General features: G+C 40.8%; 15 protein-coding genes and 1 non-coding gene across 29 annotated transcripts; 12 read left to right on the top strand and 4 right to left on the bottom strand.

Moving 5' to 3' along the window:
- Positions 1-18389: 18389 nt before the first annotated feature.
- Positions 18390-20962, top strand: LOC113165423 (pollen-specific leucine-rich repeat extensin-like protein 1). Its single transcript, XM_026364864.1, has 4 exons — positions 18390-18601; positions 18733-18785; positions 19135-20802; positions 20896-20962. Exons 1-3 carry the CDS (start codon positions 18576-18578, stop codon positions 20382-20384), a joined length of 1329 nt encoding a protein of 442 aa, XP_026220649.1. The 5' UTR covers positions 18390-18575; the 3' UTR covers positions 20385-20802; positions 20896-20962.
- A 4397-nt stretch (positions 20963-25359) lies between these two features.
- On the top strand, positions 25360-36616 carry slc12a3 (solute carrier family 12 member 3). Its single transcript, XM_026366268.2, has 26 exons — positions 25360-25778; positions 25973-26107; positions 27181-27256; positions 27352-27447; positions 27558-27697; positions 27820-27930; positions 29034-29145; positions 29269-29399; positions 29513-29597; positions 29893-30053; positions 30464-30571; positions 30676-30799; positions 31373-31474; positions 31578-31733; positions 31823-31922; positions 32146-32257; positions 32473-32610; positions 32886-32992; positions 33148-33230; positions 33372-33446; positions 33566-33664; positions 33763-33874; positions 34446-34532; positions 34642-34780; positions 34938-35005; positions 35513-36616. Exons 1-26 carry the CDS (start codon positions 25497-25499, stop codon positions 35652-35654), a joined length of 3081 nt encoding a protein of 1026 aa, XP_026222053.1. The 5' UTR covers positions 25360-25496; the 3' UTR covers positions 35655-36616.
- Positions 36617-37377: 761 nt separating this feature from the next.
- On the top strand, positions 37378-42938 carry herpud1 (homocysteine-inducible, endoplasmic reticulum stress-inducible, ubiquitin-like domain member 1). The gene is made up of 8 exons (XM_026366392.1): positions 37378-37745; positions 39218-39295; positions 39676-39762; positions 40387-40568; positions 40877-40987; positions 41104-41475; positions 42482-42602; positions 42749-42938. Exons 1-8 carry the CDS (start codon positions 37593-37595, stop codon positions 42932-42934), a joined length of 1290 nt encoding a protein of 429 aa, XP_026222177.1. The 5' UTR covers positions 37378-37592; the 3' UTR covers positions 42935-42938.
- A 2300-nt stretch (positions 42939-45238) lies between these two features.
- On the top strand, positions 45239-52456 carry cetp (cholesteryl ester transfer protein, plasma). Its single transcript, XM_026364643.1, has 18 exons — positions 45239-45282; positions 46045-46289; positions 46729-46843; positions 46941-47072; positions 47173-47243; positions 47783-47870; positions 47955-48024; positions 48112-48172; positions 48279-48370; positions 48490-48589; positions 49167-49246; positions 49442-49492; positions 49599-49745; positions 50460-50527; positions 50700-50742; positions 51111-51180; positions 52028-52113; positions 52204-52456. Exons 2-18 carry the CDS (start codon positions 46133-46135, stop codon positions 52279-52281), a joined length of 1509 nt encoding a protein of 502 aa, XP_026220428.1. The 5' UTR covers positions 45239-45282; positions 46045-46132; the 3' UTR covers positions 52282-52456.
- Positions 52457-58530: 6074 nt separating this feature from the next.
- chka (choline kinase alpha) lies at positions 58531-75842 on the bottom strand. The gene is made up of 12 exons (XM_026364654.1): positions 75399-75842; positions 74938-75046; positions 73040-73093; positions 67588-67701; positions 67196-67329; positions 65126-65230; positions 64919-64977; positions 64748-64835; positions 62963-63071; positions 62764-62870; positions 62569-62650; positions 58531-62210 (listed from the first exon to the last, which is right to left on the bottom strand). The coding sequence occupies exons 1-12, from the start codon at positions 75632-75634 to the stop codon at positions 62151-62153; spliced, it is 1257 nt and encodes a 418-aa protein (XP_026220439.1). The 5' UTR covers positions 75635-75842; the 3' UTR covers positions 58531-62150.
- A 2153-nt stretch (positions 75843-77995) lies between these two features.
- Positions 77996-81532, top strand: si:dkey-12e7.1 (F-box protein). Of its 4 annotated transcripts, XM_026366536.1 has the most exons (4): positions 77996-78051; positions 78205-78260; positions 79146-79768; positions 79939-81532. In XM_026366536.1, the coding sequence occupies exons 3-4, from the start codon at positions 79238-79240 to the stop codon at positions 80524-80526; spliced, it is 1119 nt and encodes a 372-aa protein (XP_026222321.1). In that variant the 5' UTR covers positions 77996-78051; positions 78205-78260; positions 79146-79237; the 3' UTR covers positions 80527-81532. The 4 variants fall into 4 exon arrangements, with proteins under 4 accessions (XP_026222321.1, XP_026222319.1, XP_026222320.1 ...); XM_026366534.1 differs by having other exon boundaries at positions 78005-78260; XM_026366535.1 differs by having other exon boundaries at positions 78005-79063.
- Positions 81533-83364: 1832 nt separating this feature from the next.
- On the top strand, positions 83365-97955 carry anpepa (alanyl (membrane) aminopeptidase a). The gene is made up of 20 exons (XM_026366382.1): positions 83365-84743; positions 85442-85584; positions 85731-85873; positions 86039-86165; positions 86292-86446; positions 86621-86734; positions 86955-87098; positions 87242-87307; positions 88725-88790; positions 88875-89017; positions 91456-91532; positions 91804-91937; positions 93164-93219; positions 93632-93779; positions 93883-93971; positions 94078-94182; positions 94981-95148; positions 95283-95423; positions 96304-96367; positions 97161-97955. Exons 1-20 carry the CDS (start codon positions 84136-84138, stop codon positions 97299-97301), a joined length of 2832 nt encoding a protein of 943 aa, XP_026222167.1. The 5' UTR covers positions 83365-84135; the 3' UTR covers positions 97302-97955.
- On the bottom strand, positions 97943-103446 carry arpin (actin related protein 2/3 complex inhibitor). Its single transcript, XM_026366387.1, has 6 exons — positions 103267-103446; positions 102695-102770; positions 101892-102024; positions 101276-101482; positions 99401-99564; positions 97943-99288 (listed from the first exon to the last, which is right to left on the bottom strand). Exons 1-6 carry the CDS (start codon positions 103356-103358, stop codon positions 99280-99282), a joined length of 681 nt encoding a protein of 226 aa, XP_026222172.1. The 5' UTR covers positions 103359-103446; the 3' UTR covers positions 97943-99279.
- Positions 103447-103556: 110 nt separating this feature from the next.
- Positions 103557-113607, bottom strand: fam169b (family with sequence similarity 169 member B). Of its 3 annotated transcripts, none has more exons than XM_026366385.1 (8): positions 111964-113607; positions 110303-110467; positions 109620-109722; positions 109459-109544; positions 109065-109227; positions 108383-108565; positions 107721-107847; positions 103557-104316 (listed from the first exon to the last, which is right to left on the bottom strand). In XM_026366385.1, exons 2-8 carry the CDS (start codon positions 110426-110428, stop codon positions 104028-104030), a joined length of 1077 nt encoding a protein of 358 aa, XP_026222170.1. In that variant the 5' UTR covers positions 110429-110467; positions 111964-113607; the 3' UTR covers positions 103557-104027. The 3 variants fall into 3 exon arrangements, with proteins under 3 accessions (XP_026222170.1, XP_026222169.1, XP_026222171.1); XM_026366384.1 differs by lacking the exon at positions 111964-113607 and adding an exon at positions 110907-111081; XM_026366386.1 differs by lacking the exon at positions 111964-113607 and having other exon boundaries at positions 104228-106309; positions 107722-107847; positions 110303-110980.
- On the top strand, positions 111548-123917 carry ldhd (lactate dehydrogenase D). The gene is made up of 11 exons (XM_026366383.1): positions 111548-111758; positions 114141-114253; positions 114379-114520; positions 114827-114968; positions 115341-115500; positions 115608-115807; positions 119317-119445; positions 120105-120232; positions 120804-120894; positions 121614-121725; positions 123459-123917. Exons 1-11 carry the CDS (start codon positions 111624-111626, stop codon positions 123637-123639), a joined length of 1533 nt encoding a protein of 510 aa, XP_026222168.1. The 5' UTR covers positions 111548-111623; the 3' UTR covers positions 123640-123917.
- trnas-cga lies at positions 113224-113305 on the top strand. Its single transcript has one exon. It is a non-coding gene; the product is annotated as a tRNA-Ser (tRNA).
- Positions 123918-128713: 4796 nt separating the features above from the next.
- Positions 128714-169443, top strand: znrf1 (zinc and ring finger 1). Of its 2 annotated transcripts, none has more exons than XM_026366388.1 (5): positions 128714-129386; positions 157243-157338; positions 166437-166542; positions 168144-168235; positions 168626-169443. In XM_026366388.1, exons 1-4 carry the CDS (start codon positions 128993-128995, stop codon positions 168199-168201), a joined length of 654 nt encoding a protein of 217 aa, XP_026222173.1. In that variant the 5' UTR covers positions 128714-128992; the 3' UTR covers positions 168202-168235; positions 168626-169443. The 2 variants fall into 2 exon arrangements, with proteins under 2 accessions (XP_026222173.1, XP_026222175.1); XM_026366390.1 differs by having other exon boundaries at positions 168144-168245.
- Positions 169444-172788: 3345 nt separating this feature from the next.
- Positions 172789-176546, top strand: gins3 (GINS complex subunit 3). Its single transcript, XM_026364775.1, has 3 exons — positions 172789-173061; positions 173262-173495; positions 175203-176546. The coding sequence occupies exons 1-3, from the start codon at positions 172891-172893 to the stop codon at positions 175431-175433; spliced, it is 636 nt and encodes a 211-aa protein (XP_026220560.1). The 5' UTR covers positions 172789-172890; the 3' UTR covers positions 175434-176546.
- A 13640-nt stretch (positions 176547-190186) lies between these two features.
- On the top strand, positions 190187-239770 carry ndrg4 (NDRG family member 4). 8 transcript variants are annotated; one of them, XM_026365959.1, is made up of 19 exons: positions 190193-190309; positions 192851-192924; positions 214901-214991; positions 218411-218569; positions 222033-222071; positions 226822-226927; positions 229559-229679; positions 229968-230030; positions 230541-230601; positions 230719-230805; positions 230905-230961; positions 231082-231185; positions 231339-231395; positions 232053-232104; positions 233436-233483; positions 234043-234078; positions 234223-234274; positions 234439-234477; positions 235697-239770. In XM_026365959.1, exons 2-19 carry the CDS (start codon positions 192851-192853, stop codon positions 235849-235851), a joined length of 1401 nt encoding a protein of 466 aa, XP_026221744.1. In that variant the 5' UTR covers positions 190193-190309; the 3' UTR covers positions 235852-239770. The 8 variants fall into 8 exon arrangements, with proteins under 8 accessions (XP_026221747.1, XP_026221750.1, XP_026221744.1 ...); XM_026365962.1 differs by lacking the exon at positions 192851-192924 and having other exon boundaries at positions 190187-190309; XM_026365964.1 differs by lacking the exon at positions 218411-218569.
- Positions 239771-239957: 187 nt separating this feature from the next.
- On the top strand, positions 239958-243208 carry LOC113165607 (zinc finger protein 572-like). Its single transcript, XM_026365260.1, has 2 exons — positions 239958-240891; positions 241352-243208. Exons 1-2 carry the CDS (start codon positions 240720-240722, stop codon positions 242227-242229), a joined length of 1050 nt encoding a protein of 349 aa, XP_026221045.1. The 5' UTR covers positions 239958-240719; the 3' UTR covers positions 242230-243208.
- Positions 243209-248407: 5199 nt separating this feature from the next.
- Positions 248408-251481, bottom strand: LOC113165606 (zinc finger and BTB domain-containing protein 14-like). Its single transcript, XM_026365259.1, has 3 exons — positions 250919-251481; positions 250454-250684; positions 248408-249905 (listed from the first exon to the last, which is right to left on the bottom strand). The coding sequence occupies exons 1-3, from the start codon at positions 251109-251111 to the stop codon at positions 249016-249018; spliced, it is 1314 nt and encodes a 437-aa protein (XP_026221044.1). The 5' UTR covers positions 251112-251481; the 3' UTR covers positions 248408-249015.
- Positions 251482-263767: the final 12286 nt, after the last annotated feature.

Here is a 263767-nt window from a genome sequence, read left to right as displayed (position 1 = left end):
ATCACCAAAGTCAGCAGGATTCATTCACTGTGACACTGTCTGTATTAAATTCCATAGCAATCCATCCAGTTGTAACATCAGCATCTCTAATATAGACAACAAGAAAAGCTTCAAGCGCAATCACTGTGGGCAGGATTTTACCACGGGAAAGAATGGAAGCTTGTCCAGAGTGTGGGCTGCACTCCTACACTCCCAACTGTGCAGCTGTCAGAGCTGATTATTTGCCCCAGTGGATCTTGAGTTCCTATTCCAGGCTGCCTTTTAATTAATATACGACCTCTTAGTGACACACGCATTGAACAGGATATTCTTTGCTTCCGAGACTACTGCAGGACAGATGCTCCACTCCACTGTGGCAGAGACTCCATCAGGAGTAAGGAAAGAAAAGCTGAATTCAAGTGGGGAAAAAAAAAAAAAATTCTTCCAGAAAGTTTGACAGCTTTTCTTTCTCATGTCATCCGTCAGTAGCTGCTGAACCACACAGGATGTCAGGAGTTTTGAGAGGGACAAAAGTTTTTTATTGACAGATGGGTCAGTGGGGGTGAGCTGTCTTCTTCAACTTTCCTTCAACAGAGAAACAGCTCCAAATAAAGGCGCTGTGCTGTTTGATGATCTGGAGAAGGTCATCTGAATCGTTCTATTTCTGCCTGAGTCCAAAGTGCTTCAAACGCCTCCAGCATTTTCTAAATGCGGCAGCTAATGTGGGATTTTAAGTGATGCTAAAAAGCCCAGAGCACATCATCACATTTTAGTATCTCCCCCCTCATGAACTCGTATGTGTAGAATTCACTTTTGCATTGTATTGATCATTTTCAAAGCTTTGCTGTTTCTGGCTCCAGTAATGATGCTGCTGAATGTCCTGCGTTATCTGCATTCTTGTCTGTTTACAACGTTGGTTCTTCTACTTTCTCACTACATGAAGGTAGTTGATCATTTTAGTCAGGTTGAGTTATTGAAGGGCCATCGAGGGCCATATAAAAGCAAGTTGAAACTTTTCTATCATGTCATACGCAAAGAGACTAGAGAGAGACTTTTGACTTTCCCACTAAATCACAGCAGCCAAACACACCCTGCAGAGAGTTCAATGCAGTCAGTTATAGTCAGGGTAGATAATGATTACACGGTACATGTAGATTGATTGCGTTATAGGCCTGAAAGGTTGCTCTAAAATGATAAGGTATGGCAGAGTTCTCATTTAACACTGTCTGGATGCACGTCCTCTGAGAGGGACAGAGCGAGACAAAGAGACACATAAAGAGTACACATAAAGATGTACAACAGGCAAACACATGTGGACAGAATGTTTAGGTGGGATGTGCATCAGTAGATCCACATATATACCTGTCTCCTGCATAAAATCTCTGGGTCATCACTGTCTTGCATTTTCACGTATGATGAGAAGTATAATACCCTGGTTATGAGTCCTGCGATGTCTCACCCTCTCGTGGTTGCTGTTATGTTTGACTTCAGTGCAGTTGCCTGAGTAGTCTTGTCATTATATTACAGTATTATCTGTGATATAACTGTGATATACAATGATACAATTGATCCTAGTGCCCAAACTGAGAAGGAACCACAATTCTGACTGATACCAGCATCTCTGCAAGAAAAGTTTAACTCCACATGCACTTTTTAGAACAAACTCTGTCCACTTATAGTGTACCAAAAGGTGGACCAAGAGATAAGGAACTTAGTTCTTCCTGAGTTCACAGCTCTGATAAAGCTTCAGTTTCTGTCTACTCTAGTTTATAGTGCTGTATAGGGGCTAAGGCCGCACCTCTAGTGTGACGGTAAGAAAACTGATGAAGCCTATTGCTTTTTCAGTAATTTCTGATAAAGAATAATGTATTTTTTATAAATATCGAGTTATTTTATATGCTGTATTATCAGCTGTGGTTCAGATATGAACAATTTCTTAAATCTGAAGCATAAACATGCTACATGATTCCATGTAATTGGAAAGTAGTTATCTGTTTTGGTATCCTGCTATCCTGTCTGCGTTTGTTTGTTTTTGATGTTGAAATAGAAACACTAGGTCTGTGTATGTGCTGAATGTCAAGATGCGTTTTAAAGACACACATGTTGAAAATAGTTCACAAAGTTAATACTGTGGATCACTAAAAATGTATCTATTAATATTACGTTTCTCAACTATTCGTTCATTTCAGTTCACCCCAGTGTGACATTAATGATAGTTAATGATAGTGTGTCTCAAAAGTCATGGTCAAACACGGTCCTCCTCCTAATTTAATGTTGTACTAGTTATAAAGAAATGTAGTACTATTTCTGTGCTAAGCTAAAACCTACTGATTTTAGTAATTCCTTATGTTCTTCAAGTGCCATCACAAAGCTGCTGTTTGTGGTTTTGAGTGAGAAATGTCAACGACTTATCCCCTATGTCAAATTTTTGATACATGGTAATATTTGGAGGAAAAAAATTTAAACTAAATCATTTTGAGGTGACAAATGTTGATTAAAAAGTGAAGCCCTAGACAGCCGATCTGGTTCCGGTGAGCAAGCTCCTGCGTATAATGTGTCCAATCATCACACTGGTGGTTTTTACACTCATCATTATCAGAATTCAGTTAACACTGACAGTTTTGCTGTCACTTTCCACGTTGCCTCATTAATGGACTGACAAAATGTCACTGGCTGTGCCAAGACTGGAAGCAAGCGTCACCATCCCTAATATAATAACGAAAACCGGAGCTGAAATGCAAAATAATAAGTGATGGTTCTGTCGCTTGTCACCTTTATATTAAAATCACTGGTGAGAATCCATCTTGCCCTGTTGACTGATTCTATCAAGCTATCGTTATCACCAGTCAATCACTCCATCAGTCATCCTTAAAATCATACCAACGGCAGTCATGGCTCAGTGCTTTTTTGGGTATTAATAATACAGCGGTTTCTAACGTGCTGACCCAGTCCTGTCTGAATTTTCTATTGAACATAAAATGAGCAATTTCCTTGTAATTCATGAAATTCATGAAACCTAAAAGCCAAACGAGCTACGGTTGATTAGAGTTGATTTCCTATTTAGTTATTGTTGATACTTCTTAATGTGTTAACTCTGCTATAATATCAGTTTTCAGACTTTAGATTCTCTGTTGTTATCGACTCTAATAATTAATTATCAGAGGAGCAGCCATGTGCTCTCTGACTAGAGGAAAATCTCTTTAAATTCTGTGAACAGAGAAGCTTGATGTATTGATTTACAGTATGACTGTGGGCAGATGAATGAAGTATATGCTAAAAAGAATAGTCTACAGCGAACCATGGTGGTGGCTTGGTGACGCAATGGACCAAGGCTTGGTTGGATTTAATAAGAATTAGGGTGGTGCTAGTAAGGTTGTTCTACTAAGTACTGACGATGCTTGTTATATTTCAGAAACTTCAATATCAGAACAACTAATGTTACAACAACTTATAACATTAGTTGTTACACTGTTCTTGTTTGACTTGTTCATTGCACAGAGCTGAAAGTTTGTACATTTCATGCAACAGGGATTGAAAAGTTTTGAATGCAATGGTATCTAATAAATTCAGGGGATGTTCAGTTCACCATGTTTCCTACTGTTGCTGTGACATTTCCTGTGAGCAAAGACTTGAGTAGTTCTGGGATTTGAACCTGGAGGAGTGATAAAAATATGATAATAGAACAGGCAAGATTTTCATTCCACCAAGTTTTCTCTCTGGACTTATCGCTGGTGGAGAGCTTAGGCAAAGCCCTGGGCCATACAACAGTGGAGAGATTAACAGAGATGGTCGACAGATTTCTCTGAAGCACACAGAGGATTACCTTGGTATAGGGCAACAGGGTGTAAGATGTCATCTTTAACACGGCCTGGAAAAGCAGAATTCTATAATGAGCTTTTGAATTCTGTGACTCTACCAAATACACATTTTGAACACTTAATGTACTCCTTACTCACCTTTTCCAAGTTTTTGAAACTTGAGAAAAGAGGTTTATAAGCACATTTTTTGTATGAACAACCGTATAACATTGCCATATAGTCAAAAATCAGCAGATAAGCACAGTTTGTTGTGCACCCAAGGATGTAAAGAATGCTGAATTATATAAATACTGACAAAAACTTATACATCTAATAATGGTCAGGTAAGTGTTACTGAGAGTTACAGAGAGCTGCACATTTTTATTAATTCAAGTGGATTTATGGACATTTACACATAATGGAAATGATGGAAATTATATACCTGGGAAGTGTAAGCCACTCTGAAACTAACCATGTGTGTATCACTTCAGTGTGCTCAGATTTGAGTTTTACTCAGGAAAGTATTACTAATTTTTTAGTGGGGGGTTATAGTACTCTGGATTGCCTGCATTTTCAAGTACATTGGGCCTTCGATAAATGTTTTCACCTCACACAGTGTCACTGCGCCACTCCTTGTTACATTTGATTGCGTGACAGGTTAAGACCCTTGACATATGGGTCAGTTACCCTGTACTTTTAGAACATTTATTGTAATACATAGTGTTAAAAGTGCCAATCAGTTATCAGTTTGCATCACTGTCAGTGAGCCCCAGGGTCAGTGGTTTTGCTCCTGGTTCCTCCATGGCTATTTGGTGTCATTGGACAAGATGCTGAAACAAAGATGTCCCCTTAGTGGTATTAAAATGTCAGATATTTTTGTTAAACAAAAATAAAATTCCCTACTTGCCAACTGTGGTCAGTCTTTGTCCTTCAACTACGAGTCCTCTACCAGAGGCCTGGGAGCTCAAGGGTCCTGTGGAATATCTTAGCTGGTCCTAGGACTTCCACTCTTTTGGACATAGATCTCAGATGTTGTTCTTGGAATCTGGTACTGTTACTGCCCATTATCAGGTATTGATTATTGAGTTGTTGATAGTTAAGGTAAGTATGAAAAGATAGACATGAAAAACACTTAAAAGATAAAGACTTCAGATTTGTATGTAAGTGCAATACTGGAGTGTAGTTACATCCCGCTACTCACGTCACACACAGCAACACATTTCCTGAAATGCCAAAGCTTTTCTTTAAGCCCAAAGACAAAAAACAAAGTCACAATAATTATTGGTTTATACACATGTTCCATGTTTGCAGAAGTTATAGTGATATTACCCAAATGTATCAAAAATCATTTGTATGTTGGAGGAACCTTCTCCAACAAAGCAAACACTTTAGATAGTCAGCTGTACTGTTGTTTGATTTAGAATTCAAATATGTAGTAATTTGCCCATCTAATTTGTTGCATGATGAAACCTTTCATTTAATAAAGAAATCCAAACACAGCAATATATTGCAAAGAGTGTCAAAAATGAATAAGAGCGCAGCACTGAAAGCACTATTGCAATGAAAATATTCCTAATTGTTTCCCTGAGGCGTTTCTCTGCAAAACTTATTTTCTGAACCTTTTGAAAGTTACAATAACACCATCCTGTGTCTAGAAATACCTGCCTGATCTCTGTGTTACATGTCTGAGATGGAAAACTGGGTCACACAGTATTTTCTATAGAACAGAAGCGCTCGCTGAGCTCGGAGTCTGCCCCAATCACCAAACAATTTGTCCTGATGCACACCGGCCCCTCCTGCGATTAACCACATCCATTTGTACGGATGTTTTCCCTCTCTCCCAGTCTTAACAGCACAATTACATCCAAGCAACTATATATTCCTTCTACTTAACTGCTTTGTGTAAATTCAACCTGGCAGGTCATTACAGGCAAATGTAACCATGGTAACAAAGATGGTAAAGGCAAAATATTTTCCCAGGCCTGAGGTAGAAACACAATTTATTTTTATGGTTGACAGAGGTGGATGTAGATGAGTTTCTATAAAGTGCTCCAGTTTTTCATATAGTAGATCACATTTGATTTGGATCATGGAAAGTTTGGTGCCAAAGTTCTCTCCAAAGTGCAAAAGTGTCAATCGTGATCACTCCCAATGTGCATTTGTTTCATTCTTCGCATTCTGCGAATGTGGCAGCGCATGGATTTACATATTCATGATGTTTGAATCTTTGGATGTTGGTTTATACTTTTAGAGAGATGAATTGTTTAGTCAGCTAGAAAGTCAAATCTTCCAGGCAGATTCTAACCTTATAATTCAACCTCAGGTTTTTCAGTTCTATTCTTTTTTTAAGTCTGCATCAGCTTTAAATAAATGGAGAGTTCATTCAGCGAGAATTAATTCGAGTTTGGGTGCGTTTCCTCCCCCCTTCTGTTCATGATGCACAGCTTGAATCTGCTTCATGTGTGGAAAAGACTTTTTTCTTTACCAAAGTACTGGCTCTGTAACAGTATTCTTTATAATAATTAGAGATAATGAAGGTTGTGTTGGGGCATGAGTTCATGGATTGCAGAAGATGATACAGCAAACTCCAACCCGCTGGTTTCTTTAAAGGTCTCAGAATGATTTCTAGGAAATGTGCTACAAGATGGTAAAATGTCCTGGTTAAGAGTCTATGTAAAAGACTTGGGACATACAATGCAGAGAAGAAATACACATTCAGAAAAACCCTTTCTGAATGTGTGGGTGATGTTTGACCACCAAAATCGAATCAATTCATCCTTGAAACAATAAATTCTCTCAGTGTTCCTGAGACATTACATTCACAACAAGGACAGGATAAACATGAGGTGACCGTGACCTTGACCTCTGGCCACCAAAGTCTAAACAGCTCATCTTTGAGTCCAATTGAAAAGTTGGACAGAAGACATTCCCTTCAAGCATTCTTTACATATTACATTCACAAGTATGGGCAAGTATTGGACGAATGCAAAGTCAGTACGACCTATACAAATATTATGATGTATTTGTGGGATGAAGGGTAATGAAGGCAGAGTCAAATGAGTGGACTGGACTATAGTGGCTGGACAGTACAAGGACAATATCCAGAGAGACAATGGTGAGATAATCCATCTGAACTCTGCCTCCTATCACTCTGCATCTATGCACTGTACTTTTAAATATACCCACCTATTAAAACTGTGTTTATTACTGTGTGTTACCTAATACAGCAGCATCTGCACTACTGCTGATATTTTTCTGGGGGGAAAGAAACCTGTAAAGATAAACGTCTAAATCCTCTAAATGCTGATTTCCAAGCTGTTCTAAGCTCATTTGATATGTAAATGTTCAAGTTAATTATCAAATCACAGGTTTAGATGCAGGGAATTTTGAATAATGTCCAGGTTTTTCTGAAAATTGGGTTTGTAAACGGTGTGATAACATCTGCAGTAGGTTGGTTTTTCTTATTGTTTACCTTTTTCTTTTCTTTCTCTTCTTTTAGAAATACTAACTGTATAAAAACTGAATAAACCCCACACAAGAAGAAAAAATCTAAAGATTCAAAATCCACTGTAATTCTGACTTGATTTTTAAAAGCACAAACAACTGTGAGATCCTAGTTGTGTTTGACTGAGAGATGGAAAGTTGCTTAAATTCATGTGCACGACTGGTTTATAAAGGAAAAAAAAAAAAACGTGACAGATTGTACAAATGTTTCCTTTTCTACGCCGAAACTGAAGGATGAGTTAAGAGAAGACGAGCGTTAACCGTGGGAGGAAAAGGTGAAGAACGTGAGAAATGAGACAAAAGCAGGAAAGAATCAAAAGACTGTGACCTTGCAAAATTTTTAAGAAACTAAATGAAGAGAAAGCCTAAAATAGACTCTTAATGATGGAGAAATCTTTTTCATTTTAGTTTCCAAGGAGACTTGTGTTCGCCAAACTCCACCTGATTTTCACACAGCTCTAGGAACTGTTAAAACGTAAGGTGATTATACTTACTTTGTGTAGATGACAACATCATGAGGAGTAATATGTGTTATTTGGGTAGCTTGTAACACGTCTTGGCTCAAGTGCTCATGAGTAGTCACATCGGCTGTAGCTCCATTCATACAGAGTGAAACCATCAGCAGATGTTTGCTCTCTGTGAGTGTGAGGTGTGAGGTGAAAAACAGCAGAGAGAGAGAGAGAGTAAAACATTATGACTTTTTAGATATGATCCTCCATGACACCAGCATCACCTGATTCACCATCTGCCTTTTCTTTCATGTAAATAGTTCAGTTTCTAAGTGGAGTCTGACCTCTCTCACATTCTTCATCACCTCGGCCTCATCTGCCCTGAATGCGTGCCGCACTTAGCGCCGCCGTTCTTGCTTCTCTGTCGCTCAGCTTCAAATCCCTTAAACCCCACTTGGAGGTTGTAATTTATTACAGAGGCATTTGCTTCTGATTAAATAAAGAAATCTCTTCTTCAGCAAGGGAAAGTGGTGCTTCTGAGTCGTGACATCTTGGTCGAATGTGACTGACGCTGGGCGGCAGGGATCTTTTAGGATTTAATTCTGACTCACAGTCACCTGAGTACCCACGCAGCGTGGTCAGCGAGGACAACAATGGTGTTCATTTTAGAAAAAAAAACACATGTCCAGGGTTAACATAATTCTTTAGAGATCATTTAACACTTATGGTGTCCATAAAGTTCTTCATTTCTATTTTTTTTCATTTACATTTAGTCATTCAACAGACACTTTTATCCAAAGCGACTTACAAGTGAGGAACAAGGCAAGCAAACAAAATCTAAGTCAAGGAGAAAAAACATCAAAGCAAAGTGCTATAAAAAGAAAAAGGGGATTTTGCATAATGTGGGTTCTTTGGGGCAACCATCCCTGCTCTGATTGGGCAGCTTGTGAAGGACTTCCTATGGGCCAAACTATGTCCAGCTGGAACAGCACTGTGCCTAAAATCCTGATGCATTCTGGGGCAGTTTGTGGATTGAATGGCCAAAAATGTATTTTTACACAGTTTGAGCAGTTTCAACCAATGCAGCCTTTCGAAAACGTGCTGGAAAAAAGTCACTCTTAGGTCATTAATTCTCTCTAAGTTTTCAAATTCTGCCCCTGTGCACCTAGCTGCTGTTCACAAATAATTATTTAATCAACAGTAAAAACAACAATGAAAAAAGAGACACTGATTAACTCTCTGATGCTGTTTACTCTTAAGATAAAATGCGCAACAGGACAGTGCAACATTCGTTTTGTATTAGTCACAGGATTCAAAATCCATTTGAATAATCTACAAAATCCAGATCAGTTACAAAAACATCTAATGTGGCTATTCCATAAACTGATGATAATGATCTTTAATGGGATTGAAGGATCACGGAGTCATGCTGTTCAAGGTGCTGATTGTGGACCGGCTGCTGAGATTTGTGCTGTTAGGCTGGAATCCTGCATATGGGGGCCCGTGTTCATTTTATGCCTCGCAAGATAACCTCACCATAAAAGACCAGTTGGAGCCTGTCTGGCCTCAGGGTGCATTGAAAAAACATCAGGAGGTCATACTGTTACAGTCAGCACTCAGACAGACAAGTCAGACTCACAGAACAGCTTGGCAGAGATAATGAGATCTTCAAGTTTTAGAGCATTTTGCGCTTTAGACGGTTTTCTATTATGAAGCATTACAACAGTGTCAGCAGTCAGGTTCGTGTTTTTTGTGCTTGACTTGTGTTTCTTGCTTAATAACCCAAGTGTTTACCTCTATGCCATAATATATGGCTATTATTAATGAATTATATTATTAATTTACTGTGTCAGTGGTTGTATTCAGTCAAGATTAGACAAAGACTACAATCTGGGTTACATATTGAAAAAGTCAGGCATAAATTAAAGCACAAGACACACTGACCTTTTCCACAAACCCTAATCTTAAAGCTGAATTACTATTAGTAGTACAAGTAGTACAACAAACACTAACATGACTGTATACATTTGTTATGGTGTTTCAAGATTCAAAATAAAAAAAAACTTCTATCAATACCAGTGGGAAATTGTTTTGCCTCATTACAGTTGTTCTCAACACAGACAGAAAGAAAGGGAACCACAACCAGGAAAGATCCATTCTTTCTCTTCTCTTCTCTTTCTGTTGTTGTCTATTCTATTCACAAGCATGCACAAAATGCTGTGTTCATTTGTACCTGGCCTCCAGCAGCAGTCTCTCACTAGCCTGAGGCGAGTTCCACCCCGAGGTTAGAGGAGTGAATGGTGTAGGCGATCAGAAATAGGTTTATTTCCTTATAGTTTTTCACATACAAAAAATTTGTCTTGGTGGGTGGTTTACAAAAAATAGGATGATGAAGTAAATACACAGTTGTTTTCAATATAGATATTATATTCACAAAAAGAATCTAATGTGTCTTTTCCACCAAAGCCTTATGAGGGCTGGTTCAGAGCAGGTTCATAAATCTGAAGTTAGTAAAATAGTTTTGCTTAGTTAATAATATCAAAATTGTTTTTTTTATATAAATGTTTCTTATCAAATGTAAGTATCCAGCATAGTAATTGCTATAAGCAGCACAAATTTGGTGCTTAAGGTACATTTAGCAGATGCTTCTATCCAAAGCAACTTACAAGGGTAAGCCTGAGGAGGCCTTGCTAAGGACCACTACCGGAGGTAGGCCACAGCTGGGATTTGAACCCCAGTCTCCCACATGGTAGGCGGTGATGTTACTACTACACTAATCAGCCACCAATGTAGACTCACAAAACAGGAAGTGTGAATACGAAAACAGAAGACCTGCACAACATTCAGGAGGATTTTGATTTTTTGAAGTCATTCTGTTGTGGACTTGCTTTGGAGATTTGGTTTATTCTAACACAGATGTTAACCAGTTTCTTTGATGCCTTCAGATCTTTGGCTGTCACTCAGAGTTGTTTCTTTACTTCACTAGAGGTTTATCAGCAAATTCAAATGAATTTTTTGTCTTTCAGTCATAGAAATCCTTTCTCATGCGTCTCCATCCATCTATGTGAGCGCGTTCTCCTGTGGTCAAGACATCCTGTGTGAATTGTAGAACTTTGACAAATTTGATAAACAGCTTTCTTCATTGCTTTCACTTTCACTGGTTTTGGCAGTTTGTTGACAGTCCTCACGTTCTCAGGTTCAACTAGCTGCCCCCATGCTGTCAGCAGGTGTCCAACGTGGGGGTACTTCCTGCAAGCACAGTGTGAACACTGCCTCTTTCAGCTTGATGTACTTTCACAGCATGAGAGCAGGATGTGTTTCTAATCATCTCAGTTGGACTCCTTCATCTGGAATCAACACAGCACTGGCAATTACACGTGTGCATCAGGTAAGACCTCCAGCACTGGAGTCAACTCCTTTTGATAAATCTCAGGTGCAGAGCTGATTCTCAGAAGACGTCATAAACCACAATAATCTCCCAGCTGGCAAAGAGAAAGTGATTAGATGGTGGGATTTCTCTGGTAAGTTGACAGGGCAGAAACAATATTTGCCATCACAGACTGTGAACATGTGGCTTTTAACAGATCAGAGGATCTCATCATTAGTGTGGAGAGGACAGGTGAGCCCTCAGAACCACACCGGAAATCCTTGGTCTGTTTATTTTCTCTGAAGTTTCCAAACACAGCTTTGACTTTCTTGTCCTGCTAATTGGTATTAACAGTCTCTGCAGCCTATCTGGAGATTTGCCAGCTAAATGACAACAAAGTCTTTTTCATAATTCTGTGGGGGTCCACCCACGTCGCCACTCACGCAGGTTACACTATTGGTAAACACAGATACACTGTGAAGTTCTCAGAGGCGGAACCATAAGATGACTGGGCAGAAAGGTGAATCTTTATTAAAACTTGTTTGGGACAACAGCAGAATAGAGGATCTTCAATACAGACGCCAAGATACATCACACAGGTACAGTAGATAATCACAGGAACTCTTCAGGTGCTAGGTTTTTTACAGGCAGGACCAAAGGCTGAAAATGAAACTATGATTCAATTAGGGAGTGACCAAAGTTATCCAGAAAATAGTTGTGACACAAAGCAGTTTCATTTCAAGGCCATAAAACAGAAACAATGAGCTGAAAGACGCTAAAACACCCCACAGGTCCCTGGGGTTCCTGCAGCTTTGGAGATCGTTCCTTGTGGCTTTGATTGTTAGTAGAGATACAAAGAGTCATTTGATCTATTGGCAGTATATAATGTATATAAATGTATTATTAAAGCATAAAACTGTGTTGATTTGACAAATTCAGCTTGTTTGTTTTTTTCCTTTTCATCAAGAGCCACTTTAAGGACAAGAGCTCTTCCCCTTGTGTGGAAAAACATTAGCCCCAAACAACACTGCTCCAAACGCTGTGCTATTTCACAAGAGATTGATGACTTAATTACTGTTGCCTGCTGTTCAGTAATTCAAATTGTATATAGATTTCTATGCATATCTTCCTGCCATTAATATGCAGTTGTTTTTGTTGTTGTTGCCATGCTGTCGTTGGTAATGGCTCCAGAAGATGAGGAGTGTGGGGAGAGAGAACATTAGAGCTGTTGCCACTGATAGAAGCAGCGAATGTGAAGCATTTCTCCTTCTTTTATCACCATGTGATGGTTGATTAGTTGGATGAAAAGTGGAGTTGATATTAAGCCCTGGTTCTACTTCACTGAGTTAAAATAGGAAAAGAATTAGTCAGATTTAAAATGACTGTGATTTTTGATGGAGGGTCTGAGATTTTCTGTCTCTGCTGCTCGTTAGAGCATTTGTGACTGTCTAGAGTGATTTAGAAGTGTTAGTGTGTGTTGTGTGTGTGTGTGTGTGTGTGTGTGTGTGTGTGGACAAAGAAAATTGAGGGATTGTTTAGGGGTTACCTGTTACACTCATCAGTTACATCACATTAAAACTGCCTGCCTAATACTGTGATCCCACTGACACTTGGAATTCACAAGACCTCTGACTGTATCAGGCACCGAGATGTCAGCGGCCTGTTCTTTAAATCTTGCAGTGTGTGAGGTCTCACGTGACTCATCAGACAGACCTTCTTCTCACTTGGTTCTTCTTTGGACCCCTGTTGGTAGGTACCCTCTCCTCTCCACTCAGATCCTGACTCTTGCCGATTGTTTTGTGAATTCAACAGATCACATTGAGATCATCACTATTACTCTCTTCAGCTGTCAGTGCTTTTAATGTAGTAAATGATTTTATTTACACTACAGTCCTTGAAACTGAAACATTTCCTTTCACAGCACATTTCTTTCAGCGTTCTGTGCCTGCCTTTATTTTTTGCTCACTTTGTACCTTTGTAGTCTGTAGTCAAGTTTGCTTTTGATAAAAGCATCTGTCAAATGACTGAATGTAAATGACACTTTAATATACAGTGTGATTATTAATTTGTCCAAAGCTTTTTCAACTTGTAAACTGAGGTTTGTTGATTAACATTGATCGTAATTCCTACAGACATCATATCATAATTTTAACCAAACGTTCAGAGTAAAACTAACAATGTACAATTTTGATTGTTTCCACTGTGGTTGGAGTACAGAAGCAAAATAGTGAAAATCATGTGTGCAAATATACAGCACACGAGTCTGACTGTACAATACACACAATAAAAGACTGCTTCATATGTTCTGTAGTAGATATTAAAACACATATTATGTGTTCATACAGTATAATGAAACTGTCTGGGATCTTTGTCTAGTTCCTTCTTTGTGTTTCTCATAGGCAAACAAAGGTAAAGTGTTTTGATCTCAGTTAGGTACATATCCTCTGTCATTTCTGTCCCTCCAACTGTGTTGCTTTGTCACTAGCGTAGCCAAATGCACAGTGTCCTGTATTTACCTCTTGTGCCAGTAGAGGCTGCAGTTTTCACGGTTGCTTTAGAACGGGGGCCCTGGAGGGCCGGGATTTCCCAGCCCTGCCTCAACAAATCTCCTTGAAACATGCTCGTCGTGAATTTGATCCGGAATAAAACTAAACTTTAGTTACTAACTGTCAGTAACTTAAGTTTTCTGTTTATTTTCCAAAGTCCCTCTTGATGTTCTCCAGGGTTTCGCTCTCCAGTAGAGTTAAACGGACTCCCATGAAATTCTGAAATAAAAAGATAAATTAGATTTAAAGCCATATTGTAACTTTAATGTAAAGCACTATAAACTCTGGAATGTATTTTAGCATAGACCACAATTGACATCAAATATCACCGTATATTTTCAACCAGTACGCTGGAGCTAGTGAGTGAAGGCTGCAGGCTGCTGGCCCTCCTGCAGTCAGATGACAAACACTGTTCAGCTGTGTTGAGCCCCTGCCTCCTAGTGGCTACTGGGAGCAGGTCAGGCACCGGACACCAAGCAACCTAGAGCAAATAAAAGCAAACACCACAGAAACCTGTTACACAAATCTTTTCGCAATCTTTGAGTTTGGAACTACTGTCGTGAAGAGAATAGAAACAGGATGACAGAAGGTTTAAAACCTTAAAGGACAAACATGTCTTCAAACACTAGTAAATGTATTAGTTCTCTGAAGACAATATCAGGCTTCAACCTTCCAGTTTAGCCTCATCTTTCACAGCTGCAGCCTTTTGGAACAAAACTCCTCCTTTTATTACTTTCCTTCCATTGAAACTCAACAGGGAAACACAAAGAGAACATACTTGTACTGTTGAAGACTCAGCTTCAGATGTAGGCACACTTTTGACTGTGGATGCTGGACCCCATCATGTCCCTCTCTTTATGGCCAGTCTGGACTGAATTGTTGTATTTTGGTGTATTCAGAGTATACTGACACAAATTCGACATAAATATTACTTAAAAAGTGTGCTCTGAGTGCTTCAAATAAAGGTTGGAGTGGATTGTCACATGCTATAATTAAGTACACTGTCACCTCAGAGCAAGAAGGACCCAGGTTTGCATGGTCTCCCTACATCTGTTCTCCAACCTTTCAAAGACGTAGTTAGGTTGATTGGTGACTCTAAATGAATGGTTGTCTGTCTCTTAATATCAGCCCTGTGATAGACTGGACTTGATGGATGATCCCAGTCTTACAGTACATCATGCATTAGTGTTTCAGAGGAATATGTTTTTCCACTGTGACAGACACACCAGCTGTTTCCCACTGCTTCCTGTCGTACCTGTATTATCCAGTTATATTCAATTATTGTGAAATTGTGACTGGTGCATGTGACATTATTTTTCTCCCGCGTTTCCCTGTGGGGCAATTTGAGTTACAGGAGCACAGAAAATAAACAGCCTCATTGAACAGCATGATAGCACAGCAGGGATGTCCTCTTCTAAAAGCTCTTGCCCTTCCAGCCAATCAGAGAATTTCACCTATTGCTGTTTAATCAGGAGGTTTCAGAGCTTTTTCATTTAATTTAATTTATTCTAATGTTCAAAATTACTGAGCAAAGCTGTATGTATTTGGGCAAGATACGACCCGCAAAACATCATGTGAGGGGGGGCATGGAGCATCTTTTCATGGCTTGTAAAGCACAGACATTAGATTGATAACAGCTTTGAATGCACAAATGAAACTAAATATCACTTTCCACTCATCCCAGCTGCTTAGATGCCTTCGGCTCAGGACCAATCACATTAAATATGTTCTGTATCTGGTAACTGAACAGAGCTCTGCTCGTCCTCTTGTTTCCACCTTATCATTCCTACAATAAGGTGGAAACACACACCTCTTTGTGCTTCACTAAATCTCATAATTCGAAAGTCCCTCTTGGAGACACATGTCCCGTACCATATTATTTTCCCCATGTGAGTTTTTCTGCCTCTTCAAGAGGATACTTGACATTAAAAAGTTTGAGAAGCCTTTAATCCCGCAGCCTCCAATTCACACACCGCCGACGTGATTACCCATTCAGTGTGAAATGACATTCTGAAAGAGCCTGAGCTCTGACAGGTGGCTCTTTGTCATCATTATTCCAGCGCAACACCCACTCAGCTTCCTCACTGCGCTGTGCTGCTGCTGCTGATGGTGACAACTCTGCACATATATAAAGGTACCACTACTGGAGTGCATGGAAGTACATATAACCACACACAAACACACACACATACAGAGAGAGAGAGAGAGAGAGACACACACACACACATAGTGAGCAAACTTTTTAAATCAACACAGCAGGCATGAGGATGAGGTCCTAATCAGTGAAGCAATTAACTAGGGAGTCAGTGAGTGCTCTCTCAGAAAAAACACGTAAACAAGAATAAACAGAAACACACACAAAAGCACACAGTCGCACATGGCACGGGACACCTGAAAACGAAACAAAATGAGGTATTGACTGGTTGTCAGGGAGGCAAACAACATCATTCACCGAAGGATGACACAGAGCGCAGAGCAATCAATCAAGAGGAGAAGGAGAGGGGAATGCATATGGGGAGAGCAAAGGCCAAACAAATGACTGTCGAACATTGGAAAACCGAGGGATTACTGATGATGGGAGAAACAAAAAAGAGCTTTAGACTCGATGAGCTGCATCCTCTCCCACGCTGTGCTGCTTTAAGGTGTAAATTAGCTTTTCTATATCTTCACTTTGTTCCTGCAGCAATTTAAATCAAGATTTGCATGAAAACATACATGAAAATAGTAAGAAATATAACAAAATCAACAGAAAATAGAGTCACTGACAAAGAAATACTGATTTTTAATTGAAGAATAACTGTGTCAGATTTTGCTTTCATCAAACAATCCTCCATTTGCAGCAGTTACAGCCTTGAAGACATTTCATCCACTGTCTGTCAGTGATTATGCCCTAGTCCGCCCTCTTGTGGCTGACCATTCCCCATCTGAAAAGGAGATGTGTTAAACAACACGAATGGGGCTAAAGTTATCTGAAGTTATCTACGTACATATGCATGTGTAAACACTAAATATATATCCCTGATCTAATGTGCCCTGCGGTCAAGCAGCTCCCTGAACAGCTCAGTAGTGTTAAGATCGTGTGACTGTGCTGGCCCCTTTATTTCCATTCTAGACAGAATAGGGCTGACTGCCTCTTTGCTTTATAGTTCGGAGCTGTGCTTTAAATTACTGTCCCATTGTTGGATGAAATTGGCTCCAATCAAGTGCTGTCCACAGGGTTTGGCCTAGAAGTTGCGAAACGGAGTGATAGGCTTCATTGTTCAAGATCCTTTGTTACCGTATACCCACTTTGCTACCACTTAAGCAACCTGAGACCACCACACCGTGACTGATGCCTGAATCTGAGACTCCATCTCACAAACAGACTTTTTGTCCATCTTCCTCCATCTTCCTCCATCTGTGCTGTCTTGTTCATGTTAATCTTTTCTTTTTGTTGGCCAGTCTGAGATATGGCTTTTAATAGCAACTCATTCTAAAAGATCAGCATCCTGGCGAATGTACATTTATAGGAATGTGATTGTCAAAATTTCAGTATAGTAGTTCTTGATTATGACTCAAGTAGAAGTTTTATTTTCATGCATATCATTTAAAATTTAATTCATGTATTTTTTCTCTTCATGGCAGAAATGGGCCTCTCTATAAAGTACTTTTTGAGGACATGTGTAATGGTTAAGGCTTGATGGGTGTGTGGAATTGAAATGAGGCTCTGATGGGAGCAAAGTGTTGGTCAAAATGCGTTTCTACAGTGTCACTATTTGTCATTTCTAGTATCCAGAGGGGGCTGTACTTTAGGTTTCACCTGCAGGTAAAAACAAGACGCTGTGCTTAAAAGTTAAAATCAAAGTCATTAATCGAGCAAGAATCCACCACCTCACCTCAGCAGTAAGTAAATAGACAAATAAAAAAATAAGTTCAAATGAACAAGGACAGCTGCACATCCATCATTGTTTGGCATAGGAACCGGTAAGTGCTTGGCTCATCTTAGAAAGCATGACCAAGGCCCAGGTTCAATCTTTAATGCTCTGCTGAACTTCTCTTGTGACTGATGTGCCAAACACAAGCTGTTAGGCTAGTGTGCATGGTAACGTGGTTTTATAACATCTGACCGGTCGTTGTAGAGGTGCTGCACTGCTTATTTAATTCTGCCAGTGGAAAATAAAACCTGCATGAAAGGTTTGATTTTCTGATTTACTATCATATTTTTGCAGTTATCTGTAGTATTTTCTACAACACCTGTGAAGAAGACTGTGGATCTCTGGTCTCTGCCTGTCTACAGCATGACCAAAATACATAATGTTACTTAAAATAGATGAATGGTGAAAAAGTGTGGGGCAGAATTTGAAACATCATGCTGAAGCTACATGAGGTGTGATGTGTAGCAGTGCGGCACTGCAGTGTTTCTGTTTTCACTGGACTTCAAGTGGAAAACTTTGTCCCACCACAAATTCAACGACATCAAAGGAATCCTGGTTTGCAATGTGTCAGCTGACCAGAGAAACGCAGCACGTTAACAAGACAATAGATTCCTGGAAAGAGACTGACATTTACGAGCACCGATCATAACATCTCCAGGGAAAAGATAAGCAGTGTCAACCAGAGCAATCACATCAAGTGATCACACCTGTGTGTGTGTGTGTGTGTGTGTGTGTGTGTGTGTGTGTGTGTGTGTGTGTGTATGCTTTCCCCCCTCTTAGCTGTCTCAGCTTAACACCTGATTAAAAATGCACGATTGAGAACACCTGGGACCACTGAAACATTTTGAAGGTGTACCACAGCACACCCTGCACACTCCACTCTCTTTCTGCTTCTGAGCAAGATCTGCTTTCCCCCCCCCCTGGATCCAGACCTGACAGGGCAGCTCTGCATGCACAAGTCCAGCTCAGCCCAAGTAGCTCCAGTTCCAGCATAGACTGTGAGTGCAGCTGCAACAATTATGGTTGCTGGGTTTCAACTTGCAAGGTAACATATTCAAAATTTAAACTGACTCCCAAATTGCTCCTAGGAGGTGTCAGCAGTTTTTTCATGTAAATATTGATGTGGCCACGTCCAATTGTACAATGTTAAATGGCTTATATGTAATTGCTTCACAGTATATGGCTAGTGTGCTTGAGTGTGCTGGACCTCGCTACAACGTTTCCAAGAGGTGAGCATGAGCCTGTTATGTTTGAGTTGGCCTATGTCCAAATAGCCTTGAGTAATGCTCCATGTTAAATGGTTTTTATGCACCACAGTAAATGTCACTGATGTACTGCAAATGTTACTACCTTTTTATCTAGTTAAATCTAGCTTTTAAAAAACAGCAGTAGCATCGGCAGATTGACTGCTCAGAGTAAACTGTTCATATTTACATCTTAACAGCAACTGGCTTCTTATGCATTTATTAAACTTTTAAATATTTCTAAGGTGACATGGCAAATCGTAAATTTGTATGTTCAGTCTTAAACAACAAAACAACTTTGTTTAACTGCTGAAAGAACTGTCTTTTCTCCCAGCCAGAAGATCTGTGCGTACTGAAGCATGGCAGGATGTAGGAGAGAGCCAACACATGTATGGTCCTGGGAATCGCCGCCCGCTGCAGTACATTCGGAAACTGAGGCAGTCCCACGGAGAGCTGCAGTCTAAAGATCAGGATGATGCTGACAATTGGCAAAGCCCTCAGGGAAGTAGTAGCCATGAACAGCCACAATACCAACATAGTGTGTCTTATCAAGCTTGGCCACAGTCTGCTGGTGGCCCCCAATGGCCAGAGGAAATTAGCCCTCCCCAGCCGCAACCACCACCCAGGCCCAGGGGCTTTACCTTCGGATTGAATCTTCCTTTTGGCAACGCTCAGGGCCAGAGGGAAGAACATAGTTCAACCACTGAACACTCACACCCACACAGTGGTGGTAATGTTGAATTGGATTTCAGTTCAGAGGTACCTAAGCCAAGCAGCATCCAGATCCACGGTGGAAAACATCCCCATACAGATTCCAAGCCAGGCTTTCACTTAAGCTTAACTCTTCCTATTCCAACTCCAAAGCCGTCCAGCAGTGATGACTCTTCTGGACCAGAGGCGGATGATGAAAATGGACAGCAAGAGGCAGAAGAGCAGATTCCTGAGCCAGTTGACACCCAGCCTACTGACAGTGACGTGGTTTCATCTGAGCAACCTAACAAGCCTTCATTCCCCACTGAACATGACATATTGCCAGAGTCGGGTCTAACGCATCCAGCTCCACTCCTGCCAATGTCATACTATCAACAACCTGACACTGTTCTCAGTGGATACTACACTGCTCACATGCGTCCTACACTTTATGACTACTGGAGACCTCAAAGCGGACCAGATCATGTCCATGTTTCTTTGTTCCCATCAAAATATGAAAGTTACCCCGGTTTTGGACACATCCAACCGAGCAACTACTATGGTGAACCTCAAACCTGGCATCCACAGTTCAGACCAACGTATGGTGACTTGCGAATTGTAGATCCCGCACCCTTTCAGAGTCCAGTACACCCTCCACCTTCCACTGGTTTTCAGTCGCCATTTGAACGTCATGGCCATAATGTTTTCTCCACTGCTAATTATGCAATGGGCAATGTGGTGCAGATGCAGCAAAGGGATCCCCCTCCCTCTTATCCATTTCGGCACAGCATAGGTCGGAGTGGAAGCGTTGTCTTTCCCAGGCCTCCCTTTCACACTGAAAGACAACGAGTGGCTAGACCAGTCGTTTACTCAAAGCTTCTTATTGATGCATGAGACATAATGGCGAGGTCATGAACAGGAGACAACTATTTACTATTGGCTTCAACAGCTCACTGAATTGTCTAGGCAGAATTTCAAGCCAGATTCACTCTTGAAAGCAAGCTTGGCCAAAACCTGTCAAATGCATACACTTGTATCCTACTATAAGCTATAAAGACTGCTCTGCTAGCATGGGCCACTGCCATCTCTGTATCAAATGATTCAATTAGCTTATCAGACCATCACGCTACAAAGGGAAAAATGAGCAACCATTTCAGTATTTCTATTCTTACCAAGACTGCGTCCAAGTGGGAGTATTGATCTGTTCAATAGCCCTGGCAACTTACTTTCCTTTCTCTGGTCCCAGACAACCAATTTTCCTTTCAGAGTGCACAGGGTAAAGAAGACCACCCACAGGGAAAAGGGTGCACTGGTGAGTAACTGAATCCATCTTCACTGTTTTTAATGCTAGTTTGAGTTATTCTTATTGTGCCCAATTGAACTTTTTTCTTTTTTCCTTCAACAGGGTGTCTGATCTGTAGCAGTGAGTCAGATTCTGCAACTAACATGTCCATTAAAACTGTTCATGCTCCATCCATCTACTTTGACTGGTTTCAGTTGCTGCTCTAATCCTGTCAATATAATTGCTCTTTATTTTAAGAGTTGCATAACATTTGATGCTGCTCATGTCTATATACTAAATGTTAAGATGGGGGGACAATAGGCAGTGGGTGAGTGCAGCTAGCCTGACTTTGTTAAAAAGTTAAAAAGCCCACCTACCAACTCTCGTGCTGCTCACGTATTAACATATTATCTTAGTTTAATGTGTACAAAAGTTCTTGGTTGGATACGGACTTCCTGGTGTTGGAACATGTTGTCTGGGAACTGCAGTGATAAGACTCCTGGAAGTAATTGCACCTGCCTAAGAAATGGTCCAGTATGTGACCCCAGTAAAAACAACTTAAAGCTAAACAAAATGCCACATTGTGAGTTTTACATGTACAGCTAGATGTATTTTCTAACTCTGGACAGATCCCGCCAAAGCGCCACACGAATCAGAAACTTCAACTGTTCAGTACTGCTAGAGCTAAAAAGTAGATATTACAGGTAGAGGTAATCCAAAAATGATTATATTGTGTAGTTGCTAACAAAAATAATGGGTCTGGAAGTTGAGTCATGGCAACTGGACTTCCTTTTGAAGATTCTCAGTTGTCCTGCTCACATATTAACATTATATTTCAGTTTAATGTGTACAGAAGTTCTTGGTTGGACGCCGACTTCCTGCTGTCTGGCAACTGCAATGATAAGACTCCTGGAACTAATTGCACCTGACAGTCCAGTTGCAATGACTCAACTTCCAGGTAACTTCACCTGCACGACTGGGAATCTTCACTGAAAAAAATAATGGGTAAACAGGGTTGACATCGTCACCACCTGAAAATAACACACAATGTTAATGTGTGCGTGTGTAAGGTCAGTGATGTTGGACTCACTTTCTGGATTAGAGATCTGGATCTCCCAGTTTTCACATTGCTGTTCTAAATAAATGGCAGTGCAACTAGAGCTTCCCATCTGGTCAGACATTTTCTCAGCCAAGTGATATTTAACTGTAGCTGAGCCTACTGTAGTTTGATTTTCTTGTTGTGCTAAGAGGTAAACACCTTCCACTAGCTGGAAAAAAGTCGGCTTTTAAACAGCAGCAAATGATCAAATTCAGCTCCTAAAAGTGTATTTGAATGTGTCACAAACAAGTCGCACTGAGCATGGGGGGGCATGTTTTTTTCCACTCCACATCCAAAGGCCACAAGTCAGATATAAATCCATATTTGGGTGTGTTTGCACACTGGCTGACTTTGGAAACCTGACTCAAACTCTGAAGACTGAGTCTTAGGGCTAAATAACCCAAGAATGTAGTTTTAAAACAAAGTACTTGTGGTTTAAATGTCAACAACTTCTTTTCACAAACCTTTAGTTTAGTATACTTTTGTTCTTCAGGCCTCGCTCCCACAGACACACTACCTGTGTAGTGTCCAGGCTGCTTTAACACTTTTTTGCAAAGAATTTGCATGAAACCAAAGCACCAACAATAAATTTCAACCCAACTGAATGTCTCGGGGCAATTGTGGAGGGATTGTTGTGCTCTCCACCATCACCATCGTCAAAACAGTGACCTTTAGAGGAATGCTGCTCATTGCTCCAGTACAATTCCATACAGTCAGAGAATCTGTGCTGTTTACAGTAATAGACTTTATATTAGCTCCATGACTTTGTTTTATTACATATGCAAGAGCAACGTGATTATTTTCATCACGCAATAACTATACAGATCAATATTGACCTTGGCCTCGCCTTGTACACACGTGTTATGTAAATGCTTAGAAACTTGTACTGAGTGTCTGAGTATATGCTTGTATGTGTGTGTGGGGGGGTATGTGCTCACATTTACCTGGAAGGTGTGATTTTGTATCTGATTAAACACACTACGGTTTGCGTTTGTGTGTCTACGTGTTGGTTAAGCATTGTTGTAAATGACCATGTGAACCAAAGTCTTGGACAATTAAGCAGCTTGTATCGCTTCAAGCCAAGTGTGAGCCATCGTTACATTTCAGCTGAACATGAAAGGGTACAGCAGAAAAACTACATTTGCATAAAACATAACAGTAATCACAGGAGAAGGCTATGAGAAAACTAAACTTACTGAAGATGACAGTGTACATGAGCATGGATAGTGTACGTGGAGCATTGACAGTGTACGTGGACTGGACTTGCTTCTGGTCCAAGCATCAAGTTTAAATTCACTTGTTTAAATCTCAGCTCACATCGCTGTAGAGGTAACAGACCAGTTTAATCATTTAACAAGGTCTGAAAACTGAAGAAGCAGTTCAGAGTAATGAGCCTACACCTTTCTGTGAAAATCGTGTCTCTTCTCTGTAATGAAAGGACACGTGTAACTGTTCTGTTCGACTGCAGCCGGGACAGGGAGGTTGGTCAAAGTTTGTGAGCACCAAATAAACAGATTTTTAAAGGGGCACTCCTCAGACATTACAAGTAAAGGTCAGTTTGTTCTTCACAAAGAGAACTGTGAAAAACAGTCGTAAAATGTTTTCTGTGTCTCTATGGGAGCTTTGTAGAAACCTGATGACGTCATAGTCATGTCATCAAGGCTTGAGACTGTCCAAAATTTGGCAGATGAGTAAATCAATGAATAACTGACTATAGACTTTCAGGCAAAGTGTTAATGCACAAACCAGCAAAATAAGCCCTGTCGGCCAACACGGTGGAGGGGCATGAACACTACAGCAACCCCAGCAGCCATATTTCCTGTGGTTATGCTCCTATACACTGTTTTGACATTTGCCAATGCCTATCTTATATGTGCTGCTAAAATAAATAAGATACTTGGCCTACATCAGTCTGCAGAGTATAGTGGGCCCTGCTTTATTTGGATGTACTGTAAACTGCACTGTTCTGGGGTGTATTTCTGGTGTGTTTTCCAATTCTAGACCTATCAGGTCAAAAGGCAGCAACACAGTTCTGTTTAACTAACTGTGATTAAATAACTGAGATTAACATAAGATTATTTTGTTGTTTGTTATTAATAAATACATTAAAACAGTAAAATAAATGGTACTAAGTTGCACAATGGGACATGTAGGTATTTTTCTCTTAACGTTTTAAAGCTGCTTTGGATTCCAAGCAGTGTGTAAATACTTATCAGCTTGAACCAGCCTCTTATCTACAGTTGTCTTACAGGCTAAACTGCTGTGGCTGGGTCCACTCACTAGAACAGCTGTGAATTTTACTAAACCCTCAGTAGTCATCATTCCACTGTACCCCAGTCCTACTATTAGTTACTTGCTGTGTCAGAAACTTGTGCACCTCTTAAACTATCTTGACTCCTAATTAAGTGTATTCATTTGTACCATTAGTATATTTCTTTTGAAATAAAATATGTAAGTATACTTTCTGTTTCCCTTTATGTAGGGATATACCAGTACTTAAAATTATTATTATAAATATGCTCCTACAAGCTCCTTGAACACAGGTTTGTCGTTATCCAGCATCTGCTTTCTCTTCTTTACTGGAGTGACGGAGCCTCTCCAGCTGATAACAGGTTATGCGGTAAGCCAGCGAGCTGTACCCAGCATGCCTTTCAGTGGTGTAACTTTGTAAACAACATGTATCATAGTTACAACGAAGAACAAAGTAAGACCAAAATCTGATTTCCTGGTCCTGATGATGTGTAACCTGAACTTGGAGACTTGTTGATTCTTAGAGTTTGATCCGTGGTAAAACCTTAATATGCAGATCTCCAGGACATCTCAGTGTCTGTTACTTCAAATATCTTCTTTGCTTGTAAAAAGCATCTTGTTATAATAAAAGACTTGTCAAACATTTCTTTTGCATTATGGCAACACTACAGAACAACGGCAAAAAGAATAATCAAATCTTTGTTTAAAATACACTCTTATGTTGCCATGGTCAAGGTTATCTCATAGTGATGCTGTTTACTTATGACTTATCCCAACATTTATTATATTTGTGATTATATAACCAGAAACAAACTGCACTTTTATGCACATGGATCCAAACTCAACTCAAACTAAACTAAAAAACAAAAACAAAAAAAAAAAAACAAAAAAAAAAAACACAGACCTAACATGATACAGCATGTAACATATTATACCTCATTTCTGATAAATCTGCATTATTGGAGCTTTTCTTTATAAAGTTTAATCTTCAGAGGAGCATTTCATAATGAGTCGATGATGCTGTATTTCCTGGCTCACCATAGTCTAAAAAGTTTTTTTTTATGTTGACCCTGCAATGTGAAATTATTCATGTGAGCCTTAATAGTTCCTGTAATGAGTCTTGTTTGACTGTTCATTGAACGAGCCGTTTTACATGGCCTCAGGTTCTTCCTGCTTGGTTAAGGTCAAATATAAAACCAACCCTTGCAATAAAGCCTCGCTCATTCGCCCTATGGCTCCATCACCTTTACTCACTGACTGACTGAGCTGTGAAGGAAAAGAGTTGTTACTAAACTGTTCAGGTCACCTTACTTTACAGACTACCTTTGTTCCTACAGCCTTCTTAAAATACAGAAAAGGCTATTCTGCCTTTTAAATGGAGTTGCCAGTAGTCAACGATGGTGTTCACCTGGCTGCATATAGACCCAGGGTTCCTCTGTCAGTCAATGGGAAGGCAACACCTGGAGGGTTTGATGAGTCTCGTTACTATCAGTGTTATGGTGATGGGAACAGTGTAGCATCCCGTGGATCTGATGCTCTGACAGGCTACGAGACTCTGGACGCCCCTCCGAACTATGACTTCTACGCCAACACAGAGGTGTGGGGCAGACGGAGACGCTTCAGGCCATCTCTGTACCAGCTCCATGCTAACCCAGAGGTAAGGAGTCTGTGCTTTTTAGCACCATTTATGAGTGCATTAAAAACAAAAGTGTGAAACAAGCTTATGAATGAATGAATTAGAATTTTACACTGACCTAGTTTTGTGTTAAAACACTTGTGAATTACTCTTTATTGTTGTTACAAAGTTTGCTTTAGATAAATAAATTAAATTTTGTAACTTGACTTGACTAGGATGACTCCAAACCTCCCATGTATGAGGAGACAACAGCTGGACAAGTCGGAGGAGACAGCTCTGAGGAAGATGAAGATGAAGATAAGGAGCCGCCAACTGAGCCTACTCGCTTTGGTTGGGTGCAGGGAGTCATGGTACGTCGGGTTAAGCCACTGTGGGTGTCAGCATGTATAAAGCTTTAACAGCAGCAGCACTGATAGCCTATGAGAAAATGCAATTTAAAGATCCACAATAGAAAAATAGAATATGTTGTGATTTTTTTAAATAGAGATTGACATAAGACATTTAACATTATTGACTATTGACTATTGGTTGTATTTAGCCTTACTAAAGTACATTATGTTTTTTTTTTTTATTCATTTCATTATTAGGGGTTTCTAATGATTTTTAGTAAATACAATTTCATTTTAGTAAATAGAGTGTCCAAAACGTTAGAAGCACCTATTGATATAACATACGATATAACATTTAAGGATACAGAAGAAATTCCACATCTCCAACATCTTTGTTTTACTTTGCGATGTGAGGAAAAGGCTTTTTTGTAGACTACAAGTAGATCCCCTACTAACTGGTTATTGTACAAAAACATTATTTCAGGTTCATATCTTCAGGATTTACACGGCCATAAGTACATAGTATTTGTGGCACAAATTCCACAAGATACAGCACACTCTGCACTTTACAGCTCATGGAAACTTAAATCTGTGGGTGTTTCTTGCCCCCTTGCCCCCTTGCCCCCTTACCCTCGTTGTCTTTATTAACCAGTGGTTCGCTATGTGTAAAAACACTAAAGGATGTCAGGAAGGTAAAGAAACAGCAATAAAATGCATTCCATTGAGACCGTAATAGGATAACTACAGGTATATTTCTTAGTATTTGTTGCATCATTGCATTGGTTTATGGGAAAGCTGTCCGCCTGCAGAAACAATAGATACTTTATGGCAAGGCCATGTCAAATTATTGGTTAATTATGATTCCAATTCTAAGTACACTAGTTAAAGTGAAACTATTCTAGTGTGTCGCGGTAGCAGTTGCAAGTCTGTCTTAACCCTCTACGTGTTCAGAATATTAACTAATAACAATTCAGTATGATTGAAGTATGAGTTTGACATATATTTGACAGTAGTTAGAGAGTGATGATAAGATGATGTACTATACTTCAGGTGCTGACTGATGTAATGGCCAATCGTAACTATCTCCTTTGTAGATTCGTTGCATGTTGAATATCTGGGGGGTGATCTTGTACCTGAGGTTGCCTTGGATTACTGCTCAAGCTGGTATAGGTATGTCTAACAAAAAAAGATTAGGTAAGTTTATTCTGTAGTGTCCTGCATCTCATCACAGTCATATTTCATCTTTCTGTTTGTCTATATATCAGGTCTGACCTGGGTGATCATCCTGCTGTCCTCTTGTATAACTGGGATCACTGGTCTCTCTACTTCAGCCATTGCTACTAACGGCAAAGTCAAAGGAGGTCTGTGTCTATGTGCGATATTTGTACACAATCCAATAATTAATATTGTTATATCAAAGTTTTTTATACATGTGGTATACTACAGTGCTCACTGCGTGTTATGTTTTCAGGTGGGACCTACTTCCTGATCAGTCGTAGTTTGGGTCCAGAGCTGGGTGGATCCATCGGTCTGATATTTGCCTTTGCCAATGCTGTAGCTGTGGCCATGCACACTGTGGGCTTTGCTGAGACTGTTGTAGACCTCATGCGTGTGAGTAGAAGGATATGTGTTCATGAGTCTGAGCCACTGTATATAGTGATATCATAGATTGTTACCCCACATAGCTTTTATTGTCTTTAAACCCTCCTGACAATTCTCTGGACTCTCCTCAGGAAAATGAAGCTGTCATGGTGGATCGCACCAATGACATCCGCATCATTGGCGTCATCACCGTCACCTGCCTACTAGGTATCTCAATGGCTGGCATGGCATGGGAATCCAAGGTTAGCTCGACCAAATACATGGAGTCATGTTAAACTGTGACCTTTTTGTAATTTTAATTTTGATTAGCCCTAATAGGATTGGCTGTTGGTTAACCCCACCTCAGCACTCTGAGACAGATCTTTGCTCTCAATGCCCAGCCACAAGGTAGCATCCACACTACACAGTATGGAACAGGTGGGAGTTTGGACAGAAAGGTCAGGCCAATCCTAAGTGTAGCCAAACTTAGCCAGAACCTGACAAAAGTATGTCATGTCCTCACCTGAGTCAAGTGCTGTGTCTTTCTTGCAGAAGCAGCATAGCCACCTCATTATTTTTGCTTTAATTGTCCTATATGTGAATCTGAACATGTTTAAAATATTTTATCTGGACCAGACTTGAACTTTTTGGGTCTGATTCAGTAGGGGTACCTACCCTCTGAAGCACTATTGTGCCTTATGTTCATGTACTATTGCAGCTCAGTAACATTTAAACAGGGATCAGTTGCGCAGGCAGTTAGGTGAAGGTGTTATGGTGAGGTGGGCAGGCCACTGAGATCACCCCTAGGGGTCACTAAAGGCGAAGTAATGCTTATCAGTTGCTCTCTGACAGATCGAAAGGGGGTGGCTGTGGCTCAATAGGTAGAGTGTGTGCTTGTGTGTGTGAATGGGTGAATGGGTGAATGAGAAGCAGTGTAAAGCGCTTTGAGTACCAACTAGGTAGAAAAGTGCTATATAAGTGCGGACCATTTACCATATCAAGGATACCATTGTTGATACAGAAAATATAAACTGAGCTAATAAAGACACAATATGACCCAAACAGTCCCCCACAGATGCTGCTCGAAGCTTTGAGTGAGACACAAATTCAGATACAAAATCCCTAACGTGACTGCATGATGAAGGGTTTTTTATAATGGCGGACAGAGTGATACACACTCATATTGTGACAGACGCTGCCACATAGCCATTGAAATTACACTGCCAATACCATTAGTGAGGTGCTGAACTGAAAAAACACTCCCTAGACTTGCTGATTGGGAAACTACAGGGCACCTCTGTGTTTTGTTCCAGGAACTAATGTGGTCTTGCTCATTTGTACATACTGTATCTTCTGCTTTGCACAGGCACAGATTCTGTTCTTCCTGGTCATCATGGTGTCATTTGCCAGTTACATCGTTGGGACAATCATCCCTTCAACACCAGAGAAACAATCCAAGGGTTTTTTTAGCTACAAAGGTGACTCTTCAGTATCACACACTCATGAGATGTTAGACAACTCTGGTACATTTTCGGCAGCACATAAAAGCTTCTGTAAGATGAGCGAGCTCTGCAGTAAACTGACTCTTTCATGTTCAACAGCGTCTATCTTTGCCACTAACTTTGTGCCTGGCTGGCGAGGGAAAGAAGGCAGCTTCTTTGGCATGTTCTCCATTTTCTTCCCCTCGGCCACAGGTATCCTTGCAGGAGCTAACATCTCTGGAGATCTAAAGGTACTGTACTGTTGTACATTTTGCTTCTGTTGTACAGGGAAAATCTTTATTTAGAAAATACCATGTGTTATTTTGCCTGTTTCCCTCAAACATCTGCTTCCTCTCCTTCCCAGAATCCAACAGTGGCCATACCCCGAGGAACACTGATGGCTATATTCTGGACCACCATATCCTACCTTATCATCTCTGCTACCATTGGTACAGTATGCCCATGCCAAATCTATATTTAGACTGCCTTTTACCCAAAAAGTGAGTTGTCAAATCACCCTGTTGATAATAAACTGTATATGACTAGTTCAGTGTACAACATTATTCACAAAAGAAAAATTCTCACCCAACAAAACAGCAAATTGAATCAAAGGTCCCAGGGTAAGCAGAGAGGTGCAAAATAACAGCAGAGGTTTAGCCCTATGCCCGATGTTACAGGATAAGGCTGGTTCTTTATTCAGGTTGTTCATATAAAAAGTTTGTTTTTGGATTTGTTTCCTCCCAGGGTCCTGTGTGGTACGGGATGCATCTGGTAATATAAATGACACCCTGTCTTCTGCCTCATCCATGGAGAATTGTGTTGGTACAGCTTGTCAGTATGGATGGGACTTCAGCGAGTGTGTCAAGAATGGCACATGTCCCTACGGCATCATTAACTACTATCAGGTCAATACAAGCACATGTGCTCAAGAGTGAAAATGAGTGAAATGCGCCTTTATTCCACTGTCTGTTACTCAGTAGGAAGTTTCACCACACACTGTTTTTGTTTAATTGTTAAGAATCAGTCTAATTTTAAGTCCATGACTTCAAATGATTTGTGGGTAATGTAGTCTTTGAGCCTTTAAACCCCTCACAGTTTGCAACTGTTGCCACATGAGGGCACTAAAGTATGAGAGTGCTTCAGCCTGCTGTTACTTCACAAAGTGGTCATGGTTCTATTCATTGCCAGAAGCAATTTCCAACAAGAAATGATGTATAATATCATTTAGCATAAATGATCTAACTGTAGGTCACCTTGTTTCTCCTGTGCTGTAAGACATGAGCTCCATGAGTAAACCGCACATCTCTGTCTGTAGTCAATGAGCATGGTGTCTGCCTTTGCCCCTCTCATCACTGCTGGTATATTTGGAGCAACTCTGTCCTCTGCTTTGGCCTGCCTGGTGTCAGCCCCCAAAGTTTTCCAGGTACACACACACACACACCCACACACACACACTATTCTTATTTACTCTGTTAGTTCTCTACATGTATCACAGTCTCTTTCATGCCTTTTTTTCTTTCCTGATAGTGTCTGTGTAAGGACAAACTCTACCCTCTCATCGGCTTCTTTGGTAAAGGTTATGGCAAGAACGATGAACCACTCAGAGGCTATCTGCTGACATACATCATTGCTGCCTGCTTCATTCTCATTGGTGAGGCTTAGGACAGGATCACTGACCAATAGATGGCCAAGAGGAATTTCCCTTTGAAACTTTCAGTAGTACAAAGTGCAAAAGGGAATAAGAACCGTTCCGCTGGTAGATCTATTTACCATAAGGCCAAACAAAAATATTAAGAAAATAAATAACAGCAACCTCAATTTGACTTAATGCTGAACATGACTTCAGGGTCAGAGCGACGGGGGACACATTTTTTATGGACCATTACTTATTGCTAACCGTTGTGATAAATACACTTTTACTTTTATGTGACTGCATCACAATATTCTTATTTTTACAAAACATTGGTAGCACTACGTTATGTCTATGCTAAATCGCAGTGCAGGGTAATACACTGCTATAAACATTAACCCCTAACCCTAACCACATATTGTAATTCCATAGAGGTGGAATCACAACATATAAATATTTAATATTCTACTGCAAAAACACAATACCGCCTATTAATAGTGTTGAAAATCATTGTTTTCTGACTTCATAAAAATATTTTTTTGAAATTACAATTTCAAAAACAAATTTTCTGTCTTTTGTCTTGTTGTCCACCAGCGGAACTCAACACCATCGCTCCCATCATCTCCAACTTCTTCTTATGCTCCTACTCTCTCATCAACTTCAGCTGCTTCCACGCCTCCATCACCAACTCACCAGGTGGGAAGCTCAATGACGTATGCGTGGACGGATCAATGGACAAGGATGTGAATACATGGTGTGTGTGTTGTTTAGCAACATTTACATTATGTGTGTCTTACAGGTTGGCGTCCCTCCTTCAGGTTCTACAGTAAGTGGCTGTCATTGTTGGGTGCTGTGTGCTGTGTGGTGATCATGTTCCTGCTGACTTGGTGGGCAGCACTCATTGCCTTCGGAGTTGTCTTCTTCCTTTTGGGATACACGCTCTACAAGAGGCCTGGTAAACTCCACGCACACACCAAACTACCATAATCAGCCGTCCACCTCCCCTTCTAGCCCCGTAACTCTGCTGCTCTGCTCTGTGTGTAGCTGTGAACTGGGGCTCATCGGTGCAGGCCAGCTCCTATAACATGGCTCTGAACCAGTGTGTGGGCCTCAACACCGTGGAGGACCACGTGAAGAACTACAGGTCAGTGAGGCTGCTTGTGTTTGCAAGTTGGCTTTTCCAGTGATCATAAAGGAATATGATAAAATGTATGAAAATGATAAAGAGACAGATTCGAGCAGAAATCCAGGATGTTTTCTTCTCCTTATTTTTTGATACAGAGTGGGTCTTCTCCTGTGGAGGTTCAATATAGGTAGCTTATCATAAACAAAACTCAGCATTTCCCCTGACTGTGCTCTTCTATCAGGCCACAGTGTTTGGTGTTAACCGGTCCTCCCAGCAGTCGTCCAGCTCTAGTGGATCTCATCAACTGCTTCACCAAAGGTCTCAGTCTCATGTTGTGTGCCAATGTGGTCACTGTGAGTACAACTCAGCTTTATCACAGTTGTTATATAATGTTTTATTTGTACCATGTAGAATATTAAATATACATGCTGTCATTTGTTAGCAGAGCTATGCAGCTTAAACAAATTCCAAATTCAATCTCATGCTGACAAATTGAACGCAACATAATAATCTCAATTTCTTAGTGTAACAGTGAAGTCATTTCTTCTTTGACCCTCTATTCTTTTAGGATAGTCCCTCGCTGACAGCAGTGCAGAAGGCGACCAGTGACAGTCATGTTGCCTGGTTGAACAAGCGGAAGATCAAGTCATTTTATAGAGGAGTGGTGGCATCGGATGTACGATCAGGAGTTAACATGCTGCTACAGGTGAGACCTTTCTCAGTCAGCTGAAGGCTGAACCTCGGAAAGAACTGATAACTTTATCATCCTATCTGAAATACTCTCCTACTTGCCTGAAGTTCAGGCAACATTGGTTGAAAGGTCATAGTTGGGTTGTTAAAGCCAGAGATAACAACCAGCTCTGTGATTGCTACATTCAGTGCAGCATTGTGAAGTTTGGTACAGCCAGACACCACAAAGGGAGAGACGTGAAGCAGTTCTGACTTCTTTTATTTCTTCTCCTGTTGTTGTCTGTCCACCAGGGGGCGGGTTTGGGTCGAATCAAACCAAATGTTCTTATGATGGGTTTCAAGAAAGACTGGCGCAGTGACACCCCTCAGGCTGCACACAACTACATTGGAATGCTCCAGTGAGTACAGTGGGAATTAATACTTTCACCTTATACTATATTAACAAATACTTCAATAATGAATATTATTCAGTGCCTTTATACTTTTAAACTGTTAATACAGGCACTTACACTCACATTTTGGCAATAAAAGTACTAGTGTCTGTGTATTTCAGTGATGCCTTCGACCTGCAGTATGGCGTATGCGTGCTGAGAGTGAGGGAGGGACTGGATGTCACTCGTCCGTCTCAGTCACACGGTGAGTGGTTTAGTTTGAATCAGCAGAGCACACTGAGATAAAAAAAAGGCATGCTGGGAAATACAGTTTCAACTCCAACTCTAATTCACTCCACTCTGAGTAGATCACTGTAAACAGCTAAGTTTTCTGTTTCTGTTTCAGTCAATCCAGTCTTTGATGAAGGACCAGAGAATATAAACAACACTTCCTCTTCTTGCATTCAAACAAGCATTTCATGTACGTATAACATTTATTTTAAATATCATGGAATATGGACTAACCCTGCATTGCACCAATAATGTTAATTTGAACCTTCAAACTCAAGTCCAACAATTTGATGTGTTCTGTGTTTTCAGCTTCTGTCTCCATTGATCCAGAGCCTCAACCAAATACAGTGTTTCAGACCAAACAGGGAAAGAAGACCATCGATGTATACTGGCTGTCGGATGACGGAGGTCAGACTACATCCCCATCCATCTTTCACCTCCTTCTTTTCTTCTCTCAAGCATGTAACCAGACGTTTTCTCATCGCTCTGCTCCTGTGCTTCACCAGGTCTGACCCTGCTGCTGCCCTATCTCCTGACTCGCAGGAAGCGCTGGGGCAGGTGTAAGGTACGGGTGTTTGTGGGAGGAGAAGCAGACAAGAAGGAGCAGCAGAAAGAAGAGTAAGAGTGGATTTTTTTTCTACACTTTTGCCAAAAAGGCATTGAAATGGAAATTTGGAAACAAAATAGAAAAAACATATGAAAAGGAAATGCTTTTCTTTTCTGCCTTGCATTTCCGTACAAATAACAAATATTTGGTAATGCGAGTTCCAAAATAATTTAAACATGTAATTACAATCTCTCACCACTTGGGGGCAGCAGACACAATCTTTGAACACATTTGACTTTTTAACACCTTAAAGAATTAATAATTTATAGCTAACATCTTTTTGCTGGAAACAGCTGCTGTGTCTTGAAATAATTTTGGGAAAATCTGTGAGAGTGAACCAAACATTAAAATTGCAGACTTTGAAACCTCTGCAATAAAGATGAGGCCATAAAGCTTTACTGTAAACATAATATATAAAGCTGCTTTAAGTTTCCAAGGAAACCCTGTCAGTGAACCAGCATAAACAGCTGGGCCTAGTACTACCAAACTGAAGTTGTTAATTATTGTTGTATTTCATCTGATGACCAATCAAAGTGCTGTGAAAGACTATTTCTTACATTGGCCATATGCCTTTTTTTCCAGGGTACTGGCACTAATCAAGAAGTTTCGTCTGGGTTTCCATGACGTTGAAGTGCTTCCTGACATCTACCAGAATCCCCAGCCCATGAAGTAAGGCTTACAAAGCTTATATATGAGAATGAAGCAACCCCAAATTCCCTCACATGTATATTATGTTCTCTTAGCATTTTAAATCAAGCTTTCATGTCTTTCCCATCAGCGTTCATCAGTTTGACAGCATGGTTGGTCGGTTCAGACAAGACACAATCCCTAAGCAGGATGCTGATTCTGGGCCGTCAAGACAGCAGGAGGAGCCCTGGATGATCACTGAGCAGGACTTAGAGAAGAACAAGGCCAAGGTCTGACACAGTCACACACTCATGTGAAATTATTTGCACACAGCTAACTAGGGCTCATCTCACATGCCTTAATTGCACCAGCCAGGTAACTGGGATGCACTCGTATAGATCTTCTATTGTCCTCCATTAAAATTGTAAACTTCTCTTTGGAATTCAGTCTCTCCGCCAGATCCGTCTAAATGAAGTTCTGCAGGACTACTCCAGAGAAGCTGCTCTAATTGTTATGTGAGTACAGCAATTCTTCTTTTTAGGTCATAGGGGTGCTACTTTCCCAGAAGGCAGACAAAGCAATGTAAAAGGAGTAGTCTTGTAATTACACTGCATGCCAACCACACCGCACCACTCTGTGCAAACAGCTCTTGACTCTGGGCTTGGCTGTGACTTTTTTTTTCACAACCTTCCACCATCCTAAGAAGTCCTGTTTTTGCCATTTTCCAATTATGTTGGCATGAATCAAATTTTTAAATTGTAATCTTTATCATTCATGAATACATTCAAATACAACTAATGAGCTGCTACAACCGTTGCCTAAGGATTCTGTGTGGTTTTATGTAGAGGGTGGCCAGGGGGGCCAAGGCCACCCCTGACTAAAGTCTGGCCACCCTCTGCAATAACCCCTGCTTTACTGTCACTTCACCTCTAAAACTTTTTAACTCATTGTTTGTATTTGTATTCAAACAGTCACCTCATTAAATCTCCTTTGCTCTCACTCTGTAATGTGTCTGCTGACAGCACCATGCCTGTCGGGAGGAGAGGAGTATGTCCCAGTATGCTGTACCTGGCGTGGCTGGACTTCTTGTCACGTGATCTGAGACCTCCAGTCCTACTGGTCAGAGGAAACCAGGAAAACGTCCTCACCTTTTACTGCCAGTGACACGTCTCCATAACTCTATTGCAAATATAATGAAGCAAGCTATTATCTGGACATGCATATCTTGATTTACATAATACATAATGCACATAATAATGCCTCGATGACTGCAGACGATCGCCTTATCCTGTAACTAATGTGTGATTCCAGTTGTCCTCTAATTCAAAATCAGAAAAACAAAGTTAATCAGAAAATATATATATATTTAAAAATTTATATTTAAAAAATATATTCAGATACTTTTTTATATATATATTTCAAACTTAAGCCATTAAAGACAGTTAACAAAAAGATCATTCTGACATCATCCAATTATGTGACCATAAACACTGGTTGTTGTTTGTTTTTGTTTTTGTTTCTATTATTAATATATTTAAAATAATGTTTTATTAATAATGGTTTGTAGGAACACTAGAAAGATAGATGCAAAATAATGTGTGGCCATGTGTAACCGTGTGTGTGTGTGTGTGTGTGTGTGTGTGTGTGTGTGTGTGTGTGCTGCATATTTAACCATAAATAGCAGAGGCAGACCCACTTCAGCTGCCTCGGCTCTACCTTTAATCACTGAGCTGTATGATTTTAAGCATATTGAATTGTGAACATGGTAGACATTTGTTTTAAATATTTATATGTATTTAAGTGTTTGTAGAGTTGTTAACTGATGAGTTGATTCTGTTTGCTGCGTCTTTCTGTGCATGTCTGAGGACAGCAGCACCTGGCCTGCTAAAGCGTCCTTGAGACCAGGCTTATCAGCACCACATGTGTTTTTCTACACCACCTACCTTGACCTCTGACCTCTCTCTCTTGAAGGGACAATCAAGTTTGCCATACTAGTCAAATATTGTTGTGAATCAATCTCTACTTGAATCACCTTCATTTGTCGGCTGTGACATGCCACAGTGTATAATAATATTATAAAGTTTGCCTGTTTTTGACATGTACGCAGAAATAAAGTAGTACGGTTATTCTTGGTTTGGTGCTTTTTGTGTTCCTGAGAAATATCAGTATATTTATTTCCCTAAAATGCATTTTAGGAACATATAAAACACAAATATTTAACCAAAACATCCATGTTTACTCTGTAAGGAGGACTATGAAAAATGTGAGTGGGAGTTCATACTTTTTAAAAGATCATATTAAAAACCATAATAATCATGTTACTAAACTGCTCTTATTGTACAGTGTAATGGCTGATCCCTGTTAGTGTCCACCCTGTGAAGTTGCCCTAGCAGGGTGGACAATCTGACATAATAATAATCTGTTATAATTATAGATTAAAGTCAGTTTTAATTGTCAAATCTGCCAAACCACTGACATTCATCTGATGTAACAGCCCTGACGTCACCACAGTCTTCAACAAAGTTGTGCTTTTTCATTACTCCAGTAGTAATTAAGTGAAGAGGTCTCACTTTGCTTCTGTTTTCAGGAACGACTAACTGCAGACACTGAAGTTATAGAAACTACTGGTGATATTAATTGATATATTTATAGTTACTAATTTACTTCCATATCCACTGCGCTACTAGTGTCCCGGCTATAAAAACAGAAAACTGTCCCTTACTGTTTTTACTTACTAGACTGACTTTTAGAAATAAACGATCTTCTGAATCAACAATTAATAACTGCGCATGCTCACAGGGCGGCTCTGCCCTGAGCTTCCACGTCTGAGCACGGGGGGGGGACGCAGCCAATCAGGAGCGGCCACAGTGTGTTTGGACACAGCGCTGAAGTCCCGTATGACTGTGAGCTGGAGGAGACTCCGACACACGGCGGAGTCCTGCGACTTTCTCTTTACTCAAGGCTGCTTGCTTTCGCTTCTCGTAGACTGTCTGATGACAGACTGTTTCTCATCGACTTATATTTTGTTTTGACGAGTTCAGTGGTCGTGAGCGAGCAGCATCTGTCAGAGCGCGAGACTATTAAGAGCGAAAGAGAAGAAAAATGGATGTAGGAGAGCCCCAACAAAAGACCATTAGTCTTCTCATTAAAACGCCCAACCAGGCGCAGGAGGACCAAACTGTCGACGGTGTTCACCTGAGCTGGACCGTAAAGGACCTAAAAACGCGTTTGTCGGCTGTCTACCCCTCTAAACCGGTGAGTTGTTGTGTGGCGGATAAGTTAGCAGGCTAGCTCATGTTAGCGGAACTAGCTCCTGATGCGAGTGCAGCTCGAGACTGTGTTCTGGAATGTGACGACACGAGCCAGCTGCCAGTTAACAGCTGTCTGTCCTCTGTCAGTGTCTGTCAGTGTCTGTCCTCTGTCAGTGTCTGTCCTCTGTCAGTGTCTGTCCTCTGTCAGTGTCTGTCCTCTGTCAGTGTCTGTCAGTGTCTGTCCTCTGTCAGTGTCTGTCCTCTGTCAGTGTCTGTCCTCTGTCAGTGTCTGTCCTCTGTCAGTGTCTGTCCTCTGTCAGTGTCTGTCCTCTGTCAGTGTCTGTCCTCTGTCAGTGTCTGTCCTCTGTCAGTGTCTGTCCTCTGTCAGTGTCTGTCCTCTGTCAGTGTCTGTCCTCTGTCAGTGTCTGTCCTCTGTCAGTGTCTCCCTGTCCACTGTCCTCTGTTAGTTTCAGACTGTCTGTGTGCTGACACTAACACCTGCACATCAGATCTGTAGGGTTCCATCAGGCCCTATGAGGAGTTTTTAAGGAGTCTACATTTCTTTTAGGGACAATGCACAATGACCAGCATCACTGAAAATGCGCCGTTGTTACCTGGAAAACTTGTCTTGAATTGTCGGCCAGGTGTTAAATTACACATTAAAGCAATAGTAAAGCATGCAATGCATATTATGACATAAAATACTCTGGTAAAACTAGATGGGACACAATGACAAACAAACCTCGGGAAGGTTGATCACAGCATCAGTCACAGAGTCAAATCTACCACTGTAGTTGTAGTAGAGTTACACTGTATGTTTCAGTGGGATGAAGAGGATGCAGATGGACAGTGCAAAGATGAGCTGGGGCCATGGAGGAGAATGTCAGGTTTTACAGTAACAGAACAAGTGACTGTACGATCTTGGGGAAAATCAGTCATATGCTTTTGTGAAGACAAACCTTCATGTGTTATTAACTTGATTGTAGCTAATCTGCAGAGAAGGCATGTATCTAAAATGTAGCACATAGCAAGACATAATTATGCTGTAGGATTATATATAATAATTAGTAATAAACCAGAGATTAAGAAGGAAAAGCATCAGTCACATGAAAATATACACACAAGAAAAGAACAGAAATAACACATTAAACATACTAACCTGCACATACTGTAACATTTTAATTAAGATTTTTATTATTAATTTTAATTGATTTGTATTCTAAACAGCTCCAGTGTCATTTCCATATTAATATAGTTGTTTAGTTTTTCTTGTTTAGTTCTATCAATATAAAACAAATTTTCCACCACTCAGCAGCTGGAGCAGGACAACTATTCCTGTAACTGGAAAAAAAATCCTCAGTGTTATTTGTAATCATCCAAAGCAACCAGCTGTCCAGACTGAATATGTAAGCTGCTGACATAACCTGATCCCAAATGCTCGACTCAACAGAACCTACTTGTTTTCTTTTTCTTCAGGCTGTAAGCGAGCAGAGGCTGATCTATGGTGGCAAACTGCTGCCTGACCATCTGCACATTAGAGATATTTTCACACAGGTATGTGTCACAATAAATTTGTACACCTACACAAAGCTACTGTAGTCCATTGAATAAGGATATAGTAAATATTGGAAGTACCTCAGTATATTGCAGTGTACATTGTTAAGTTCCATTGCTGACAAGAAAAATGTTTGTTAGAAAGTTAGAAGATCAGATTTAGATGCTTATTCATGTGATCCTGTTCAAAGATCAGCGGTGGAATCTGTCATCTATGCATGTGTGAAATATGACACATTATCCCTCTTTTCCTTTTTTTCTCCATCCACCATTTTTGTCCACATCTGTCTCGGAACACCTCCACAAAGTTCTGTAGCTTTATCAGTGTGCAGATCAGTGCGTTTCACAATGTAGCTTTTCTAATCAGATATTTGTTTCAGCTCCCTCAGACCAACTCCATTCTCACGCTGCACCTGGTTTGCCCCTTTCGAAATCCACCTCGGGGATCACTCGGAGCTAGGCCTAAGGTGAGAAGTAATGATGTTTACTCACATGCAGATTTCCTGAGGACATATACAGTGTGTTCTCACCTCAAATGAAAGTCAATGGGTACATGAAGCCTGAGTTTCTGTAGGTTTTTATATTTCATTTGTTGGTTCCTGCTTGTAAAACAAGCACAAACGATCAAAAATGAGTTTGATTCACTTGTCACCTTCCTTATTGAGATTTATTAGTTTTATTTTTCATGGTTAATATTATTAAGTGCTACTTAAAGTATATTGAAGTTATAAGACCTTGTTTGTTCAAAGTGTAGTAGTAGTGTAGTAATCAGCTTTTTTCCATGGCTCCCAGGCTTTAGATTTAGGCTATTTTCAATCAGAAGTTAAACAGCTTTGTGTGTTTAAAGAGGCGACAGGTGCACAAATACCATCCCACCGTGGAGTAGAGCGGTTTTGCTTGAGTCACCATCGTTCCAACTCAGTCACAGTTTCAAGATCAAACGTACAGCTAAAGATAACCCACTACAGTTTCACAAGTGCCCTGCTCTGCTTGAATTAATGCTGCAAAACCTCCAGATGTTTAGACATCCTTGTGCATAAAACAGAAGCTGAAGCGATTTTTAACTAGATCAAACTGTTCTTCCTTTGCAGACCAAAGAACTAGAACAGCCTCGTCCTTCCAGTCCAAAAACCACAGCAGACTCAGTCCAGACTCCCCGCACACCAGAGCTGAGGCAGAGGAGGCAGACCTCTTCTTCATCTGCTGCTCCAGCTCACACACAGACCCCAGCATCTCCACCAGAGACTCCTGTGTGGCCTGCTGCTGCTACAATGTAAGCCACATGAAAAAGCTTGTGTTTTATTCTTACAAACTTTAGGAAACATGGAATCAACAAATATGATCTGACACAAATACTTTAAAACCAAGTATAATAACTTGTGGTAATGCAGGAGTCATTTAACAAAGTGCCAAGGGGAAGTGAAAGAGGACCTTTACTGAAACACACCCTTGATTTGCAACTACTAATACGTATTGACACAAAAAAACTGCAGCACATAGATGTTAATGATGAAAAGACATGAACGACATTAATAGTCTGTATGTATTTGTTTTTGTTGTTTTTTTTTTACCCTACTGCAGGCCTGGTGCACCGCAGATGACTCAGCCAACCTTTCCTACCTTCTCCCTGTACAGCCCTCAGCAGCTACTGTGGCTCCAGCATGTCTATGCCAGACAGTACTACATGCAGTAGTGAGTGTTTATTTATACTCTTTTACTTTCTGCGATTTTTCTTCGACCGTGTGTTCTGCTAAGGACGTTGATGACTTTGTCGGACTAGTTTTTAATCACTTCTCTGGCATTTTCAGCCATGCAGCTCTGGCAGCAGCAGGGACTGTTCCCTCTGCACCTGCTCCAACCACTGGCCAGTACCCTCCTGTTCCTGCTCACCAAGTACCTGTTCCAGCCCCATTAGCCAATCAGAACCCCATTGACAACCTGCCGGCCAATCAGAACCCGGCACAGGATGGCGCTTTCATCAACGCGGGGGACGCCAACCAGAACATGCGGATGAACGCGCAGGGAGGGCCTGTCGTGGAGGACGAGGAGGACGTGGATCGCGACTGGCTCGACTGGCTGTACTCTGCTGCTAGGTTCGGCGTTCTGCTCGTGATCGTGTACCATTACTCCAACCTGAGTCGCTTTCTGTTGGTGATGAGCACCCTCCTTCTCATGTACCTGTAAGTATACTGTTTGCTATCAGCTTACCAGCAATTCACCATATTAACCATTCAAAGCTACTCAAAATACTACTTTTTGGGGTAGTGTACTAGCATTCCTACTACAGTATGTGCTGTCACTGTGTTCTTTTGTATCATTTACACAATATGCAAAGTAGTTCACGACTGTGTACACAGCCTTCAGGATACACACCTGTGAAACCTGTAAAACCAGAAGAACAAGCAAGTGAAAGCAGCTGAGCTCAGAGTGTTTGTTTTGTCTTTGTCTTTGGCCACAGAACATTCAGTGTTTAAATAGCTTACTGCTAATGTTAGCTTGCTCTGTTCCTCAGCAGGACATTAGCTCAGTGTTTGTAAGGTGACAGCAAAATCACTCAACCATAACCCACCAATCTGACGCACGTCATAAAAAACTTTGCTAGTTATTCCTTTTGAAATTATACAGATGTTTGAGTAAATAAGGTGACTTTAGCTTTGCTTATTAATAATATAATTTAGAATCTTTATTAGTAGAGTTGCTGCTGATACAGGGAGAAGGGGAAAAGAGGCTGTGAAACTGCAGGGCAAAGATCACATGCCGGATAGTCACAATGTTCACATTCTAAAGACCAACGTTGTGTGTTTGGTTGTTGCTTGTGGTCTCCTTATGCAGATCCAGGATTTCCATAACAAGGAACTAAAGCACTTATGCAAATTTGGGCTTCAAACTTATGCAGTTTGCATGACTTAAACTGACCAAATGATGCCTCAGAATCACCTTACTCCTCCTCTCCAGGAGGGCTGTAATGTAGCTTGTTTAAAGTGAATGGGTTTTGGTTTAGAACTCCCCAAATCCAGCTAGTGACTGATCCAAGAAGCCTCAGAGCTGTTAGGGGTGCTTCTAAAAACAACTAAGGATGTGAATACTTTTGTAAATGACAGATTTAGAGTTTATAAAAGGCATTAGTGGAACTTGGTGTAATACACTTCATGAATTTACTTCCTCTCTTGATTTCCTCCTCTGCAGACACACTGCTGGTTGGTTTCCCTTCAGAAGGCGAGTCCAGGCTCAGGGACCCAACCAGTTGCAGCCCCCTGAGGTCCAGCACAACCAGCAGAATGAGAACAGGAACCAAAACCCAAATCCAGTAAGAAACTATGTCCTACATGATTATCTGATCTGATGCTATCTGTTCACTGTAATGTTGAATAACCTACATGTGGATCTTTTCTTGAAACACTGTCTCTACCATAAATCATGGTTTTATGTATCTATCGTGTTCTGTCTCTCCAGGCAGATGCTGACAGACAAATCGAGGAACCTGCCGCTGCTGCTGCAGATGGATCTGATGGACAGGGACCAATGACGGCAGTTTTAGTTCCTCCTCACAATGTATCCATCGTGTGGACGGCCTGGGTTTTCTTCAAAACCTTCTTCTCCTCCCTCATACCTGAGCTTCCTCAGGGTGTGGCCAACTGATCACGCAGAACACAGCATCGACAGAGACAGCAGAAACCTAAGGCATTGTTTTATGTGGGAAATGACACAATCTAAAAAAATATGAAGCACTGGAAAACACCAGCAAAAATAATGTTCCAGTAATGACTTCCGTCAAATACAGGATTTCCAGCTTTGATAGCCTGTTTACACATAGCATCATTCCATGGGCCAACAGTAGGTGTAGATGGGGGCAGGACGATCGATGTCCTGTCAGGTAACAACTTTGCAACTCCAGTGCTGGGTCACGGCCCAGGTTTGGGAATCATTACATTAAACAGCAGGTGGCAGCAGAGGGTTGAAAAAGAAAACTCATTGTGCCTATTTAATTCTTCTTGTGAGGAGATGTATTAACAGTCCATGGCCTCCTTTGATGTGAAATCAACTCATCTGAACTGGTTACATGAAGAATATAAACAACATATATGTGTAGAACGACTTTCCAGAACCAGATTAAAAGTTAAAGTGGGAACTAAACATAACTAAATATCCAACTCGATTAATCAAGCCTATCTAGGATAACCAGTCAAGTGGATCGGATCAGTTGCACTTGTGTCCAGACAGCGATGACTAGTTGAGATCAGCAACTCTAAACCTAACACATCTGAGTTGTCCATATAATTTAGCGAGGTAGAGAAAAAATTGGTAGAAATTGTAAAGTATAGAAAAAGGGAATTCTGGCTATGTAACAGATGACACATCGGTTTCAAATTCATTTGGCCTTTATTTAAACTTCTACTTTTGTAAATACAGATGTACACTGAGCACTTTATATGTTTCTTATGCAAACGTCTTCATACATAGAAGATCTGTGATTTCTTATTCTTCATGTGAAGATCTGTAATATAATGTAATACCTTCACAGCATAGAGTTGTGGCTTTTTTTGCACTATTTTTTTCCTGAGATGAGACGAAGTTAAAATTTCTCCAACTCCAAAACAAAACCGGTCAGATCAGTGTTTAGGTTACAGGAAATATTGCTTTGCTTTTACTGTATTGTTTTCATTATGTCATTGTGTTGATCGAGTGTTAAAATGCAGGTACAGGTCACACAGTTACGGTGTGTGACTGGAGTCTAGATCTCTTTCTGTGTTTTACATCTCAAATCAGGACATGTTTTACTGTGCAAGGACTAAATGCCTTTGTCTCATAACAAAGTCGTTGCCCTCGTCCTATGATCCACGTCTTAAAGAGTTTTTATGTTTGATTCCCTGTGTATATTACTTATCGATGGATGCTGTGCAGTGAATTGTGTGTGTGTGTGGAGGACAACGTACAATAATGGATGCAATAAATGTTCTTAGAGTTAATAATCCCTCTTTGCCTTTATTTGTTGCACGTTAGGACGATGTTTCTGCTGATTTCAGAACAGCCACGGTTTGCTGTCAACACGTATCAATACCTGAAGGTCAGGTTGTCTTTTTTTTATTTTTTTTTATTATTGTTTAAGTTAATATCATAATTCAGTCAGTAGTTCTACTAGTCCACTTCAGAGTTTGGTACTCAGGGTGTCAGTGCAGAATCTAAAAGAACAGTAAAATCGAAATTCATTTAGTGTTGCCAATAACACATCTATAGTATTCTGGGTCACAGTATTCAACTAAGGATACACAATACATTTTTGCATACATCTCTAGTAAACCATTACAAAATATAATCAAAAAATACACTGAGATGTTATTATTAAATAAAGTTTAATACACATAAATAAGCATACATAAGTTGTATAATATTGGCAAAGGGTTGAATTATACTCAGAACAGTGTATTTAAAATCCTGCTGCATACAGGGGCAGGCTGTGAAAACAGTGTGTGAGGTGCTGTGAAGAGATAAAAAAACACTCGATATCTGTTGCTGTCCAACAGCTTTGGATAAACCCTTAAGAACAAAGCCAAACTGAAACCAGTGGTTTCACTCCCAGCCAGCATGTAAATACACGTTCACCTCGAGCTTTTGGCCTCTGACTTTGTAACATAAGCCAAACTTTACAGAATCATATATGTACCATCAGAACCCTTTAAGATAGCACTGGCACAACACTTGGAATCCTTCCACTGTGCGCACCATCTCCCTGCTCTGCTGTGCTCTTCTACCCTCCACCACGCTCGTCACGCTCTGCACAGCCTTTGACATTTTATTCTGAATTAACTTAAGATAAGTGAGAAGCTAAATCAAGCAGAAATCATTGAATTTATCTGATTGGTTAGAACGGTGAGCCTCACCGCCTACTTCCAACACAGTTAAGGTGGAAGGTTCACATCATATAACCAGACGCCCAGAGGACAGAGCACTGTTCCCAGACTAGTGCACTGGTCTACTACATGCTGCATGTGAGTCTCTCTGTTAGCCTTTGTGTCCTACCGGACCTCCCCTATCCTCTCTCCTAAGGCTTTAAAACCACCTTCACTCAGCCGAGAGAACAAACACACTCCTTAGCAGCAGAGTGCTTCAGTCAGCTTCTGTATCTAGTTTCACTGTGAGAAGACTCTTTCTGAAAGAGTCTTTGTTCACGACACACACACGTTCTTCTCCTGCTGACAGGAGGCAAAGTGGAATCAGCTTAGACCTGATACAGATTTACCAGCTGGTATGCAGTGTTTCTATTTCGCTTCTGTTCAGTGCGATTGCTACTTTTATCACTAGTTTGCGTAGTGCGATCTATATATTGAAGAGGGTTCAGCCCCCTGTTTTAACACTGGATGTTTGAATACATGAGTGTGGGTTGCACTTTGACCAGTTGACTCAAAAGGGACAAATTCTGAGTCAGTGTTTGTCCGTTTATCAAGCAAGGATCAAACAATTTCTCCAACTCTGATTGGATGAAGGACAGGGGGTCCTTGCTAGATATTAGCAGTACAGAGTCCTTCATTGAAAGCAGACGACATAAGGTTAGTGGGCTGAAGTGTTGTCTCAGCAATGACCACAGATCTCCAAAAAGGCCGGCTCAAAGGTTGACAATCCTAGTCGGGATAGGTGAGAGCAGAGCAGCCACAGCTCTTGGAAATTTAAGGCCGGAGGGGACCGAAAAAGAAGGAGTCTGGAAGTGAAGAGACTGAGTGAACCGACTGAACTTGTCTCTCTCCACTGTGCAGTGAGTCAGTTACATCAGTGAACTGCAAACAGTCCAAAGGGTTCAAACCCTCCACCGGCTCTCAGAGAGTTGAACCATCCACTGGTACGATGCCTGGTGACATTTTCCCACCGCCACGGCTGCCCATGCTGCTGCTGCTGGTCCTATCTGTGCTCGGGGCATCCCATGGCTGTCTGCAGGACCCCGCTTCAGCCTACAGGTTTACCGGCATCGTGTGCCGCCTCACCTACCCTGCTGCTGTTGTGCGTGAGTTGGGATTTTGACCTGGTTTTGGTATTTGTCTCTTTGGTGTTTGCTTGATTTGTCTTAATGAAATGAATTTAACAACTTATCTTTTTGATAAGCCGAGAAAATTTTTTTTTTGCCTGTTAAAACCTTTTTGCTTTCGAGGAAATAACAGACAGACTAAAGGCAGAGACCCAATGAGAAGCAGCAAGTGCAGGGGTGGTCCTAGGGGTTGGCTGAGGGGGCCAGTGCACTGGCTGCAAAAAGGGCTGCACCTGCCATACAGTTGTTCTGTGTTTGTTAGTTTTAACACAAGTTCACATTGAGACAATGTGATGGGCTAGGAGAGACTGAAGAACAGAACATTATATATATTTATATTGTATATCTACAATAAAAATGATTTGATCTCTTTGTGTGTGTCAGTATCTAATGAGTTCTGTTTCTGTGTTTTTGAAAGTGAATGAGAAAACTACCAAAGTGATTGAAGCTGCATTCAAACACGCCAGGTATCCAAGCGTGAAGGGAGAGAAATCCATGCTCTTCATAGGCAGAGTCTTATACGGCCTGGACAAGTGAGTGGACACGTACGCGGTGCGCACATACAGAGACGGACGAGAGCACGTGAAATCACGCAGCATTCTTTTCTTTTATTTCCTTTGACTCTCCCAGTTTGGAGATTCACAATCTGTCGATTGGCCAGAGCGTGTTTGAGCTGCGTCCAGGTGAAGGCATCGCCATGGAAATCAGCAACGTGTCCGCTGTCTTCAAAGGGACCATCCAGTATGGATATGGCAGCTGGCTGTAAGTGTGTGTGTGTGTGTGTGTGTGTGTGTATGATATATAATGAACAACATGTATACTCAACATGTGAACGCATCATGAAACCCTTTTTTTCATGTAGTGTCAGCCTCTCACATTCAATTGACTTTGAGGTCGAGTCTCAGATTGATCTTGGAATCAACCCCAGACTTTGTAAGTATCTTATTTTGGATGTTTACATGAGAATTTAAGCTCTGGTTTAATGTGTTAGTAATTAAAAAAAAAAAAAACATACATTTAAAAGCGACCAAACAGGAATAAATATATTTGGAAAATGATTTAGTATTGTTTGTCTGAGCGGTCAAACCTGGTCACAGCTGTGACTCTATGCTTTTATTTTGAAAATTTCTGTGAAAATGTATTCAAGCTTAAATGTAAAAAATGTTGATTTATTTATTCTTATTTGGCAATTTTAAATTGAAGCTCTGCTGCTCTGGGTGCCCAGTACAGACTGAAGGTGACTGGTGTGGGCGTTTGAACATTTATTCTGGAGACATTAGAGAGCTTCTCAAATCTGCATTTCAGCAGCTCGGCTGTCAGAGAACAATGTTCAGAGAGGTTTTAGTCTGAAAATCCAGCTGAAACGATGAAAGTGATAGAAACATTCCCAACATACAGAGGTGCCAAGTGTATCTATTTCACCGTCTCTCCCAGTTTACAGTATGTTCTCTTTTGTCTGTCTCCTCTGTCAGACTGCGGTAACGATAAGGTGGCAGCAGACACATCAGACTGCTATCTGAACTTCCACAAGCTCCGTCTGCATCTGCAGGGAGACAGAGAGTAAGTTGTCAAACTCAAGAAACATGTGCGGTACATACGCACCGTGTCTGATCCCTTTTATGTGTGTTTGCTGTTGTTGCTCAGACCGAACTGGCTGAAGAAGCTCTTCACCGACTTCATCACCTTCACTGTCAAACTGGTCATCAAGGGACAGGTGAGAGGGGGGGAGAGAGGCGGAGCCTAATGTGAGCACAGTGTTAAACACCTGACGGCATGTTCACCAGTCTATTCTCACATGCAGATTTGTAAGGAGATCAACAAGGTGGCAAATATACTGGCTGACTTCATACAAGACACAGCAAGTGGGTGCATGTGTCCGTACCTTCAACCTTAGCGTGCTCTGATATGTACAACATGTTTTATCTGCAGTGTCTCTGAACAGAAGTGTGTGTGTGTGTGTGTTTCCAGAGGAATTCCTGAGAATTGGTGACATCGGTGTGGACATTGGTATAAACACTGTTCCTGTTATCACTGCTAACTACATAGAATCGTACCACAAGGTAAAAAGAGTTTCTCAACCACCAACAAATGAACCTACTCACTCGGCTGTGACTGACACACACACGCAGCGTCTCTGCTTATCCCTTGACTTTGAGTTTGTTTTTTCTGAATCTTCCAGGGTCTGACCATCTACAACAACGCCACCTCTGTCATCAGCGACTCTGTTTTCCACCCCGGTCTTCTGACTGAAAACAGGATGCTCTACTTTTGGGTGTCAGGTCAGCTGTGATGTGGCACGTCCCAGTAATCTTGTTGGTTTGAGTCACAAAAATCACTGAACACTGAAGAACTTGCAGAGATGGAAGCCGACTGTTGTGCCGTCATGTTGCCGTTGTTGTAGACAAAACCTTGCTACATGTCGGCCATTCTAAACCTCCACACTAGAATAATGTCTTTAATATTGTACCTCTGGAAGTCTGTTGTCCTAAATCCACAGCAGATGGTTCTGCACGTCAGGATTAATATTCAATGTGTGTGCAGACAGCAGTCTGTCACATCCTGTAACTAGATTTTTATGCCTCTGCGATGCATCATGTCTTCTGGTTGTCTGTCCATCCTTACAGCCACCCAATTCCTAGAGAGTTTGACTATAGCAACATTTTGGAATTTGAATACATTTTACTGCATTTTTAAACAGTGTAATATGGATGGAATTAACAAATTCTGTATCTGAATGTCTGCACCTTAAAACATAAAACATAGCGTCGATGACAGTGAAGTTTAGTGTTGTACAGTGTAATTGTATTCAGCATTGTAATCATGTCTGGTTTGACAGTACTTTGTGTTTAACTGCAGACCAGGTCTTTAATCCCATACTTACTGCTGCCCAACAAGACGGATATTTAAAACTCAACATCTCTGGACCAGAGCTCACTGTAAGTACATCACCTTCAGCACGACCTGTCAAATCCAGGCAGGGTGCCTTTAATATCACAGTAGATGTGTTAATGATCACACAGCGTTAGAACCAGATGGAGTTCAGCTTTTTCCCTGTACACTTACAGAGACAAGAGGCAGATAGGTTCAGATGTTTAACTGGGCTTTTCATAATGTGATCTGTGTGATTTCAGGAACTTTTCAAGACGAGTCTCTCCAGTGCCACCCCTGAGTTTATTAGAAAGGTAATAATGAAGACAAAGAAATAAAATAACCTTAACAGTAATCAAATTAGATTAGCATGGCCTACTCAACGTGTATGTGTGTGTGTGTGTGTGTGTGTTTGTTCAGTGTCTATTGGAGTCAGACTCTTCACAGCTGAGAGTGTGGAGTTCATCTGTCCCCTACCTAAACACCTCCAAGTTGGGTACAAGAGTGTGTGCGCAGGCCTCCGGGGAGCTCGACTGTGGAGGTCAGGGCGCGCTCTTCTTTAAAACGGTATGATGCCACTTCAGCATTTCCTTACACTGAATCTTTGCATGTGTGAACCAGCGGGAGTCACTGTTGTCCCTGTCGAGCAGCAGCAAATTATCAGTAAATATTTATTGGCTGCGCTTTAGCATGGCTACATGGACTCCTAATTACTGTACAGGGGCTTGTTAAGATTGAGAAGATAAGTTACTACAAATGAAAGACAAAGGAGTGATCTGCTGACAACTAAATACGTTGCCTTCTTGTTTCTGTTGGTTTGCACCTCGTCGTGAATCTTCTGGTGTCGTAGTCATAGAAACATTTGCATGCCTACATCCTGGATTCTTAACTTCCCTTTATTATCTTGATGATGCAAATGATTCATCAAGATAAGGCTCCTTCAGTCAAACAGGTCGTTCCTACTTTCTGCTTTCAGTCGTTTACATTCGACAGCTCTCATCTGCACAGTGCACATTACAAATGCAACACCTCTCTCAGATGAGTGTGCTGTTAGTTTGCTGGGACGCGAGACATGGGTGCTTCCTGCAATCGCACATCACACTTTATGAGTGCTCTGCTTCAGGCGTACCTCGTGATCCAGCTGGTGGAGACAGTGATTGATGTCTGAGACAGAGTTGTTGAAGAGAGCCAACCCAGCATATGTGGCTGCGTCGCCTGTGTCGTACTGTACAGTGCGGTCTTCAGTGTTTTTGACTGATGTTTGTGTTCTTGTGTGCTCAGGATGTGGCCGTGGATGTGACAGCTTCCTACGCTGACAAGAAACTGTTCCTGCAGGGTAAACGACCCCAGTAAGACTCCTCTTTACGCTTTTCACAAGCTGCCTGCAGAGCTCACGCTGCCTCACACCTCTTCATCACTCACACACTGTCATTGTGTATCACTGGGCCACGTTCTGTCAGGTGCATTATTTAGGCCACGCTGTGTGCTTGGTGTTCAATGATCATCCTTCTTCCTCTCTAGGATTGTCGTGTTGCAAGCTGAGCTGCCCTCACAGAATCAGCAGGTATGATTTGTTTCTCCACTCTCTCACAACTCAAGAACATGAACAGATGTTTGTGCAAAGGCCCAAAATGTCACTAAAAATACAGTCAATGCAGTTGAATTTCAGCTTATGCTCATGACAGAGCCTCAGAACATGGAGGACAGGAGATGAAAATGATAAATCCTTCAAAATAAAAGTGGCACAAATTGACTTGAACAACATTTAGGGAGCAGCCATCTGTTCTGCTTAACACCTGCCGTTAAATATACCTGTATTAATTGATTTCTTGATGTCAGTAAGGAAACACAAAGACTTTGCTAGAATGTTTTTCCCGTCCTTCTGCTAAAATCACACTGGTCGTTACTCTTCACGTCTCCCCATGTTTATAGCTAGATGACGTGCAACTGGAGTTCATACGGGAAGCTGTGGAGAAGATAGGCATTCCCAAGGCCCTATCAGGTAGGACATGCTTGGTTATGCTTGGTTTTAAAATGCATTTAGGGCCATCAGATGTCAAGTGGACAGCGAGACACATCATCATTCTGACATACAATTAGCATCAATGTAGCATTTTAACAACGGTGAACCATCCCCACACTAACATGATGGATTACTGTATGTTGTGATGAAGGAGTAAACCCAAAGTTCAGTTTTGGAAGTTCTCCGTCATCCTAAAGGTGCTACTCACAGCACATCCACATTAAGCTGTGTATCTCTGTTTCTGTTTTCACCGTCCGTCCAGACTCAAGCTGCAGTTTTCTGCTTGCCGTTGTGGTCTGTTTGGGGAAAAGGGAGCTTTAGCAGAAACACTGAATCTGAACAGTGGAAGTTAGTCAGTTAGTGGAAACCTGCTCATTATAAACAATGCATAGGCTGGCACTGGGAAGTGATGTACCCTTCGTTCGTTGGTTGTTTTCTGTGGCTGGTTTGGTTGTGTGTCCTCCACACACGACCTGTTAGAGGATATTTACCTGGTTCAGACCATCTATCTGGTTTTTGAAGTGGATGGAGACATGGTGTGGATTTAAAGAACACTGTAGGACTTACCCAGCTTAATGTAGACATGGCACTCGCGATGACGACACCACTTATCACCACTTACCCCCTCCATGTGCAGTTCCACAGCTGTTCACACTATGACGTGATGCTGATGGCAAAAGGCCACCTCCAGGTTTCACAAGTAATCAGGTTAAATACCCGGGACTCCCAGCTAGTCAGTTAGAACCAACCGAGCCTTTTAGAAGGCAGAGGAAATGTCTCGAGTCTTTGGGTTAATCTGGTTTTCTGTCTCTCGTGCGTGTTGCAGTTCTACAAGTCGAAATAACCAAGATGCTGGACAACCAGGGAACCTACTTATTTGACATCTTTAACCCTGAAGTGATTCCTCAGAATGTGAGTGTTTTCCTTCCCTTCCTTTCCGCCCACGTCTGTGATGCAGTTCTAGCCACATTGCTTCTGTCTTCCTTTCTCTCCGTGCTGCAGGGCTCCGTGGTGATTCAGATGGATTTTGGTTTCCCTCATCACCTCCTGGTCGAGTTCCTCCAGAAGACACTACAGTAGCTGTGCAACCCAGGGATTAGGGACTCACCTAAGAGTGGATACACGTCTAATACAACATATGAGTGCATGTAAATGTGTAATTTCCACTCTGCAGTTTGATTGCTATGTTAAATTAGTACAAGTGAAGCAGTTTACTGTTATGTTACACTGTTTGTACAATAAACAGCATTTGCTAAACCAGATCTCCAGTTGTTATTGTAAAAATTAACATGCAGTAATTTAATTTTGGTTTCTGTGGTAATGATATCCAGTAATTAACCTTCTGTGGAAAATAGAAATACATATCTGACTGAACTATCTAAATTAAGTGCCTTGACAAACACAAGCTTTTTATAAACAAGACTCAAGAGGAGCTGTTGAGTAGAGAGATACTGATCATGAAGCTTACTGCGTCGATGATGTTGTAAAGCTTTGGGTGCTTTACCTCCAGCCCCTCATGTCCTACAGGGAGTTACCGCTCTCAGTTCCTTCTCATTTACTAGGACCCAACTGTGGAATACGTTATTTGCCTTTCAGATGTCAGATCCCCCCCTATCTATCCCCACTTTCCCCCAGTATCACCTTTAAATTTTCATATCACAATAAAATGTCTTCACCTTGCATGTTGCAGTCAGTAATGTTTGGCAGCCACTAGGTGGCAGTGCTGGACAACTCTCCAGCTACCAGGTAGCAACATGCTGGAGGATGATTTGTGTGGGAGTAGAAAAAATGCCTTTGAAATCTGAACTTCAGCCACTGAATGGAACATTTAGAAACACACTCATCATGCTTCCAAGTTTAAACCAGTGCAGACTTCAGTTAAGTGGAGTTTGTGCTGTGCATCATGCAAACTGTCCATTCCTTCCCTTCCCTTGTTTTAAATGCGACATGTCTTACAGTACTTTATACCTCATTTACATTCCTTTTGCATGTTTGCATGTGGCTGCGTTGGAACGAAGTGCAAAATGAGCTGCAGTCAGTCCGTATCTTATTTACCCAAAAGCACATCTGCAGACAGGTCACACAGATGTAAACAAGCAAGTTGCCAGGAGCCAAATCCCTCACCCCCACCCCCCGACTGGCCGTGCCAATACTTTAATCTCCCACTACTCTTTGTCTCTCTGTGAACATTCCTCTCCACTGCATTCTTGCCCCCATATCTGTCTCACTGTGCCAGCTCCGGCAGCCCAGGCTGATACGCACTAAAGCTCCTCCTCACTGGTGTGATGTTTGCTCTTTGCAAACAACGATCAGCGAGGATTTAGAGGATTTTCTTTGTAGACTAAAAGGAGGCCAAGTCTGGTGTAAACTGAAAGTAGGAATTTCAGCCCGAGAAGTAGTCATCAGTAACCGGTGACCTGTGTCCTCCCCCCCTCCCCGAGGCCGCGCTTGCTGTGAGCCTGCATTCCTTTCAGGCCCACGCGAAACCGTAAACATCCACGTAAGCTGTCACACCCCTCCTTCTTTACCCCTTCACCTCCTCACGTCTCTCTTTCTGCGCATCCTGCTTCATTATTTACAGTCAGACCGATGTTTGAAGGAAGGAGTTTCAGGTGAATCATGCTCACGGACAAAACATCATTGTTTAGCGTGAAGTCATTTGACATTTCTCAGTGCACAGCCTGCAGCAAAACACTAAAGGAAGGGCCGAGCACATATTCACACTGAAATGTTATCTTTTCCATTAATGCAGCATACTTGGCTCACTTCTTTGTGAACTACTCCCACTGATTACTGCAGCAGGTTCAGCCACGATTGCACATTTTTCAATGTCAAGCTTTACGTTTTAGTGCCATTATCTCAGTGAAAACCAGGGTATTCTCTGCACTACACTGTGGTTTGTAGCAGTTGATCATTTAATCATTGATTTATGTTCAAAAGATCCTAGAAAAATCTTTATGCAACAGTTTCTCTGGCCTCGATTTTAAAAAGGTTGGTTTGAGTTGAGTACCAGTCTCTCTTCCTGTTCTGATTGGCCAGCTTGTGGGAGTCTTCCTGTGGGCTGAACTGTGCCCAGTCGGGACAGCAACTGAAGCAACCTGGCTGAAAAGTCGAGGACAGATTAAAAACATTGCTCAAAGTCTGTTCGGCTCTGTCACTGCACCCTTGGGGAAAGTGTTGTTGGACAGCTGCCAGACAGCACATGTTGGGAGTTTTGGTGTCTTGTTCAAGGACACTTCCGGAGTCAGACCACTGACCCTGGGTTTCATCGCTGTACCAATTGAATGTTGAAACGTATAGTATGAAGTACTGCAGTGTAAAGTATGTATGACGTTTGAAAAGGATCCTGCATGTTATGCTTCTGCCCTTTAAATTCCAGAGAAAGGTCAAGAACACACTCTCTATAGCTAGTTTCTGTGGAACTCCGGGTTCAGTTTTTCTACCAGATTTCTTTAATTGTACATTTTCTCGTCATCAGTCCAGCCGTGAGAACGACCTTAGCGGGTCTTGATTGCATCACTTCTTCTACGTGTGTTTTGGCTCAGTCTGAGAGTCTGGGTCTCCTTTAAATGCACACACTCCTTTGCAGTGCTGCCGTGTGGTCACACTCCCTTGCGACTGAGGGTTTCGGGGTCACACACAGACACAGTCCTGTTGACAGAGGTCTTGAAATGTGGATTGGGATCTTGGTGATCAAAGGTAAATGATTTGCATTTACAGAGGGAGGAGGGAACTGGCTTTCACATCGACAGTAATTACTCCATTAAGTTGACACTGGCTTAAGAAGAAATATGTTTACTCTATTAATACTTATCAGACGTGGCTGGACTCTGGATCTAATAAACAGTTTATACTAATTAATGTTGTGGTGGTGGGGACCAACAGTCCATCGCGGCTGTTTCATTTGTGTATTTTCTCACAGGGCAAAGTCGAAAGCCAACCACTGATAAGTGCTCCAAACACAGTGATTTGATTTACTGCACACCATAATATAAACCAGACACGTAGAAGCTTTTTTCCCACTCTTCTGAGTCGCACAACACTTAGTCTGATCAACTACTGGCTGTACTAAAAGTACAGGAGCAAAGCTTGTACTTGTTGGCTCTGCTGGGTGTATATTGTTTTCTTACCAGCTCAATACATGGCCCGTGAATATGAATCATACTGAAGATGATTTATTCCCTAATTTTGGCCCATGCATCAAACATTTATTGAAGAAATGTTCCCATTACAAACTGCTGCTGTCCCGTCAAACAACGATATGAATAGAGGCTGTTTTTGGCGACGGTGTCACTTAGGCTGACGTGCTCTTGTTGGCTGTGTGTGGATAGTAGCGTAGTTGGCTGCAGATCCACCAGGCCGAGTCTGACTCACTGCAGCATTCCACATTCCCATTCGTCTCAGTGTGAATTATCCCAATGAACATTCCACATACGTCACTAGTGTCCTTATGTCAGGCTAAACACATTTAAACAAGAAGAATATCTACACTTGAAGAGATGTAAATGTCTGTCTGATCTGATTATGTAGCAGCTCTTTCCTTCTCTGAAGGAAAAACAACATCCAACTCATAATAACATATTCATAATAAAAGAATCATAAGGAATTCATTGAGGAATATTGGTAAAATTAGGAGCATCCTGTGTCAAAGTGATGCTGAAAAACTAGTCTATGCATTTGTTACTTCCAGACTGGACTATTGTAATTCATTATTAATAGAAGAAAATCCAGAATTGAATTTAAAATTCTTCTCCTAACTTATAAATCCCTTAATAATCAGGCTCCATCTTATCTCAAAGAACTCATAGTTCCATATTTTCCAAGCAGAACTCTCCGTTCTCAGACTGCAGGTTTACTTGTGGTTCCTAGAGTTTCCAAATGTAGAATGGGAAGCAGAGCCTTTAGCTATCAAGCCCCTCTCCTGTGGAACCAGCTCCCAGTTCAGGTTCTGGAGGCAGACACCGTCTCTACATTAAAGACTAGACTTAAAACTTTCCTTTTTTATAAAGCTTATAGTTAGAGATGGATCAGGTGACTCTGAACCATCTCTTAGTTCTGCTAGGAGACCTCTACTGATAAACTGAGCTCCTCTCCTATTATTGCATGAAAATCTAATACTATCACAACAGAGGAAATTACAGAAAACATATTATTGTATACTTATTTTATCATATTTGATACATATTCAGACTTATTTTACTACAGAATAAAGTCCACAATATAAGGTATCATGGACCAGAATGGAGCATGGCTGAATGAGCTCAGTCCCGGCTCAACTGGATTCACTCCAGCTGATGACGGCAGTCAGACAAACAATGCTGCTCCACCCGTGCTGTGTGAAGGAACACTGCCGTAGGTCACTTGTCTCTGCTGCAATTGAACTTCGGCCTCCAACACTCCAAACGAACTCAAGTGACTCAAATAAATATGAATAAATAATAAATATTGACCAGTGAAGCATTATCTGACCTACATACAGCGCTAACATACAGTAGGTGCACTGTGCTTTCTTGTCTGTTTTTTCTTATGTGTATAGAAACAGAAGGTGCACCACCCAGAAACACTATAGCTGAGAGAGAGAGGTCTGCACAGAACAGACACGCAGTCCTGCCTTAAAGGTTCAGCTTCATACTAGTGAATTTAGAATGAATTATAGTGAATATTCCTGCTTCACCAATGTTTCTCTGAGCAGCCAGTGCGAATAAACAGCTCACATCTTGACACAGAGATATTGATAGCTGTGTGTTACTTTGTTTTTCTTCTTCTTAGAGGTTAACATCTGAAAACTGACCTGCAGCATTTCAAATATTTACGGTTGGGGAGTGGAGAGCTATGCAAAAAATGGATCCATGCTTGGTTCTGGCTCTTCAACATTATTTGAATACAAGTGATAAAGGGACATTTAGAGTTTCTCATGTGCACAGGTTCATATTTCAAGAGTTCATTTGAGCTGCATCTCCAAAAGTCACACAAAAAGACAGGAAGTGGAGTTCGGGATCTCTGGGACGGACATTTAAAATTTCCTTCATAGGGTTTTCAGCCCAATGGGCCGCACTGTGTCCGATTTGCTGGAGCAGATGGATTATGGTTGATCTGGATAAAGAGGTTACACTCAAGCACATGGCGACTGCAGATCATATTGAGCTCATGACGTAGAACTGTGTGCAGTATCTAAAAATAAGGCCAGGTACAGTCACAAGACTGAGGCGGATCTGAGTGGGCCTGATTGTCAAGTCTAGGTAATATGAGAGTGTGATTGTTCTGGGCGTTAGCCTGTAAGGCACCTGCTGTTCATCGAAAAAGGTCAAAACAAAAGTGTCAGTGGAAAGTTACTCATGAACGGACCACACCTGCTTCTGAGATTCCTCCCATGCCTACAGTGAGGAAAAGCATCAATTAAATGGGCTGAAAAGAAGCTCTGTGAGGTACATTTATTGTTTTTCTTCCTGTGTAACAAAGGCCACTGAAATCCAAGTGTAGGCGAGAGAGAACAGACCCACGGACAACCTACTGACACTCAACATGAGTCAACACGCCAACCTGAAACCATGTGTTCAGGTCCATTCGGATCCACTCAGGTTTTGGATGCATCTAAAGTTATTGCAAATGTATCCTCTGGGAACCATGAATATATTTGTCCAAAATGTTGGACCAATAGATTTTGTGATCTTTTTTTAAATGGACATGTTAGAATGTAGGCGCAGGGTGAAAAGGGTTTACTAGTGTGCGCAGTTCATCTCCTGAGGACCATGACTAGTAAAATGATTGGCATTATAGTTGGAGATATTTCTGAAGCTTGAAGCTTTTGTCAGTCAGTTTTTGAGGTTGGCCTGTAGGCAGATTGACACATGAACCATATTCTTTCCATTTGTTTATGATGCATTTAACTGTACTCCAAGATATAAACAATGAAATATGACTTCATAACAGTAAGAAAAAAGAAGTGAATTATACTAATTGTAGTTTCCTGGGTTTCTGTATAAATTGGTGATGAAACATGATCGGATCATCACAGTCACAAATATTAACAAGCATATTTCTAAGCTGAACACGACCATTAAACATACATGTGATGGTGCATGTTGGCTTGATGTAGTTGGTCAGTTTACTGTATAATATACGGTTAAAAGTCCCATATTCTGATTTAAAAACCATTTCTAGAATAGACAATAGAACTAGAATTGTTCCTGTAAAATGAGCTGAAGTTATTGTTGTTTATTTATGTTTAAACAACAGTTCCCTCCGTCACCATGGTTTGTCTAACCAGTCAGGTCTCATCAGGTTCTATTTACCATAAATGTATGCACAACCAAATGAAACCACTTGTCAGTCAGTCATCACTGTTTCTTTATTTTTTATGTGTGCAGTGCAGAAAAGTACATTTTACAGCTATGGTCATTTGTATGTAGTTCATCTTACACATTACAAAGTATGTTTTTATGAGTACATACTGTACAGTGTGTATTCAGTAAAGCTGCATAGTTAGGAATGATCAGTGATGTATTAATGAACAGGGTTTTGTATGACATTAACACAGTGTACATTCTCAAGAATGCTACGATTGTTAGGTATAAATTTGGTTATTAGAATTATTTTTAGCACAACCTTCTATATTGTTGTTGTTGAAAAATGAATACATCGAAATACAGGAATAAACAGACATGAGAGGGTGGGAACAAACCCTGTCCAACAACCATTTAGGTCACATTTTCAGGTATTTTGGTGCGATGTGTACTCAAAGAAATGTATATAATGTACTGTAACCGCAGATCATGGTGTACATTTATTCTATAACCAATATATTTTTTTAAATTTTGAAAAAGAGAAACACAGTTGAGATGAAAATAGCAAAACAGTCAAATGTCAGATCAATGGATACATGTCAAAAGTGAAAGACAACTTCTGAATAACAACAAATACAAATTACGTTCAGGTAGAAGAAAGAGCCACTGAAAAAAAACAACAGGTACAAAATGAAAGACTGCTGCTTAACAAGTGATGTACCAGTAACACTTTTCAAACTTTAATAACAGTGTCTCAGGAGAGAGATAAAACTATAAGTTAACCAACGAAAATAAAAAGAAACCATGAAATATGCAATAAAACACACTGGCATGTCAAATATACACTGGTTACACATATAATAAACATTTTAGAAACTTCACAGCTCAAGAACCCCCAAAGGTAAATTAAAATACTCAAGTACATAAAGTTCTACTTTTCTTTCGGTCCTCAGATCAAAAGTGCCACAGTGACATTCAAATATCTGTGGATGGTTCCAGTATCGAGTGACTGGTGTAGTTTAGTTTTATGATCTAGATCAGTTGCGTCAGCTCTGTGTTCACTGTATAGTCGGTCTCATAAGAAGCATGAGGTAACACCTACAGCACACTTCACATGACTCACATATACGTTTTGGTGGCTGCTCAAACCCCCAGGGAAAACCCCCAAATGCATAAATCTGCTACAGCTTCACAGGAATGAATATATACAGCATGTCAGCATCTGTGGCGGTTCTGAATCTTTAGTAGTGCAGTCACGGAGCACAGTGCAATTCTATTCATGTATCTATCCACAACATGTAACTACAGTATAGCAAACAAGGGTCTAATAATGCAGACAGTGATTTGTGTGGCGACCTCTAAAAACCTCTAAACAGCAACTGCCTAATCATGGCTTAGCAGGCCTGTCGAGCTTTTCAAATCTCCATATTCAATCTATAATCTTGTCACCCACACCACTAGAGTAAAAAGTGTTAAAAACACATTGAAGAGGGTTTAAAATTTCCATGATGCATTCTGTCCACTGCGAGCGACATGACATCCCTATGCCCTGCAGTGGTTACCTGTTTGCTGTAGCCTCAATCTTTCACCATAGCATGAATGTAGCCACCACAAGCACGTTTAAAATCCCACTTTATAGGGTTCTTGTATTACAATGAGCTATTAGGAGACAATAAAAGGCTAGCTGGAGATAAAGGTGGTAAATTCAACAATCTCATATTGCTAGCAAGCTAGGACAGAGCTGAGGACATTAGCAGAAGCCTGGTTTTTTTTTCTACCACTGTCTGAACCCAATGACTCAGTATTATAAAAATAAACTACTTACAACATGGATTCATATGGATTACAAAGAAAGAGCTCATATATGTTTGAGAGTGGAAAGTATAAAAGCAACAATAGCAACAATAATGAAAAGTGTCAACGTTCACAAAAGGTCGAGTTTACCCTGTTCAGGTGACCGACAGGTTTTAGACAGGTAAGGTTGTAGACACTTACACAAGATGCAATCTGCTGCTCTGCTAGTGTGCTGCTTAAGTCCATTTTTTTTGTCCTTCCTCACTGGGTTTTTACTCTCCTCCAATATAGGAGATGTGTAGAAAACTGATTTCTATCCTGTAAAGTGTTGCTGTCACTGGCACAGGCACTGATGCTGTAGTGGCAAGCTGGGAAGCCAGCTTATGGTCACTCATACCAAAAGAGGAATGCTAACATGAAAAGGCTCATTTTTTAACAAACACAAAAAAGTGCCTCGCAAGGAAAATAAATGGATATGTGTCCATAATCTTTGCACTTGTGAAGACTTGATCGGGTGAGGGAGATTAGAGCTGCTCTCGTGATGTTTGGAGGATGTGAGGCTAAAGAAGAAAGTCACAGTTTTCACTCTCACATCTCTCCTTTCAAACAATCTGGAATAATTAGCCGACTGCACAGAACAAAGTGCAAAAACATAACCTATGAGATAATACTGACTGTGCTGTGGAATTATTTGGCTTCTTTAGCAGAACAATTTTCGTAGAGCAGTTGACAAGTTGAGCTGAGAGTGAGCTCGCAGAAGCAATTTTTCAGAAGTCACATTTTCCTAAAGTCCCCGTTAACAGAGTTACTATCCAGCCATCGAGCTGCAACTTACTTACATACACAAATATTCATGCCATTATTCTGGATGGGTACAATGATGAGGCAACTTGGTAGAAGGCACTTGCGCCAAAAAACCAGTGACGTCACCAAAGAATCCATTCCCACAATAGAGAACCACTGTCATGTGTACAGTTTGATATTTTCTTGCATGGAATAATAGATACAAGTAAAAAAGAAAAGGTGCGTGGCTCAAGAGCTTAGCAAAAATCTCTCAGAGATGTGGATCAACTATGACGATCCTTCCAAACTTCTGTCGTATTAGTAAGAACCTAGCTAAAAGAAAATACCTGAAGTTCTTTTTGACTTGGTGAAGTTTAGACAACCACCCAGAACAAGGAACTTGTTCACATTTCTGAAACACAACATCATGGAATTTACTCTGGCCTGACAAAGTCAAATACATCCATTTAAAAAAGAAAATCAAACAGCAAGTGAGTGATATCTTAAGTGTAGACATTAGTTTGGCCTGTCCAACAAGTCAGCCTATTAGTAACAAGTAGGGCCAAGTTACTGGCACATTGATATCTATATATAATATACATAGTTAGCAAGTGGTTGCTTCAGTAAGCAGGAATCTACTCAGGAGTTCACATTTTGATTCTTTCTCAAAGAACATTTCCATAAGGGAATGATCAATACATATACATTGATGCAATGTCAAGATTTCCGATGTAGCTTTAACCGTAATCCACCTTTCTCCTGCTCGAACCTTCGTGTTAGTGTTAAGGTTGAACAAGACACAAGCAGGGAGCAGTTCTGACCAGTAATGAAGGTTAGTTGATGTTTCTTCTTCTTTTTTTTTTTTGGCTCTTTATGCTGTGTAAACTTTGAGTAGCAATGGATTGTGGGGCGTATTTAAACACCTAGCCATGTGATCACATTTTGGCTTTGCTCAGCACAACACCGACTTTAGCCAACAAGGCAGGGAGTGTAAGTAAGTGTGGATGATAGACCCTTTCTCAGCCTGTGTGTCGTCCTCCTGCCTTTTGGCTGAACATGTTATCAATCCATCCAAATCATCTCGCCCCATTAGACAGCCCAGATCTTCTTCTGCTGGAAGTAAGCATCAAATCTGGCCTGGGCGTACTCCTACAACACAGTCAAGAGAAAACAACAAGAAGAACGTCTATTAAAATATTTAGATATTTTAGAGAAATTATTTCAAAAGAAAGGCCTAAGGAAAATAAAAAAGGCCCCAACCATTTGAATTTACAGTGTGTTTGACACTGAAATGTATGACTAGTGGACTGGTGTTGTCGGTGTCTTGTGATATCCTTGTGACCTGATCTCCTTTAACCTACTGTTAACACAGTAAATATTGACACTACATGAACCTCCATTTCTTCCTCCAATACGTCTTATGTCTCATCCACTGCCTTTGATTACCACATTTAACGCTGTGAGCGCTGTACTCATTTATTTTCAAAGTAATAAAACCTTTACTCACCAGGTATCCAAACTTGATGGTGGAGAGCCGCGCCTGGATGATTGACCACAAGCCCCAGAAGAAGTGGGACGCCAGGGAGAACCTACATTTAAAACACATGAACACCTTACTAGTATGCACTAGTATGTTTCTGTAGTACTGTCTTGTACTGACAATATGGTGTCAGTTTACACCGTGTTCTGCATGTGAACTCACCTGTTCACCTCAACGTAGAGCTCTTCCTTCAGCTTAATTTGGTCCTCCTCACTCAAGTTGTCAAACCCTTGGTCAGACTCACGCAGGTACCTTTCAATGAAGTGGAGCTGCACGGAGACATGATAAAATCACCCCAGTCAGTGGTCCATGAGTAAAACCAAATACTTAAGATGAAGGTGTATTAGCGCATCATACACACCTGCTGGGCCTTTGAAGGGTAGGCCTGAGCATTTACTTTGAAATAAGGAGCCTCATCACAGTTGTAGTCATACATCCATTCACAGAAATGGTTGCCAATATCAAATCCCCTGCAAGGTTAACAGAGGGAGAAGCAGCAAGACACTGATTACACCTTTAGATTCATTAAAATGATTATTAAATTGCTGACATTTGGTTGTGTTCACGCCATCTGACCATGTATTTAAAAACCACCACCTCTGGTGACTTTGTTCACTTAGGAAAACATGAGACCTTGTTTTTCAGGGAGGATCACACACTATCTAAACCCGCCCTAAAGCTTTGTTTTGAGTGCAGCCTACAGCACTGAAGCCATGTGGGTTAAAGGGATTACATGTACATAAACACAGCTGATGCTGCTTCACCCTTTTCCACCCAATGACCAGCAAGTGAAAGAAATGACTGCTTTCATGTGGGCTCTGTTGGAGGTCTGTTTAATACAACCCTGGTTTTCTATTCAAATAAACGAAGGCCTCTATCTGATCTTTGACACTACTTGTGAGATTTAGACCGGAACAAACGGATGGCCATACTGTATGTGCTCATGTCCTACATTTGATTCCCATATTGCTACCACCACCCAGGAAGACCTGTAACAACACAAAACCTCCCTGTTCTCTGAAAGAGTCTATGAACTGGATTCATCTCCCTTTGTTTCCACTACAAGCTAAGAAAAAAAAACTCAATACAGCATCCATATGGGCATGTACATACAGTCACTGTATGTCAGCACATGTCGTCTCACGTTTGCAGTGTGTGTGCAGTGGGCCATTTGCATTCAGAGGGTCACATGTTCACAGTGCAGAATACTGTACGAGCAGACTTAAAGGGGCCGTGCTGAAAAGAGCTGCAGGGGGGTGGGGGTGTTTCTTTATGTTGGGGAAAGAGAAAGAGACTTTTGTCTGTGATCCACTGTGAGCCAAGGCCACTGCGTTTTACTCTTTTTCCCAGAAATTAGAAACTCAAGAATTCACAAACAAAGGTGCAGAAAAGAACCCCTCCCCCTGACGTGTGATCACACCGTTCTATTTCATTCAGTTCTTACTACTCCCAGTCCATTTGTGCATGTCTGTACTAAAAAATCCACTGCACCAGCATCTCCATTAGTTACACTGACAGGTCTTTCCTTTGCCTTCATCCTGTGTCCCCCCCACCCCACTGCGGCCTGCCAAATTCTGGTTACATAACAGCTGCAGTGAATATTTCAGTAGGAGGTGGAGACCATGAATTGCAGCTGCCAGAGGTAACTGCTGACTGTACGCAGATACAAGCCCAGCCATGTTCTTTTCTCTCTGGTTTCCTGGGTTATACCAAGAAAACCCAGGACACTGAGGATCTTTACAGACATTTCCTGGGTTACTTTGTTAATCTTTGTCTCTCACACTGCACATTCTGCTTCACCATCTGTCCCAATGCACACCCTCCTCCTCTCTCCGTGGTGCAGAGCCAAGGTTAATTTAAAGGGAAACAAATGAGGCAGCAGCTGAGGGAGATTCAGCCATCAGAAATGTCCGTAGATCAGGTGTTACTTGGAAAACCACTGGTACATTTTGGCAAGTGAATAATATAGCCACTTTATGTGACACACATAAACTCTCGAGGGTCAGTGATGGGAAATTAAGTAATTTCTGCGTAGTGGCCAATCCATGGTACTGTAACTTCTGGTAGGATCAAGTTATTGCTTGGCATAAGATTTTACTAGAATATCATGCTTAAGCTAGTTTAGCTACAGCTGAACTAGACATACCTGTAGTTGTAGCTGCTGTACTCAAAGTCAATGAGCATGAGCTTCTGTTTGCCTGAAGTCTGGCGGCCCTTCAGCAGAAGGATGTTACCTGAAAGCAGCACACACACAATTATTTTTCTATAAAAAAACAAAAACAAAAACAAATGTAGCCCAAGCAGGGATGCACTTTACCTTCTTGACAGTCATTGTGGCAGAACACCACAGGAGAGTGGGTGGACTCTAGTAAAGACCTGAAGAAACAGAAAGGTCAGAAATCAAAAGAGTGTGGATCAGCGGGGGTTTAAAGAGTGAGTGAGTGAGTGAGTGAGTGAGTGAGTGAGTGAGTGAGTGAGTGAGTGAGTGTGTGTGTGTTTGTGTGTGCTGTTTGCAAAAACATACTTAAGCATATCCATCTCCTGTGGCAGATTGTAGCTGATCAGGCGATTGAAGTGTCGCAGGTGAGACTCTCTGGGGAAGTTCAACCTCATTACTTGACTGAGATACCTGGTGAGAATGTTACACACACACAGTCACTCTGACTTATCATTTTCTGACCATAAAGCCTGAGGTAAGCAGTCCTGATAACTCTACTATGACGTCTTCATACAGAGTAAGTAACTTTTGTCATCTCAGGCAGCATTCATGAGACTGAATAAGGCACGATGTGGCGATGCATCACCACTCATTTGGTTATGTAAAATATTTCTCCGATATGTCAGTGACCATGACGATTGAAACAAACAATGACGTAACTTTGACAAGTAGAAGTTCTATTTTTCACCCCTAATGTAATTAAAACCAAAGTATATTTCATTTGCTATTTTCCAAGATAGATATGAGTTAAATATTTTTCAACAATAGCAAAAAGGAATTATAGTTATATTAAAATAGCATTAGCTCACAGTATCGTGAGAAAGACGTTAAGTTATCTTATTTCATAAAGAGAAGTAAAGGAGAAGGTCTCAAAGTTTCTGAATCTGCAATTCAACCACAGTAACACACTCTGCACATGTGGTTGTGCTTTGTTTTGTAGGTTAACTACAGTTTACATCTGTACAGTTGGTACACAGTCTGTTTGGATTGGGGACATTTTTCAATGTTCAATTCAATAAATCCACTGAGCACATAAGCAACAAAACCCACCCTTTCTAATTTCAATACATCCATGTTAGTCTGTTATGAATAGTAGCTTTTGTGGGCTAACGCTACAGTTGTTAACATAAGCAAACTTTGGCTATTAACATGGCTGACATACTGACATTACAGAAGCAGTTTACTGATTTTTCTCCACTTATGCGACTGTGACACTATGATTTGTCTTTCAATATGCTACATTCTGTTATTTGAAGTATTTCTCTCTGTTCAATTAAAAGTATAAAAGTTTTAAAAAGCACTTCTTTGCAACTATTGTGCTTTTTGTAAATACTTTTCAGTCCATTATTGGCACTGATCACTGAAATAACAGAATAAAATCTTTTCAGTCATGAAACTGATACTGTCTTAAATTTAAAGTCACTTTGTGAAGATAAAATGATTTGAAAATGTCAATGTTTTTCTGCGGACACAAAACACTCAAGCATGTGTGCTGTGCGTAACACACTTACAAATCCAAACTAGGGCAGGTTTCACTGTGGCTACAAAAATTGGGTGTGTTCCAGTTTCCCTGGCAGCTCGACAAAAATCAGTCATACCTCCTTGTAAACGTTTTTCCCGTAATGATACTCATAAACATTTGTATCAGTTTTTTTCCACTCAGCCTGTGCTCTTTGAACATTTTTGCTGCAGTGATTTCACCTACATTATGACAAGATATGAGATTAAGAATTTAAAGAAAAAGGAAAGTTTTTTGACAATTGATCCATTTTGCACAACAATGTACAAATGTTTGTTCTCTTCTTGCGTAGGCCTGAGGCCCCAGGGGAAAAACAAACAAACAAACAGTTTCTACTACACAAAACACACACACCAAAAAGCAACTCATAGTTGTTTAGGGATGTGTTTTTTAACAAACAACACAGAGTAAATATTTGATGTAGTAGCTTGTAGCTCCCAGAGCTCAGTGCAATTTTATTTCTCAATAATTACAGCTACAGATACAAAAAGTATCATCAAAACTTTTTTGATGACCGTTTTAAAAACTATGAAAACTTTTATTTAAAAAATAGTACATAATGTACTACAAAGACAATTCACTAAAATCAACAAACCATGTTGAATATTGCACAACATCAACCCTGTAAACACCCAACGCATACATTTGAAATCAAAGTGGAAGTTCATTATGATAAGCTAACTGCCACATCACACTCACAGATAAGTAATCATTTTGTTAAGTGTTATCTTAGGAATGAGAAACTAGCTATTGACTGAGGAGAATTTTCAAATCTGCTCAGTGAATCTCGTGTTGAACAAATATGATTCAGGTATTTGCAGGGCAGGGAGGTCAAGACAAGGCTTAAAATGACTCACTTCTCCATGGTTCCAAACAGCCACTTGGGTTCCTTGTTGAAGGGCATCCTCATCCGGTGAAACTTGGCCATTTTTTCAGCGATTTCAGCAGAAATGCTTGGGTCGCTTAACTCACATGTGTCCAGTTTACGGCTCTGTAAACAGAATGTTATAGCTGATTATTTTATTTATACCCATGACTTTGAATATTTTAGTTGCTGCATGCATTAATGGGTAACTATACCTGCCCAGAAGAGAATTAAGATACCATAGATTCAGATGTTTCACTAAAATTTTACTAAACCAGAGCCACCAATACTAGGTCTGGTTTTAAGTTTTACACACCTATTTACCCAGTTATATTTGAGTCAGTTACATAGTTTTCACAACATAGAAAGAACACACATACTCACAGGTACATACTGCTCCAGTCTGCCCTGAGGGAAAATACCGTAGAGTTTCGGGCCTAAATCCCTTTCGGCCAAGATGGCAAACATCACACTTTCCAGTACCATTGCCTCCGCCCCCTGAAAACAAATTAAGAAACTTAAAAACATTTCAGTGATTTGAGCTTCTCATTTCTTAAACAACTATGTCAGAAGACACATCCTGTGGTAAAGATGTTCATCTGTTTCTGAAGGGTCAAATTATTGACATGAATCAATCAAAGAAAACATCTAAGGAGGTTGATGAAACTACTAAAACTGTCCAATACATTATTAAAAACTGGAAGGATAGTGGGGAACCATTATCTTGGAGGAAGAAAATTGGTGATCACTTCACGTTTGGTGAAATCAAAGTGTAGAACCACAACAGTAGAACTCATGGCTCTATTTATTAGTAAAAGTAAGAACATTTCTACATGCACAATTCGAAGTGAACTCAAGGGACTGGAACTAAACAGCTGTGTAGCCTTAAGAAAACCAATTGTTGGTGAGGTTAAACAGTAAAAAAGGCTTTAATTTGCTAGGGAGCAAAAAGATTGGACTCTGGAGTAATGGGAGCATCAGAGTAAGAAGAGAGGAGGGTGAAGTGATGCACCCATCATGTCTAGTGCCTACTGTACAAGCCTGTGGGGGCAGTGCTATGACCTGGGGTTGCTGCAGTTGGTCAGGTCTATGTTCAGCAAAGTTATTTGTCTCACCTGACTAACTGAATATATTGAATGACCAGGTTATTCCATCAATGGATGAACAACGTATAAGAAGAACAGAATGAGAAATGAGACTAAAAGTTTTTTCTAGTCCCAGTGTCTGAAAATGTGAAAGTTAGTCAGGTATGTCTCACATCTTATTTTAGGTTTGGCCATGTTGTTGACAGAGCCTTGTATCTGCAGCAGTTTAGGAAACAGATTTAACCATGTAACATTATATTCACAAATGTACGCCATACCCCTGTGCATGCTATATTTTTTAAGGTTTCTTTTTTTATTGCTCAGTCTAGTTATTTGAACTGTGTAGTGCAGTCACGCACGTTTCTGAGGTTTTTCTAGGTGGGCAGACTGCCAATGCAACTTCTGGGATAAAGAACTTGGACTCTGACATGTGAAAATGCCAGGGACTTAGCAGGGTGAAGTGCATGTCTGAAAGAGGCTTTAGAAGAAATAAGGGATTGGAGGAGTCAGATGGAGGAGTCTAAATGAGGAGAAATGCTGTGGTTGTCAGAGCAGTGATGAGAACACGAGGTAGATTAAAACCTCCATAAAAGTTAGACCGGTGCAGCGGTCACTGCTGCAGTTGCTGACGGACAGAATACAGACATTCTCCCTTTATCTTAGAGGCACACAAATCTCACACACCAGTACCTATTGTCTGGAGCTCAACAAGGGCCTCAAGGCTGACTAGGAAACCATCTTTCATACCAGCTTAAACAATTGTCCTGAAAGACTACTGCTGTGTGCTGGCTTCTGATAGATGTGAATCAGTTTCACTCGATTTTTTTGCAGAGAAGACAGAAAACCGGGCTTCTAACCAATTAGGCAGAAGGTCATTAGCAGATGACAGTGGTCACTCGCTAATTAACAGAACGGGCAGGCTGATTCTACAACTGATGTACTCTGTGGGAAACTAAGAAGCTGCATTTCTACTAGTATCTAAGGACAGAGTTGCACTGAAGCTGTAGTTTGAGTTTCTGAGCTCAGTAACACTAAACCAAAGAAAGCGAGAACCCAAGAGTGAACTACATCTAGAGTTCTTGGTAAAGTAACTTTTGTATTATGAACCGGAGATCTCATTCAGCTTGATAATTTTACATATCATCACTAAAAATGGTTCAAGTACATAAATAATGCTGTTATGAATTCTTATTTTGGGCGGCCTGTGTCTTGAGAGGTAGAGCAGGTTGTCCACTGGTCCTATGGTTGCTGGTTCAATCCCTGGGTTCCGGTGTCCACCAATTAAAGTCCCTGGGTAAGACACTGAAGCCCATGTTGTCCCCTTGTATATTTGTATGCTGCTTTGGTAAAACCTTCTTCTAAATGAAATGATTTAATTTTTTAAACAAAGCTATACTGTACTAATTAGTTGTTTTTTCCACATTTTCTTTGGGATGTTAAGTGTTCTTAGTAATACTACACCTGCTGCATTCAAACATAACCCTTTATGGTTGCCCCAGAAATTTTATTTCAACCCTCTTCAGGGGATAACCTTCAGATAAACTGCTGCAGACAGAGACAGAAGTTTGGATCCAAGTGCTGGGGTCTTGGGCAAAAAGCCAAGGAATGTGTTTCATATGACCATCCAGCAGGAAGCCAGATTAAAGCACACAATGCTGCCCACTTTAAGGCCTCCTAGATGTTAGATATAATTTCAAACCATGCTGAAACCATATTTCTCAAAATAAAACTGTACTGCACCACCTACAGATCAGTTTAAAACTTTTGGATACAGGGAACAACGTGTGGAATCAGATAAAAGCTCATAGGGTCCTTTCCGTTTTAAAAACTGCTGTCAACCAGCAGTGTAGCAACTGTACTTGTATGGGGTTCTTCAAGATGTTTCATTTCTATTTTGAATTGCTTCTTCAACTATTTGCAAAATATCTTAAATAAGCTCAAGCAAATCTAGCTGGAAGAATATAATACAAATAATAAATAAAAACAACTTGATTTGTTCTGCAAACAATCGCCACATTCTTACTTCATTAGATATAGCGTATTAAAAGAAGTCAGACCCTGACTATTGGGAATGTTAACATTAAAATCCAGGTAGTTTAATTCAGTAGATTCCGGTCAAGGCAGATGGCCGCCCACTATGAGCCTGTTTCTGCTGGAGGTTTCTTCCTCTAAAGGGAGTTTTTCCTCTCCACTGTTGCCTAAAGCTTGCTCAAATGGGATTGTTGGGTTTTCTCTATAATTTTTTGTATAAATATTTTCTGTAAGGTCTTAAACCTTACACTGTAAAGTGCCTTGAGATAACTTCTGTTGTAAATTGGTGCTATACAAATAAAATTGAATTGAATTGAATTGAATTGAATAGATGAAGTCAACTTTAATCTTTACCAGGATTACATTAGTAATATGCAGGAAACTCTGAGCAATTTAGAAATGCTCATACATCTTGAGTACAGCACACTGTTTCATTCCCAGGGCATTTGCTCAGTGAATGCTCCCAATTGTTATGTAATGCCTTATCTGCAGAATGCTGATCACATGCAGTTTTAAATCTCCAACGTGAATTATCCACATTACCATAATCATCCTGACACACATACTGCCAGACAACAGACCAGCTGGCAGCCTGAAGCGCAGCAAAGTCTCAGACTCCTGCACAGTCAGCTAATAGGATGTATCACTCCTCTGAAGCACTTTAGCAAGTCACTGACTGACTACATCATCTTGGCATCCAGAATTCCTACATTCTTCTGTGTACCAGAGCTTTGCTTGGCTTGTTCTAATATAGACTTGCTTCATACCAAGTTGACAGTCATGAGTACAGATCAAAGTACCATGCCAGGAATTCAGTTTGTGCATGATCTCTTTTAGCTTAAAACTTGTACAAACATCGGATATACAAGAACGAGCCTCACATGAGCACTTTATTTTAGAATGATGCCAGTAACAGTGGAGACTGAGCTCTTGTGTAATGCCCACATTTAAATTTTGCCTTTATGTAAAGAAATAGCCCATACCTAGAGTTGCACAATGGTGACAGAAAAAAAGCCTTTATTTTTTTATGGCTTTATATACTACACATATAGACTAAACAGCTGACCTTGTACTGACGTAGGTGCACTGGGAACCTCTGACAGCTGATGCTTTGACCTTAAGACTTATCTTCTCTGTAATGTGTGTCAATAAGCCAGTAAGGGGATAGCTTAGTGTGTACAGACGGGTCAAACCCATCTGAACTTAACAGAACCTGTGACACACTAGTGAACTCATGTTAAAAGACAATGATAAGGCCTTAAATACATATACGGTTACATAATATCCACTGACGCACAGTGGTTCGTACTTTCTGTCCTGTAGATACCAACCCATATATCACATGTATGTAATATATGGCTTCTATAATACAGAATACTGTTTTCATTTACTAATTATGATCTACTTTGCCCTTTTCTTTAACCTTATTGAGCTACTGGTCACTAAAACAGCATATGTTTCAACTTAAGCAGCTGGAAGGCTTTTAATGTAAAATATGAGAAGTTGAACGTTCCCAACAAGCAGCACCGTCCATGAAGCTTCCTGTTTTTGCACATGACCCAGAAAGTGATAAACTTAGTGACTGACTCAGTTTCATTTTTGCTGGCTTAACAGAAAAAGGCAAAGTGGAAAGTGGATCAAAAAAAGTATCACTTAAAAATGTAACTGGTTACGGCTCTCGACTAGTTAATACATATTTTGGTCAGAACAATAACTAAATGTAACAGTGTGACAGATGTAGTGCAGTGGAAAAGTCCATAATCCTCTTGACAGCAGGTAAAAATTGAGGAAGTGAGAATTCACAGTACTTATATTTCTTTATATTTCTAACATACTGTATTTGTGTATTGCTGTAGGCATATATGGTCAATAGTAAATATGTCTAGTGGTTACTATCATTGGAACATTGCCCATGGTGTATCATCTATTATTAATTTGTGTCTATTATGTCTGATATTATGCTGCTGTGACATCTAGAATATCCCCACAGGAATTATTACAGTTTCATCCTATGTAATTAAGATGGGATTTACGTTGACCAGACAGCACTGTTAGAGAAGGTGGATCTAGGACAGTGAGACACTGACACTGGGTCTTATCTGCACGAGCCTCACAGCTAAGTGAAGGCAGCACTCCCTTTCATCTGAGCAGCCTGCTTATCATAAAAAAGATGCCCGAATGATAACGGCAGCTGACTCACTGATGATCTCACCCCAAAGACATCACATAGAGTTGTGACTCAGCCTTAAAACATGGGTGTCAGGGTTGTGATCACATGACAGGGTGCAGGGTAAGGGAATTTCCAGGTCAATGGCCATGAGTGTTGGCAGAGGCTAAGGCTACAATCAGTGCCTCTGAATATACTGTAGTGTTGGAACTTGAATTGAAGCCAGATAAGCTAATTTTATCACAAGAAAAGCCTTTTAATCTGGTTTGTTTAAAGTATAAACTGCCCCCATGAACGAAATCTGTTATTGTAGAGTCACCAAGCTCAGTTTTTACAGTCGAGCTTGTCTCAGAGCTCATTAAACGGAGACAAGATTTAACCAATTCTTCAGAAGCTCATGGGGTTCCATACGTTCCAACTATTCTTTACCTGAAATACCTGCTGCCTCAGTAAAATCAGAATGAAATCCCAAATTTAGGTGAGCAAAATGTTGCCAGACATGTGACATGGTGAGAGTTGTGGTGGCTGAATGCACACACCATCAGTTACTTACTTGGAAGTGATTCTCTTTGTTGGACTGTCGGGACTCCCCTTTATTACAGGACATCTATCAACAAAAGAAACAGGAAAGAACGATCTGTGAATATGTGTGGAGCCACTGGTGAGCAAGATGAAAACCTAGCTATGTCTGGAATCCAGACAGTACAGTATGAGTTCAAAGACACACCAAGTCTTTTGGCTTCTAATCACTGTGAGCCCCCTGACTCCCTACTTGATGCAACAGACAGAAGCCAGATAGTGTGCAAAGAAAGAGTCACTTCAAGGATGAGAGAGAAAAACTATTCTCTATTACCCCAAAAACAGCTGGTGGGTGTTAGATTGTACTAAGAACAACAAATAAAAGCTGTGGCTAAAAATGACTATTTATTTATTCATGCATTGTATTTGATGAATCTTCTCATTTCCAACATGCTATCCACATATCTTCATTGCTGAGAAACACTGTCCCCAGTGCAGCTAGGGTTTGTTTAATCATTAGTACCTGTGCACTCTGACAATGACATATGAGTTCCTTTATCACATTAGCCCTTTGATTAGACATCACTAATTCTCGAGAGGCAGCTCGGTCATGACGGAGATGGTGGCAGTTACCTTGGTGAAGGTCACAGCGCTTTTGCTCTGTCAGACGTCCCTAGCAATAAAAGCTAACTGCTTCTACTCCCACTAGCAATTACACAGACTTTAGTTAATACTTAATGCAGGTTTAGTCAGGCCTGTGTGCACATCACAGTAAAAATTAATCACAGCAGATTATTGCTGTTTTCAGGAAAGGTACACAAACGTTTTGTAAGTGTCCTGTCACTCAATATTTGAAAGTAAAATCAATGTGGGGTGGTGTGAGAGCTATTTGGTGACTGAACTGATCTCTGGACTAGATCTGTTAGAATGTGTCCGGTAGAGCAGCTGCCACGTCACCTTAGGAGATAAAAACGCCTCTGCCTCTCGTGTTGCTAACTGCAGCCACTGTGGAAAATATATGACCTATTTGTTTTAGTGCTAATTATGAAGCTGAGGAGGTTGGTTTTTTTTTTTAGCTGAGCGAGGTGCAAATGTGCAGATTCATTATCTGGCTCCTTGCTTTGTCTACCAGGTCAGAAATTCAGCTGACTGCTTAACGATCTCAAAATCTTAAGGCAGGAATTTAGAGAAGAAAAGAGACAGACAGGAGAGGTGTTTCAAACACTTGGTTTTCCGCCATACTGTGTCTTCCCGGCATTTGTGGCCAGGTTTGTGCTACATTAATGTGTGTTAAACGTTTTTGTATTAGGCTGAGATTTCAGAGATCTCATACTGTACCGTGTTTTTTGGTGGGTTCACCTGGGAACAAGAGTGCCCAAGGCACGCTCCTTTGGGAAGCCTACGGCAAAGAACACATGCATGTACAGCCATGGGGGTACATCACCATGTACAACAATGGCTAACACGCCTGCACACATACATACAACTACACATACATACACTAACATGACATATGATCTGCAGACACACAACGCACACAACAACCACCTGTGGTAGTGGCGCTTTTACATCACACATTTGTATGTATCTTTCGAGTTCATGGTCTGGTTTCTACCAAGTGAAGCAATAAAGTAACATTTGACCCCAGTTACACGAGTCGCTACTGTGGTAAAAGCACATTCTCATAGTTTTAGTGAAAAGACAATGTTTATGTGTGTCGTAGAGCAGAACCAATCTCTATTTAAAGCAGCTACGCTGAAATACTTACAGGCTAATAACTACATACTACACACGCTACTGAGGGAAACTAATTTCTCAGACACTGCAACACATCCTTGTGCAGAGCTTGGCTTACTTGTAACTCGGTTTGTACAATAAAAACAACAGCGTTCAGCTGTGGGTTTGTTTTGTTTTCTGAGATGTGGCTCCCACCTGCAGGATGGCCCCATAGAGACGCAGCAGGACGCTCCTAGGCTCGTCCCCAACAGTGTCCAGGCTGTCGGGGAGGCTGCACAGGAAGAGCTTGTTGCTCAGACCACCCCTGGAGGACAGACAGTCAACGGACAGTGTAATTATTTCTTTGATGTGGGGATTGTGTCTAATAATCTAATGTACATTCATACACTTATTCAGATTTAGATTATAAATGATTCTGTTGATGTTAGTAACACTTACAAGTCTCTACTATAACCCTTAATATATAAAAAAATTACATTACAGGTTGCGAGAACATTAAATTAGGAGATTTTTGTTAGAGAAAATATAAATGAAGACAACACACTGGAGCTGCTCCATCGTTAAAAGCTAGTGCAGAAGCTGTGAAGGTGTGTGTTGTGGTGCTGGGGTTTTATAACTGCGCCATCAGCGTCCCTCCAAACACACCCACCCTTTACCTGATGATGGTGATACGGAAGTCGGTTTCAGCCAGGCTCTTCCAGGCTCCATGGAGGAACTCTCTGCACCACAGATAAGCTTTGCGCCGGGTGTCCGGGTCGGGCTGGTCGAGGTGGACCAGCTCCTTGCAGTCGTCTTGGGCGTCGGGCTGGACCTGCAATGCGTTCTCGGTCACCAGCAGACCCAGAGACATGGAGGGGGAGGAGGACACCCCGTTGATGAATTTGGTCTTCATTTTGCTTTTTTTTAAAGAAACGAAAATATTCAGAGCTGGACGCTACACCCCTTGAATGACTAATGTCGTGTATTCAGTCACAGTATGTTGGTTAGTTGAGGAGGTGTTGTGCTCTGTCTCTCTCTTCGTCTTCTTCTTCTTCTTCTTCTTCTTCTTCTTCTTCTTCTTCTTCTTCTTCTTCTTCGCTCGCTGCACTCCGACTGAACTCGATCCAAGAGACGCGCCGATTTACACGGCGAGTGGGCGGGGCTGCGAGGGAGGGGTCACATGATGCGCCCGCGCCCCCTACTCTTTTCTGATTGGTCGGCTCTGACACAGCCCTAGGGAATCAAAACAAACACCAAGGTGCCTTCAGGGACAGTCGGACACACAGGCGAGTTCTGATGTCACAAGATGCAATCCATCGAAAATGTCTTGTTTTTGAGTAATGTGTCTTCTTTAGATTATTGATATAGAGTGCTTTATATATTTGTTACAATAGTTTTATACTGTTAGATTGTAACATAATATATGAATATACTGAAGTTGTCATCATGCTTGTATTCATATAATAATAATAATAATAATAATAATAATAATAATAATAACAATGATGAATACTTTTGGACTTTTAATACTTGCATATTCTATGTGTTTTTATTGTTGAAACAAGAGAGATGATCCATAATATGTTTACAAGTCTATTTGCCACACATTTAATTTTTGGGAACAATGTGACTTGTCTGTGTGAGGTTCTCTAAAGACCCATAATGTTTACAGTTTTTACTGTTTGCAGAAAACTGCAGCAATAATGCCTGCATAGTACTGTGCATTGTTACAACTTTTACCACTGTAACTACCTAGCAGTAGGACAGACGTACTGTACCTTGCATTTCTTACATTTAAAAATGACAAATGTGGCAAAACGGAAGTTGTTGCACAAGCAATATTAACAGCAATGAATATTTTTTTGCCTGATACATTTGCATTCATATCAACCAGCAGTCTTTACACATATTCTGTGGCATTTTGATTATAATCTAAACAAACAAGCTTGTATTCACGTTCAACATGTGTCACGTATTGTGTGAAAGATCTGACAGACTCTCTAAATTCACCTCCTGCCTCTTTAAACAAAACTTGTTTTGAATATTTGGGAATCTGCGTAGAGCAGATGTTCACTGGCACATTACTGCCAACTGTACCCTCCACAGTCGCCAGATAAGTGCACTTGTGCAAGTATGCTCCCTGCACCGGCTCGTGTTGTGATCCTGTGAGTCCACCTGCACATGCAAAACACTGAAAGCATTTGTCAAAATATTGCTCCTCAGAAATGTGTGTCGAGGGAGTTGTGTCTTTACATGTTCAAAACCTAAAGATGAACTTTTCAGTGGGTTTGTAAACATAATCTGCCACAAGGTTTTCTTCAGATAGCCTGAAAAACTATTTTCTGTGTGTTTATTTTTCAAATCTTCTCTCTCGCGTCTGTCTTGCATGTCCCACATCCTCATTTTCTCTGGCTGTGCAAATGGCAAATACAGAAATACATTCATTTGCCACCAAACCACAGCCACAGGAAGGAAGACAATACTCTTTTTATAGCCTGATATCGCACTACTATGATATATCATGCACCATAAGACCAGCTCCCCATTTACCTTCATTTTGTAGTTTGTTGCATTAGATTGAGAAAAAATATTACATATCCACAAGTCAACAATTATTTTAAGTCAAACTCTATGCTCCATGAAGCCATGACAGTGTGTTCCCTCTGAAATCATCTTCTGGTGAACTACACTGCATCTGACCACACTGGCCAGATACTGATCAATTACAATTAGGCTACAGTTTGCTCCTGTTAATGTTTGGACCAGATTTTAATTTGGCTCCCTGAAGCAAAGTCTACGGGCAGACATGTGACGGAAACTGTCTGTATCAGCATTTCCACAGGATGTCAGATGAGGACACATCTTCAAGGCAATCAGCGAGAGCACTTTTTTGTGCACATATAGTGCCATCTACTGGTATTATGTCAATGATCACTATTAATAAAAAAAAAAAATAGGATAAATAAATAGGATTTGAAGCACATTCACAGGTTAAACGCATGCTAGGTTAATTAAATAGAATAAAATAAATTAAATTAAATAAAAGTGGTGATAAATATACATTTCAAGGACTGATACAAAGAGTAGAAAAATTTAAACATAATCCGCGTCTGTCAGCGTCGGTTGTGTCTGCAAATGTTCTTTATTTGCTTCACAGTAACAACGTTGTTATTCTAAAGTCTTTTGAAACAATAACCTCCGCCCCGGCGGCGCAACGCCTGCATCGAAAACACGCAACCCAACGCAGTTTGATGACGCCATCAGCAACGAGCCACAACAAAAACAACAACAGAACTCAGCTGTTCGGCAGCTAACTAGCCGGCCTAGTTAGTGAGCACTGTTCTTTATATTTGTTTACGTTTGTATTTAGAAAACGTTTTTTTTACAGCTACTGATATGTTCATATATAAAAGAATTATGTAAAATCTTTAACTATAAAGTAATTAGCTAAACATTTAAACTCCTTTGTCTCCTCCCTGCTAGCTTCTAGCAGGTTAGCTTTTTAACTGAACACGGGAAACAGCCTTTCCGACATAAAGGTAACGACACGACTTTTGTCTCGACAGGCAGATAGATATATGGATAGAAGCGGAACATCCACACAGTCCCTTTGTGGCCTTTGAGGGAATAAGATGTTGGTATTTTGACAGAGGCTGCGGGCTAAGTGTCTGCAGAGGAAAAGAAATACTGGAGCTGCCAAAAGAACCCGAGTCATGTTACAAACTAACGTGGCGTTTAGCTGAGTTGTATTTTAATACCCCGATTAAGGTGTCACATGAGCATCACATTGCTTGCACGTTTGTTTCAACTGGGTGTTTGTTCAAGTGCTAACGTTACGCTAACCTTTGTGGAAGTTGGCTGGTTGCTTAGCTTAACGTGAATAACATGAGAGCAACAGAAAACTGACACAGCACTTTCCCCTGAGATAAAACCTCATCAACTTCCCCCATAAGATAAGAACTTAGAGGGCAATTATACCTATTTTCAACTTGTTTCCTATGGTTCCTCCCTCTGCCTTCCTGAAATGAAAACATCTCCCTGTTCCTAGTTGAAATATTCTTCCAGGTGATGTCATTTTTAGCACATTTTAATTGTAGTGGATTGACAAAGAGTATAATCTCCTTAGAATGAGCAACCAGATTACATAGTATTAACATATATTATTTAAACCCCAAAACGGAACAAAAGGAAGTGGCTTTTAAGTTGGGTTTTTACACCCAGCCGTACCTTTACTGTTAGTTCTTTGGTTTGGAAGAAGACGTCCAACTTCCCGAACATGAACTGAGCTAAGTGAACAAAGTGCATGTAGCATTGCCTGCTGTAAACAGATCACGCAGACCAGGTGTTTGTTACTTCTTTTACCTTGAACCACTTGCTAAGAACAATAAAAGTCAAAGTTGTAAATGACTTCACTATCTTCACAGATATATTCATGGCAAAGCCGGACCATAAGACCACCCGGTGGAGACTCTGACCTCCACCATTGAGCACCGAAATAATTTCTTCAGCTGACATCATGTCACCACGAAAAAGAACCCTGGTTCCCGTGAACAGCCGGCGGAAAGCGGTCGACGACCACTTCCCTTTCAACTTCCTGCCCGTGGAGTGCCAGCTGCACGTCCTTTCCTTTCTGAACGAGGTGGATAAGTGTAGCTGTGCTTTGGTTTGCCTCAGCTGGAGCTGTCTTGTCCGCTCATGGAAGCTGTGGCGTGTAGCTGACTATTCCCGTCGTGGCGTCTTCCACCTGGGTCAGGAGGGGCTGCTCGTTTCCAATCGTGAGTTTGAGAGGTGGAAATCCTGGGTCCACCATTACACCCACCACCTCATCTCGCGGCGCGCAAGCCTGCTCACGCTGAAGGCAAGCTTTGACCTGGGGGATCGCTGCAACAAGTGGTGTGAGCTGCTGGTTCACCTGCTGGATAATGTTCACTGCAGAGACCTCAGCCACCTGGACCTCAACTGGACCTTTACTCTTCTTGAACCACTGGACCTCAGGGTCCACTCCAGCTCCAGTTCACACCAGGACAGCATTACCAAAATGGACCAGGTAATGTAAAAAAATTAAAGCCTATCTTAAGCCTATATGCAGAGAATCCTGTGTCACACACTGACAGGAAAAAGTTGATGTTTTGTCCATATTAACATGTACACACTAATATGTCACTTGATCTATAAAATAATCTCCACAGGGTTCATCTGTGTGATTTGGTTTTGCAGGTGACGAGTTTCCAGGAGCTGCTGACCAAACTCACCCACAGCTGCCCACGCATCTCCAAGATGCGGCTACATTTTGACTGGTCGGACCTGTCAGTGTCACTGCTCAGCCAGTTCCAGCAGCTCCGCGTCCTCGAGCTCAAATACTTCTGGGTGTTTAAAGGGGTCACTCCCTCCACGTTGCAGACCCTAACCAAGTCCCTGCCTAACCTGAAGTCTTTGACTTTACACGTTCTGGTGCCGCTGAGGAACCTGGGCATCTCATACACTCTGGAGTCTCAGTCTCTAGAGTTCCTTGATGTGTCGCCTAGTCGGGGATTAGTCTTCTCCTGTCTAAAGCTGCCCGCCCTGCGTGAGCTTCGAGCGAAGAAGATTGTCCGAGGTATCACACTGGACCGGAGGACCAGGTTGAGGATTCAGAGCCGGTGGCCTTGTCTGTACCACGTCCTCCGGGAGGGGACACCCAAGCTTCAGGCTCTAAACAATGAGAGGCTCCTTCCCACATGGAGAGAGGAGAACTATGGGGAACTGTCTGCCATCCTGGAACAGTCCTGTTACTGTGTTCAGCATCTAGACAGCTGGCTTTGGTAGTCAGCTGAGTGTGTCCCACAGCTGATCATCAGGTGGAAGATTCCAGAAAGAAGGTTTTACAAGACATTTTTATCCCATTTGGATGAACTGGACATAAAGTGGGAGGGACACTTGCGACTTGAAGTGAATCAAATGACTGCAGGTTCCCACAGTAAGCTGCTGTTCAGTTTCCCAGCTGTTCAACTCTTGACTAAATGGTGATGAACAGCGTGTATATAATTGTTTTATTTCATTTGTCCAATATTTCCAAAAAGCACTGCTTCATGCTGATTGCACTGAGTTGACCTTCCAGACATCAATTCCAGAAATTGATGAGATAAAATACAACTCCAGCTGAGCTAAGCTTGTATGACACATGTATTATGAAAAGAAGACAAAAGACAGTGAGTTCTTGGCACTTTTCTTTCCCAGGATGTAAAGTCCAGGAAGCTTCACTTGGGTCTTTAACAGATTTGTGATTTGCATTTCCACAGCAGGACAACAGGAAGTTTTAGCAAGTTAGTCTGCTGACGTGTCAAAGTGCAACAATCAGTTGGTTATGTGTGCAGCAGGTTTTTAAACAGGCTGTGTGTGTGTGTGTGTGTGTGTGTGTGTGTGTGTGTGTGTGTGTGTGTGTGTGTGTGTGTGTGTGTGTGTGTGTGTGTGTGTGTGTGTAAAATGCTGTGCAGTATTTGACCAATGACATTCAGCTCTTCCTGGACCTTCAGAACTTCAGAACTGTTCACTGACCAGGGACATTTTTAAATGGGACTACAGCCCAGGAGCTAAATGTAGACCCTGGAAACACAGCTAGCAGTGGAAACAGGCCTTAAGTATAAAGTGTGATGCCTTCTTCTAGTTGTGGAGCACCTGTTTTAAACTTCAGACAATGATTACTAGGGCAGCCTATTAAGGATTAAATCTAAAGATGGAGAGAAAAAAGTGTTAATATCACAGTTTTTTAAAGAGAAGAAAGAACAGTGAAAATGAAGACAAACATTATCCCTGGTATTAAAATCTGGAAATAGCACAGCTTTATTCTTGCAACATTACATTTTTGTCAGTGTTTCCATTTTTTTCTTGAATTCTTTTTCAGGATATATTACAAAATATTACCACTTCATTTTCAAAAGTTCTTTTCACCTTACACTCCTGAAGGCTTAAATATTTAGCCTTTATTCTCAGTAACACCAAGACTGACATTTACTGTACTGTAATTTAGCTAGTTACTATTTTGCTCATTGATTTAAATACAGCTGTTAACTGTTTCTAACTGATGGACCAGCTTGTAAAGGAACTGTGTCCCTTACAATTGCACAGATAGCAAAAGTACTTCAATAGTCTACCTGCAGTAAATGTATAAATTATCCTCAGCGGATCAGATTATCACAGAATATCTGAATCATTTGGATCCTAAATCAGAAAATTGAAGATTTGACCAACACAAAGAGAGGAAACCAACAATCTGTGGCTGATGAAGACACTGTACAGGACCAAAAAGCTGTTTTAAATGCTGGGTACTGACCCGGGATCAAATCTCCATGCTGGTTCTGTATTCCTACTCGGAGCTAAACCAGGGTTCATTCCACTGCTGGACCAGTTTGCACGAAAACATTTAGTCTTTTTCTTTTTTCTTTTTTTTTATTGAGTGCCCCTTTTGGGTTGATTTATTGTTGATGTGCAACCTTAGTGGAATTTGATTGTATGAGGCTTTAAAACATTCAAAGTGTTTGACTTAAAATTAAGGAATTCATCGATTTCTTTTTGCACATTTCCTTTGCTGTCATGGATGTTTGCCTGCATTGTAGCAGGTATCTGACCAAACCCCAGCTGTTTGGACAAAGTTTGCATTCATTGATTCCATATATTTTACATTTGTATGTAACATTGTACAAAATGTCTTTTTTATTTCTTTTTACCATGAGTCTCAACTGACGCTGTATGACTGCTTTTGCAATTATTCTTTCAATCAGTAGAGGTCCTTGTTCTCAAAGATTTGGCTCCCAAACATCTCACAACAGGACCACGTGTGCGCGCTTACTGCGCTGCTGTGAGACTGTCTCTTTGAACCAATGAATCATATCACTCCAGCTCTTGTGCTCATGTGCTGTAAGAGAAGCATATGTGGACTTAAGTGTAATCATGCTCTGCAGAATATATCAATGTCTGCATGAGAGATTTCAGTTGATGTGATGAGAAGCTTCATGAGTAGCTCGAATTAGTTTTTATTGTCATCAATTTGGCAGGCATCCGCTCAAAGCTTCACGCAGAAACATGACTCATTAAACTGATGACAGCTCTGATCTGATTTTGTTGGAGTAACTCTTTCATAAAGACAACACAAGAGCAATGTGTGAGTAGCAGGTCCTGACATGTAGACAGGTGTGGTAACATCTGGTTCATGTGATACCTTTCAAAACATAAAATGATTGAGGATTTGACTTTTCTGGAGTTTAATGTAACACTCTAAAGACACACCAGAGACTTGTTTCTGGGCAAATGAGCTGTAAAGTTAATTCAAATGCTTGTCACCAAAAAGTGATCTCACAAGTGTCAAACATTACATCCTTAAATCAGAGGTAACGTATACTGGGGATGGGGGGTGTTTGTTGCCTGCACTCTGCTCTGGCCTCACTGTGACCATGATTTACCTTAACTGTGTCCTCTCAGTGTTTACCAGTTTCATTTCACTGACCGTCCAACAGGAACATCTGTTCTCAGTACAAATAACCACAGCCGTGCCCTGCTCAAGCCCTCGTTTTTTCTATGCTGTTCTCATTTAGCATATTTGTCTCCCTGTGTTTCCTCTCCTGAGGTGTAGAGGGTGTATGTGTGTGTTTTTGACGGTGGTCATGGTTCCCTTATGTTGCCGCTTTCCGGCCGAACTTAGTGATTACCAAAATCTGTCCTCCGCCTCTTTCTTTCTCTACTCTTATCCGGCCCACTCAGCACTCCTCCTTTTGCGTGCTTCTCGTTTGTTTGGGAGTTTGTCAGTCTGTGCATTGACACACATCGCTGGAAGCCACCTACACCACCCCCTGCATTGTTTTTTCTTGGCCGCGGCTGGCAGTAGCTACAGGGCAGGACGCTGCGACTGGGAAATCTGAACACCTTCACCTACAAGAAGAGGCGACAACGCTGATGTTCCCTTGAAGGATTTTCTTCGCTAGCAGCTCTTGTGTGTAGCAAAGCATGTGATTATAAGGGTTCGGGCGGTGCATGCTGTATTCATAAAAAATGAAATGGGTAAATCTGTGATGTGTTAGAGAGTGCAGTGTGAAGATGAAGTTTTCCTTGTGGCTTACCGAACCCCTGTTTTAGTGGCCAGACCATAGTAACTACCTCCAGATGTTTGAGAGCACAGTCTGACTGATTATTGACAACAATGCCAATGAACATCGGCCTCTTCACACTATAACCCTTCACTCTTTGCCCTTTCAATGTTAATGCTTAACCTGTGTACAGGAGTACAGGACTCTTTATTCCTAAGGCCAAGCCTTGTTTATGGGAGGGAAGTTACTTGGGTGTGTACATGAGCCATTACAAACCAGAGGCATATACAAGGACCACATCAGGCTCACCTTAATAGTCGAGGAGAACCTTTAGGACTGGGCGAAGAAATCGGCCACCATGCCAAAAGGTTCCTTCTTATCCAAGGCTCTCGCAGCCACTTTTATCGTCCTGACCATCTCTGTCATCGGCGGCATCATCACCATGATCATTTTGTACAAAACCGAGATCTCTGGAATGAATCCAACAGCTCGTCCGACCTTACCTCCTACCACCACGGCACCACCACCCGTCATGAGGCTGCCACCGAATCTTGTACCAGAGCGTTACACAATTTTCATCCAGCCTCACTTCTACACCAAAATCATTGAAGAGGTAAATGTCACCAGCCCCAACCAAACAATGCTCTTTACTGGAAATTCTACCGTTGAGTTTCGCTGCGTCGAGAGGACAAGCACCATCTACCTGAACAGCAAGGACCTTAAAGTTTCTAATCCATTGGTGAAAAACACAAAGACAAATGAGAAGATACCGCATTCCTCAATGATCAGCCACGATGATGAAAGCAACTTTCTTGAGATCCCGTTGAATGAACATTTAGAGGCAGGAAAAAACTACAGTTTGTTTCTGGATTTCGAGGGAGAAATATCAGTAAATCTGGAAGGGTTGTATCTGAGCTCATATGTTGAAGGTGGCCCAGCCTACGAAGGTGATAGAAATGCAGAAAGGTAAGGAAAACACAGTGAAAGAATTTTAAAAATGCTTAAATTGTAGAGATAATGGCTTTTTTGTGTGTGTTGGCACGTTTAGATTAAGACAGTTTAAGAGAAAGGGAAAGTGTGAAAATCAGATTCAGTATATCATATCCAGCCTTTGGTTTCAGGATTAATTTGCTATTATCTCATAATTAGTCAACAAGCGTTCGGCAATTGGTTAGAACCAATTGAGTAGTTAAGTACTCATTATATTCTTTACTAATTACACTACAGCAAAAGTAACTACTTACCTGCTACATTATTTTTATTACTCAGCCCTAGACCTGTTTAAACCTGTGCCGCACAATAGGACATAAAAGTAGATACTGCTTTTCTAATGATTATTTCTACACTACTCAAACACAAAGTCACTTTCCACTCCCCTCCATAACTGTCTAATAAAAGTCAAAACTTCACATAATCAATAAAAATGAAAACTGTCTTATCGTTGACATAGATGATTACAAGATGACTTATTGTTAATAAGTTAGATCTAGACATTAGACAACTCACAGGCTCGGCAGCACCAAACAATTATTTAGAGCAGTCGAACTATTTCAGCCAATATCTGAAAGACAAATGCTTTTAAAAGTGCTTTTAATTCATTTAATTTTGCTCTTTATGTAATGCTAATATATGAAAATGAAGCATTGACTCTTTTTATGTCATAGATTCCTTGTTGCCACCAATTTGCAGCCAACAGATGCCAGGAGAGTGTTTCCTTGTTTTGATGAGCCACAGTTGAAGGCTGAGTTCGATGTGACCATCATCCACAGAAGAGGAACAGACGCTCTGGGAAATGCAAAAGTAGAAGGTAACAATACAAGCTCCTGATAAGTGCAATTTACTGTATTGTTACTCACAGGTTTATTGGACTTCTGGTCACATAGCCATAAAAGATAGGAGGAAAATAAAAGATGTGCTTCCTTATTTCAACACGCCACCTTTCCACTCTTTCAGACTTCAGGATTCTAGACGATGAATGGGAAATGACTCGGTTTAAACTAACGCCCAGGATGTCTACGTACTTGTTTGCCTTCACCGTTTCAGAGTTCGAAGAATTCACAGTGTCTAAGCCTACTCCTGAAAATGTGGACGTTAAAGTATGTGTACATTCAAGATGAGTGCAGTTTACTTGTATGTGTAAGGTGCTGAATTTATCCAACAGCCATTCTTATGTTTCCTGACATTGTACAGCACACACACATGCATACCTATGTAAATATACACACACTCTTTTTCTTATCTCAGTGTTTCTTTCCACACAGATATATGCTCGCCCTGATGCTGTTAAAGCAAAATCCACTGAATATGCAGCTAGCATCACTGGAAACATTCTCATGTTTTATGAGGATCTTTTTGACATGACATACTCAAGGACGCTAGGAAAACTAGGTATGCATATAACTGGATGAATGTGTTGATAGACGAAAGTCTGACTCCTTGATAGTGTAACATGTTATTACTGTAAGCAAATTTACAGGGATAATGAGACAATTTCTTCATTTGAATTTCTTTCAGATCAAATTGCATTGCCAGACTTGTATCCTGCAGCAATGGAAAACTGGGGACTGGTCACATACCAGGAGGGTGGCCTGCTCTATGAGGAAGGAGTCTCCTCATTGTTGCACAAGGAAGAAATCGTTACTGTTATTGCACATGAGCTGGCACATCAGGTTAGAGGGGAAAGCCCTTTCTTTTTTCCTTGTAATAAAACAAAAATGTTATGAGATCCATTATTTTATTGGTGAAGGTCAGAGAGAATTTCATACAGGATGTAGGAGTAAAGTCAATTTCCTTGAGCCACATAACCTGTTTCATCACATGAATTCTTCTCATTTTGTTGACAGTGGTTTGGAAATCTGGTGACAATGAAATGGTGGAATGATATTTGGCTGAATGAAGGTTTTGCCACCTATATGTCCTACTTCGCAGTGGACAACGTTGAGCCTTCATTCAATGTTGTAAGTTGAGACCTACTTCTTTTGACTCTCCTTCCAACCAAACATTCACACAGGTGTAGTGAGGAGCTAGTGAGAATCCTGCTTTGAAGTATTCTCACATCCTATTCATTCGTTACATCTCACTCCTTACCTCTTAGCAGAGTGAAGGAAAAATGTCCCATCTTCGTGTACTGTATTGGACGAGTTATGCAAGATGCGCTCTTGTCTCCGTTTTCTCCAGAAAGACATGTACGCTATGAATGATCTCCATATAGCGTTTCAGGAGGATGCTCTGGCCTCATCCCATCCTCTCAGTCCTCCACAAGAAGACGTTCAGACTACTTCACAGATCACTGAGATGTTTGATTCTATAACATACAGTAAGGTAAATAGTAGCACAAATCAGAAGCACAAATCCAAAAGTCTGCATTTTACACTAGATACAGTCTTTCCCTTTTAGCAGTGGGTCACCTGTATCGTTGTACTGTGAATGCTGACATACGCATGTATTTGCTGTTCACTCTGTAGGGGGCAACTATACTGAGAATGCTGTCAGACATCGTGGGTGAAAAAGTTTTCAACAAAGCGGTCAAGGTAAGCAACAACTTTTAACATTAAACTTTGGCTGAAATTGTGTTGGAATGTAGTTTCTTTCATATTTTATGTCACAGAGTAAAATAAAATCCTTCGACTGTGTGTTAATCACAATTCTTATTTTAGGATAAATCTGTTTACACTGTGACAGCAAGTGCTACAACACTAACAAGGTTCTAGGGTTCACTTTTAAAGACAGGATTGTACAACGCTGGAAATGTGTCTTATGGTAGTTATGAACTTGAGATGAACCACAAAGTACAGAGTTCATGATGAGACATACTGCCAGTTCTTGCTGTCCATTCTTGTGAACTCTGTATGTGAACAACGCTTTTTTCAAATTTGGTACAACCGTCAATGATGAACTGATTAGTTTTTGGTGACCAAAGTTCAAAAGTCAACATCCTAGTGACCTCACCTTCATTCAATTCTTGTTTTGAATGTGATGTTTCAGAAACACTTTGATGGAATTTATTCAGATTTGGTACAAATTGTCACTTGGGATCAAGAATGAACTGATTATTTTAGTGGTCCCATTCTCTTCAATGATACAACTCTAAAACGCCTAGGAAGGAATTTCATTACATCTGGGACAAACATCTGATTGGACTCATGTATAAATAAAAATAAGAAAAACATTAGAACATGAGTCTAGACAGGCAGGAAAGGCCCATGGTTGTGTGTAGGGACTGGTCACTTATACACATTGAACTGGACTGAGTTTGAGTCTATTTGTTTCATGTGCAGGTTTGCCTTCAGTGTGTATGTACATTTTTAATGTGAGCAAACATTTTCTGTCCTCTCAGCTAAGTGAGTGTTCTGTCACAGCCAATTATATCAATTACATGTTCCTTTTTACACATACACATTTAGTTATAAATATCTTCTCCAGCTAATCCATCACACTGTCTCTCTATCTGAGGTTGCAGCGGTCATGTAGTCAGTTGTTTATGTGCACGTCAATTAACAGAATTTTAATCATAAATCCAAAAGATCTGTTGACAGTAACACTGTATTGTTCTTATTCTGAAGTCAAACATTCCAACATCTGGTTTGTGTCTGTTGCAATGGGAAACGACAGACACAGGTTAACAGTGTACAATGTCTTTGTCCAATGCCTCCAGCAAAATCAGTAAGGGTTTCATATGTCCCCTGTGGGGTGGAGCTGACAGATTACTGAAGGAAGACACTGTTGTGGGTAAGAGGGATCAAAATTCCTAAAGGAGCGGACAGCTGCAGAAGTACAACATTGAGGCAATCACTGCACAGTGTTCCTGGCAAAACATTTATTTCAGCACTACAGCTTCATTGATTCCACTGCTGTGATTGGATATCTTCATAAAACTCGCTGTAATTCCAGATGAAACTGTATGAATCCTAATCTTTCTCTTTTGTTCTCTGTGTCTTTGTGTTTTAGATGTACCTCAAAGAGTTTGCATATAAAAGCGCAGAACAGAAGAACCTGTGGGAGAAAATAATACTGGTTAAGTCTCTTATTTAGTCTGTATTTTTTTTGTTTGTTTGTTTTTTTGCACTTTCTTTGTTGCTGATTTTGCCTTGTTTGCAGGCTGGGGAAGGTCAGTTCAATGATATTGCCATGAAGATGGAACCCTGGACAAAACAAATTGGCTATCCTGTCATCACCATCAACACTACCATTGGAGAAGTCTACCAGAAACACTTCCTGTTCAACAGCTCCTCTGAATCTAGGTTTGTGCTAAACACCTAACAAGATCTACTGTAGTTGCTGTACTGTAGAAATTATATTCAAATCTTCCAGATGACATAGATGTTGCAATTACAATAATTTTCCCGAGGAAAAAAAAAGGTAAATACATTTCATACAGTACATGTCATTACATGTTACTCCCCAAACTACACTAGAGTCTAGTTGAATTAGAAATACAGCTCATAAATGCTTCCATAGTTAATTGAATTATAGATAACTTCATGTATAGTTTACTGGTAAACTTAATTAAATGTGGAAGTTACTTCTGGGCAAACAATTAATCAAATCACAATGTCAAACATAAACATTGTTGCTCCTATTAATGAGCCCAGAGTGAATTGTCATTCAACTGAGAGGTTGTTTTGGGTCAGCCTCACTCCTCCCATATGAAAGAGAGAGCTGTAAATAAAACATTAAAAAACCCTACCTGTCCAGCGCAAATCAGAAAACAAAGTTAGCAACAAGCTGCTACTGGGAAGTTTGTGAATTTTCAAGTGGCAATGGTAGTGAGTAACAAAACATATTTTATATTCCATTCTTGGAGGTTTATGCAATGGATGCTATGCTATTACTAATATCACAGCAGTAGTCATAAAATAAAACAGCAGCTGAAGAATTGGGTCAAAGTTCAGTTTTCACTTTGCACTTTAGATCATGTTATCACTCATGTATATACCTGTCATGTGAAAATATCAGTTTAAAACCTGCTTGACTTCCTCCTCCTCCTTTATTCAGGCTGAAAGAAGAAAATATCCTTAGCCTCCAAAGACCAAAGTTGAATCATAAATCTGTACACTTTTGACTTCATGAATCTTTGACTTCATGATGTCAAGAATATTAACAAATGTAATGTGCCTAAAGTAATAACACAAAAACATTCTGATTTTATGTCTTTATTTGTCATTAGAACCTCACAGTGTGAGTGGAAAAGGTATGTGAACCCTTTGAATAATGACCTCAAAATAACCTCATTATCTCAAAAAGATAACTGGATTCAGATTTTAGCATAAGTTTAAAAAAATTAGTTTGGAGGTGTGGACTGGAGCTACTTCGACTGACAAAAAACACTTTTTTCCTAACTTTTTGAGTTTGTTCTGCACAAGAAGAATACACTTATGTGAGCCATGCCTCGCCAAAAAAAGGCTTTCAGAGGATCTACATTCAATAATTGTTCATTTACATAAAGCTGGAAAGGGTTATAAAGTTATGTCAAAGACTTTAGAAATTCACCCGTCTACAGTTAGCAAACAATCTACAAATGAAGACACTTTGGGACTGTGGATTGTCTGAACGCTTGAATTTTGAGCACAATGACACTCCACAGCAGTATTAGCAAAATGTTTTGTGAACTGATAAAACTAAGATTGAACTATCTGGAAATAATCTACAACCCTACATTTGGCATATCATCATGGGAACATCATCGCAATCGTAAAGTATGGAGGAGGAAGCATCATGATTTGGGCCTGCTTTGCTTCATCAGGGCCTGTCCAGCTTGTAGTGATTGAGGGGAAGTTGAATTTCCAAGTGTATCAAAATTCTTCAGGCTAATGTGAGAATGTCTGTGCATCAGCTGAAACACAACAGAATGGCTTCAGAAAAACGAAATCCCTCTTTTGGCGTTTGGGGCTTTATGTGAGGCACATGAAAGACATGAAAGATTTATAAAAAATGTGGGTTATTACTTTAGGCACAATATATTTGTTCATACTCTTGACTGAGATGAAGATCAGATTACATTTTATGACAAATAAATGCAGAAAATTATGAAATTCTAAAAGGCTTACAAACAAACAAAACAAACAACCTTCCTTTGAGGGTAGATGTTGCCAATTGATTAAAAGAGTTATTTTCTTGTGTCTGTTTTGGCTTGTACTGTGCAGTAACGTAATACATCAATGCCACTTTGTTAACCAAGTGCCAAGTCTGGTGGCACTTGGACAGTAAATTACACCTTAGGTCATGTAGAATGTTTTGAACCAATGTTTTGTAACTGTGCTTCATCGCCCTGTTATGGTGAGTTGCACAATAATTGCACATAAATGATAATTAATATAATAATTATATAATATATATAAATATATATATATATATATATATATATATATATATATATATATATATATATATATATATATATATATATATATATATATATATATATATATATATATATATAATAATTTTGTGTGAGCTGGTTATATCTAGACAATGGCATCACTGGACTCAGAGATATTGGCACAAAGTTGTAGCAGATATCTGTTTATTATAAAGATCGGATTCCGTGCTGCATTTACAAATTGTTGAACATTAGGCATCTTGTACTAAAAATGCTTTCTTCATATTGTCATTTTGACGTGTCATCACGTCATTATATAAACATTCCCCGGTCTTTTCCTGTTTCTTTCTCTCGATTTAGTCTTTGGTGGTACATCCCGATCAGAGTCATGCCAGACACATCTACAGATCCAGTCTGGTTGCTCAGCAATGAACGAGGTAACAGAATGTACAGCACTGAACTATGCAATGAAAATGTTGTTTTTCTTAAAACCCATTTTCCCAAAACTAGAATTTCACCGTTATTAGCCTTACAGAAGTCTAGATAGAACATTTGGTTTTTGGTAGTCAACGATCGGGCAGAAGACCAGATGCACAAGATGACCTTCTTTCTCTACCGCTGTAGTGTTTTCATGTTGTTTTGTACTGTGTCGCTGGAGTCTGTATGAGTCAAGATGTAACTTACCTTCACCCAATATCTTTTGAACAGTGAGGAATGAAAAATTCCTTTCTGAGCCAGGCAAGTGGATCCTGGCTAACGTCAACTGTACAGGATACTACAGAGTCAATTACAACCCAGAGAACTGGGAACACCTCCTGACTCAGCTGGAGGTCAAACCAAGTGTGAGTAAACAACCAAATAATCAATTAGCCCCCTCAGTGGCAATTTAATAAAATCTTGACTAATTTATCCACTTCTTGAATAATAAATGTAAAATAATGTGTTGATACCACACTTCTGTGTTGTTAAATAAGTGTAGTGCTGCTCTCAACAACTGGACTGTGGATAAAGCTTTAGTTTGCAATGTTTATGAAAGGGCAGGTTGGCTCAGATGGACAGTACACCAGCAGCTTTGCATTACTGTGTTGATAGGACTACCTTTGTAGGAGAGGATAACAGAAATTCTGAATAACATCTGAATGATGTGGCTGAAAGAAACCAGATCTATTAGAGCTGGAGTTGACCCAAGGAACTCAAGGGAAAGTCAGAAATGTTTTGACAAAGGTTCAGAAAGGATCGGTAATTCATTTTGGCCTGATCATGCACTAGATGCACTTCATGCCCTTCTGTCAAATCCAAAATGTGTATTTACATTTTTTTTTAACTGACCATTTCCAAGCGCTGATTATAATGAACATCCATTTCACAAAATAAAAAACAAAACAAACAAAAAAACCTCACCAAAAATCATCAGAGTCAGAACAGCTTCTCAGAGGCCTGGCCCCATTCAGTTAAAGTGTTTTACTAAGAACAAGATGAACATAACAAACCCTACTATGGTCTGCCAACCCATGTGAATAACTCCAGTTAACTATATGTATCTGTATTTAGGATGAATTTATGTGGTTCCTTCAAATTTTGTACACTGATAGTTAATGTTTGAAATTCACAGTCCTCAGAAGATGAATCCTAATGACTTAATTTGTTCATCTGCTGCCTTTCCTCCAATGCTATCAGCTAGTCAGACATCATTAGGCCTCTTGTTATAGATGCCAAAATATCTGTACCATATTTTATAGATATATAGAGTCTGAATGTTGGTAACGATTCATCGGAAGATCAGTAAGAATGTTTGTCAGGAGACCAACGTCATTAGGAATCATTCTCACCAATGACTGTACAAAATTATGGCAATTCATCAGTTGAGTCATGTTTTTTTAAAACTGAATACATCACATGAAACATACCTCTCAAACATGACTGAGACAAAGCCTAGAACTCAAATAAACAGCCAGCTACAGTTTGCAAGTGTAGACATCATGTTCTGCTGTCATTGACATTTTGCTGAGCACAGGGCAACAGTGGATGTCTACATAACTAAAATGTCAACTTTTTTTTTCTTGTCTAGCCGATCCCCCTGATGAACAGAGCGCAGCTTATTGATGATGCCTTTAACTTGGCCAGGTACTGACTTTATTTCATTTGCTGAGCTCTCAGCAAACTTGGATCCAGTTTAAGCAGTTCATTCACACGCTGGCATCAGCTAACAATGTCTGTCCCAAGGGCAATGTTGTTGTTTGAGGAGCACCATGAAATAGCAATTTTAATTACAAGCCAAATATATCAGGCTGGAACAATGGTCGGGCTGAACACGCCCCATCCAAAGCTAACCTTTAGCCAACTCTCCTAATGTTGAAGGATGGCAGTGCAAATTTCACTGTATGTAGATTCACAGCAGGTATGACTGTAAGCTGGGCACTCTGCTTCTGTGTGCCTCAAACGCATTTGCTAATCCTACCAGGACTATATAAAGCATCAGTTCATTCTGAAAGAGCCTTCAAACTGTGGTAGTGACACTGATCTATGTTTTCCACAGGGCCAAACTTGTTGATGTGACTCTGGCTCTGAATACAACGCGCTTCCTTCACAGTGAGACAGAGTACCTTCCCTGGGAGTCAGCGGTTAGGAACCTGGAATACTTTTTCCTCATGTTTGACCGCTCTGAGGTGTATGGACCCATGCAGGCATGTTTCATTTACATCTAAATGTAAACGTGTGATCCTCAAATATGAAAGATTTGAGCTCTGATACATTAACTGATCTGATCTGGACTTTCTCTTCCTGCAGGCGTACCTCCAGGAACAAGTTAAAGGGCTGTACGACTTCTTCAGTAACTACACAGACCATTCTCAAGTCCCAAAAGACCACTCCTCACAGTAAGGAATGATGACTTTTACTCCACTGTTTGAATTTTTTTAAATGTTTTAGACAGTGGTCTACCTCCAAAGTTTGAGCATCAATTAAACTGTGCTTCATCCTAAGGTACAGCCAGATCATCGCCATAGAGGTGGCCTGTTCAAATGGACTCAAAAAATGTGTGACAATGGCCTCAAGTATGTTTTCCCTATGGATGAACGGCACTAACATGTATGGGCAGACTGGATAAGTATATATAATTTAGAATTTGATAGTTACATTTCCTTTCTACGTCACGCTTGTCTAAATGATCCCAAACTAACATGATTCTGAATACCAAGTTGTTGTTTTATAAAACAGTGGTCTAACGGTAATAGCTTTCATCATATTCTGTAGCTTTTCTCTGCAGTAATTAGTAAAGGTAAGTGTCCTTTAATTCTGTTTTTGTGTGAAATGCTTGTGGCTGTTGATATCACTCTACATTGTATAGTAGGTTTCTTTAAAGCTGCACTTGACAACATGCTCGCTAACCACAGGTCCCAAAGTGCTGAGAGCATGGAGGATCCTGTCCTCCATGGCTAATCCGAAATAGTGAAAAACTGATCAAGTTTACTATTCTGCCCTTTGAAATCAGTAAGGTGCAACTTTAAATTAAAGACACACTCACCCCTTATTATATGTGTCTACAGTATTTGTTCATTCCTTTACCACTCATGCATGTACATATCATGTGTGGAAATGTGTTAATGGATACATTTGCATGTGTATATGTTGCACTATGCACTTGATGAGTCCTTATGTCATAATCAAGGACCTAAGAAATGCCTTTACAGATTGCAAAGGCATCAGTGTCCAATTTTTGATGTGAGGCTATATTAATAAAATGTGACTTGACTCATCAGGATCTGCTCCAGTTGAGTTAAGGTCAGGAATAAAAAAACAGACCAAGATAGCATAACTAGGAAAATGTGAAGATGAGACTTTTGATGCAGTAAAAAATATAAATGTGGGAATGTTTGTGTGATTCAGCATCAATCCCAACCTGCGGTCTGTCATCTACTGCCAAGCCGTGGCTGCAGGTGGGAAGGAAGAGTGGGAGTTTGCCTGGGAAAGATTTCAGACCACCAACGACACCTCTGAAAAAGAGCAGCTCCGTAAAGCTCTGTCCTGCACCAAGACGACCTGGCTGCTCGGCAGGTGAAGCCAGAAATCAAGTTTATACATGAAGTGCTGATTTGGTATTAGGATTGTGAAATAATAAACACACCCGTGATAAGGTGAATCCCAAACATGCAATTAAGTGAAGAACTAGTGTCTTGCTTATCTTGCAGATACCTGGACTACACATTGAACCCTGAGAAAATACGTCTGATGGATGTTGCCTCTACTATTATCTACATAGCTAAGAATGAGGCGGCGCAGGCGCAGGTCTGGAACTTTATCAGAGCACACTGGGACTACATCAGTTTGGGGTAGGTTCCTGTTTAGCCCGTGTCTACTGCCTCTCATTTCATTTTCTGAGTAATGTGTGTTTAATATTGATTAGTTTGCCCAATATATAGCCTCCCCCAAATGTTAAATGTGCAAACATATTGAAACATGTGACAGGGGTGTTCTGTGAGTCTGATTGTAGCATTAAATGTCTACTCTGCTGTCTGTGCAGCAAACAAAAATAAACAGGCCTTTCTGTTCCAATACTTTTTGGAAGGGACTGTAGACTGTATTATTTTTGGTTTGAGGTTGATGGTAGGCAGTCGTTGTGTCAGTGCCAGTGTCAGTGTTTAAATGTAGCCATTTTTATTCCAAAAGATTTACAAGAAAATTATAAGTATTTATGGTTTACCCCAGCACACAAGCTTGTCGGGGGTGGAGAAGCCTGACACATATGTTAGACAGTGAACACATGAAATTCAAACCTCTAGCGATCAGTGTTCTTTTTCTCTTTTGTGAACTCGGGGGCAGAACCCATCAACTGGCCTCGTCTTGCCTGGAGGCTGCTGTTTACAGAAGCTTCTTGAAATTAACTGTGTTCCTGTTACTTAAACAGATGAGCCTGATCATAAAAGAACTGACTAATAAACAGCGGCTTATGACAGCGCTGCACAGCGTCATCAGGTGCAAAGGTCCTCTGGTAGTGGAATAAACCGCTCCGACATTTTGTGCTGTTGCCAGGAAGCTAAAATGATTGGTATCAAAGTTTAAATATACATAACAGGACAGGGTTTCATTTCCTGGACAACAACAACAACTAATCAGCAGATTATCGGACTTCTTCGCTGCACTGTATTGCATGTAATGCTGAAACCACCATGTAATATTTTGTCCACCTTTTGTATCTCTCTGTGCCACCAGGGACGGAGCCATGGTGATTCAGGCAGTAACCGACAGGTTCTCGACAAAGTTTGAGCTAGAGGAGGTAATCACTCATGTTTTATTGGCTTGAATCGATAATACCAGCATGCAGTGATGCCCAGTCACGCACTAGTTTATACAAGATGAGTAACTGGATCCACCCTGATATCTTATCATCAGGACTTCTATTAATGTTGATAGTGTCTTCTTGTTTTGTTTTTTTATTGCCTTTAGAACATAGCCTAAAATGCTGGTTTTATTATGCAATCTCTTGTGTTATATTATACAACAGATCAAACAGTATTAATGTTAGTATTCTCTGCATGTTTAAATCCTCATATACCTCTATGCCATAGAGCTCAATTGTTGTCCAGAAATCATTACCATCACATGAACTGCACATGTTGCACTGGGAAATGTTCCTTCATGATCACAATCACACACACATACATCAAGTCCCACAATTTTTAGCAAGTGTTACTCACAGCCGTGGGTTTGGTGTATTTCCATCAATTTAAAAATGAACTGCAGAGTGTGGGGCACGTCCCAGTGCTGGTGCGGCACATTTTGTGTTTTTTCACGGGTTTTAAGCTGGAGCACCAGAGACACTGAGGCTTAGGGACTGATCTGAGTAAGCAGGCTTTGACTACACACATCATACTTGGAACTTGTACTGATGTATATGTGAAGTTTACTAAACACGCTCGATTTCTGAAGAAACCCTATTAATGAGACACATGTGGACCAAATCTGGACTAAAGTGTTTAAAATCCTTGCACTGTTCCTCGAGTCTTAGTATTTATGCTTGTGTCACGTCCATCCTAACTTCACTATGTCATCTTTCTGTGTGTGTACAGCTGGAGCGTTTTGCAAAGGACTATGACCTGAGGTCTGCTACCAGGGCGGTGGAGCAGGCCATAGAGCAAACCCAAGTCAACATCCAGTGGGTCAGGGAGAACAAAGATAATGTACTAGAATGGTTTGAAAAAAATATATAAAAACAACTGCAGTAGCGCTTATTATTTCAGAGCCTCACAGGTCAGCGGTGCTAGCAGCGTAATCACTTCAAATACAAGAATGAATCGAGAGCGAGTCTCACTCTGCTAGGAAAATAAGAATGAAATGACAGGTTCAAATCTGTGCAGTGCCGCGCGACAATTCATGAGAGAAACGAAGAACAGTGTTTCTGTACATACTCATGCAATATTTATGTAGGATATTCACTTGAATGTAATCAGTCAACTATCAAGTCTAGTTTTATCTTTGGAAAAATGATAAATAAAATGATATAATTGTATATAAATATCCAGTTTTTACAATCATCGTTTTACATTGTTGCCAATGATCAAAATTATTTCACAATCACTGTTTTAACTTTTTTTTTTTTTAACAGTGGAAAGTGAATTGAAACTATCATTGTTTAAACCTATTTGATTAATATATATTTGGAGTGAAGAAACTCATTGCCTGAATCTACCAGTGTTTTGTTGCTGCTAATTTCCAGACTAGCTTCTTTATTTTGCACAAGTCAGAGCCGAAGGACAGAGCTATATGTCTATATGTGTGAGATGTCATAATAAAGGTAGCAAATTCTTCTTTATGTTGCTGAAATTGTTATTTTTAATAATAAAACACCAACATTGTTAAACTTTTCATTTAGCACGTCACTTTTGTTTAGCCCCAGCCTGTGTCGCTCATTATTAGATATTATCCAGTCTCCGTGCCACCTCCCTGCACTCCCTGTAAAGCAGCATGTGGTGATTGTTTCAACTCTGTTGAGTCGTTTTTAGAAATTTACTTACAATTTCTGGGCAGGGGTAAAAAACAATCTGTGCATTTCTTAGGGTTGACTATTTCTTCTCTACAAAAACAAAGTTGGCGACAGAAAGGAAGGTGGGGACCAGTTGTCTCTGACTTCCTATAAATTATCCAACAATTCCAAAACCGATGATGAGCGTTAAGGGCTGTAAAAAACCTCTAATCGTCAGGGTGATGGAGTTCTTCAGGAACAAACTATTTTGTGCCAAAGTTAGCACAACGTTTGGATTGACTGACGTGAGAATGTCGTGCGTGTTTCTGTTCCCATCTGTGCTCTGCTCACTGATTTGAAGTTGGAATGTCGGAATCAAGATCTGATTACAGTGCTCGGGTTGTTTTGGTCATGGTCGAGCTATGAATCAGATCACACCCGCACAGTCCTGATGTAGCACATTAGCTAAGTTTGGAGTGTAAATTTGAAGAGTGCTTGAGGATGCTTTGCATTGTAATTACTGAGTCATGAACATATATATGTTATACAGAAATGGGATGTTTTTCATTGGCGGTATTTTATCCATGGCTATTATAAGTCATATAAGTCACTCTATATTACATCTTTCCACAGAAACATTTGTCTCAGCTGTTCTTTGTATTCACCAGATGCCGAAGACACACAAACTCCCTCATTTTGTTACATTTCTCTTGGGCAACATATTTATGATGCAAATTTGTAACAAACAGAAATTACTTACAGTATGTATCCTATGATTAAAGTATAATTACAAGATACATAACTATCTTCTTCTTTCTCTAAGTCATAATGTGGTCAGGGCATAGGCAGAACTTTGCGACACACAGTACAACTTTAAATTTCCCAAATACTGCTGATGCCCTGCTGAAGCCTTTTGAAATCTGAATAGTGACATGAAATCAGGGATTGAAGCAGTTGACATTAACTCAGACTCAGCTCATATTCCAGGGAAACATGAGTAGAAAGTAGCTTTTAAAAAGAATTCTGCAGAGTGCATCACAAATAAAAACCAGATCCACTTTGTGGAGCTGTCCAGTCCCATACTGAAGCAGATGTGATGCTGGGTTCCTGCGTGTAACAGAGTCTGTCCCCAGGTGTACTGAGGGAGTCCAGTACAAAGACAAAGAGACAGGAACAGATTGTAGTTGAAGCAGTTCAACTCAAGGCTGATGGGATGGGTGGATTTCTCAGTCCTCCTGAGAAAGGAACAAAGTGGGAAAAGTGATTTGATGTGGGTATGACGGAGGAGGATTTTATTTACCTCTGTACATCCTGTGAGCTTAGCTTCGATGTAACACGTGTTCTCACCCATTCATCCTCCTCTGCTCCGTCTCCTTCCCCTCCGGCCTTCTGAGAGCTGCCCGCCTCTGCTTTGTTGGCCATTATCTTGTCGGTCCATGAGGCCCCAGCCTTTTCATCTCCAGCAAAGTTACACTTGGTCACTGTGCCACCATCCACTTTGGCTAAGGAGACTAAAAGCACCATTACAAGTCAAATTTAATTGTACAATTTATACTAATACTAATTACAGCTTTAACTACAGTTAATTACAGTGACCTTTATACTTTCCATTACTGCTGTTTGTTTTCCAAGACTCAGAACAAAAACATCAGACAGTACTTCGCTGTGTTGCATGTATTTGTCACAGTTTGTGATGCAACTTGAACTATTATAAGTTTATGAAGATGGCTGGTGGACGAGATGGTTTTATACCAGAATGATAACAGTCCTCACATCGTCTCAATAATAAATTATCTGATTTAAAATATAAAAAGATATGGCGATGGCCTACACGCTGAAAGAAAAAGCTGATTTCTTGACCATTAAAATAACTGATTGAGAAATACAATGGAGACATTGTTGATGTTGTAAATGACTATCATGGCTGGAATCATCTGTTTTTATTAGAATATCTACATAGTCAGGTCCAGCAAACACTAGTCCTGTGTTCCACTGGCACATGATGTGTTTGCAAATTCAGCTTTATCCATTTAGAAGGCTAACTAATACATTTGTTGATTAAAGTAGCAATAGAACTGACCTTCTTTAGACTAGTTGAGTATCTGGAGCATTAGTAATTGTGGATTCATTACAGATCACCTTTTGAAACTCCTCAGACTTGATCTCAGAAATGAACATCATTAGATGGAAGAAATTGCCAAGATCTCATTCAATGCTATGTTCTACACCCTTCAAACAATAGTACAAACTTGTGGATTGTGTAGGTGACAGAATAGAAAGAGGAGTAGGAAGCTCCTGCTGCCAACTGAGCATAAGAAAAACATACATTAGAGAGTGTAGTTTGAGAAACAGTCCTCAAGTGTCAGCTTGGTTAAATAGTGCCCCCAAAAGACCAGTGTCAATATCACCAGTAAAAAGGTGATTCTAGGATGTTTGCCTTCCATGCAGTGTTGCAAAAAAAAAGCTATATGTCCAACTGACCAATAAAAATATTCAGATGGACAAAAGAACACTGACACCTAACAGAGGAAGATTATGTTTTTATGAAATTTCAGATGTTTGAAAAAGAAGAACAAAGAACAACATTTGAGAGCTGCAGACTAGAGTACTCAAAATGTTTCAAGCATGGTGGAGGCAATGAGATGGTCAGGCCACTGGTAAAGTGGGAGATTTGTACAAGATATGGGGATTTTGGATAACGAAGTCCGGAACTAAGGTCTGCAAGAATGATTTCAATGAAGCAAAGGACACAATTATTATTGACATTTAAAATTATTATTTCTATCTTAGTCGATGACTGCATCATCTATTCATTTAGCTTTGTGTCTTATTCAAACTCATTTCACGTATGTTTTCATGTAAAACAACTACAGTTCCGACCCTAACCATTTGATCAGTAGATTTTTGAAAACCTTTTTACATTTCGGTCATTTTAAGCTTTATTTTCTTTCAGGCTCAAACAGCAAATACTGTGGCACACCTGGAATTTTTGTTATTTTGTTATTCGCCATATTCACTGGTGGGCAAAGAGGCACAGAAGAAGCAGTGATGGTGCAAATCTAAAAGCAAACTGCACATTTTGCTAGGACAATTGAGTTTGTTTTGGGACAATGTGAAGACCATGAAACCAAGAAAGAAAACATCTTATGCAGTGATATCAGAAAGAAGAATCTGTTGTGGAAGCAGTTCAGCAATAAAAATACCATGACAATACACACTCACATATGAATGGGCTGTTTCCTCTTGTCTTCAGTCGTACATCCTGTCCCGTTTCCAGCTCTGTTTTGTCCATCTCAGACTCTGGAAACCAGAAGGCCCAGGTGCCACCAGGCTGGTGCTTTTCAGTTATTTTCATCAGCTCTGCTTTGTTCACTATCGCTGACAGCTGCTCCTCAGACAGACGGTCTGACTCCCCTTTAGCCTCAACCTCTGCAAGGACAGAAGATGCAGCTGATGAAAATGGGGGGTTTCTTAGTCACATGCAGAGTAACGTAATGGGTCAGAATTCATTTTAGTGGACACAGTCACATGCAACAGGAAGATGAATTTACTGATATTTAAAAAAATCTTTCAATTAACTAATTTGTTTTCATAAATAATTTTCATGAAGTATCAACACACTTCAAATGTGACATTGTCATTCTTCACAAATTAGACTTTTTGTTCATTTGCTATTATGATTCAATGGTACAGCAAATCATAAATGTTCCTTTATTGGGTCTGTCTGCTAACTGTGTAAAGTGAGTCTTAAATTACAACTACACACAGGGACAAAACACTCCAACAAGAATTGTATTTGTGGAGGAAAGGAACTGTGAAAAAATGAACTCAAACCCACTGTAGGAGGACATGAGGAAGCCAGTGTTGACCTTTTTGGTGTCACTGAAGTTTGGCTCCATTTCGTTCCCTGTAGCATCAAACTTCCTCTGATGAATGCGGCTGGGTTTGATGTACAGCACGTAATAACGGACCTGCAAAAGATCAGGACAAAAAGCAACAAAGCAAAGTGTGGTTTGTGTTCTGTCTGTCTGTGCTTATGTTTGGTCTCTCCAAAATACTAAGACTGATGGAGGAGGATGTTTCTTCAAAGCAACAAACTGAGTTAAAGCTTTCTGTAGACTCGAGACATCTGTTTGGATTTACAAAATACAATAAAGTTGAAAATATTTTCTTTGTGCTTGCGTCTGATAAAAGTTCAAGCGAATAAGCAATCACAGATGTGTAAAGTGACATCGGACACACAACAATGTAAAACACACACAAAATATCGGGAAATGGTGCGACTGCCTTGCCTGTAGTTGTTTTGTATCTCTTTTAGTATGGGACAGGTGGTGGCCCCTTTTATCGGAATTGAATTGCAACCACTACTGGTACCCTTTGTAATTGGTAGTATAAAAACTCCAACATGTGACGTGAGTATTTTAAGAGAGAATAAACTTGACATTTCAAGGTTAAGGTCAAACTTTAGAGAATGAATCAAACCACCGGCTGTCAAAAATAAACACAGACAAAATGCAATGTGCCGGTAAACATTATTTCTTTTAGCTCAAAGGTTATTCTCAACATTTTTAACAATGATTCAGGACTGCTAAATAACATTTTGAAAAAGCTTCCTCCATCCTGGACTAACAGTGTTGATACCTTTTGATTCTGGACATCACTGATTACATGTCTGGAAACATCCAGCAGCTGTCCCTCTAGAAGAACCCCCTGACCACTGTGTGGAAGAAACAATAAGCAAATCAAGCTGCTACCATTTCATACTTTTCTTGTTCATTTCTGCTTTTTATGGTGAATACCATTATAAAGGAGACTAAAAAGGCTTTCGACGAAGGGACAGGCAGAATAAACTGAACAATATCAAGCTCGATTCTTTATTAGACATCAGATAAGTCGCACTGAGACATGTCGACACAGACACAGAGCGTTAATTAGCAGGAAGTAGCAGTGCTACACACCAGTTTTACTCCAATTCACAGCACTTTCATTTCTGCGGCGAGCAGCACACTAAATAGTCACATAACGTGTGTAAATTATTATGTGTTTGCTAAACTTGTGGGAAACTATGTGTTCGTATCGTGGTATCCGGTGTCGGCCGTACACAGCAGGGAAACCAAAGTATCATGCTGCGCTACTGTACCTGAAACTCAGCCCAGTACTTTAACGCTTTAGCGGCCGATTAAAGCCCACAAACAAACGTTTTTGAGCCCTACCTTTCATACGTAGAGGGGGACCACACACGGTCATATTTCTCATTGTGTACTGGTTTGTTCTGTAAAGACGTGTTGTGATAAATCCGGCTCATTTTCTATAAAGTGACTTTTCCTTCGAGGGTTTTTCCTGTTTCCGGACTTCCTGTTCCTACATGTAGCCGGGCAGCTGGGGTGCGCTCGGTTTGCACACCGCCTGCTCCGAGCGCCGACATGCGGTGACGAACACGCTCTGAGAAACAGTAACAGGAAGTCCAAAATGAAATAATGTCAAATTAATAAAGACAGAGTCAAAGAAGGGTGGTCAAACTAGTAAATCTCTTAAATCAAGATGGACATTAATATTACTACATGACATAAGATAAAGCAGAGTCAAACTGACATTAAAGGTTAAACAGAACTAAATCTAAAAGTACAAAACTACAGTGTAGATCAATAGCGTAATAACAGGCCTACATATTACCTGCTTATAAGTCTGGTAGGAGTGGCTGCTGTGACTCTGGGGGCCACACAGAGGTAATGTTTCATTTAAAAAATATATATTATAATGAAAACAAACAAAGGCATGAATCAAACCTAATTAGTGGTCTCATAACTACTTACATCATCTTATCACTAAGAACCTGATGTTCAGACTACCGAACAAACAGCTCGTCAGCTGTTTTCCAAACTGCTGGTGTTTCTATTATTGTGGCCATCCCATTTATGTCAGTGAAGCGAGGCTAGATAACAGAAACAGCCTCTCCGCATATAGCGCAGTGCAGTTAAACTACATCCTCATGTCTAACCAGAACCACATGGTTTAACCTCCTGGCTCGTTTGGCATCTCTGCTTCCCCTCTGCCTCTGGCTTCCCTCACAGTGAGGCCCCGTACACAGAGGGTTTGAATTTCTCATCTTGTTTTGGGTTTGGCACTGTGGTGGTCTGGCAGGAGGTCCTGGGTCCAGATCGTCAGCGTGGACTGCAGGGCTACTTCTGGTGCCAGACATTGTGCTGCTTGGGGAGCTACGTCCTTGGTTTGGATCACACGCTTTAATTTGTTGTTCAGAGGAGAGAGCCAGTTTCAAAAGAAACACAAGTCTAGCTTTAGGTTTTGTTTAGGATTGTACATTAACAAAGTGTGTTATGTTGTAAACACTCTTTCTTTTTTAATCTAATAACTTGTACTAACACTCTCCACTACATGTGCATAACATTTGTGCTTATTAGCCACATGTCAGTAGTGGTGACCACTGTGGAAAAATAGACTTTTCTTCTCTATTCTACAAAAAACTTTATACCTGTGGTGTACGTCGAGATCAAGTGTCTTCAATTCAAGCTGAATGAAGACGCCCTTTTTTTACAAACTGGTCCGGGCTTCATATGTAAGATGACTTGATACTGGTCAGAATTTCATATAAAAATGTTGTCTAAATGTGACTGTTTGCCTGCAATGGAAATCATTTTCGTTTTCGTAGGGATGCCAGAATCCACATCAGACCAGTAGCACAGCTTATAGTACCTCAGAAACTTGGCAGTAGGCACTACCTTAGGAACTAAAAGCAAGATCACTGACTATATCGAAGGCTGTGCTATGATTGGCTGTAACCACGGTCTGACAGATGGATGAAGCTGAGTCTGACAAGACTAGAAACTGTGTGAACATGGACAAATTTGAGCGCTTGCTCGCTGCTTGTGGCTAATCAAGTGCCTTCCTCTCTCTTCTTCACAATAATCACCTTAAAGGAATGGGTATTTATCTGCTTTCACAACAGTCAAGTGTAGCCAGAAATATGATGAGCAATCCACCAGTTCTGACAGAGAACTGTACTTGGCTGCAAACTGCCCCAGAGCATACCGAAGGTCACGGTCGGATTAAACCAACACAATCACATCGTCGGCAAAAAGCAGAGTCTGAGGTCCACAAACTGGATGTCCTCTGACTCCCAGCTGTGCCCTGAGAGCCTACCAATAAAAATCACAGACAAGATTGGCGACGACAGAAGAGCCTTGGTGAAGGCCAACGCCAACTGGAAACGTGCTGAGAATACAGACATTTAGATGGATGGTTCAAAACTGGGCACACCCCACTCTCAAAGTGACCCCACAAACGATGAGGTCATATGCCTTCTCCAAAACCAAAACACATGTTCACTCGACTAGATGGAATTGTTGGGGGTGGGGGGGGGACTCTCTTTTAACTTGCAAAGATTTACGTGAGAAGCGTTCATGTGGTTTAACACGGGGCTGCAGCCACAACAACAAAAAATATGTTTAATCTGCACAAAAAACAGAGCATTAAAAAAGGGCTCACGCTGTTCCAGGGGGTTATGTGCTGAACTATTTTCTGGATGGGAACAGGAGGGTGTTGTTGCTTTTGGAGAGAGCCTTGCACGCTTTTTCCCCATCTCATTTCCTGTTTATGCTAAGCTAACTGACTGCTGGCTTGAGTTGCCTGTTCCCTCTCAGTAAGGAAGCGACTGAACATAGAGTCCTTTTAGAAGAAATCCACCGACTCATGTAAATCAAGATAACAATCCAAAATCACAAAGGCATGCAGGGCTTCTTGCTACGCTATCTAATAATTTGTATTATTAAATTTATAAATTAAGGCTAATTCTAATGCCAAACTCTATGTACTACTAGGAGCATATTGTTTATTGTATGTTTTGTGGTACTTATAATAAAGTCATTTGTCCATATATCAGTATAAAAAGGTGTGTAAATGTCATACTGTAAATCCAGTTCAGGTGAATTTAACATCTACCTATTCCATATTAATAGTTTCCTCTGAGACCTGCTTTTGCAAACTAATGAGTCCATGTCCATCCAACTCATGTCCGTCTGGCTCGTTTGGCCTCTTTGTGTGTGTCCTCTGCCTCTCGCTTCTCTCTGTGAGATTTTGTACCCAGAGGGAGCTTGAATTTCCGAGCTTGTTTTGTATTTAGGGACTGTGGTGGTCTGGCAGGAGGTACAGAGTCCAGATCATACGTGTGGGCTGCAGGGCTACATCCTTGGGGAGCTCTCTCCTTGGCTTGGATCATGAAGATTTGTTGTTCAGAGGAGCCTGTTAGGAGTGGAATGTTCATATTGTAAATGCTCAGTGAGGTCAGATCCAGTCTACAATTATAAGTCTCGATAAAAACCTAAATGTCTGTAAACAGTGCCAATGTGGCCAAAAGCTACTATTTCTATCAGTATTAGATCATATATGTAAATGTTTACCACAAATTTCAACAATGAAATGAAATTTTGAGGGGTATGTTCACATGATCAGTTTATGTTTTAAATGTGTTTTTTATGTTTATGTTCTATGTAACACGTTTTCTTTGTTTTGTCTCTCAACTACCTAGATGCTGTGTTCCTGTTAAAGAAGATCCAAATGCAGACAGATGCATTCATCACTAACTATTAACCGGTGCATTCTAGATATTGTGAGATTTTCTTTTACCGATTGTTTTTTTTGGTCGAGGCAGATGGCCGCCCACCCTGAGCCTGGTTCTGCTGGAGGTTTCTTCCTCTAAAGGGAATTTTTCCTCTCCACTGTCGCCTACTGCTGCTCAAGTGGGGTTGTTGGGTTTTTTGTATGATTCTGTATACAGTTATATTTTGCAAGGTCTTAAACCTTAAACACTGTAACGTGCATTGAGATGACTTCTGTTGTGTTTTGGTGCTATACAAATAAAATTTAATTAAACTGAATTGAATTTATTACCTAGACCTGCTGTAAACATATCCAACTTACAGTGGCAAAAAAAGCATGGGAACTATTTGGAATTTCATGTGTTTCTGTGTTAGATGATGTGTCAGATAACGTTTTATGATAAATTAATGCAAAAAATTACAACATTTCAAAAGGTTCACATATTTTTTCTTGCTGCTGTGTGAAGATGGTCCAATGAGACCATGACCTGTGTGTGAGCTTAATGGCCCCAAGATGTTTTAAAGACTTCCCATAGATTAAATACCTGTTAATCCCAACTGGCCAGTTAGAACTAAAGAATCATTTAGATCATAAATTAAACAGCAGGCTCAACCTTAAGCAAGTCCATTTGCTACTGAACACGAAAACAAATGACAAAAACAAAACTGGACCGGGAATAGACCCTTGGGGGACACACAAGAGATGTGGCTTGAAGAGGGGAAACAGGCACCAAAATTAATGGCATAACATCTGTTAATAACATATGACCTGAACCAGTTAAGAGCAGTACTAAGCAGTACTGCTTCAAACAAGACAAAAGGATCACTGTATCAAAAGCAGCTGTGAGATCTAGAATAAGATAATAAACTTTATTAATCCCATAAGGTCCTGTAACGCAGTGAGGTGAGGTGAGTCGTCCACTGCAGCTACTTCTCTGGTCCATCGGGATGTTTTTTGCTTTTGCTTTGATTTATTGTTGGTGTAAAAGAAGAGAAGTTGTATGATAAAGACATTTCTACAAACATGTAACAACATAAGGCCAGTCTAATCTTTACCATGTAAGTAGTGGCCTAGCTGGATGTTGAGCCAGACGTTTCGACGTTGAGTCCAGCCCCCTGGAGCCTCCACCTCATACAGACGCTCACGATGTTCCTCATGCTGCTGCAGGAACCTCCTGCAGACTGAGCGCATAGGACACACAAAGACACAACCTGAGTAAAGTGTAGAGTCAGCTCATTTACACAACAAAAAGGAAGAGGTCCCCTCGGCTCTGTGGGATCTCTATGATGATCGTAGGAAAATTCGCAAAATGAGATTGAAATGCCTCAGCAATCAAACTTCTTGATTTTAGGTGTGTCGTGACTTTTAAGTGTTTGATGTGCCACAAAAAATAAATACATGCTCACTGACTTCATGCAAGTTTGAACATTTCAAAGTAATTGTGTTAGTTATTTCCATATGGCAGGACCACAGCCAGTGCAGCACTGAATGGCTGATTTGATTTGGGCTTTTTCCTTACACTGATCAACAGAAAAAGAATCTTTTGTGTCAAAGTGAAAACAGCTCTCTAAGTAGTAATCCCAATTCATTAAAAATGTAAATTAGAATTGAAAACAGTAAGTAACAGTGATTTATTTAGCGACAACCTGAAACGCTGATGCACAGTGATCTCCATTTAATCATCTGTGTGACCATGAAAGTGAATAGTTCTTATACCTGACACCATGCTGGGTGATAATGGGGAGCTGACTCCTAGGAACTCCTCTGTAGAGAACCAGGAACAGAAATCCTCCAGCATCTGAAGGCCAAGGCCTCTCCTCCTCCAGCTGCTCCTTACCAGCATCGTGTCCAAAACAGACAGCAGGTAGCAGCGACTGCTCCAGCTGTCACACAGGCTGCCTGAAACATGATCAGTGGAAGGGTAACTGTTAGAAAACATGGACATAATTGAGCCCTGGCATATTCTCGTTATTGCGATTAACATGGGCAAGCGGTTGCCTGATCACACATCCAAAAGTTTGCACAGACATGAAACAATCAAACCTGATCATATCTGTTTTCTCAAAGTGTCCACAATGAAATGGCAGGAGATTCCTAACACTGATGTTGGGTCTGGTTTTAATTTTGGATTACACAACTTTCCCTTCTCACAGAATCTTGCCTCCTCATTTTGAACATCTGTGAATTGTCCCTCTGTTTCACACAGATGCAACTCATTAGGAAGTTGTTTTAGTGTGTGTTTGTGACTTACTGTGCTGAGAAATATTGTAGATTTGAAATTTTAGAGTTGTGCAGACATAAAGCTACAGGTTATAAGGATGTGGTCAATCAAATAGTGAGCTGCAGGAGAAACAATGTTAAAACTGCACTAGACAAGACGCAGCAGCAGGTACCATACCTTTGTGTTTGACGGTGTAGAAGCCGACCGCCTGACCATCTCTCCACAGCAGCTTGCAGCTCTCTGTGCGGGGATGAAGGGAAAATTGCACCTTCTCCTGTGCAGACCTCTCCACCACCTGACTGAGCAGGAACAGTATCACCCTCTCCACAATGGACTGCACCTGGGGACAACACACTGACTCACTAGCAAGAAGCTCCCCAGGATAGATTAATACCACAGTACATGTTACCTCACACACATATGGCTCTGGTATAAATAAACAGTTCAACAGATAAAAAGCTGTCTTTTTGTAAGTACACTAATTTTGATTCTGAGGTATGTTTCGTTAAAAAATTCTGAATGAAACTGAATTCAAAAGCTTGATTTCACTTTATCATAATTGCACAGTTACCAACAACAATCCACTCCTGGATTTGTTGGATGTTCGTAAGATGTCATCCACACTCCACCACTTGTCATAAAGGTATAAAGCCACCACTGGAAGGTAGAGGAGGAAGCATTAGTCTCTGCACACACGTCTGTGGGTTTGTGTAAGAGCATGAAGTTCCAGACCTTGTGTTGGATCATCAGGGGAGTGAAGCGCTGCCACTGCACATCCAGGTTGGTCATCTTCAAACAGCTGCAAGTGCCTTATATTGTTTGCTGTTATCGCCACCTGAGCAGACAGGGAGACAACTTCATGCACATCCAAACTCCCTGACCTGAAGAAATGAGTATAGCAACAAACGCGCTGTATTTTACTGATGTCAATCAAAATGGTTAGATTTCTCTGTTAGGGTTTGTTCATAGGAGTGTTTCAAGTGATGACAACTGCAGGATGTTAAAATGAATGTTTAAATGAGGAAGTCAAGGGGATGGCAATCACTGAGATATTGGAGTAGAGGATATTTCCGCCTACATTATTGATATTACACTATCATTGTTACTGAACAGAAACCAGAATAAAAACCCTGAGGGATCAACAGGAGGGAGACAAGTTCTCTTCATACTGAAATATAGAAGTATGAGAAAACTCGTGAATGCCACTAATTTCTTGTAAAACTCATTCTTACACAAGGCTCGCTGCTGGGAATATCTGCAGATGTTTCCACAGTTCTCCACCCTGCTCACATTTGTTATAACAGGCAAATCAGAGGTCACAGGTTGGTGGAAATTTCTGTCTATACTCTACCACACACAGAAAACCTCCATCATCATTATGAAAAATTGAGCAATTAAAAAAATAATAATGGTACCTTCGAGGCCTGTGGTAATTCAAACCACTTGTTATTATGAGGCCTTGACTCTAAAGATGAGATGTACTGTTCAGCTGCTGATGTCAGGTCTGTGTCCTCCGCAGCAGGAAGGTCCACAGGATACATGGCCTCTCACTGGATACACAGCTGTACTTACACATTTAACTGTTTAAAAGATCAGCAAGAAGCATACAGGACCCCGTCATTTTACGGATGTCTAAATTAACAGAGCGACTGTCTCTCTACCAGACTACGTTACACGTTCTGACATTTTAAAGTTGCCCTGTTCATAGAAGAAGAAGGAACAGGAAGATGACTGATGGTCTCTGACAAGCTGTTAGTTGCTTTTAGTAACTGACACTCGGCACATGTTAGGTAAAGTTAAATTATGCAGCTGAAGCTGAATTCAGTTGAATATCAACGCACAGCAGCATTAAATGACAGCTGAGCTTCAGAAGTTTCTATGACCGACGTGAGTGCGGTTCTCTGTACTTTGAACCGCTAACCTAACTAATGCTAACAAGAACGACACGCAAGGACAAAAGTTACACAGCAACAACTACTGCAAGTCAGACTTCATTACTGTATGTTATTAGTGAATTACATTACTGTGCGATGTCTACGTCAGTTCCGTCCCACGCTGACAGGAGCTGTGAGCTCCACCTGTAAATGCAGCACGAAGCCTGGAGCTGCAGCGCCACTCTCTGAATAGAAGACACATCAACCTGATTCCGATGTATTCACCACTATATTTAGTAAGACATATGTATTGCTAAAGAGTTATAATGTTTTTGTATTATGGCACAAATGGTGCATTCGAGTTTTTTTTTTAGTAAAGGAAGAAAATGCATGTGTGTATCTATAGTCATCTACAGTCCAATACCAGGAAAACTCTAAACTCAATTCCAGGATTTAACTTCAATACAAAGCAATGATCTGAGAAGTGATGTAAAGTCTGTCATGTAGCAGTCAAAGGGTTGACAGTGTATAAATGAGCAGCAGACACCTGCTCTTATGTAGGACAAATAAACGCATGTAACGGTGACTGTGATCAAATGCCTGACCTTCACAAATATTTTTTGGTCATTTCTATCGGGTGATACTAACTAAATGCAAATCGCTTATGTGCACTAAAACTTTACTGCGAGCTCATCAGTTATGTTGAATAAACACTGGTACTTGTGGTGTTGCTGGACTTGATTGTGAAGGAGCGCGGCGGAAGTCGCGTGTGTGTGTGTGTGTGTGTGTGTGTGTGTGTGTGTGTGTGTGTGTGTGTGTGTGTGTGTGTGTGTGTGTGTGTGTGTGTGAGTGTGTGTGAGACATGTTAGCGGCTCCTCCACTCGGTGACCGCCGCTGGAGCACCATGCTGCTCCGACCGCTGCTGCTCCGACCGCTGCTGCTCCGACCGCGGCCGCTGCCTCGGCGCCGCGACATTCACGCAGAAAACACCGCGAGAGTAAGTTCGTTTCAAACGTCCTCCACGGTGCTGTCGCGCTGCGTTTACTACGTTTGAGTGAATGTGCAGTTGAAAATGCAGCGTCCAGGTTTAGACACAGCTCAGCCACGCTTAACTTATCTGTTGTCGTGTCAATAACATGTTAACGAGCGAGTAACAACCTGCGCTAAACCTACACTTTATCAGCATTTTGGACAAAACTTACCCAGTGAACCACATAGCTGCTGTCCCGACTAGCTTAGCAACTGCGAACTCTCCCGTGCCGCTAGCTTAATGCTTTTGTTTTCCTGTGCCTTTTGGAGTTTGTCGGGTTGATAACGTTAAAAGCCCGTTGCAGCAGCAAGGTCACACGTTTTGCGGACAGAGGTCAAACCAGTCGTCCGGTGCAAAACACTGTCAAACCCGGTCGAGTCGACCGGGTTGTGATGCGCGTCTTTACTTGCAATTGCGGCTAAAATGGACGCGTAAATAGATGCGTAAGAGCAGAGCTGATGATCACATATGGACCTACATCATGTGGATAGTCTTCATTGTTACTGCATTAAATTAAGTGATCCCCTCTCTCTGGTCTGAGCATCATAATGAATAATAAGAATTGACACTTTATTAGCCCCCCTGGACAGACAGCCATCATAAGGCACCAAAGGGGCTTTTTTTTAGGGACATTTCTACATATATAGGAATGGAACAGGCAACACTGGGGTTTGTAGATAACCGCTCTACCAACAAAGCAACAGTTGCCCTTAAATGCTCTATCATGAATTAACATTGATTAATGCTGTGATAGATCAACTCTTAGGTCCCACAGATTCTGCCACAGGCTCTAAGCAGCTTCAGAGTCAGGGTGAGGTCAGGGTCTCTGTGGTAAAGGAAAGTGCAGTGGATGTGATTTCCCACTAGCTGTTCCATCTTCCAAACATCACAGCGTGCGACAGAGTCATCATTATCTTTGGAAACTAAAGTGTCACCAGGAGAATTCATGTTTTGGAATATTGGGCAACTGTCTTTCTTTCAAATGGTAACAGTGGCATATCTTCCTGTTTGCTAGATCCCTTGTGTATATTTTCATCAAATAGGAGCCGTGGACTTTGCTCCAGCCTGACATTTACTGTGCCTCGAGCTCATTGTCTGGCCCATCATTGGCGTGTTATTATCTTTTTATGGTTTTGTAGCTCTCAGCTGTGCTATTTCAGTGATTTGCCAGCAGTTAGAAAAACGTGTGTTGCATTGGTTGAGAATCAAACAAAAGCCTTACTGCGCACGGCAGGTAAGAACTCTGACACTGATCCAGCAGTGCACGTGTGTTACATAGCTTTTACATGCTCGTGATTACACAACACGTAGAGGGCTTCCTTGCCTTCAAAGGTTCAGTGGAGATAAGATTAGGATTACAGGTATTAGTCTCTGACACTGTCACCTTGATATGACGTCCGGGACCAAACAGAACCTCCACGTTGTCACTGCAGCTGTGATGGCCGAGTGGTTAAGGCGTTGGACTCGAAATCCAATGGGGGTTCCCCGCGCAGGTTCAAACCCTGCTCACAGCGATCACTTGTGCTTAAAGTGAATAGTCTTTGGTAAACTGTGATTTACTTAAGGCAGCATAAATATGTCCCTATACCCTTTGCAGCATTATACTTCAGAAGCTGAACATGTGTAAAACCTGTAAGAATCGTGAGTTTATCTTGGCTGGTTAGTGTCGTGGTAAGCTCACGATCTTCCATGTGGGACATAGGGGTTCAAATCCAAGCTGTGGCCAATCTCCAGTAGGCAAGACCTCCTTATGCTTACCCTGCCTACCCTTGTAAAGTTGCTTTGGATAAAAGCATCTGCCAAATGACTGAATGTATAGGGATGATGATTGCTTCGTAAAGTACACACTTTCTTAAAAGGTAATTTTGTTGTAATAATACATGACCTATGAATTTTGAAGACCTTACTTATGATTCAGCAAAAGATAAACAGTAGAAAGTATATTTTGCTAGTGATTCCTATCAGACTAGCCATTCTTTAACAATTGATAGTTGGTTAATTGTTAACATTTTATAAAATATGTCTTTGATATAAAACAGTACATCAGCGGGTACTTTAACAACCTTCCAAGTTGGTATCAGTACATGTTAAACATTTATTCAATACAGTGCAATACCCAAGATATGATACCTGTAAAATTAATGACGTAGACTGAAGGAGAACAATTATATGGTAATACAAATACAAAAATACAATTAGCACGATATACCATGTGGTGTATGGCATGTTCTTCAGCAGTGCCCACATGCATAATATATGAACAAAATAATGATGCAAAGAGTGTTTTACCTCTCGTGTGATGATTCACTCTCCTTCACTGTGTGTGTGTATGTGCGTTTGTCTGAACAGGCTGCCGTTGTGGACAGCGTACTCTCTGCATTCAGGTCAATATGTGGCGAGGATGGCGTTTCAATGGGGGGAGCTGTCAGAGAGCAACATGGCAGAGATGAGTCTGTACATAGGTCGGTGTGTGTCGCTCTGTCACACAGACACACTCTCAGGATCTTGGTGATAGTGTTTTCCATCAATACAGTGTGGAGTGTAAAATGGCGAGTCAAGAGTGTTGTGCTGTATCTCTGCTGCCCAGATGTCGTCCCCCAGATGTGGTGGTGTTTCCGCGTTGTGTGGAGGAGGTCAGTGCTCTCGCCAAGGTCTGTCACAAGCACCGCCTTCCCATCATCCCCTTTGGCACTGGTACCGGCCTGGAGGGAGGAGTAGGTGCAGTAAAGGTGAGAGAAGGTGTGTGTGTGTATCTGTGACCGAGTGTATGTACGATGATAGAAATAAATGCATCAGTAAAAGTAATATGGGATTATTGGATAACATCAGTCAAAACCATGGTTCTATTTTTTTAGCCTGGAAATGAATGAATGAAAAATATTGAATTATATAGTTACAGCATGTTTGGATGACAGAAGTAGAAAAATATTTACAATAAAAAGACATGTGAAAAGTACTAAAACAAATTTGGGGTCCCTTGGTGTGTGTGGGGTACGTGTATTGAATGTCTACATGTTTCTTCCTCCTGCCTTTAGGGTGGTGTGTCCTTCAGTTTAAGAAACATGGAGCAGATCCTCGATCTTCACCAGGAGGACTTTGACGTCACAGTGGAGCCTGGCGTGACTCGGAAGACCCTCAATGCCTACCTGAGAGACACCGGCCTGTGGTTTCCTGTTGGTCAGTCACACCAGCTCTCACAGTATTTTCCACTTTTGACACAGTTATGAAATGGTGATCAGTGAATCGAACACAACCGAGAAGAGGGACCAGAACCGGGACCATAACTTAATTAATTGTGGTTTCAGCCACCCCTATTTAGTGATCAGCTGATAAAAGCTCACGGCCAGTCACAGTACATAGTGTAGGCCATCCATGTATTTTTTATTTTGAAACATAATAATGGCATTATAAAATAGGCGTCCCTGTTATTGGCCATTAAAATACCCTCAGGGGTCGACCACCACTGGTTGGTAACTTATTATTGCTAGTTGTTATTGAATTTGATTTCATAATCCTTAGTTAACATATGACGTGCCTTTGTCATCTCAGATCCTGGAGCTGATGCATCTCTGTGTGGAATGGCTGCAACCAGTGCATCTGGTACTAATGCAGTGCGGTATGGGACCATGAGGGAAAACGTTGTAAACCTGGAGGTGGTGCTGGCTGATGGGACAATCATACACACAGCTGGGAAAGGTCGACGTCCCAGGTAACCCAGTGCCTTTTCCATCCAGTAAATTCCCTGGAACATGATCTAATGTAGCTTTAAGCTTCTTTATGCTTTTTATCCCTGTTCTGCTTATTGCCAATCTTTAGGAAGACATCAGCAGGCTACAACCTGACAAACCTGTTTGTGGGGTCTGAGGGCACCCTAGGGATCATTACTAAGACTACACTGCGACTGTACGGCATACCAGAGGCCATGGTATCAGCCGTCTGCTCTTTTCCGTCTGTCCAGGCTGCTGTAGACAGCACAGTGCAGATTCTGCAGGCTGGAGTACCCATCGCTCGCATCGGTGAGGCAATAGCATTTGACATCCACACAGTCATTTTTCAATAACACAGCATTTCTTCTTGAAGATGGTGAAATTAAAAGATCTCTTGGTAACAAAACAACACACTGAAAGAAATGGAATCCTAGCTTTTCAAACATAAAAGAATGGTATGATCATCATGATATGTTATAATTGGATTTCAAGTTTGTGCTTAACATTCAGCCAGTTCAAATGGAACAAATAATAAATAATAATAATACATTTATTTATAGAGCACTTTTCTAAACATATGTTACAAAGTGCTTCACAAGACAGACAAGAAACACATGTAGCCCAACAAGATCAACTTGAGCAAGCACTAGGCAAACAGTGGAGAGGAAAAACTCCCCCTAGGGGAAGAAACCTCCAGCAGAACCAGGCTCAAGTTAAACGGCCATCTGCCTTGACCGGTTGGGGAGCAGGAAACAGTTATACAATCAAAACAATAATACAAACAACTACCACATCGGTCCTTGGGGAGACCAGTTCCAATGTAAAGACATCTAATGGAGAGTCTTCCCAAGGACAGATTTGTTTTAGCTTACAGAGGATCGCAAAAGGCTCGCCGGTAGAGGTATGTTTTAAGGAGAGATTTAAAAAATGTTACAGAGTCAGCTGATCTTATTTCCTCGGGTAAGTTGTTCCAGAGTTTGGGGGCTCTAACTGAAAAGGTTCTGTCACCTCTAGTAGTCATTCTGACATCAGGGACATATAGAAGATTTCTACCAGAGGATCTCAGGCTACGTGCAGGCTCATAAGGCTTTAAAAGCTGGGATAAATAGCTGGGGGAAAGGCCATGCAGAGCTTTAAAAGTTATTAATAAAATCTTAAAATCAATCCTAAAACTTACTGGCAGCCAGTGTAAGGAAGCTAATACAGGAGTGATGTGATCGTATTTTCTTTTTCTAGTTAAGAGTCTTGCAGCTGAATTCTGAACAATCTGGAGCCGATTAATAGATTTCTGACTGAGGACAGGTGAACAGACTGTTGCAATAATCAAGGCGTGAGGAAATAAATGCATGTAAGATTACTTCAGTGTCATGAAAAGAAAGAATTGAATGTATTTTGGAGATATTTCTAAGATGATAAAAACATGACTGGACAAGCTTTGCGACATGATGTTCGAAGTTAAGTTTACTATCAAACCAAACACCAAGACTTTTTGCAGTGGGCTTAGAATTATCTAAGAGAGAATCTGAGACAAAGACAAAAAACACTTGGCTGTGTTATGCCACTGTTAGAGCCACACAGAGCCCAGAGAATTACCTGCATGTGCAAATGTCCAAAAGAAGCCCATCATGCTGTAGCCAAACAGGTACTCTTCTGCCAATTATTTTCCAAGTCATCTATGATATAAAACATATGTTATTTTGTTTTATTGATGACAATAAGTGTGTTTCTGTCATTTTAAAATATTATCGAAATATATTATAAAACCAGAGAGATTAAGGAATATTAGATCCTGTTTAAGTCAGCATAAGAGCTGAGAAGATATTAAACTAATGGAATGGAATGTGGTAATAGTTTGACCACTAGAGAGCGCTCAGACTGCACTGAGTCAGTGTTTGTGGCTCTGTGGCTGCATGGAGAGCTACTGTTCCTCCGCTAAACCTAGATACACCTGACTGCAGTCGCCTCAGCAACCTGTTTAAAGTCCAGGGAACAGTTTGCAAATGTTGGGGAACATTATAGCAAACATTCCCCCTACAGTAACTCAGTAAAGTCTTATAACATTGTTTGAATGATCAGTTTGATGGGGTAGGTTTAAGGAACGTTTGAATCTACTGCAGACATTCACATGGAGTTATTTTATATGTGTATATGAGTTAGATTTGTAGAAATGTTTTTTTTAAGTATTTACTACCTCATACCTTCAAATACAGTAGGTGGTATACTCCTTTTGACTGTGTCTTCATCAGCTCAGATATTAATAATTATTAATATCTTGAAAACAGTAGTGAAAGAAGAAGTGAAGCTCTCACATATTCTTGATTAATTATATGTAAAGTGAAATATGTCAAGCCCTTTTGGGATGATCATGACTTGCAGCTCATGAAAATCTAAAGTATCTCAATCCAGTATCTTAAAATATTAGAATATTATAAAGATGAACCAAGTATACAGACAATCAAGAGTACAATACAATACAATACAAAATAATCCAAAAGTGTGTTCATTTAATCACTTAATACTTGGTCTGGGCTCCTCTAGTACAAATTACTGTGTCAGCAAGGTGTGGCATGGAGGTGATAAGCCGGTGACACTGTTGAGACGTTACTGAAGACCAGGTTGCTTTGATATCAGCCCTCAGCTCATCTGTGTTGTTGGGACGGTTGTTTGTCATCCTTCTTGTCAGTACTGGATAGGTTATCTATGGGGTTCAGGTCAGGGGAGTTAGTCAGCCAATAGCTAGTGGTAGTTTTTTCTCTGTGGGCAGGTTTTAATAGTGAACAACATGGCCAGTCCTGCTGGAAAAGGAAATCAGCATCTCCATACAGCTTGTCAGCAGACTGCATTGACTTTGGACTTGATAAAACACTGTGGAACAACGTCAGCAGATGACATGGCCCCAGATTATCACCAACTGTAGACACCTGACACTAGACTTCAAGCCGCTTGGATTCTCTGCCTCTCTGCTCCTCCTCCAGATTCTGGGACCTTGATTTCAAATATACTTTACATCTAAAAAGTTAACCTTGCAGTTTATTCAATTTCTGTGTTAAAAGTATTTAAAACCAAAGAGGAATAGACTGTAAATAAATATTCAGTCAGACCTGAAAGGGATAATGCAGCATAATAACAAAATCTCATTTAGGTAAATAGGTTTGGTCTGTACTAAGGACAGTGCTAGTCTGACTGTGAGAGTAGTTTGCACCGTTGAATTGGATATAGTTCTATATTTCTGAGATGTCCTAAGAGAATTGAACTCTTAAATCTTTGCAGCATTTTACGTACATGCTCAGAGAGGAAGAAAACTCTTCAGATCTTGCCTTTGATGATCTTTAACCTCACAGTATGTGGTCAAAACTAAAGATGCAATTAAATAGAAATTAACTGCAGTGGTATCTACGGACTACTTAAACCAGTTTGGTCCACATGTAACTGCAACACTAAAGTGTGTGTGAAGTGTTAATGTAATCTCCCCAGCATGAAGCCTTCATGAAAGGTAAAACAGCCACATAGAGAGAAAGACAGATAAACTGAGTTCAGGAGAATTGGGCCAAAACAAGGAAGAGATGAAACTTTATTGATCCCTCAGAGAAAATAGTTCCTGCAGGAGGAGGATAATAGAATCTAGCAGGAAGAAATGGATCATAAAATTAACAGTGAAAATAGGTCAATATCAATTATTGGTAGTTGGAAAATACGTTTGTGACCTTTAAACAAAAGATGACCCATCTGTTCAGAATGACCTATTTCAATGCAACACACTGACATTTGTCTTCACCCTTTGTGTGCTCTGACTGTGTGTTAATGTGTGTGTGATCCAGAGTTTCTGGATGATGTGATGATAGATGCGTGCAACAAGTTCAGCAGTCTGTCCTATCCTGTGACCCCAACACTATTCCTGGAGTTCCACGGCTCCGAGCGAAGCGTTGAGGAGCAAGTCAGCACAACTGGTGTGTAAGCCTGCACATCCCCATCCATCCACGTTCTACAGTACAGGGTATTGATGTAGATGAAGTACCTGAAGTCACATGGACCTAAAACTCTTACCTTATAACTTTTATAATGATAAACTATAAATGCATTTTTACTTGAAAATATGTCATGTTCAAGGTGTTTTGTCAAAGAACTTTGACATATTCTTAGACTGTCTAACTGTGTTGAAGTGGAGCTTGGCTAGAATGGAAGCAGTAAAAATGTGATTAAAAAGTCCTATAGTCCAATAATTCATCTTTCAGCTCCTGTCAGTACACCTCTAAAAACAAACCAAATTCATGCCAGTCTCAGCTCTTTTTTCGGATTAAAGATCTTAGCAAACTGTTGGCATAAGTAGATTTGTAAGTAATTACATTAAAGAGTTTAGGGTTTAGGTTAACATGGTAATTATAGCATGCTAACTGTCTAAACATTACATCAGCATGTTAACATTGTGTGCTAGAAAATAGCATTATTAAAAAATGACAGTGACAGGTAGAATTGCTGGAGAGTTAACATTAGACCTGCAGCTGGTGTATGCATGTTTACACCACATGCAGTGTACACAGATTTCAGCAGTGACTAATTCTACTCACACAACTACAGCAACATTTTTGGTCTGTTTGTGTTTCTTCAGCTGACATCACCCAGAGTAATGGGGGTGCCGATTTTCAGTGGGCTCAAGACGTAGAAACAAGGAACCAGCTGTGGAAAGCTCGTCATGACGCCTGGTACGCTGCTCAGGCTCTAAGACCTGGCTGCAAGGTAAAGAAAGTCAATTACCACTTCCCCTTTGGTAAAATACCATGATGTTATAAGCTGGTTTAAGCACTAAAATACCCAAAGTCAGTGAACACCACTAATTGATATGATAGACAAAACGACCATTGAGTCAGATAAATGTGATCATTCATTTGAACTGTTCTAAAGAGATTAAAAGTTATTGTTCATCTCGCAGTATCATATTTTTCTGACTGTGTGTCTGCTGTCACTAGAGTTAGGTATGGAGGTATGGAGTTGCTGGATGCTGCTTAAGCGTGATGTCTTTTAATGGTGAACAACATGGCAGTTAATTACTCATGTCGTTGAAAGGCTTTGTCTGATGGCTCCAAGCTCCGCTAACACCGAAACCATTCGGAGGCGCTTTTATGTCTCACTTTATTGTGGTTTTAAATCCTAGTGGTTGTAAAAGACATTTTATGCTCGTCCAATTCTATGACCTTATCTCCCCTGTGTGTGTGTGTGTGTGTGTGTGTGTGTGTGTGTGTGTGTGTGTGTGTGTGTGTGTGTGTGTGTGTGTGTGTGTGTGTCTGTGTGTGTCTGTGTGTGTGTTTAGGCCTACGCTACAGACGTGTGTGTTCCTCTGTCTCGACTCCCTCAAATCATTGTGGAGACAAAGAAGGACCTGATTGAGAACAAACTTACAGGTGAACAGAGAGAACGAATGTTTTTTACTGAAGCAGACTCTGTGTTAATGATAGTAACAGTGCTTGATATGATTGATTGTGAGTTTAATGGTGGCGCTGTTGCTAACCTGTGAATGTATCATAATTATTAGAATCAGAGCATTTATACTGTGTGCAGAAAAATGAGGGACTAACTGGATGCCTTAAAGGGCTAAAATACAATCTTTGTGTGTCAGAAAAGTGGTGCTAATTAGAATAGATTCTTTTGATTAGATTCATCTTTGATTTGTGTTAATCAAAGAGTACAATTAAATTATACTGATATAACAGTTTTTTACCAATAAGGTTCTAATTTAACAATACTGTATTTACCTTCTTGGACTGTCTATGTTATCTGTTTATGTGTGAAAACACATTTTCACTATCACTATCAAGGTGTAGCCTCAGCAGGAAGTCCCAGCGTCAGCAAAAACAAAGGAAAGCAGTATGCAATTTTGAAATTGGTTGCTGTTGTCATTCAGCCACAGGACATGAGCAAAACAGCTTCACCTGCCTAAGTGACAACAGAGAATCATGGTGTTCAGTCATGTCCTTATGCAAACACACTTCATGATTCCTAATTTCCCACAGTCCAAGAGGTGGTACTTACTAAAAAAAGACTAAAGATATGACGACAATGATTCTAAAAAATAATGTTGGTTGAAGTTAGTGTCAATGTAAGAATGTCTGTCCATCTCCAGGTCCCATAGCGGGTCACGTAGGTGATGGAAACTTCCATTGTCTGATGGTGGTGGACCCCAACGACCCAGAGGAGCTGCACAGCGTCCACCTGTTCAGTGAGAGGCTAGCCAGGTAATGAATCTCTTAACCTCTATTCAAACTGGATCAAACATGGATTCAGAATATTGATCCTTTGGCACGCTTACTGTGCTAACACAAAGTTTAGCCTTGCGAGATTTTTTTTTGGTGAAAGTCGACATAAGATTCAGTTACACCTACGTGAATGTAGACCCGAGCTTCTTGATGAACACCAATTGCAGTTTGTTTTAAGTGCGTATGAATGAAGCTTTAGTAAGTTTTAGGCTCTGAAGTCAGGCAGACAGGCCTCACTGCTCCCTTGTTACACATTCCCTGCTCTGTCATTCACTCTTCGACACCTTTCTCTTTTCCCTAATTCTCTCAACACTTTGCCTAATCCTTTTCACTTGGCTCTCCTGCTTTTAGAAAAATCCACCTCCCTTTTGACATCACCTCTCAGCCATCTCTCTTAGCTGATATTGATTTTAGAGGATTAAACTTTAAGTATGGAGGTTTTGAAAAGACTGTTGGATACTGTCAGCATTTGTACATAAATGGAGAATATTGCTCGACGCCTACACAAGCTTCTTAAAATGTGTTGTGAAAACCTGTAAAAACCACTGGCTGCACCGGGGGTTAGTGCAACATCCCAAAGAATAATGGCACAGAGGAAAATGAATTAGACTGGTTAGGATTTTGACTCATTGTCTAAATGAACCTAATGAAGTCCATATATTAAATAAACTCTATGGAATGCTACAAGCCTCATGATAATGCTGATAAAGGATCTTTCTCATGGACATTTCCACCTGTGACCTGGTGGAAGTTGGGGGAACCCTCTCCGCCCTATGAGCTACACATGCTCATGTATTGTGCAAATGCTTTGGGCTTGTAAGACGTTTAAATTCGCACACACAGTCACAGCATCGCAGGGGCATCTGATGGGTCCCAGAGTCATTTTGCAGGTCAACAACAAGGCCAAAATCTGTTTTGGAACCTCGATATGTGCAACAGATGGTGTGGCCCCCACAGAGCCCCGATCTGAACATCAGGGAGCCAGTCTGGGATTACACGAAGAGACAGGAGACACAGAGACAGACTAAATCCACTGTGATCCAGATACTTAAAAAAAACAATATCTACCAAGTAGCTTAAACTGTGTGTGTAAGGAGTGTGAGAATGTTTGCTGTATATTCTTTTATCATTTTTTTACAGTGTTGTGTTATAAATAAGAACTATTAATAGCATCCTCACATCCTGCCTTTGTGTCTTTGCACAGTAGTGTACCTCTAACCAGAATACACAGCATCATGTACTGTGTGGTTCATCCTACCTTGGTCATTAACTGACCTGAGTAACTATACACTTATTTCAAGCTGAATTTATACACATGTACATTTCCAACTATCAGAAGCAACTATACTGTCACAGTAGATACAGTAACATAAGGGCTCAGAGGGGCTCATTAAGGGCCTTTGAGTACAAAAGAATACTGCTCCTGTCAATCTATTTTTGGATGCGCAAGTGCCTCATGTGGAGCAGCAGCAGCATAGCTGGAATTGTGTGACTGAGCAGGAATTACTTCCTGCATGAGCTTAAACGTAGTTCCATTCACATTTTAAAATACGTGTGATTTGCTGTATTTGACTAATCACTCTATTTATAAGAAAATAGTTTTAGTGACAAATATTGTAATATCAGCAGCATATCAAAGTGGATTACTGAGTTTACTACAATACTGATCACATGCTCAGTTTTTGTTGTAATGTGGTTTGTTTTTGCTTTAGGCGAGCTCTGGCCATGGATGGTACATGCACAGGCGAGCACGGAGTGGGTTTAGGGAAGAGAGCCCTGCTGTGTGAAGAGGTGGGACCCATGGCTATCCAGCTGATGCAGGGTCTCAAGGACACCCTTGATCCCAATAACTTGATGAATCCTGGGAAAATTCTGCTGCCAAGAGAAATGTAAACAATAACACTACATGGAGAATCCTCTCATGATCTGCTGTCCATGGCTTAAACATAGGCCGATGTCACTTGAAATGAAATAGTGTTTTAGTGCATACTGCACTAGATCTGCGTCTGGGTGAGATTGTGAAAGAAGGGGCGTGCTCACTCAAAAAGGGAACAGGGAGACACTGAACATAAATCTGTGATGGTTTGTAGATGTTTGTCCAACCAGATGGTCACTTTTAATAAAGCATTATTTTACAGGATGATCTAAAAAATAAAAGCAAGTCAAGAAAATCACAAATGTTTTCTTTTGAATTGATTGTGACAGTCGAAAGCTTCCTCACTATGTGGGATTTTTCATCCAGACACTGTAGACTTGTGTGCCTGCCAATAACAATCCTTGGCAGATTAAATTTGCACTTTTAAATGCAGGGTTTGCACTTGATGACTGGCTCCAGCTTATCAGATTTGCTACTTTATCTGTTTTTATGTGACTGAGAACAGCTTTGGGCTTTGGCTATGAAAGCATTTCATTGACTGTAAAAAATATTTAATAATAGATTCCACACTGCACAGTGCAAACTGTGACACCTTATAGGAGTCACCTGTGTCACACTGTTTAATTCCTGTAGAAGATGGACAGAGCAACAGAAGGCACTCTGCACAGCATCAGATGTTTAAACTATTACATGGTGTCAGACAGTTGGGAGGAAGTACTAAAGTTAGCATGAGGTCATACCTGGACCCTACAGAGGTTGAACAGTTCCTCCAGGATGTCACATCAGTACTTGCCATTGCCAGGTTTGCCCTGTCCCCCAGCACAGTCTGAAAAGCATGGAGGAGATTCCAGCAGACAGGGAGTTACTCTAGTAGGACTGGACAGGGCTGCAGAAGGTCCTCAACTCATCCGCAGGACCAGTATCTGCTCCTTTGTGCAAGAAGTAAAAGGGTGACCACTGTTGGAGCCCTACAAAATGACCTCCAGCAGACCACTGGTGTGAATGTCCCTGGCCACAGACTTCATAAAGATATCTGGAGAAACTGTGGAGAACGTTATGCGGCCACCACCAAACAGCATGAGCAGTTTGGTGGTGGTTCAGTGATGGTCTGGGAGGCCTATCCGTGGAGGGACACACAGACCTATTCAGGCTAGACAACAGCACCCTGAGTGGCATTAGATAACGGGATGAAGTCATAGAACCCATTGTTGGACCCTGCGGTGGGGGAGTGGGTCCTGGGTTCCTTCTGGTGAAAATTGATACCATTTACAGGCCCCGATGCTCACCTGACCTTAGCAGTTCAGTTCAATGTTCCTATTCCCACAATTCAGTGCTAATTTAACACGTATAGACGGGTTTTCAGGGAGTATCTAGTAGATCACTTTAAAGCTTTCCTGCTGCACACTTCTGTAAGACAAAATTGCAGAATTGTATCTTACTGTGTCCTGTTGGGTTTTAGTATCAGCTGCTACAGAGAAGAGAAAGTCAAACATGCCACAGTAATATAATGTGATATAAGTACATCTTGGCATTGGACGGTAGCTGCACTACGGCATGGTGATTTTAAACCTATTATAATTCCCCTTCAGCTCTCGGAAAAGTTTGATAGAAAAAAAAAGAATATTGCTGTATCATTGTGAGACATGATAACTTTGGGGTGACATGTAGCTCAGTTGGTAGAGTAGTCGTCTATGAACCTGGTACGACTCTCGGTTCCTCCTGGCTACATGTCGAAGTGTCCTTGGACAAGACACCGACACCCTACAGTAGCGTCATCATCTACTGCAGCTGTCCAAACAAGAATTTCTCCCGGGGGGATCAATAAAGGATGTCATTATTAATCTTTTGAAAGATGCGCTGTTCCTTAGGCTGAGTTGTGTCTTTCTGATGGGGGACACTCAAAAAAGCCACCAGGTGGTTTTCACAAGACATTAAACTGGACAGAACATCCCGACTCGGTCATCTAGAAGATTGGGTGAAGATGTAATACACTGCTCCACCATGGAGTGTCAGTGGTGCATCTCCACAGCTCAGTGTGGACAAAGTGTTATAAGTGAACATTAAGAATCACATCAAATAGTAGGTGTACACAAAGCACTACCTGTCACTCAACCTGCCATTTGTTTGTGTGTGACCTCATCATTTTGGGGCACAGTGGTCAGCATGCAGTCAGGAAAAGTGACTGGAGCATATGAGAATACAAGTTGGCGACACATTACCAATGTATTTCAATAAGGCTATGTTGTCTTTGATCATACTATAAAACAACAATGCCACTGTCCCCTTTATCTGTCTTGGAAACCAGATTTTGAGCACAGTCACATGTTAGGTTGCAGCAAAACGTGGACGGTTTTAGAAGAAGTGGAACAAATTTCTAATGATGTGTAATGCAGCATTTTTACAGTAATACCCTACAATTCAATAATGTTTGATGGGAAGTTGATGATGCCAAGTATGAATGACCTTTTTAGTTCACTTTTAAAATTTTAGACGTTGCATTATTTTGTTGTCTTTGCTTTAATATAAACTGTATCACTGTGTCCCACTTTGAGAGACCAGCTGTCCCACTACACTTGAAAAGAACAGTTGGATTTCGTTGGGTTTGAGACTCAGAGACGTACTGAGTTTTGCTGGGGCAGTCTTGGCTGTACATGTAAAAAAAATCTCATTGTTTTGTTGTGGGAAACTTTGAAAATTCTGCTTCACTTTCCTCTTAAATACAGCCCGTGTTATTGTGGAATCATTTAGGAAAGAGCAGGGACTTGAGACTCTAGAACCACCCCGCTGCATGTGCCTGCTTCCTGTCAAAACGTTGCAGGAGCATGTTAAGAAAGGTTGTATCATTTCACAAAAAGCTAAGGGAAGCCATGAGTGCATGCCTCAATGGTCCCCCACCCCCCCATTTATAGTCCTGCTGTCATTACAGCAGGAAAGATTAACACGTATTGCAGCACGTACTGTACCATAGTTTACCTTCTTGGGTAACTGTGTGTTACTGTGACGAAACAAAGAGCCAAAGACAAGAAAACCGTTCTAATTACACACACACAAACAGATGCACACACACACACAGACACACACAGGATTAGACCAAGTAATCCCAAACAAAACATGCCTAATCCCAGTAATTTAGCATATGGTGGAAGGATCTGTGCATAACTTTTACATATTGTTGTCATTATCAAAGTGGATTGAAAAAAATTTGACCTGATCATGCTTATATTTTTAGATACTTTCTAAATGATGACTGTCTAGTGTCTGACGACCACTGCCACACCTCCTCACATGCCAAAATACCAGAGTACAGACAGTTGCCACCGTCATAGGAATTAAAAAACAACTATGTATGTATGCCTCCTCACACATGGAACAAAATCATTACCATAAGAGTAATATCAGTAAATGAATGAATTTCAATTTGTTTTCGGCATATTCTCAAATGTATATAAATATATATTATCTATATATAAATTTAAAGTTCTACTGTGGAATATTCAAGTTGCTCTATTTCAATACGCTCAGACCTCATCTAAAAGTTCGAACAGGCAATTCACACGTGAAAAATCAGGGTATAACATTCAGATCTGAACCAGAGAAAAAGCTCTCCACGATGAACAGAATCAGGAGGACTGAACTCCAGCTCAAACACAGCACCCCACTCGTTCTTGGAAAAGCTGCTCTATGTGGACGTATGATGAAAACCGTGTTTCCATGAGGAAGAAGAGCATTTAGAATAATTCTCCTGGCAGACAGACAAACAAAGATGACTGAAAACCTCCAATCATTGATGAGGGAAAAACATACATGACAGGAAGTGGAGGCCTGGTGTAGTTCTAGTGCTGTGTGTGGATGAGCTTCAGTCCTTCTTCGGGAGACACACTGTCCCAGTTTGTATCCGTCTCTCCCTGCCTTGCTGCACCCGCTAATGACCTTCATGTTGACTAAATCAGGTGTATTAGGTTGATCATGAGTTGCCCTGATTTGAGTAATCTATTACAATGACACTGTTTTTTATAATTTGCTCCATCACCATCAGTGTGTTTGTTTTATTAAATTGTAATACCAATGCACTTGTGTCCGGACAAAAGGTTCCTTACACAGTGTTAATGGAACTCTAAGTCGTTGCCATTCTAGCTGCGAGCATCTTCTCTGAAATACAACAGAGGGGAGGCAGCTGCCACAGATCGACTGAGTACACAGGCCTAATCGATGTAATCTATTACATCAACTCCATTCTCCGGACATAGGTGATTCTTCTCTCTAAACGGGGGCCCCACACAGCAGGTGCTCCTTCTATTAGTTGGCCCTTGCCTCACTGAGAGCCTGGATCCAGCCCTGTAAACATCCTAATGTTGAATTTGAACTTCTGACCATGAGCCTGAACGTCTCTGATCTTGAGCAACTTGAATAGTCTGAATTCAAGAACCCCTTCAAATCTCTGTAGGGGGAAAAGGTAAAGTTTTAGAAGATCTTCTTTAACTTCAGCAGCTTAAAGGGTGTTTCTGATTTTATGTGGCTGCTGATATAATCCTAATGATCGCGGCAGTGATTGGACTGGCTCCACTCCTGTCTGTATTTAGGATCCGAGCTTGCGCACTGAGCGCCTCCATTGTCTGGCAGCAGCAGCAGCAGCAGCAGCAGCAGCAGCGGCGGCGGAGCGGAGAGGAGCGGAGCGGACCGGCGATCAGAGCGCAGGGGAGCGGCTTCACTGTGACCCCGATCTCCGGGTGAAGAGGCGACCGCCGCCGGGAGATCACCGCAGCGGACCGCGCGGACTGCGACGCAGTTTGTTTAGTCACAGACAGACCGTCGCTCGTGGCGGTCAGACAGACAGCAACAGTTGTCACGATGTCTGAGATCAGATGAGGCGAGAGCAGCGGAGTGCTCACTGCGGAGCCGCTGATCCGGGCCGGGCGGGATAAACGTGTTGCTGCCGCGTCCCGCCTGCGATGAGACAGCCGTCTTAATTTTGCGGGACAGCGAGGGGAGCGCGCCGCACATCTGTTTGTCTTTGTGGGCTTTCGGCGTCGCTCGACCACCCCAGCCTCCCCCCCCCCCCCACCCCCCACACACACACCCCCCCCCCGGTTGTGTCGAGCTTGTTGTCTGCGGCTGAGGAGGATCCAGACGTCAGGGGTGGCTCATGTTCCGCTCAGCAGGGAAACGGGCTGTTGCGTCTGCGGAGAGTCAGAGCTGACGAGCCTGCCGACACACTCGGACAGACAGACAGGCAGGCAGAGAGGCCGAGAGACAGACAGGAGAGAGGGGAGGGGGCGACAGCCTGTTTCGGCTCTCTCGACCCTTTGCGGATCGAGCCGAGCCCCCTCCTGTTTGCACACAGCACCCCCACCCATCTGTCTCCCGCTTTGCATGGGGGGGAAGCAGAGCACGGCGGGGCGGCCCCGGGGTGCTTTTCCCGGTGTCTCTACGGATGACAGCGCAGTGCCTCCCTCGGCCCACTTCGGCCACTACAGGCCCAGCGGCACCATGGGCCTGCGGAGCCGCTCGGTGAGCTCCGTTGCCGGGATGGGCATTGAGCACAGTCCCGCCGTGCCCTTCGGCTTCTACACCCCAAGGGGTACTGACACGGATCGAGCCGGAGGAGGGTCAGGGGGCACTACAGCCGCCTCCCACGGTACCGGTTACCAGGACACTGGGGGCGGAGGGCACCACACGGACGGGGTGCTGTATCTGGGGTCCCGGGGGTCGCTGGCTGACACCTTGCCCCTGCACATCGCACCCCGCTGGTTCAGCGCGCACAGCGGTAAGAGGGGGCTACACACATGTACACACACACACACACACACACACACACACACACACACACACACACACACACACACACACACACACACACACACACACAGACTGCTGACACCCATCAGACAAAATGTGGGAGACACTGAAGCATTAATCATTATATAGCAGAGAGAGAGAGAGAGCCACCTGCAGCCATGCACACCTTGTTTACCTGCAGGTACAGGAATGACACCAGAGGGGTTCTAACATTTCATTTCTAAGAAGGGAATTTCAGCCAAGCCTGAAGATGCAATGAGAGAGAAGCAGACACCCAGAACACAGAAACAGCCTCTTTTAGACATCAACGCTGACCTGTGTGTTATGTACAACACTGTGTTTCCCCCAGGTTCCTGTCCTTTGTTGGCCGGGTTGGTTAAAATGCACTTGACATTTTTCTGCAGGAAAATATGTGAAATGGAGGATAGTAAGTTCTGCAGCTTGAGTCACAAGGAAAATCAAAGTACTTTCAAACACCCATGTAGTGAAACACTTGTACAAAAGTGCTGTTAATAGGTCGTTTTAGCCATTGAAGGTAATATGTTTGCACTGGGAGTGAGTGAGTGAGTGTGTGTGTGTGAATGGGAAAATGGATTTGGTCAGCATAATGTTGCAGGTGTGTTCCGGTTCGACTCTCACCCATGCGCCATCTGTAAGGTCATTTCTTTGTTGTCTGAGATGACAGTAATAAGCCTGTTGCCAAATCTGGCTGAGTCAATTAGCCCAGCGATTAGAGAGGAGGGAGGGAGGGGGAGGGAGGGAGGAGGCAGAGGATGGAAGAAGGTGAGGCAGGGGAAGAAAATAGGGAAGGGAGGGACAGGACGGAGAGCAGGCTTTAAGGGGTTGTTCGTGCTTATTATCGGCTTACCACTTGCACCACAATATGTTTCTGTGGGCGACTGAACCTGTCAGGCCATCAGGCGTGTGCATGCACACCTGCATACACCTGGACACACACAAACACACACACACACACACACACACACACACACACGAAACGAATCCTAAACCACACAAGCACAGCTGGTTCCCTTCCAAATGCATAAACACACGTACACACGCTCTGCAATAAAGTCCTTGAGGAAGATTACACACACACACACACACACTTCTTTCTCTCTCACATGTGCGCACACACACACACACACACACGAGCAGGCTCAGCCAGGTCCCCAGGCTCTCATTACCACAGACCTGACCAGCTCACAGCAGGAGAATAGCAAGTTAGACGTCAACATCTCAGCTGTTTTTTATTACCGACGAGGCCTAGTGGCTCTGATGCACTTTAACATCAATGGGAGAGGATAACAGGGTTAGAGGAGGGAGGGCAGGGGGGGTGTCAGTGGAAGATTAGAACATTTAAGAATGTGCACTTGTCAGAAAGAGAAGCTGAAGATTTGGACATTAAGGAAGAACACAGGGAAAACACGTTTGTGACTGACATCACCTTGTTGCTTTGGCTGTTGGCTAAAAAGCTGAGGCCTCTGGCGACCACATGGCAGGACAACACATTTACATGTTTCTTAAAGAGTGCGGTGTACACCAGGCCCTAGAGGTACCAAACAGACAGTTAGGTGTTTTGATACTTGAGGAAACAATAGATTTGTGTCGGGAAAGGCTTGTGGTTGGTTCTGCATATGATTAAGACAAACATATGCCGACCCCTATGTTATCATGTTGTTCCCCACCTGTTCCTGATGAATTACTGGAGGTTTCTAGAGATAGCGATCAAAGAATTCACTTCATTTAATTTTTATAAAAAATTTGTCCTCAGAAAATGGCAGGTGCACATGTTGAAAAATCACAAAAGTTTAAACACTGAGAGATTTGAAGCATCAGTTATATGAAATAAAGTAGGTAAGACCCCAGAGGATAAATGGCCACTGAGGGCTAACCTTTGATCAAGGTGGGAAAAGGGCAGGGCTTTGAGTAATGGTAATGTGGGATATTTAGTGGGGTGGAAGTGGATAGACTCATTCCCTAAAGGTGCTGTCTCTAACTTGGTTGGGTTTATTCCTAAGGCACGATTACACCTATTTGAAATAGGAAATAAACCTTGGATAGTGCAGTGGGACAGGACCAAGTTGGGAGGGAATGTTTCTCAATAAACCAATAAACCAAATCTGTTCAGACTGATTCCACCCAGCTACAGTTTAGGAAGAAAACGGTTCAGGTTCTCAACAAACTCAATGAAAACACTGATTGTTTAATGAAAATCACTTTTAAATATTACAATGAACACATTTATTTACATAATTACATTGCTATTAAAACTTTTATATTGGTATAAATAGTTTGAGCATCTGAAGTTTCAGCTGCTCAAACACAATCTAACATAAAACAAACCTAAGCAAACATGAAATACAGGTTTTAAATCACAATTGTATTTTTTGAAGCAAAAAGATTGTGATAAATAATCCCTCCTTCAAATTAATACCATTTTGACCTGATGATTACAAAATTACCAGCAGTCTTCACCTCTAGCCAGTGTCTAAAACATAGTGGAGTCATGATAACTGACCTTTATCGAGGTGAGAGAGGCCTGCAGTTCTTTGGATGTTTTCTTTGGATCTTTTGTGGCTGCCAGGAAGAGTTGTCGCTGTGCTCTTGGACTAATTTTGGAAGGTTGACCACTTCTGTTCCAGCTCCTCCCTGTTTGTAGATAGTTGCTCTCACTGTGGCTCTGTGGAGTTCCAGAGCTTTAGAAATACATTATTTTTGTAGCCATACCCTGACTGAACAGTGTAGTTTCATGGTTTTGCTTCAATAAATACAGTTATCAAGTAAAACTTGTATTTTGTGTTACCTCGGCTTGTTTCTTTACAGCACTTTATCCTCAAATCATGTCCATTTACCACAAGAAAGATCTGCACTGTAGAGTTGTAGAGTTTATAATGCAACAGATTTCTCACATAACCATTTCAGATTATAGCGATGTGAAAGTTCCCTGAAATGTATCACAGTGAGCATCATGCTCAGGTTGATTTTCCCATTGTTTAATATGGTAATGAAAGCACTGTCTTGTTGAAAGGTTTGATGGTTAAGGATCACATCGAGTTATCATTATGCTTTTGAAGTGTTTCTCTTATTGATCTATATTTATTAGTGTTTATTTGGCTTTGGCTCAAACTGGGTTATAGAATTCAGTTAGAGAAGATGCAAATGGAAGTAGTAGCCAAAATATCTAGAGGAAGAAAAGCTGAGCTGTCACATTACAACACAAGTTGAGCCTGCTGATGTTGCACTGATCTAGACAGGAATTGCCTGAAAGTAAAGTTGGAATAAACTATATGGAACTGAATTCTGTAAAACCAATGCCAATCTCAAATTCTTGCTATGTACGGTATCACATGGCAACTACGGTGTGGTTGAGGTTAGAGGAAGGTTGTGGTTGTTACCGATCAACTATGATTTTAAGTTGGGCAGCTAATGCTTGTTAGGATTAGCTGTTTGAGACTATGGAAAGGTAGAGTTGATAAAAAGGCTGACATTGATTGCAGGTCTTTAACCAGGCACAAATTGGAATTGTGGAATCTGCCTGAATATGGATGTAAGGACAAGACTGACTATCCTGTAGTACCTGATGAAAATGTGGATGCCATCGTTCACAGCCTGTAGTTCTTGTGTGAGGTCAGAATTCAGCGTGAGAGCCATTTTTTGATACTGTAAATCTTTTCACCTGCTTCTTTTTTCTCATGACTTTTTTTGTCTTTACTTGTCTTCTTTTTATGATTTTGTATAATTGACAGCGATGGGAAATCAGGGCAGCAGAGAGGAAGACCCACCATCCAAGAATCAAACTGTGGACTTTTTAACTGATTTCAGGACATCATCTACTGTATGGGTGATACAAAATCAGAAATTAGAATGTCAATAGCTGGGCTATAATTGCTGCTAGAAGTGTGTACCTATGTAGGCTTACATGAACTGAACTACTTTGGAGATGGAAAACAGACCATCTGTATTGCTTGTAGGTTGCAAACAAATGTATTTAAGCATTCTAATGAATTAATTGATCACTGATTAGGATGTTTGATAGGAAAAGTTTTACAAGTGGACATACAGCAGCAAGATGTTCGCGTGTGGCGTGTATGTTGTTGTTCTTGATACAAGGCGGGACAGTTGTTTACATTGACACCCACCTGTACACACACATACAGAATTACACACGCGTTTCATTCATCACTGTACTGGAAACACCTCAGTCCCTGTGCTCCTCTGCAAAACGGATGTTAATCAGGCAGGCCACAGGTACCGCTCCTCCTGTTTGCCCATGGGAGGTGTGTGTGTGTGTTTGCGTGTGTGAAGACAGGGAATGAGGCAGGTGGGGTGGGGAGGTGGGACACAGAAAGACTCGAAATCATTGTCACAGGGGAGAAGAGATTGTCTCTTTAAAATTCAAGATAAAGACCAGTTGTAATGCAGAACAGTGTGCAGCGAGTGTGTGTGTGTGTGTGTGTGTGTGTGTTGAACATCCATTCAGATGTTAAGAGATGCGCTTACTAGGCTAATGTTAATCACAGCACAGACCAGTGGGGGCCAATTGCATTTGTAATATAGCCTCATCTCGCCCTGCAATTGCATCCTCTCATACACACGTATAATGTCCAGACACACACACAGATAGAGCGAGAGGAGACAGCAGTAGTCAAGTCGCGTCTTCGTCCCATCCATCTTTGGTCTAGTGCAGGTAGAGGTCAAACAAGCCCCCCCTGGGTTGGATTAGATGGCTGCTGCCTGATTCAGGAACGTGAACGGGTTTGAGGATTTAGCATTCATTCAGGTCTGTACAACATGATTTTTCAGGGGGGAGCTGGGGGTGAGTGTGTGTGTGTGTGTGTGTGTGTTTGTGTCACTGTACCTCTGCTGACGGAGCATATGGATGCCTACATCTGTGTGAATCAGACCTCTCAGGGAGCAACTGCAGTCTAATTCACTGTTGCAACTACAGTTGATATTAGCTATTCAGTAATAAGCTCCATGGTTGGAGTTGTGCTTCAGTAACAGTTTGTGTCATTAGCCTAATAGAGTTTTGATCTTATTGGTTTGTTAATTGTATTTTCTAGACAATATTTAATCAGTTGGAAACAGTAAATATATTAACTTATATTTCAGGGGGATGAGGAGATAATTGAATGCAAACAAATACTACTATGATGGTTTTCCATTCTTACTTAAGTGTCATATAGTGATTATTAGAGTCATATGCTGATGGCAGAGCTTTACTACAGTATGTACTCTGTGCCATGTAAAACAGATGATACTAGAAGATAACCACTGCTTCTACACACCCTAATTTTGTAGTAGCTAAGCTCTACAAAGCTCTGCCATTGGAACACTGCTTTCAACCATGTTACTTAGTGCAGATAATGTTTTTCCAACAAATCCTGTACTTTTCTTAATACCCCAAATAAGGAGGGAATGTAAGTGGGATTTTTAACTGTTTTTTGTTTAACCTTGCTTTAACACATCCTGGATGTTCCATTTTCGCTTTCAACAGCAAATAGATTTTTGAAGAAAACATAATGTGAACAGCTACACCAGGAGCTCCTGGGAACCTCAGTGCAGTTCATACACGCTGCCCTCCATTCAAAAAGAAAAGGGAATGTCCTAGGGTGCTCAAAGCTCACTGGGCCACTGGCCCAAGAGAAGAAGCTGCCTTTCAGGGTAATTTCATTTGTTAGAAATTGTGGGTCTGACATTTTATTTGGCCACTGTTAAGCGGCAGAAGAAGGTAAACATTCACATTTTGTCATGAAGTTGCTAATATTTTAGGAAATAGTTAATTATTGTCTCATCTAGCAGATACTGAGCAACATTACTATTCATAAGGTGTTCCTGTCCACATAGTCAACTGTTTTTTCAGCTGTATATGTAAATGATGCAGTTGCACAGAGGTCAAGTGAAGATTTGAAACCAAATCTTGTTTCATAGCATCATCTTGTAAGCAGAAGGTTTTGTGAATCCATGGATCACATCTGCTTTCAGTGAAACATAGAAGGCTGGACATTTGGAAAAGGGTTTGATCCTCCTCACGTGCTGCTTAAGGCCGGAGTCCCTGTGATTAATATGTCAAAAACAGACAGATGTGAAAGGCTGGAAGACAGACGAATAAGGACAGACAGAGTGAGTGAATCATCAAACAGATGGAAAAGAATAAATGTGTTCATGGTGGCAGAGCATCACTGTGATGTAACCGACGGACGAAGTAGAGAGACAGACAAAGCAGGGAAGGATGGAGCAGTTGATGTACGGCAGTTTTTCTAAAGTAATGGATATGGTGGTAATTGATAATTCCAATAGTTGAATAATTGAATACTAATGTATACACAGCAGCATCAATAACATTCAGTGTGAAAGCAGGTGATGTTGATATATATGGAAGGGGATTGGTGGTCATCTGACAAGGTGTCTGGGTATGTCTCACAAGAAACTACTGGTAAATATCCGACTAAGTATAATGTACTTGGGATTGGGTGATTAAAGGAAACAGCCCAACACGGTTTTGTTCTTGTTATGATTGTAGTCAGAGAATAGGAGGAGTGAACCAGCTGAGATACCGACTGATAGAGACACAGGTTAGATCCTGCTCAACTCAAACACAAATAACTGACTTTACTGCACCACCCAGTGTTTTAGCAAGCCTGCAGTCAGTCAAGCACAGCCATCCTTCAAACCAACAGGCTTCCCCTCTGCTCTTTATTGACTCAGCCTGTCAATACAGCATCAGTGCTTAATCAATACAACACTTACACTCTGTTTCTGACCAACAAGTTAAATCCCTGCCGACCTTGGCAGCATATTTCCCGAGTAGCAGCTTGCAGGGGAAAGTGTTTATAATTAGCCTATAATGTACAGTTTACACTAATTTACTGTACTTTTCAGGAAATCACAGTGTTGCTCACTTTTCCTGAATGTTTTCTTGAATACAGCCCTGGACATAATAATAATAATAATAATAATAATAATAATAATAATAATAATCAGTGATATAAGCATAATCGATCATATAAAACTAATGTTCACCACAGAAAGATCGAGTTAAGTGGAAGTCTTCCGCATCAGTGTGGTGGATAATAAGTAATCTTTGCCGCTGCTGCTTGGCCTGTGTCTGCATCATCAGCTTTAGGACTTGGGTGGATGATAAGAAGCTTCCTGCCAGATACAGATTATTGACAAGCGAATCGTGGCATCTGTAGGTGCACTTTCATACACAGGGGGGTGAGGCCTGAAATCAGTGAAGTGCTCCTTTAAGCACCGAAATAAATCGGGCACAAATCCACCCACACATACTGCAACAGCGCACACAAACAAATAATAACTGATGCATAGCGTACGTGGGACACACACAGACACAAATTACAACTACTCTCCGTCCGTACAGTTGGGTGTTGTGGCTGGATTTCACGGCCAAGGGTTTCAGGAACAGACGGATTGGGGGGAACATCTGTGCCGCTGAACTGTCTGGTTGTGGGATTCAAGAATATAGGTCAGCGCTGCAATTTATTTCTGTTTCTCGCGCTGCTCTCTCTCTCACGCACACATGTATACAGTATGTACACATACATGCACACCACCTTCCGTCGTCTTTTTTCCTCCCTGTTAACTCAGAGCAGTGCACACACAGAGGAGGCACATAAGGACACACACACACATCTACATTCTGCATACGTGCTAGGGTGGAACGAGATGAAGGAGGATCAAACTGCGAGGCGTGGTTTAGAGATTTGTATTTTTTATTTTTTTTGGGGTTGCTGTGACAACCACATAGCTGCCTATCAGTGGCTGTTTTTCTACACATGCACAAGCCCTGATGTGCACGCTCTCGCATAGGCACTCACCTTTGCAAATGTCGCCTCAACCCCAATATTCCCTTTTTGGCTGACTTTTGCTGCATGCAGACACACACACACACACACACACACACACACACACACACACACACACACACACACACACACACACACACACACAGAAGGTCTGAGAAAACGAGTCCAGATAAGGTTGACAGTCTGGAAGATAGTTGATTATTGGCATAGACCTTATTTTGAATAGCCCTTACTGGCATTCCCAAGAGTCATTTCAACACTACGTGTGCAGGAAAACAGACGGTCAATTACAAGCAGGAGCGAGGGTCCAATGGTCAGCGTGGCAGTCGGCAGGCACGTGACGGTTGCTATGGTCAGAGCCTAATGTTGTCAGGGCAAAGCAGAGAGAAGACAAACTGACTTAGCTGTCTGAGCACGAGGAGCAGGGATGGGCAGCAGCGACATTCAAACAGGCTATTTACAGGCCGAACCGCTGTTCTACAAGATGACATTTACAAAAAAAAACCCCATGAAGCCTCACTCCATGTAATATATCATCAATTTATTTTAGTAAAATAAAGTGCTGAGGATGACTTCCCTGTTGTATCCACTTTTTAATATAAAAATCATATAAAATTATAATAAAAAAAAAACAGCAGCAGCTCATTAGAACTGAGGAGCTGGAGTCTGTAAAAGCTTTGGATTTTTTATGTACACGACACCCTGGTTTGTGGATGAATTGCCTGGCCAAGTGAGTGAGAAATGAGTCATCATGTGACCTATTTTTTAGGGAAAATGACAAAAATAGGCTTATGTTTTGGCTTGACTAAGAATTTATTGATTACCAATCAATTGTGGTTAATCATTTTCTTTATTACAAATTTGACTTTTAGAGAGAAGGCAAAGTGGGAGACTGGTGCCACTCACTGTTTAATGAGGCATTCTTTTTGTAATGCTTAATTTGAAGTGTAAATTTAATTTACAAATTTCCTCTGAAACGCTGGTAAAAATCTGTGATTATTTTAGTATTGATTGTCAAGATTTTTGACTCAAGAGAGACTCGCCCTTCTAACCAATCAAAGAATTTCATCAGTTTCGTCTTCCTTAGTAAGTTTTGCAGCATTTGTACTAATTGTTATTGAACACATTAAGGGCTGTGCAGAGCACAGAGTGGGGGTAGCAGACAGTAGATGAAGAAAGCTAGGGCTGGGCAGATTGCATTTATTTCAAGGCAGCATATTGGTGCATATTTTTTTTTTTGTCACTGATTTCTGATAGTTTAAGTTTCTGACTAAAGCATTTATTGAGAAAATAATTGGAAGATGATGAATATTTAATGAATATCCATTATCCTAACCACTTTTCGTCTGAAGGAGATCTGTCACTGTGTAATTAATTATTAGTCCCTTGGTTATATACAGTATACTTTGATGTATATTATGTGACATTAGGTGGGTTTCCATCCACTTCTTATTATAAGTGGAAAATCAGGGAATGTCACAATAACAGTTTACTGTAAACTGATTTTTGTTCTACAGTGTTTGTAACTGAGAATTGAAGCCATTTGGGTTCAATTTTCCCTTTTCTGAACTGTAGAATAATAAATACTAAAACAACTACAAAATGATTCCTTTTCACGATTTGAACACATTGAAAATGAATCAGCTTCTTAGCTTATGAGCATAAAGACTGGAAATGGGAAACAAAGGCTAAAAGACTCCAGCCTTTTTGACGGTGACAGCTGAGACATTAGTTTAGTTTGTTGGTTGTCCGTCTGTTTGTCCCAATTATTTGGAGAATGCCTTAAGGGAACGTCCACTTGGACTTAAGGATAATCTGATTAGATTTTGGTGGTCAAAGTTTAAGGTCACCGTCACCTCATCCTAGTCCGTCCCACAAATGTTATATCTCATGTCTTGAAGGAATGTCTTCTAAATTGGCACAAACATCTATTTGAACAACATAGATGACCCGATTAGAATACGAGTCTGGACAGACGTGCAGGAAAAGTAATGAATGAACTACAAAAATACCCCATGAATTGATTGCCTAATGGGTGAAGTGGGAGCAGCATGGCGTGTGAGTGTCAAGCTACCGTGTGATTGTTGTTCAGAGAAAGTTATATTCACCACAGTGTTCTCTGGAGAGAAGGGCTCTGAGGGGTTGATTGAGCATTCAGAGACTCGCTTCGTGGCAAACATCCTAATTTAACCCCCAGTGATTGTGAATAGTACAGACCCAAAGCACAGGCCACACCATCTTCAAGCTGTGGCCCTGTTCTTTCTGTGTAATTATACATTTCCCTCTCCCTCCCACTCACAGTCCACCTCCTCTCCTCCCCCTTGCCTTACCTCCATCTAAGGTCACATTACCTGCCGGTGTGACAAACAAAACAATGGACATGTTTCTCCGTTTTCTGTTTGTGTTCTGTTTAAGCTCTCTTCTCTCTCCACACCCCCAACATCCATCCTCTCTCCCGTCCCTCCATCTCTCTGTTGTCTATTTTCCTCGTTCTCCTGTTCTGTCCTGCTCCCATGGAAACTGCTGGTCTTTCCGGTAAAATAAGGAGAGTTTGCTGGAGAGAGCTGCGTTAGTTGTAAGTTGTGATGTAATCAAGCCAACAGTTTCCAGGGCTGCCGTTTATGGTCATGACAGTGGTAGGCTGCTGACGATCAGGCTTCCTCCTGTCAGACCAAGGCACGGAAGGGCTCTCTGAGATGCAGTGTGTGTGTGCGTGTGTGTGTGTGGCAGGGGAATGTATACTGCTAATACTGCGATGGTTGTGTATGCATTGCTTGAAACGATCTGAATGCAACTCCTGCTCCTACATAAGTGTGGAAAACAAAATGGAGGTGACACAGTGAATCTGGTTACAGTAAAATATGATGACAGAACTGTACCACATGAGCAAATTAAGATCAAAAAGGAAACTGTCATTAAGTCAGTGACATGTACAGGGACAACCTGCATCGGCTTATAAAACATTGTTCACATCCAATGTTCTTGCTGCTTGTTGTTGTCTTTATTGCCTGCTGTTCTTTTCTCTCTTTTCTTTCCACTCACCCCAACCGGTCGAGGCAGATGGCCGCCCATTATGAGCCTGGCTCTGCTGAAGATTTCTTCCTCTAAAGGGAGTTTTTCCTCTCCACTGTTGCCTAAAGCTTGCTCAAATGGGATTGTTGGGTTTTCTGTATCATTTTTTTTTTAAATATTTTTTTAAACCTTACACTGTAAAATGCCTTGAGATAATGTCTGTTGTGAGTTGGCGCTATACAAATAAAACTGAATTGAATTGAATTGAATTGAAGTTAGGGAAAGTAAAATAAATCCGAGGCATATTATGGGGTACACAAGTCAAGTTAAGAAGCTTTATTGTCATTCCAACCACATATAGCTGAAGCAGTACATAGTGAAATGAGACAACGTTTCTCCAGAAACATGGTGCTACATAAGACATTAACAAGACAGAACATGGGGCTGAGGACTGCTACGTTGTCCTAGCCACATAAAGTGCATCCTGTGCAATAACACAAAGAGAAAGTGCAGACAGACATCTGAAGACAGAACACAAAACAGCAGCGACCAGTAGCTGAAATGTACAATTTACATCTGAGGTACTATAAAAACGATGGTGAAAATTATGTGCAAGAACAGAAAGTTGAACATGTCAAATCCAGTGTATGTGTGTGTGTGCTCAGTTCAGTTTTTTGTGTGTGTGTTGAGGAACCTGATGGCTTGAGGGAAGAAGCTGTTCAACAGTCTGGTTGTGAGGGCCCGAATGCCCGAATGCTCCGGAACTTCTTCCCTGATCATCCAAACATGATCATCCAACTGACCTATAAAGTGTATGCTACTATATGCCAAAAGTCCTATACAATATGTACATATACATACAAACAAATACTGTAAATGCTATACTCATCTATCACATCAAGAGATCCTATAGCTCTCATCAGGTATTATCTGAAAAAGTTCACCTCTGAGCTCATGATAAAAAGTAACAATAAAACACAATTAAATGTATTCCCTTCTCATGAGGCACTTCCTATCCTCAAGAAATGAATGGCAACATCCAGTTTCCAAGGCTGAAGGGAGGAAACCAACCAGTTTATTGTTGAATTAACGTTAGCTGGTGACAGATGATCTGAGCTGCTGTTTGATTGTAACCTGCAACAATGATGATCAGCGCTAAATGTGTTGCTGCCTAGTTGACTCCACCTATCTCTACCTGTAGACAGCCTGCAGAACAACGAAACAGCAGGGGAGGCATGAAGGACAAGGGCTGTCACACTATGGGGTAAAAGTTGCTACTGATGTGCTGCAGATCTGCATTATTAAAGCTGAACATAAAGGAATAACATTGTTCTCTGGGCTAGATGAAGGGTGGCCAAATATACCTGGACAGCTGTTAACATACCTGAACTGCTCGCACAAAAATATCAAGATTGGTTGACTGAACTTCCTCTTTATGTCTTTGTTTGAATGCAAAGTTCTTTAACCCCTACTTCATGAATGTGTTTATCAAATTGGCAAAGAAACCAATAGTTGACAAGTGGTTTCACTAAACAACTAAAATTTGAAGCCTCATGGTGACACTAGAAGAAAAGGGAGGGGATCAGGAAGATCAGTGGAGGATTAATGTGGAGAAAGTCAAAGCAAAGTGTCATAGCAAGCAATGTGACAGTGGTTGAGTTAATATAGTCAATTATACAGTTGGTCTCCTGACCAAACACTAAGGTATGGCTTTTCACAGAGCCACGGCCAAAACAGGCCTTAAAAACACCTATTAGAGTTTTGTTGGAAGCCTTTAGAATAAGAATCCTTTGATAAATGGCATCAAAAGTGATGAGGCTGATGTAGCTCTACGTTCCAACATAAAGAAATCAAGGGATATGTCAGTTGCTGCTAAAGGACTTTCACGTTTGTTACTCAGATATGTATCAACATGGTTAAATGTTTTATAGTGATACGTTTAAATACAGTATGGTTTTCTCTGTTCTGACAGCAGTTGAACCAGCTAGAGAATCTGCTTGACCCGTAGGTCCACGTCCAGTTGAGAGGAGTTGGGAGCAGTAGTCACCTATTATTAACGATCTGCTGTGGGTAGCGATGGGTTGTAGAGATGTTGATCTTCAGACATCTCGCGGTTCAGCTGTTTATCAGCTTATCTTTCCACGGTCTGCTCTCCTGCTAATAGCTTAACTATTGGCTTAGCCAGATTGTCCGACCTGTCACATCATCTGTCTGCTCGTGTTTCTTGCTCTGCACTGGACAAAGCATCTGTTAGAATCGAACATGATAAAAAAATGGTATAATCATTATTATACATTGAGGGCCTAACTTTTTGCGTTCTTCCTACCTCCAGTCTTTTCTTGTGCCTGGTTGGCTCTGCAGCATGACAACGAGTGTGACTAGAGTAGTTCTCAGACGTTCCATCTGTAGTATTAATGGTGTCTTCTCTCTTCTCCTCTGTGATCTGTCTGCCTGACACCGCCTGCCTGGAGTGCCTCTGTGTGTTAAATCTCCGCCTTCAGTCTGCCATGCCACAGAGTTAAACCCCCAGAGTGGCTTTGTTGTTCATCTGCAGTAGAATCTCTGCCTTCAGCCTGTCTGCCATCGGGCTAAATCTCAGCATGGCTCTGTATGCATGTCTGTGCGTGCATCTGCAGTTTAATAGGTTTCTACCTTCCTTGCCTCAGTTCTGGCTTTCCTTGAATTAGGGCAAAAAATTACAAGAGTATGCAGAGCTGATCATGCCCCTAGCTTAGCTCGACTAGAATTTGACTCTATGCATTTGCAGAATTTCAGCACATTTACAATTTTGGATTTTTTGAGCATGCATAACTTTGCCCATGACATTTTAGAGGAGTTATTGTTGTACTGCCAGACTACTTTTGGTGTAGATACACCGTATGTGGCACCAGCAGAAGCCAAATAGTAGCAGTATTATGCTCTACAAAGTACTGCTGCAAAACATTAACGGGATCTGGTCTCCCAGGAGGGACAAATCTAGGGCAGTGTTGAAACTAAAATATATTTAAAGTTGCGTTCAGACAGAAAGCTAATCAAATATACTCTTTGTGTTGTTTGCACAAATTTTAACACGTATCTTTGCCTCAAACAGCCAGTGTACCAATTTCAGATGGTAGCAACCTCTCAATGTACACATCATGCATGTGTTCAGATCAGTTTCTAGTATCTATCTAGTAGTAAAATTATCAAAAAAAATACTGCCATGCAAATGCCAGTACAGCAAAATAATAATAATAATAATTTCTACAAAACCCATAAATCATTAAAATTACGTAATCATGATCTGGTTATTTAGGCTACAATACAAAGAATATAGTACACCAGTAAATAATCAGTAAATAATCATAAATGAACACATGTACAGTGTAGGGTATGTTTTTCAAACAGTTGAAAACTCTTTTGTAACACTTAAAAAATGACAGAAGCAAACTTTTCAATTCATAGATTAGATTGGACAATGTTTGAAAGGATCCATTCATCAAGTACAATGCATACCTACTCTTTGTTGGGTTCTACTGTTGGTACATCTCAGGTTTCTACATTTTTTCACAGTCTGCTACTTAATTCTTTGTTTCTCTGTGTGTTATACACTACATATGTTAAATGTTTTAAAACTGGAATCTCTCATTTACAGTATTACAACAGTATATCAGATCATGTGGACACTCTGTTCTTGCAATAACACTTTCTTTTAGCTCGCCATCTGAATGTTTAAATGAAGCAGTGTGTTCAGATGTGTCTACCTTCCCAAGATAATATTAGTTAAATTGGTTAAATCAGTCTGGTTAAGGTAGATTGAAAAGGACACGAGAGCTGTCATTACGCATTGGATCGAAACACCTCAGCACAGCGTATCATTTTCTTCTAACGAGCGTTCTTGATTTGAGAAATTAAAAATCTGCCAGCATTCATTTGTATCACCATTTCTCCTGCTACATTTTCCACTTTCTCTCACTACATCCATTGACTTTGTTTAATTTGCCACCATCTCCACTCAAGGTGATATTGATTGTAGCATTACTCGTGGGTTTTATTTGCTGATGGCGACCTTTGCTGTTTACTGTGGCGCTAAACCTGCTCTAGTCAAATTGTTTGCATCTACCGAGCACTGAGCATCTCTTCTGATCATCCATTTTACTGTCTTGAAGTACCCATCTCTAGTGGTACTAGAACATCTGCTCGTGCAGGTGTTCTCAAAGCGCCATCCGGGGACCACTGTTGGTCCTTGAGAGCCCTCAGGAAGGTCCTCTGCCAGATTAGAGATAATTTAATTTCAGCTATTAAATATAGTACACACTACCTCGCTAACTTGGCTTCTGCCTTTTAGATGAGACTTTGTTTAATATATTCCACTGTACATACAGGAAAAATAGACTTTACTTGTTACACTGCAGTACTGAGGAAACAAGATATAGAGACAAATGCTCTGTTCTCCATAAGGTAAGAGAAACAATTAGATGCAAATTGCAATGTGAGCGATAACAATATGTGTGTTCTACCAGCAGGGAACACAAGAAGCAGTAAACTGAATTTCTACAAGGGAGGCGATAAATGCAAATTTACAGTGACAATCAGTCAGGTGTCCATATGAATACTGATAGAGGCCTTCTTGTTGTCATTCGTCTTGTTCATACGAGTTAGGAATTTGATTCTTTCAATGGAAGCAATGATGAAAAGTCATTTCTCAGTGTACAACTGTATTCAAACAGCGACTATGAGGCTGATGTAGACTGAGTTCATCAGACTTTTAGTGGTGTAATGATTCTTCAAATCCGCAGCTCTTTGTTGGTGCTGGATTTTAATATATCACCAACATTTAAAACATTAAATGCTGCATAAATTGCTTTTAAAGTGCTTTTTAAAAGACAGATGACCTATACTCTGTACTGTTTCAGAGCGCTAGGTAGCTCATTTCACCATCTCGCTCAGCGCAGAGGGGTTGTAGACCTGGAATATTGTGTTCAGGAAGGAAGTGCTGTGGAGTCGACTGCTCTGTAGGTGAGTGTCAGAGCTTCGAACCTGATGCTTATATTGTCTTCAGATAAAATTAAAGATGGAGAAATGTGGATTTTGCTCCCCATTACCTTTATAAGTCTATAAACATTGTTTGGGGGGGGGATCTATTGTGTGAACAGCAGGAATGGTTACAGCAAGCAAAACCTGTTTCAGTGCTCATATGTTGTGTTGGACAGTCTCTCTGCAGCGCTACAACAAGAGGAAATCAGATTAGACCCACACCACCATTTGATGTTTTCCACTCTCTTTACATTTTGTCTCTCATCTTCTTTTCTCTTGTTTCGATCTGCCGTTTCTTCATCCTCCTGACTCACCTCCTCCTTATCCCACCATTTCAGCGTTTTCCTTCTCTCGCTCTCTCCTCTGTCGCTCCCCTTCTTTCTCAAATCCACAATTCAGCTCCACTCTCTCCATCTACTCCGAGCATTTTTGCTTTTTCTTCTCTATTGCTCCCTTGTGCCCACTCTTTTACACCAATTTTCCCCATCAACTTTCTGTCTTGCCTTCTCTGCTTTACTGTCCCCTCTATTTCCTTCACTCAGTTCTCTCCTTCTCATCCTCGTCCTCCTCACTTCTGCACCATAAACTAGATGGCTGGATGATTCATCCGTCCCTCTGCCCCCGGACTGTGGTCATCCTTATTTTACTGCTCAGTTAAACTGGACTCCCCCAGACTCCGACGTCTGTCTGTCCTCTGCAGGTATTAACACTTATGTGGTGCATCTACTGTTAACACATACAGCAACCTGGACTGGAAACAATAACAGAGCCTTCATCTGCTCAGTAACTGTTGCTCTGAAGATATTTTATGAGAGGTTTAAATACAGTCCGGATTTTACAGTGCTATTGATTAGATCTGAGAGAGTTGTTTGTGCAGCCATTCCAATCTTGAGCTCTGGTTTGATTTAATCTGGCTTCTCTTGATGACTGTTGCTATCTTCAGTCCAGCCGCCCTCGTCTGGACATTATTCATCATTATGTGACAGCCTGGTCCATGTTTTATTGTATTGTCTGCTGCAGTTTTGCCACATCTCACTGTCATCCATTTCTTGGGTGAGGTGGTGTTCCATATGACTCATGATATAGAATCAGGCACTTAATGAGTCAGTGTTTGCAGACTGGTTTCTTTCCTTCTCCTGATTTAAAAATACATCCATGTCGCTGCAGGGATCAGGTTCTATGTGAACATTATTTCAATTCCAGTTTATTTCAGGAACATGTAATGTGATAGCTTGAATTTACTTTTGAATTTAACTTTACTTTGAGATCTTCAAACATAATGTTTAGGTGTGCTATAGTGTGCTATTGTCTCTTTGCCGTTCTTTTGGTTCTGAAACCAAGATCAAACCACAACACACACATCGGAGGTCTAAACCAAACCAAGGACTTGAAGAATCCTCACACCTCTAATAATATTATTAATATTATTAATATTCTGCTCTTTTCTTAAGGGCACCATCTTTTTCTGCCTTGACTTTTACTGATGATGTTTAATCCTAGTGTTTTTCGCTGCATATGACTCTAACAAGGTCATACACTCCCCTAACCTAATCACATAGTTAGAAGAACTTGGTCTGAGAGTCACCCAGAGCAAAAAGAGTCAATGGAGCATTAGATACTGCTCACAAAACATAACCTTAGACTGTTTTTTGTTTGTATACGTGACACCTTAGGTCACCGTCTGGTTTCTTCAGCAAAAGGTCAAACATTCATTTTAACATTTCTATCATTATAACAACTAACTTAAATAGCTAGAACTGATGAAAATACATATCAATCACTATGTCCATCGCCATCAAATGAGTGGCTCCAGCTCTCAGTACACTCTGCTGTGTGGTAATAGCCACTAGCGTTATCCAAAATAAGAACACTGACCTTTAGGTAATTAAAAGTTGTTAAGTAATGGAAGCGGTACAGTGAGGCAGCACTTATTACAGAACAAGCCCTGACAGGGTGATACAAGACTCCTGAAGTGATTTTATTACAGTAGCTTCAACCACAAAACATACTGTGCCATAACCAAAGAGTACAGTTGTTAGAGGTTAAATCATAAGTAACGACTCATGTAGGAGTATTTAGTAAGTATTTAGACATATGTATGGTAGTAACATTATCTGACTTATAAATGAGGACTGATAAATACGCTTGTCGCTATAGCACAGGGAAATAAAGTACATGCGGCAGCTCACACTGTCAACATCTATGAATTTCTTTCAGTCACTATAGCAATGCCACATGTTTAATAGAGTGTTGCAGTCAGAAATTCAAACTGTTAAAACATGTTTTAATATTCAATCCAGTTTCTTATTTAGCCCAGAGTCCTTTCCATCAACAGCATTAGCAAACTGAGCCACTGTCGCCCTGAATGTGAAGCAATAGCAAATTCTAAAAGTCTGAGGTGCATCATCACAAGAACGTTTCCCAGCATCTGGCCAATTTTAGCTAAAGCTGCCAGTCGTATTGGCCAATAAATGTGTATGTTCTGTTCTGTTGACTGTGACATTATTGCCCTCTGTGGTAATGGTGGAATAAGACACCACTAACTGGAAGTGTAGTTGTAGAGCTGCCTGAGCAGCTGTGGCCCGGGGGACTGAGAAAACCACATTCTGCTGAATTTAACTAAAGTACACAGGAAAAAGAAATGCCTCCGATTTCTCTTGTTGTTTGGTCTCTTCTGGCTTTCTTGTACCTCTTCATCCTAACTCATGTCCAACTAGCATTCACTTCTGCAGCTCTCTTTAGTATGGAGGCTTATTGGTTTTCCTTTTATTTCTTTTTAGCTCTGCTACGAATAGAAATATGGTCCTGAATTAACAACCAGAGCAAAGTCAAAACAAAACCCTAATCCTAACCCTAACCCATCTGTCATAGTGGAGTCTCCTGCATATTAACCACTCTGTGGCTCTGTGACGCCCACAGATTTGATTCAGTATCTGTCAACCTTAACAAAAGATGAAAACAATACAAGAACCGACGTACAAACTAATCAATGGCTCAAAAATCAAAGGCCTGAACTGATCCGTGGATTCGGAGAATCCAGGCCAACTTGCAAGAGCGACCAGATGATCAAATTTACATCAAGCTTTCTCTGTCTCCATGACTGTATGAAGAACTTTATATGGGGAGCACGAATGTGTGAATAGGTGTTTGCGTTGCTCCCAGTCTTGCTATTACAGCATGTAAATGGCTTATGGAGTCCTCTGAGACAGTCGGTGTTTGCATGCAGTTAGGTAATGAGGTTACTCAGAGAAACCAGATTATATGGGTGATCAAAGAACACGGTAATCTGGTTACTGCATATTTGCAGGTACATACAGCAGGTCAGTAATTGGATTTTCTCACCAGTCACTAACCTCGTTATGGAAGCATGACTTTCTTATTTTAAGTGTAGTCATAGAAAGACACTTCATGACACATCCTGACATTTTTCTGTCCTTGCTGCATTTCTGTGTCGGAACAGCCTGATGGAGCAGTGAGCAGACAGGTGGAGCAAAGTTTTCCTTCACAACATAAATATGTCTGAATGTAGCAGACTATGTAGCTTCACTTTTAACTGCAATTACCTGAAATACAAAGTCGCATTGCTCTGAGGTAAGAGCTCTGCTTTTATCCATCTGCCCCACTTTTACTTTTCCAGCGCAAGAATTTTATCTTCTCTCATCATGCTAGGCAATGCACACATAAATTAATATCAATAGTCTCCATATGTAACCATACAGACATGTACAGCGCAAACACAAACTGTTCGACTGACTCTTTAAAAACACAAAAATGACCAGTCTGTGAAAATATTGTGTTGATGTGCTGTTTATCTGGAGCTCCACGCCCTGATGACAGACACTTCACAATGCTGCCAAGGCATAAGCGTCTCCGTTTGTCTTGATGTCTTCGTCGGTGGACAGTGGTTATTTGGAGGCAGCGCCCGGGTCTCAGGCTGCCACGCACTGATGAAATATGCATTGGCCAGAGAATGAGTTCCGCGACCTTGTCTGAAAGGTGTGTGTGAGTGTGTGACGGCTCTATCTATTCTGCCTCATTCACATCGCTGTTGTTATTGCATAGTCATGCAAGGCGTGAGTGAGGGCGTGTGCACGATGTGGATTGCTTGTGTGTCCACAGGGTATTCCTCCCACAGACAGGTAGACTGGAGAGCAGATTGAGTAAAACGACTTCTATTGTGCCGTTTGAAAGATTACAGTCTGCATGTCACAATGCAAACGAAAAGCCCAACAATTACCCAGTATCCCGACATTCAACAAGAAGAGAGACGCAATCAGTGCAGAATCAGTCGAGCCCATCATCTCCCACTGAACAGATCCCCAGAAAGGACTCTTTTATTGTGGCTTAGTACTGACACTCAGTGCTATAAGTTAAAAGAACATCCCATTTCAACTGTAGGAACGTAACAACCTGTAACCACGAGACTCTTAGTAAGTGTAAGCATATGTTTCACACTGTACTTTTAAGCTAATACGTGAGAAGAGACTGCTCTTGAGTTTGACCAATCACAGGTGACACTTGAAAGATGATGCATCCTCCAAACCCGCACATACCTCGATCTTGATTTGATCCAAACTCCTAAAGGGTGCTAGAAATGTAGCTCCCAGAACTAGTCTCCAAAGCAGGCTGAGGATAGTGGAAACAAAAGCAGAACCCGAATTTCCCACAGTGGGAAAGACCTACTGTACCTGTTCCAGGTATGCCACTGGTCTACTTGTAGTCCACAGGTTTAGTACCCCTGGAACAATCTTCGACTGGAGGTCAAACAGAAAGGACTTGATGGGCCTCTCAACAACCCCTATAACTTCTCAGCATTCATTCCATATATTGTACTGTATACAAATCATTTCAGTTTATTCTCAGGGCCTGTCTTTGCTTTTTGAGACTTTCCTAATGAGTGGAGAGCAACAGTAAAAGTAAAAATACAGGGGTGAATATGGTTTCACAGAATATGCACCAGGATAGAGGCTGATATCATTGTTGTGATTACCGGATGACTCATTGTTAATTACAGACACATCTGTGTGTGTTTTAATTACTTCAGCTCTAATGGACTGTTTCAGTTATTGTTGATTAATAGTCATTTGTGATTAGATGTACTGACGTTAATATCGAAGTCTTTGTCGACTCCTTTGTGATGATTTTAAGGAGCAGATATCCCGCTTTTGATAATCATTAAAGCTTGTTGCCACTTGAGGCAAGAGTGTGACAGTCGCCATCTGACAGAGGAGTTTTCAATGATCCATCTGCTGTTGGAAAAATCCAAGAAGAAAGATATGACAGTGTTCCTGCAGGTTAAATGTTATTTTTTCTCTTCTTCAAGTACCATGATTTGACTTTCTCGAACGAGGCCAGGTACTAATAAAGCAGTAATGCAGAAGAATAGTGTTGCTATTTCTACATGTATTGCTTACAGTAAGTGAATGGATGGGTATCATGCACCTTCCAAACTAGTCCTCACACATTGCTACAGTGAAAGCAAAGTCATCTGTTATTAAATGTGACATGTTGGATTTGGTCCTGGTGGCGAGCCAACTGCAGGAAAGAAAAAAACAAAACAAACACCAACCTGGAAGCCTAAAAACTGATTTAGAATTTGAGTCATTATGAGGCTTTTATCCCCCCACCACTCACTGAATGATAATTATTGTGCTGCTTTCCTGTGCAACTTTGATTCGCTGATGTTTTTCATCAGTGGAACATCACAGAAGCCTCGCTGAAAACAGGACAGCTCAACATTTAGTTTGGTTCAAGTGTGCGCTCTCGTTGGACAAAAGGAAATCTATGCAGCACCTGCAGCCACTGTGGAGGACAAATGAAATGAAATGAGCTGAGCTCATTTCTGTGTTTTGAAATTCTAATGGTTAATGCGTGTTAATTAATTTGTCGGTGGTGGAAGTAGCTCATTACAATGCATGGGTATGTTTTATTATTCAATAATTATTAATATACATATAAATTCTAATTATTATTATTACATTTTAAAAGCTTTGTTTGAGTATGCGCTGCCTCTCTCCAAATAAAGGAACCCAAGTTTGTGTCGCAGACCTTGTGTACCACATGAATCACCTCTGGACTACCCAGAATTGTGTTGTGACCGTTTGATAGCCCACCCCCAACCCCCCACCCCCAATGGAGCCAGTGGCCTCAATAGAAGGCAGACAACTGAAACCGTCTATGGATTGATGGAAAAGACAATGGAGCTAAACATAGTTTAGTAACTATTTTTTTTAAAATCATTCAACAATGTGAGGTCATTTAGTTTGAGTCAGAGGATTCGCACAGTTGACAGAATGCCCTGCATGTTGAGGCTGAAAGGGTACAGCAGAGTAAAGTGCAGAAGAACTGCTTGATGTGGAAAATAAATGGGAGCTTCTTTTCCTTAACTCTGCTCTGTCTCATATTGGAAAGTGTCAAAGCACTTGCACTTTAAGTCCCTTCAAAATAAAATCTGAACCCCTGAAAAATCTGCAGTCAACACTGCACATCTTTACGGTATGAATCTCTTGCTGGAACACTCTTAACTTTAATACTTTAAAAACACACTGCATGCTATTTCTGTTGGTTGGGGGGGGGGGGGGGGGGGGGGGGGGTGTTTGATTAGTAGAGTTGATTGCTGCTGCATTTTCTGCAAGAATGTACTTTGCTCTTGTTGATACATTCACGGGTTCATACAGTAAGTGTCACAGAGGCGGCGCTGCTTCAGGGAAGCTGGTTATTCTTGTTCAGCGCAGGAACACCAACAACCTCGCTTTGCACTGCTTCGTCTGCTTGTTCCTCTCCTCTTGTCTGTGCACTGTGCATGGTGCACTTGGCACCAAAGCACACACAGGAGCAAAGCAGATATCAAGGTCAGGAACAAGGGGGAGAGAGAGCTCAGAGTACAAGTGTTGTTATACTCAGGAACCCGTGGCTTCTCCAGTCTCTCCTGCTCGCTCTATCAGCCGTGTCTCTTTCACCAGGGTCACTAAGGTAGCCTATGGTAGCTAAGTCATCCAGCAATCCTTAGACTTTTGGGCAGGCATCTCAAATAAAAATAAATAAATTCTGAATATTTCCAAACGTAACTTTTAAATGTGTCCACTCAGCAGCAGTCAGTACGATCTCGACTGGACTATGAGTCTAGAAAAAGTAAGGACTTAACAGTTTCTTGAGCCAGTGAAATGCTGTGTGGAGTTTACTGACACATCACCTGAACTCCACGCTGACGAGAGTCCACAAAAAATATTTGAGCGAAACGTGCCAATTTGACATAAACCAAATCCTCGGAGGGCACCATACAGGACTACTGGCACAGGTTGCGCAAATACACACATGTCCATGCGCTCTCGGAACGCACACACACACACACACACACACACACCCACACATCCTAACACACACTCTCACATAGGCACCACTATAATTAATTTATGATCCAGTCCTGTGATTTATTTTTGTCCCTATCTGACCTTATGCGCTTCTTGAATGTGAAATGTCCTCAAGGATTTGTGGTGCTTGGCGGAGCTGAAGGCAAACACGCGCACACACACGCACACACAAGCACACACACACTCACACACACACACCCCTCCCTGGCAGCACAACTCGAGTCCTGCTGGACCATGTATCATAAACCTTCATTTCTCCTCAATTGCCTGAACTCTCTCACCTTCCTTCTTCACATCTTTTTCACTCATTTCCTCCATTGCTCTCTCTGTTCGCCCCTATGGACCATCTGAAAATAGCAGCCAGGGGAAAAGTGGGTCATCTGCCATGTGAAGAAGTAGGGGTGGTTAGTCTGTATATAGTGACTTTTTCTGTGTGTGTAACCTAACAAATTGTCAAAAAACTGGATCTCAATATCTAAGATTTAAAGGGATTTCTTAATGGCTTGCACTGTTTGGTTTACTTTTTTGCAAATGTCCCACCTTTACCAAAAGAGTTGAGAGTGTCATGCACCAGTAAATGATGTACAATATGTCGGAAATTAGGTATTTCTACTCTTCTTCTTATCATAAGTGAAACTATCATTGATTTTGTGTGCAGGCTTTCCTTAATAAAAGGGGCACCAGATAGCATTAGCAGGTGCTCATCAACAGCCCTGTTGGGACTGATTTTATAAGGAGCTCAGTGGTACATTTCTATTTTCTTATTCTAATCAACTACAACTATATGAGCTTTAAGAGACACAGTGGCCAGGGTATTATGATGTACCTAAATCCAGATAGTAAAGCTGCCTAATGTAAAATAAATTAATCAACCAACAAGAAGACAGATCATACCTCTACTGGCGTTTTTTCATGTCTTCTCTCTCATCAGTGGAGTATAGAAGTGATTTGAATAAAAAATAATTTCAGGTTATTTTCTTTTTTTCCTGCTGATATCTTAGCTGCTAACATGTTTAAGTCCTTTGCCACATTGCTTAGTTAGAGTTACAGTGGCAAGAAAAAGTACCTTATAAAGTTTCATGGTTTTCTGCATTAGGGTTAGGGTTTTATACCCTTTATTATAAAATATGATCTGATCTTCATCTAAGTCAAGAGTATTAACAAATATCATGTGCCTAAAATAAAAACACAAAAAAGTCTGATCTTTCATGTCTTTTTGAGAACAACCATAAAATCCTTAGAGTGATTGTGTGTCATTGTCCTGTAGCATCACCCAACTTCTACAGAGTTTCAGTTGATGTACAGACATTCTCATTTTGATTTTTTTGATACACTTGGGAATTCATCTTCCTCTCAATCACTACATGCTGGAAAGGCCCTGATGCATCAAAGCAGGCCCAAATCATGATGTTTCCTCCACCATACTTTATGATTTGGATTATGTTTTCATGATGATATGCAGTTAGATGTAGTGTTGTGTGTTCTTTCCAAACAGTTCAATATAATTTCATCAGTTCACAAAACATTTTGTCAATACTGCTGTGCAGTATCAATGTGCTCTTTCGCAAAACTTCAGGTGTGCAGTGATGTTCTTTTTAGTAAGCAGCAGCTTCCTTCATGGTGTCCTATCATAGACACTCTGCTAGTTCAATGTTTTATGTACCGTAGACTCATGAACACAGATTTCAGCCAGTTCTAATGATGCCTTCAAATCTTTGGCTGTAACTCAGGGTTGTTTCTTTACCTTATTGATGAGTGTTTGTTGTGCTCTTATGGTCATTTTTAATGGCCATCCCACTTGTTGGTAAATTGGTAAATTTCTAGAGTCTTTGACATCAGTTTTTAAACCTTTCCAGCTTTATGTAAATCAACAATTCCTTTCTTGTAGATCCTCTGAAAGCTCCTTTTGGTGAGGTGTGGCTCACATGAGCACATTCTTCTTGTGCAGAGCAAACTCAAAAGGTTTGAGTGTTTTGTGTCAGTAGCTCTAATCTACACCTCCAAACTAATTCTCTTAACAAGACTCCAGTTATGCTAGCACCTATCTCCAGTTTGATGTTTGGGGTCATTATTCCAAGGGTTCACATACTCTTTTCCACTAGCACTATGAGGTTTTTATGACTGTTCTCAATAAAGACATGAAAGCACATTATATTTGTTAACACTCTTGACTTAGATGATGATCAGATCAGGTTTTAGGATAAAATAAAACAAAATTGCGAATTGCAAAAAATATACTTTTTCTTGCCACTGTATTAATCTCCAAAATGATACTTATTTCTGGTTAAGACACCTCTTGCCAGACCATCAAGATAAATTATTGTTATCATTATTATTATATAGTATTATTATGATTTTAATTAAAATTGTCCACATTTATAATTGAGCCAATTTCCTGCACACCAGTCACTGACACCTTACACGCTTTACCACAAGAACTGGTCTAACCCTCTAATCCTCTAATAAATATATCTCTAATAAAATAAACCTGACCTTAAGATGACATTAACCAAATCATCACTCTTAAATGTTATGATAAACACTGAGGGACTAGAAGACAAATCCCCAAAAGGTGAGTGTGGAAGCAGGTTGTGGTCCCCACAGTGTGAGGAATACATACAATACAAACCAAAAGGTAGATGGAAGAGTGTGCTATGTTTGACACCAGTGGTGCAACATTCAAAAACTGAATTTACTGCTAAACCACATCTCAATCAACGTGATGCAGGACCAGTGCTTAAAGTAAAGCATTGCTGCAGCTTGGACTGAAGTCCTCCTTTATCACAGCACAATCGTGCCTGTTTTCGTCTGAGTGCAAACTCGGCTCATGTGGCCCAGCAGTTAATCTAATTATCTGTTTTGTGTTAAACTAATATAGTTAGGCCTAATGGGTCCCATCCAAACAACACAGGAGGGGATTACTGAACGTTACAAAACAGTCAATAGACGTAGTGTGGGTGACTGTGTATAAAGGGATAAAAGTGGGCAAACATGCACAGATGAATGTCTTATAAATAAAGATAAGAACTGTGTGGAAATCTTTGTAATGCAAAAGTACAGATGCAGTGATAGGATAGTAAGGATAGGTTGGACTTGCACTTACATGCCATATAGGAGCGTACACGGTACATACTGTAGTACATTGAAAAGTTTCTTGGTTGCTGTAAGGTGTCCTCCTTTATAGTAGCTCGGACTAATCCCGTCTTGGTGTGACGCCAGCGTCAAAATCAGGAGGCAACAACCAAACAACCACCTAAAGGCAGGCTGTGTGTGTCCATCTTGTCCAGAACACAGAAACATCTAAGAAACATTATGTAGACATATTAAAGCTACAGTATGTTAAATATGTTTTTGGTAGATAATATGCTAAAAAATGTGGAGACGTACTGTCAAAAGCCTCCATGACCCAGAGTCACAAACACACGCTTGACGTCCAGAACTTGAAAATTGTAGCATACGCCCACAACAATTCATTCACTGTCCTACTGTTCTACCATTCTAATGCTTCTTTATGGCAAAAAATGCTTATGGGTGACAGTGTCCTCCTGTGCAGCTGTAAAAATCATTTGTACCCGCAGCCAAAAATGACCAATATGTACTTTGGTGCCACCACACATTTGACAACAAGTAGTGGCACGTACACGGACACATAGTATTTAGACTTGAAAATGTTGGTCAGGAGGAGGTTAGGGTGGTTGAATTGGTCAACAAAGCAGGAGTCTAGTGTAAAACAACTACTGTAACTGTTGGTGTTATTATAGCCAGTGATGTGTCTGTAATTTTCTAGGCAAACATTAATCATTTGTACTTTATTTAGTGCCTCAACCTAACCCATAGGTCAGTTGGCCTAAACCCAACCAAAACCCTTTGTTTGCATAGTTGTTGCCCAATGTTTTTTCCATTTGAGAGTCTTTTTATGTTACAGTTACAGTGGCTTGTTTTATATTAGCATGTTCATGTGTACATATCGCCTTTGTTTATCTCAAATCACTGTGCTGACCTTTAGCCAAATGTAACTCTTTACTCCTGCTTCACTTAATGTGTATGAAGTGCAGTAGTTTCCTCAGAAAAGTGGAAGTAGATGGGTAAAAATGCCACAAACCACATCTGTAGAGTTTTGGTTCATATTGTGTCTTGTGTCAATTATAGAGAATATAAAGTACAATGTAAAAAACAACCCTAGCATTTGAAATGAACATATCACTGTGTTGTGGGGACTGTTTCATCCAGGCTGCTCTGGGCTTTCCGTCACAGAAACATGTGGCACAGCATCCACACCCACTTTGTCATAGTTTGTCATTAGATGGGATCCAGAGGCCCTGAAGAAAAACAGCCACACTTAAGTGGCCTGCTGATAGGTAATTCATCATCAAGGCCCCAAGACTTTAGATCACCTTAGAAGATAAATGCGTATCATCACTTAAAACTGAAACACAATTATTCTTTCATGGAGAGTCATCTTCAAAATGCCCTTTACCCTTAGATGCATGCTTTCTGTGGCTGTTGAAATGTATGAATCATGATGAAGCTGATGCTTTTCAAAGTTGATGTATATTTTTGCATTTTTCATTGATCTGTTCTTTGCTGTTTTTCCTAGGTTTCAAATGTCCTGTCTGCTCTAAGTCTGTGGCGTCCAGTGAAATGGAAGTTCACTTCATCATGTGTCTAAGCAAGCCTCGCCTCTCCTATAATGGTGAGCAACACCTTTGTTTGTTTCTGGTGTTATATTTTCTTTATATAGCAGCTCTGTCTGGTCCTTGGAAGTTAAAGCCCAACAGTGAAGGGATTTGGTTCCCCGTCTTTAAAGATGAATGTACTTTTTCATACTTATTGGTTCTGTAATTTTGTGCCAAGTATCCCGTTTCTGCTGCTGTGCTGGGAAATATTGATGACAAGGTGGGTGGGTCTACAGACTGACACAAGTTGTTGAGCTAGTCCTTTGAAAAAAAAAAAAACATGATAAATATGAATGAGAGGAAAATGATTAAAATCCGTGGATGAGTTTCCACAACGTGACAGTCAGTCACTCAGTTCTGAAAAGACAAACGCTACTGAGGCAGCAAAGATCCCGTAACGGCAATCATCGTACAGTAACATCTGCAGCTTTACTAGATGGTACTGGTCCCATCTGAGGCCATTATGTCTGTGTTGTTTTTAAGCATTTAGTGTCATCATCACACTGGAGCATCACTCTGAATGAAGCCAGTAGCATATTTCAGAAGAGTTCAGTGTTTAATTCAAAAGTAGCATTAATTCCATTCAACGATGGTGCAGACCAGATAGCAGTAAATCATTTCAGGCTCAACTTAGAAACCAACATTCCCCTGAGAAAACAAGTTCAATAACCAGGTAGATCCCATACAGGTTAACAACATCTTTATCAGAACGTACAGCTGTAAGTGTGAGTACAAAGAAACTTCTTATACTGCTTCCAGTATCTGTGTAAATTGTAGGTATGAAGGTAGGGACTGAATTCAACACTGGCCTTTATCATGCTCAGTCTTATTAGTATGAAATTAACCATTACTTATTTTAACTTTAACTGAATATTTTCTACAAAAAAAATACAGCTATTAAAGTTTAAAGGGTTTTAACTCTCTGTACATGCTGGGAAGTCTAGATTAGTTTAAAAAAAAAGTGAGTTGTGTGAATTACCTTATTATAAATTAACATTTATTCAACATGTTATTAAAAAAAAGAGGTGTGAAAATTAAAGAATAGACATTTTAAGATTAATTAAAAGAACTGGCTTTGTTGAAAACTTGACTAATCATTTTATTAATCTTAATTTTGCACTTTGTGTCATCCACCACTGATAACTAGATATAAGGTTACCTTCTGTCCTTCTAACTTTAACTTTCACTTCTGAATTGGTTTGTCCCTATAGTTTTTTTCTTTTTTACTAAATGAAAGCTTCTTTAATTTTACTTTAGTGTGTCATCATACACATGAAGTGTGTGGGAGCCAGCATTACTGTACTGGTTTTCTCCTCTATTGATTGTTTGTGTGCTAATCTGTTAGCCCACCCCTAACTGTGGCTCTGTAGAGCTCCTTGCTGTCTTTCTCCTTGTTACCCCCCCTCCCCAGACGACTGATTGGTTTTTGTTACCACTATGACTACTTCATTGGTTTTTGGGGTGGTGATGGCTTTAGGCTGTATTATTATTATTAATATTATTAATATTATTATCAAGTCTTTATCATATTAGTATCAAGACCCACAACTACTGCACCGGTCGGGGTCTACTGATTTTTGGATTTGCTGATCTTGATTGAATTGAACGACAATAAAATACATTAAGTATACATAAAGTAATATTCATATTATATGTAATACTATTTAAGTATTTAAACACTCTTTACCTCAGTTTTTAATTAAGTGTCTCAGCTTCAGTACAATAAATAAATGTCCAGATTTCATCTTTTTCAAAGCTTCATGATCACCAATGGAACCCGGTGGGATGATTCAGGTTGTTGCTGACAAGAGGTCTATTAAATAAGCATCATTCATGTTTATAGTTACTGTGTGTCCACAGTGATAGAATAACATTGCTGCAGACTCACTGTCTACCTTCCAGTCGACTCTTTATTTCCTTGTGTAGGCTGCTATTTTAATTATGGCCTGGGCTGCCGCTCCTGGTTGCTTTGGAGACACGTGATTGGCAGCAAACATGTCTGTTCATTGCCCCTAGCAACATGCTGATTGACAGCTACTTGTTTAAATCAAGACTGGGCACATGTAGATCTGATAAGGAGCCTGAAGGTCACCTTGTAGGAATCTGTGTTTGTGCATATACTGCAGGCACAGCAGTGACGGAAGTGTTGTGTTGCTTATGATAATGATAATGTAACCGCAAAGACTAAATCATGTAAAGTTGTTAGAGGGAGGGAGAGGAGGGAAGTAATTTTACAGCTCTACAAATAGCAGTCAACGAGGCCCACAAGGCCAGAGCAGTAAAAAATAATGTAAGTTTCTAGCCTGAAGCTAAATTCAGACCGAGGGGAAAGAAGATTGAATAACACAGCCAGAGAGAGGAGAGTGAAACTGTCTTAAGGAAGATGGGATCCAGAGTGATGGAGTACCCTGGTGCCTGATAACGGACGAGAGCACTGAGGGTAAAAGGAGAAGGACTCCCATAATTCCTCTCTTTTTTTCTACAGCTGTGTCTGTTCTGTCACTCTTTATTTCCAGCAAATTACTCTCTCTCGTTCTCTCTGTCCTTCTCTCCTGTTTGAGTCGGTCTGTCTGTCCGCCTCTGTTCCTGCTGTGTAATCTCTCAGTAATTTCTACGTCTTTTTTCTCACAGTCTACCTCTCTCTCTCTCTCTCTCTCTCTCTCTGTTCCCTTGGGTTTTTGAGACACACAAAACAGGACAAACCACGGCTTATCTCATTTCCCAGCATGCTTGGGCGTCTATTGGCTGTCACCTGGGCCTGCTCACAGTTGCACATCAGCACATCTGTGAGAAGGGCCTGCACACATTTACTGTTCAACAGATGCAAGAATATAATCAGTCACTTGAAGGACTGCGCTGACTTTGTGGGAGTTTAGCCTGAGGATCTAATGAACAGCTTCAGGTCGTCTGCATATGTGCAGAACCTCTCTGCTGCACATATTAGGGCCTTTGTAAAACTAGGAATTTAAGTGTGCAGACTTTATCTGTGCTGAGACTGATTATTAATTTGCTTTGTTGAAGTATCAAGCACTGCCTGCGCCATAGCTGTGTGGGATAACCTGTATTTTAGAATATACCTACAGTAGGGATGGCAGCCTGGTAGGTGCTGCAGGTTTTTTATTATGGCTCCACATGAACTTGTACATGATGTACTGAGATATATTATGTTTAGGTTTGGTATATTCACAAGGAAAATGATTAAAGACATAAACTGGCTCTAAGTATATTTTCTTCATATTTCCTAAAGCCTACTATAAGCGCTTGTTGTGCATTCTGAAGTATACTTTTAGAACAGAGTGTGACTAAACAATATGCAAATATGGATTGGAGTATCCAAGACCTGAACCAGGACCTTAATCCAACTAGGACCAAATTCTAATGGCTGTTCAATAAGTGTGGGTCATGGCGATCTTTGACAACACCTCTTCACGTCAGGATTGTATTGTAGCATATCTAGAAAAATCTAGAAAACACTGGAAAAGTTGCACACTGCAGCCAGTGCGGTACACTAAAAGCAACATATTAACTAAGGTGTAGATGCTGAGAGACTCCTCAAAATCTGATCTTTGCCTCCCTGAAGAAGCGCAAATTTACAAAGTGTGGTTTGGTTTCCTGTATAAATCTAAATGTAGCAAATCGAGTGAAAACTCTAAATGTGTCATTTGTGCTTGGCTCCTTTTCTGTACTATATGAAGCAGGTGTGGGTTACAGGTAGTACTCCGAATCCACGTGAGCTGGCCACTGGATCTTTTCTGGGCTTTGACTTTGCGTGCTGATATTTAAATTCCTCCCCAATATATCCCCTGGCACAGAGAGTGATAGGGGGCCACATGCAGATATAGTCAGGGGGGTGGCATGGAGACAAAGAAAGCAAGAGAAAGAGAGTTTGCTTCTTGCAGCAGAAAGAGTCTGGAAAGAAAGAGTTTAGTGCGGTGATTCACAGAATCAAAGTGAGGGATTCCTCGAACAAATACAGTGGCAAGAAAAATTCCTCTTGGAATTTCATGGTTTTCTGCATTCATTTGGCATAAAATGTGATTGGATCTTCATCTAAGTCAAGAGTGTTAACAAATTTAATGTGCCTGAAAAAATAAAAAAAAGTAATGTCTTTATTGAGAACAACAATAAAAACCTCATAGTGAAGGTGGAAGAAGTATGTGAACCCTTGGAATGAATTACTAGTTAACCCCCTCTTTGCAGCAATAACCTCAACTAGACGCTTCCTGTAGCTGTGAATCAGACCTGCACATTGTTCAGGAGGAATTTTAGTCCACTCTTCCTGCAGAACTGCTTTAGCTCTATCATATTCTTTAGATGTTTCGTGTGTGGTTCTCTTCAAGTCGTTCCATACCATCTGTTTTGGGTTAAGGTCTGGACTCTGACTTGGTCACTACAAAGGCTGATTTTGTTTTGTCATTCTGTTGTGCGTTTTTGGTCATTGTCCTGTTGCATCACCCAACTTCTACAGAGTTTCAGTTGATGTACAGACATTCTCACATTATTCTGAAGAATTCATTTCAGAAGTCATTTTCCCCTCAATCACTGCAAGCTGGCCAGACCCTGATGCAGCAAAGCAGGTTCAAATCATGATATTTCCTCCACTAAATTTCACAACTGATATTCAGTGACCTTTTTACACCAGATGTAGTGCAGTTTTTTCTATATAAATATCTCAATCTTAGTTTCAGTCAACAAAACATTGTCAATACTGCTGTGCAGTGTCAATGTGCTCTTTGGTAAACTTCAGGTGTGCAGCAATGTTCTTTGTGGTGTTGTGCCATAGACACTCTGCTTTTTCAGTTTTACCTACTGTAGACTTCTGAACACAGATCTTATCGGGTTGGGTCTTTACCTGATTTGTGAGTGTGTGTTGTGCTCTTGGGGCCATTTTAACTGGCTGCCCAGTTCTTGGTAGTGTAGCCACAGTCTAGCGTCTAGTCTAAAGTCTTTGAAATAACTTTGTAACCCTTTCCAATTTTATGCAAGGCAACAATTCTTCATTGTAGATCATCTAAAGGCTCCTTTTGGTGAGGCATGACTCACATAAGCATATTGTTCTTGTGTGGAGAAAACTGAAAAGGTTTAAGTGGTTTCTGTCAGTCAAAGTATCTCTAGTCCACACCTCCAAATATCCAAATTTTTGTATATCCTAACATGTCTCCAGGTATGCTAACACCTGACTCCAGTAAGCTTTTTGAGGTCATTATTCCAAGGGTTCACATACTTCTCTGCAAGCACAATGAGGTTCTTATGGTTGTTCTCAATAAAGACATGAAAGATCAGATTTGTTTGTGTTATTATCTTTAGGCACATCGTATTCTCAATACTCTTGACTTTGATGAGGATCACATCACATTTGATAAGAAATTAATGCAGAAAACCACAACATTCCAAAAGGTTCATATACTTTTTCTTGCCACTGTAATTGATGCGAATATATTGGATACCAAATGTTTGTTGGCAAGCCTGCAACGAAAAGAGACATCTGAAAGTCAAGAGGGAAATGGTGGCAGGTTAGGAGAGAGCTAATGACTGAGACACCTGCTAGTGTCTGCACAACCTGAGAGCAGAGTTACAGTCATTTTACTACTCAATTCCTCATGTCCTGATCACTGTCTCATTTTTTTTACATGCTTCATACATACATAAAATTAGTGTTGCAGATTAAAAAAACTATCTTCTGACCAATGGCCAAAACCTATCTATATATTCCTTCTTTAATTATTCACAACCTCCTGTGCATTTACTATATAAGTGAGTAATAAATTAAGATTTCTGTCTGTCCTAAAACAGTATTTTATTCATAAATCAGTACTCAAAAGCAAAGTACTCGAGCAGGCAGGTAAAAGTCAAAAAGATCTTTAGTGAAGTCAGGCATGGTTGGCATTTGGCAGGCATTCAAGGGATAAAACAAATCAGGCGATACAGAGGCAGGCAAAAATGGGTGCAGGCCAGGTCAGGATCAGGTAAGTACAAAACTGGTAAACAAGGTGGAAAGCACAGACTGGATGAGTACTAAGACAACCTGCCAATTGACTACAGCATAAGGGCTGGTATATTTACCTAGAGGGTAATGGCACAATGGACAGGTGCAGGTGTGCAGATGGGAGGGAAGGTCAGATGATGCAGGTGTCTCGAACACAGAAGTGACTGCAGAGCAAGTCACCTGGGAGTGGATAGTTGGCAGGATATATGACAGTTATGAATGAGAAGCAACAACAACAGGAGACTGGTGAAGGAAATGCAAACACTGAACCTACAGTAGGCAAAGATGGACAATGTGACAGTGTTCACGCTGTTGAGTTACATAAATGAATTTAGCATCTATGAAATCGTAAGAATGCATTATATTGTAGGAACCTTTGCAAAAAGTAGTGCTATAAATCTATAAAAAGTTCATCAGCCTTAAAAAAAATTTAGTCTTAGTTAAACCTGGTGGTCTCACAGATGAACTGATTAGATTCTGGTTGTTAGAGGTCAAAGGTCAAGGTCACTGTGTCTGTTCCAGTCTCACTATTGCTTTGTGTTGGAACGCCTGGGGGAAATTTCATTACAAATGTCACAACATTCACGGACAATACTGATGAACTGATCAGATTATATGTCTAGACAGACATGTAAACTGCAATTTGACTGGTAACAAGTGCAAGGCAGTAATTCTAGTTGTACACTGCTGTACAGCTGTGGAATAACCATCACTTTTTGGCTTTTATCTGGTTTGCTCAGGTTAACCAGTTCTGCTGTGTGCTTCATACTATTGTATGAAGCTGTTCCTCTGAGTCTTTCATATTAAGTCACAAACAGAGGATTCAGCTGAATTCAAGAGTGGCAGAGAGTACCATATGTGATTATGAGTACAGCACAGCAAAATAACTGAGGGTGTAGTTACTCCTAAGGACAGAGGGCTGTTTTCCCACTCAATCTAACAAGTAGATTTTTGTGTCTAAACCTAACCAAACCTTAATGATAGCATTATCCCCCCCTTAAAAATCTTTGAGTTTTTATAAAGTGAATGGACCAGTTTCTTCAACACTCATATGCACATTATGGCTTTTTTTAAAAAGTGTAGGACAGTATGTTACTACCTTGTGTACTGCAATGACCTAGTTTCAGCTCTGGGAAACAGGATTCCAGGTCACGTGCTGGTGCATACTATAGCTGCAGGATCATCAAAAGCTTTATAAATTAACCATAAATCTTAATCAGCTGTGAGATTCAGCGGGAGCCACGTTAGTTCGAGCAGGGGTTATACGGGATGCTCTCGTCTCATCCAGTTAAAAGCCTCGCAGCTGCATTTTGATCCAGCTGTGATTAATGTGGAGCGTTTTGGATAAGGTGGGATGGTGATGAGTTCAGGTATTAATTTTATTCCAGGTCATATAATTCTTTTTTTTTCACATTTTACAGGTGAATGAAGCAATACTGCACCTTTTCACTTGATTAGAAAAGCCCAGGTCAGACAAGGACTTTAGAATTACAGTTACTTACAAGAACTACATCGATTTTTGGCAACTCAGAGACTGTTCCCTGGTCAAATGTTGGTGCTGAGGAAAGATGACGAAGTGGAAGCGGAGGGGTAGAGCTGCTGTATTGTTACCAGGCTATGTAGATTCCTGTGATTTAATCCAGAGCGCTCTGTCGCAGAGATGCTCTGTGTTTTCGGGAGGGTGATGGGGCACAAAGGGAGAGAGGGATGTGCTACAAAGAAGAAGAGAGCAGAGGGGTCAGGAGAGAGATATAGAGAAGCGGCAAAGGAGGGGGTGGAGAGCGGGGTTATGGGAGTTTGTTGAGGAACTAAGCTGATTTGCAGTCAGAACACATGTCTTCTGTCTCTTATTCCATCTCACAATGCAAGCCCTCTCCTGTTCGGCCTCATCTGTCTGTCTCTATCTGTATTATTAATCACGCAGCCTTAAAGACGTCTCTGGACAACATTCATGCTTCATTTGGAGGAAATGAAAGAAATTGCCTACTGAGATTTTAACACACCCTAAAAGCTGTATGTTTTTTTGGTATCAAGGCAATAAGCGCTGACATTTTCACTTTAAGAAATGCTAATGCCGGTCCCTTCAGTGGCAGATTGCTGTTGCATTGTCATTCACTCTTTGTTCAGCTAAGATGTGAAGTATAGTTACTCAGTTAAGTTACCTGAGTTTTATCATTTCATGAGATGCCAGGACTTTTCCTCTACCACATTTATCTACCAGCGGTAGTAAAAAAGGATTTTGCAGATATAAATGTATTTTCTAAACAGTGTTAAATGAGCTTCAGATACTCTCATTTGGTTTAATATGAATAACTAGAAATATGTTTTCAAACTTATCCTAATCATAGTCATGTACACAGGTGCTTTCAAAGCCTCCTGTGACCCAGACTTACTGAACAGCCTGGCAGCAGTGCAGAAATATTTGTTCACTCGTTTTTGTATGAGGCTCACCATTTTAACCAATCAGAGAATTTCGATCACGTCTGATTTATTAGTAGGTTTTACAGCATTCTCATAAATCCTTGTAGTGCTGGGCACTTATACACAACAAATAAATGAAGAATAAAGGTTTAACTCATGTGAAAGTGTCTCAAAACAATCAATAAGGTACAGTATAATGTCTATAATGTTAAATTCAACTGGTTATTTACAGTGAATAAATAGACAAAGAACAGTCAGGCTGTTAAAATACACACTCAGACATTAGCTTAGCATCAATGATAACAAACTACAAATAAGCAGATAACTGGTGACAAGCTGTAACCGAACCTTCTAACCAATCAAAGTGTGCAGACCATTCGAGACTGTAATGAGCCTGCATTCATTACTCTGAGGATGTGGGTGGAAATGATTCAGTGTTCAGTTTCCATATGACGGACGTTGTTATTTCTTTACTGTAGAAGCAGATTCAAGGCTCCTAATTCATTCTGAAACTCTTCCCAACCACTACAGCAGGACTGTGTACTGCGCCAACCTGCTCTGCCCGCTGCTCTCTGCTGCGTTTGATATGCTGTCAGTGTATGAAACTGTTGTTGTTTTCTGTGCATACTGATATGCGCTCTGCTCTTATTTTGTTTGTGTGTGTGTGTGTGTGTGTGTGTGTGTGTGGGTGTGTGCTTGCCACCTTAGATGATGTGTTGGCGAGGGATGCCGGTGAGTGTGTGATCTGTCTAGAGGAACTGCAGCAAGGAGACACCATAGCCAGACTGCCGTGCCTCTGCATCTACCACAAAAGGTGACACGCACCTCCACACACACACACACACACACACACAGATTTGAATCACTGCCTGTTATGTAATTTTTGCACTTCTACTAATTAAATTCACTTAGTGGACTTCAATAAAGATGGTCCTTTAAGGTGGATACTACCATTCGCCTTTGATTTAGGGGTTATTAATATTACACCATTGGATAATAAAGATGCTGTGGTTAGCACTTCTAAACAACAATATATATATCGCTGTCACGGTAACTGTAATACGTCAAGATAATTAACATAAATGAGAGCAGGCTGGAGATGACTGACAGCAGCTAGAGTTTTAGCAGCTAGAGTTTCTCAATATATATACAGTATGTGTGTATATATATTTGCTGAATGGGTATTACACTGTATACCATTTAACTGTACTAATTCATCTCAGTCCCAGTCATTTATTTTATTGGCTTTAGTGGAAAAAATCAATATACTCAAAATAATTTTTTCTTTGGCCTTTCACTTCTATAGAAGTCTCCTAAATCTCTGCTCGTACTGCAAGAATAATGTCCCCCTGTGTGTAACCTGTCTGCTTTCTGTCCCAGTCTGACCCAGTATCAAGTAAGCACAGAGAACAGGCGAGTCATTCCTGGGTGCAATAATGTACTGTTGTATGTATGTAGATATACAAAACTGTAAACAAGCAGATATTTAGCTTTTTCACAGAACAGGGAACACATCACCTTTTGACTTCTGTCTGTACAACAGTGTCATATAGCAGCTGGGCTGTACGGGTGGTATTATTCTCCTGCCTGGTTCTCCCATCTCTGCAGAGAACACCTGAAGCGCTGTCAGACAGGCCGTTAGGTTCTTCGTCTCCTTCTTGAACAGGGCTCTTCTGGTCCAGTTACTTAGTTTGGACAGTCAAAGAGTCCCGCTGGATTCAAACATGCTCCATTTCACAATGACGGAGGCCCGTTGGAGCTGTTCAGCAGCTCAAGTGTTTTTTTTTAGCCATTCCCTGATCTATGCCTCACCACAAAATTTGCACGACATTATGTACACGGGTGCTTTTCTAAACTGTGTCTGATCAGTTCAGTTTCTCACATGCAGTCACATTTTAGACACATCTCAAGAAAGATTCAAGCAAACAGACTAATGTTTTTATATTTAATTTTCAGTGCATTTGCCGCAAATTCTAAAAATGTTGTTTAAGTTACAGCTGTTGGCTGTGATGGGCCAAAATCTTCACTTCTTCTCAATTTAAAATTAATCTCCAAGCATTATTACTTTCTCGTAACTTTGCTACTTTCACACAAATAAATGTTGTTCTTTGACCACAGAGAGTTACTATTAATGGATAAATTGTGTTAAACTCTGGTGCTGTCATCATAAAACATGTTAATTTAAATTTAAATAATGCACGTGTGAATGTGCCGTAACGCTGCTGTCAAGTCTTCAAAGATGCCCACGTTTTACTTCAGTTCTCTATAGTACTTCATCTATTTAAGACTGCTTTATAATCCAGTTGTTTTCTTTGGATCCCCTTTGGTTTTGTTTCTTAATTTCTTTATTTTGTGACTGTATTATATTAATTTAAACCTGCCTGTGTGTGTGTGTGTGTGTGTGTGTATTTGCAGCTGTATAGACTCCTGGTTTGAGATCAATCGGTCCTGCCCTGAACACCCCTCCGACTGACTGACCATAGGGCCCATAATGAATACTGTTCAAGGTGAGCTGAGGTGAATATAGTACATAAACTTTAATACCCAAGTTAAAGTGCATGTAGTTGCCCAGAAAGATACTCCACTATTTACAAACGTTTTTACATGGTCAACTGACACAGTCATTCATAGAATAACTGCTAGCATCGTTAAAAATTAGCAACAAGAGACGAATCTGGTCATTTTCCACATTTTTGCTTTTTAAAGAAACAACAAATTGTCTTTACTTACTTTAAGTATTGTCATCTAATCCACTAAAGACGTTTTTTCATTCATTATTTTGTTGTTTAATTAACTATGTACAGTGTAATTACAACACATCAAGTCTTTAATGTCAATACACTTATGCATGTGTTTCCCCACTCTGTGTGTCTCTGCATCCATGGACCATGGACCAGACTCAACCAAATCTGATGAAACAATCACAGTGATCAACACATACGTATCCTGACAGAATCCATCATCCTAACCAAGATCCACTAATTATTCCTCATGAACTGAACCAAAACAAGTGAAACCATTGTACATTTACGGGGCGCCCCCCCCCAAGCCCGCCATTTTACATCTGCTGAAGAGGCTGGTTACAAACTCCCTCCTTCCGTTCCCTCTTGAGTGTGCAGCCTAACAGAACCCCTTCAAAGGGCTTCATTGGGCCTCAACTCCCCTTGCAGGTCAGCCATGGCCGGTTGCGTCCCTGACGTGCTCAGGTCCTCGCAGGTCTCCAGCAACTGGCCTTCCACTTGTATCTGGATCCGCACCTGTCAGTCATTCGTGTCCAGCCCTCCCAAGGCCTTAACTGGGGAGAGGGGGTGGGGGGCAGAGCAGGAAGGGGACCGTATGGAAGAGGAAGCAAACAAAGAAGATGAGATTGAAGAGGAGGAGGAATCAGACAAATGGAGGATAGTCGAGGTGCCGAGGCTGTGAGAAACCCACTTGTACAATATGCGGTGGCCTCTCATCTCATAACAGGACTCAGAGCCGGTGAAGTCCTCTCATAACAAACTGGATCCTGGTGTGCTTCTTTAACATATTGCCTCAGTTCCACGTCCTTGCCAATGTAAATCATGAAAATGAAATCAAAAAGTCCCCAGAAATGCGTCTTAGATCTGGTCTGTGCACACCTGGGGGGGCAAGGAGGGGCGGAGGGTGAACACAAAAGAAAACCTAGGATGTCAGCTTGTCTTGTATGTACAGAATAGATACTTCTAGGGATGTACCGAGGGATGGGGGGGGTGGGTGAAGAGGAGCAGTCTGAGCATGCTCAGTTCAGACTGGGAGGGAGGAAGGGGCCAGCAATGTAGTCTACGCTCCTACTGTGCAACGTGTGTTTAGGATGCTCCACTGTCAGGCTTCTTCTGCTATGTGTATGTACACTATGTGTGTGTGCGTGAGAGCTCGGTGACATTGATGACAAGATAGCTTTTGCTTGCTCAAGTGTGAGTGTACGAGCGTGTGTGTGTGTGTGTGTGTGTGTGTCTGTGTATTGAAATGTTTACAGTCTAGATATCCATGTTCCCTGTGTGTGTGTGGGTGTGTGTGTGTGTGTGTGTGTGACTGGCAGTCCTCCCTTTACTTTGCTGATGTTTACAGCTACAGAGAAGCGACATGACATATTGTAAATTACAAAGGTAACCTCTCTCTCTCTCCGCTCTTTCTTTTTAGATCTGCCAGGTTTTTTTTTTCATGTGATCACGATTAGTCATGTTCTCTTGAGAGGCTCGAGTGCGAGAGCGAGCGTGCTTGTGTGCGTGCGTGCGCACGCGCCGGTGTGTATGCGTGTGTGTATCCGTGCATACGACCGTTTGCACATGTGTCTTTGAACGTGTGCTTCATGCTGCTGTCGGTTCCCCACGTTGTGTTTCTGCTAGAGTAGGTCTGGATGACTGCGACTGGAGACGTGAGCCACTCAGACCCGAAAAAGGACTCTGTAGTCCCACTGTGGATCCACTGAATGGGGCTTATTTATTCATTTGTTCATATTTAACAATATTTGTTTAATATTTCAATGATGTGGGGTGTTACTCACTCTTCAGAATGCCAAGAGGTGATGTATGAAGACTACTATGAATCAACATACAAACAAACTGCATTTACAAAGCTACTGTAAACAAATGGTGGAATAAATTGTGCTAGATGACTCTATGTTGAACTTTCATTCTGTGACCCACACATACAACTTACACAACAGCTCCCCATCAAACACCTTGAGATTATTGTCAGCCTGTATTATACTTACAGTGGCAGAAATTAATGCAAAAACCATGAAATTCCAAAAGGTTCACATACTTTTTCTTGCCACTATAAATTAACATTAACATATAGGGCATAAAGATACAGTTGGTCCAGAAATGAGCCCCCTTAAATCATCTCCCACTATTATCAATCATTAAGAAATGTTGAACACAATTTATTTTAGTATTGAACATTATGCATGTGAATATGCACTGATTAGTATCAGATGTTAAATTGGAGACATAACTTCCATCACGGATACACGACAGGCCGCTTTTCTGTCAAGACATTTAAATGGGGATTTTTCCTCCAACATTTCCTCTTTGCACTTGATAAATAATGCCGAACTAGCTACAACAAAACACACCATGATCCCATCTTTTACACCCCCAACTGCTGTTTCATTGTTGTTCATGCTTTGGGAGGAAAACCCAGTCCGAGGGAGTTAATAATAATTCTTAAGGTATAACTTTGCGCTGGACTGGAACTTGTCGCTCCTTGCTGTTATACCTGAGAGTTGTTGCTTCGTAGTCACCTCTAAAGGTGTGAATATCGAGAAGTATGAAATTTGGCACAATTTAAACCAGTCAGCTCCCTGCGGGGCCTCTGTAGTGCTCTGAAACTGACAGGAACACAGCTCAAGATGTGATAAGTTGGATGTTTCTCACACTGCATTAGTCTGTGAATTTCTATTAAAATAACTGAAACTTTACTTGAAGTTTATTACAAGGCTTTACTGTATAAGGACTATAAACATATACTTAATGTGCATACAGTATGTACCAGTGTAATGTTTCTACAGAGAATAAAAACCCTACTCCAGAGATCCTCTTGAAGGATTGCATAATTGCAGTTCAAAGTATGACTACACCAAATAAATCCCGGAAATAGACGGCTGGAGCACTCAGGTGTCTGCTTCACCACACTCCCAGGCTTGGGTCAGGTTTGAATAACAATATGCTGCCCGATCAATACTGTCAGTTGCATATATTATTAAACAACTGCTTTGTAGCTGCCATTTGGAGCAGCCATCATGTGATTATTAGTCTAATTCAGCTTTAGTGGAATTTGAAATTGTTTTCTGCAGACAATATTCAGTCCCACTAGAGTTTTCCACTTTATTTTATCATCTAATATTGAAGCATATTACAGCGCTTGTGGTTATGATGCCTCGTGAGCACAGCTTCAATAAAGTGCTGCAAGCCTTTTACTACTGAGATCAGCCTTGTTGCTTATTAGGACCATGACCAATGGAGGGCTTGAGTCACAGGTTAGTGTTAACTTCACCAGACATTAGTATCTTGATGAATAACAGAAGGCCATAAAGATCTATATATAATAATTATGACAAGTGTTGCCTTGTTGCTTATTTGTGTAGCACAATGTTACCAATGAATCATGACCCACGGTGAAATGAGGAGGACATGATGTGTGCTTCACACTGGTTTGCAAGTTGAAAAGATCCAATGAGTTTCTGAGGCTGCCAGTGCAGTTGACAGGAGGCTCACTTTACTGTACGGTACCTTACTGTACTGCCCACTCAGACTGCATGAACACACAGCTACAAGATAGCTGCTCATTTATTATATATTTGACTTTAAGTTTACTGCCTAACATGCCTGATGACATCTATGCGTGAACTGTGTGATGAATAATAATAAAGAAAATAAGAAAAATGACAGATCTTCTTTCAGTCTAGGTCTGTCAAGTGATGGTACCCTAAGAGATGAAAAAAAAAAGCAAGATTACAATAAAGACTAGCTGTCATTTTTTATTTATCAGCATATAAATGTGATCAGGATTAATGAAGGGAAGCATAAAGCAAAAGATACACATGCAGCATGCAAATGTGCTTTCCTTTCTAATGCCATTTGAAGTTGATGGAAAATGAAGGTTAACTACCCAGCCCCTGTTTAAGTACATGCCATTATTACAGCTATTTGTGTGTTGTTGTTATTATTATTATTATTATTATTATTATTATTATTATTATTATTATTATTATTATTATTATTATTATTATCAGTGCTATTATTACTCACTTGTATTCGTACACAGCAATCTTACAAATGATTACAACATTTTGTAACGGTTATATTCTGACCCCTAATGGTTAAACTCATAATTGCAAAAATGTAATTTGTCATTTATTTGAATTTTAAACTATTATAATATCTCATTTCAAAACAGTAAACAGTAACAAAATAGTAATAATCAATTATGCAAAAACATTTTCGGCTCAGATCGAGTCTTATTGACTCGATTGCTCTGGTCTTGACTGAGAACTCAAAGCAGCGCTGTGATTGGTCCGCACGTCGTGGCGCCAAATTAGTGAAGAGGAAGAAACTGTAAACACAACAGAAGAAGCGTCTGCTTAGTATTTCAGTAAATACTTTAGTATATTGTTAGTGTTTGTTTTAAACAGGAACAAATGGATACACAGTCGTACTATCCAGTTCAACCAGGAGTGGGGATGGAGGAGAATTTCCTGTCTCTCGACGATATTTTGCTTTCATATGAGAGACTTCCCGTCCGGACAGAGTGCGCTTTCCCCCGGCTTGGGTTCCTGGAGAAGTCGAGTGACACGCAGGACATCCCCGAGGTGTGTTGGAAAGCTAGGGGAAAATAAACGCACTTAAAATGTTGTGAGTCCCTTTAGCTCAGTCTAATAGATGTAACTAAGCCACGTTCGTGAATTTTCGTTGCGTGGAGAGTTGTGCTTTGTTCTATTCAAATGTAGACCTGCACGAACACACAGAGCAGGAGCTGGTGTCACTCAGACGTGTGTTTCCTTTATGTCAGGGTACAAAGATGGAGCTGCCTCTGTGGCTCTCCAAGGGTCTGTATGACAGGAAGAGGAGGGTGCTGTCTGTGGAGCTGCCTAAGATGTACAGAGAGGGCTGGAGGACCGTGTTCAACGCAGACCCCAAGGTGGTGGACCTGCACAAGATGGGGCCCTACTACTACGGCCTGGGATCCCAGATGCTTCACTTCGACAGCCCAGAGAACCCTGAAATTGCACAGACGGTGCTGCAGGTGAAAGGCGCACACAAGCTGCAAGATGGGGGCTGACTCCAAGTATTAAATAACAAACCAAAGCTTTAATGCTTTATTACAGCCTGCAGGTCTGCAGTGCACAACTATAAATCAGACAGGAGCCCTTGTTACACACATTATGTCATCTCTGATGATTTATTTCCTTCATCAAGGACTCGGCAAGTGTTTGCAAACCTGTTAATGGCTTTATGAAAAACAACATGTAGCTGTGACCTTGGGTAGGTGAGACAATCCTGCAGGACAAGGAATAGGCATTTACCTCTGATGGTGACAGATAGTAAGAGATTAGATTTCTTAAGGCAATACATTATAAAATGAACATTAGAGTAAAATGTCGTTATCAACTGAGCTGGTCTCCACCTAAAGCTATGTCTGTAGAAAGTTTGTGTTTAGGCAGATCTCAGCCTTCCTGACTAAACAACTTTAGGTGACACTGTGTGTGAAAAGTTTTCATTTAGGTGCTTCAAAGCTGGTCCCTGAAGTTCCCCAAATGTGCCGGTACATTGTCATGCTGGAAAACCATGTACTTTATAGTGAGTGGCAAGTCTGAAAATGTGTGTGAACAGACCCTCTCAATAACAACTGGCTTTGATGTGGAGCCTCCGCCTCCCCGTCAGTTTTAACTATTTAATATAACTTTATATTACTCAAAAAGGTTTTGCTGGTGTGACCACTGAGCTATGACCATACCTAATGACAATAGGCAACATCAGTCAGTGGAACCACCTCTTTGGCTTTTGGCTTCAAATGTGGTAGAAATGTTCATAGTTTATTGACATTAGAAGAACAAATTTCTCAGAGGATGAATCTCAGTATCTCTGGTGATGCTCTGACTTTGTCACTGTAAATAAGAATTGTATTAAATGGGACATGAACTGTCAGAAGCACCAATATAAGCTGGGAAAGAAATGACGATTGCCAAGATGAAAATCATGAAATCAGATAATCAAACAGCCTCACATACTTAACACTATATAATTCAATTCACAATCAAAGAAGTCACACTACATTTGAGATCTTGACACAAGATCATCTGTTACAAAATATTTCTGCAGTGCTGTGTTATGTAAGACTTTACAGCTAGAGGGTGCAGTCAGATCAGGAAGCATGTCAGATGGCTGCAGCTGTTACCAGGCAGACTGTCTCAACACAGAGACACATACAGAGGGTATGTGCACACAGTAAGACCTTTACAAAACCCATGGTTTTCACGCACACTAAGTGGTAACGTTGGTCTTCATCGTTCTCTACTGGTGTATTTGTCTTAATTTGAATGTCTGATAATTAAAAAACATGGCATCCTATGAAGCTGTTGTGCTTCAGTCATGTGTAGTACAGACACTGTGCTAAGACTAGAGCAAAAAATATCAAGGTGAAAATTAGGAATTCCATCTGATGCCATATGTATACTCTACAACCAGGCTTAAGAGCCCAGTAACACAGCAGAGGCCACCTCTGGACACTCTCTGATGTATTTCCAGCGTTTTTAGTGTCAGTTTTTTGAAGATGTTTTTGCCTAAAGGCAAACAACATGAATTGCTACTCATCTCAAGTCTGACAGAAAATATTATATCAAAGCCGATAGCTGGTTTGCAATTAGGCCACTGATTTAAAAACACTGTCAGCACACCTTGATGTAAATTCTTCCACTGTGTACGGCTCTCACTCTCTTTATGTTGTGTCCAGACGTTCATCGGTCGCTTCAGGCGGACCATGGACTCTTCCCAGAATGCTTACAACGAGGACACATCTGCACTGGTGGAGCGTCTGGACTGTCTGGAGAAGGCTCTGTTCAGGTCCGGGCAAATTGGACTCCACGGTTTCCAGAGCTGGGAGAAGGGTCAGGCCTCACAACTCACCGCCTCCACTCTGGTTCTCAACTACCGCAAAAGGAAGATCACCGATGTCCAGCCCTGACCTGGAGCTGCCGTTTAAAGACTGAGAACACTGGCTGCACTTTGGTCAGCACATCAGGCCACAGCAGCAACCGACACGGACCTAACAGAACCAAGCTGTGTGTGGTGGGATGATGATGCATAGTGGAGCGACATTGACGAGGCAGAAACCCATAAATGCATACGTTGATTTATGACGAGCTACAGCTCAATTATTGTTTGTTTTTATCAGAAAGCAAGTAAAAAATCTCAACCATTTCTGGTTTCAACTTGTCAGTTACAGCTTTTTCTGTGTTGTATCATTACAGATGTGGATACAGTGGGGGGTGATCTGGAGAAAGCTTTCTGTTTTCATATTATTTTTCATGTCAAAACTGCCATAAAGTCATTTTTAGAGTCTAGCTGCAGTCTACTTTCTCTGTGGTCTCACACTTGACACTTTGCTGCACAGTCTTTGTTCGTTTAAAACAAAAGTGTGAACGAGAAAGCATCTCTTAATTGTTGTGGTACTTCTATGCAAAGTGTAGCCACATCATGCAGATTGAGGTCAGCTCTAAATACCAACTGTTGGGCACAGTGAGCAGAATATGCAGGGACCACCCACAATGTGCCAAGAGCTGGTTAAAAAAAGTGTTTGGCAGAATTCCCAGTGACTGAGATACTTGAGACATTAACATGCAGAGTGTATTTACAGTGTTCAGTCTTTCCCACAGTTTAAACTCTCCACTAGAACCCACATTTATCGTTTCCATGATCTTACTGTATGCAGCCAGCCTGGTGATTCAGTGTGTGTGTGTGGAGGGGGGGCCGAGAGCACATCAACCAACTAAAGACCTGTGGAACATTACTGAAGGGAACCATAACACATGACTGTTACACTCCGGTAAATATCGATAGTTATCACCAACTCGCATAACAACAGTTTCGTATCGTGTGGATCCATGTCTGTGGATGTCAGATGGAATACAAACTGCAGTGTCGAAAGCCTCTCACAACTTTGGAAATGTTTGTGTTTTTAAAAAAATGAATTAATGATTTAAGTTTTATCAGGAAAACTGTGTCTCCCATGAAGCAAAACTACAAGTTTGGCTGAATAAGTTCTTGTGTGTTTTCGCCTACTTTCATAAAAGTTTCCAGTGTTTTCTTCTAGAGTCATTCTTTCAATATTCTAGCTGGAATCTCTGCTACAGTCCAGACGTGTCGGTCCTGTTGAGTGCCAATTGTGGAATACTTCTGAGGACTCCCTGCAATGTTAAAAAATAAAATAAATAATCATTCCACCACTGTAATGGAGTGGGTAAAACAATGGACACCTGTGATTCTCTGCGTCCTCTTAGGTTCTTACAGAGCTTTCACAACAGAGGAGGGAGGGTTGTTAGGACTGAACTGGACTGAAAATGGATGAAGTGGTGACCTCCTCTCTGTATTGATGGCTGCTCTAGTTTGACGTAGGTGGATTCGTTACAGCCAGATCTACATTAACAGATTCTGAAATAAGATGAAGTCACGTGACTGTAACGTAAAGCACCACAGACGGTATCTTAGGCACCAGGTTTCTCCATAAAAGACATAGAAATACCTTCTGCAGAGTGCCATTTCAGTTCAACTCCATAAACATGTTTTGTTTTCCACTCATGCTGTGTCTAAATTGTATATCTAGCACTTTATCTGTTAATGTACCCCGTGATGTTTGATTCTCAACGCTGCTACAAAAGAGCTTTACTGACAACAACTGATTATTATGTTAATGCTGATTATGATAATTGTCAGACCCCTGTGAAAACTGACTCACTTCTTATTGCTATTCAACATAATGACTCACTTGTGTTGCTACCTTTTGTGAATTCAGCAGTCACTGTCTGATTCACTGCTGCAGCACTAACACTGAAACATGTGGCAGAGTGAAGACTTTCAATAGGCAGGATGTCACAATAACAAAGAGGAAGAGTTGTCAACAGCACTTAGCAGTCTGTTAAACAGCACAAACTAAGTTCTGCAACAGGTATTTTGTCCACATCCACTGTGAGTATCAGTGCTCATAGAAAAAGAACAAATCAGTGTGTCTACTGGATGGAACCTGGTATAGTATTATTACGTAGCCTACTTGACTTTAAGCACTGTGGTGGAGACTGACTAGTACACATTGTACAAACTTGACTGAGATGATGCTGTTACCTGCTGAGCCATGTGTGTCAGCTGCACACTCAGTTCAGTACATCAGAACACCAGGGGGGTCTCTGTTAGCCGGTGGCTGTTGGTGCCTGCATGATTCCTGCTGCCTGACTGTGGACAAACTTGTTTCTGCTGCAGTTTGCTCAGTTACTGTCAATAACTGTTTTGCATCTTTATTTAAAAACTTATTTTCTCTAGATAGTTTCTTATAACAGCAGCAGAACACACATATGAGTTGGTAACTAATTATTTATGGAATGAGAATAATATAATATAATTTTATCATTACCTTGCTAGGTTTCCTGCCACTCCTCCTCCTCCTGTTGCACAACTAAGCATCCCCTAGTTGTGCTAATTGACATATCTGTACTTTTAATAAACATTTTTGCTACTTCTACTAAACATAAAGCGTTGGTTCAGTTATATTTCATCAGGTTAATTTAGTTCATGAAACATTTCAGGTAATTTTCCATAATCAAAGAAAGAAAACTGAAAAATAGTTAATGGAGAGAGTGAAGCACCAGATTGAAAAGCAGTGTTTTCTCTTCCATGTCTGCTTGAACGATCCCTGAGTCGGTGTTGTCATACATGGATTGATGTGTGTTAGTGCAACAAAGCATGTGAGAGTGGGTGAGTCATACTGTATGTGTTTGCTAAATGTGGGTCAGATGATGGATCGCGACTCGGCAGAGGTCACTGGTGGAGAAAATATTGATTTGGCTCTGGGCTGTAATCCCTGATATGACATTGTCCTGGCAACTGCACAAAAATCTGCTATGAAGAATTAGTTATCATACGAAGTGCTTTCTCCTTCCACTTCATGTGATTTCATTAGTAACACGCTGTTTGAGTTTTGTGTTTTCACACATTTTATATTGTTTTCCTTTTTTGCCCAAATTAGTCTACACAGAGAAACCTCAAGTCACCTCTCCGAGCTAAATGACTTCTTTATGGAGGTCCAAAGAGGCTTTTATGGGTGATATGTAGCACATTTGCAGCACCAAAACTACATTTCCACCTGCCATCTGGTCAGTTGCTTTTTCCCTCTGAATGCAAATCATCATCAGGACCACCAAATGGCACCATGTCTCAGATGTGAGACAGAATTTATCCTCTAAAGAACCTGGGATCACAAACTAAGAGACAACTGTCAGGGCTAATGGACTGTGGATGAATGAGCGTGACCCTGGAAGACAATCAGCTCCTTCGACTGAACGATGAACTTATTGCTTGACTTTGTCTTAGCTTAGCAACTTAGCTAAAGATAATAATAGTATTATTATAAAGAGGATTTTTACTGAGAGGGGTCCAAGGATGGACAGCTACTTTTCCTGCCCCATTATCAAACAGAGAGCCCCTGCAGCGTCCCCTCTCTCTGACCCTCCAGAAAATGAGATTGATAGTGGTAGCAGCAGCTTTTGAATACAGTGGTCTGAAATATGGTGATAAGCTTCTTTCTCTTTTTCTTGTTACCAAGTGAATGACTTCAACACCACTGTACGTTTTGGTGCTCATGAAGTTACTGATGCTGGCACTTGTTGCACATTCCTGTGGCAAGATGATTATGAAGAAATGAAGAACTCTGTGTAATAAATAAATCTTAAATCAATTATTAGAAATCCTCTTGTAATCAAAGTCGCTTGAATACAGGATTAGAAAGTGTTAGAGGCTTTGCACAGAAAGCAGGTTTTATGCAGGTTGATTGCACTATTTAGCTTTCTGGGGTCACTTTGACCAGTACTCTAAAAGGAATGAAGCTTTCATGGACATATTGGGATATTGGCTCAGTTTGATGCACTGTGCTAAGAAGTCACACCTCTAAAGGGAGGTTGCAGTAAATTGCATTTGTGCGCACTGAGTAGGCTTTTTATATGGCAAAGTCTCTGTGTGCTCTGGAGGCGTGTGCAATAGAAAAATGGGATGCAGATGTTTCAATGGTTGCCAAGAGAAGCAGACATACATTTATCTCAAGTACTGTTGTTTGGTACCATGTGATGTTCCAGATAAACAGTGAGCAAGCTTCTTCAGAACCCAGGAGAATTATGATGGGACAGAACGTCATAAGTCAACCCCAGAGTTTAGGAGGGTGTTTTTTCTACCTCTTACAGACACAGCTCATCATCAGAGAACTGGTGGAGTGGAGAACTGGATGGATGCTGCCAGAGCCTGGACCAAAAAATGATGACACGCATGTCCCATTAGCACGTGAGATGCTTAGTGACATGTTATGATGTGGCCTCTTTGAACGTACCCGCAAGTGTCTTATGCTGACAGAAGCATTTTGTCTCTTAATCCTATTAAAGGTCATCACTTACTGTCCAAGGACAGTCTTTCCTTACTTGCAGTAGTTTTCAATTAGCAGCGTGAAGTCAGAAAATCACTGCATATGCAGAATGTGATAATAAAAGAGGCTCAGGGTCAAGAAGGTCACGTTCTGCTGAATGCTACTGTGTTGCCAAACTGACCTGTCAGTAATGTTGGTTATCATGAAAGATTCAACAGAAACATAACAAAGGAGAAGAAGAAGAATGAGTAGTATGAGTAGGAGGAGAATGCATTTATCCGTCAGAAAAACATATTGTACACTTAATATTTCACATACTAATTATATATAAAGTCTGACATCAGTGTAACAATTTCAAGTAACATGATTGTGAATTTGTTCTGCCAACACTTTCTCAGCATAGTAGTTGAAACCTATTTTTAGGAGCATAGGGACCCGCCCATGGGCAAAGGAGGTGTGATTGTTGCCACCTGGCAGTAGTACAGCCTGATGGATGCAACACTCCGGAGGCAGCACACAATTATAACACAAAGAAACAAATTTATAACACTGGTCTGTTTCTGTATTTATGATGGGGTCTAAATAATCTGAAGAAAACAGGTAATTCTTAAATGAAGTGAAGCTCAGTCATAGTGTTGATGAGAACAGCTCTCTTGAGGTCATTCTACGGTATCTGATAGTTGGCTGCTGGTCTACTCCAAAAGGCAGATATGGACATTATTCTGTAGGAGACCTTGATAAACCTGACAATTCAAAACTCAATCTGCTCCTAGAAAAATGATGGATAGGAGACATCAATTCAGAATTTAAGCTTTTATTTGATGCTATTTACATCTTAGTGATTAGCTCTGTCACCACCTGGGTACCGGTACCTGTCTGTGTGTGTACTCTGGATGACTTCAGGACAAAGTCAATCCAATTCAACATGCAGTTGACCTAAATTGAATGTGTCTTTCATGTCTAGGCCACTCAGACGTCTGTCAGTCTTTCTTTTCTATTTATTTTTTGCCAGGCCTTGCTGATTTTCTATATTCTTGACTATAGAGCAGAGTAAAAAGTCACCAGACTAATCCTTTCAAACTGACCATTATTTTATTTATTTTTTTTTATTTAAAGTGAAATAAGTTAGTCTTGTGTCATATGTTATGTTTGGATAACTGTTATTCTCTGCTATTACAGTCAAGCACTTTGTACTTTGTTCCACAAAAATACAGTTAATGTTGTTGTTACATTATGAGAATACAATGCAGTCGGCTGGATAGGATTTATAACAAGACATCTAGACAGTGGGAATCCTGTGTGTAGTTGGATCGAACCACTGCACTCTCTGCAGTCAGATCTATCACAGACTTCCTTTACATTCGTCTGTGGGTCTTATCTGACACAAAGGGCAGACTGAGGCAAGTGTCCAGGAAGCTGAAAATACTAGGGACTAACACTGCCTCTGGCTTCAGTCTAATTTAAAGCCACCGATGTTTGGTGCTTGTTGGGAAACCATTTTCATACACGAGAAAATGCTGGGAAGAGTCCAAGTCTTATTCTGTCTCCCTCTTTCACTGTGGGTGTCTCATTTTCTACATATAAGTATCTACATTTAATCTTTGGACTCATTCCGATTGTGATTCATATTTCAGCCCTGTATGTTTGAATCAGCCGTACTAATATTTTCATCTCATTCTCCTACTGTGGAGACATTATGAAGACATTGTTTCTATTCTGAGCAGGGCCACAAGTACACACGACAGTGCAATTAACATTTTCATAATCTCCACTCAAGCACATCCTGCACCAGTTCCTCTTGTTCTGGAGCACATGCACTGAACAAAAAGAAAATGTGGTTTTACAGGGTTACACACAGCTAATAAATGAACGTTAACTGCGCTTTTGTTGAGGTTGTCATCCTCTGTAGCTCAGATGAACACGCTGTATTCACGCAGGGCTGTTCATTTATGACTCTCACTGTGAAGAGCTTCCCACCCAAACTGTTAGTTCAGCGAACTCTGTGTTTTCATGGAATCTGTAGAACACTGGAAATTGGTTTGTCTATTAGCTAGATGAGTTTTTGCCAACATGAAGTGACAGGGTACTGGACTGACCACAAAACATCAACCTAAATAGAATGTAGTCCCTGGGGAAGACTGGACTGTGCAGTCTAGTTCAAGATCACATAATACCCTGGGACCATTTTTTCTTCATGAAACAAGAATGGAAGTGTGGTTTCAAAATAGCATTGTCTCCTATTGTGTTCGTCTCTCCTCTTTCTAATAAACTCCTTTATTTTTAAATCCGCTTTTATCTTCTTTATCTTTAAAAATGCTCCCACCTTTTTGCTATTGTGATCATCCCCCAGAAGATGTGGGATAGGTTTAGGGTGAGGAAAGGGGGAGGGCTTAGCAATGACAACAGAGACCGCATGAGAAGGACTGAATGTCAAGAAAAGGAAAAGACTAAAGAGAAGGAAGAAAGAAAATGGCCAGTGCTGCACTAGCCAGCCATATCTCAGTGATGAAGTGTGAGGATTAGCCATATCTGAAGCAGCGCTCCTGCTATGCTCTCCAAATGAGTATTATCTCCCCCTCAACCACCCCTGCGTTGGCACAAGAGAGACAGCTTGTACAGTGTCATGTTGTCAGGAATGGGAGGAGGAGCCCGTCCAGTGCGCTGAAGGCCTCGTTTTATTATCTGTAGCAGGTGGCAGGCAGCTATTTGATAGCTGATGATGTATGTGTCTGACTATGCAATAGTGATGCAAATGTCTTTGGACAGAGTTGTATGATTGTTTAGGAATACTTTGGAAGAGAAGTGACTCACAGCTTTGCAGCTTATTAATGGTTTATCAAATATTTGACAGATGACTGATACTTGTCCTCCATTGGTGATACAGGGAATATTTATTTTTGTCTCCCAAATCTGGTTTGAGCACTATATCTGGAGGTGCAGCTGACAGTGGCTAATATGTCCATTGTGAAGTTATTAATTCCTTTATAACCCATTTCAAATGTTCTTGTTTCTCCACATAACCTATAATAACTTGTTAATCCTCTTATTCTGGGCTATGTAACTGAGATATATCAGGTAATGTGAGGGAAGCTGTGACTTATGTGACTTACAATATTTTTATGAAACCTAACCATGTTTATTGTACTTAACCTATATGTTTTTGTGCCTAGTGCAATGTTTTCAAATGTTTAGTAGCCACCATTTCGGTGCCTGGTGCCAAAATGGGTGCAATTTTTATAACCTCCTGCTGTCATGGGGGCGCTCTATGAAGGAACACTTCTTTGGCTGGAGAGTAGGGACAGAGTATCTGCCCAATTCAACCACACTCTAAGTTGAACCAGCACGTTTTCAGCAACAAACTTGTTTATGTTCCCCTGAGAATTTAAAGCCTACCTCTATTACGATTGTCACACTTGAATTAAACCTGGTCATCATCCATAGTCTGTGTCTACAAACAGTCAGTGTTGCCTGCATGAAGAGCAAACATAACCAGAAGATGCTTTGTTGTTTGGAGGAAGCAAATTTTTTATGACATAAAAAATAACATTTAGCCATGATTATTACTGTAGAGTTTTACTGATGCAATTGAAGGAAGTGCATCATTCTGACCAGAGCTCTTGTGGGAACGGTTTATTCACATTTAAACAGTTGCAAGGACACCCTGGGGTGCTCAGGGTGAGCTGGAGTGGCACACAGAGGGTTTAACAAAGGTTAAGTAATTCAACATTACACAAAGTAATGACATTCAATTCATTAGAATTCAATACATTGAATCTGTTTCTGAATTATACAGTTGGTACCTTGTGGGTTTAAGGTGACATTTCAAAGCAATCAAAGCTTTGACGTAGAGTGGATTTTTTTATGAACACAGGTGGACAATAACTCCACAATCAGAAATACTTAAATAAATTCCACCTTGCTGATAGAGGTGGTGAGGAACGATCCTTATGTAACAACATATGAGGTAACAGGTTACGTCCTAAAGTGGTGCAAGGCTGTCAATACAGCGACAAATGAAGTAGAGGATATTGAACAGCTCACACAGGGCCACAGTGTACTAATCCATCCAATAATCCATGAATTGTTGGCATTCGGCTCCTTATAACTCCCATGAGTGTTTGTGGACCTTGAATTCACTGGTTGCTTCTCCTAAATATCTCTTTGTTTTCTTTACTTGTTTCATATCCTCCTCTCTAACTATGTGGATACACAGAAAGCATTTCCTAGCTGCATTTTTCCACTGTCCACCTTACACGCATCTGACAGAACAGATACAGTTCTAGTTTAGTCAATCCAGCTGTCTACACCAGCTGTGTAACAGCTTGCACGCCATCCCCTGAAGCATATTTTTAGGCTTAGGGTTTATTTTCCTGTGTTTTGTACATACAGACATTGCACTGGTGCTGCTGATGCTGCTGCTGAGAGTTGTACAAATTTTATTGTGGCTCAACAGGGAGAACTGTGAAGTCAGATGAATTGCCTCAAGTGACGCCGCTTAGTCGGCCAGGAATACACTGCACCATTAGGCAAGATAAACAACTATTAGGCGCCCATGTAGCCATAGTTAAACTTTGATATTTAACCGAAGAAAGTCACATCATATATCTATTGTAATATAGATTCATATGCGTTCAGAAGTTAAAATATGCTTTTTTAAGAAAAAATCATGGTCTCAGTGTGTCTCAGAGTTTTTCAGAACTATTTAAAAATGTAGGCTAGCAATATTACAAAGTGCACAACTGATTCATCAAAATTATACAGAAGCAGTTTGTTTGTATTTCTCTTTGGCAAGTTTAAATTTTATTTATTTTGCTGGAATGAGTCAGGATCCATGCAGTAACAAAGTTTGGTCACTATGACAAAATTGCTGCACAGTCCTTGCACTGGTCTTGGATCTGGTCTTGGTCTTGACTATATGATATTCAGCTCTCCCTGTATATGGAAAACTGTATCTTATGCTGAGGAGTTTGTGTTTTGTGTGTGTTTTGTGTGTCTTCAGGTTATTTCCTATTTCTGACAACTAACTTGGTAGAGGTTACTGGGCATTGTTTACAGTACAAATATACAGTACATGCTGCATCAATACACTTTATACTATCACATTTTGCTGGTGTGAGTTACATGAAATACTTGTTTGTATAGAGTCCACTAGTGTTATGGGGGTGCAATACAGAATCGGTCAAGTACGCTTTTAATGAATAAACTGTATCAGTCCTCCAGCATGATAGGTACATCATTTAATGGCTCCAGGGCATCTCCTCTCTCTGTTTTATGGATAATACATCATGCTTACTACAAGCTACAAGGAGCTCGCTCACTGACTTCCTCCCTAGCTTACTCTGTCATTAAATTATCCACTATCTATCAGACACTCACACTTGCAGAAATCTGCAGAGGCCAGTTTTGCAGCATAACAGGATGATGAGTCATAATAATAGCAGTTCAAGCCTCTCAGGGGTTGGCCAGTCTGTCCACAGAGTGAGTGCTTTTTAAACTGGATCAATGGGAAATGGATGTAGGGGACAGACATGCCAGGTTTATAGCTTTGTGACTGGGCCGTGCAGCCTTTTCAATCCCTGCCTGTGTGTTTGGTTGTTGTTTTCATATTGGATTTGTGTGTACAGAATTTGCTCTCAAAACAAAGACATGAATAGATCTAAAATTCTTAAGAGGACTGACAGGTGGTGTTTTGGAAAACATAGAAGAAGTGAAGATTCTCAGTCCAGGTGAAGTTATCTGGATGTCAAGTCATGGCAACAGGACCTTCTTGTTAGGTCAGGAATATCCAAGTAGCTTCTTCAGTCTGAAAATTGGCAGGAGACCTCAGATTAATCTGCTCTGGAGGATACGCATGCCTTCTGACCCCTATTAACGTAAGTAGGAAGACATAGTAAACAACCCACATCAATAGGGATGTTCGGGGTGTGACAATTACATCTTCTTACACAACCCCTTGTCGAGCTTATTCCTTATGCCAGGTTCTTATTCTTATTCAGACTACCAACTCCTCAGACTGAAGAAACTACTTGGATGAGTAGGGAGATGTTTCAACCTAGAAAGTGGTCCAGTTGCCAGATAAAAGGACAAGCAAGAACACAGATCCATAATTATACAGTCATGATACAGATCAGTGTAGATCTGTATCATGTAAGCGATGCTTTACTTCACATTACTTAACCGCACATTTAATCACTGGGACTACAGTGGCAGAGGTGTTCCCAGTTGGTTGTGTGGTTTTAAGGAGTTGGGGGCAGAAAGACCAAATCTAATTTTCCAGGCGGTGAACAAGACAATTTTAAGACTGATCTAAAAGCTTGTGACACGTGTCAACACATATCAAATGATTCACAGTCACACAAAAGTGTCAAAAAAAAAAAAAAAAGAAAAGAAAAAGCTGCTGCCCACTGTCATAGAGTTTATGAAGGGATCTCATCTTGCCTTAAAGACTTGTCATGTAGCATGACACATGATTTGCAGTATGCAGTCACCTTCACTCAGAAAAGTTCCTCTTATTTTAGAATATGTGCATTCTGCCGATGTTGTAATCTAGAGCAACTCGGTCCACAGGCTGCAGGCTATTTTTGCAAGATACATGACTAGTGATGGACACGTTGGGAAATCGCAGAGATTGAGCCTGTGGCTTTCTAGTTAAAGAACATTAACAGTCTATAGTGGAAGTGGAAGGTGGCCTACTGGTTCAGTTGCTGCTACAGTCTTACTGATGTTAGCCTGTTAGCATGTAGCCACAGCCTTCATATATAGACAGGACACATGCAACAAGTAAAGAAGGGCAATTTTACATTTCTGCTGGCACATAAGTGCATCAAGAACTGTGCACCCAAGAAAAGTAGAGTAGTTTCATCATACAGTAAGTAGGTGTGAAATACAGCAACTGTCTGCATGAAAGTCACTTTGTAGGTATGTTGTATCTGTCACAGACTTATTCTCTCCTGTAGGAAATGAGTTCAATTAGTTCAATTAAATTCTGACACTAGTTTAAAATGGCTGGCAGGAAGGTTATGTTGGAAATAACAGGTGGAAGGTACGTTCTGATGGGTGGCAGTCTAAGTCCCACAACTGATGGATGGAACTTGCCAGGGAAGGAAGAAGGATCAAGATAAACCCTGTAACATGGTGGAGCTGTTGTTTTCAGAATCTTATAAGTCTCAAAATTGCATCGTGATTTTTGGCCAAACTGCTCTACATCTGGATGTGACAATGTAAATTAGGCTGGACGTTCTATAATACATCACAGATATGCCTTAACCAGTTCTATCACTATTTAATGATATTAAAAGTGTTATAACAGCGTTCAGCATATTGAATGAAGGGTTGAGTCATGCATCTATTTAAATCAAATTGAATTAGGTTAGACTCCAGAGTGATCGTTACAGGCAGTTTGATAAGGCAAGTTCAATAGCAGAGAGTGTTCTGGCAAGTTATCAGTTTGAAGCTGCTGCCTAGTCAGACTGTGGTGCGCTAAGTAGGTCACACTGTCCATGAGAGAAGAAGAAACATGTACAGTACAGGGCTCTTTTGAAACCAAAACAGGTTTGTGTTTCTTTACTCTGAATGATCTTGAAAACTTACTATATTTACTTATATTTATATTTATATATTTTCCAAAACGTATTCTCTATATAAAGTATATGTGTGTGTGTTCATTTGGAAATATGCAATCACAGGGGGATTCAGTTGTGTTCCATTTATTAGATGCGACCGATGGGACACAAACACTAAACATATTCTTTGTTATATCATAAGCCAGCGTGTTTGCTTTTTAACTGGCTCTTTCTTTTTTGCTATTTGGAATAAACCACATTCACTTAAACTTAAGACAAGATGCTTAGGGATGAAATACAAACAAAGTAAAAAAAAAAACCCCACAGAGCTCATGCCTACAGAAACCAAAGTGGATAGGAGAAAAATGGCAACTAGTGACACAGAACATGAGGAGAAAAGTTGGAGGAGGATGATGATCAGAGTAAACTGTTCTTTAGGTTTAAGAGGAAACTAATGTTCACACGGCATCACGTGTTTAGGATGATTTGATTAGTGGAAATGAGGTCCATGTATGTTTTAACATCATGTATGTTCACCACTAGATGGAAACAAAAAAAATACAAAAAAAAACAACAACAAAAAAAGATTTGCACAGAAATGTACCGTATTGGAGAGGTGCTCCACTCTTTAAGATACCTGTCTGTTTACGCTGCACTTTAAAACACCAGCGTGCGATTTTCCCAGCTTTAATGGTGTGACGTTTAATGTTTAACACGTGTGCCAGATATATATTTCCTTAAAAACATTACTGGTGAATGAACTGTCATGTGCTGTTGCCACTAATCAAGTACTACATGATCATAACCTCTAATGGTCGCCAATTCAGTTTCCTGCAGCAACGTTTTGCACCTCTCCACGTTAAGATTAGTGGATGCAGCTATGGAGTTCTGAAGCATATCACTACTTTGAAAATAGTTTAAAGAACGGGACTAGCTAATGGTTTATTGTGATAAAAACTGCAAAAATAGTGAAGGATTGTGAGTGTACCTATCGAAGCCATGTCAGAATCACCTGCTGAACCACCGTGTTAACAGAGAGTCTGAATCTAGTTCCACTTAGATGTTTTTAATTTGTGCACCACAAGTAAAACCTACTACATTTGGAAGGTGGTGCAAATCCCAGCAGGCCCATCAATTTTTGAAATGCTGCCACATGTAAGCGTGGGGTTCCATGTTGGTGAGTAACCTGCACATACGCAGTATAACAGACCTAGCCTAGGTGTACGTTTTTTCTTAGGTAAATAGAGGAACAGGAATTCAAACATTCTGGATTCAGGGGTGGAAAAAGCCAAAACAAATGTCCAGTAGTAACACTTATATATTAAATCATAACAGAAAAACAAGAATACACATATTTTATAGCTTAGACTTCATGTTGCATTTTTTCCAGTAGTGACTTAACCATTTGGGAAATTGTTGAAGCTGGGTGTTGGGAGTATTTGTGTAACTGAGAAATGGTGGCAGTGAAGGTTTTTATTGATTTTCATTTTGATTTTGGGAAGACAGTGTTGAGTGTTCTGATTTGCCTGGTAGTTTCTTCACTTGGGTAGCTAGACTTTCTCTGGAGCGAGACTAAATCTGATGTTGACATTCGGAGGTATGGTCCCAGGATCTCCTTCGATTCAGGCACTTATTTAGCTAAAACCTAAGCAGAGCACAGTAAAGACTGTCAGGATATTGTTTCATTGCATCGCTGTTTTGTTACAAACGTACAAAAATCAATCTGCGCTGGGCGTTTGGTGGGCGTTCATTTCAGACTGGCATCCTCTCCTTTCCAAGGGAAAGGGTGCCCACGTTACGACAGTCGTCACATATCAACCCCAAGCCTGCTGTCCTGCTTTATCTAAGCAATGTGGCATGTGAGGACATAAACCAGACACTGTTGTCCACAACCCTGTTACCAAGCATCTGCTGATGCAGGCACCTAATATAGAACACTTTCAGCTTTGTTCTTCTGGAGAAAATAAAGGTGGCCATGTTTCGAAGACCTCGAAACATCTGTTCTTACTGTATACAAATACAATATCACGTTGCTTGTGTTAAAACTTAACATGGATTGCTGAAGTCATTGATCTACCAAGGACACATGGAGGATGGTGATGTGTGTGGCATCTTCACTTCATGTCCCAGTGGGGTCAACAAGATCACTTTCTTTGACGGTGTCTTAAACCAGAAAAAATGCTCTTGGTTGCCTGCAGGCTGGTGTGTTGGCATGCCTGTGTGTGTGTGTGTGTGGGTGCGACGGTGTCTGCGAGTTGATACGGTGCCATTTAGTATCAGAATCGGGTGTTCAGTATACGATACATTCAAATTTGGATGAATTCAGTTGCACTTTGCCAGCATGTTCTAAAAAGCATGAGTAATTTCAAAGCCTGTGTGTGACAGTGTGGGAGTAGCAGTGTCCTGCTTTCAAGAACACGATGAGCGCGCACACACACACACACACACACACACACACACACACACACACACACACAGGCGAGACAAAAACACTTATCTCTAGCTCCACCAGACTCAACTCGTTTCTTTACTCGTATTGCCTTCGATCCATCCTCTTTACAATTCTTTCTTCCCTTCCTCTCCTCCCTTTGTCACTACCCACACACATACACACACACATACACACTCCTCTGTGCTGTGATCTTCAGTGTGCTGCATCATTGGTGAAGCCACGTGCTCTCTGTTTATCATCAGGAAGGGGAGGGAGAGTGGAAGACTCTGCCTCTCTCTCTCCGTCATTTTGTCTAATCTACCCACAGATGCACACACTCGGTGACATACACACATTCGGTCCGTAGTAGCCTCAGGGACGCAGAGAGACCACAAACACTGCTAAAAACCAGACTGTACCGACTGGGGAAACTCTGAACTACACCACAGGTACTGTAAAGCTTTATCTCTCTGGAACATGATCGATCGTCTTCCAGTGGTTTTGTACCCAAATCATGGCTACAACATCTCTGAGAAGCTGACATTGGCCTCATATTTTCACTTGCAAGATTTAAGCCCATTTGTGTTCTAGGAGTGTATTAGGAGGAGGACGTTAGAACGAGGACAGGTTTTCTTGGCACGGCTTGTGTGAACACTGCTGCTGAGGCTTTGTGCTCTTATTCATCTGAGCTGACTGATGAATGATGAATCTACAGTGCGAGGAAATCATAAAAGTTGATTGAATTTGGTGCAGGCTAGTGGTGCCCAGAATTTGCCTGCATTGGTAGAAAGCTGCTGGCATCACCTGAAGGACTGAGAATTGTATGTATACAGGCCTGTATTCTAGTCATAATAGTGAGTTAGAATTTATTGTAATTAAAAAATCAAGATACTGATATATTAATAATTAGAAACTACTCTTTTTCAATTAAAAAGATGTTGAATTCCATTCAAAATGCTCTTAAAAGCAACACTGTCAATGTCCCATTTTTGTTTGGTCCTGTTACATAATTTCTCCATAGGATCCAGAGCTCCACTCCCCTTATTGTTTCCTTGCTGGGAGTGTTTTTCACATTCAGTTTTAAGGCTATAAAACTTACTGGCTTTTTTCCCCTCACTAAAGCTGCTCCTTTATCTCATGAAACGGTCACTATAATCGAGCCTGTCTTCCCTTTGGGAGTGGGTTTGTTTCTCAGCTCGGGATTTAAAAATAGATTTACAAAGAGCAATCCACTCGGGTTTTTGTTCCTAGATCAGGCTACAGCTACAGCTACTCAGACTCAGTATGGCTTTACATGAAAGTAAAATCACAGATGAGCTGAAATGAAAATGTAATTATTACAACAACAAAAAAAAAAAAAAATGCTGCTATATATATATGCATGTTTCATTTCGATTCTTGGACTTTGCTGAGGTTATCAGACAACCTGTTGCATGCTTCTTTTTTTTTTTTTTTTTACTATCTGGACACTCCTGTTTTCTGGATGCTAATGTACATATGTACATGCATGAAGCAAATGACCCAGCTAAAATGATGTGACTGAAAATTGATGTCTTGTGATCTGGACAAATATCAGCAATGCAGGCTAAAAAGTTAGGAAGCAAGCTTACACTTTTGAAGGGAATAGAGCTGTTTTAAGGAACAAACAGACAAGTTTAAGTTATTAACTTAAACTTTTTAACGGGGCACTATGCACTAGGCTTCAGCTTGGGCTGTTAATACATTCTACTGCAAAAAACACCAGTCGGATTTGCATGTTGCTTTTGTGATATTACAAAAAAACCACAAAAAGCTAGCTTTAAAAAACTGCTAATATTCACAAACCTTTCCATGCATTTTGTTATAAAAAGCGCACACACACACACACACACACACACACACACACACACACACACACACACACATATATATATATATATATATATATATATATATATATATATTTTATAACATCATCCCAATCGTAAAGTATAGTGGAGGAAACATTATGATTTGGTTCTGCTTTGCTGCATCAATCTGGCCTGGCCAGCTTACATACATTTTACACTAGCAGTATGAGGTTTTTATTGTTTATTGTTTTTATTGGTTTTTATTGGTTCTTTTTGTGTTTTTTAGGCACATTATATTTGTTAATACTCTCACATTTTGAAAAAAAAAAATTATATATATATATATATATATATATATATATATATATATATATATATATATATATATATATCACAATACCTTTTGGCTACCGGCTTTCATCAAAATTATACTATAATATATTAATGAATTATTACACAAAAACCGTGAGGAGGAATCCTTCTCTATTTTTAAGCATAAAGAGGTTTTAACTATTTTATATGATTCATACACAAACACATATTAATCTATTCTAGGGAGTCCTTAATTTCAAACTTCCATTCTGTTCCCACCCCACCATTTTCAACAGCTAAACAATGGAGTTTGGCACTGAAAGTGAGATGCTGGAAAAGCAGTGTTGTTATTACTGTGTTTTGCATTCTGATATACTGTGCTTTCTCTTTGTTAGACATTTCTCTTGGATCTCTGTTGTTGGATCGAATATGCTGGCTTCCTTGTCTATTGGGAAACAAGACTAGAATATTATTCATGTAAAGTCTGTGGTGTTGAACGTCAGCTATTGCAGCTTTCAGAATTTATACAAGGACAGGGCAATCATCCTCTCTTTTTTAATGAATGTCAGATCTAATACTCTAACTACACTACTGTCAGTCACTAAATCACATCACAGTTTTTTTTCTTCCCATTTTTCTTCCTTCCATTTTTCTTCTTTTCTGGTTGTTTCCACAGGATCATCTTAATCTCTGACTCTTACCTATTAATACCTTCTTCTGCTCTCTGTAGTTGTATTGCATGAAGTCTCTTACTATCATTCTGTAAATCGTATTACTGCCTTTGCACCTGCAATGCACCAACACCAGTACAGTAGATCTTGTCTCTTGTATTTTTATACCTGTTGCTAGATGGGGCCTGGATTGTTTTGGAACTTCCCTCCCAAGGCTGGCTGCACGGTTCCACAGAGCCTCCTGCAGACCATGTACGTAGGACCGTGAAGCCACTGTACCTACCTACATAATGTACCATACATTATACCACACAGGTGTCTCCCTTATTCAGCCTGTGTAAATTATTTATGGCATTTTGTAATCATCCGTTCCATTTTGTCAGTCAGTCCAACGTTTTACATATTCATTCTGTAACAGTGGGAAAATGCCCACAAAGTCAATAAAAAAATATCATCTAGCTATTAAACATGATTAGGCCAGGAGTAGTCCATCTGTCATGTGACAAATACCTGTAGAATTAATTTTAAAATCACAAGACAAACTGGGACTTTTACTGAGAATTAGGTTGGAGCTAAACCCAGACTGTAAAATCAGTAACATTTGGCAGCAATCTTTTCAGGTCACACAGTTGTTGATTATTCTAACATGACTGCTTTACCTCATCCATTCCTGTAATGTATTACATATGTCACAACCTGATGCCACAAATAATGAAATCTTTACACCTTTACACCACTGACTCCCTTTGAATGAAAACATTCAGTTCATTCTAACAGCCCTTCAGATTTATTTTGCATGGAAAAAAAAGAATACATTATAAGAATGACTAATTTAACAATTTTACATAAAACTATTGCACTTTGTGGCTTTAAAAGCACTATCTGAAAATCCTGAAAGATATCTTAACTGTACAGTAGCCTCTTTTGCTTACTAATGTCTCTTCAGACCTAAGTTTTGTCTCTGTTTAAAGTTAAGAAAAAACGAGGGTTAGGGTACCTTGAGTCTTTTGTGGGTTTTTTTGCATTTGTTGTCAAAATAACTCAAATGATTTGTACTAGTGACTGGATAGTGTAGTGGTAACATCGCTGCCCTCCATGTGGGCCTGGGGTTTGAATCCCAGTTGTGGCCTACCTCCAGTAGGGGTCTCTTAGGCAAGACCTCCTTACGCTTACCCTGCCCTATATCTCTCTTGTAAGTCGCTCTGGATAATCTGCCAAATGACTAAATGTAAATTCATTCTCAAATTCTCTGTTCATTCTTGCTCAAATACATTTTTGTAGCAGTGTAGCTAATGTTGGTGATATCAACATTTATCATTACAAATCATTACAGAAAAAATGCATGTCAAATAAAAAAGAACAGTTAAGTCCCTCTAATTGTACAGACGAGCCTCTCCTAGAATTAAAATTCTTTCTGATTATATGTTTGTTATTGTCAGCTTTTAAATGTGATAGTAATTTGATTCAATGAATTTCAGGTATCTAGGGACTTGGAACATCTATAAATAATTAATAGTTAGTTAGTTTTCTAAGTCACTAGAATAATTTTGACAACATTAAATTAAATTCTAAAGGTGTCCAGAATCCTCACAGACTGGTGGTTGGAATGAAAACAATCCAGTTTGGCCCTCAAATAGTGTCATTTTAGTCTGTTTCTTAAAGAGGACAATTTATTTTCCAAAAAACAAAGATGGCAAAAGGAAATTACATAATTTCACTTGCTTTACTGAGCACAGTTGGACAGTAATATTTGTGTTTTAGTGATCAATGTGATAATGATATTAAAAACTATAAAAACAAATATAAATATAAATGAACAATGATATAATGTAAGATGAAATTGTCTGACATAAACAGACTAAAACTATGCTTTACAGAGTATCCAGAGAGCTCGCACAGAGATTCGACTATATAAAATCCATGAGAGGCACCAGCTGGTTTAACATAAACTATATGTCAAAGGGATAAAGGAATGCTAAAACTGAACAAAGTTTAAATTTATGCTGGAGTTGCCCTTTTATACCCTTGATACTGCATTCATCATTTATTAAGTAAAACAATATTTGAATATACAAATATGGTATAGATAATAATAATAATAATAATAATAATAATAATAATAATAATAATAATAATAATAATAATAATAATAATAATAATAGGTTTACTTGTAGACCACTATGTCACAAATTAAGGGGAGGCACGAGGCAGGGATAAATGCAAGCAGGATTTATTAATAGAAAACTACAAAAACAAGGAACCAAGGGAGGTTTCAACGGACACTACAAAAGCAGACAGAAAACACGATGACAAAGTAACAACAGAAAACCACTGCTTAATGGCAGGCAGACAACTCAAAGAAAGTCCAGAGTTCAGAGGGGCAAAGTCCTGAGGATCCAGGGAGGGAGAAAACAGGACCGAGGAGGATGGCTAGAAATAGGGTGAGGAGCAGGGCTATAAGCAGGACTAGTAGAAGGCCAGCAGCAGGAACAGGGCTAGGAGCAGGGCTGATAGTAGGAGCAGGGCTGATAGCATGAGTAGGGCTGGTAGCAGGTTTATAGCAGGTTGATAGCAAGCTGGTAGCAGAGTGATAGCAGGTTGATAGCAGGCTGGTAGCAGGTTGGGAAACAACGACAATGTGACAGTGGAGAGAGGACTGAGGAGAGGTTTTGTGGGGAGAGGTGAACACAGGTGGAGCCAATATGCAATTAATGACTGGGAGAGCAGGGAGAGAAGTGGCTGGTGGGTGGAGACCAGAGGGAGAGAGGAGGACAATCCATAGCTGGGCAGGTGCTGGGCTGAAACGGTGACACACTAATCGGATAGGTAGCTGACCAATGTAGTATACAAAATCTTTTAACTCTCAATGATGCTTAAACTCCTCCACTTGAGACAGGATCTCTCCTCCAAAGTGGAGAGGGCAAGCCACTTTTTTCAGGTGGAACCATTGCCTTGGACTGGGATGTGTTTATTCTCATCCCAGTCTCTTCACAAACTGCCCCAATACATGTTGAAGGTCTTGGCTTGATAAAGCCAACAGGACAACATCATATGGCCCCTGGCTGCACAAATTTTGTTTAGGAAAATAATGAACAGTGCCAGGGACAAAGGGAATTCCTCCTCTGATCCTGCTCCAGTCGTACAGGGACCAGACAACGCTTAACAGAGGGCCCTGGAGCACCTTAGTTGGGCCACGAGGGACACGGATGAAGGCCTTTTTCAAGTCTATTAAACCTCCTGAATCCAAGGTTGACTATCGGCCTAATTTTCCTCTACAGCACTCTGGCATAGACCTTACTAGGGAGGCTGAGGAGTGTGATCACCTTATAGTTGGAACACACCCTCCGGTCCCCTTTCTTGAAAAGAATCTGCCAGTCCAGAGGTACTGCCCCCAACCTTCAAGCAATGTTGCAAAAGCGTGTGTGCCAAGACAGCCCAACAACTAGTCATGACCGAAAGGACGAGGTTCCAGATACAAGAGGCTGAAATGAGTTTCCTCTGCAGGGTGACTGGGGCACACCAATAGAGATAGGGTGAGAAGGTTTGGTCACCTGGGAGGAGCTCGGAGTAGAGTCCTTGCTTCTCCACAGAGGTGAGGTGTTCCAGACATGTCCCACCAGAAGAAGGCCCCAGGGAAGATATAGGATGCGTTGGAGGGACTACGTCTCCCAACTGGCCTGGGAAGGCATCTGTATTTCCCTGGAAGAGCTGGAGGAGGTGTCAAGGGAGAGGGAAGTCTGGGCATCTCTGCTTAGACTGATGCCCCCTTGACCTGGCCCCAGATAAGTGGAAGAAGATGAATGAATGATTTAATCTCTTTAAGGTGAATACTGACCTCCTTCGTTAATCTCAGTGTACTTAGAAACACATGGAGCATAACACCTCTCTCTCACTTTGAATACTGACTACACTGTGTGAACGTGTGAAGAGCATATTCCACACATCTGCATTAATACATCTTTATAATGAAGTAAACCTTCAACTTAGCAACTGTAGTATGAGTGGTAGATATGGGTTATATTCCTGAACAAGAAAGTAGGAAGTTCAGCATTTTCATCCAACCGTAACAACAGAGAGATACACTTTTGTCCATGTGACTGTTCCAAGAAAAAAAAAACTAATGGTCAGTGTGTGTTTAGAGCCATAGTGATTTTCATGATGTGTTCGTGAAAAGGGGAACCATTGACTAAGTGATTGCTGCTGCTGACATAATGGTTATTGAATGGCTGCACTGTACTGCTCTGTGGTCACTAATGGAGGACACCTATTAAAATGGAGGATGAACAGCAGGTGCAACAGTGTGATATAATGTGTGCAAACATTTTCGCATTTTGTGCTGAAAATATTGATTAGAAAACTGAGTTAGTACTGTAGTAGTTTAAACTATTAGGAAATTAAGAATAAAAAGTGACAGCCCCATTCCACACATAAACTAAAAGTATCTTCTGGAATTGGTTTAAACTATTCCCAATAGTTTTACCTTCAGTCTTGAGTGAAATATAAGGCAATCACTACTGTTGGAGCTCTGGACCATTTGTCTCTGAAGGAAACAACTATGGTTTGCTCAGAAAACCATTCATCTCTGTGCTCCACTGAGCTTTGCTTCTTGAAATCTGGCTCCCCATTTGGTTCAGGAAGAACGCTCCCCTCACCCTACAGTGTACTGCTGGTAACCACACACTGTCTGCCCGTCTGCTCTGCTGGCATCCACTCTACAGCCCTGTGGGTGGACCATAAAAACACAACCACTAGAATGAACATTTGATTGCATTTTTCAGTTCGGCTGCCGGACAATCCAACTGTGCCATTCAACTAGAGCCAAAAAAAAAAGGCATGGTGTGTGAATGTTTGTGTAGTGTTTGGCAGTGGTTGATGGCCTTAGTATGATGGTCGATGAGTGGTTAATTTCACACATAAAAATTACATAGAGTAACTGTACAGTCGGTACAATCTTTTCACCTTGATCATCAGGCAAGTTAGTAAAAATGTGGACAACAGGAGCTGTTGCTTTTCGAAGGTGTACAATAGGGTTGAGGTCAGGTCTCTGTTTAGACCAAACTGAGGAAACTCTTTATTGACTAGGCTTTATGCACAGGAACAGGAAACAGGAGGTGTTCCTTAGACTGTTGGAAGGTCCCTAGCCAACACAGACACTTATGTACTATACTTATTCCCAAAGTGGTAAGTAACAGAATAAATTTACACAAGTACTATACTGTATTAATGATGTATTATTATGAATTAACCGGTTTTCAGTATATAAAGTAGTTAAAATCAACTTCACCTTTACCAGCTGCTGTTTTTGTTGTAAACTAATGGCACAGTCAAAGGAAATAAGTCCTGTGAGATGTGCGCATTTATGTTATCAACAGCATCAAATCAATAATGTTCTTGATGGAGTACTTTTTACTTTAGCTTGAGTAAGGAATTTTAAGGTGTACTTCTACATATACTGGAGTACTTTTTAGGCAGGTTGCACTTTTATTTAAGTATTGAGTTTGTCTACCTGTACTATCTCTGGTTTACTTATAGTTTAGATAAATAAATGGAAAATCAAATTTTTTTCTCCAAAAGTGTAGTTAGCATGGTGATTTGGACTCAAAAAAGCAACTGTAAGTCAGCAAATGTTATAAAGAAGTCCTTGTTGAGAGTTGTCTGTAGCACACAAAGGGAAATTTTCCATGTTACATGCGTTCTCACTTTGTGGTATTTATTAGTTCGATTTAGGTGAGAGTTAGCATCTCTAGAGGGTGCAAGAAGCGTAAGGTGACACAAAAAGAAAAATACTGCAACACATTGAGGCAGCAGCAGTCCCAGTATGATGGAAATGTCATCAACACTTGTAGTAAGTTGTCCTAACACAAATTCCTGCTGTAATGGTTCCCTATGAGTAAAGTCTACTGAGGTGTGTGAAAATGGCATTAATTGGTAGCACTGAGATGGAAAATTCACATTATTTTGAGAGCACAATTAATGACACAGGTATACTGAGGAAATGTAAGGTGTTTGAAGCCTGGAAGGGAAGATAGTTCAGAAAGGGTTCATGTTGCCCAGAGATAGCGATAACATTGATTAAGTCTACCCTTTCATCATTACTCCAAAGCATGATAACAAGAGCAACAGCACAACTAGAATCTCTCATTTGACTCAGCAATTCCTCAGGTTTACTCTTTCCACTTACGGATCCTAGTAAAATGTATATCTTTGTCCTCAACTGTAAATGCTCTTTATGCTCGGCTGTGGGGATGGGCTAGATTGCCAGAGCTGCAGTGTCCCCTCAGTTCCATCACACCTTCTCAAGTAACAGATCAATAACAGGAAATCCAAAGATGTCTGGAATGCAGCATCAAAGTATTCCCGGGAAAACTCCACACCGAGCTCCCAACTAGTCTTGGGAGTCAGGAAATTATTCAGGCTGTCATCAACATTAGCATTTTTATCATCCCTCTAGTGACTAAGCATTTTGGGTACATTCCACTGCTGGATAATGGATGTTAGACTTAATGAATTTTCCCTACTTGTGTTATGCAATTAATTTTAGCGATAAGAGTGCCAAGTAGTGAGTTTCAAAAGCCGGGAAATGGGTTGGTATTACTGCACTTTTAGTTCCTTCATCCTGATGTCCGTGGGTTTTGATTCTGTAGGGTTAAGAGATTCTCACATATCATTCTTTGACATAAAACACACAAGTTAATACTCCATTTGTGATTTTTTAAGCTTATGTGTCCTAAGTAATGCAGGTGCAAACAAGTGGTTAACGGGGCTACAGAGGCTACAGTGCATCCAGAAAGTATTCAAGGTGCTTAACTTTTTCCACATTTGGTTACGTTACAGCCTTATTCAAAAATGGATTACATTGATTATTTTTCTACAAAATATACCCCATAATGTCAAAGTGAAAAAACTTTTTTGAAATCTTTACAATTGTATTAAAAATAAAAAACAAACACAAACTTTAAAAAAAAAAAATCACTTTAGCATCAATTACAGTTTCAAGTGTTTTTGAGTATGAGCAGAGTTGTTCCTGTAGCCACTCCTTTGTTATCTTGGTTACGTGCTTAGGGTACCGTTGAAAGATAAAATCTCTCGCCCCAGTTTGAGGTCCAGTGCTCTCTGTAAGAGGTTTTCATCAAGGAGCTGTAAATTGCTGCATTCATCTTTCCCTCAATCCTGACTAGTCTCCCAGTTCCTGCCACTGAAAAACATCCCCACAACATGATGCTGCCACCACCACAGTTCAATGTAGGGATGATTTAGGCCAGGGGATGATCAGCGGAAACAGAATGCACCAGAGATCAATTTCGAGTGTCATGGCAAAGACTGAATAAACACTGTATCTATGTACATGTGATTATGTTTGTTTTTTATTTTGAATGAAATTGTAAATATTTCAATGCTACTTACTTGGAAACTATGCTAACTCAATTTTTACAACTTTATGTCTGGGAATTGTATTTATTCTGCATTAATCTAAAAAGCTAATGGCTTGTTTTTTTGATGAAGGAAGAATGTTTACTTGATGATGATGTTAATGGTGATAAACATGCAGGGTAGCCTATAAACATACCTCAGCTATATAGGACTTCATGATACCATAAATGCCAGTTAAAAGTGATTTAAAAAAAATGCATTATGCTTATCGGCATAATCCTTGCTTTTAAACAATTCCTAAATTCTCTTGTTCCACATTGAATGCTAACTCTGTACTTTCTCCATGTTGCCTTGATAAATTAAGCATATTATTGTTGTTATTGTTGTTATTAATATTGACAACAACAAGAATAATAAATTAGTAAGAAAAAGAAATAATACATCTGACTGCCTTTCTTTTATGATAGTGTTTTAAAATTGAATTCCAAGTGGCTCATTATAGCACTTACGCTTGTCCTTTTTAAATCTGGCCATCCTCAGCATAAATAAGCAGAAAATTAATAAAAACCCCACGCTTTGTCCTTGGTACGTATTTTGTACATATTTTTATTGCTTGGAACTAATATTCACCAGCACAGCACATGACTGCTGTGGTCATTTCAACTCTCAGCGGGGGCTCAGGCACCTCAAGGGTTGCCACCTTCTCACACCTTGACTTAGATGCCAGTTGAGAGCTGAGGGAAAAATAAATCTCTGAGACTGTTCCTTTATCAGAGTCACTTCCTGTCTTCTTCTCTTCTTTGATATATATATTTTTTTGTTTTACATTAATTGGCTTGTTTCCGTTATGAATATAGCTAATGTATGAACAACAATCCGTGGCTTTCAATCCATAGTACGGTTACTTTCTTTTAAGTGCCTCTAAAGCATTCTTGTGCACAGTGTTTTGGGGACAAAACGTTTTCATCTGACAGTGCTGACAGGAAGCTTTTTATGTCAGAAGAGAACGTGCTGCTGAGGGTTTCAATCTGGAGCACATAACTGATATTTAATATTTAATCCTTTACTCCAACATTGATATGTTTGCTGTGTGTAGCCTCTCTAACCTCTCTTTTACACAGTCCTTTAGACATTCTGCAGCTATACATAATCAGAGGTTTTATTTCATGTAGTGTACATTTGACTCTTGATGTTGACATTTAGCAGATTTCAGTTTTGCAGATGTCTCGTTCCAGTTTGGCGATGCGCTCCAACACAAGCCCACAAACTAAACAGGTTGAGTCATGGTGATGGGAAGGTTGATGTGATACGTGGGAATGAATGTCAGGACACGTCAGTCAGGATTAACATCTCCATTCTGCTTGACTGGAGGAAGCTCCTCTGGGAATCACATCCACTTAGTCTGATAACACCAACGACATCAAGTCAGCAGGAAGCAAACGAGCTGGAAGATCAGGAAGGCGTGGGCTGCTATTATTTAGAAATAGAGGTTTGCTAATAATAAACTAAAGCTTTGCTCAGTTTTAACCACAAAACCTTGGAGCTCATTCACCTGTATCTTCTTATGTTATTGCTGTAGTTTGTTCTTGACAAAAGTGCTACGAAAAATGTACTTGTTCTTAAACCTTGATTTTACTCTTATCTCTATTCCACTTGAATAGTTGTTGAATCCCATTGTCATGTTGAAAGCGTACTCATATTTAATATAGGTAATCAATGGCAGTGTGCCGGTGGGTAAAAGGGTATAAATCTTCTGTGTTCTGAAGCAGAGACAACACTGCATGAGGTGAACAGCAAACAGGCCTCATATTTAGACAACTAATGAAGTAAATAAAAAGTCTAATCTAAAATCAAAAAAAAAAAAAAAGTTATCCTAGCTGACTCAGCCGAGGGTGAACATCCCGTTTCATGGTGATCCATCCATCCATCCATCTATCCATTATCCTAACCGCCTGTCCACTTAAGGGTTGTGGGAGTTCTAGATCCGATCTGTCAGCTGTCGTTGGACGAGAAAATATCAAGATTATTTGCAAAAACTGCATAAGTGAGTTTAAAAAAACTAATGTTTAAAAGAAGTAGTAGTAGTAAAGGTAGTAAAGAAGTTTCCACTGAACAGCAATTTCGGGTTATTCTTAAGAACGCATCGTGAATGGGGCCTGCTTTATTTAACCGTTTTAAAGTCACCGAGCATGAGCCACTGCCATGAAGGAAGCTCCTCAAGTGGAACAAAAAGCAGAACTGCAGTAGACGAGGATTTTACTGGTTTATAAAACTTGAAACAGAAAAAAAACAGAAAAATGTCCAGACCAAGACGAGCCAGACTCTTCTCCTTCTCTTTCTTTTCTGGCTGCAGTATCAGTAACTGTGTTTTTGTGTCTGTGCTGCTTCGGCTTTACCACCCACTCTGTCTTCTCAGGCTCCTTATCAGGATCCACAAGCACACAGGTATTAGTGTGTATGATCCTAGTGATGGGGAAAAGGAGTGTGAGGGAGACAAAGAGCATCCAAATCCTTCAGAGGATTGTTATCCTCTTTGAACTGTGGCGGCCATATGTCTAATTAATAGACTTGAGTACAGTCAGTAACCTTGTACTGTCACACAGCTGGTGGACAGGCAGGATGAGGCAGGTCTACCATTTCACTCTGTGCACTGAAATTGCAGCTTTTCTGGTGTGTTGAGCAAAGAAGCACGTTCAGAGTGACGCCTCTGTTCCACACTACTTGTGACACTACTACTAACTGCTATGTTTTTTTCATGGTGGATAAATTGCTGTGAACATGTCTTGAGCTTGTTTTGTCTCACAGCTCTTTCTGTCTCATTCTCTCTGCCTCTGTATCTTTGAGCTGTCCCAGGATGTGGGTATGGTTTCAGCGAATGTGCATCAGATCAGATGCTGCCTCTTGACGTGACTGTGCATGGCTCTGTCATTGGACTGACCTGGTCATTTCCGTTAATGAATTTAAGGAGAAACATGTTCAACAAAATAGAAGATAAAATGAGGCTGAAATAAGGATCAGAACTTCGTGACCTAAGCAGTGAAAGAGCAAGTTTTGAGCAGTAACATTTTATCTACAACAGTGTTTTAGGGTCTTCATTTCAGCTTTTATTGGCCTATTGATGCTTTTACACATTACTTAAAAGGATTCACAATGATACAGTTAGGCACCTATATAAAGTATTTGAACAGTGAGATGAGATGGCACCATAGTTGCAGCATATGTGCTGTGCAACTTTCTGTATAACATACACATAGCTTCTACATTCTTCTTCCAGAGAAGCTTTGCTGTGTGCTACTGTAAACTTGTCCAAAGTGGACATTGTAATAGTAACTTCCACAAGTGGTTATGTACACACTGATGGTTGAAGTTCACGCAGTTAATATAAATTAGTAATTCTTATTGTTAAAACAATTACTAGTAATTTTTATTATTTAGAAATTACTAGTGCTTTTTATTTATAAAAGTAATTAATTAAATATAATTTGCTTCAGAGGGTAATTGCAGTGCCTTTTCTGCTTTTGTGATGTCTTTAACTGTATACCATAGAGGCGATCTACAAGGCTGAATGAGATCATATGTTGTTTTGGGATTGTTGTAAATTTGCCTACGTACCTCTGATGTGCCCTGTACAAGAGATCACAGTAATATTCAGAGAGTGCTATAACCTTATATGAACTCGAGGAGGAGAAAAAGAAAAGCATGAGAACAAGATGTGACGACATGTAGTTGTGAGTGGAGAACAAAGAGGGCATTTAAAGCCAGACAGAACAGGCACAAGAGGACCTAATACTGTATAATAGCAGTGCAAAGATAAATACTGGAGATTCACATATGGTGTTAGCCCTGGATTTGATGCTTATGAGTCATCCAGCGTGTCATGAAAAGTGAAGTTCAAGGAAATACGCTTGTAAACCTGACAATAAGAAGCAGGTGAACGCAATGTGATGACACAGACGGTAAATCTTTGACAGGACGATCTGATGCAATGGTGGGAAAATAAACATGTAAAAAAAAGCAACAAGGAGAAGGTGAGCCAGACTCAGCGGGACTAAGCTGGGTTGTCATAGCAACACTGTCTGGGCAGAACTAAAAAAAAAAAAAAAAAGCAAAGGAGGGAGAGGAAAGAGGACAGGTCTATTTTGTTCTCAGCAAACTGCTGTAAAAGCAGAATGTTTTCCTCCCGAACCCGACAAGAATCCAGTCTGAGAGTTCATTAGTGAAAGAGGGGACACGGGAAACAGGCCTGTAAATAACTTCTCACCCACTGACAATTTGGCCGCCTGACCACAGGGATGAAGAGACGCTTTGAAGTTAGGTCCTCCACTGTGGAGAGCGGACAGTGATGGCCACATGCCTCACTGCTCTGCTCAGTGCCTTCACCAGCATCACTCAGCACTTACTTAGATGGAATTTGATGGATGTTTGTTATCTTTAAAATTTCAATATGTGCCTCCACAACAATGGTACTATGGCAATCTGTTTATTTTACATGGCCACCCTCTCTGATAGATTTCTGAATTGAATGTATTGCTTCTATCCTTAAGAGTCTAAGCAGACATTAACAAAAGCGAAATGTGCTTTGGCCTATTTCACTTCTAACACTCTACATGGTCTTCTTGGCTGTGGCACTGAGGACCTGCTGTCTGTTTTCTGATTAGCAAGTTGAAACTCATGTGACCAAGGTCCACAGTTCCAGTGTATTTTCTAAAGACATAAAGCACTAAGTCAGACGAAGATGGCACTGGTATGTTTCCACCAGCACCAGTGGCGTCATGAAAGCCAAATATAGCCAGTGCAATGCAATGGTAATTGATTTCACAACCAGCTGACTTATATAAGCATGTCAGTGAGAAAACGAGGATGGAATTGGAACTGAAGAGAGGGTGAGAGAGGTATGCTGGAGGAAAAGAAGAAGAAGAAGGCAGTTTTCAGAGAACAGCACGATGAAGGAAGGAGATGCTAAAAGACAGACAAGGAAAGTGTGTGGAAAAGAGTCAAACTGTCAAACAGTGGTGATGAATTTGAAAAACAGACAGAGTTAGTTAGACAAGCAGTGATTTAACAGCCTGGTTGGAAATAAGAGGCATACTTGTGCTTCTACAAGTAATATGTACAGGCAGCAATGTTTTAACTCTTAATTGAGTCTAATTCATATTTTTAAGTTTCAGATTATGAAGGATCAGTTGCAGTGTTGAACCCACAGATAACTATCATCCTATTCTGCAAAGAGGGTTTTAGCCCATTTGAATCCTTTTGATTTTACACCCCCAATTCAACTTTTAGTCAATGTCTAGTCACTGTGTGCAATATGTTAGCAAAGCATGTTGAGAGGATGAGTGTGTATGTTTGTATGAAAGGTGCAGCACTGTAAAAAAGAAAAAAGTAGAGAAAACTTTTTTTAAATTTTGAGTCTAACTCAAACCGAATTTGAAAAAGTTATCTTTTATATCCAATAAGTTGTAATTTATCTCATCATCTATTGTTAAGCAAATGTATGTTTGATATTAATAAAAACTTCAAACGTGAGTTTAACATACTAAGAATTACAAACGGCACCAACATCTCATTCATTTATTTTAAATATGACACAGTAATATTACTGCACTGTAGTGTAGCATTTAACTTTTTGTTGTGTTGTGTACTCGTGGTTTTACTAACTTACACACTCTTCTTCATACTTAAAACTCAGTAAAACAACAATGGCTCTGCAGCTAACATAATGAACCGGCTTCTGTTTGAGCCTAAATCTAAATCCACATGTACCAAACAAGTACAAAACAATCATATTAGGCTGCACCCTAATAAACTAAATGTGTACTGGGCTAGGGACTAAATTCAACACCAACTGTTATCATGGTTCACACAGTTTATACTGGTGTGAAAATAAACAACCTTGATTTAATTTCTGTATGTATTAAAGACACACAGCAAATTTCCACCATGACTATTTTCAGTAAATAACTAAAAAACAATAAAACAAACAACAAACAATATTTTAAGAGCAGTAACTCAACAAATGCACACTGGAAAGTCTAATAATATTCTTACGTGTTTTGTATTTTATCAACTTTATTTAATGATGAATTTAACGCTAAGAAATTCATTAATTTAACTTATAATTTTTACTTAAAAACTTCTCCTTAGAACTAACATGCGCACTGTAGTTGACCTGGCTCCAACTTGGGTTCAACTACAATTGAATGAATTTTACCAACAACATCAGATATAGATAGAGTTAGATAGTAAAACCAACTTTCAACAAGAAACTTGACATAGTTGATATAGTTGCTTTTGTTAAAGCAATTACAAAGTATAGTATAGTATAGTTTACGGTGTGATAAAATACTTTTTGTTCAGTGGAATAAAATTCACATTCAAGGTGAGCAATTTCAAATGTTTTATTTTTTATTCCCTTTAAGAGCCTTAAAAATAATAGTAAAATACAAATGAATGCATGTTTTAAATTATATCCACAAGTGTTTTCACTTCTACTCTTTTAACTGTAGAAAACAATGTATTTCTTAAAGCAATCCACAGTCATTGCAGGAAGTATTCAGGCCCCTTCACTTTTTGCACATTATAATGTTTTGTTAAAATGGCAAATTGAATTCTTTGGACATAGTGTACACAGGCAAAGATTTGTATATACAGTAAGGTTCCTCAGTTCCTCAAGAACACAAACCAGTTCCAAGTCTAAGTCAGCCAGCCCGGATTTTAAACTGACTTTATCCTGTGAGCCCCATTGTACAAAGTCTGTGTAACGTCCTTGTGAACATGTGTGAATACAGCAGATAATATTCTGGAGTATTCACAGCGAGCAAGTGGGTGTTTCCTTTCAGTCAATCCACTCAGCACAACACCAGAAAGTGTAGGAAATATTAACCATGTTTTCTGGTGTTGTGCCATGCTTCTCTCCTTCATGAAATCAGAGCTACGTACATAATGTTTTATTTCTAATCATGTATCTGGATCTACTTCGATGTGCTACAAACAAAGCACAATGATTACTTTTTGTGCCACGTTGTTCCTCTTGTACTCTCTACACAATGACCAGCCCCCCACCCCAAAACCAAACTCTCTCCCGATGTGTGCTGCATGTGTGAACACAACTCTGCACAATGTCTGGACCTGATTCTCCAGACATAGTCTGGAGAGCATATATAAAAATGCCTTGAGTAACTACATGAGTTGTTAGAAGCCACAGCCTGTTTGGAGTTTGCCAAACAGTATTCAAAGGACTTTCAGGATGACCATGATCCGTAGCACACTGCCAAGACGGTGCTGGCAATATTTGCCCTGTGGCTTCAGGACAAATCTTCTTCTCTCTCTTTCCAAATCCCAGGCTAAACTCCACTTTACAGACATTTCCCATTTAATCTGATGGAGCTACAGATAATCTGTCAGGAAGGATGGGGTAAACTGCCTAAATCCAGTGTGAGTAGCTTGTAGAGAGTTGACCAAGAAGATTCTGAACTGTAATTCCTGGCAAACGGTATTGAATTACTGAGTACTCGTGTAAATGAGAGGTTTTTGCAACTAGCAAGTGTCTGAGAGAAGTGACAGGGATTTCAACTTGTGTGGGTGGTGAATAAAGTTTTCTGTTGATGAATTCATAAATAAAAAAATGTCTTTGGGGAGAGAATGTTTTCAAAGTAATGCAAATTTAGAGCAAAACTGGTGCTGATGTACACAGATGCTCCCAGAGGCAAAATCGTAACGCAGTGAAAGCAGTTACGTAAGAAATCCAAGCACAGATTTATGGAGGTGAAGTAAGGATACGGACGTAATCCTTGTTTCCCCTTATTATTTTACATCGTTCATGCTCAGTGCTTAATGCGGTACTGTCTGAAAGAGCGTGGCTGCTATAGCGTTCATTTCACTTGGATTATCCATCAATGAAATGTGTGTAGGTGGCACTATTTTCTTTGTCTATTCAGACATTTTGGCTGTGACTGCTGCCATTTACCATCTACTTCTTCTTTTTATTCCAACCTTGGACAATTCACAGAACGTCTGATACGTCTTGAGCTGTTCTGTATGAGAGTCTGGAAGCTCCACTTCTTGGCTGTCTTACAGCGTCAGTCACAGCGTCCAGCCTCTACAGTGCGTTGCTTAATTTGAGTCTCCTTCAGATTTCCTCTTCTTGTTGTTTTCTGTCCTGGTCATTAAATCTGTCAAGCTTCAAGGGGGCTACAAGGCTGCAAAGCCAGTTTCATTTGCAAGAAATAGCAGCTCTAGAAATCTCTATGTGAGAAAGGCCTGCAAGAAGCAGCAAAAAGAGTTGCCTCAAGAAATGTTTCAGAGTTTTATTGCCCTGGGTTTTGGCTGTCAGGTTACATACAGGCAGCCCTACTTGATGGAGGACCTTGTTAGGCGTAATACAGCCTGAAACCAATTTGGTCCCTCAGTGTGAAAAGAGTGAAAAAGCAGCTCTGTATGTTTCTTTGGATGCCTAGTTTGTTTGCTTGTTTGTTTGTTTTTTGCATTTGTTTGTATTTTTTCAGTTTTTTCAGGTTTGAATACACCAGTAACAAAAGATCTGGCATTAAAGGACAGTCCCTTGTTTTACAGATGCATGTAGCATTCATGATTAATCAAGGAAACTAAATATTAGTCGCTGTAAGAGGTCCTGTTTTCCTGTAATTGTTTAACCTGGGATGTGACACTGTAAGAAATGAAGGCCACCTTGTACAGCTATTGTTTAATACCAAAGTGAACCCAAGACCTTTTAAGATAATTATTCTTTAGTTATTGTAGATAGCCAGCAACATAAAAATAACTTCTACATGAAACCAGCAGCTCAGAGGAACAAAGAGAGTGAAATTTGTCTAAAATACACAGTAACTTTGAGAGATACAGATTTGATTTAGTTTAGTGGGACTTTTGACGTTTCACAACAGTCTCCAGAGAACTATGAAGTGCATTTTTAAATAGAACAGGAACTAGAGAACAGGAACAGTGGCCACTATATACTGTCTATATGTGATTTTAAGCACCTCAAATGTTTATTAGGATCAGCTTAAAATGAACTCTTGCTTTAAAGCAAGCTATAATAATACACTGTGTGTTTGTCTAATCTAAGCTGCAAACATTTTTATTCTCAGCTAACTATCCTACTTGGGGAATTCAGGAAGCCCCTTTGTGCAATGAACACATTTACTATATGATACACTAGTACTGCCTGGATGATACTATAGCAATATGTCGGTAATACAAGATGCTCTGTTGTGCTACTTTATTGGATTTGGGGAATTTAAAGACGAACATCAAGCAAACTTTTTATAATACAAATGTCAATGTCAGTGACAAATTCAACAGCCTGAACTGACAACAAAGCCTGATTTTATGTTCACCTACCTTTAGTCAGTGAAAGCTGCAGCAGCTTATGAATAGCGTAATATCAAGGCCCTTCTACCAAGCAAAAAATGATGAACAAAGCATGCCTGCAAAACTGAAATACATAAAATTACTAACTGACCTCTGAGATCAGGACATAACTCCTCAGGATTACTACAGTCTTTGTGTGTTTAGTAACATTAACATTTCTTCAAAAGAAAACACACTGTAACTACTACATACTACATATAAAGAGTATGTTGTTTTGGTTAAATGAAAATGAGGCTTGTTCATAAGGTAAGAGATTCCATTTATCAGGGGTAGGTTAAGAATCCAGCATTAGAGAAGTGTTGATGAAGACGGATCGCAATGACACAGCAAAACAGAAGACAGGCAGCTATAAAGTGAGAGAGAGGCTGTGTCCTCATATTAATACTCCTCGTGGCTCTGTGACAGTGGACTCATAAAGGTCACACTCACCCATTTAATAAACTGGTCACGATGGGAGGGAGAAAGTAGAGGCAGGCGCAAAGACACAAAGGGAGGAGAAAAAGAGAGAGGGGAGGACAAAAACAAAATCATTGGCCTCGTTTCTGTTTGACTGGCATGTTGACAGCACAGATTCTGTGATGGTTTATATTTTTAGTTTTGACGTGGGTAAAAAAAAAAAAAAAACCCTCGGTGCAGCCATTTATTCTGCACGGCCTCAGAGACAGCACTGACAGACGTGTGCCATGTACGGTTGCTCACAACACATGTAGCTCGAAAGCATGTTGTGCATAATGAATTGATGCCAGCGAGCCAGTCTGCTCACATGCCACTCTCACTCTCACTGCAGCGCAAATCCAACGCCCCCTTTTAATCATGGCGCTGTACTTGAGCCTCATTCCTTCGCTGTTTGCCTGCGCACATCGCTTGCTCTTAACGCTACAGTGTGCCACCGCTTGCTGCCAACGCTGCTGCTGCAACTGTTGTCAGCATTTCAAGTGCCACCCCACACCTCCACCCCTCCCGAGTCCAAACCGAGGGGGAGATAGTAAAGTCAGTTTTATTTGCATAGCACTTTTCATATAGCCATTAAATTTTTAATTACAATTACCTTTTTTTTTTTAAAGAAAGTGATCATTGTGGTGCAACATATTGTTTGTTTTTTTTTTTGGTAGATACAAAATCCCACTGAATTTGTGGGTGATTGCTTTAAAAGACACTATGTTAAAAGTAAATATCATCATTATATTCTGATTACAGTATGATTGTATAAAGATTCTAGGACACTGGGTCGACGTAAGCACTGACTATTTTTGTGCAGTGTGTTTGCTTCGGGTTGGTTTGTAACCCTTTGAAGTGTCATTACTTTTTTTGTCAAAGTTCTACTGGATGTTTTAGTGTCTTTCAGTTGACAGTACACAAGCACTAGTTGTCATTTAATGTTAGCTCTTTTACAGTCAGCTCTATCAAACAACACGTAATATGATAGTGTGTCAGTCATTTCACTGTTAAAAGCAGTGGCGAGCGTAACTCCCAGTCATGATGGTCGTAGAGTCTTTAGTGGAAAAATAAAAAGGCAGCTCATTTTGACACAAGGGTTTTGACCATTGTTGTTCACAAAGTCACCTTCTGTGTTGTTGCCAGTTGCAAATCACGCGTGACTTTGACCTCTGTGCTGGGATGATGTGTGGGTGGATTTTTCACTTGTAAGCAATGATTCTGACACCCAAGGGTCGCACACATAAACGCACACTTCGTCGGCTGCTGGTAGCGACTTTAAGTGGCATCTGGGCTTTGTCTCTTTAAGGGTGTCGGAGAAAAACACAGCTTATGCTGAATGAGTGCCAGAGAGAGGAGAGAGAGAGAGAGAGAGAGAGAGAGAGAGAGAGAGAGCAGAGGACAAATGAGGTTAGAGAACAGGGAAGGACGAGACAGAGAGCAAGAGATACAGAGGTGTTGTGTGTACTGCTGATACCACTGCAATTCCTTTTAAGGGTGAGTTACCCCAAACAACATAGCAATCGTTTCTTCCGTGGACAGAGTTTTGGTTATTTTTGGCCATGTTTTAGAGTATTTACCTCTGAAATGTCTGCTACTGCCTTAGTTCACTGGAGTTGAATGGAATGTCGCAACAATTAGATCAGAAAAACTCAACAGGGTCTTGCTGTAATGCTGTGTGACCCACAGATATTGCTGTTGTCACTGTAGAAATTAGATCCAGTAAAGAGGTGCAGCTGTTTATTGTGTTTTCTACAGTAGTTTCCTGTAGCAGCAGCCTGTGTGATGAGCAAATGAGAGACAGCACAGCAGTGGGTGTGGGGAGTCAGGTGGCTGAGAAGGGAGATGGCAATGTGGGGACAAGCCGAGGAATCCTGCTCTTAATTATCTGGGGGAGGGTTTAGCAACACCTGACTCTCTCTGTCTTACATTTAGAAGATTCCTTCTAATAATGGCTGAGGTGAAAAACAAGCAAAAATAGAGACTAAATAAAGACACTGAAAGAAGCCATGAGAAGAAATGCTTCAGCTTTGTGAGGCAATCAGGCCAGATAGGGAAGAACTTTTGTTGTACAAAGAAAGTCGAGGAAGATTCCCATTGTTACCATTGTCAGAGCACTGAGTTGAGATGTGGTCAGTAAAGCTGAGTCTGTCGTCAGTGATGACCCAGGGACTCAGCAGATTTGTCACTCCATGCAATGAAAAGGCTTGACAGGCATCTCAACAGTCCAGCAGGGTGGCTGGGCTTAATGGAGGGTCAACTGGGACTATTTCGGAGTAATTGCAGTAATGGCTGCATTTGTTGCGTAATACTTGTGAACACATAAATGGCATCAACCATCTTTCTGACAACACAAATAATTTCAAAAGATGTCCTTGAGAATGTTTCTCATTTTTAGAGACATTTAGTGTAGTAGCAACTGTAAATCTTTATTTCCCAGTTTTAATATGGAAGTGTTACTAGAAGATGCTGTCCGACCCGACACCCTGTGTGCATGTGTGTGTTGTTGATGAGTCCTTCTCTATAAGTGTGTGAAGTTTTGTGGAGACTGAAGTGGTGTTAGTTCTGCTCGTGTGGCATGTTTTCAGTGCCTTAAAAGAAGATTTTCCATGCATTGTTAGTTTTAGTTTAGTTTGAGTGCTTCACAATCACCCCTTTTTGGCAGGTCTACAGGGATTTGACATGAGCTGTAATGTTTTTCATACTGTATTTACGTCACTAAGTTCAGACAACTCAGGGACAGTTTTTGCCCACTATCAGTGGTGTAAAGCAATGCTGTAAAGCAAGCAATGTCTTGTTTCTCTTGAACACTTACACTAGAACATACGCAGATCAGTCACATTAAAACCACCTGCTGATTTTAATATTGTGGTGAACAGGGCTCAGCATATAATGACTGACTGGTAACGATCAAACAGGATACTGTGTGTGCTGAGCCATGTCCTGTCTACTCAGCATTACAACTCTGTAGTTTAATGTTGTGGCTGATCGGTGTAATGGGTATTACACATACTGTACTTGTCACTGGTTGATCAGCAGGTGGGGGTAATATGCCAAAAATGAAGTAATGTATCAAACCCAGGAAGAAGACTGTCAGCATCTAGCATCCAATCCTAACTAATGACAGTTGACTGAACTCTTGGGTTTAGCATAAAATAAAATTGACATGCTATGATATTTACAAATATTTATTAGTATTTACTCCTAAATATGATTTCATATAAGAACCCTAACTATACCCAAACTCAATTGGAATTTTAGGTGAACAGGTTGTTGAGCAGATACTTTTACAGTAAATTCAAGGAAGTAAAACATTATGAAATAGCTGGTTGTGAATCCATTTAATCCTGTGACATCATCAAATAGTTGGTTTTATTTAGTTAGTTTTTTTTTCTTTTGATTTGCTTTTCCAGGCTTTTACTGCAGTTTCTTTCAGTTGTTTGTTTTTAGGTTGATCGTCCTTCAACCTCCTCTTCAGTAGGTGAAATGTATTTTCAGTTGGGCTGAGGACTGGTGATAGATGTGGCCAGTCTAAGGCCTCCCTTTTCCCCTCATTAGGTACTTTATTGAGTTGGCAGCATGTTTTAGATCATTGTCATGCTGCATGATGAAGATCTTCCCAACCAGTTTTGCATGTGTTTCTGTCCACATCTGAATTCATCCTGCTGCTACCATCCTGAGAATTAACACCACTAAAGACCAGTTCCCCTGTTCCAGAAGCAGCCATGCAGGCTCAAGCCATCACACTGTTCTTCCACTATTCTTCACAGATGAGCTTGTATGGTTTAGATGATGAACAGACACTTTCTGCTTCTGCACTTTGGCTTTGAGTTAATCTGGGTCTGATCAGTCCATAATCCCTAGCTCCAGAACTTTTGTGCCTCATCAGTATCATTTTTTCTTTTTTATAAAATTCCAACTTTCTGATTCTTACTGCTGATGAGGGGTTTGCTCATCTCCATATTCTAAGGAAGTCTCCTTTAAATGGTGAATTATGATACAGTCACCTCATTGCTGATGTCACTGACAGACCTAACTCTCACAATGCTTTTGTTATCAGCAGTTGTTATTTTCCTGGGCTGACCCGTTCTATGTATGTTGTTCAGTACACCAGTGGTTTCTCCTTTTTCAGGACATCCCAGATTGTCATATTGCCTATATGCCTGATGTTTGTGCAACAACTCTGATTGTTTTTCCCTCTTTTCACAGATTCATAATGGCTTGTTTTTCTCCCATAGACAGCTCTCTTGTGTTTATATTGATTTCTGATTTCTCCATTGTAACACAAATGTAGTCTTCATAGATATCACCCAGGAGTAGTCATTTAGAGCTATTTAATGTTTGAACAATCTCACAGACAAACCTGTCTATACATGTGAAATGGCTTTAGGTAGAATACTTCCTCCTTTCTCAACTCACTCTAAAGTATAGATACATATAGGTTGAAGCGTATGTCTACAGCACAAAAAGTGTAGGGTGTAGTGCCCCTTTAAGTCTTTGTTACAGAGAAATATTTCCAAAAGACCAATACACTAAACTCAAAGTATTTTATTTCAAACAGGTAGTCTCACTCCAGCTTTAAAACCATGTTTATTGTCCAGCTTGTGAACGCTCTCAAATCTGTGTAGTGTTTTAGCGACTATCTATTCAATTCTGATGTGCAGTGCGTTGTACATGTCTTTTAACTTATAAATCTTTCTGTAAAACAGGGCAAGTTGGCAGCAAAACTATTTCCCATCTTAAATCCATCTCCTGTGTTTTCAGTCAGTTCCTCATCTGTCAGCTGCTCAGATCACATCAGTTCAATACAACATTGTGAACTGGGGCCCTTCATAATTTCTGTGGCTTTGTGAGGTGACTCCATGTAGGATGTCACAGTTTCATTACATTTAAATGAAACAAAAGTGCCATTGTCATGAATCACACTGGGAGTAAATACACAGTGTTTTCCATATGATGAATTATATTAACACCTTAGATGTGTGTGTGTGTGTGTGTGTGTGTGTCTGTGTATGTGTGTGTGTGGTGATTGCAGGTTGCTGTCTAGGATGGCGGGGATGAAGGAGCAGCAGTTCACAGAAGAGAAGCCCCTGCTGCCAGAGCAGAGAGGAGTGGACTCCGACATGGTCAGTCCGCCTCCATTATTTTATCACATGTATCACGTGTGCGATTAACCCCGCTGTCTGAGCATTTGCATGCTGATTAGTGCGTTGCAGGATGAACCACCCTGAAGCTCTCAGTGTATTAAGGCAGATATTTGTGCTCGTTAGCCGTGATGGTTGACTTATTATTAGACAATGTGCTTGTTTATCAGCGGAGGAGGAAGTTAATGATCTCCATCCAGCCATGACTCTTTGACAACAACTCTATGAAAAGATGAAAGCTCATTTAGGCTGAGAGAGAGCGGTGGAGGACGAAGAGGGAAGCAAAAACAGAGCAGTGGATAGGCAGTGGGTGGTTACGTAAAGGCCACTTATTCCAGTCCAGTTACCCATTACCTAAGCAACAGGTTGTTGCTGAATTAGGGGCTCTTGAACGTTTGAGAGCCTCTTGTTGCAGGAATCGTAGAGACAGTGGAGACATGCCACATTAACTTGATGGAAAAGCGACTTGAAGAGGCCTAAAGATTTATTCCTGAAAGCTCAAAGAGCCATTTCTTGATGACGTGGGTTGGCTATTATTCTTGCAGGCAGTGTGAATGGAGCTGAAATAAGTAGATAAAGAGTACTGTATCTGGCAGATTAAATGATAACAAAGGAAAAGGGGAGGGCGAGCTGAATGGACAGCATATTAAACAACATGTTAATCTGATCATGTGGAGTAAGTCTGGCGTCTGCTTCTGCTAATTTCTGTTGCAGGAATCTGTGTGACATATAAACTGTCTAAAAATGTTTGCCATGATTCACTTAGCCGGTGAATCAGGAATGAAACTGTCCACCCAGTAGATACAGTAGCTCTGGGTTTATTAGTAGTAGCTGGGCAGTGAATGACTAATTCTGCTACTGATAAGCTCATTTACCAACAAGGCTATTAGGCCTGTTTATTATGACTCGCTGCTGCAGAGATAATCAGTGTCATCTCCTGTTGCCTCATCCGCTCAGCCACATGTTTTTTGCATTTATGTTATCGTCCTGTCGAAGTCGACATGTTACCTCCTGCCTCTCTCCTCTCCCAGCTTATTTAGAGTCCGTAGCTCTAGTGCTGTGCAACCGTGTGTGAGTGACCTTTAAGAGCACTTACTGTGTGATTACCTCCTGGCACAAAACACTGGTTAGACTCACAGCAAGTCATGTTGGAATAATGCTGCATTCAGTTCATACGGGCACAAAAGAGACTGATGGCGGAAAGCAACAAGCCAGCAAATTGTCAGGAGTGCCATTTTGTTGCTTAGTGCTAAAAGGCCCTATAACCAATTTTAGATGGATTTCTGAGGACCAAAACAAACTCAAGGCTATATACTTTCGCTCCCTGCTCCTGTTTCTGCATCTACATGTGCCTCCATGGAACCACTCACCTGAGCAAAGGTGTTATTAACTGCTAGTGTTGTAAGTGGGCTTTCTGTGACTTGCCTCAATGCTTGTTTGAAACGAGAACTGGTGCTTGGTTTGCTAGGGAGCGGGCAGGGCTTATTTTCAGGCCATGGCAACAATGAGGATTCAGTGGAATAAAAACCGAAGCCCTGAATGTAAATAAAAAAAAAAAAAAACTTAGATGTGTGTAAAATATTAGTTATTGCAGCTTAAAAACAAATAAATATATATTTGTAGGGCCATGTGTTTTTTTTATATCTCAAAGTAGTCTAGTCAGTAAATTAGACAATAGTCATTATTTTTGGTTAGTTTATTTAAAATGTGATTGTGACAATGCTTTGGGTTTCTGTAAAAAAAAAGAAAAAGTACTTTCAGGTCTTTATTTATAGTTTTTCACTTGATTTAATTTTTGCTTTGTTACGATAAGATGAACTGAATTGCTGAAACTAACAGAATTGTCCACATGCTCTCTGCTCTCTGTCTCCACGCTGACAATTCACCCCCACATACCTCCTTAAACAAACTGAAACACATAATTTACATGCTCTTCTGAGTTGAGTTCAAGGCACTTAATTTGAGCTAAATGCAAGAGACAGATAGTTTGGAGCTAGTGCTAAATTATGAACAAGTTTATTGCATTTCAACAGCCAAAAAAACACTTCTTTGCCAGGAAAACGGGGGCTAGATTATCGTGACACAACAAGATTAACTGAAGCTTTGTTGTAAAATAAAAAAATTGGGTATCATTCATTAGATTGGTTTAATTGCAGTGTGCTTGGTGCCGATTCCAATTAGTGAGCTAATAGCTAAAGCTAACCGAGGCTAACCTGAGCAGCAAACATTTAGTTTTACCAGTGATCAAAATGCATCAAACTATGGCTGCACATAGCATTCACAACAAGTGAAATGTAGAGGTGATTTTAAGATCCTCTCATTTGTTGTAAACCACGGCTTGGCTTGGCATCAGCTTACATCTCTGATCTCCTCATCCTGAATCACACCTCTCTGTTCTACGCTCGAGGTCATGCAACCTTTTTTATTGATGCTTCTATATATATATATATATATATATATATATATATATATATATATATATATATATATATATATATATATATATATATATATATGGAACAGTTTACCTCTCCTTGTCAGATCTTCCCCTTATGCTGCCTTCAGGCTAAAGACTCACATCTATGCAGCTGCTTCTGAGTCACCATAAACAATAACTTATTGACTCAACAGCTTAAATTTAGCTAATTTTATGATACATTTTACAGCTTGCTTAGTGGGTATGACAAAGAGTTTATCTGTCAGGTGTTAACTGATTAACTGATTTAACAAATTAAACAGTGTTAGCCTGACACAACCTATACCTATTCTGAAAGACTGTAACACTACTAATACTAATTGAACTCTCAGAAATTCTGGTCAGAGCATATTAAGCATATTTATTTATTATTATTATTTATTTAGATTGTGGAGTGTCCTAAGGAAGGAGTTTTACAGGAAATAAAACTAAATCCCAAAAATACAAATAAATAAAAGACTCTACTTATGGTGTGTGGTGAAAATGTCATGTAGGGGGTCTAGCAGGGGCTAGGACTGTAGTGTGTTAGACCTTTATTCCAGATCTGAAAATAAATACCAGGTACTGTACAGCCTCTTTTGGATTTGCTTATATTTACAGTTTCCTGTGTGGCATGAATGCAGCACATTCCTGGTTTAGATTTTCTTATGGACAATTTCATCCAGCAGATGAAATTGTCCAATCTTTTTCACACAACTTGCTCCTCTTTTCAGTGAAGGAAGACTATAGATCTTCAGTTTGACATTTCTGCTGATGCTGGAACAGAAATGCTGCAAAGGCTTCAAACATCACTGAGCACACTGAACCGCAAATGGATCATGAATGATTTGACATCATATGTTTATGTATAGTATCTGTTGCTGCTATGTCTGCCCCAGTTGTTACCCAGTAACCACCTTACTGTGCTTGTTGTTTCACAACACAGCAGGATAAAGGAGAGGAAGCTTCGGGGGGGGCCCCCTGCCCTGCCAGCCCCGCGCCCCCTAAACAACCCCCTCCCCCCAGCCGCCCCACTCACCGCTGGCATGCCATCGCACGGCACTGGCTCCGCCAGACCCGCCGTCGGACCAGCGGGGTCCTCCCGGTAACTACCAGAACCACCAGAACAAGCAGAGACATCTGACTGCCAGCACACTGAATCAAACACACACGTTCAACACAACACAGCTAATCTCAGCCGAGCAGAGCAGACACCTGAAATCAAACACAGAAACTAGATCCCAAAAATCACAAGAAAGTCCCTCTAAGCTCCACAGACGACTTATTCATACTTTTGATTCCAGCCTGGAACTTACAGCATAATTAAACCAAATGTACAGTGGACCTTTCTGTAATAGTGGTGTTAGTAGCTAGCCTTGTTCCCTGTGGGTAACTAAAATATGATTTTCCTTCTCTACAATATAATCTATAATACATATACAATATTGTACATACAATACCCCTTATTTAGAGACCACTTCCAATATAAATAACATCTAAGTTTCCAGGTTGTTACTCACTCATTCCCCAAACTTTGAAACATGTTCTCTTTTACCTACATACAGTATGTATTGGTGTGTTCTGTACATTATTACAAAGTGGTCTGCTGTGAATTAAGTTTAATGACACTGTAGGTTGAAGGCTGTAATCCAAAGTGTTAGCAAGAGCTTTATTTTCTTGTAACTACATTAACATTACTGAAGTTCTAGTACTGCTACTGAAACACACCCAGTATTTGCACAATAACAAACCAGGAAAAATTTTGGGGAAGTATGCTGCCAAAATACCCTTTTCATATTGTACAAGTTCTCCACTGAAAGTCTGAAGAAGTAAATGAGTAGTAATTAATTAACAGAAATATTTCACTTTTGTTTGTTGAGCTCTGATACTATATGATGAGCACATAGTGGAGCATCAATAGTAAATGCAGCAAAAATACTGTAGTATCTAGACCATCCTGTACAAAGTCCAAATAGCCTCATGCCCATACACTGAGCAGTTAGTGACATGTGGCTGACCATCATAATCACCAGAAAATATCTTAAATAAGAACAGGAAGAGGTGGTTGGAGAACATATTGCACAGCACAGTGGCATAGCTGCACACGGGAGGATTTTTTTAGAGCAACACAAAAAGTGTCCATTATTCATCTTACACCACCTCTGCTAAGCTTTATATCATTGTATTGCTACCTTTACTTTGATGTGCAAGTGATACCGTTGTTCCTACCTGGACATCTTCATTCATACATTCACTAGGATCAGACTTAATCAACTCAGTCGCCTGATCCTCCTGGGCATGATGAATTCAATTTGATGCCGCAGTAATTCTGCTTTTCATCTAGGCCAAAATCAACATGTACAGCAACTAGGTCCTACACATCTACCACTGGCACAGAGAATGGGTCGGGCTGCGTATTTCTGTCTGAACCTGATGTGAGCCTTAGACTGTGGTGTCCAAACACTACCTGAACTTTAAGAGTTGTTTAATTTCTAAATTTCTACCTGAACCTGACTCAAAGCCTTGGCACTACCTCTGTTGGGTTCCAGGTATCCCCACCTAATCACCGTAGAACGTTTCACTATACAGAGCCTATGGAGATCAGTAAAACACAATCATCAATGAAGGACTAGGGTGTCTGTCTCACCTAGACACCTTCACTAAGACATTTCATCTACATGTCATCACCTACACTACACAGTCCCCTCCTTTCTCACTGAGCTGCTGCACATGCTCTACATGCAGTGTGATGGGTTGGGAGTTATAACAAAGAGAAGAGTGCCACCTGCTGGTCCGACCACCGTACTCTCATCTCCACCATTTTCCCCTGTGAAAATGTGAAAAAGAGCCAATTGCATGGAACCACAGGGACTAAAGTTGCCCTTTGACTCGCACATTTCAGTTGGATTTCCTCCCCCCTACATCTCCAGCCGCTTGTTGGTGATGATACAGTAGCATACTGGAAAAGTTGATACAACATTAGTTGAAGTTGTCATCTACATCTGGGCAGCTTCAGGTCCTGTTGTTTATAGTGACATCTTTCTCTCTCTTTAGGTGTGTCCCTGATCTGACTTCACTCAGTGGAGGGCCACTCCTGTCCTATCTCCCTCCTCCTCCCAGTCTTTGCTGTTAATAACATTTTTAATTTTACTTTCTTTCTCTTTTCCCTCCTACCTTAATCCGCTACTATTCCTTTTGGACTTTGTATCTGTGGTGTCTCCATCTTTAATCTTGTCATATTTTCTTTCAGAAGTCTCTTCAGAAATTCCCATGTGAACTCACAAACTAACCTATGCATGTTTAACATGGAAGCAGTGTGGAAACCATCTGTCTGACAGTTCTGACTGGTGTCTAACTTCATGTGCATGTCCTTAACTTTTTATTTAACTTTTTTAATTTGTGGTCCAGATGTTCCTACTTTGCTTTAAAGCTTAACCAAAGCAACAGAGCAGGAATGTGTTAACTAATAAATGTTCTGTAATAACACAGGTTAGGTGCAAGGAACTTGTTTTGTTGAAAGAAAGACATTTTAACATTAAGTTAAAATGTCAATCCTAAAATGCTATTAAGCATGTCTTTAGTTCCAGTCATCAGTATAATTATTTTGATTCATGTCTTCTTAAATGGAGAGTTAAGACCCTATTCCGAAAAAAGCAAGCGCCTCCCCTACAAGATAGAGCGTAATATTTTGTCTAACATCTAATTCAAAGTGTTCCAATACTGGGAAGCTTCAACTGTCATTGGCGCGGCTGTCACATCAACTGAAGCCAGCTTGTCACCAATTGGTGTCTCTGAATTTTTAAATCGATTTTGGCAGTAAAGATTAAAGTGTTATTTTTATGCTCTGATTGCACAGTATGCCTGCTCTCGTCTTTACAGTACTGTACAGATGTAAAAGAAAGTTGAGGAGACTTGCTTTTGGAGTGAATCTGGAGGCCAGGCTCTCTCTCATCCTGTATTAAAACATCATCTTTCCTCACTTTCTAACTGCTGATTTAATCACAGTTTCCTATGTGCACTAACTGCACACACACGATGTGTTGCAGTTCTAAATAACTTAAATAACTAGTAACTTTTAAAGAGGCAATCACCTATCTTACTCAGCAACAACACGGAGGGATCTTTCTAAAGTCTGTCAACAACCCAGATGATGTCATAGGGGTCATCTAATTAAACAGTCAAGATGACATTTATTATTGGGTTGGATTCGAGTTTGCATTGTGGGAAGTGTAGTCAGGCTCAATTTCGAACAGTTTCACCCACAACAAGATCCTGTATTTTATCATACAGAGGGAGAAACAACATACATTTCTGTGTATGTTTCGAGATAGATCATAATGGAATACTGTCCTGACAAGGTGCTTCTGGGAAACTGTGCTTTTGTTTTTTGTTTTTGTTTTAATGTCTGTGGTTTTGGGCATACACCACACAGCTTGTGCTACTCTTCTGTAAGTCTAGCGGCCTTCAGCTCCAACAATGGATGCACCCTTGTGTGAAGAGAAAATGTCTGTGTGTCTGTTTTAATTTTGTTCTTTCTGTCTTCTACCTCTGCTTATCTCTCTGTGCAGGAAAGCTGTGACCAGCTGATGCCAGCAGGGGATTGGAAGGTATGAGCTGTTAGTCTGCTGCCACTGCTGTTGGGTAAAGATGGAGTCTGCCTCCCTCTCTCCTTCCTGTTACCTTTTCCCATCAGTGCATCTCCTCTTTTGTGTTCTCACCATCCATCAGCCTCCTCCTTCCTTTTGTTTCTCACCTCTCCGTGCTTGCTCTTTGACAGGCATCAACTGTGATGCCTGCCAGAGTCAACAGACAAAAGTAAAGGAGGAAGGTTCATCAGGCTAAATATAACAGCGATGATAACAAGTGCTCCTAGATGGAAGCATGGCCTCAACTATAACATCAACAAATTACTAAAAATGTGCATATTGGATATGTGTAAAGTTTAAGGTGTGTCACAATATAGGGTTCAAGGCTAAATAGTTTCTCTTGAGACAAAAAGCTATGTTTAGAGTACGCAGATATTTTAATCTGTGAACAGTTAATGTTTCAGAGAAGCTAGCTTAGATAAGCTAACGTTTAGCTTAACTTTGTTACTCACTAATTTTGACCACTATTAGCATCAATGCTAACATTAGCCAGAACCTAAGCGAGTGCATACTTACTATGACACGATAGTAGGTAAAAAAAAAGCATACTCTTCACATCAAGTAAAACAAACAAACAAACAAAAAACTTTAACACAATATGTTGATATGTCAATGCTAATGATAATTTAAATCAAATAACAAGCACTGCAGCAACATTAATGTGCATTAATTGGATCTTTTACACCAGTCAGCTTAGTTAATTAGAGTAGAATACCTGAACTCACTGGTTAATAAACATCCATGACACATTACCTCATCAGTTCGAGAAGTCTGCAGGTTCTTTCTTTTATATTTTAGATTTTTTTAAGACGTTAACAGCTCCACTGGGTTATTTTAGTCAAACATGCTGAGTGTCAGACAGGAATGAAACACCTCTCTATCACAGCTACCTGACAAGCCGACGTCTTAAATAATAGGCTGCATTAGAGGAGCCGTGCTTCTGCCTGCTGTCTGCCTCTATCTCATTTATAGACGTAACGGGAAGTAAAAGTACTTAAGCTAGTGTTTGCTTATGTGTATGATTGATTGATTCTACATAATACTATTACATTCTGCTTCAGAACATAAAACATTTGTTTTAAATCCACTTAACATCCTTAGATGAATCCTACAGATGGCCAGTCTCCTTTTTTTTTTTAGTTTACTAGGTTCGATTTGCAACTTCTGCCTGAGGTAAAACCAAAAAGGTGAGGAGCGTCAGGTTTCCACCAGGTGGTGAAAAAGAACGTTATTAGAGAGCTATATATATTTAAAAATTAAAAGTAGCTGAACCTTTTAGTATGTAAAACTATTGGATTAGTTAATTATTAGGTTGAGTAGGATTTGATAAAAAGGGAATATTAGTTACTACTGGTTTCTTGACACAAAACTAGCAATTTAGGTGTGGAAACATTTGTCCCTCATCAGTGATTGCTGGAAATCACCACTGATAAACAGTATTTATCATTGTTTTGTACCACAACCTGCCTCCATCCTGTTTTGCCTCTTTGTCTCTTTCTTTCTTTTTTGGTCAAGGATTCGGCCTCTCTTTCAAGTATGATCTTCTACTGTATTTCTTCAAATTTTGTCTCACAACATTAATTCTTCCTCCTCTTCCTCTGCCAAGCAGTTTCAAGGCATCCTACAATTGAGTGTCAAAATATGAATATTAATTACGAATATGAATAATATTGTGTAATAATAACATTTAATTTCACTGACGCTTTCATTTGATAACTGTTTTACAGTTTAGAACAAGGGAGATTGTAAGTCTCAAAACCTGGATTGCTTTGTATTTTTTGGCTATACTGTACATGAATTTTAAATCTTGACACTGTCAATATAAACTACTGTGCGTCACCTAAAGTAACTATGGTACAACTTATATCAAAGTTTGAATGACAGTTTGAGTAACCAACATTAGCTTCTGACAATTCCAAGCACAAAGTATCATCTTTACATAATGATCTGAAAAAAGAGGTGGATGTGTCTGATGGAAGGTGTGTATGTGTGTGCAGGAGGAGGCGAGGGGGGTCGTGTCATAGCACTGCATAATTAATGTTTAACAAGATAAAAAATTGCATCTTAGCTAGAGGAAAGTGTTAGCATATGGTATATAACTGTCTACATGAAGGAGAAATAAAAGCAACAAATACAAAAATACAGCAATACTTGCTGGTAAAGATTGTATGTTTAAAGCAGACAGTGACAGGGGTTAAGTGCTGCTTCAAGTTGAGTCAGCATGTCCAGTGTCCTGTCAACAGGAAAGGGGGAACAGACTGACACAGAAAAGAGAGGACAGAGGGAGAGAAAAGGGACAGAGATGGGGTTTAAGAGGCAGGACAAAAGGGTTGAGCTGCTGAGTGACAAAGAGCGGGAAAGTCTGTGTGTGTCAGCAAGACAGCGGCTCACACACCATCAGTCATGTGAAGATGCACGTATGCTACTCACCCTTCATCAAATGTCAAAATAAATTTAACCTGGACTCTTGACTGTAACTACAATTTAGTTTAGGATGAGAGCAAATTCAGTTCACTCAATGGGGTAACTGCTTCAGTTCAACAGCTCCCTGTGCTTCATTGTCTCGGTACTGGGCTGTTTACGCAACTGTGGTATTTTGGTTTTGAACAGTGCTGTGAATCAGTTATGGAAGGCAGAGGAAGGGCAGACAGTCGTTTACTGTGATGTAGTCATGCCCTTTGCTTCTGGTTAGAGGCCGTGCAGCTGACCTCTGTACAGTGGACGTTTGTTAAAGAAAAGTAAAAAGGTAGTTGTGAGAACCAAAGCATGGGGACTCTCTTACTGTAGAGCTGTCCAAACATTTTTCATGCAGAGATCTTGTGTCATTAGCGCTAATAAATGAATGACAGCAGTTTATGTTTTTGCCAGAGGCCTGGGACATAACAAGCTTTCTGAGGAAATGAAAGTCAGTGAAGCAGAAACAAATGAAAAATAGAGCATCAGTGGTGCTGATGAGAGAGAAAGAGAGAGTTTGTGTGCCTTCAGACTGACAAGACAGTCGACCAATCCTACACAGGGGAGGTAATGCTGTGAGCCAGTCATCTCCAACCTGTCCCATCCCCCAGTCTCTGTGCCTATAGAGTGCAAGGGAAGAGGAGGGAGGGAACGAGTGGGAGGAGGGCAGCAGCTGAGCAGCTTAAGAGCCCGAGTGGGAGTAGTGCCGAGCATACAAAGGCACTGCAGCAACCTGCAGCATCTGCTAACCAGCTCTGCATCCTGCTGCGAGTTCTCACCAGGACCTAGTCCTTTAAACCGGGAGAGGCCTGGCTGCTCATCTCCCTGTCTGCACCCTCCTCTTCTTGATATACTGAGCATACAGTTACTGTGGAACCATGCCTGAGTGCTGGGATGGGGTGAGTAGCAGCCGGGAAGAGTTGTGGGGTGCATACAGTACATCAGCAGTTTATGGATGTTTTAATCATAGTCTGTGTTTGTGTGACTGTTTTGTCGTATTCTGAGCAAATGTGTGTGTGTGAGGCCACAAAATGAAGCCGTGCATTGATCGTGTGGAGTGTGTTCTGCTGTGAGAAACTGCAGCATCACTGTTAAATAATGGGTCATTCTTTCTTTCTGGCCCACTGACACACTTAAGCAAGCTAATACAGACGCTGTGCCATGCACCGGTGCACATACCTCTGCGGATAAACACATAAGTGTGTTTGCGTACGTGTGTGTTTGGAGAAAGGGTTAATCCTTTGCAGTATTAGCCATTTTTGTAAACCTTGAAACAGATGACTGAACAGAATGAAGGAACGATTACTTGGCAAAACCCATGCAAGACATTTGCTTGATGAAATAAAACAAGTCACACTTTGTCTTATTTCGAACGAAACCCATGGGAAATGTTGCTTTATATTTATCAGATTCCAATCACCGAAAACAGACTGTAAACAAAGGCCTGCATGCAGCAAGTGCTTCAAATTAAGATGCTGATCGCAGATAACACTAATGTTGAAATAATACAGAGATAATCTAGCTGGATTACCTCATAACTGCACGCAAGGGGGAGGGGGGATTATGCAGAATTTTGGCAGTTAGCTACATCATTAATCACTATTTGTTTCTATATCATGAGTCACTTGGGAGTCATTTAAATCAGTCCATAGTGAATATATATCATGTTACAAATAGCTGGCAGTTATTATGAGATGCTGCAGATTGACAGCAGCGCACAGGTAAGATATTCAGTCAGCTGTTTGTCTCTGTATTTTTGTGTTTATGTTGTGAAAACACATTAAAAAGGGGACAATAACAATGACCTGATTCAAAATAAAGCAGAGTATATACTGTGCACAGCAGCGTCAGCACTATCGATAAAAGCTTCAGTGCAGTTTTCCAGTCAAAACCAGGCATAATAATCCCAAAACACCCCAGTTACTGTATTTGTGTGTGCCTACACTGCGCAGCTCAAAATAGAACCACCTCCATTTTGAGTTTGGCTGTGGCCAGCAAGTGCTGACAAAATGTGGGTCACAAAGAGAGATGTTGCACTGTGGAAATGTTTCAGAGCACGACATGTGAAGTCAGCAATTGACAGAGTGCGCAGCTCCATCATGCTCAATAAAGATGAAGGACAAAAAACAAACAAACTGTGAATCGATGGTGTTGTATGGATTATGATGACTGCGGATCGGTGTTGTGTGTACAGGTGCAGTGCTTGTTGCTTGTTGGTGCAGGGGAGACAGAGTATGTGTGTTTGTGTGTTTTGCAGGAACATGATGTTGAGACCCCTTACGGGATGCTGCATGTGATAATCCGTGGGGCACCCAAGGGGAACAAGCCCGCTATCCTCACCTACCACGATGTGGGACTGAATCGTGAGTATCCACTGAAAAATCATGTGTGTAGGTGTGTGTGTGTGTGTGTAGGTGTGTCTCTGCACACGTTCCGTGATTTTCAGCAAGCTGTTCCTGCGCTTGTCAGAAGTGATAATTGGTGTCCACACCATGTTGTTCCCTCCTGTCTTCACTCTGCTAGCACACGTACGCAGACAAAGACTAACACCTAGGAAGTTTGTGTCACCAGTGTCACGACTGTAGAGATCATTAAAAGTAACAAAAGTGTTAAAAAACACATTGGTCTCATGAAACGGTGAAACTTCTCATAACAGTAGGTAATAATAAACATAAATAATCTCGAGCTCTATGCTGAAGTCTAAAAGCTGAGTGTTGACGGTTGCTGTCATTCTACAAAGTCACAGCATTCCCTAACTGACAGCAGGGATAATATTGTAAATCCAGGTGTAGAGAAGAGTTGGGGACAGGCCTGATGAACACAGGAGTGATGACAACAGAGCAAAAACAATGTGAGACAATGAAAGAGTCCAAGAGTGTAATCATGAGGAGTGAAGAAAATAGAAAAGAGAAGAGGAGATGATGAGGCAAATGAAAGGGTGAGTATAAAAGGCATCAAAATCTAGGTCAGAAAAACGTCCCTATCCTGCAGAGGGAGGCGGCAGGGTGGGGCCAGTGGCAATGCGGAGCTGCCTTGATTGTTGGAGGTGGGTTTGGGATGTAGGGCGGTATGGAGGAACATGTTAGGGAACCAGATATCTGGCTTTTGAGGACTGTCCTGCTGCTTGCTAGCCTCTTTATAAATCATCATTAAACTTATTACGCATCTAATCTAGAACCTACACGATGATACGATGAAAAGAGTCAAAATACACGACTAAAGAGTAAAAGAAAACCAAATTACTTAGTGAGAAATACTCATTGAAGTGACTTCCACTCAGTGGGGTGGAACAGTACGTGAATTTAAAGCATAGCAGAAAAGAGAACAGGAGAGAGAAAATGAAATGAAGAGAAAACGATGAATAAAGTGCAAGAGAGAGAAAGAGGAGGGAAAAGATGGGAGAGCAGCAATTTTTGCAGATAAGAAAGAAAATAATCTGTCGCTGTGTGGCTGATACGACTGCAGAGGATGAGAAGGCTTAAAAAAAGAAAAGAAGAGGGATGATGGCATAGGAGGCTTAAACATAGAGAGGAAAAGAAAGTGCAGCGGGAGAAAGTAGGTCATGGAGTCAGTGGGAGTGCAGACTGCAAGTGCTGAGCCAATGACTCAGCATGCACCACACGGAAGCGGGGCAATCTTCTCACCTCTGTCCTCACGTACCATCGGTTGTGTTTACACAAAAAGCTGACATTTGGGTGCCAGCTTAGTGGCAAAGATTAAACAGTCACCTTCTCAGCCTCCCCTACTTTTCATCTCTGACCCAGTTATCATGCTAATTGGTCCATTTAATTAAGTCCGCTCTGTTCAAAGCTCGAGGAGGAAACAATGTTTGCTGCTGCTGCTGAAAGTAGGCCAACTCCAGAGCCGGTGGGAGGAGGGCAAACGGAGAGCTGACATTTATTATAAATGGAGCTATTTGAGAATTCAGTTTTCTTTTTTTTCTGTAGTGGTTCATGAAATAGAGCCCTACGTTTTCAGAGAAACCCTCAGTGAGTCACTCACAATATAAATGTGTGTCCTAAGAAAGACAAGAAAAAAGTAGGGTTGAGCAGTAATTAAAATCTTTAATAAATCAGTTTAATGATAATGTCTAAAGATATACACAAACACACATATACTAACTTTGTAACTATACAGTATGCCAGCGGCTGTGTAACGGTTTTCTTGCTGTTGTTAACCAGCTAGCTAATTTTTGTTTAATACCTTAAATAATTAAATCACAAATATTTTACAGTACATAGAGTGAATTTAGAACTTAGTAAATAGTTTCTACATATTGAAAATACTGAACAGCAGAATGTGTACATAAAGAAGATTATTTTATTATTCTATGCATTAATGTATAACATGCATGCATAGAAGAATAAAAGAATAAAATGCATATACATGCATGCTTATACATTATACGTGTATATGCATGCATGTATTTATAGACAAACTACTTTCATACCCTGTGCAAACAGAAAGAAAATACAGACAGAAATTTTACAGTAACTAGCCTCACTGAAATTCAATAACAATTTAGCGACTTGTCAGTAAGTCATTCAGAGCTCCTACACTACAAAGTTAAGGGACTTTTGGATGCACTTACTTGAGTGCTAGCTAACAAGACACATTAAAAACAAGTTGTTTTTATGCCATGCTAAACAGCTGCATGGACATGCAGAAAGGACAAAATGATTATTAGTTTGAACATTTTTAAGCAAAAGGTCTCTCGAAAGGACAAATCTGGGACACTGGAACTGCCAAGTTAAAGAGTGTCTTAAGAAACAAATACTGTACATGTAACTCATAGTGTCACATTTCTATTATGAAAATAGGTGAATGAGGGTTGTGTGACTGGAAGGAGTCTTTGCCTTGTCCTTGCTGGCACAGTGTCACTAAGTCCAGATGGTCACCCCTCTGAGTGCGGTGCATAGTTAATGGGATCCTCCTGTCCCCTCCATCCATCCATCCTCTCACCCCATGCAACCTCTGTTTTCTCTCTCCTACAGACAAGCTGTGCTTCAACACTTTTTTCAGTAATGAGGACATGCAGGAGATCACGAAGCACTTTGTGGTTTGCCACATTGATGCCCCTGGACAACAGACTGGAGCTGCACAGTTGCCACAGGGGTATATGAACACAAATTACATATGACTAGGGATATGTTTGTAAATAAGCAGTAATGAATAGGGAATTATTTACTATTTAATATGTGTTAATTATCTGGTGGTCAGGGGATTAGACTACTGATGAACAGATAATGCTGCAGTTAACATTATTACCTCATTTAAATCAGTTTAAAGTATCTACAGTAAATATGTTACAAATGCATTAAAAAACACTGCAATGCAGTAATCACACACACAACATGCAAAGCGGAGATGAGCCTCAAGGAGATGTATCCTTTCTCCCCACAGGTACCAGTACCCCACTATGGACCAGCTGGCTGGAATGCTGCCCACCGTGGTGCAGCACTTTGGGTTAGTACTTCTTGGATTCAAATCCACGTAGTCCACATTTATTTATTCACAGCCAATGCTTTTAATAACAGTCATCTGCAGGGAAAAATGTTGTCAAAACCAAGATATATTTCATATATATTCAAAGATCTATTTTCCCTTTTGGGTTCCACATAAAATCAAACTTGTATGTGTTCTGTGTCTCATTTAAACCAATGTTCTCAAGTATTTTGGTGCATTCTGGTTCAAAATGTGACTGTACTCACTGAAGTGTAACAGCATGGTCAGGTTAGTGTTAGCCAGCCTCTTGGATTCCTGAGCAGTCTCTCCAGACTAGAAGACAAAGAAGAAGGCATTTCTTGCCAACAGCATGTAATTTTAGCCTGAACATACAGTACCATCCACAGCTGAGATGTACAACGCTTGACTCGGTTTGAACATGAATTTCAATCTGTGCTGCCAACAGTACCACTCTGCAACACAGTATAAGCACTCCAGAATATTGTTGTTTAAATGCTGATGATCTCTTAGGTTTAAGAGCATTATTGGGATCGGAGTTGGAGCTGGAGCCTACATTCTCGCCAAGTTTGCTGTAAGTCAAATAAGTCCTACTCCTCTGTATGTGCTGTACCTAGATTGCTTGTCCACAAGGAGCCAAGGACAAAGTCACCTATTATTGTTTATGTGTTCTGCTGTCTGCTGCCTACAGTTGATCTTCCCTGACCTGGTAGAGGGCTTGGTTCTGCTCAACATTGACCCCAATGGCAAAGGATGGATTGACTGGGCTGCCACCAAAGTACTTTTCCTCTACTACTGTGTACTAGTGATACACAAAACAAATACAGACCATCATATTGTTTTCCAGCTGTAATAATCTCCCTGTTTTTTCCCTCAGCTGTCAGGTCTGACCAGTACTCTGCCAGATACTGTGCTGCCACATCTTTTCAGTCAGGTACTTCCTAGAAATAGGATAAACAAAACATAGCAAATCTTTCTTCACCCCCCAGCTTATAAATTATGTTTCTTTGCAAATGTTCTGACCCAAATTGTGTGTGTTTTTGTGTGTATTCAGGAGGAGCTGATGAACAACACAGAGCTAGTGCAGAGCTACCGGCAACAGATCAACAACACCGTCAACCAGTTCAACCTGCAGCTCTTCTGGAACATGTACAACAGGTGGAGCAACGTGAACACACACACACACACACACACACACACACACACACACACACACACACACACACACACACACACACACACACACACAGATAAAGTCAAAAACATAAAAACAACAGCATCTTATTATTTATTTTGTGTCACCTCTTCCAGTCGGAGGGATCTGGAGATGAATCGCAGTGGAACAGTGCTCAACGCCAAGACCCTGAAGTAAGTCTGCAGAGTTTTCTTAATATGATGGTGTAGATAGTGCAGCTCACTGAACTAGTCTCATTAAGGTTGACTGTTTGAACTAGAGAGACTTGACAACTAGAAAAAACTATTTTTGCTTCTTCACTTTTTCTAGAAGTACAATTCCATTGATTTGGAGCATTTGTACAACTTTGAACATAAAAAAATGTCTTTCCAAATACACATACATTTACAAAACTCTGCCAGGCTAAAATAACAAAACATGATTTCTCTCATCCAAATATGTGACTCCAACATTATTAAAGCACAACACAAGGTTGGAGTCAAGAAAAGACTGGGGGAGAATGATTTGATCAACAGTTAATATTAAGTTCTATGTTTCAGACTCAAACTTTAAATTGACCACTTGACTGGTTTCTACAATACCAGAAAATGTAAAAAAGAAACATTTCTACATGTCTACATGCATCAGAGAGTCATATATATGTACCAAAATGCATAATAATTTGCATAATATGGGCTCTTTAAATGTTCTTCTTAAAATCAATGCAAGTTCTTAGGTTCTACGAAATTCAAAATGTACTAAAAATTATAAATAAAATCAAAAAACAGCCAACTGTCTGGCCTGTACATTATATGTAACATGTATGTATATGTAATGCTGTTTTTCTGTAGGTGTCCTGTGATGCTGGTTGTAGGAGACAACGCCCCTGCTGAGGAAGGAGTGGTGAGTCCATCATCTTTCTTTCCTTCTCTGAAGATTTCTCTCTCTTTCAACAACCGTGTCTCACGTCTGAACTCGCTCCTTTAACATTCCCACGGAGATGACTTGTTTCTTCAAAGTAATAACGCTTCTAAGAATCATCAGTCTGTCTAAACCTAAGTCATCCCCTCATTCCCCTGTTTCCTCTCTGTTCAGTGCTTTGTACTTGGCACAGAAATCTAGTTAGTGACTGTCCTCATTCAGGGAAACGGAAATAAATCAGCTGGCAGAAACCTGGTTCACTCTCTCTGCAATCCTGCTGAACCCCTTCGGACTTTCTGTGTGTCTGTTTTCTCTCTATCTCTCCATCTGTGATTCATGCCTTTGATTTAATTCCATAGGTGTGTGTGTGTGTGTGTGTGTGTGTGTGTGTGTGTGTGTGTGTGTGTGTGTGTGTGTGTGTGTGTGTGTGTGTGTGTGTGTATGTGTGCGTGCTTATGTCTGTTCTCCAGGGGCCAGATGGCCTCTCTCTGTCTCTGGGGTTTCCTACCTTGATGTGGCCCAGATTATGCTTCTGCACCAGTGAATGTGTTGCATGTTTAAACCAATTTAAATCAAATCTCTTTTTTTTGGGTGGAAGAGGAGGAGGAATGGGATGGAGGTATGGAGTAGAGGGGAGCAGCATGAGGAGCTGGGAGATGTAAACGAAGGTTGTTAATCGGTTGTGACAGATGGAGGTCGCGTTAACATTTCATATTCACTGATATGTTCAACTGAAGCTGCTGTGTTTGTTCCCAATTACTCTAAATGATACATTCTTGTACATGGAGTGTGTGGATCAACAGAGACGTAGAATAGGATTAAAGATACATAAAGTCCGTAGAAACACAGAAATATGTGCATTTCCATTGCAGTGATGTGGCATTTTGTTCATATTTAATATGTTTGGGAAGTAAATGGAGTGCTGTAATCTCTGCGAGGGATTAAAGACTAAACACAGCAGCAGACAGCAAAAACATGTGCTGTGTGTGTATGACGCAGGCTGTGTGTTTATCCCTGCTGTGACTGTCAGTGTCCAGGAGTGTGAGCGGTCATGCATTGTGTGTTTGTGCATCTGTGCACATCTGTCTACAGTCTGTGTGTGAATGTGTGTGTGTGTGCACTGCGGCTGTGTTTCCAGCCTTCTGGAGTGACTCATCTCTGCAGCACACTGCAGTATCTGGGTCACTCACATAAGCAAAGACTAATATATTCTCCACATATAGACTACACGCAGCATTATCCCTCTGTCATGTTTCCCGTTACTGTGGCTTTCTTGTCTCAGTTCAGTTCAATTTCCTTTTTTTGTCTTAAAGGTTGAGTGCAATTCCAAACTGGATCCAACCAACACCACCTTCCTAAAGGTAACTGTTTGTCCTCATCCCACCTATAGCTACACACGTTTAGCTGACAGATGAGAAGCGAGTTTGATGCAGATGCTTGAATTTCTGGTTCTGGTTCTGGTTCTTGCATGTATCACCAGAAAAGTCAGACTCTTACCGCTAGGTGATCCTACAGTGTGAAACAATCACAGATTGGTGGGCTGACCCCATCTATTTGCATTAACTTCTGTTTTGAACAACCACCAGCTCAGCAAAGTTCTAGCTGAAAGTGTCCATACACATGGACACACGTGTGATTCAGCATCTCTGTTTTTCCTTCTTTCTGCACAATAAATAGCCCGCAGGAGTACACACTACTCAACAGACGCCATGTTCAATTACTGCTGTTGATTGTATAAAATAATACAAAAATCTCCATCACCACACTTGGAGAGATAGGAAATTGTAATGTACAGTGTATGAAATAAACTTCATAATATAAAAAAGCATCCTCTATGTAGAGCGCTGAAACAAGCGCTGACAAAGAAAGCCATAGTGCTATTAGCAGTGTGCTTGATGTTGCTTTCTCCTCTCGTGGCAGATGGCTGACTCTGGTGGACTTCCCCAGCTCACACAGGTAACAACCTTAATAAAACTACATATGATGGCCAGATAATCAAATGGAATAAAAACTCCAGACAGACCATGAATACATCATCTGTATTTAAAGCTGTGAGATTCAGTATCAGTGAAATGAAAACTCTGATGTGTTCCTCTCCAGCCTGGCAAGCTGACTGAAGCCTTCAAGTATTTCCTGCAGGGAATGGGCTACAGTAAGTGTCCACAGAAACTGAGTTTGTGTCTTATTATCAGAAATTACTTCCTCGTAAAAAGCTCTTTTTTATGTTATTCATGAATATATTGTGATGTATATTATGCAGGGGGCTCATGAGTTTTGTTAATCTTGCCCTCTGTCTCCCTTGCCCTGTTCTCTCAGTTGCTTATGTGAAGGATCGGAGGTTGAGTGGAGGGCCAGGTACTTCCTCCTCCCCATTCTCCTGTTAGCTCTTATCGCTGCCCCGTTCAATGACATGAGCATTTTGGAATTTATTTTAATTTGATTTTGTTATGGATACAATCTTTTGGACTGTTTGTTTTACTTTCATATCTGTTTTGTTTAATCCCCAGGACATTTAACCCCATCTTTGTTTTAACAAAATAATTTTTCCTCCCATGGAAAAATATGCTGCCCTTCCCCCCATCCCTTTGCCATTGCATCTCCAGTAGTGCTCTTTGCATGGCCTTCAGCTAGCTTTGAGCAAAACCTTTTGGACTAAGTTTAGAACAAATGACCAGCAACATTAGTACTATTTTAGTTTTTAAAAGTTAAGTTCCTATAATCAAATGATTTCTAATTAAAACTACAGCTGACAGAGCACACCGTTGAAAACCTATGTCTTTGGGTTTATCTATCAAAACTGCCGACCCTAGCCTTAGAGCACCAAATCCTGTCCAGTCATTTTGCCTGGAAATATCCAGGTTCAAGCTTGAGACATTATCAAATTTAAATTTGTCGAGTGTGCAGAAAGACGACAACAAATGATTTTTCAAATAAATGTTGCTCTGCAGGAAGTATTAACTGTTTGTTAACATCCACCATGACTAGTCTCAAAGTAAATAATATATATCAGTGCTACATTTAAATGAAATTTAAGGATGCACTTGTGTTAAACTTCAACAGATCTATCAGATGGGATATTGAACATTACATTAATATTATATTAATACTATTTTATTGCACCAGTCCTGCTGAATTTCTTTTAATCAACTCTTTCGATTTTGGTAAGACCAACTGTAAGTATAATAAATTCAAAGCCAAGATTAATGGTTAGAGCTTCGTTAGTGAAGACATTTAGGAAATGTTAAACAATCTCAAGGCCCATTTGCTGCTCTATAAATATTTCTAAACTAGAATAGAGATTTATATAAAGCAAACTCTTGACATCTCTGTGCATCTCTGTGTAGAGAAGTAGTCAACGGATTAAATCCACAACCCTAAGTGTTTGTGGCTGGTGTGTAAGTCAGACAGCTGCCTTTTGTCACCAGCTACAAAAAAGGATAATCCTTAGTTCTCTGCATTAGCATGTACTCCCCACATCTCCCCAACATCAACTAATCTCACTGTCTTGTTAAGTTTAATGATCATTTATTGTTAGTTTTTTCCCCAATTTTCCACTTCTCCCCTATCCTCTCAGTGCCCTCTGCCAGCATGACTCGTCTGGCCCGTTCCAGGACGGCCTCCCTGACCAGCGCTGGATCTGTGGACGGGAACCGCTCTCGGGCCTGCACGCACTCCGATAGCACCGAGGGAGTCGGCACCGTCACTCAAACCATGGAGGTGTCCTGCTGAGGAGCTGTAGAAAGAGGGAGGGAGGGGGTAGAGGGATGGAGAGAGACAGAGAGATGCAGGAAGGGATGACAGCAAAGAGATGAGGGAATAATAAGGAAAAGGAGGACTAAAGATGTGAGAGAAGAAACTAGATATTAGAGAGGGTAGAAGAGCGACAGAAAGGAAAGGTGAGGACAGCTCTCTTCATCTTTAACTATCTCCTCCATATCCCTTTGCCTGCCATCTTCTTCTCTCCACTGTAAATACCATATGTACTGCTACTTAAGAGTCCCAACCACACCTTTTAAATATTCACCTCCACACCCTTCCTAGCACTTACAGATTTAGACAACTGTTTTTGTTCTTGGAGTGTCTTGAAGTGTATTCCACCCACCTCAACTCCCACCCCCCAGTCTGTCAACAATCCACACAGCAAAAGGCGATAAAGACTTAATAATGTTTGAGAAGGTGAAAGTGTAGGCTGTGGCAAAGAAAAAAAGAAACTTTTAGGGGGTGCCATTTAAAACAAAAGTGCTCTGCATCAGTATTTTACAAGCTGTTTTTTTTTTTTTTTTTTTTGTATGTGTGTGTACGTTGTGTGTTTTTGTACGGACAAAGTGCCAGTATCTCTCTCTGTGTTGTGTGTACAGGTGGGTGTTAGAGGAGGTGTGTCCAGAAACTGACAGACAACAGAACACAGTCTGTCATAGCTCAGTGCACCTATAGCGTGTAGAGAAGTTGCGTTCATAGTCTAAGAGTATCACTAGAGTACGTCTGGATTTAGAGCTACACTTGAAAGAAAAACAACGATATCATCAACATCCATGCATTTCAGGTGCTTGTTTGTGGGTTATTGTAAACAGATTTCCAGAAGCATTAGTACAAATCAGCTTTGTACTAATAGGATTAGTCTGTGTGTTCAAATACGTAATAACATCTGAGGCTAAACTATTATCTCCGGCCAGTAAACTAAAAACCCCGGCCACCGTGCATTGAAACCTAGCCACTACAGCACCAGGGATCTTAGCTGATATAAATGTGCAGCTTCTTTCATTTTTATTGCTTTTACCATGATAGTCTGTACATGGCGTGGCAAAGTGCAACCAAAGTTAGGTAGGAATAATGTTGGTTTTGAGCAAGATGACAATCTGTGATGTGTGACTTGAAGTCCAGCTGTTGTTTAGAATCAAACAAGCATGAAGTGAATAATCTAAATATAGAGTCTATTATAACCACTGTCATAGCCAAGTCAATGTGGCCCACTGGATTAGCATGCATAAAACTAATCTAAATTGAACCTGCATTTCTAGACTTCTATCAAACACTTATAATCATGTTCTGTGAAATCAAGTGAGCATGAAATTGTCAATATCAAAGGAAAAGCATTGAAAATAAAGTGCACTATTATGAGCTAGTTTCATTGTTACATGTAGACTGTAAACTTAGGAATAGAAGTAGAAGAATATTATTAGTATGAGCTTAAATTGCAACTTGAACACTAATTACCTATGTAACTTATTATAGATATTTCATGTGTCTGCTTAGGACAGGATGAATCCAAACTGTTTCCTAAACCATTTGCAAAGTGGTTCATTCAGACTAAGGTCTAGTCCATAAAATGTGGTGTCGTACAGACCCAGGCTGGCTAGATGTCTGGTTATTGAAGTTCTGATTTTCTGTATGTCGCTGCCATTTGCAGCCACATTAGACCAATGTTGCTGAGTGCAGCTTTATCCTGTGTATCATCCTAAATGTCTAAGACAATCCATTACATCAATGTAGGCCATAATTGACATCTATTAACATGTATGTGCATGTAAATGTGAAAGTAATCTTAGGGCATTCTAGTATCTGAGTAATATCTAGTATTAGTGCATTTGTCATTAGCATGTTACATGTGTATACTGTAGTTAATTAGAGCCATGGATGCAACCGGCATAATCACTCTGTAACTCCAGTGCATGGAGGTTTCGGCCATAGTTGGAGTTTTGTGGTCTATAACATGACAATCACTCTCTGATCCAAACCAAACCTAAACCGGGGAGACCGAGGCAGGACCGCGCTTTCCCCAAATAGCCCTGTTTCCTGGTTGCCACCAAAGAACTCACAGCAGCCTTCCCTCACAGCACCCAGCCCCTCTCCATGACAATGCCAAAGCTACGCCCACCCCTCCGCCCTACATTCACAGGTCTCCACCGGCATACACATATTCCTATGCACTCACATTTTCAAACACATTCGCCAGGGAAAGCTGCATGGGCTGGGCTTTGAGAGGGAACTTAGCCAAAGAAAAAAAATCACACACCAGTAGGAATCCATTGCTGTGTGTAGTGTGTGTTTTTACATGATGTGTAGCCATACAATGAATTCACAAGCATAGTTCATGTATATAGTTAGAGGTTTAGATTAAGGAGCTGTGTGCTGTTGTCTTCTGTAATTCTGGACCACATTGCTAATGAAGATCGGAGCCGGGCCCCCTGGTTATGGCTTAGTAATGTACTGTATTCATGTACCATAGTCACCTTCTACTGTTTCCACTTTTACAACTTTGGTCCCCTGTCAGAAGGGGGCGTAGCTTCCAATTGCTGAGGTGTGCGCTTTCCCGAGGCAGCCTGTAAGGGACGGGGCTTTTTTGGAGCCATTTGGGCACCAAGCTCAGAATGTAGGGCAACCCCCAGCCACCTTAGAAAATAAACCCCTCCCTCTAAAAAAATCACAAGGTGCCCCGGCTCTCACAGGCAAACCCAATCGCACCCTAAAGGGCTATCAGCTGAAGTCAATTTTAAAAATGTCGGTAGTGTTAGGTGTGTTTCTGAGCACCGGGGGGGGGCTGGAGGGCAGTGGACCGATCTTCATGACAAGGAGAAGTGTTGCCAAAATACACAGAGAGGGATTCTGACCTGGATAATCGAGGATGAATGAATGTTAAAGAAAAGGAATGTGACTTGCTGAAGCTCGAGAGATTACTGCTGAATTGTTTGTGAAATGTCGAAAAATCTTAGTTTAAAAAAACCCTGACTTGCGGAAAGGACAGCTTAAGAGAGGACATTGGCCAGATCAAACACCTCAGTTCCTCCTCACAGAGCCTCATCGATGAATTTTCTAAGACTGAAGTTTGCATGTAGCGGAGTTTGTATATGGTCATATTTCAGTGTTTTCTAGCTATTTTCTGTCATCTACACTTTAGTTTCCTCTTACGCTACTTCGACCCAAACTGCCTGGGGGGCTCCTGAATGTATTTTGTCCCTTTTTGAAGTGCTGTATAGCATTGTCAACCTATGCCTCATCCTCCCAGATGCTCTCACTATGATTTACACTTACAGTATATGCCTGGCCCTAAACCTTTGACATTTAACCCCTGAAAAATGATCAATTTTCCTGCTTCTCCGCAAAGTCTGAAAATAGTGAAGTTCAGTAGCTATTTCTGAAACTACACCCCTACCTTTAGCTGGCACTAGATCAGTCTGTATAGTCCTTGGTCCTCCTTGCACATATAGATGTTTTTTATTTAGAGAGCAGGTTATCCAAACTGAACACTTAACTCTACTGTATTGTGAAGAAAATGTCGCCATATTTCTGTTCCTCTTTGCTTGGAATATCTCTTTTTATAGGCAACATTAGTGTATAACCTCATCTTGATATAATAATATTGGTTCATGTGTACCACTGCTATTCTTCTTACTAACATTATGATTGATTTGTACTGAGCAATAATTTTCTTTTTCTTCTTTTTCTTGTCCTGATTGTTTCATATTGTGGGAGTCTTCCCTTTGAACTTGTTTCTGTTCACAGTAGAATGACTCCTACGTGCTCTGTTGTCATTCAGATGTGTATTGTAAAGTTGAAATATACTATATATAAATACATATATGAATTAAGCTGTCTCTGTCTGTGTACTGATCAAGTAACAATAAGAAATAAAGACTTTGTCAGAATGTGATGAGTCTCGCGTCTGACCTTTTTTTGTCACGTTCCATCTGTTTTTCATATATGATTAACAGCTCTCACCTCAGCTTGCACAGCTCTCTATGAAAAACGTATTATTTCATGGACAAAATCGTTGAGCCGATGGTTTTTAGGGAAACATGTAAATGCCACACACATCTTGAAACAGCGAAGAATTTTATTACATCATAAACAGTGTGTATAAGAAGTAGTAGTAGCAGTAGCAGTATTACAGCTCAGAGGTACTGTACTTAACTGTTACTTAAATAAAGGTATTAGCTCTAAAAATACCTAAAGTAGGCAGACTGAGACTGAGTGATTGCACATCTCTAACTATGATATTATTGAAATATAAGTAGTGATGTCTTCACTCGTTCATCACTTTATTGTTGCGGCTGGTAATGATGAAGCATCTTTTAATTGACCTACACACTGTTTGATGATCATATGTTGTGAACGTAAGAACAGTAAATGCTGTTGGGTTGCTTGTTATTTTAACATGGAGCAGTGAAGTCCTTTGAACATTAACTGTTATTATTTATACCATCTGCTCTTATTGCTGTCTTGAACATGGAGTCATTCGTGGCTGGAGATTAGAACCCCAACATGTTCATTAAAGTACCTCAAACCTAGAGGCAGTCCACAGGCCCTGCTCTCAAAACTGTAGGGTAACGATCGGGCCACTTGGGGGCGCTACTGGACCGACATGTCGACGGCCTCGACTGTTGGACTGCAAAGCACCAGCTGATGAGAAACGCTGCTCTTCGTGACATGTCATGTTTCCAGTGATGCAAACAGCTGTTTGTTTCCTGTGAGTGGAAAACACGAGGTGCAGCTTCTGAACCCAGCATGATGTGTGGGACAGGAGGGGGAGGAGGAGGAGGAGGAGGAGGAGGGGGCTCCACACACAGCCACAGCTAGTCAGAGCTCACCGGCTCGACAAAATGGCCACGATTCAGACGCTGAGGGCGTTTGTGAACCAGCGGCTGAGCGCGGCCGTGGAGGAGATCTTCAAGCTGCTGGAAGCCACCATCTCCAACTACGAGGAGGAGCTCCGTCGGCAGCGCAGGGTGCTGGAGGAGGTCGTCGGGACCGACATCCACATGATCAAAGCAGGTCGGTGGACGGTTCCTCGGTTCAGCCCAATCCCCTGGTGTGGTGGCAGTGACTAGTTGTCTGAGAAGCAGACAGGGAGCGTCAGTCTGTTATGAAAAGATAGTTTTCTCGTCCCACGGCTGTGGAAAGTTAAACCACATCACGAGCGGAAGTCCTAAGATGTAGACCTTCACAATAAAAGCGCAAACGCGAAGCAGTCACGTTGGATCAGAAATGTAATTCTCTAACTTGTTTTGATTCTTTAATGATTATTGGTTAATGCCCTGGCTGAGAAAAGGTTATTAAGCTGGCTGATCTGGATTAGTGTCGTGATCTCTGGCAGAAACTGAGGAGTGATAGTGGGTTGAGATTTTGGCTTGGTGACCAGGGTTCAACCATAGGTTCCCAGTACAATGATGTGGTACAATAAGATCTGTTATTAAAGTTTGGTTTTGTTTTTGTATATCACTTTCACCTCTAGATGGCCTTGAACTGACTATCAGAAAAGAGGAGAAGCTTGAGTGGAGGAAAGGTCCAGACCAGGACGACCCAAAGCCACAACACATTAAAGAGGAACAAGAGGATCTCTGTATCAGTCAGGATGAAGAGCAGCTTCAGGACCAGATAGAGGCTGATATCATTAAGTTCCCACTCACTGCTGCACCTGTAAAAAGTGAAAATGATGACGTGGACGATCTTCATCCAAGAATAGTGGAAGAGAAGCTAGAGACGGAGCTTCCAGCCAGCAGCTCAGCTCAACACATGAGCAGTGATCAGTCGCTGCCGTTATACTGTTGTGAATCAGAGACTGAGGATAGTAATGATGATTGGACGGAAAGAACAAGACAAGAGCACTTAATTTCAGACACACTGAGAAAAGAGAGCGCCGCCAATCATCGTAAATCCCGTGAGAGGCCATTTAGCTGCACGGTTTGCGATAGACGATTTGGCTGCAAAGGAAATCTGCATGCCCATATGAGAAGCCACACAGGGGAAAAACCGTTCACCTGCACCGTTTGTAACAAAAGTTTTAGTGCCAAGGTCAATCTGAAGACCCATATGAGAAGTCACACTGGAGAGAAACCATTCAGCTGCTCAGTGTGTAGCAAAAGCTTTAGTCAGAAGAAGACGTTGGTTATACACTTGAGAAGTCACACCGGGGAGAAACCATTTAGTTGCTCGTTCTGCGGGAAGCGCTTTAGTGAAAAGGGAACTTTAAAGAGACACATTAGAGTTCACACAGGGGAGAAACCGTACAGCTGCAGCGTTTGTGGACGGACTTTCAGTTTGCTGTCGCATGTTAAAAGCCACAAGTGTGCAGGTGCAAACACCCATCGACAGACGACAGATAATGAATGAAGCTGCATGGTATATGTTTTTTTTTTAGACTGATGTTTGAGTTGAGCTGTGTCCGCACCGCGGAGGAAGGGGTGGTTCTGTGTGTCAGCTACCAGCAAGAATGCAGGAAGGTCTCAACGTTAGGGCTGGACTATGCTGCAATGCTGAACAGTGATTTACAACAATACAACATAGGGTTTTTGCCATAGAGTCAACAACAAAGACTACTAATTAAATGTAATACAAATAGACAGTCTTGTTTACTGAATAAACAGATCAATATACAAGAAACTGACAACCCCATGGAACTTAAACTGGCAACAGACTCCTTCCAGAGCCTTACATTGTGTAGTATGAAGCTTTTATAGTGTAGTAATGGCTGTAACTAACAGAATAACAGAAATAACATGTTTTTAAATTTGTTTTGAGATTCATATTGTAGTTTCAAGTGGTGGGTCTGTGCTAACTGTAGGTTACAAAGGAAATAAACTAGCATTTCTTTTCATACTGGTACAGTATGTAGTAGTATATTATTGATTATACTGGTAAAATGTGATGTCTCTTAGCAATGAAAGAATCTTATTGTCTGATATTGTCTTCATTTAGTGACATGAGGCTGAAAATCCCTGAGCTCCAGGTTAAACGGTAGTTTAAAGTGACATGTTTTATGCAGATGAGCTGTATCCCAGGTTATGCTAGAAAGGTTGTCTTAGTGTGGGACTCGTTTATGCACATGGAAAGTGGCGGTTAGGTGAAGACACACATCTGGCCATACTTCAAGACAAAGAGACACTGAAAATGTATAATATAATAAAAGAATAATGTAGATAAAATAACATTAGCACCCTAGCCAGTCAAAATGCAACTCCTTTTCCGATCATTTAATCGTAGTTATAGCTACAACTCTTTCAAATAACACTTGATTCAAACATATTGCGACAGTTTGGATGTATAGATGAAAAGAGGAGCAGCTGGTCCAGGCGCAGTCGCATACCTGTATTAGCAGTATGTCGTTTCCTAATAAAAGTCTTATGTGTAAACTACTAAAACTCTTAACACTGTTCTTGTTTTGTTTTTGTTTTTACATTTCGTCCGCGCGGAATTGTGACGCCATCGCTCGGCGCCACAGTCGGCAGCTTCCTGCGCGCTCCTCTCCAAAGGTTTGTGTGGAGGACAAGTCGCTGTTCGTTGTATGACGACGTGTAAAATGCGACGTCTGAGAGCAGTGGTTCGTTTGTAGAGGAGATATTATCGTATGAATACAATCGTATGATCACCTCTAGTCTCATTAAATCTAGGTGGTCTGAGCTGAAGGGCGGAGACCACAACAGACACACTCAGTAACACCATTCAGCACTCCGCTCGTCTGACAACACCACATCATCTCCTACTGTGGTGCACAGCCAGTTACCAAGCTGAACATGGTAGCAGGAAGTGCTAAAATGCTAATTCTAGTGTTTACCCCATTTACACATCATGAGAAAAAGATCTTCAAAACATTTCTCTCTACCTAATAGTGTTCATCTCAGATACGCTCAAAGAGATCAACCTAGCTGTAGCATGAAGCTCAAAAGCAGTCCACCCATAGCCGAATGCTGTCAAAACCAAACATCCATGGTCAAAATATGGAGCATATCTTAAAATAATACACAGTGTAGCTTTAATCCTAGAATTCCCTATTTCTACTATTATTGTAACTACTTCCATTTGCAAATCAAACAGTAAATATAGGTACATTCTGTGTTGTTGTAAACTGTGAATACATGTTATCCTTTGTAGAAGACATAGAGGTGCATATGTGTTCCATGTTTTTAGAAATAATGAAATATTAATGTAGTAACGCACTTAAGAGAACATTTTCTATCTGTTGGTAGGTGATCCACAGGTGTTGGTGATTAAACGAGATTCCCTCAGAGCAGCAGGACTACAGGACCAGTCTAGGCCAGGTGGACCCAGAGCCCCCACCCATTAAAGAGGAACAGGAGGAACTCTGGAGCAGGCGGGAGGGAGAGCAGCTTCAAGGACTGAAGGAGGCTCATATCACAGAGTTCCCACCCACTGCTGTACCTGTGAAGTAAGAAGGTGATGGAGAGAGACGTCATTCCCTGCACCTTCATGACAAACAAACTGAGTGGGATGGAGGAGGAGAGACTTCAGCCAGCTCAGCTGGGCATTTGGAGCCTGTCTCTTCTGATTGTGAGATTGACTGCAACAATGACGAGTGGAACGAGACAAGGGAAGCTCAGGCAGCTTCAACCTTTGTGAAACACAGTGAAGTCAGTACAACTGTTGAAACATGTCACTGCACTGCTGGACCGAAAACATACGGCTGCCCTGAGTGTGGTAAGAAATTTAGCCAGAAGAGGTCTCTGCAGAGACAGATTAGACTTCATGCAGGAGAGAAACCGTTCGGCTGCTCCGTCTGTGGGAGAAAATTTACCCGGAAACGCAATCTGCAGGAACAAAACAGGACAGTGTTGCAAATAATGAGGCAGACTGCTCACAGATATCATTCCCACAGTTGAATTGTTATGTTATTTTTGTTTGTTTCACATCAGTGAAATGCATTACCCTTACTTGTCCTGTATTTAATTCACTGGATAACCAGAACTTCATCACACTTTATCAATTGAAGTTTTAGAAAACTGATTATTGAATGTTGATATTGCTTACGTGTACTTACACATACTAACTTCTATATGCATAAAAAGTTTTTTTGTTTTTTAGAAGCCCCTAGTGTTTGCTAGATGAAGCTTCGTGAAGCATGGAAGCTTCATGGTGCTTTATTTTTTCTACTGTGCCATCAAGTGGTCAATAACTGCCAACCAGGCAGAGTGATGACACCATGACCAGTATGTGAAGCTTTGAATTGATTAAGTGAATGATGTTTGTGTTGCCAATACATAAATTATGAACTTAATAAGGTGTCTCTAAAATGTAATGTTACTAGAGACATATAATAAGTAAAAACATTTTATTTATTTATTTATTTATATTCAAAAAATACATACAATGACATACAAGGTACATTTTAGAGGCAATCAAAACTTCTTGGTTGTAGGCTTTCTTTGCTCCTCTCCAACATCAGTGATGATCTAAGGATAGGGAGTGAATGCGGGGTCAGGGTTCATTTCAATCAGTCCATCTGTGCAGACGAGTGTGTGCACCCTGGGAGCTGTTGTGAGGGAGAGCAGCTTGAAGCACCTGTCGCCTGGAAGAGTGAAGATGACAAAGAGAGAGCTCAGTGCTCACTGCTTCATCAAAGACAAACTGAGGAGGACAGAGAGGAAGAGACTCCAGTCGATAGCTCGGTTCAACAGATACAAGCAGAAACAGATGGGGAGTACTGTGGAGCATCAGAACCATCCTGGAACTTTGATCCAGAGACCCTTTTACAACCAGCTAACTGCACTGAGACGGTAGACTCTTGTACACAAGCTGAGAAGAGCAATGACGACTGGAAGCAGAACAGAGAACATCAGTCAGATTTAAAAACACTGGAAAACACAGGCGAAGCTGAAGCTGATCAAGAATGTGACACCGACATGGAGTTCCTTAGCTGCTCTGATTGTGGAAAAACATTCGACCATGAGGACTGGATGCACAGCTACGTGAAAAACCCTACAGGAGAATTAATCTGCTGTGTTTGTGTCCAAGCATCTGCACAGAGTTTACATTTAGTCACACAAAACAGAACTCTTTCAGGAGAAAATATCTTCATCTGTTCAGTCTGCAAGAAGCAGTTCAGCTCCAGATCAGATGCAGCGAGACACGTCAGCACTCACATGGGGGAGAAACCCTTTAGCTGCACAGTTTGCGGGCAGAGATTCAACCAGAGCACGTGTCTGGCCGTACACCTGCTCCGTGTGCAACGCAAGTTTTACTCTGAGTCAGTCGCTGTCAAAGCACATGAGGATCCACACAGGAGAGAAACCGTTCAGCTGCATATTGTGTGGTAAAAGATTTACACAGAAAGGACATCTGACACAACACATGCCCCTGCACACTGGGGAGAGGTTATTTAGTTGCCATGTTTGTGGTAAGAAATTTAGTAGACGATCTCGCTTGAAAACGCATAAGTGCATTACTCAGAGCAGCAGCAGCAGTGCATGACACTGTCCATCTGTAGTGGACGAACGTCTCACTTTGAATTTGTTACTGTCTGTAGAAATTGGCTCAAAGCTGCCACACAGAAGTGAACATACAACATTGCTGTTGTACATGCATGCAGTCCCACCTCCTAGCCTTCTGTTAAAAGCTAATCTGCTCCCTGAGCACCCAGCTCTGGACTGTTGATATTTGGGAAGTGTGCTCTGTGTAGGTCAGTGTAGATGCTTTTTGTGTACCTTCAGACAAGCATCGTTTCACTTTGAATGCATTCAGAAATGAAATTGAATTAACACTCAGGTAATCAGTGTGAATGAGCTGCTGACACAAATGTTCTTCAAAAATAAATCTAAGTGGTGGTAAAGTACAGGTTTCCTTTCATTTGTACACTTAAGTGATTCAGGGGTGAAGAGTTCTAAGTGATGACATGAATTTTTCAATTTCTTACCTTTTTGATGGGCATTGTAAATGATACTGTTGCTGACAATGAAAAACCAGCATGAGCATGCACATATGGTATTTATTTTTTATTTATTATCATTTCACAGGTTCATGAAAAGTTAAGCTCATGCACCTCTGTATCACCTCAGAAAGAAATAAGAGCTAATGTCCTGCAAATGTTAGGGAAACCTTTAAAGTAAAGCTACACTTAAGGACAGTTTTGAGATAATTAAAGTTAAGTTGAGTATTTCTATTTTATACGTTCTTTGCAGTGGCAAGAAAAAGTATGTGACGCTTTTGGTGATCTGATCTTCATCTGAGCCAAGAGTATTAACAAATATATGCTAAAATAGAAAATGATAATGCAAGAAAATTCAGATCTTTCATAGTGACCTCGAAAAAGCTAACTGGAGTAGGGTGACAGCATAAGTTAGGAAAATTAGTTTGTAGATGTGGACCAGAGCTACTTCGACTGACAAAAATCACTTAAACCTTTTGAGTTTGTTTGGCTCAAGAAGAATGTGCTTATGTAAGCTATGCTTTGTCAAAAGAAGCTGAAGGAAGCTGCTGATTACTAAAAAGAACACTGCTGCACACCTGAAGTTTGCTAAAGAGCACGACTTTAGGAGAAGCACACACACACACACACACACAGAAGCACGAGTTAAAGCAGTTCTGCAGGAAGTACGGGCTCAAATTAATTCCAAGGGTTCACATACAATTTCCACTCACACTGAGGTGTTTATGGTTCTTCTCAATAAAGTTGTTAATACTCTTGATTTAGATGAAGATCACATCACACTATGACGAATATACAAATCCATGTATCACATACTTTTTCACTACAAATCAGGAGGACATTGTAGATTTACCTCAGTATATTTTTGTACCCACCAAAGTGTAAGAGCTGGAAAGAAAAATAGTACACAGAGTTATCCTTTTGCATTTGTGATAACTTAAAGTGACTCTTGTGAGATACTGCACCAGACTTTTATCTCAGTGAGTCAGACGGGATGTTCTGACATTGAATTCACCTCCAGACGGGAACCAACTGTAATGTCTCACAGACGATCGTTATCTATTCGCCTCTCCCTCCCATCATAGAAAAGGGGGTTGCATGTTAGATTCTTTGAATATGTTTCTGTCAGTTGTGTGCTGACGTATTCATGCTTCCTTGATCAAGAGAAAATAAAAGTTCTGCCTTATTCATCTCATCGGTGGTCCTGAGGAGACTGTTTACAGAAATGTTCCTCTCAGTTAGTATAAGCTGAACCTTGTTCTTAAGTAGCTTGTTGCAACAGAAGTCTTATCCAGTTTTATCAGTTTTTACAGTGGAAAGCTGTAATGATAATACGAGGTCATTCATCATGTAACTGGTACAATTCAGCATCACTTGAAATCCACATTTCATTAAAATAGCATTAAAATATGATGATGATGTGGTTTTGTCATATATGAGAATATGAGTATATGAGTACCTGTACACAGCACTGAATAGTTGAAGTTTGGGTACGGGATTCATTTGTTGAGCACAACCAGTGAGTTTAAAAGAGCTGACAGTGACACGAAGCAGAAAGAATCAGCAGTCCTCCACATTAGGAAACCTTGGGCTACACAGTCGTTGCTTCATTTAAAAATTTTAATAATCCCCTGAAATAAAAATAGTGACACAAACATCTTTTTAATAAAGAATCCTTTAAATGTAGGTATAATAATAATGTGACTGTGACTTTTATGTTCTGACTGAAAAATAATGTCAAACAAACGTTTCCCATGAATGTTGTGTCACACGTCACATGTAGATTGTAAATTCCAAACTCAACAGCAAAACTTCTGTCATCTGTTTGAACGAACTGATGATCTACCATCCAATTGAAAGTAAGTGAAGTGCTCGAGTAAGAACCTGACTTGAGAAGAATAAATGCTCATTGAAATAAAAACAGTACACTTATTTAATAAGGGAACCAATAAGAAATTTGAAGATTTAAAGTTAGATAAGCTGATAATGAACTTGAATTTAGATTCAATAAAATGATCATGTTATCACCAACACTGACAAACACTACTGTTCAAAAGTTTGGGCTCACTAAGAAATGTCTTTGTTTGCCATGTTTTGCTGTTGACGGTTCTCTGTTCATCTATGTAGATGTTACCAGCTAAGACAGTCATTTCAACATCCACAGTCTACGCTGTATTTCTCATCAATTTGATATTATAAAATCTGATTCTCTTTTAAAACAGGCACATTTCACTGATCCACTACCTGTTGCCTCCAGTCTGTGTTCTCATGTGTTCTACTTTATGTATTTTCATATGTAAACCCAAATGTCCTTTCTTTTTAAACTTTTTATCACAAATAGAACAAGGAAAGCATTCCTCTTCTGCGTGTTTTGTCTCGAGTCTCTTCAAAGCTTTGCTGTGATTAGACACTGAGCTGTTTAACAGTTTGTCTGCACAGTGGCTCCTCGTGTGCTCTCTAAAGTTCGCCTTGGGACTCAAACGTTTACTGCGCTCTGAACAAGTGAGCGAGTGGATATTTGTGTGTTTCTTTAGCTGCTGCTCGAATTGAAATCTTTTACCACAAATGGAACAACTGAAAGATGTTTTGTCCATTTGATGAGAGGACTTCAAAGAACTTTTGGGAACCTCTTTGGGTTTCACAGAGGGTAAACTTGACCGAGGTTTCCTGCTGGACTTCCAGTCATCATCGCTGTCCTCAGTCTCAGACGAGCTTGAAGTCTTATATTCGACAGATGGTTGTAAATCACTAGTCGGTTTGGAATCACCAGGAACTTTAGTGTCTTTTATTAGTTTTAAATGTGACTGCTGTCTTGGCAGTCTCTTCCACTCGTCATCGCTGTCTTCAGTCTCATAGTCAGAGGAGTTTGAGGTCTCACTATCTGGCTGTAAAGCTGGTTCTGCCCCCTTGAGGCCCTCTCCATCCATTTCCATCTGCTGAGCTGAGCTGCTGGCTGGAGACTCTGCCTCTCTGTTCTCCTCAGTTTCTCTTTGATGAGCTTTGCCTTCATCATCCTTCCTCCCTCCATCCTCAGTACCTGGGACTTTAGGTTTCAGAGTGAGTCTCCCTGCCTGCTGCACAGAAGGAACTCCGTCTGTACACGCCACCTGCTGGGTGTCTGCAGCAAACACTGGAACACAATTATGAAGATAAAGGTTATTTAATGTCATGTTTATGCATTACTAGCCTAACAATGTTTATTTTATTTTGTTTTTCTTTTTTTGCCTTTTGTTACATCCAACTTCCTTTCTAAAATCAGGTCTATTATTATATATATCTACATCATGATTTGGATCGAGCCATGAGACTGAGATATACAAAACTTTTAAATCCTCACAAAAACGCCCACTATGCCAAAAAAGAACCAAACCAAAATATCCTCTCTCTATGTAGTACCAACATCAATGTCTGGTCAGATTTGTGATTTTGTAGATTTTTATTTAAAGAAGTATTCCATTAACGTTTTTCTTGTGTTTGACAACATCAGGCACTTTCTATTTGTTAATACTCTTGACTCAGATGTAGATCAAATCATATTTAATGAAAAATTAATGCGGAAAAAATCTAATTCCAAAACGTTCGCATACTTTCTTTTGCCAGTGTAGGTGTGTGTGCGAGAGTGTACTGAAAATACAACATCTGCGATCACACATAATTAAACTACAGTATCATACACACCCTTCAGAACACAAATATATGGAGAACTGTGATGCTGCTCCTCCTGACTCTTCCCTTCCCCAGGGACAACAGACAAAGGGGAATTCTCTGACCCTTCACGATGTTGGCCCCCCCGACTGCTCCAAAGTTCTTCTTGTTCGTCTTTAATGTGAAGGGACTCGTGGCTGTCTTGGTCCAGACTGGACCTCAACTCCTGCTGCTCTTTTTTAATTACCACCCCCTGCTTGGTGTCTGCAGAGAAGAACATGAGATTACAGACATGCACATTGTGGCTGTGTGTCTATGCAACTTACCTGTGCATTACAGCAAGATGTAGTGTAATTATTTGTGATATATATATGAGGTCAGCTGGATACACTGAATGACGAGGTTATAAATGTTGTGAAATTGCAGAAGCTAATGGAATTTAATTTTTTTATTCCAAACATTAAGTATAAACAGTAACAGTGGTAAAGGTATACACACCTGCACTGTGTAAATCTCCTCCATTACTTAACAGATCGTTCAGGACTTGGTGTTGTTGCTTAATGATTTCATTTGAATGAGAAACCTTTTCCTCGTACTCCGCCACTGTTGTTTCAAAGAACCCACAAATCTCTTCAAGCACCGCAGTCAGTCGTTCATTCATCAGCGCTCTCAGTATTTCTACCTTGGCCATTTTCAGACTTTTCCTTCACATCCACCTGATGACAGACCTGCTTAGTTACTCGTTACAGCCTCGTTACAGCTAACCTAGCTAGCTAGCTAGCTAGCTTTTCCCGGGAAGTGACGCGGACTAGTTTGAAACTGTGAACACTACAAAGTTCATACTTTTTATACCGAAACTCAGCTCCGCTGATAAGACATAGTAGCAGTACGCTCAGTTAAGTGACTTCTCTGTGACTACTGTACCCGACATATTCAAGAACAACCGCTTCTGGTTCAATCTGCAAAATAAAAGCAACGGGCTCGTTCGAGATCAGCACGTTCTGCGCAGGTGCAATGACCGGTGTTCGGCGCGCAGTGCATGCCGGGTAGTTTGATGTGCGACTCGCTCTGGCGTCATGCGTGGGAAACTAACAATAATCTATCAGCTCTTTCAAACAGCTCGAGTGTTTCTTCAGCAGCCGCACTTTGTCTCTGCTTCACCAACACTCTCAGCATTTGGAGTTTCGACATTTTCATGCTTCATCACAGTTTTTTTTTTGTTACTTAAATGTGTGTCCCATGTCCACTCCGCAAGTTAAGCTAACGCCAAAGCGGAACGTTAGTAAACTGATGTCAGACATAAATCATTCAAAAAAAGTTCACGAAAGACTGATCACATAGATTTTTCTTGACCGGACAATTTATAATTCATGTTTCATGTGAAGTTTTGAACAACATGAAGAATTTATCTACAGTTATTTATAGAAAAGCAAGAGACCGCTAGAGTTAAATGGATGAAACCACGCACCGGAAGAATGCAATCGATTTCCGGTTTGCTGTAGCCGGAAAAACAAATCCCCTTCAAAATAAAGGTGTTAAAGAACGATGCTGAGTTTTTCCTCCTGAGATCTTGTTTTGCCTGCAAACCTTCATTTACCACAGCTCATCCAAGGCAGAGAACATGTTACATTAACATATCTGTTGGCTTCATTAGTTATGATAAATGGCCTTTTATCATCCATATTATACTACTTTATGAGTGCTAACAGTCATCAGTGTTTCATTTGATTAAACTCAGTTGCCAAGTTGTCTTTCAGAATTAGCTCAAAGTGCAGGAAACATTTTTCTTTACTGATTCTTGCCACATGATATGTGAAAAATGCTTTGAAGGATGCTTTAAATTTAGTACTACTAAATTGGCTCCAGTACTCCAACTGGAGCCAATGATGAACTGGTTAGTTTGTGGTAGCTTGTTGATTAAATGTTACAAATCACATTATATAAAATAAATATATTTTATTATATAAAATGTAATAAAATAAATAAATCCCCTTTAACAGACTAACACTTTTCCATTCTCAGCCTCTGTTAGAAAAATATTACAGAGACTTATTCTTTTACATATTCTTTATTGCTTTATTAAGTTATCCTTTTTAGATTTGTTTTTATTCTGTTATTCCTTTCTCTCATGAAACTGTTTTGACCCAAAGTCATTCTTGTAAAGCCTTCCCCCTAGTTTCACGAGACCCTTGTCCTTGGGAGCCAGATAATTTATGATAACATGGAATTCACCTCGAGACGAAAACCAACTGAAATGTCTCACAGACGATTGTTAGTATCTATTCACCTTTCATCTTACCCTGCATGTGTTAGATTCTCCTGAGTAAGTTGTGTGTTGATGTATTCATGCTCCCTTGTGCAAGAGAAAATAAACTACTGCTTTATTAATCTCATCGGTGGTCCTGAAACAAATAATTAAAGGATTGTTGGTGGATTGTTCACTATTTATATTTATTTTAGATTTTGTCTGTAAAATCATAAAAATATTTGCTAAATAATGTTGACTTTGTTACAGCAAAAAATGGAAATAATCAGCTAACACAGAACTGTGTTTTAACAGACCTTCAGTGAACTGAACTTAGTCATCATCATCAGTGACTCAACAGCTCCCCACTGTGATGAGACTGCAGTCTACTAAATGTTGGTAAGGAACACAGATTTTATTTTTTAACACTTTGTACTCAAATATTTATGATGATTTAAGAATTCTAATTTGTCCTCTAAGGTGAATTCTCTGGAGTACTACTGGTAGACAAAGGCTATGCCTGTGAGCCTTTCATACTGACTCTCTTTGTGGACCCCCAAAGCCCAGCTCCACAGGCCTACCACCATGCCCATAGCAGTACCAGGGCTCGAATCAAATCCAAGTGTTCCTCACCACCTGAAGATCTCTCCAGAGGATCCTCTCTTGTGATTTGACCATTGTCTGTGCAGTGCTAATATTATATATATATATGTATTATTTCAATTCATAATGCAGCACATAATAATATTTCAGTTGCACTGGAAATTGACTGGGACAATATTGCCATCTTCCCAGATAATGTGAATGGTGGACTGGTCAAGGAGCTATATATTGACACTTATTTTAGATAATTTTGTTTTGTCTTTTATTAAAAGATAATGTTTTGAATTGATTGTTTTAATTGTAATCAGTAAAAGACAGTATCAGTAAGTGACGTATCTTATTAAAGTTATTAAGTAAGGTTATCATTAACCATAATTTACCTGATATTCATTAAAGAGAGAGGGCACACAGTTTTACAGTTTTAGTTACAATGTGCATTAAAATAATCACTAACTTTTCTTTCTAGTTTCTGGATTTCCAGGTCTAGTTTCCTCAGTGTCTTGCATTTTATTTCTAAGGTCCACGTTCAGTAGGTTTCTCTTACGTATCTCTGCTTTGATTTCTGTCAGCTCTATTTGTTTTTTGAGATGCATTGAGTAGAGACACCTGACAGTTTGTGAATTCTGTAAAGCACCTATCAGCACAGCAGGGTTTGTGGATAATGTAGATCTACTTCAAGCAATACTGACTATGTTGTTGTAGGCTGTACAACATCTGGGTCCTGTGACAAATAGGTATAGGTATATTTTTGTTAGCACCTTACTTTTTATTCATTATAAAATATTATGCAGCATTAATACAACTGCTGTGTATGCTGTATATCTCCCTTTAGTAAAATCCAGGGCCAGTTCTTCTGATTCTTAATTGCTAAAATTTAGTATAGACAACAAAAATATGTAAGAATTTATTATTTATAATTTCATTAATAGAGGCAAATAAGAACAACCCTAGGTTTCTTTTCAGCACTGTAGCCAGGCTGACAAAGAGTCATAGCTCGGTTGACCCTAGTATTCCCTCAACTCTCAGCAGCAATGACTTCATGAATTTCTTTACAAATAAAATCATAACTATTAGAGAAAAAATTGATCAGATCATCCCTGCATATAGCATGGATTGTACAACAACTCTAGATCCACGCTCGTACTTTGACTGCTTCCTCCCCGTAGATCATTCTGAATTAATTTTAGTAATTAATTCCTCTAAACCATCAACATGTCTCTTAGATCCCACCCCGACTAGACTCCTCAAGGATGTCTTACCTTTGATCAGCACATCCATATTAGATCAGATCAATCTGTCTTTACAAATAGGCTACGTACCACAGGCTTTTAAGGTTACTGTAGTCCAGCCCCTACTCAAAAAGCCTACTCTGGACTCAGAGGTCTTAGCGAATTATAGACCAATATCCAATCTGCCCTTTATCTCTAAAATCCTTGAAAAGATAGTTTCTAAGCAATTGTACGACCACCTGCGTAGCAATAACTTGTATGAAGATTTCCAGTCAGGATTTAGAGTACATCATAGTACAGAAACAGCACTGGTAAAGGTTACTAATGATCTTCTATTGGCATCAGACAATGGACTACTCTCTATACTCGTCATGTTAGTTCTTAGTGCTGCATTTGACACTATAGATCACAACATTTTATTACACAGACTGGAACATGTCATTGGAATCAAAGGAACAGCACTAGAGTGGTTTAAATCGTATCTATCAGATAGATTTCAGTTTTAAACATGTTAATGATGAATCTTCCATGCACAGCAAAGTCAGCTATGGAGTTCCACAGGGATCTGTGCTTGGACCGATTCTTTTCACTTTATATATGTCCCCCTTAGGCAATATTATTAGGAAACACTCTATAAATTTCCATTGTTATGCAGATGATACCCAGCTATATTTATCTATGAAACCAGGAGAAACTAATCAATTAGTCAAACTTCAGGAATGCTTAAAAGACATAAAGACTTGGATGTCCTCCAATTTCCTTCTCCTAAATCCAGACAAGACAGAGGTTATACTGTTTGGGCCTAAAAATCTCAGAGACACTATGTCTAAACACATTCTCACCATTGATGACTTAGTACTGGCCTCAAGTAATACTGTAAGAAACCTCGGAGTTATCTTTGATCAGGATATCTCCTTCACTTCATACATCAAAGAAATCTCTAGAACTGCCTTTTTTCACCTAAGAAACATTGCTAAAATTAGGAGCATCCTGTCCCAAAGTGATGCTGAAAAACTAGTCCATGCATTTGTTACTTCCAGACTGGACTATTGTAATTCATTATTAATAGTTTGTCCCAATAACTCATTAAAGAGCCTCCAGTTAATCCAAAATGCTGCAGCCAGAGTTCTGACTGGAATTAGCAAGAGAGATCATATTTCTCCAACGTTAGCTTCTCTCCATTGGCTCCCTGTTAAATCCAGAATTGAATTTAAAATTCTTCTCCTAACTTATAAATCCCTTAATAATCAGACTCCATCTTATCTTAAACACCTCATAGTTCCATATCTTCCAAGCAGAACTCTCCGTTCTCAGACTGCAGGTTTTCTTGTGGTTCCTAGAGTTTCCAAATGTAGAATGGGAGGCAGAGCCTTTAGCTACCAAGCCCCTTGTTACAGTTCCTCCCTCTGCCCCTGTCTGCGGCTTTGGTTTTGTTTTGTTCTGGTCTCACCCTCCTGTCTCACACCATATATGGACTTCCTCCACTTTCCGCCCTCCACTCACTGCTGGACTAATTGACTCATTCGATGCACCTGTTACTCCCTCCATTTTAAAAGCACCCCTCAGTCCTCAGTTCGGTGCTGGTTTGTCACTTCCACTCGCTCACACATTGACTTTCACGCACATTGACTTTCATGCTCCCACACTACTCCTAAATCTGGTCAGTTTGTTGGTTCGTTTGTCCGTGAGGTCCCTGTCTGTTTTTGTTAGTCAGTTTGAATTGTTTGGTCTGTGTTCACGCTGTGTTTTTTGAGTTGATACTTTGTACTGTTGGTTTGTCTGTCTGTTAATGTTCTCCTGCCTTGTGCAGTGATTTTTGTTTGTTACTTTGTACGTTTAGTTTATTAGTTTCGTGTCCGCCGTAGTGCGTAGGTTTTTAGTTGCTACTTTGTCAGCTTATGCTTTGTTGGTATTTGTCCACCGTGTGTTCGGGTCTCTTTTAGTTGATACTTTGTTAGTGTTGGTTAGTTCCCTGTGTCCCCTGACCTTCTTGTTAATAAATATATGTTTTTGTTCTCACACGTTCGTCCCGTTAGTCCATTCGTAACAGAACAAACCAGCCACTATTGCAACCATGGAACCACCACGTTCCACCACTGGTTGCTTCTCCCTTCCGTCTTGCCCCAGTTTTGTGCGCTATGGGGGCCTGGCGGATATTCTGGAGGAGGAGTATTTGGACCTTTGTTGCAGTGCAGAGCATGTGGTCGGTTGGCTACACTCGGGTGTGGACCCCGAGTGTTTCGAGGCGCTGTACAGGGCAGCAATCGGAATCTTTGTGAAGAAGGGATACATGATGACGTATCCAGAATTCCAGTGTCTCAAAGACACTGTGATGTCTGCTCTGAATTCCTTCAAGCAGGAGTTTCGTTTGACTGCCCTGCCTAGCCAGCACTGTTTGCTCTCCTCCTCCTCCAGTACTCCCCGGTCCCCAGCGCTTGTTTGTCCGGCAGCTAATGCTGCTTTTGTTAGTTCTGCAGCCGAAGCTGCTTTTGTTAGTTCTGCAGCCGAAGCTGCTTTTGTTGGTTCTGCAGCCGAAGCTGCTTTTGTTGGTCCTGCAGCTACTGCTGCTTTTGTTGGTTCTGCAGCCGAAGCTGCTTTTGTTGGTCCTGCAGCTACTGCTGCTTTTGTTGGTCCTGCAGCTGCTGCTGCTTTTGTTGGTCCTGCAGCTACTGCTGCTTTTGTTGGTCCTGCAGCTGATGCTGCTTTTGTTGGTCCTGCAGCTGATGCTGCCTTTGTTAGTCCCGCAGCTAGTGCTGCGCTAGTTAGCCCAGCAGCCCATGCTGCTTTAGTTAGGCCCCCGGCTAGCACTACTGCTCATATTAGGCCCCCGGCTAGCGCTGCTTTAGTTGGTCCCCCAGCTGCCGATGCCGGTTTTGTTAGTCCAGCAGCCGATGCCGTTTTTGTTAGTCCAGCAGCCGATGCCGTTTTTGTTAGTCCAGCAGCCGATGCCGTTTTTGTTAGTCCAGCAGCCGATGCCGTTTTTGTTAGTCCAGCAGCCGATGCCGTTTTTGTTAGTCCAGCAGCCGATGCCGTTTTTGTTAGTCCAGCAGCCGATGCCATTTTTGTTAGTCCAGCAGCTCCCGCTGCTTTTGTTGGTCCTGCAGCCCAGGCTGCTTTGGTCTCGGCTCCTGTTCCTGTCACGGATCCGGCTCCTGTTCCTGTCACGGATCCGGCTCCTGTTCCTGTCACGGATCCGGCTCCTGTTCCTGTCACGGATCTGGCTTCTGTTCCTGGTCCTTCAGCTGTCGCCGCAGTTGCAGCCACCTTGATTGCTGCAGTCACCGCTGCTCTGGTGTCAGCTGCTGCTCCGGTCCCTGCAGCCGCCGGGTTCCCAGGCGGGTCGACGCACAGGCCGCCGTCGTCGCCGTCTCTTCAGTCTTCGGACGGGTCGACGCAGAGGTCGCCGTCTCTTCAGTCTTCGGACGGGTCGACGCAGAGGCCGTCGCCGCCGTCTCTTGACTTCGAACTTTGTTTGTCACCCCAGGAGATGTGGTGGGATGACAATGAGGACACCACCACCCTGCTCCTGTCTCCTTGGGGTGCCCCTGAGAACTGTGCTCCTGTCCTGGCCCCTCAGCTCCAGCTGGCTCAAAGTTCGTCGCCGCCGGGCAGTCCGCCCGGGGCTCTCCAGCCTTGTTCGTCGCCGCCGGGCAGTCCGCCCGGGGCTCTCCAGCCTTGTTCGTCGCCGCCGGGCATTCCGCCTGGGAGTCCTCAGCCGTCTTGCTGTTCCCTGGCTCACTGCTCGCCATCCGGCAGTCCGCCTGCAGGTCTCCTGCCTCGTGGGTCGTATCCTGGCCCCCGGCCTGGGGGTCCTCGGCCTGCTCTCCGGCTGGCTTTCCGGTCCCTGGTTCTCCAGCCGGCTCAAGGGTCTCGGGTTCTGTCTTCTGGTTCGTCGCCTCCCGGCCGTCCGCCCGAGGCTCTGTCTTCTGGTTCGCCGCCTCCCGGCCCTCCGCCCGAGGTTCTGTCTTCTGGTTCGTCGCCTCCCGGCCGTCCGCCCGAGGCTCTGTCTCCTGGTTCGCCGCCTCCCGGCCGTCCGCCCGGGGCTCTGTCTTCTGGTTCGCCGCCTCCCGGCCGTCCGCCCGAGGCTCCGCCTTCTGGTTCGTCGCCTCCCGGCCGTCCGCCGGAGGCACTCCTGGTCCGTTTGCCGCCTCCTGGCCGTCCGCCGGAGGCACTCCTGGTCCGTTTGCCGCCTCCTGGCCGTCCGCCGGAGGCACTCCTGGTCCGTTTGCCGCCTCCTGGCCGTCCGCCGGAGGCACTCCTGGTCCGTTTGCCGCCTCCTGGCCGTCCGCCGGAGGCACTCCTGGTCCGTTTGCCGCCTCCTGGCCGTCCGCCGGAGGCACTCCTGGTCCGTTTGCCGCCTCCTGGCCGTCCGCCGGAGGCACTCCTGGTCCGTTTGCCGCCTCCCGGCCGTCCGCCGGAGGCACTCCTGGTCCGTTTGCCGCCTCCTGGCCGTCCGCCGGAGGCACTCCTGGTCCGTTTGCCGCCTCAAGGCCGTCCGCCGGAGGCACTCCTGGTCTGCTGCGCCCTGTCCCTCCTCCGGGCCTCCCTCCGCCCGCCCGGTCTGGTGTTTCGGGCCCTCCTCCGGGCCTCCCTCCCCCCGCCCGTCCTGGTTTGTTTGGGGCCGTCTGGGATCCGCCCCTTGCCGGGGGGGTTCTGTTACAGTTCCTCCCTCTGCCCCTGTCTGCGGCTTTGGTTTTGTTTTGTTCTGGTCTCACCCTCCTGTCTCACACCATATATGGACTTCCTCCACTTTCCGCCCTCCACTCACTGCTGGACTAATTGACTCATTCGATGCACCTGTTACTCCCTCCATTTTAAAAGCACCCCTCAGTCCTCAGTTCGGTGCTGGTTTGTCACTTCCACTCGCTCACACATTGACTTTCACGCACATTGACTTTCATGCTCCCACACTACTCCTAAATCTGGTCAGTTTGTTGGTTCGTTTGTCCGTGAGGTCCCTGTCTGTTTTTGTTAGTCAGTTTGAATTGTTTGGTCTGTGTTCACGCTGTGTTTTTTGAGTTGATACTTTGTACTGTTGGTTTGTCTGTCTGTTAATGTTCTCCTGCCTTGTGCAGTGATTTTTGTTTGTTACTTTGTACGTTTAGTTTATTAGTTTCGTGTCCGCCGTAGTGCGTAGGTTTTTAGTTGCTACTTTGTCAGCTTATGCTTTGTTGGTATTTGTCCACCGTGTGTTCGGGTCTCTTTTAGTTGATACTTTGTTAGTGTTGGTTAGTTCCCTGTGTCCCCTGACCTTCTTGTTAATAAATATATGTTTTTGTTCTCACACGTTCGTCCCGTTAGTCCATTCGTAACACCCCTCTCCTGTGGAACCAGCTCCCAGTTCAGGTTCGGGAGGCAGACACCCTCTCTACATTTAAGACTAGACTTAAAACTTTCCTTTTTTATAAAGCTTATAGTTAGAGATGGATCAGGTGACTCTGAACCATCTCTTAGTTGCTGATATAGCTTAGTCTGCTGGGGGACCTCTACTGATAAACTGAGCTCCTCTCCTCTCTCCTTTCTCCTGTATCAATGCAAATGCCACCATTGCATGTCATTAACTTTGTGTCTTCTCTCTCTTTTAGTTGTGTTTCCTCCTCTCTGTCTCCCTCTCTCTGTACTTTTCTGCAGGTACCCTCGGCCTGGAGCTGTACATCTCGAGAATCCAGTTGACCTGCCCAATGTTTCTTGATGCTTGTTGTTGTCTTTGTTGCCTGCTGTTCTTTTCTCTCTCCTCTTTCCACTCACCCCAACCGGTCGAGGCAGATGGCCGCCCACCATGAACCTGGTTCTGCTGGAGGTTTCTTCCTCTAAAGGGAGTTTTTCCTCTCCACTGTTGCCTAAAGCTTGCTCAAATGGGATTGTTGGGTTTTCTCTATAATTTTTTGTATAAATATTTTCTGTAAGGTCTTAAACCTTACACTATAAAGTGCCTTGAGATAACTTCTGTTGTAAATTGGCGCTATACAAATGAAACTGAATTGAATTGAATAGAAGTGGTCACTGTGCTGTTGTTGATGGTGTGTACCACACTCAACATGTACCACAGAAAACTAAAGAGAGAGTGGTCTCAGGAGATTAGAAATAAAAATGATAGACAAACATGTTAAAGGTAAAGGCTGTAAGCAGCAAACAAGCAGCTCGATGTTCCTGTGACCACAGTTGCACATATTATTCAGAGGTTTAAGGTCCACAGGATTGTAGCTAACCTCCCTGGACGTAACCACAAGAGAACAGTCGATGCCAATTGAAGAGACAGAAGATACAAATGGTAACTAAAGAACACAGAATAACGTTTATAGACATTATTACATCATCAGATCACACCATCAGTCACTATTTAGCTAAAGTGGACTTACAGTTTTTCTCAGTCGCTTCAGTACAATTCTCAGATCAGAATTGAAGTTTGCAAATATGTGTGTGCATTTCTCAAAACAATTTGTACAAACAGCAAAACACTATGGATTTCTTGCAAAAGCCTGTAACTTGCTCAAAATCTTTAGTTCATCTCTCAAAACTAAGTCTTTATGTCACTGAACATGTCAGTGCCATCAGAATGTCAAGTCCTTGTGTCATTGTCTACGAACAAGACAGTCAAATGACTTAGTCATGTTGTCAATATAACTGTGTACTTGTGAGGGAGGTTCTGATGTAAACTATGGCTAAAGTTCTGATGACAATTATTGTAAAATGTAAGTTACACCTTTTTGTTTGATTGCAAGAGACTGGACAAGATTCACATTTACACTTTTATTGTATATATTGTAATTTGTTGACAGACCATGTCATACCAACATAGAAAAAACCCTGCAAACAGTAACACAAAGGGAAAAAAAAGATAGGACAATATTCTGTACAACAGTACAGGCAGTGCAGTAGGAATTGGTGTGGTCTTCCTACACCTCTTGTCGTTCCTGTATGTTAGGCCACAAATTCTCATCCACATCACAGCGAATATCCTTTCTTGCAATGCAGCGTGGAAAGAATCTTTTAGAGTGTCTTCTCTGCAGGCGTCTGCTGTGATGTCATCACACGCTGCATCCATGGCAGCCAGGAGGGTCATAAGTGTACGTGGCTGGCGATCATAAACTTTCCATCTCCATGCTGAGAAAAATTCCTCAATAGGGTTAAGGAATGGAGAGTATCCATCCGCATCCTGTTGTGGGCTGCAAACCATTGTCTGATGATGTTGGAGTGATGAAAACTCACATTGTCCCAAACTATCACATACGTTGGCAGGTGATCTCCACTCTGACCCCTCTCTTCTTCAGGGATGAGATCTCTGTAGAGAGTTTCTAGAAAGGTTCTAGAAAGATGTTCTGTGTTGTATGGACCTATTATGGGAATATGAGTAAGCACACCATTGTCACAGATGGCAGCACCCATGGTTATGTTCCCGCCCCGTTGGCCTGGCACATCAACTGTAGCCCTGTGGCCGATGATATTTCGGCCACGCCTTCTACATTTTGTTAGGTTGAAGCCAGCGTCATCCATGTAGATGAAGCTGTGCGGCTGTTCACTTGCTTCCAGTTCCATCATACGCTATATACAGAAGACACAAAATGAGTTTTATGAATTACAAGAATTTTCATTTTCAATTCTCCCAACATTTGGCTGCACCCTTCTACAAGCCTCACCCATTGTGAGCACATGGTTGACAACATGGTCTACAAGTGTGGCTCTTATCTCATCAGGAACACGTACATGTCTTCGGCCTCTTCCTCGGTTTTGCCTCCTAACTCCTTCACCACACAGCCTCACTCCTCTTCCTCTTCTTCTTCTCTCTGGCTGTTGACCCTGTCCAATTCCTTGTCCTTCCATTGTCAGACACAGAACATTGTGTTGTGCTTCAGCCATATACAGTATATACTTGCCCATTGATTGTCAGTGAGATGCACCTTTGTTAGAGGAAGTCAAGTCACCTGAGAGCAATTTACCAATTCAGGACAGATTTAGAAAAAGACACATAATGGAGATGTATAGAAATATGTTTGGCACATTATGACAACTTGGTCAACCATTTTGCAGTTAATGACTTATACGATGAACTAATGACTAGGTGTTTTGAGGAGTAAGACTATTGCACAGTGAACTATATAATACATTTTGATCCACATGACATAAACAGTTGATAATGTAGCAAAGAGCAGAGAATTGTACATAATCATTTGCATGGATGAACCAAAGCAATTGCAACTTGTTCAAAGAAGTGAGAAACTGCTTATATGATGTGCACAAGTGACATCATGATGTGAAGATTGAACAAATAGTTTTGAGAATTTCATTCTGATCTGAGAATTGTACTAAAGCGACTGAGAAAAACTGTAATGGAAGACAACCCAACCCAGGAGAAGTTGAAAGAGCTTAATCTACAGCAGCGGTATTCAACTAAAATTTAAAGAGGTCCGGTTACACAATATTTTTGGAAGCAAAGGTCCAGAAGATTATAATGTCTAGCTATTTACTGCGATATATTATTAAGTAGCCTGCATGTAATTAATACTTGACTGTCAAATCAAATTAATTCAGTACAATTCAAAAACCTTTTGACTAATGTATTGTTATGTAACATTGAACTGAGCATGTGGCTCAAGATCCTGGTGGACTGGTCATACTGGGCTCTGAGACTAGAAACTTTCTGTGATCACACTTCAGATTTCAGTGGATATGTGTGTTCAAAACCCTTTGTGTTTTGTCTCATAATGTTGTTTGACATAGGTACTTTTCATAAGAGTCACAGTTTCTGATCGTATCGGACAAACTGGTTTAGTTCAGTGGTAATATGAACAAAAAGGAGTCTGTCCATTCTGGATTAAAAACTCTCTGTCGTCTGTATCTCTCCTCTCTTTCGTCTGTATCTCTCCTCTCTGTCGTCTGTCTCTCTCCTCTCTGTCGTCTGTATCTCTCCTCTCTGTCGTCTGTCTCTCTCTCCTCTCTTTCGTCTGTATCTCTCTCCTCTCTGTCGTCTGTCTCTCTCCTCTCTGTCGTCTGTCTCTCTCACCTCTCTTTCGTCTGTATCTCTCTCCTCTCTGTCGTCTGTCTCTCTCCTCTCTGTCGTCTGTATCTCTCCTCTCTGTCGTCTGTCTCTCTCCTCTCTGTCGTCTGTCTCTCTCTCCTCTCTGTCGTCTGTCTCTCTCTCCTCTCTGTCGTCTGTCTCTCTCCTCTCTGTCGTCTGTCTCTCTCCTCTCTGTCGTCTGTATCTCTCTCCTCTCTGTCGTCTGTCTCTCTCTCCTCTCTGTCGTCTGTCTCTCTCTCCTCTGTCGTCTGTAT

Source organism: Anabas testudineus, chromosome 6 (assembly GCF_900324465.2).
Source record: "Anabas testudineus chromosome 6, fAnaTes1.2, whole genome shotgun sequence".
In the NCBI taxonomy this organism is placed as follows: Eukaryota; Metazoa; Chordata; class Actinopteri; order Anabantiformes; family Anabantidae; genus Anabas; species Anabas testudineus.
The sequence above is the reverse complement of the archived record's forward strand: the minus strand, read 5'-3'. Positions and strand labels throughout refer to the sequence as shown.

Excerpts from the sequence above, each read along its gene's own strand:
- LOC113165423 (XM_026364864.1), top strand. The coding sequence starts at position 18,576 with ATGGTTGCTGGGTTTCAACTTGCAAG. Across the intron at positions 18,602-18,732 it reads GCTGGGTTTCAACTTGCAAG|TATATGGCTAGTGTGCTTGA; the intron begins GTAACATATTCA and ends ATTGCTTCACAG. Across the intron at positions 18,786-19,134 it reads CGCTACAACGTTTCCAAGAG|CCAGAAGATCTGTGCGTACT; the intron begins GTGAGCATGAGC and ends CTTTTCTCCCAG.
- slc12a3 (XM_026366268.2), top strand. The coding sequence starts at position 25,497 with ATGGAGTTGCCAGTAGTCAACGATGGTGTTCACCTGGCTGCATATAGA. Across the intron at positions 30,800-31,372 it reads TGCCTGCTTCATTCTCATTG|CGGAACTCAACACCATCGCT; the intron begins GTGAGGCTTAGG and ends GTTGTCCACCAG. Across the intron at positions 34,533-34,641 it reads CAGAATCCCCAGCCCATGAA|CGTTCATCAGTTTGACAGCA; the intron begins GTAAGGCTTACA and ends CTTTCCCATCAG.
- herpud1 (XM_026366392.1), top strand. The coding sequence starts at position 37,593 with ATGGATGTAGGAGAGCCCCAACAAAAGACCATTAGTCTTCTCATTAAA. Across the intron at positions 37,746-39,217 it reads CTGTCTACCCCTCTAAACCG|GCTGTAAGCGAGCAGAGGCT; the intron begins GTGAGTTGTTGT and ends CTTTTTCTTCAG. Across the intron at positions 39,296-39,675 it reads TTAGAGATATTTTCACACAG|CTCCCTCAGACCAACTCCAT; the intron begins GTATGTGTCACA and ends TATTTGTTTCAG.
- cetp (XM_026364643.1), top strand. The coding sequence starts at position 46,133 with ATGCCTGGTGACATTTTCCCACCGCCACGGCTGCCCATGCTGCTGCTG. Across the intron at positions 46,844-46,940 it reads GTCTTATACGGCCTGGACAA|TTTGGAGATTCACAATCTGT; the intron begins GTGAGTGGACAC and ends TGACTCTCCCAG. Across the intron at positions 48,371-48,489 it reads ACATAGAATCGTACCACAAG|GGTCTGACCATCTACAACAA; the intron begins GTAAAAAGAGTT and ends TGAATCTTCCAG.
- chka (XM_026364654.1), bottom strand. The coding sequence starts at position 75,634 with ATGAAGACCAAATTCATCAACGGGGTGTCCTCCTCCCCCTCCATGTCT. Across the intron at positions 65,231-67,195 it reads CTGTTTGGAACCATGGAGAA|GTATCTCAGTCAAGTAATGA; the intron begins GTGAGTCATTTT and ends CATTCTCACCAG. Across the intron at positions 64,836-64,918 it reads CCACAATGACTGTCAAGAAG|GTAACATCCTTCTGCTGAAG; the intron begins GTAAAGTGCATC and ends TGCTGCTTTCAG.
- si:dkey-12e7.1 (XM_026366536.1), top strand. The coding sequence starts at position 79,238 with ATGTCACCACGAAAAAGAACCCTGGTTCCCGTGAACAGCCGGCGGAAA. Across the intron at positions 79,769-79,938 it reads GCATTACCAAAATGGACCAG|GTGACGAGTTTCCAGGAGCT; the intron begins GTAATGTAAAAA and ends TTGGTTTTGCAG.
- anpepa (XM_026366382.1), top strand. The coding sequence starts at position 84,136 with ATGCCAAAAGGTTCCTTCTTATCCAAGGCTCTCGCAGCCACTTTTATC. Across the intron at positions 87,099-87,241 it reads ATTCTATAACATACAGTAAG|GGGGCAACTATACTGAGAAT; the intron begins GTAAATAGTAGC and ends TTCACTCTGTAG. Across the intron at positions 89,018-91,455 it reads AACAGCTCCTCTGAATCTAG|TCTTTGGTGGTACATCCCGA; the intron begins GTTTGTGCTAAA and ends CTCTCGATTTAG.
- arpin (XM_026366387.1), bottom strand. The coding sequence starts at position 103,358 with ATGAGCCGGATTTATCACAACACGTCTTTACAGAACAAACCAGTACAC. Across the intron at positions 102,025-102,694 it reads GTGATGTCCAGAATCAAAAG|GTCCGTTATTACGTGCTGTA; the intron begins GTATCAACACTG and ends GATCTTTTGCAG. Across the intron at positions 99,565-101,275 it reads AGGAAACAGCCCATTCATAT|TCTCCTTAGCCAAAGTGGAT; the intron begins GTGAGTGTGTAT and ends TGGTGCTTTTAG.
- fam169b (XM_026366385.1), bottom strand. The coding sequence starts at position 110,428 with ATGTATCCTGTGGACCTTCCTGCTGCGGAGGACACAGACCTGACATCA. Across the intron at positions 109,723-110,302 it reads AATTACCACAGGCCTCGAAG|GTGGCGATAACAGCAAACAA; the intron begins GTACCATTATTA and ends CTGTCTGCTCAG. Across the intron at positions 107,848-108,382 it reads ATCACCCAGCATGGTGTCAG|TCTGCAGGAGGTTCCTGCAG; the intron begins GTATAAGAACTA and ends CTATGCGCTCAG.
- ldhd (XM_026366383.1), top strand. The coding sequence starts at position 111,624 with ATGTTAGCGGCTCCTCCACTCGGTGACCGCCGCTGGAGCACCATGCTG. Across the intron at positions 111,759-114,140 it reads ACGCAGAAAACACCGCGAGA|GCTGCCGTTGTGGACAGCGT; the intron begins GTAAGTTCGTTT and ends TTGTCTGAACAG. Across the intron at positions 115,501-115,607 it reads GGGAAAGGTCGACGTCCCAG|GAAGACATCAGCAGGCTACA; the intron begins GTAACCCAGTGC and ends GCCAATCTTTAG.
- znrf1 (XM_026366388.1), top strand. The coding sequence starts at position 128,993 with ATGGGGGGGAAGCAGAGCACGGCGGGGCGGCCCCGGGGTGCTTTTCCC. Across the intron at positions 157,339-166,436 it reads GCCTCGCCTCTCCTATAATG|ATGATGTGTTGGCGAGGGAT; the intron begins GTGAGCAACACC and ends TTGCCACCTTAG. Across the intron at positions 166,543-168,143 it reads CTCTGCATCTACCACAAAAG|CTGTATAGACTCCTGGTTTG; the intron begins GTGACACGCACC and ends GTGTATTTGCAG.
- gins3 (XM_026364775.1), top strand. The coding sequence starts at position 172,891 with ATGGATACACAGTCGTACTATCCAGTTCAACCAGGAGTGGGGATGGAG. Across the intron at positions 173,062-173,261 it reads ACACGCAGGACATCCCCGAG|GGTACAAAGATGGAGCTGCC; the intron begins GTGTGTTGGAAA and ends CCTTTATGTCAG. Across the intron at positions 173,496-175,202 it reads TTGCACAGACGGTGCTGCAG|ACGTTCATCGGTCGCTTCAG; the intron begins GTGAAAGGCGCA and ends TGTTGTGTCCAG.
- ndrg4 (XM_026365959.1), top strand. The coding sequence starts at position 192,851 with ATGGGGCCTGGATTGTTTTGGAACTTCCCTCCCAAGGCTGGCTGCACG. Across the intron at positions 229,680-229,967 it reads GCTGCACAGTTGCCACAGGG|GTACCAGTACCCCACTATGG; the intron begins GTATATGAACAC and ends TTCTCCCCACAG. Across the intron at positions 232,105-233,435 it reads CCCCTGCTGAGGAAGGAGTG|GTTGAGTGCAATTCCAAACT; the intron begins GTGAGTCCATCA and ends TTTGTCTTAAAG.
- LOC113165607 (XM_026365260.1), top strand. The coding sequence starts at position 240,720 with ATGGCCACGATTCAGACGCTGAGGGCGTTTGTGAACCAGCGGCTGAGC. Across the intron at positions 240,892-241,351 it reads CATCCACATGATCAAAGCAG|ATGGCCTTGAACTGACTATC; the intron begins GTCGGTGGACGG and ends TTTCACCTCTAG.
- LOC113165606 (XM_026365259.1), bottom strand. The coding sequence starts at position 251,111 with ATGGCCAAGGTAGAAATACTGAGAGCGCTGATGAATGAACGACTGACT. Across the intron at positions 250,685-250,918 it reads AGGAGATTTACACAGTGCAG|ACACCAAGCAGGGGGTGGTA; the intron begins GTGTGTATACCT and ends TCTTCTCTGCAG. Across the intron at positions 249,906-250,453 it reads ATATATTTGTGTTCTGAAGG|TGTTTGCTGCAGACACCCAG; the intron begins GTGTGTATGATA and ends ATTGTGTTCCAG.